Source organism: Oncorhynchus mykiss, chromosome 22, assembly GCF_057628025.1.
Source record: "Oncorhynchus mykiss isolate SJ-2025 chromosome 22, ASM5762802v1, whole genome shotgun sequence".
Classification (NCBI taxonomy): Eukaryota; Metazoa; Chordata; class Actinopteri; order Salmoniformes; family Salmonidae; genus Oncorhynchus; species Oncorhynchus mykiss.
Genome location: NC_143043.1, coordinates 8,277,510 through 8,565,867, shown reverse-complemented (window position 1 = coordinate 8,565,867; position 288,358 = coordinate 8,277,510). Strand labels below are relative to the sequence as shown.

Sequence of the window (288,358 nt, the reverse complement as noted above, 5' to 3'; positions counted from 1 at the left end):
ACTTATTGTGGGAAGCTTGTGGAAGGCTATCCGAAATGTTTGACCCAAGTTAAACAATTTAAAGGCAATGCTACCAAATACTAATTGAGTGTATGTAAACTTCTGACCCACTGGGAATGTGATGAAATAATTAAAAGCTGAAATAAATCATTCTCTCTACTATTATTCTGATATTTCACATTCTTAAAATAAAGTGGTGATCCTACCTGACCTAAGACAGGGAATTTTTACTGGGATTAAATGTCAGGAATTGTGAAAAACTGAGTATAAATGAATTTGGCTAAGGTGTGTGTAAACTTCCGACTTCAACTGTATGCACCTGTTCAGAAAGGCCCCAGCACTGAGGATGGGGCACCAACAAGCAAGCTGTCATGCCCTGACCTTAAAGAGATGTTTTATTTCTCTATTTGGTTAGGTCAGGGTGTGATTTGAGTGGGCATTCTATGTTTTCTATTTCTTTGTTTTTGGCCGAGTGTGGTTCCCAATCAGAGGCAGCTATCTATTGTTGTCTCTGATTGAGAATCATACTTATTCAGCCTTTTTCCCACCTAAGGTTGTGGGTAATTATTTATTTTGTGTGTGTGTTTGTGTGCGCCACGGTTGCGTCACGTTCGGTTTCTGTTTACCAGTTTTTTTTTTGTGAAAGTTTCTTTATAAAAGATGTGGAATTACATGCACGCTGCACCTTGGCTTATCTATAACAGGGAGTTTGAAGACAGTGAACGTGACACAAGCAGCACCATGAAGACCAAGGAGCTCTCCAAACAGGTCAGGGACAAAGTTGTGGAGAAGTACAGATCAGGGTTGGGTTATAAAAACATATCAGAAACTTTGAACAGTCCACAGTGCACCATTATATCCATTATTAAAAAAAATGGAAAGAATATGGCACCACAACAAACCTGCCAAGAGAGGGCCGCCCACCAAAACTCACGGACCAGAGGCAAGAAAGAAAACAAATATAAACCTGAAGAAGCTGCAATCCACAGCGGAGATTGGAGTATCTATCCATAGGACCACTTTAAGTCGTACTCTCCACAGAGCTGGGCTTTACAGAAAAGTGGCCAGAAAAAAAGCCATTGGTTAAAGTGTTCGCCAAAAGCCATGTGGGAAACTCCCCAAACATATGGAAGAAGGTACTCTGGTCAGATGAGACAAAAATGTAGCTTTTTGGCCATCAAGATAAACACTTTGTCTGGCGCAAACCCAACACCTCTCATCATCCCGAGAATACCATCCCCACAGTGAAGCATGGCGGCATCATGCTATGGGGATGTTTTTCCATCGGCAGGGACTGGGAAACTGGTCAGAATTGAAGGAATGATGAATGGTGCTAAGTACAGGGAAATTCCTGAGGGAAAGCTGTTTCAGTCTTCCAGAGATTTGAGACTGAGACGGAGGTTCACCTTCCAGCAGGACAATGACCCTAAGCCTTCTGCTAAAGCAACACTGGTTTATGGGGAAACATTTAAATGTCTTGGAATGGCCTAGTAAAAGCCCAGACCTCAATCCAATTGAGAATCTGTGGTATGACTTAAAGATTGCTGTACACCAGCGGAACCCGTCCAACTTGAAGGAGATGGAGCAGTTTTGCTTTGAAGAATGGGCAAAAATACCCCAAGAGACTTGTAGCTGTAATTTCTACAAAGTATTGACTTTGGGGGGTGTGAATAGTTATGCACGCTCAAGTTCTTTTTTTTCTTATTTCTTTCTTGTTTCACAATAAAGAATATTTTGCATCTTCAAAGTGGAAGGCATGTAGTGTAAATCAAATGATACAACCCCCCCAAGAAAATATATTTTAATTCCAGGTTGTAAGGCAACAATAGGGAAAATGCCAAGGGGGTGAATACTTTCGCAAGCCACTGTTTGCTTTATCTTGGCCAGGTCGCAATTGTAAATGAGAACTTGTTCTCAACTTGCCTACCTGGTTAAATAAAGGTAAATAAATGTAATGTTGGTGAACAGATTGTATTTTAAATGTGTCTCCAATAGTTGTTGAATCTCTAAACAACGTGCAGTGTTCACTTTTCATATAGTATTACTTTTTATACTGTTTTTATTTCTTGGTGTTATGAAGAGCAAAGGGGAAGTTCATGAGAAAGATACATCTTTAAACCCCAGTTTTCACAACATTTTGTAAACAATTCTTTAAGGATTCTAACCAAGCACTTAATGTGTCTTGTTTAAAACTCACATTTCTATCATCTACTATGACTCTGCATAGACAACTCAGGGTCTCAGTACACTGTTTATTTTGTGATTCACCGTCAGAGCTCTGTTTTTGGTAATAAGGGACTGAAGGATTTCATACCATCTAAATAGGCCACATTATACAATATTTAAAATTATTTAAATTGAATAGCTCAGAAGGTGAGCTTTTACAAAAAATGATATGGAACATGTTGGCGGAACATAAGAAACGACAAGCCTGTAGCATTTCACGAGGCTTCAGTTCCAGAAAATGTGTGAATAAATAGTTTATTTTCAAAGGCTCCCATCTTGCTGAGAATCACTACAACATGTGTCTGATGATACCGGCAACAGACATGGAGAACAGAAGGTAGAATAAATGTAAATATAAATATCCACACAAGATGGCGGCTTTCCTAAAGTATAGTACGCCTTTGTTGTTACTCACCATAATTCATATAAAAGGGTAACTCATAATACCAACAACCCTGTTACTAAATACTTTAGTAACACTTTTAGGTTAGCTTTAAAACTACCTAATGTAGTAATATAAAGTACATCATAATGTAAGGGCACGCCAACAAATTAAATGCTTAAATCTGACACCATAGACTTTTAAACACGCCAGCCTCTTTGAGACTAAAGTGTTACTGAAACTGATAGCCTAAGTCACAAATAAAAAGTATGTATTGATTATGAATTCAACCTTTAAGTCTTTACTGGAGACTCATCTCTTCAGTGGGTCATATGATTGAGTGTAGTCTGGTCCAGGATTGTGAAAGTGAACGGAAGGCTCTGGAGCAACGAACCGCCTTTGCTGTCTCTGCCTGTCCAGTTCCCCTCTTTCCACTGGGATTCTCTGCCTCTAACCCTATTACAGGGGCTGAGTCACTGGCTTACTGGTGCTCTTTCATGCTGTCCCTAGGAGGGGTGCATCACTTGAGTGGGTTGAGTCACTGATGTGATCTTCCTGTCTTGGTTGGCGTCCCCCCTTGGGTTGTGCCGTGGTGGAGATCTTTGTGGGCTATACTCGGCCTTGTCTCAGGATGGTAGGATGGTGGTTGAAGATATCCCTCTAGTGGTGTGTGGGCTGTGCTTTGGAAAAGTGGGTGGGGTTATATCCTTCCTGTTTGGCCCTGTCCGGGGGTATCATCGGATGGGGCCACAGTGTCTCCTGACCCCTCCTGCCTCCAGTATTTATGCTGCAGTAGATTATGTGTCGGGGGCTAGGGTCAGTTTTTTATATCTGGAGAACTTCTCCTGTCTTATCCGGTGTCCTGTGTGAATTTAAGTATGCTCTCTCTCTTTCTCTCTCTCGGAGAACCTGAGCTGTAGGACCATGCCTCAGGACTACCTGGCATGATGACTCCTTGCTGTCCCCAGTCCACCTGGCCGTGCTGCTGCTCCAGTTTCAACTGTTCTGCCTGTGATTATTATTATTTGACCATGCTGGTCAATTATGAACATTTGAACATCTTGGCCATGTTCTGTTATAATCTCCACCCGGCACAGCCAGAAGAGGACTGGCCACCCCTCATAGCCTGGTTCCTCTCTAGGTTTCTTCCTAGGGTTTGGCCTTTCTAGGGAGTGTTCCTAGCCACCTTGCTTCTACACCTGCATTGCTTGCTGTTTGGGGTTTTAGGCTGGGTTTCTGTACAGCACTTTGAGATATCAGCTGATTTCCGAAGGCCTATATAAATAAATTTGATTTGATTTGATTGTATGTCTTTGTGTCTTTTGATGAGAGCATAATGAGCCAAATGAAAAGCAAAGGACAGTGCACAGAGACTGGAGAGCAAGGGAGACATGATGGAGTGTCTCTGACAAATGGATAACGGGATAATCTTTAAATAGACCTTAAGGCTTGATTCTTCCATGGCTCCAGTAAGTAATTTGGACCAGACGAGAATCCATAAACATGACAGATGAACAAATGATGTAGAGTGATGCCCTACCTGTATTAAAAGGCATATGTGGCCAATCCATGTGTCTCTTCTTTTCAAAACTGTGATAAATGCCTGTGCTTGGCAGAGAGATGAAGGATGATATTAGTTTGTATCATAATATTAATCTATACATAATGAATCAATACAACAACAAGTTTACAGTATCCTAAACTCCAAACTCAGTTTGTTTGAGAATATGGTTGTGAGAATTATTTAAGAAAACGTTTTTCATCTAAACCTTTATTGATTGGGTTAGTGAGATGGCAAACGTATGTGTGCTGGCAATTGGCCAACCGTCAATATAAAACCATGACAATGGTTAAAGTCTTTGATATACGGGCTCACTATACAATGAAATTGTGCTCCGGTTTTGAATTCCTTTGTGGAATGATCTCCAGAATACTGTCAATACATTCCATACTATCCCCCTTTGGCCTTTTGAATTGCAATCTTCAAGTACAGTAACTGTAGCTTGATGTATTATGGAATAGCAATTGCCTGTACCGTGTACCCTAGCTACTGTACATATTTGGTTCCACAGTACCAAGTCCAATCAAGTTTGTACAGAAATGCTTCTACAAATTTTCTGAAGACATGTCTTTCAAGGTCTCATATGACCATTGCCAGGGTCTACAAGGTCATTTGATTTAAATGTCTAGGCTTCCCAGCAACGGGAAGTTGTAAATCATGCAGCGCCTTTTGTCACGATCACAGATTTTAGAGTAACAACAAATGTCGGTATATATAACGGCTGAATGCTTAAATTCTTGTTAATATAACTGCACTGTCCAATTTACAGTATCTATTACTGCAAAGAAATGTCATGCTATTGTTTGAGGAAAGCTCCTAACAACAAAACACTTTTTTCACCACGATAGGTTTGATAAATTCCCCTCTGAAGGTGAAATGTGTACTTACATTCTGAAATCTTGTTCTGATTTATCATCCAAAAGGTCCCAGAGATAACATGAAGTTTTGTTTTGTTAGATAAAATAATTTTTCATATGCTAAAAAGGTAGCATGCACGATCGATTTCGTATTTCTACTCGTTCAATTTGCAAAGATAGGAATCTGTGAAAATTGAACCCTAAACCCCTTGTTTCAACCAGTCAAATCACATTTGTATGTATTCCTCAGAGATCCTAAAACGTAACCAGACTACACTATATCATTAGGGGTGTAGTATATCCTATAGGACACTATATTTGATCAGAGAGCGACGCTTTCGTGGCACGCCAATGACGCAGGCGGTCTTCATAGGAACGTCTCAAACTTTGTCAAATAAGCACCAATCCGGGTCAAACAAAGCTAGCCCAATAGCCAATGAGCTGGGAACCCCTGTATATGTCGTAAAATGTAGCTACTAACCTTATACGACAGCATGCCTTTTCCTTATGGGCAAAAAAAAATCTGAATATTCAGTAATGAAGTTATGAAAACTGGTTGTTTTGCAAATGTTGAACTTATAATATGTCTACTAATACTTGAAAAGCTGAATCAACGTCCAAGTATACAGATTTGATGATATTCTTGCTGAATTTTTTTATATGAATGCAAATGTCCCAAATGTACCTGGGTGACTTCATACTAAATGTCATGTAGTTCGCTCATACTTCAAGTTATCCGACTTTGCACATACACTGCTGCCATCTTGTGGACACCATCGGAATTACAACCAGAGTGATGGCTGGAACAGGCACCTTTCTGTTGCATTTCAAAGATGGTGGGCGAAAAAAGAAAAAAAAAATCTTTGCATTTTATTCTACCAGATCTATTGTGTTTTATTCTCCTACAGTCAATTCACATTTCCACAAACTTCAAAGTGTTTCCTTTCAAATGGTACCAAGAATATGCATATCCTTATCCTTCCTGTATGGATTGGCGCCCCCCCTTGGGGTGGGACGTGGCGAAGATCTTTGTGGGCTATACTTGTCTCAGGATGGTAAGTTGGTGGTTGAAGATATCCCTCTAGTGGTGTGGGGGCTGTGCTTTGGCAAAGTGGGTGGGGTTATATCCTTCCTGTTTGGCCCTGTGGCCTGTGTGACTTTAAGTATGCTTTCTCTAATTCTCTCTTTCTTTCTCGGAGGACCTGAGCCGTAGGACCATGCCTCAGGACTACCTGGCATGATGACTCCTTGCTGTCCCCAGTCCACCTGGCCGTGCTGCTGCTCCAGTTTCAACTGTTCGTGCTACCTGTCCCAGAACTATTATTTGACCATGCTGGTCATTTGAGGGTTGGCAGGGTAGCCTAGTGGTTAGAGTGTTGGACTAGTAACCAGAAGGTACAAATCTGTCATTCTGCCCCTGAACAGGCAGTTAACCCACTGTTCCTAGGCTGTCATTGAAAATAAGAATTTGTTCTTAACTGACTTGCCTAGTTAAATAAAGGTAAAATAATTAATGAACATTTGAACATCTTGGCCATGTTCTGTTATAATCTCCACCTGGCACAGCCAGAAGAGGACTGGCCACCCCTCATAGCCTGGTTTCTTCCTAGGTTTTGGCCTTTCTAGGAAGTTTTTCCTAGCCAACGTGCTTCAACACCTGCATTGCTTGCTGTTTGGGGTTTTAGGCTGGGTTTCTGTACAGAACTTTGAGATATCAGCTGATGTACGAAGGGCTAAATGAATACATTTGATACCCTTGCTTCAGGCCCTGAGCTACAGGCAGTTAGATTTGGGTATGTCATTTAGGCGAAAATTTTAAATAAGGGGGCTATCCCTAAGAAGTTTTAAATGTCTATAGCACTGTAGCTGCTAGATCCACAATATCCGCATCCAGGGCCACAGGTTCCGGGGGGAATTGCCTTATGGTTTTGATGTTTACCAGACTGAACTCTTGCCCATCGCTGCCTGTCGTACTGCAGCTAATAGAAGCCAACAGCAGGGCAGGGACATTGCCTGGGTCTGAACTCTAACACACTCCTGCAGCAACGAGTGCCGTACCATTGAGTCTCCCTTCAATTAACATCCAGCTGTTTCCTACAGCATTGCAGGGCTTCTAGTATCACCGGGAGTGGGGACGGAGTTTAACCTTGTCCTCTCTCTCTAACACACACACACACTAAAGCATTCAATCTTCACTAGCTAGCACTACTACAATCGCACCAAAGTTGGAGTCATTTCCAAAGCTTTCGACTCTGTCAATCACCACATCCTCATCGGCAGACTCGACAGCCTTGGTTTCTCAAATGATTGCCTCGCCTGGTTCACCAACTGCTTCTCTGATAGAGTTCAGTGTGTCAAATCGGAGGGTCTGCTGTCCGGACCTCTGGCAGTCTCTATGGGTGTGCCACAGGGTTCAATTCTTGGACCGACTCTCTTCTCTGTATACATCAATGATGTCACTCTTGCTGCTGGTGAGTCTCTGATCCATACATGCCATACAACTCTCCTTCCGTGGCCTCCAATTGCTCTTAAATACAATTAAAACTAAATGCATGCTCTTCAACCGATTGCTGCCTGCACCTGCCCACCTGTCCAACATCACTACTCTGACTTAGAATACGTGGACAACTACAAATACCTAGGTGTCTGGCTAGACTGTAAACTCTCCTTCCAGACCCACATCAAACATCTCCAATCCAAAGTTAAATGTAGAATTGGCTTCCTATTTCACAACAAAGCATCCTTCACTCATGCTGCCAAACATACCCTTGTAAAACTGACCATCCTACCCGTTGGTCACAGATAACTTTTAAAAATGCCATCGATAAAATGCAATTCTGTTCATTGTCTGTAGCTTATGTCTGCCCATACCATAACCACACTGCCACTATTAGGCACTCTGTTCACAACATTGACATCAGCAAACCACTCGCCTACATTACACAATACACCATGTCTGCCATTTGCCCGGTACAGTTGAAACCAGAATTATTCAGTGAAGAGCACACTTCTCCAGCGTGCAAGTGGCCATCGAAGGTGAGCATTTGCCCACTAAAGTCGGTTACGATGCCGAACTGCAGTCAGGTCAAGACCCTGGTGAGGACAACGAGCACGCAGATGAGCTTCCCTGACGCAGTTTCTGACAGTTTGTATAGAAATTCTTCGGAAGTGCAAACCCACAGTTTCATCAGCTGTATGGGTGGCTGGTCTCAGACGTTCCCACAGGTGAAGAAGATGGATGTGGAGTTCCTGGGCTGGCATGGGTACACGTGATCTGCTTTTGTGAGGCCGGTTAGACGTACTAACAAATTCTCTAAAACGACGTTGGAGGTGGCTTATGGTAGAGAATTATCTGGCAACACCTCTGGTGGACATTCCTGCAGTCAGCATTCCAATTGCACACCCCTTCAAAACTTCATACATCTGTGGCATTGTGTTGTTTGATAAAACGGCACATTTTAGAGTGGTCTTTTATTGTCCCCAGCTCAAGGTGCACCTGTGTAATGATCATGCTGTTTAATCAGCTTCTTGATATGCCACACCTGTCAGGTGGATGGATTATCTTGGCAAATGAGAAATGCTCACCAACATGGACGTTAACAAATTTGTGCACAAAATTTGAGAGAAATGTGTTTTTTTTGTGCATATGGAACATTTCTGGGATATTTTATTTCAACTCATGAAACATGGTACAAAGACTTTACATGTTGCGTTTATATTTGTGTTCAGTGTAGATGTTTGTGTTATTTGCACACCCATCTTCCCAGACCAACCTCCCTCCTATCATTTATGTCTTAAGTAACCAACTGTCTATCTGTTTGATTGAAATACACTGTATACAAAATTGTGTACTGCACATGAAAAAAATACACTTTCGTGTGACTGTCACGAATTTCCAATTAATAACAACTCATGTCTATTTCACAATCGTCTGTGATAATGGGTTGAGCCTATATGAATTCTAGCTACTTCTGAAGCACATGTTGTGCCCTAGAAACTAATATGTAATCCTGTAAATACATTTGTTTATTATAAATAGCTAAAACGTTAATATGAATACCTGTCATTTAAATAAAAAAGTTATTTGTTTCTACATTACGTATAAGTACTATTTTCCTATTGAGATGCATTACATTGAACATTTTACACTGTCTCCTTAATAGGGTGAAGATAAGGCACTTCAACTAGCTTTGTGCCTCATGGACGATGCTCCGTCCTGTTTGATATTGACTAGCCCGGAGGACAGAAGTAATTATGGCGCCTTAGTTGGAGCACTGCCTACTCACGTACGCTCACATGCCCCCTCTTAAGGAGCTTTGCTCACAGACCCAACTTGCTCATCCCGCGACATTAAAAAAAGCCTTGGAGATGGCTTTGGAGAGGGAGATTGTGCGGCTGTGGTGCAGAGCAGCCTGGAGCCAGAAAAGCCTGCATTGGTGGCTGAAATAAGTGAACTAATTTGTGTTGTAGGACTACAAATGGCACGCAACACACAGACTGCACGCAACACACGCTCTGGCCCCGTGGGGGGTGTTGCCAGCCAGGCCTTCTGCGCAGGGATTGCCCCATGTCCTCCAGGGCCCAGGGGGGCAGTGCGGACCCCTGGCTCTCGCAAGAGTCCACTTCTCCCAGAAGCAGACAATCGCGCACAGGGGTTCTGGTGGGCCGGATCTGTGTTGGGAACTTGTCACATCACTGTAGAGGGGGTGCCCTGCTCTGCCCTGGTGGATACGGGATCCACGGTTACCCTGGTGAGATTGGACATTGTACCAGGTTGGACACAGTTCAAGCTCCGCACGGTTACAGGTGAGCTGGCACCCATGAAAGAGAAGCGGATAATGACTCTGACCGTTGGGGGCAGGACTGTGTGAGTAGCGGCTGTACAGGACCCCTGTATCTTGGGGTTGGACTTTCTTAGGAGCACAGGCTGCCGGCTAGACCTAGACTGGGGGACACACTGAGCTTCCAGGGAGGGCCTGCAGTCCCCCCCCCCCCCCACCCAAATGTTGCATTCGTGCAGCCCAGCAGTCCCCTTGAGAAAGTAGTCAAAGCAGCAGAGACCCATGGCTGCCCCGCATCCTCACCCAGATCTGTGTGCAACTTTTCCCCAACCCCTCTGTCACCTGCCCATCATAGCTGCCCCCCCCCCCCCCTCCCCTCAGAGAGGTATCCTTCTTAGGGCGCCAAGTGGGGGGAGAGGGCATCAGCACCATTGAGGACAAAGTGTGGGCTGTCCAAGACTGGCCCACCTCCATTGACCAGCAGCAGCTAAAGAGATTCCTAGCCCTGGCCTTGTAGTACAGGAGGTTTGTAAGGGGCTTGTCCAGTGTTGCCACTCCCCGAAACTGCCTGCTGTCGAAGAACAAGGCCAACACATGGACAGTGCAGTGCCAGGAATCCTTCACAACCCTCCAGCGTGCACTGATCAAGGCCCCTGTGCTGGTGCCCCACACAGATACGAGCATTGTGGGCATGAGTGGGTTGCCGACCCAGGTGGGGCCAGACTGGTGAGAGAGTGGTGGCGTACATTCAACAAACACAAGTGCCGCTGTTTTGTTACCCAGCGGGATGTCATCGCTGTAGTGGCATTCATCAGACACTTCAAGTACTACATGTGTGGCGTGTCCTTCACGGTAAGGACTGACCACTCTGCTCTCCAGTGGCTCATGTCTTTCAAAGAGCCAGAGCAGCTCACAGATCACTGCACCTGTACATAACCCATCTGTAAATAGCCCATCCAACTACCTCATCCCCATATTGTTTTTTTTTTCTCCTTGCACCCCAGTATCTCTATTTGCACATTCATCTTCTGCACATCTATCACTCCAGTGTTTAATTGCTAAATTGTAATCTCTTCGCCACTTCAGCCAATTGATTCCCCTACCTTCCTTATCTTACGTCATTTGCACACACTGTATATAGATTGTTTCCTATTGTGTTATTGACTGTATATTTGTTTATTTCATGTGTAACTCTGTGTTGTTTGTGTCGCACTGCTTTGCTTTATATTGACCAGGTCGCAGTTGTAAATGAGAACTTGTTCTCAACTGGCCTACCTGGTCAAATAAAGGTGAAATAAAAAAATAAGTATTTCTAGGATTTTGTTTGGGGTGGGCTATGACCAGACTGCCTGTGAGTCCTAGTTCAATAAACCGTTTTAATTTGAGAACTCAAGATCTGATATTCACTCATTTGACTAAAACATAAAACAAATTTTAAACCTTGCAGACATTTTAATTTCCAAAATTAAAATCACTTGGAGCTGATTTTCTTGTGTTTTTACAGTCTTTTATGTCCATCAATGAACATTTAAAGGCTCACTGGTGCTCCCCTATAGAAATTCCAGGTCGCAAAGCAAAATATTTAGGAGCACGTGACCAAAATATCACAGTTTAGAGCCCTAACTCCAACACTCCAATTCAGAGCCACAACCATATCAAAACGACTGAATAATATGAGACACTAACAACATGCTACTTGCAGGCCTTCTCATACAGCCGCAACTGTATATGCATTCGTTTAACAAGACCTTTCTTGAGTTGGGCTCTGGGATGGTGCAACTGTTGAGAATGTGAGCCTATGATTGAGTGGTGGGGAAAGGGTTGAGTGTGTATGTCCACAACTGTTGCGAAGGAGTAAAATATGTTTGGGACCATATAGGATGATTCACAATAATTGTTTGCTAATATAATAATTGCTTGCAATAATGTAATTTTGGTAATGGCGAGACTGGTGAGAGGTAAAATCCTTTGCATAAATTGCCTACATTACTACAAATATGAATATCTCATTATGGAAATTAAGAAAAAGGATTTTAAAAATACATATTTTTTGATTGCTATATATATATATATATATATATATAATACAAATCGAGGTGAGGGCAATGGAAATGCATTTGGAGGTTGATCTACTTCTGTTCTGTAAATGGCACTGTGTGCTCTTTTCGAAGGATGGATCCCAGTCTTTTCAGGGCTATGGGATATACGGGGGTCAGGGTGGTCTGCCAGGCATTGGGATGACAACCCAACTCGGGATGAGGAGGGCTTTTAGTGGGTGGAATAGTGGGGACCAATTGGAGGTTTACTTAGTAGCAATGCAAATATCATGGTACAGCTATATAGACAATCAATCATCATGTTACTTTTTAATGGTACGTTTACAAACATATATTTTGATAAATAGAATTGAAAGTTGTGTCTCATTATGGTAAGTGGTGAAATAAGTATAGCCAGTTACAACTGTAATGGCTTAGCAGATAATAAGAAAGACGATCAGTATTTACCTTGCTAAAAGAGAAGGAATATAATATTTATTGTTTACAGGAAACTCACTCAACAGTTTTGGATGATCTTTTGTGGAAAAAGGACTGGGGGGCGAAATATATTTCTCCCATGGGCAAAGCAATTCAAAAGGAGTGATGGTTTAAATTAACAGTAATTATGATCCAAATGTGCAAATTGTCCAGAATATTGAGAATATTGGACATTTTAGGCACAGAATTAGAAAAACAAAAATAAATGGAGGAAATAAAGATCCAGTGTAATATATTATAAACATTAAGCAAACTGGATGGAATATGGGGACAAATACACCAAATTATTTTTCAATCTTCAATATAGAAATGCTACCAACATTTTATTGAAACTTGTTACAAATGGAGTCCCGCATGATTCACTGAATTATATTTTGAAAGAGGAAGTAAAGTACTTTTGTTTCCATCTCCACTAACTGAAACTAATTGTATGGATTTTTTTCCTAATAATAATTTAAAATTAACACATGTACAGAAAGACTCTTGTGAAGGCCAAATTACAGAGGAGGAACTTCTTGATGCAATTAAAGCCTTTAAGGCTGGGAAAACTCCAGGGCTGGATGGCATACCAGTGGAAGTATACACAACTTTTTTTTATATACTCAGAGGACCATTATTAGCATGTTTTAACCACTCCTATATAAATGGTAGATTATCAGACATGCAACAAGATGGTCTGATATTATTATTATTGAAACAGGACCCAAGTAGTATATACACTGCTCAAAAAAATAAAGGGAACACTAAAATAACACATCCTAGATCTGAATGAATTAAGTATTCTTATTAAATACTTTTTTCTTTACATAGTTGAATGTGCTGACAACAAAATCACACAAAAACTATCAATGGAAATCAAATTTATCAACCCATGGAGGTCTGGATTTGGAGTCACACTACTACTACAGGCTGATCCAACTTTGATGTAATGTCCTTAAAACAAGTCAAAATGAGGCTCAGTAGTGTGTGTGGCCTCCACGTGCCTGTCTGACCTCCCTACAACGCCTGGGCATGCTTCTGATGAGGTGGCAGATGGTCTCCTGAGGGATCTCCTCCCAGACCTGGACTAAAGCATCCGCCAACTCCTGGACAGTCTGTGGTGCAATCTGGCATTGGTGGATGGAGCGAGACATGATGTCCCAGATGTGCTCAATTGGATTCAGATCTGGGGAACGAGCGGACCAGTCCATAGCATCAATGCCTTCCTCTTGCAGGAACTGCTGACACACTCCAGACACATGAGGTCTAGCATTGTCTTGCATTAGGAGGAACCCAGGGCCGTCCGCACCAGCATATGGTCTCACAAGGGGTCTGAGGATCTCATCTCGGTACCTAATGGCAGTCAGGCTACCTCTGGCGAGCACATGGAGGGCTATGCGGCCCCCCCAAAGAAATGCCACCCCACACCATGACTGACCCACCGCCAAACCGGTCATGCTGGAGGATGTTGCAGGCAGCAGAACGTCATCTGTGAAGAGCACAGGGCACCAGTGGCGAATTTGCCAATCTTGGTGTTCTCTGGCAAATGCCAAACGTCCTGCACAGTGTTGGGCTGTAAGCACAACCCCTACCTGTGGACGTCGGGCCCTAATACCACCCTCATGGAGTCTGTTTCTGACCGTTTGAGCAGACACATGCACATTTGTGGCCTGCTGGAGGTCATTTTGCAGGGCTCTGGCAGTGCTCCTCCTACTCCTCCTTGCACAAGGCGGAGGTAGCGGTCCTGCTGCTGGGTTGTTGCCCTCCTACGGCCTCCTCCACGTCTCCTGATGTACTGGCCTGTCTCCTGGTAGCGCCTCCATGCTCTGGACACTACGCTGACAGACACAGCAAACCTTCTTGCCACAGCTCACATTGATGTGCCATCCTGGATGAGCTGCACTACCTGAGCCACTTGTGTGGGTTGTAGACTCCGTCTCATGCTACCACTAGAGTGAAAGCACCGCCAGCATTCAAAAGTGACCAAAACATCAGCCAGGAAGCATAGGAACTGAGAAGTGGTCTGTGGTCACCACCTGCAGGGGTGTCTTGTGTCTTGCTAATTGCCTATAATTTCCACCTGTTGTCTATTCCATTTGCACAACAGCATGTGAAATTTATTGTCAATCAGTGTTGCTTCCTAAGTGGACAGTTTGATTTCACAGAAGTGTGATTGACTTGGAGTTACATTGTGTTGTTTAAGTGTTCCCTTTATTTTTTTGAGCAGTGTATAAAGATCCAGTCCATTTAAAAAAATTGGAGACCTCTTACACTTCAGTATTGTGATTGAAAAATCGAAGCAGATTGCTTGGTGCATAGAATTTAAAAAGGTATTGTCAGATATTATTCATCCTAATCAGACAGGTTTTTTACATGGACGATACATTGGAGATAATATCAGACAAGTACTGGAAACAATAGAATACTATGAAATATTGGGGATACCAGGCCTGGTTTTCATAGCTGGTTTTTAAAAGGCTTTTGAGAAAGTATGACTGGAGTTTATATATAAATGCCTAGAATATTTCAATTTTGGGGAATCTCTTATAAAATGGGTTAAAGTTATGTATAGTAACCCTAGGTGTAAAATAGTAAATAATGGCTACATCTCAGAAAGTTTTAAACTGTCTAGAGGAGTAAAACAAGGTTGTCCCCTATCGGCATATCTATTTATTATTACCATCGAAATGTTAGCTGTTAAAATTATATCAAACAATAATATTAAGGGATTAGAAATCTGTGGCTTAAAAACTAAGGTGTCATTGTACACTGATGATTCATGTTTTCTTTTGAAACCACAATTAGAATCTCTCCATGGCCTCAGACAATCTAGGTACTTTTGCCATCCTCTCTGGATTAAAACCAAATTATGATAAGTGGATGTATTGTATTGGATCACTAAAAAAATGCAAATTTTACATTACCGTGTAGTTTACTAATTAAATGGTCTGACGGAGATGTGGACATATTCAGTATACAAATCCCCATGATCTCATTCCAACACATTTTTATAGAAAGTTAGCAAAAATAGATAAGATCTTGCTACCATGGAAAGGAAAATACCTGTCTATTTGTGGGAAAATCACCCTGATGAACTATTTAGTCATATTACAGTTTACCTATTTGCTTATGGTTTTGCCTACACCTAGTGACCTGCTTTTTAAATTATATGAACAAAGAATATTCCATTTTATTTGGAATAGTAAGCCAGACAAAATTAAAAGGGCCTATTTATATAACGAATATGAATTCGGAGGGCCGAAATGATTAAATATTAAAAGTATTAGACCTCTCACTAAAGGCAAATTAGTCAATTGGTAGGAATGTCTCATCCTATGTTCAAGAATGGCCTTTTTCCCTTTATGCAGATTACACCTGCTTACTTCCGGTTATTTGAAAAGGAAATAATCTCTAAAATATCATTATTCTTTAAACAAGCCTTAGAAAGTTGGATGCAATTTCAGTTTAATGCACCTGAAAAGACAGAACAAATAATACAACGAATATTGTGGTTAAACTCAAATATACTAATTGATTAAAAAAGTGTTTTTCGTAGAAATGTTTAAAAAAGGTATAATTTTTGTGAATGATATCATAAATAGGACTGATGGAGTTATGTCACACATGCAGCTAACACAGACATATCCTCTACCAAAAAGTACAACCAATTAATTGCAGCATTACCACAAGAATGGAAGAGGCAAGTAGAAGGGGAAAAAGTAAGGAAATTGTATGTCGGCCATGTAATAAAGAACATAAATGGTTAAAGAAAAGTGTGATAAATATAAACATATACCAATTTCATATAAGGACCAAAAAACTGACAGCTGTGCCATATAAATTGCAAAATAGTTGGGAAGAGATTTACAATGGCACATGGTTTATGAATTGATTACTATGAAAAATTCTTGCAGCCAATAGAATGTTATATATATGGGGTTACAATCTTCCCAGCTCTGCAGAATTTACTGTGAGGAAGCAGAGTCATTAGATCATTCATTTTGGTACTGTCCATATGTAGCTCGTTTTAGGTCACAGGTCCAGGAATGGCTAAAGAATTGCAACATTTGCCTAGAAATAACGCTGCAGATAGCAATACTGGATGATTTGAAAAGCAATAGTCAATCAATCAATAATATAAAAAAATATATTTTTAATTTACAATCTGTAGAAGCTATGAGAATAGAAAGGTTCAGTACTTTTGTCAAGCATCACAGCACAGTTGAAAAATAAAAAGCAAATAGAAATCCAAAATGGATGGTGTTGAGAGATAGATGGGAGGGGTTGAATGGAGCTGAAAGACGGGACTAATAACAAGATAACCAATGTAAAACATACGGGGTCTGTAAAATGTATATAGGTTCAGAAATTTTGTACAAATAGAAATAGAGGAAGGACTAAAAAACAAACAAAATATAACTATTGTAAAATGTGTATAAGATGTGTAAACTGAACGTAGAAGCCTAAGTGTTATTGTTTATTAGTTTACTCCAATTGGAAGGGTGGTAGGGTTTGTGGGAAATAATAAAGGTATATTAAAAAAAAAAAAGTATGTATGTCTATATAGATATGTGTATGTATATATGTGTATATGTATGCATATGTGAATGTATATGGAGATATATATATATATACACACATTTCCTCTAAGAATGCTTCCAGGGCATCAACAAGAACAGCCATAGCTGAAAAGAAGGCTTTCGGGGATAAGCCTGTCGGAAATTAAATCACAGAGAGAATAATTCTCACTGAGCTCGATTTTATTTTATTTCACCTAAATGAAAGTCAATAAATACTTTAACTATGTTCTGAGATACAATGGCAAATCAAATCAAAGTTTATTTGTCATGTGCGCTGAATACAACAGGTGTAGTAGACCTTACAGTGAAATGCTTACTTACGGGTTCTAACCAATAGTGCAAAAAAAGTATGAGGTGAACAATAGGTAGGTAAAGAAATAAAACAACAGTAAAAAGACTAGGCTATATACAGTAGCGAGGCTATAAAAGTAGAGAGGCAACATACAGACATCGGTTAGTCAGGCTGATTGAGGTAGTATGTACATGTAGATATGGTTAAAGTGACTATGCATATATGATGAACAGATAGAGAGTAGCAGTAGCGTAAAAGAGGGGTTGGCGGGTGGAGGGTGGGACACAATGCAGGTAGCCCAGTTAGCCAATGTGCGGGAGCCCAATTGAGGTAGTATGTACATGAATGTATAGTTACACAGCTGATTCATGGCTAATGTACGACACAGGACACAATTCTTATCTTGTGTCGTCTGTGCTTCATTTAGGGGAAATTAATCCGTCTAAGTGCTAGTTAGGAGATGTTTGATTAACAGCTGTCCCAACAGAGCCAATCCTGAGGGCTGGATTTTTAAGCTACAGTTGAAGTCGGAAGTTTACATACACATAGGTTGGAGTCATTAAAACTCATTTTTCAACCACTACACACATTTCTTGTTAACAAACTATAGTTTTGGCAAGTTGGTTAGGACATCTACTTTGTGCATGACACAAGTAATTTTTACAACAATTGTTTACAGACAGATTATTTCACTTATAATTCACTGTATCACAATTCCAGTGGGTCAGCAGTTGACAAACACTAAGTTGACTGCGCCTTTAAACATCTTGGAAAATTCCAGAAAATTATGTCATGCTTTAGAAGCTTCTGATATGCTAATTGACATAATTTGAGTCAATTGGAGGTGTACCTGTGGATGCATTTCAAGGCCTACCTTCAAACTCAGTCCCTCTTTGCTTGACATCATGGGAAAATCAAAAGAAATCAGCCAAGACCTCAGAAAAAAATGTGTTGCCCTTCACAAGTCTGGTTCATCCTTGGGAGCAAGGAGCAACGCCTGAAGGTATCGCGTTCATCTGTACAAACAACAGCACGCAAGTATAAACACCATGGGAACACACAGCCGTCATACCGCTCAGGAAGGACATGTGTTGTGTCTTTTAGAGGTGAATGTACTTTGCTGCAAAAAGAGCAAATCAATTCCAGAACAACAGCAAAGGACCTTGTGAAGATGCTGGAGGAAACGGGTACAAAAGTATCTATATCCACAGTAAAACAAACATTTTGTTTTTTGAGCTAGCACTACACAACTGATTCATATATCTAACTCATCATTAAGCTTTACTTATATTAATCAGCTGTGTAGTGCTAGAGCAAAAACAAACATGTGCACTAAGAGGGGTTGGGGGGGACAAAGCTTGGGAATCCTTGCTATAAGATATGGGAGTTGGTGCATCGCAAGAGATTTCATCCTGCAAAATGTCTAATAAATATTTGTTTGGTCCTACAACAACTATTTTGGACACCAGCCTTTTAATAACCAAATCAAACTCAATCTAGACTGTTCTTTCTCGAAGAATCAAGAGGTTACCCAATGTTCTCTCCTTCCAAGGTCCATTCAAGTAGTGGTGCAGAGATAGAATAAACAGTATCTTTCCTATTCACTTGCCTCTCCATGCTCCATAAGAGTGTCTCTGGTCTCTTGGCTCTCTCCGGCACACACATGGCAGAGTCCTCAGAGAGCTTGCATCCATCATCCCTTTTCTTCTGCTTTGACTGTGATCATCGTCCTCCATGGTTCCTTTCCTTTAGTCAGTTATGCCCCATGGGAGACCCTACTTCCTCTTTCCTAGTCTGCTTCTCTCCATCTCTTTCAATTGCTTTCTTTGCCTCTCAGTATTTTTGTGTAATTCTGTTCTTCCCCTCACTCTTCATCTACCCTTTTCTATTTGCATCTGTCAAATTATGATTTTACATCTGTCCAATTTTCACATTTTGTATCTGTCTAAAAAAATCCTCGCTTACCACCTCTTCTCCCTTTTGCTCACTGTCTTCACTTTTCAGCTGTCTTATTTTCCACTCTTTAACCTTCCTTTCTATCTCCCTTGTCATGTTTTCTTTCTCTCTTTATCCCCCTTTTCCCGCCTGCTTGGGTGATGGAGATGGATCGGGCCTGCTGCCCAGTGGTGCGGCTCTGTGCGTGGATGCATCCGTTTTTGCCTTAGAGGTTGCCAACTGGAGAGGGAACCGACGTGCAGAGTCGTCCTCTTAACATAAAGAGATATGAGAAAACAGTCGACAGCAGCAGACAGAGAAGGGAAAATGACACTAAGAAAACTACTAGTAATGCCTAAGCAACTCTGATTGAATATGATATATTGCATTATCTTGTCTATGATTTACCTAGTGTTGTTTTACTCTGAAAGAGAGCAAAGGTACAGTTGGGGTTGGCATAAATACACTTGAGTATAGGTAGACCTACTGTGACATTTTCCATAGGTCGGGTTCGAATCCCAGAGCCGACTAGGTGAAAGCAAGGCACCTAAAATCTAATTTCTCCTGTAAGGCGTTCTGGATAAGAGTGCCTGCTAAATGACTAAAATGTAATGTAAAATGTTATTTATCTGTTAAGCATAGTTTATGTATGATTTTACATTGACTTCAATCGTGCCCTTTCACTTATTTTCCGTTAGACTGAATTTCTAAATGACCATGACATGAATAAGATCAATTTAAACCTCATACGCAGCTACTTTTAACTTTAAAAGTGTCTTAGTTTCACTTTGAGGAAAGTATCCCTAGTGCTAGTAGCCTAGTGTTAGCCCTTTTTTTTTTTTTATTGTTTATTCTGCTACCTTTCATATCTTATTTAATATTTATCCTCCTTTAATAAGTTTCCCCTCCAGCCAGAACCTGGTTTGCGTACACGTGACTTCTGAATATTTAACACATAGGAATGAATTTAGAGCAGGTATATTGATATTCACAACACCACTTAACTCTTCAGATGATTTCCAGAAATGTGCAGCGGAAGCTATTTTGACATAATTCCTTTGGGAATAATAGGAGTGAATTGGTATGCGGGTTGCCCTGGGCAACACAAAGTGAGCGACCTAACTAGACCTGTCAAAATGTCATTGACACCTCCCCTGTCAACGATTATTTAGTAGGTGTCAAAAAAACACATCTCACAAAATCATCAAAAGTTTTATCCCAATTTCTATTTTTCACCATCCTTTTCTTTATCCATTCTCATCTCCCCCCCATTTCTCTGTATATCTCTTCCTCCATCTCACTCCTTGTATTTCATGTCCTTCCTCCTCTCCCTATCGCTTTCCTCCATTCCTTCACTCTACTTTCCTCTCCCCCTTGTTCTCCTTATTATCTTCTTTCTTTTTTCTTCTCTTGCCTACCTCAGGAAATGCTGACAGGTTTGCAATGTGGGGGCAGCCTTCTACACCAGTCATTCTGTTGTTTATCGGAATACTCAAGTATTCTCTTTGTGAGTTGACACACGTAAACATCATATCCTGTTTACTATAACCCGGAAAAGCTTGCATCCCGGTTTTGAGAAACCCGGATAAGATGCCTGGGATATGCTCAAAAACAGTAGAAAGATTGGTCCAGTGCAAAATGTCCATATGTCATCAGTTTGACCGGTTTTAAGAAAATTAAAAAGGTGAGAAAACAATGAAATATTTTTCTGATAAGACTTCAGTTCGTCTTGGGTGCATATTTTATGTGGTTGAAATACTGTCTGCTTGCATGCGTGTCGAAGATAATGCATTCACATTTTCTCAAGAGATACTGAAAGAAATCATATTTCTCCACTCCTGTTACGACTTCCGCCGAAGTTGGCTTCCCTGCCTGTTCGGGCGGTGCTCAGTGGTCGTCGTCACCGGCCTACTAGCCGCAACCGATCCCTTTTTCGTTTTCTGTTTGTTTTGTCTTATTAGTTGCACCTGTGTCTATTTGTTTTTGCCTGACGGGCTTCCTTATTTAAAGCTAGTATACCCGCCCTTGTTTTGTGCTTATGTTGTTAGGTGTGTTCGTGCTCCGGCCCTGGTACTCTGTGTTTTGGGTTGGTCCATATTTTTGAGCGCCCTGTGTTTTGGGCATTGCTTTTGGTGCCATATTAAACACATCATTCAAACAGTTTTAGAAACTTCAGAGTGTTTTCTATCCAATACTACAAATCTAATAATATGCATATATTAGCATCTGGGACAGAGTAGCAGGCAGTTTACACATGGCACCTTATTCATGCAAGCTACTCAATACTGCCCCCCTGTCACCAAGAAGTTAATAATGAAAAAATGTATGTAAAGTGTATCACTAGCCACTTTAAACAATGCCACTTTATATAATGTTTACATACCCTACATTACTCATCTCATATGTATATACTGTACTCTATACCATCTACTGCATCTTGCCTATGCCGTTCGGCCATCGCTCATTCATATATTTTTATGTACATATTCTTATTCATTTCTTTACACTTGTGTGTATAAGGTAGTTGTTAGGTTAGATTACTTATTAGATATTACTGCATGGTTGGAGCTAGAAGCACAAGCATTTCGCTACACTCACATTAACATCTGCTAACCATGCATATGTGACAAATAACATTTGATTTGCTAGCTAGCCAGCTAACAACGAGTTGATCAGTGTTGTGACTAGGAGTAGGAAACGGTTTTTGTTCGCATATGGAACGTAACTGCGCCTTTACTGTACTTAGCTACAAAAATAACAAATGTGTGGTTTTCGAGACACTTCTGATACCACGTTTCAGTATGATATGTTGGATAAAGGAATAAAGACAGACACCAATGTCAAGTTCAATAGCCTTGTTCATGCACGCGGGGTCTGGGGAACAGTCCGGCTAGTCGATTACCTATCAACGAGATTCCATAAAGTCCTGTATAAACAAACTCACTTCCTTGACAACTTACTTCACAACAGCTCTGCGCTGCTCGATGAAGCGCAATAAGTATTAATGCCCTGACTACAGCAGAGGACGCATCACCATAAAATGCTGCATGACCAATGCAGATGTTGGAATGACCATGCAGCACCTTTTAGCCTTTTCATATCCTTCACCAAGCCTGCTGCGCCGGTCTGCACCCCAATTACAGACAGGTGTGTATTGAATTTAAAAAAGGGATTGATGTTTATAGTTAGGTACACGTTGGAGCAAAGAGTTATTTTTCACGAATGCGCACCGCATCGATTATATGCAATGCAGGACACGCTAGATAAACTAGAAATATCATCAACCATGTCTAGTTAACTAGTGATTGATTGTTTTTTATAAGATAAGTTTAATGCTAGCTAGCAACTTACCTTGGCTTCTTACTGCATTCGCGTAACAGGCAGGCTCCTCGTGGAGTGCAATGTAAGGCAGGTGGCTAGAGCGTTGGACTAGTTTAACCGTAAGGTTGCAAGATTGAATCCTCGGGCTGACAAGGTAAAAATCTGTCGTTCTGCCCCTGAACAAGGCAGTTATACCACCGTTCCTAGGCCATTATTGAAAATAAGAATGTGTTCTTAACTGACTTGCCTAGTTAAATAAAGGTGTAAAAAGAAAAAAAGGCCAAATCGGTGTCCAAAAATACCGATTTCCAATTGTTATGAAAAACTTGAAATCGGCCCTAATTAATCGGCCATTCCAATTAATCGGTCGACCTCTAGTAAATACCCCCTCAAGCAGACACCCCAACGGCCCTCAAGGAACTTCACTGGACATAATGTAAACTGGAAACCATATATTCTGAGGCTGCAGTTATTGTAGCTGGGGATATTAACAAAGCAAATTTGAGAACAAGGCTACCTAAATTCTATCAGCATATTGATTGCAGTACTCGTGTGGGCAATACACTCTCTCACTGCTACTCAAACTTCCGCGATGCATACAAGCCCTCCCTCGCCCTCCCTTTGCCAAATCCGGACACGACTCCAAATTGCTCTTACCGTCTTATAGGCAGAAACTCAAACAGGATGTACCCATGACTAGAACCATTCAATGCTGGTCTGACTGATCGGAATCCACGTTTCAAGATTGTTTTGATCACGCGGACTAGGAAATATTCCGGGCATCCTCAGAGAATAACACCGATCTATACGCTGCCTCTGTGAGTGAGTTTATAAGGACGTGCATTGGAGATGTTGTACCCACTATGACTTAAAACCTTACACTAACCAGAAACCGTGGATGGATGGCGGCATTTGCGCAAAACTGAAAGCCCGAACCACCGCATTTAACCATGAAAAGAGGACTGTAAATATTGCAGAATATAAACAGTGTAGTTATTCCCTCAAAGGCAATCAAACAAGTGAAAAGTCAGTATAGGGACAAAGTGGAGTCGCAATTTAACGGCTCAGACACGAGAAGTATGTGGCATGGTCTACAGGAAATCACAGACTACAAAAAGAAAACCAACAATGTTACCGACACTGACGTCTCACTTTCAGTCAAACTAAAGACCTTCTTTGCCCGCTTTGAGGATAATACAGTGCCACTGTTGCGGCCCGCTAATAAGGACTGTGCCTCCCCCCTCTCCTTCTTCGTGGCCTACGTGATGAATGACTACTGCCCCGTAGCACTCACTTCTGTCATCATGAAGTGCTTTAAGAGACTAGACAAGGATCATAACACCTCCACCTTACCTGTCACCCTAGACCCACTTCATTGGCATACCGCCCCAACAGGTCCACAGACGATGCAATAGCAATCACACTGCACACTGCCCTATCCCATCTGTTCAATGACTACAGCTCAGCATTCAACATAGTACCCTCCAATTTAAGCTGGAACTAGGTCCTGGACTTTCTGACGGCCACCCCCAGGTGGTGAAGGTAGGAAACAACATCTCCACTTTGCTGACCCTCAACACTGGGGCCCCACAAGGGTGCGTGCTCAGCCCCCTCCTGTATTCCCTGTTTACCCATGACTGCGTGGTCATGCAGACCTCCAACTCAATCATCAAGTTTGCAGACAACACAACAGTAGTGGGATTGATTACCAACAACAACAACGAGACAGCCTACAGGGAGGAGTTGAGGGTACTCGGAGTGTGGTGTCAGGAAAACAATCTCTCACTCAACATCAACAAAACAAAGGAGATGATCGTGGAAACAGCAGAGGGAGCACCCCTTATCCACATCGAAGGGACAGTAGTGGAGAAGGTGTAAAGTTTTAAGTTCCTCGGTGCACACAGACAAACTGAAATGGTCTACCCATACAGAGTGTGGTGAAGAAGGCGCAACAGCGCCTTTTCAACCTTAGGAGGCTGAAGAAATGTGGCTTGTCACCAAATAGCCAGACAAACGTTTCAGATGCAAAATTGAAAGCATCCTGTTGGGCTGTATGGCAACCGCACCACCCTCAACTGCAAGGCTCTCCAGAGGTTGGTGCGGTCTGCACAACGCATCATCAGGGGTAAACTACCTGACCTCCACGACACCCGATGTCACCATGTGTATGGTTAGAAGATTTGACTAACTTGCATGGACTCATTCCGTGTTCCATAATAGTGGTAAACATTATTTTTCAATGACTACTCCATCTCTGTACCCCACACATACAATTATCTGTAAAGTCCCTCAATCGAGTAGGGAATTTCAAGCACAGATTCAACCTCAAAGACATGGGAGGTTTTTCAATGCCTCGCAAAGAAGAGCACTGTTTGGTAGATGTGTAAAAATGTTAAAAAGCAGATGCAGAATAACCCTTTGAGCATGGTGCAGTTATTAATTAGGCTTTGGATGGTATATCAATTACATCCAGTTACTACAAAGATACAGGCGGCCTATCTAACTCAGTTTCAGGAAAAGGAAGGAAACTGCTCAGAGTTTTCACAATGAGGACACTGGTGATTTTAAGACAGAGTTTAATTGTTGTGATATGAGAACTGAGGAAACATTGTAGTTAATTCCCAATACTAACCTAAATGACAAGGAAACCTGTAAAGAATAAATATATTCCAAAACATGCATCCAGTTCACAACAAGGCACTTAAAGAGCAACTGTCTTTGAAAGGGGTATATGTGGCATCGATATGAGTCAGAAACAGTTATTATAGTGTCAAAATTGACTACAAAGTGTAAATAGGATAACTTGGATCATAAAGTCAGTCTAGTCTAAAACGGAGTTTGGAACATCTGTGTGTCACAATGGGTAATTTAAGTTTGGGTTTTGATTTGAAGATGTACATTTGCCCACTAACATGTGGTGAACAGCTGCGGTGATCGCTCTTTATCCAATAGCATAGACAGAATAGCATAGACAGTGAGTCAGTGAGACATGCCCAGCAGCCCAACTTTGTTTACATAAGACAACATGTTGTGCATTTTTTTACTTGAGAAATACTGAACCAAACACCTTAGTTAGATGTAAATTTGCACAACTAAAATATCCTCGGCAAAAATGTATTACAGATTTCTCAAGTCATCTTAGATTAATTCTGGGAATTTTGAGGAAGTGTGAAATAGGTTTATGGTGTCTCATGGGGGACAAACATATTTTAACCAAATGTTAAACTGGTCAGGAAACAGACCTCCAAGACTGAAATCTTGTTTTTGTAATTAGCAAGAGAAAAACACACATGCCAAACAGCGTGTTCAGTGCTAATACTGCAAAAAATGTGGCAAAGAAATGTACTTTTTGTCCTGAATACAAAGCATTATGTTTGGGGCAAATCCAACACAAGTCATTACTGAATACCACTCTTCATATTTTCAAGCATGGTGGTGTCTGCATCATGTTATGAGTATGATTGTCATCGGCAAGGACAAGGATGTTGTTTTTTTATTTTGTTTTTAAACAGAATAAAGCTATAAGCACGGGCAAAATCCTAGAACCTGGTTTATTCTGCTTTCCAACAGAACCTGGGAGACAAATTCACCTTTCAGTAGGACAATAACCTAAAACACAAGGCCAAATCTACACTGGAGTTGCTTACCAAGAAGACAGTGAATGTTCCTGAGTGGCCTAGTTAGAGTTTTTTGCCAAAAAATGGCTTGAAAATCTATGACAATTCTTGAAAATGGCTATCTATCAATGATCAACAATCAACTTGACAGTGCTTGAAGAATGTTTTAAAGAATAATGGGCAAATGTTGTACAATCCAGGTGTGCAAAGCTAATAGAGACTTCCCCAAAAAAAGGCATACAGCTGTAATCACTGCCAAAGGTGCTTCTGCAAAGTATTGACTTAGGGTGTGAATACTTATGTAAATGAGATTTCTGTAATTCACTTTCAATACATTTAAAAACATTTCTAAAAACATGTTGTTTTCACTCTCTTTATGGGGGTATTGTGAGCAAAAAATATCTGTTTAATCCATTTTGAATTCAGGCTGTAATAACAAAATGTGGAATAAGTCATAAGTCTAGGGGTATGAATACTTTCTGAAGGCACTGTAAATGCATATAAATGTCACAGATATTCATATTGTAACAACATTTGGTACACATGTTACAAACTGTCAAGACTCAACATACAGTATATAAGCACATTCATATCAACCACATTGTGGAGATATCACAGGCACATGTTTTGTTACTATCAGTATACTATTGTTTGAATTGTTGTCACTAATTGGCCGGAGAGGGAGCTGCATCATTTGTGGTAGACAACATGTTTACTGTTGCCTTGTTAAGGATAGCTTGGCTATCAACTTCAGAATTTCAAAACTAACAAGCTGGTTTTTGGTTAGTTTAGGTCTCTTTTTTAGAAAGGGTTTCTCTGGTTATCTTCAGAGTCTGAAACTATGTGAAAGTGACCATGTGACTCGCAAGGGAAATATATTGGCTGGCTGGGAATCACCGGATTTATTTCGGACAGACAAAATAAACCAGCTGACAGCTAGGGGAATGAAGGCCTGATTATTCCCATATACCCACACCTGAGGCTCCCACAGAGACACACACACACACAGTGGAATGTGGTGACTTGTTTGTACCCGCAATGCTCCAATTAAGCTCTCCTTGGCCACACACAGAGACACTTCTGAGATACTGAAAATACACTGTTACGGATACAGGTATCCTGTGTGTGTATCCTGTATTCTTTTCTCTCCTTCTCCCCTCACAGGTAAAAATCATCACTCCCCAATCAGTCACCAATCAATCATCAATCAGAAGACACACCTCCTGTTTCCTACCCAATCACATTTCCTTTCCCTTGGTTTAAAAACCCTGTCAGTTGTTTGCTCTAGAGCTCAATCTCTCTGTAAATCTCTCTGTTTCACTCTCTCTTTTGTTTTTGGTTATGGTGTTTGTTTGCTGGTGGGAAAAGGGGGAAACAAGACAAGTCGCCCATGGGCATACACTACTCGTAGGTAAACTTTGTTTAAATACACTAGTTAGAACTGGGCGGACCACCCACTGTATTTTTTTGGTTAGTTAGCTGTTGTTGAAATAGGCTAGTCTAGCTTAGGGGTGTTTTTTAATACTTATTATTTCTTTCCTTGGGTCCAGTTCAGCCCCTTTTCCTGCTCCCCCCCATTACCGTGTGTTTTCCAATAAACCCTGAGTTTGACGGTAGATTTCAGTTGTCGTGGTTATTTCGTTCTCACTTTTACTTTGTCACTATTTTAAATTGCATGTGTTATGTTACTGGTCTCATTACCATCTCCCCCTAGACTGTCGGGCCAAAAGGGATTCGTAACACACTACATGGCCAAAAGTATAGTATGTGGATATCTGCTTGTCAAAAATCATATTCCAAAATCATGGGCCTTGGTCACCCCTTTGCCCCTTTGCTGCAGCCTCCAGTCTTCTGGGAAGGCTTTCCACTAGATGTTGGAACATTGTTATGGGACTTGATTCCATTTCCCGAACTGTTAGAAGCACAAAGTTAGAAGCACAGAATCGTCTAGAATGTCATAGTATGCTCTAGCATTAAGATTTCCCTTTAATGGAACGAAGGGGCCTAGCCCGAAACATGAAAAACAGCCGAGACCATTATTGCTCCTCCATCAAACTTCACAGTTGGAACTATACATTCGGTTAGGTAGCGTTCTCCTGGCAACCGCCAAACCCAGATTTGTCCGTTGGACTGACAGATTGTAAAGTGGAAACAGAGAATGTGTTTCCACTGCTCCAGAGTCCAATGGCGGCGAGCTTTAGGCCACTCCAGCCGAAGCTTGGCATTGCGCATGGTGATCTTAGGCTAGTGTGATGTTGTTCAGCCATGGAAACCCATTTCATGAAGCTCCCAACAAACAGGTTATTGTGCTGACATTGCTTCCAGAGGCAGTTTGGAACTTGCTCGGTAGTGAGTGTTGCAAACGAGGTCCGACAAGTTTTACGCACTATGCTCCTCAGTACTCAGTAAACGTGTAATATCTGGAAATGTAGCTAGCTATCTCACCTGAGAAATGTTTTAATTTTTTTAATTTAACCTTTAACTAGGCAAGTCAGTTAAGAACAAATTCACATTTACAATGACTGCTAACCCCGGCCAAACCCTAACCAGGGCGACACTGGGCCAATTGTGTGCCGCACTATGGACTACCAATCAAGCTTCTCCATGTCATGGATGCCCTTAGTTTAGTGTAATCCGGAGATAGGTGTTTTCTCCATATCCTTAGCGATCATACTCTAATTCAACTGATTTCAAAACTCTGTCCTCCAGAAAGTGGAGAGCAACACAGATGCAGCTCTACTAAGCAATATATATATTTTTAAAGCGGCGTTGGACAGGATTACCTACACATACTAACCAGCTCAAATAGACTTACTATATGGAAGCTTACTATATGGCAGACCAACCCGAACTCTCTGTATGTCATTATCTCAGCCAATCATGGCTAGCGTATTTACTCATGCCATAGAATTTTGTTAAGGCACATGAAAGTTCACATGTTCCAGAATGCATTTCTGCCAAAAAACACATTTAGATTATTTTCTTAAAGATGACATTTCAATGCTTCTTGGGTGAAGTAGTGACTCGCGACATACGCCTAGTTTCCTGACACGGGTCACACATTTGAAGGGGTGTCCACATGCCTCAGTGTAGATTCTGAATATATTCTACAACGTATCTCAGACACAGCCAGTGGTTGGTCTACTTCCGTCACAGACAGACACTAAATGTCCCATTTCCAGCAGCAGTGCTTTCATCTCCTTCCAATGGGTAGAATAGATTTGTTGTCCCTACAGATGAATGATGAAAGTGTTTGTTTTCCTTGTACACCGACATGAAAAGGTATGGTGTTTTTTTCTCCACATAATTTGATTTCCCTCTTTCCATGTTTATTATATAATCCCATTCAAATTGGTGTGGAGATTTTGAAAATATTTTAAAAGTTTATTTCAAGGACCCTTATGAAGGATATTAATCATGAATATCATTACTCATCTTCATCTCTTGTATCAATGGGGAAATCAAATCAGCTCATGTAAGAATGTATCAGTTTGCATTTGACAAAACATTGTAGTAGTGGGAATAAAAGAGAATCAACAAACTCCATCCATGAATTCAAATGTTTCAGTAATTTGATAACAATCTCAATTACTGCTATTAGCATTGGCTATTTCTAATTTATGGGTCCCACCAAATCCCATTCTTACTTTGACACCTCACACCCGTTTGTGGCAAACCTCTTCAAGGTTAGGAGCGTTTGTCACAAATTAAGTAGTAAACTGTCACCAAATCACCCAAGAATGAGAGTTCTTTCGAACAGGACAGTACCTGTGTGTTTGTTTCTCCGTCCTGGTCCACCCAGGCCGTAGGCGAGGTCAAGGATAGCAGAGATCGGTTCTCGGTAGGTCCAGGTCCAAACGCCAACAGGTAAGTCCAAAACAATCCAGCTCATACATGGTAAATCCAGCCAATCTCTATTGTCTCTTTCTCTATTGTTCATAGATCCTTCCAGCACTCTCTCTCCCTCTTCCTGGTTTTTCTTGACCCTTTATCTGTGGGTCGGCTCCATCTTCTGAGGGTTCCCCTTGCTTCTGGGACTTGTAGTTTTGGCGGTCGGCCATTTTGTGATCTGTAGTTCTGACAGGGGTGGCCATTTTAGTGTTCGGGCAGAGCCCGTTTATTAGTTCTGCTCTCACATATCTGCCATTTATCACTCAACCCCCTTCTTTGCCACATTATACAGTTGGTCAATGGTTATACAGTTTAGCCAAATACATTTAAACTCCGTTTTTCACAATTCCTGACATGTAATCCTACTAAAAATCCCATGTCTTAAATCAGTTAGGATTACCACTTTATTTTAAGAATGTGAATTGTCAGGATAATAGTAGAGAATTATTTCAGCATTTATTTATTTCATCACATTCCCAGTGGGTCTGAAGTTTACATACACACACTCAATTAGTATTTGGTAGCATTGCCTTTTAAATTGTTTCACTTGGGCCCAACGTTTCGGGTAGCCTTCCCAAAATAAGTTGGGTGAATTTTGGCCCATTCCTCCTGACCGAGCTGTTGTAACTGAGTCAGGTTTGTAGGCCTCATTGCTTGCACACGCTTTTTCAGTTCTGCCCACAAATGTTCTATGGGATTGAGGTCAGGGCTTTGTGATGGCCACTCCAACACCTTGACTTTGTTGTCTAAGCCATTTTGCCACAACTTTGGAAGTATGCTTGGGGTCACTGTCCATTTGGAAGACCCAATTGCGACTAAGCTTTAACTTCCTGACTGATATCTTGAGCTGATGCTTCAATATATCCACAATTTTACTTCCTCATGATGCCATCTATTTTGTGACGTGCACCAGTCCCTCATGCAGCAAAGCAACCCCACAACATCTCCCACCCCAGTGCTTCATTTTCCTCAACATAACGATGATCATTATGGCCAAACAGTTATATTTTTGTTTCCTCACACATTTCTCCAAAAAGTACAATCTTTGCTCTCATGTGCAGTTGCTAAACTAAGCCTGGTTTATTTATGGCTGTTATGAAGCAGTGGCTTCAGCCTGAAAGTCCGCTCAGCAAGGACATATCGATATCGGACTCGTTTTACTGTGGATGTAGATACTTTTGTACCCGTTTCCTCCAGCATCTTCACAAGGTCCTTTGCTGTTGTTCTGGGATTGAAAAAAAAAATTGTGGAGTGATTGAAAAACGAGTTTTAATGACTCTAACCTAATTGTATGCAAACTTCTGACTTCAACAGTATATTATATCAATTTACTGCACAACCCATTGTTTTCTTCTAGATAGTCACAGATTATATTTTCATCTCAAAACATTACACAATATTTCTCACATTAATCGATTGTCTGCTCTCGATCAATATGATAAAACATTTCTTGAAGATCAACATATCATGTGCAATATATAGAAGGAAGACGCCATTTCCGGTCACAACTTGCAGACTTGTTTACGTGTTGCTGTGCGTTGTGTTGCCAACCTATTTTGCTACCTGACAACTTTACGGTTTTTACTTTTTAATTACCGTTTATATTTGGGGTTTTTTTCCTCAACTTTTTCACTCCGGACGCTTTATCTGGACATGGTTCGTCAGGACCTCCAACAGCGGAAGCTAAGTAGTAACATTAACATGATGCCTTCTCATTGCAGTCACTGTACTCATAATATACAGGAGAACGATCGCCTTACGGCGAGGATAGCTGTGCTACAAGCCCAGCTTCAGACGCAATCGTTAGGCAAGGGTAATTTCAGTGTAGGAAAGGATGAAACAGCGTCTGTGCCACCAGTAAGTACAGATAGTAACGTTAGTATAAATCCCCTCACACGGTTTTCCCCATTAAGCAGCAAGTCAGAGTCAGAGGCCGAGCCTTCTCTTGTCTCTGCTCCTCCCGTTACGGGGTCTGAGACGCCGAAGCTTCCCACCATTAGCTCTGACAAATTGAAAACTCTAGTCATTGGCGACTCCATTACCCGCAGTATTAGACTTAAAACGAATCATCCAGCGATCATACACTGTTTATCAGGGGGCAGGGCTAACGACGTTAAGGCTAATCTGAAGATGGTGCTGGCTAAAGCTAAAACTGGCGAGTGTAGAGAGTAAAGAGATACGGTATTGTTATCCATGTCTGGACCAACCATGTTAGGATGAAACAGTCAGAGATCACCAAGCGCAACATAGCTTCAGCGTGTAAATCAGCTAGAAAGATGTGTCGCATCGAGTAATTGTCTCTGGCCCCGTCTCAGTTAGGGGGAGTGATGAGCTCTACAGCAGAGTCTCACAACTCAATCGCTGGTTGAAAACTATTTTCTGCCCCTCCCAAAAGATAGAATTTGTAGATAATTGGCCCTCTTTCTGGGACTCACCCACAAACAGGAGTGACGGACTCCATCCTAGCTGGAGGAGTGCTCTCATCTTATCTACCAACATAGACAGGGCTCTAACTCCTCTAGCTCCACAATGAAATAGGGTGCAGGCCAGGCAGCAGGCTGTTAGCCAGCCTGCCAGCATAGTGGAGTCTGCCACTAGCACAGTCAGTGTAGTCAGCTCCGCTATCCCCATTGAGACTGTGTCTGTGCCTCAACCTAGGTTGGGCAAAACTAAACATGGTGGTGTTCGCCTTAGCAATCTCACTAGGATAAAGACCTCCTCCATTCCTGTTATTATTGAAAGAGATCATGATTCCTCACATCTCAAAATAGGGCTACTTAATGTTAGATCCCTTACTTCAAAGGCAATTATAGTCAATTAACTAATCACTGATCATAATCTTGATGTGATTGGCCTGACTGAAACATGGCTTAAGCCTGATGAATTTGCTGTGTTAAATGAGGCCTCACCTCCTGGCTACGCTAGTGAACATATCCCCCGTGCATCCCGCAAAGGCGGAGGTGTTGCTAACATTTACGATAGCAAATTTCAATTTTCAAAAAAAAAAATGACGTTTTCGTCTTTTGAGCTTCTAGTCATGAAATCTATGCAGCCTACTCAATCACTTTTTATAGCTACTATTTACAGGCCTCCTGGGCCATATACAGCGTTCCTCATTGAGTTCCCTGAATTCCTATTGGACATTGTAGTCATAGCAGATAATATTCTAATCTTTGGTGACTTTAATATTCACATGGAAAAGTCCACAGACCCACTCCAAAAGGCTTTCGGAGCCATCATCGACTCAGTGGGTTTTGTCCAACATGTCTCTGGACCCACTCACTGTCACAGTCATACTCTGGACCTAGTTTTGTCCCATGGAATAAATGTTGTGGATCTTAATGTTTTTCCTCATAGTCCAGGATTATCGGACCACCATTTTATTACATTTGCAATTGCAACAAATCATCTGCTCAGACCCCAACCAAGGAACATCAAAGTCGTGCTATAAATTCACAGACAACACAAAGATTCCTTGATGTCCTTCCAGATTCCCTCTGTCTACCCAAGGATGCCAAAGGACAAAAATCAGTTAACCACCTAACTGAGGAACTCAATTTAACCTTGCGCAATACCCTAGATGCAGTTGCACCCCTAAAAACTAAAAACATTTCTCACAAGAAACTAGCTCCCTGGTACACAGAAAATACCCGAGCTCTGAAGCAAGCTTCCAGAAAATTGGAACGGAAATGGCGCCACACCAAACTGGAAGTCTTCCGACTAGCTTGGAAAGACAGTACCGTGCAGTATCGAAGAGCCCTCACTGCTGCTTGATCATCCTATTTTTCCAACTTAATTGAGGAAAATAAGAACAATCTGAAAATCCTTTTTGATACTGTCGCAAAGCTAACTAAAAAGCAGAATTCCCCAAGAGAGGATGGCTTTCACTTTAGCAGTGATAAATTCATGAACTTCTTTGAGGAAAAGATCATGATTATTAGAAAGCAAATTACGGACTCCTCTTTAAATCTGCGTATTCCTTCAAAGCTCAGTTGTCCTGAGTCTGCACAACTCTGCCAGGACCTAGGATCAAGAGAGACGCTCAAGTGTTTTACTACTATATCTCTTGACACAATGATGAAAATAATCATGACCTCTAAACCTTCAAGCTGCATACTGGACCCTATTCCATTTAAACTACTGAAAGAGCTGCTTCCTGTGCTTGGCCCTCCTATGTTGAACATAATAAACAGCTCTCTATCCACCGGATGTGTACCAAACTCACTAAACGTGGCAGTAATAAAGCCTCTCTTGAAAAAGCCAAACCTTGACCCAGAAAATATAAAAAACTATCGGCCTATTACGAATCTTCCATTCCTCTCAAAAAAAATTGAAAAGACTGTTGCGCAGCAACTCACTGCGTTCCTGAAGACAAACAATGTATACGAAATGCTTCAGTCTGGTTTTAGACCCCTTCATAGCACTGAGACTGCACTTGTGAAGGTGGTAAATTACCTTTTAATGGCATCAGACCGAGGCTCTGCATCTGTCCTCGTGCTCCTAGACCTTAAGTGCTGCTTTTGATACCATCGATCACCACATTCTTTTGGAGAGATTGGAAACCCAAATTGGTCTACACGGACAAGTTCTGGCCTGGTTTAGATCTTATCTGTCAGAAAGATATCAGTTTGTCTCTGTGAATGGTTTGTCCTCTGACAAATCAACTGTACATTTCTGTATTCCTCAAGGTTCCGTTTTAGGACCACTATTGTTTTCACTATATATTTTACCTCTTGAGGATGTTATTCGAAAACATAATGTTAACTTTCACTGCTATGCGGATGACACACAGCTGTACATTTCAATGAAACATGGTGAAGCCCCAAAATTGCCCTCGCTAGGAGCATGTGTTTCAGACATAAGGAAGTGGATGACTGCAAACTTTCTACTTTTAAACTCGGACAAAACAGAGATGCTTGTTCTAGGTCCCAAGAAACAAAGAGATCTTCTGTTGAATCTGACAAATAATCTTAATGGTTGTACAGTCGTCTCAAATGAAACTGTGAAGGACCTCGGCGTTACTCTGGACCCTGATCTCTCTTTTGAAGAACATATCAAGACCATTTCAAGGACAGCTTTTTTCCATCTACGTAACATTGCAAAAATCAGAAACTTTCTGTCTAAAAATGATGCAGAAAAATGTATCCATGCTTTTGTCACTTCTAGGTTAGACTACTGCAATGCTCTACTTTCCGGCTACCCGGATAAAGCACTAAATAAACTTCAGTTAGTGCTAAATACGGCTGCTAGAATCCTGACTAGAACCCCAAAATTTGATCATATTACTCCAGTGCTAGCCTCCCTACACTGGCTTCCTGTCAAGGCAAGGGCTGATTTCAAGATTTTACTGCTAACCTACAAAGCATTACATGGGCTTGCTCCTACCTATCACTCTGATTTGGTCCTGCCGTACATACCTACACGTACGCTACGGTCACAAGACGCAGGCCTCCTAATTGTCCCTAGAATTTCTAAGCAAACAACTGGAGGCAGGGCTTTCTCCTATAGAGCTCAATTTTTATGGAATGGTCTGCCTACCCATTTAAGAGACGCAAACTCGGTCTCAACCTTTAAGTCTTTACTGAAGACTCATCTCTTCAGTGGGTCATATGATTGAGTGTAGTCTGGCCCAGGAGTGGGAAGGTGAATGGAAAGGCTCTGGAGCAACGAACCGCCCTTGCTGTCTCTGCCTGGCCGGTTCGCCTCTTTCCACTGGGATTCTCTGCCTCTAACCCTATTACAGGGGCTGAATCACTGGCTTACTGGGGCTCTTTCATACCGTCCCTGGGAGGGGTGCGTCACTTGAGTGGGTTGAGTCACTGATGTGATCTTCCTGTCTGGGTTGGAGTCCCCCCCCCCGTGCTTTGGCAAAGTGGGTGGGGTTATATCCTTCCTGTTTGGCCCTGTCCGGGGGTGTCCTCGGATGGGGCCACAGTGTCTCCTGACCCCTCCTGTCTCAAACTACTGCAGCATAAATACTGGAGGCTATGTGTCGGGGGGCTAGGGTCAGTTTGTTATATCTGGAGTACTTCTCCTGTCCTATTCGGTGTCCTGTGTGAATTTAAGTGTGCTCTCTCTAATTCTCTCTTTCTCTCTTTCTTTCTCTCTCTCGGAGGACCTAAGCCCTAGGACCATGCCTCAGGACTACCTGACATGATGACTCCTTGCTGTCCCCAGTCCACCTGGCCATGCTGCTGCTCCAGTTTCATCTGTTCTGCCTTATTATTATTGGACCATGCTGGTCATTTATGAACATTTGAACATCTTGGCCATGTTCTGTTATAATCTCCACCCGGCACAGCCAGAAGAGGACTGGCCACCCCACATAGCCTGGTTCCTCTCTAGGTTTCTTCCTAGGTTTTGGCCTTTCTAGGGAGTTTTTCCTAGCCACCGTGCTTCTACACCTGCATTGCTTGCTGTTTGGGGTTTTAGGCTGGGTTTCTGTACAGCACTTTGAGATATCAGCTGATGTACGAAGGGCTATATAAATACATTTGATTTGAAGACAAATTTTGTAGATGTATTTAAGAAATGTTTATAATTCTGGATCAATTGTATGTTTTCAGATTAGCAGACAGGCCTAAAGCAACAAACTTTGAGGGATAAACTTTCTCCAGCTTTGATGTCAATCAAACAATTCTCTTTCACTGTTCAACAATACTTATAATACAGATCAATATCTACCATGTTTTTTGGAGCCCATCAAAGGTTGATCTTCCAGATAGATTTAATTCAGGAGGACAAGAGAAGCTGTGATGGCAGATGTCAACGATCTTGAATAAAAACAATTTAAAATACAATAGACATTCAAAGCAGAAGGGGGTGATTTTTTTTGTTTATCAGTCAGTAGTTCTTGGAGTTAGGACTACAAAAGTCACATTACTGCTGCAAACATCCATCATTGTACTCTAAAAATCACAGTTAACTGCAAAAGTTAGATTTGACTTCAAATTCAATATTGGTGTACAATTTCTACTGAAAATGTCAAAGGGATGTCACTGTCACTCTATTTGTTGAATGAACCCAATACCAACAGAAGTGATGGCTGCGAATATGGATTGTGGAGCTAAGCAACATTAGCTGTTCTGTAAAAGCTCTTGGGTATCCAAGTAAACAAACAAATGCTTGGGGAATAGAATTGCAAAATTCCAGTAACTTGGCCAAAATTCTCTGGATTTTCAGAAATCCCATTTAGAGGATTTCCTGCTTATTCCCTCCAGATTCCAGGAACATTTAAACTGGGATTTCTGGAAAACGTTGGAATTTTAAAGTTACCAGAATTGTGCAACCTTATTAGGTAAATATGTTTTTATCAATAATAAAGACTAACTGACTCGTGTGAAACTTATTCTACATCAGGGATGGGCAACTCCTGTCCTCTGGGGCATGATTGGTGACACACTTTTGCCCCATTCCATATTACCACACCTGACTACCAATAATCAACTAATCATGGTCTTCAGATTAGAATGCAATTAGTTTAATCAGGTGTGTTAGTTATAGGACTGGAGGAAAAGTGTGACACCAATCAGGCCCCTGAGAACTGGAGTTGCCCATTCCTGATCTGCATAGTACCTGGTTCACGGTTTGGTTGGCTGGCTAGCAAATACACAAGAGGTATGTGGCAGGGTCTACAGTCAATCACGGACTACAAAAATAAAACCAGCCCCGTCGCGGACCAGGATGTCTTGCTCCCAGACAGACTAAATAACTTCTAACGGCTCGCTACTAAAACCTGCGGACTCTCCTTCACTGCAGCCGACGTGAGTAAAACATTTAAACGTGTTAACCCTTGCAAGGCTGCAGGCCCAGACGGCATCCCCAGCCGTCTCCTCAGAGCATGCGCAGACCAGCTGGCTGGTGTGTTTACGGACATATTCAATCAATCCTTATCCCAGTCTGCTGTTCCCACATGCTTCAAGAGGGCCACCATTGTTCCTGTTCCCAAGAAAGCTAAGGTAACTGAGCTAAACGACTACTTCCGTCATCATGAAGTGCTTTGAGAGACTAGTCAAGAACCATATCACCTCCACCCTACCTGACACCCTAGACCCACTCCAATTTGCTTACCGTCCCAATAGGTCCGCAGACGACGCAATCGCAACCACACTGCCCTAACCCATCTGGACAAGAGGAATACCTATGTGAGAATGCTGTTCATCGACTACAGCTCAGCATTTACACCATAGTACCCTCCAAACTCGTCATCAAGCTTGAGACCCTGGGTCTCAACCCCACCCTGTGCAACTGGGTACTGGACTTCCTGACGAGCCACCCCCAGGTGGTGAGGGTAGGTAACAACATCTCCACCCCGCTGATCCTCAACACTGGGGCCCCACAAGGGTGCGTTCTGAGCCCTCTCCTGTACTCCCTGTTCACCCATGACTGAGTGGCAATGGTGTCAGGAAAGTGACCTCACACTCAACATCAACAAAACAAAGGAGATGATTGTGGACTTCAGGAAACAGCAGAGGGAGCACCCCCTTATCCACATCGATGGGACAGTATTGGAGAGGGTAGTAAGTTTTATGTTCCTCGGCGTACACATCACGGACAAACTGAATTGGTCCACCCACACAGACAGCGTTGTGAAAAAGGAGCAGCAGTGCCTCTTTGACCTCAGGAGGCTGAAGTAATTTGGCTTGTCACCAAAATCACTCACAAACTTCTACAGATGCACAATCGAGAGCATCCTGTCGGGCTGTATCACCGCCTGGTACGGCAACTGCTCCGCCCACAACCGTAAGGCTCTCCAGAGGGTAGTGAGGTCTGCACAACGCATCACCGGGGGCAAACTACCTGCCCTCCAGGACACCTACACCACCCGATGTCACAGGAAGGCCATAAAGATCATCAAGGACAACAACCACCCGAGCCACTGCCTGTTCACCCCATTATCAGGCAGAAGGCGATGTCAGTACAGGTGCATCAAAGCAGGGACCGAGAGACAGAAGCTATTTTTCAATCTCAAGGCCATCAGACTGTTAAACAGCCACCACTAACATTGAGTGGCTGCTGCCAACATACTGACTCAACTCCAGCTCACTTTAATAATGGAAATTGATGTAGAAAAATTTATCACTAGCCACTTTAAACTATGCCACTTTTATGTTTACATACCCTACATTACTCATCTCATATGTATATACTGTACTCTATACCATCTACTGCATCTTGCCTATGCCGTTCTGTACCATCACTCATTCATATATCTTTATGTACATGTTCTTTATCCCTTTACACTTGTGTGTATAAGGTAGTAGTTGCGGAATTGTTAGGTTAGATTACTTGTTGGTTATTACTGCATTGTCGGAACTAGAAGCACAAGCATTTTGCTACACTCGCATTAACATCTGCTAACCATGTGTATGTGACAAATACAATTCGATTTGATTTGGGATGGGCGGGTATTACATTTGCTGCTAGGCTCCCCATCTCAGTGGGGCCTACAAGCTCGTTGGTGAGCTTGGCATCATGGTGGTCTTCAGAATTTTTGCTTTTGGCAGTGCCCAGCCATTTTCGGATATCCATGTTGATCAAAGCTTAGCCAACTAGCTATAATTATTCAGCGCGCTGCTACCAACACTTAACAATCTTGTAGCTATTAGCTAGCCAGTTATTAGCTGTAAACAACTTTTTTCCCTCTGTGTGAGAAAAAAACCCCGCCCTGGGATCCAATGAGCTTCCTAAATAAGGTAATGAAGGCGATACCTTATGACATTGCATGGCTAGGTTCCCAATCAGAAAGGATTGTAGGATTTGAACTAAATATTACATTATTACATCCCCCCTCCCTCACTACTCCTCCTGATCACCCGGCATAAAGCCTCTGTCCCGCAGCTCTACATTGGCAAAAGCAGGCAGGGTAGTTCATATACCATTTGTTCTGTTTATGGAGAACAAAACTGTGGGGGGGGGGGGATATTCTGGGGTGGTCCATGCCTGGCTTCTCCACCCCGTAGAGCCGGCTCTGGTACATGTTAATGTATACCAATGCAGGAACTCACAAAAAGCAGCATAAGACTAACAACATTTTTACAGTGTAGCCTTTGGCCCGCTATCACATAATGAAACTCCTTACAAGTCCAAACACATCATTATGAGGGCCAAGCCTTCCTTTCCCTTCTCTCTCTCCGGCTAACCACCATCTCCGCTCTGTTGAGATTCATATACTCATGTGGTGTTTACTCTGCCTGAACCCAATTATGCCTCACCAGCAAATTAGCTGCCATGGGGGGGGGGGGGGGTCTCAACTCCCAGCCTGAGTTTCTTGACTCACAAAAATACTGTTTAGCGTAGCTGATAATGTGCGCTAACGCACTGTGCCTCTGATTCTCCCAAGCTGCCCCCTTGTACCCCGACGTACTGTGTCTTTCAGAGACAAACTAACGGTTATGGTACCCAAGCCGCACTCCGCCACTCTCTCAATCATTAGTCACAAACTTCAATTAGGGCCATTAAGAGGAACAATGGCTTCAGAGCGTAAGTGTGAAAAATCTATTTTGCCGTGTATGCTAGCATTTATCTAATTTGTAAGACTGTAAATCTTGATAGTCAATGACGGGAGGCACTGTTATGAAGTGTAATGATGATCAGAGCAGTTAGCTACTTCTGGATAATGGCTGTTGTGTTCAGTGTAGCAGATATATCAAGAGCAGCCTTAGGTCATATGATGTCAGCCAAGAGTTCAAATCTATTTACATCAATCCACACTGTTCCACTAGCTTCTGAGGATAACTATTTGTAATGTCTGGTTTATGTGTACATACAGTAGTTAAAAACATTTGACGGAAATTTAGTAAAGGTCATGCACACAAACCCACAAAACAACAAACTTAGAACCTTTATCCGTTGATTTACCTGGCATGGTTTGCGTTTGCTGGTCAGCTGTTTTATGCACAGATTGCTTAATGTCAGCAATTGCAGTTGGCCTTGTTATAACTTATATATAGCCTATATTTAGTGGATATAAAATGTATATTTTGTTTCGTAAAGTTGTATAATTGTTAATGATTTTGATATATGAACAATTCCTTTCATGCATTTAATAGATTCAAAATATTATTTTGTGTGGTGATACTTTTCTTTTACGTTTTTCAATTGCATCCTTAAAAAAAAAGTAGCGTGAATAAACATTCGGACACGACACTTTCCATGACATAGACTGACCAGGTGAATCTAAGTGAAAGCTATGATCCTTTATTGATGTCACCTGTTAAATCCACTTCAATCAGTGAATGACGGAAAGGAGACAGGTCAACGAAGGATTTTTAACCCTTGAGACAATTTAGACATGGATTGTGTATGTGTGCCATTCAGAGGGTGAATGGGCAAGACAAAAGATTTTTGAGCCTGTGAGCAGGGTATGGCAATAGGTGCCAGGCGCACCGGTTTGAGTGTGTTAAGAACTGCAACGTAGTCCATGGCCCAACGCCTTGAGTCTGTTCTGAGGGCAAAAGGGGGTGGAACTCAATATTAGGACGATGATCCTAATGTTTTGTACAGTCAGTGTATGTTGCCCTAGAAGCGTAAAAAAAAAAACCTTGCTCACCAAAATAATGTCTTAAATGATAGAATGAATGCTTCAATCTATACTGAGCTGAATCTTAAATGCAACATGTCCCATGGTTGGTCCTATGTTTCATGAGCTGAAATAAGAAAAGAGCTGATCCCAGAAAAAAAAACTCGTTCCACAGGAATGCTGGCCCATGTTGACTCCAATGCTTCCCACAGTTGTGTCAAGTTGGCTGGATGTCCTTTGGGTAGTGGACCATTCAGTTTCCCATTCATACACATGGGAAACTGTTGAGCATTCAAAAGCACTTCAATCATAAAAAATATGTATATATTTTCACCCCTTTTTTTGTGGTATCCAATTTGGATACCAATTTGTGGTATCCAATAGTTACAGTCTTGTCTCATCGCTGCAACTCCCTTACGAACTCAGGAGAGGCGAAGGTCGAGAGCCATGCATCCTCCGAAACACAACCCAACCAGGCCGCACTGCTTCTTGACATAATGCCCATCCAACCCGGAAGCCAGCCGCATCAATGTGTCTAAGGAAACACCGTACACCTGGCGACCGTGTCAGCGTGCACTGCGCCCGGCCCGCTACAGGAGTCACTAGTGTGCAATGAGACAAGGATATCCCTGCCGGCCAAACCCTCCGCTAACCCGGACGACGCTGGGCCAATTGTGCGCCACCACATGGGTCTCCCGGTCGGCTGCGACAGAGCCTGGACTTGTTCCCAGAATCTCTAGTGGCACAGCTACCACTGCAATGCAGCGCCTTAGACCACTGCGACACTCGGGAGGCCCGCACTTCAATCTTTTGTCTCCTCCCCTTCATCTACCCTTTATGAAGTGGATGTAACAGGTGAGATCAATAACAGACCTTAGCTTTTACCTTGATTGAACTGGTTTCATGAAAGAACGTGTGTTCCTAATATTTTGAACACTCTGTGTGTGTGTGTGTGTGTGTGTGTGTGTGTGTGTGTGTGTGTGTGTGTGTGTGTGTGTGTGTGTGTGTGTGTGTGTGAGGGAGATATATAATGGTTAATTTCAACAGGTTCTTATCCAGGATCTGACACATCAAACATGTAACACAAATTATTCACAACCTTTCACCTTTCCCTGCCAATTACCTAGCCGTACATCAATTATCACCATATCAATAATTGCTTCTTCCACGTAAAAGTTGTCATCTACTAATCTGAATCTTCTCCTGTTACACCATGTTGACATGCACTCCCATTTTTTTGTATAGGGCGCTAGTTTTTGCTAAGCATCTGTTTGTAAACAGAATCGGTCCATTGAGTCGTTGAGTGACACTACCTGTTACCCAGAATGCTTCACTCTCTCTCTCTCTCTCTCATGAACATGGAGGACATTGAGTCGGAGGCTCTAAAACGAGCCAGTTTTCACCACAGGCGCTTTGCGTGCGGCGGGGCTCTCTAAAACACATCTGTCAGTGTGAGCGGAGCGAGATCCCCTTTGATCAAGTGACATGTTGAGTGACACACCGGTACTCAAACGAAGTGCCTGCAACATGAAATGGAGAGAAGATTTAATTAGGCGTGGCTCCGTTGCCTCTTATTAATTATACGTCAAAGTGGGAGCACAATAAGGGATGTGATGACAGATTTAAATAGATCTAGGGCTTGTGGTTGTCTGGCAGGAGAGACATGCAGCAAACAAGAGGACAAACAGTAAACAAACAAGAGGCAGTGTGGAGACAAACGCAGACACACAAGCACGCATGGACACACACACATGCTCATAAAGCTAGTACTATCTGTACTAACAAATGTGGTGCTAGTGCATAAGTAGATGGGTTAATTATCTCTCCATCTCGTTCTGTCAATCATGTACACACATTTCCCTACATCCTCACACATGCTCATGTAGCCAGCACTGTCTGTCCAATCAAATGTGGTATTAAGTGCCTAAATGCAAAGATCCCGGCAAGCCAATGCTAGTTTAGTGTTTTTTTGTTTTCTCTGTGCCTGAGAGGTGCTTGGTGCAGGCTTGATCAGTATGTACCTTTGCGCCTATAGCCTGGTGAACTCCTACAAAAAGGGGTGTAAAGGCCATATTGGAAATGGACGCTAGGGGGGTAATAAGCACAATCTACAATGGCCCAACATTTTTTTTAACAATTGTTTAGACTTGCCTTGTATGTAAATCTGGTGCTTTTATAATCCCAGAAATACCATCATTTGGAATACGGGGTTAAAACACAGTTTTAGATTTCCAATATGGAGTCCGTGAGGTAGACATGTGAAGGTGATCCGTTTGGCATTCCCTTTCTTTACAAAAAAATATGCCTTTTAAATAGGAAAGAACTTGACTCAAGTCAAGAAAACCGAAATATTATGTTGGCCACTGCATGTTATGGCAAATACTAGATTGAGAAATGGAGAAACAAACACAGCAAAACAACGCGACCATGGACAAGTAGCTGATGACTCGACTAAATTGAGATTAGCGACAAACAATACTAACAGAAATTCACACTGACAATGACAAACTGTCCAAGCAGATGAAGAAAATATCAGAAAAAAACTAAACTGATATGACTGAACCAGGCAAATGTGTGGAGCAGGCCGAAACCGGGTTAACCCTGGAGAAGAACAAGAAATGCTCCTGAAATCAATGGATGAACCAAAATTCATAATTACGGGTCTTACTGAAAGATTAAATGTGATGGAGGACTTCAATCGCTGTTCAGATCTTTGTTTCGTAGATTTCCCCGGAAGCTATGGAACAGCCGGAATGGAAGAATTCCTGGAAAAGGTAATACGACAACTACGGGGCCAGGAGAACTTCACACGAGCTTCCACAATTAAGCGATAACATCGAACAGGTGGCCCAGAGGTGACACAAGCAATAATCCAACAGGCATCATCACAAAGTTCCCTTAAAGATGCAATATGTCACTTTTTGAGCGACCTGACCAAATGCACATAGAAATGTGAGATAGATCTGACATTCTCATTGAACGCAAGTCTAGATCTGTTCTACAGTATGTCCACTATTTCTATTCTTCCCGTTCCTAAATTTTGTTTTTGTGTATTTTACTTTCAGTTCTGTACACCAGCTTCAAACAGCTTAAAATACAATGTTTTTGGTTGGTTATGGAAAACATATTTCAGTGGTTTAGATGGTACAATGAATATTTACACTATTCTTGCTTGTTTTGTCACAAACTGAAATTAGGCAAACTATTAGAATTTCTGTAACCAGGAAATGGCAGAGCAATTTCTGCATAGTGCACCTTTAACTACAGGGACAAAGATAAAGTTCTACAACTGGCCATCTAAGACAAAATGTTGGACCTTTAGGGACTCCTGAGTGGCACAGCAGTGTAAGGCACTGCAGTGCTTGAGGCCTCACTACAAATCTGGGTTCGATCCCGGGCTGTGTCGCAGCCGGCCACAACCTGGAGACCCATGAGGCAATGCACAATTGGCCCAGCATCGCCCGGGTTAGGAGAGGGTTTGGTCGCCCGGGATGTTCTTGTCCAATCGCTCTCTAGCGACAACTGTGGAGGGCCAGGCGCATGCACGCTGACACGGTCGCCAGTTGTACGGTGTTTCCTCCGGCACATTGGTGCGGCTGGCTTCCGGGTTAAGTGGGCAGAAGTGTCAAGAAGCATGCGGCTTGGCAGGGTCGTGTTTCAGAGGACGCATGGCTCTCGACCTATGCCTCTCCCGAGTCCATATGGGAGTTGTAGCGATGGGACAAGACTAACTACCAATTGGATATCACGAAAAAGGGGTAAAAAGTAAAAAATATATATATATTTCAAGTTGGACCTTTTGATGTATGAGGGCCATCGGATCTACATCAACGTCGACATGAGCAGAGACCTCTACATGAAACGCAGAGAATTCGACCCCATAAAGAACAAGTTATGGGAAAAACAAATCACAGTCTTTGGTGTACCCCAAACAACTACAGTCAAAATGAAGGAATGAGGCATGACATAGAACAGTGGAAATTACAATGAATAAAATGTAGACTACAGAACAGCTTCTCAACAGTCAATATACGACAGATGGGGCACTGAAATAAGGTGAACGATGGACTATTACACCCCACCACATCAAAGACACAAAAGAGAAAGATATGTGTTGTTAATAACTTTACTAACACACCTATTGAATAGGCAATAACAGCACCACCCAGACGATCTGTCTGAATAACACTTTAATGACTATTGGCTATGCAGTCCAAACGACAAAGGAAGTGACCACCCCGCACTTAGTGATCTGCCCACTCTGTCCCCCGGTGGGTTAAGACCTGTGCCCCCCACATGTGGTTGCGTGCAGTACAACAGAACAGTTTGCATTTATTTCATTGGAGAATTATGTGGAGAGTTGAACGAATCTCTCTTTTAATATACTATAATGATAAATATATAAATAATAAATAAATACAACTACTTAGTCCAAATCGGGCAATATACAGCATAATAGAACTACCAATGGAATCATAAGTCATATTATTATCATATATATATATATATATATTTTCGTTTGTTTTGTATTTAACATTTATTTAACTAGGCTAGTCAGTTAAGAACAAATTCTTATTTACAATGACGGCATACACCGGCCAAACTTGGATGACGCTGGGCCAATTGTGTGCCGCCCTATGGGACTCCGAATCACTACCAGTTGTGATACAGCCTGGATATTACAGTGCATTCAGAAAGTATTCAGATACCTTTACTTTTTCTATATTGTTACATTACACCCTTATTCTAAAATGGATGTCCCTCAATCTACACACAATACTTCATAATGACAAAGTGAAAAACAATTTTTTATTTGAACAGAAATTCCCTTTGCTATGAGACTCGAAATTGACCTCAGGTGCATCCTGTTTCCCGTGATAATCCTTGAGATGTTTATACAACTTGATTGGAGTACACCTGTGGTAAATTATTTTGATTGGACATGATTTGGAAAGGCACACACCTGTCTATACAAGGTCCCACAGTTGACAGTGTATATCAGAGCAAAAATCAAGATAGGAGGTCAAAGGAATTGTCCATAGAGCTCCGAGACAGTATTGTGTCGAGGCACAAATCTGGGGAAGGGTACAAAAATATTTCTGCAGCATTGAAGGTCCCCAAGAACACAGTGGCCTCCATCATTCTTAAATGGAAGAAGTTTGGAACAACCAAGAGACTCTTCCTAGAGCTGGCCGCCCAGCCAAATTAAGCAATCGGGGGAGAAGGGCCTTGGTAAAAAAAAGAAAGGATAAGTTCATTAGAGTTACCAGCCTCAGAAATTGCAGCCCAAATTAATGTTTCACAGAGTTCAAGTAACAAACACGTCTCAACATCAACTGTTCGGAGAAGACTGCGAGAATCTGGCCTTCATGTTTGAATTGCTGCAAAGAAACCACTACTAAAGGACACCAATAATAAGAAGAGACTTGCTTGGGCCAAGAAACATGAGCAATGGACATTAGACCTGTGGAAGTCTTTTGGTCTGATGAGTCCAAATTAGATTTTTGGTTCCAACCACCGTATATTTGTGAGATGCAGAGTAGGTGAACGGATGATCTCTACATGTGTGGTTCCCACCGTGAAGCATGGCGGAGGACGTGTTATGGTGTGGGTGTGCTTTGCTATTGACACCGTTGGTGATTTATTTGGAATTCAAGGCACACTTAACCAGTATGACTACCACAGCATTCTGCAGCGATACGCCATCCCAGCTGGTTTGTGCTTAGTGGTTGAGAGAATGCCAAGAGTGTGCAAAAGCTGTCGAAGGCAAAAGGTGGCTACTTTGAAGAATCTCAAATATAAAATGTTTAGATTTGTTTAACATTTTTTGGGGTTATTACATGACTTCAAATGTGTTATTTCATAGTTTGTCTTAACTATTATTCTACAATGTAGAAAAACCATTGAATGAGTAGGTGTGTCCAAACTTTTGCCTGGTACTGTATATTTATTGTATATTTTGTATATTTTTATTTATTGTAAACTTCTTTAATTTACTATGTTCTGAATGCAATTATCTTCCTAGAATAATTAAGGAACATAGCTCATTGTCGTTTACGTTAAATCCCAAACCTATGCCAATAACAAAGACATTGCGATTCAACACAATGTTACTTGGAGATAAGGAGTTTACCTCATATCTCAATACACAGATCTGTCTAGGAAACTGTTACAGCATATATGAGAGGGTGTATCATGTCTTACTCTTCACGTTAGAAAAATGTATATGAAAACAATTATTCTAAATACTAGAACAGAAAATCATCGACTTAGAAAGAAAGCACAGTTTACACTAGATATAAATTGTAACATCCTTCAACAGTTCAACACTTTGAAGCTTGAATATAACACAATAAACACCCAATATTCAGAGATTGCGCCATGAAATCCAAGCAAAAATAACTTGAGCAAAGTTCAGGGAAAATGCCTGCTTGGCAAATTAAGAAAGAGGAAGAGAAACGTACCATCCACAGCATTCGAACCCCCAGATGATAGTGTAACAGTGGCTCCTTCTGAAATCAACTAGTTATTTTATTATCAGAAACTATCATTCCAAAAACAACATTTCAAAAGGAGGATATAGATAATTTCCTTAAGGCCATTTTACCAACTAAAAGGTAACCAGAGAAAATGAATGTGGATCGAGACATTACTCCAGGGGAATTGTTGGAGGCCCTCAATAATCTACAAATTGGTAACGATTCCCAATGGAATTTTATAGACACCTTCATCCCAAATTACTAAAGCCTATGCTCTCAGCAAGACTAGAATTCTTTACAATCACCCTACTTATAAAGAAAGATAAGTATCAAATATCGTGCGAGATGTCCTCAGACAATCGCCTCAGTTTCTTTTCAATATAATTCATATCGAGAAGTTGAACGCTCTAAAAGTGGCAATATCAATAGATGCTGAAAGAGCATTTGGTGGCTGTCTTAGTTTGGTTTTGGTCCAGTATTTATTTTCTGGATTGAGCTTTTGTACAAATCCCCCAAAGCATCTAAACAAACAAATGTAAAGATCTCTGAATCATTAACTTATCAAGAGGGACAAGACAGGGATGCCCTTCATATACTGTAGTTAATTATTTTTATTTAGCCGCAGAACCTCTACCATCAATAATTAGAACTCATGGCTTAATCCGGGGAATAGAGATTGGTGGAGATCGACATCCAGATGTCATTTTACATTATTTATCTGAACCAGAACATTCTCTGTCATTTATCTTACTACTGTTGGACACATATATGGTGCTGTACCAGGATTCAAAGTGAATTGGAAGAAAACTGAAATAATGCCCATTTCTAGTTATGAATTCTCAAACTTAGAAAGTAAAAGTGGAAATGGACAGATACATATGAAATACCTGGGTGTACTGATACCATGAAATCTGGAGGAGGCATATGAAATCAATTACTTTCCTTTAATAAATAAGATTGAATCCGATGTTCAGAGAAGGAGATCTCTACCCATCTACCCTATCCACTCTACCCAACAACGTCAACAAAACAAGGAGCTGATCGTGGACTTCAGGAAATATCAAAGGGAGCACACCCCCTATCCACATCGACAAAACTGCAGGGCTCTCCAGAGGGTGGTGAGGTCTGCCCAATGCAACACCGGGGCCACACTGCCTGCCAGGACACCTACAGAAAGATCATCAAGGACAACAACCACCCGAGCTACAGCCTGTTCACCCCGCTATCATCCAGACGGGAAGGTAAGTACAGGTGCATCAAAGCTGTAACCAAGAGACTGAAAAACAGCTTCTATCTCAAGGCCATCAGACTTTTAAATATCCATGACCACCCGGTTACTCAACCCTGCACCTTAGAGGCTGCTGCCCTATATAGACATGGAATCACTGGCCACTTTAATAATGTTTACATACTTCTTTACTCATCTCATATGTATATACTGTATTTTAGTCACTGCCACTCTGACGTTAATCGTCCTAATATTTATATATTTCTTAACTCCGTTCTTTTACTTTTAGATGTGTGTATTGTTAGATACTACTGCACTGTTGGAGCTAGGAACACAAGCATTTTGCTACACCCGCAATAACATCTGCTAAATATGTGTATGTGACTAATACAATTTGATTTGATGTGAACATAATAAAAAATATATATTACCAAGGTTGATGTATTTATTCCAGGCACTAACATTTTCAATTCCATTCAACTTTTTAAAGAAAATAAATGGCCTGCTCTCCAGCTTTATTTGAAATGGAAAGACCTCAAGAGTCAAATTGACTGTTTTACACTTACCTTATAAAGCTGGAGGTCTTGGACTATTACCTCATATGAATATGTATTCATGGGCTGCACAACTGCGTTCACTTAAACAGTGGACTGCAGACTATCCTTGTGCATGGAGAAGCATCAAAGCCATAAATGTAATACCTGATGATCTAACATATACAGTATTCACTACTTTGGGTCCAAGGCTTTGAAGAAAAAATTTGACAAGCCAATGATTCTTAATTAGATTTGTATTTGGATAAATGTACATACCTCCAGTGTTTAATAACAACGCCTTTAAGTCCTGGTTCCAAAGTGCAATCATGAATTTTGAACATGTGTACTATGATGAATCTTTACTGTCATTCAATAAATTACAAAAAAAGATTTGGATTATCAAAGGCAAATTTCTATAAATTCTTACAACTCAGAGATCATATTCAATTTATGCCAGCAGCATACCACCCTGCATACCACTGCTGGCTTGCTTCTGAAGCTAAGTAGGGTTGGTCCTGGTCAGCTCCTGGATGGGAGACCAGATGCTGCTGGAAGTGGTGTTGGAGGGCCAGTAGGAGGTGCTCTTTCCTCCTGTATAAAAAAAATATCCCAATGACCCAGGGCAGTGATTGGGGACACTGCCCTGTGTAGGGTGCCGTCTTTCGGATGGGACATTAAACGGGTGTCCTGACTCTCTGAGGTCATTAACGAGCCCATGGCATTTATTGGAATAGTAGGGGGTGTTAACCCTGGCTTCCCAATCTGGCCCTCAAAACCATCACGGTCACCTAATAATCCCCAGTTTACAATTGGCTCATTCATTCCCCCTCCTCTCCCCTGTAACTATTCCCCAGGTCGTTGCTGCAAATGAGAATGTGTTCTCAGTCAACTTACCTGGTAAAATAAGGGATAAATAAATAAATTGCTTCAACAGAATCTGGATGAACCTAAGGCATCTAGCATAAAAAAAATACAGAAAAAATGTCACGGCCGTCAAAAGAAGTGGACCAAAGTGCAGCGTGGTGAGTGTACATTTTCCTTTTATTTAAAATGTTGCCAACAAACTGTGATGCTTACGAGGGCTAAGTGCCACTAACACAAGTCAACCACCCACACTGAAAGGAGGGAAAAAAAAGAGCTACCTAAGTATAATTCCCAATCAGAGACAACGATAGACAGCTGTCCCTGATTGAGAACCATACCCGGCCAAAACATAGAAATAAAGAAACATAGAAAACAAAACATAGAATGCCCACCCCACATCACACCCTGACCTAACCAAATAGAGAAATAAAATGTCTCTCTAAGGTCAGGGCGTGACAAAGAAGCTGCTATGCCAAAGAAGTTGAATGCCAATTTGTATCAAGGGTTGAATGAAACGCTACCTGCTTGTTCAGAACCTATAAGAAAAAAATAGGAAATGTTCATACCTGCTCCTACCTTAGAAGTACACTACTGCAATTTAAGATCATTCATAGGACTTACTACACTCCGGCCAGAATGCATGTAATGTCAAATATCTGTTGGAGACTCAAAAAGTATCTATTACATTTATTACATATACTGTGGTCCTGTGATAAACTGACACTATTTTGTGATAATGTATGTGCTATCATTTCACTGTGTCGTCTAAATATCGGTGATCAAAATCAGAGAAAGCTTTGTAATCTAGGTCTAATTGCTACACAAAAATGTATAGCCATCAATTGGAAACTCTCATTAACATTAAATAACAAACTGGAGGACTATACTATCTATTTGGAAACCACATGTTGAACACCTTTGGGAATTTATTGTATAGTGATCATTTTGTTTTTTGTGTTTTCTGGTTGTGTTGTTTGTGGGCTGCTGTGGAAAACAAACCAAAAATTGTCCCAAAATAACATTTTGAAACGTTCACTGCAATGAGCTTTTTCAGTCTCAATGAACAGTCAGACTTTGTTGTTTGAAAGGATTGGCACAAGAAAGAAAACCAATGTTAATGAGGTAAAAAAAAGGGCAATCTGCGGTTCAAACAATAAAAAAGCGCTACTCCACCAATGTTTTTGAGGGATGGGGCTGCATTAGAGAGAGCTATGAATATGCATGATATCAAAATGATAGTTTTAACCATATTTTGAGGCTATACGGTGTTTATTTACTACAAACAATGTAGTAAAACGCCCATATACAGTATTTTGGGTTCCGATGTTGTATGATAGTTGAACTAAGCTGACATTTAAACTTTGGGTATAAATTATTAATTTAAGTCTAAAAATGGATGTAGCAACTGCAGATTGCTCCTTTAAAAGGTAGTCAAAATGACAAGTGCTCAAGTTTGTCTCAATCCCATGCTATTGGTAGTGGATGGAGGAAGACTAGTAATTTTGACATACTTACTGAATTTAGGCCCATCGCTCCTATAGGGTGCATAGGCCATTGACGACCCCTGTCCATCACACTCCTGTCCTCTGTAATGTTGACATGAGACAATAATAAGAATGGGAGCCAACATAGGCCTTGACCCAAGTGGGGTAAGACATTTTCTGGTTGAAGAAGCCACTTGGGTGAGTTGGTAATTAGTTATAGAGAAGAATGAGGACCAAAGCACATCCAAGACGTGTCATTGCAAGCAAGGAGGAATGGAGACAGCTACCCTGGGCCTTAGAGGACTTTTCAGTCAAAATCCACTGTGCTTCCTTTATTGTTGGCTGAGAATCTTGGCTGGTGTGCAAAACCAATTAGGTCATAATGCACTGAGTGTACAAAACATTATGAACACCTGCTCTTTCCATGACAGACTGATCAGGCGAATCCAGGTGAGAGCTGTCAACCCTTATTGGTCTCTCTTGGTAAATCCACTTAAAATCAGTATAAATGAAGGGGAGGAGACAAGTTAAAAAAGGATTTTTAAACCTTGAGAGAATTGTGACATGAATTGTCTGTGTGCCATTCAGTGGGTGAATGGGAAAGACAAAAGATTGAAGTGCCTTTGAACGGGGTATGGTCGACCACCCAAAGGACATCCAGCCAACTTGACACAACTGTGGGAAGCATTGGAGTCAACAACTCAATATTAGAAAGGTGTTCTTAATGTTTAGTCCACTCAGTGTTGCTACTGTGTATACCACTTAAATAAAAAAATGTTTTGTCAACTCTGTAAAACATCAAATCCATCCGAGTGCTGAAAGATCTGATAGAATGGTTGTGTTTTATTGGGTATTTACAAATGAATGACGTTCCATATTTTACAAATAAATGTTTGTATTGAACTTATTTCTCGAAGCAAAAATATGACAGTTTTGAGAATACTGTATGTTGTCAACTCCAACATTTCTCTCAAAACTTTTTTTAATCAATGATCTTCGACAAATGCTTAAACGATTGAATAATTTATTGTTTTAGATCTAAGGAATAATGTTTGCTTTATGAATGTTGCTTTACGTTCTAAATCTAGAAAAACATGCCAAAATGATAACGAAATTAGCCCGGGAGCATTTAATAGTGCTATCAAACGAAACAAAAAGAAGTTTGGAGATTTGTATTACATATTTCAATAATAGAATGTTAGAATTAAACAATCAAGGCCTTTAAATCAAATCAAATTGTATTGGTCACATACACGTGATTAGCAGATGTTATTGCGGGTGTAGCGAAATACTTATGCTTATAGCTCCGACAGTGCAGTAATATCTAACAAGTAATATCTAACAAATTACACAACATATACCCAATACACACAAATCTAAGTAGGAATGAATTAAGACTATATACATACGGACGAGCGATGTCAGAGCGGAATGAACTAAGATACAGTAGAATAGTATAGAATACAGTAAAGACAAATGAGATGAGTAATGCAAGACATGTAAACATTATTAAATGACTAAGATACCGTAGAATAATATAGAATACAGTATATACATATGAGATGAGTAATGCCATATATGTAAATATTATTAGTGACTAGTGTTCCATTCCTTAAAGTGGCCAGTGATTTATAGTCTATGCCTATAGGCCTATGTGCTAGTGATGGCTGTTTAACAGTCTGATGGCCTTGCGATAGAAGCTCTTTTTCAGCCTCTCGGTCCCAGCTTTGATGCACCAGTACTGACCTCGCCTTCTGGATGATAGCGGGGTGAACAGGCAGTGGCTCGGGTGGTTGATGTCCTTGATGATCATTTTGGCCTTCCTATGACATCGGGTGTTGTAGGTGTCCTGGAGGGCGGGTAGTTTGCCCCCGGTAATGCATTGGGCAGACCACACCACCCTCTGCAGAGCCTTGCATGCAATACTTTGTTAATACTTTAAAAATTTTATGGTGGAAAAATTGCTTCCCCAAACATGAAACTCACGCGCCGCCTATAAACGGGTTAGTTGACAACGTCATCAAAACCATGCGCACGCTTTAATGGGGCAGAAAGCCCCATTGTGATTCTAGCTGGCCAGATTGCTAGCAACAATGACAAGAACCTGCCATGTGGGGAATCGTAGGTGGCTCGTTTCAGCTAGTTTTATCTTGTTCTTGACATCATGTCTTGTTTTGAGGTGTTTTTACTGATGTCAATTTTCTGCTAACATGGCTCAAATTCACTAGTTAGCTAACCAACAACTAGCGATGTATTTTCGAGACAAGTGGTAATTGTGCAATTGTATTTATGTTTTCAATAAACTGGAGACAAAACATAGTTAACATTCTGTAAAAAATCTAAGCCAACCCCATCTGTTTTGCCCCGTAGTTGCGCACACATTGGTTTTGTTGCTAAACAAACAACCCATCAATTGATGTCGCCATTTGAAGTCGGCCTTGTTGTGACTTAATAGCGTATATGCAACTATTTAACGTTGCACTGTATGCACCGTGCCACAAATGCGCCTTCGGAATCACGGTGTGGCTATGACTCAAAAGACAAAAGCAGACCACAACCTCAAAATTACTGTTGATAATCTGAATAATTGTAACGCTCTGGGCGTAGTGGGTGCAAAGTCAGGAGCAGGAAGCAGCGAGTACAGGGTAGTGCTTTTAATTGTACACACGGCGAACATAAGCTACCCCATGAAATACAGGGCGCACAACAAGACAAATGCCCCAAACACGGGGACTCGTCAACCTCAAACGTGCACAGTAGCAACACAAAACAATCCCGCACAAAGAGCAGGCGGGCCTACTGGCTAACATAGCCCGACTAATCAGCCTACACACAAAACAGGTGAAACCAATAAACAGAAAGGGGAAAGGGATCAGTGGCAGCTAGTAGGCTGGTGACGGCGACCGCCGAGCGACACCCAAACAGGAAGGGGAGCAACCTTCGGTAGGAGTCGTGACAGTACCCCCCCCTGACGCACGGCTCCCGCAGCGCGCCGACACCGGCCTAGAGGGCGACCCGGAGGGCGAGGCGCAAGGCGATGGAGGCGATGGAAATCCCTCAACAGTGACGGGTCCAAGATTTCCCCCACCGGTACCCAGCAACTTCTCCTCAGGGCCGTACCCCTCCCAGTCCACGAGTTAACGCAGGCCCCTCACCCGGCGTCTCAAGTCCAGAATGGCACGTATAGTGTACGCCGGGGACCCCTCGATATCCAGAGGGGGCGGAGGGACCTCCGGCACCTCACCTTCTTGCAGGGGACCAGCTACCACCGGCCTGAGGAGAGACACATGAAACGAGGGGTTAATACGATAATAGGAAGGGAGTTGTAATCTATAACACACCTCATTTGTCCTCCTTAGGAGATTGAAGGGCCACACAAACTGCGGCCCTAGATTCCGTCAGGGCAAGCGGAGGGGTAGGTTTCAGGTCGAGAGCCAGACCCTGCCCCCCGGTACGAACACAGGGGCATCACTGCGGTGGCGGTCAGCACTCCTCTTCTGCCGTCCACCGGCTTGCTTGAGGGATTCCTGGATGGCTCTCCAGGTCTCCTTGGAGCGCTGCACCCACTCCTCCACCGCAGGAGCCTCGGTCTAACTCTGATGCCAGGACCGGTTGGTAGCCCAACACATACTGAAATGGTGATAGGTTCGTAGAGAAGTGAGTTCTGGGCCAACTCCGCCCATGGGACGTACCTAGACCAATCCCCGGGCCGGTCCTGGCAATACGACCGCAGAAACCTACCCACCTCCTGGTTCACTCTCTCCACCTGCCCATTACTCTCGGGGTGATAACCGGAGGTCAAGCTGACCGAGACCCCCAGACGCTCCATAAACGCCCTCCAAACCCGGGACGTGAACTGGGAACCTCGATCAGAGACGATGTCCTCCGGCACCCCGCAGTGCCGATAGTCGTGGGTAAATAGCGCCTCAGCAGTCTGTAGGGCTGTAGGGAGGAGACAGGAGGGCTTAGAAGACCGATCCACAACAACAAGGACTGTAGTGTTCCCCTGAGACGGGGGGAGATCAGTCAGGAAATCCACTGACAGTTGAGACCATGGCCGTTGTGGAACGGGGAGGGGCTGTAACTTCCCTCTAGTAAGGTGCCTAGGAGCCTAACTCTGGGCGCACACCGAACAGGAAGAGACATAGAACCTAACGTCCCAAGCCAAGGTGTGCCACCAGTACTTCCCCCTGAGACCCCGCACTGTCCTCGCCACACCAGGATGACCAGAAGAGGGTAGAGTGTGAGCCACACCAAATCAATTGATCATGAACACCAAGCAGCACGTACTTGCGACCTGTCGGACACTGAGGAGGCGCAGGTTCCACCCGTAACGCCCGCTTGATGTCCGAGTCCACCTCCCATACCACCGGTGCCACCAGCCTAGAGGCTGGAAAGATGGGAGTAGGATCGATGGGCCGATCCTCCGTGTCATAGAGATGGGACCTTCGGGTTCAGGGAGCCTGGTCTATAAGAAATGGTGAACCTGAATCGGGTGAAGAACATGGCCCACCTTGCCTGACGCGGATTCTGTCTCCTAGCTGCCCGGATATACTCCAGATTCTGGTGGTCGGTCCAGATGAGAAAAGGGTGTCTAGCCCCCTCAAGCCTGTCTCTCCACACCGTCAGGGCCTTTACAACCGCTAACAACTCCCGATCCCCACATCATAGTTACGCCCCGCCGGACTGAGCTTCCTTGAAAACAAAGCGCAGTGGCGGAGTTTTGGTGGGTACCCGAGCGCTGTGATAGCACCGCACCCACCCCAGCCTCGGACGCGTCCACTTCCACTATGAATGACAAAGAGGGGTCCGGGTGTGCCAACACGGGTGCATCGGTGAACAGCGCCTTCAACCTATTGAAAGCTCTGTCAGCCTCTACCGACCACCGCAAACGCACCGGCCCCCATTCTGCAGTGAGGTAATTGGGGCCGCTACCTGGCCAAAACCCCGGATAATCCTCTGGTAGTAATTGGCAAACCCTAAGAACCGCTGCACTTCCTTCACCGTGATTGAGTCGGCCATTTACGCACGGTCACACTCTATCACCACCCCCGAGGTGGAAATGCGATAACCCAGGAAGGAGACAGCTCGTTTGGAGAACACACACTTCTCAGCCTTGACGTATAGGTCATGCTCCAGCAGTCTACCAAGCACTCTGCGCACCAGAGACACACGCCCGTCACGGGTGGCGGAATAGATCAGAATATCATCGATATAGACCACCATGCCCTGCCCGTGCAGGTCCCTGAGAATCTCATCTACAAAGGATTGAAAGACAGTTGGAGCATTTTTTAACCCATACGGCATGGCGAGGTACTCATAATTGCCCGATTTGGTACTAAACGCGGTTTTCCACTCATCTCCATCCCGAATACGCACCAGATTATACTCGCTCCTGAGATTCCGTGACGCATGTCTCCATAGCCAACGTCTCCTCCTGCGACAATGGGTACACGTGACTCTTGGGAAGCGCAGCGTTTACCTGGAGATTTATCGCACAATCCCCCTGTTGATGAGGTGGTAATTTAGTCGCCCTCTTCTCACAGAAAGCGATAGCCAAATAGGCATATTCAGGGGGAATGTACCCCCTGTCTCCACGAAATCCTGGGATTGTGACTAGCCAGCCAGGGAACCCTCAGCACCACTGGAAACGCAGGTGAATCGATAAGGAAGAGACTAATTCGCTCCTTATGATTCCCCTGCGTTACCATGTCCAGCGGAACCATGGCCTCCCTGACCAACCCTGACCCTAATGGCCGGCTACCCAAGGAGTGCACAGGGAAGGGGGGTTCTATCGGCACTAGCGGAATTCTCAGCTTGATGGCGAGTCCGCAATCCATAAAGTTACCAGCAGAGCCTGAATCAACTAGAGGCTTATGCTGGGAAGAGGGAGAAAAGTCAAGGAAAAAAATAAATACAAACACGTGACCAACAGGGGGTTCTGGATGAGTTTGGTGCTGACTCACCTGGGGTGACCGAGAAGAGAAGTGTTCTGCCTGCTCTCTCGACTCCCAGACGGGCTCCTCCAGCACCGGTCGGCCGTGTGTCCTCTCCGACCACAGCTGGTGCAGGAGGAGCCTCCTCCTCCGGTACCCCTCGGCACAGCCCCCCTAACTCCATAGGAATGGGAGCGGGAGTGCTAGGAGGTGGAACAGACAGGACCCTTTCCGAAAGCCCGCGGGCGGCCAGCAGATTGTCCAGCCGGATTGATATGTCTATCAGTTCGTCGAGGGAGAGAGCGGCGTCCCGACACGCTAGCTCCCTGCGGACGTCCTCCTGAAGACTATACCGGTAGTTGTCTATCGGGGCTCTGTCGTTCCACCCAGTGGCCAAGGTCCGGAACTCCAATGCGAAGTCCTGCGCGCTCCTCGTCTCCTGCCTAAGATGGAATAGTCGCTCACCCGCCGCTCGGCCCTCTGGAGGGTGGTCAAATACGTCACGAAAGCGGCGGGTGAACTCTGAATAGTCTGGGCCATTCCAGACCGCGTTGGCCCACTCCAGAGCACGACCAGTCAGGCAGGAGACGAGGACACTCACACTCTCCTCCCCCGAGGCAGCCTGCAACTTACGCTGTTGCCCGTGTCTTCTGTCTGTGTAGTCCGTTTTGTTTTACAGTTTTTTTTATTTTTATCGCAGCCCCCTTCTCCACAGGAGGCCATTTGCCTCTTGCCAGGCCATCATTGTAAATAGGAATATGTTCTTACTTGATTATCCTGGTTAAATAAATGTTTTAAAAATGTATGATTGGTTGAGTAGTGGTTGACATTGTATATTCCGTTCCACAGAACTTTAAACCTAATGTTGCAGGGATAAATAATGGCTGGAGTATTTTTTGTTTGTTTTTGCTGTTCTCCAATTAGCAATTTTGAGTTTTTAAATTGTGTAGAAAGGTGGACATCCCACTTTGCCATACCCCTTGGTTTAGCTGAACTGATGCCACTGGTTTTATCACAATCTTAATAATTTTCTTGACTTGAGAGAATTTCTTTGACGAATTATCACAGCAATCCACCATTTGACCTAGTTCAGTATGCAGCAAATTGCTCATGTTGGCATCCAATTGGCTTGCATTGATTCACTATGCTTGTCTAACAACATCCTAAAATAGCTCACATGTATTTCAATCCAATTTATTTCACGACAATATCACTCCAGAAGATCCGGCTTTGACTTATAGAATGAAGGATATTGGAAAAGAAAGTCTTATGCGATCATATCAATTGGCTGAACTTTGGACCTACAGTAAGAATGCAACATTTAATTTACGCCTGGGTCATAGGAGGATAGGTTCCATTTCCAGACTGCTCTCACCACCTCAAGGAGAACATCCCTGCCAGTATTGCCCTTGGCTCACTTTTACTAAGGTCAAGCCTGGGCCTGTAGCTAAGTGTTGAATTGAATTCAAAGTCATTATTCTCCTGAACCCTCATGAAAGGCCCAGTGATTAGTGTGTTAGTTAATTTATGAAGGACCTATGAGACAAGGCGCCAGGACCTGAGAAGATGACATCTTCTGTAGATATTGTCTGTTTTTTCAAAATGAATTACAGAGGCCAGAAATTCTCCAGTGCTTGTGTAGACTCCACTATATCATGTTTTGGTTTTATCTGCTTGATCACTCTCTGCTGTATTCTGGACTTACTTTGGGGAGAGTTTTTTCTTTCCTCTAGGCCTTTTATTTAATTTAGTGTCTTAATCACTTCAAGCCATCAACTCCAATACACGGTTTTCAAAAGGGGGGCTCTACAATTACTCTTGGCTCTGGGAGAAATGAAAATAATGCTTACACAACATTCATTTTTCTTTCAGGGGAGCATATTTGACTGGAAATGAACTCTCTCGGCTGTGGAAAAATGCCTCCTATCAAATTATCCGTTATTGCTGGCCAAGAAAGTTTGAAATGGCATTTCTTAAAGGGCGACTGCACTTCCTGATTTGGCCTTGTTTTTCATGAAAGCTCATTAAGAAATGCTAGCAGCCATGACAAAAAGCAAACTAGAGTTGTCTTTGGGGTGTGGTTTGATGTGGGTGTTTCTTGAGTGTGTCTTTGCCATTCAACCACAACAAACAAGAGCAGTAGTGAGTACAGCGAGGTAAGCTAAGCTAAGGAGATAATAAAGTTTTGAAGTTGAGGACTTCTCCCCTCCTGACTCACCATCTCAAGATAGTCAGCTAATTCAGTTCTGTGTGTAGGCTAAAGGCGTGCTGACCTTGTGTTTAGCCAACAGCAGCTAGCTACAAGGTGCTACATAGAACCTAAGAGGGTTCTTCAGTTGTCGCCATAGAAGAACCCTTTAAGGAACCCTTTTTGCTTCCAGGTAGAACCCTTTTGGGTCTGTGTACAGCTCAGCTTGGTGATAGCTGCTACCCTAAATAGCTGATATGTCTCTGTCAAATCAGTTATGGCAAGATAGCAAGAGCCTGTGTCTGGAATGTGTTTCATAAGACACTCATTTCTACAACATCTTGCTACAAATGTAGCTTGCAATATGGTTTCAACATTTCATCACATCATGTAAAATACATGTAACCATGGAGACGGTATCAAATGCAAGTTGAATACCCAGTCTTGAAGTCAGCTCAGCTGTCCTACAACACAATATTCTGTAACTAGCTAGTTTTGACTCTCCTTATGTCTGCTGTTAGATCAAATCCCAGAAATACTAATATCCCTATAACAGGTGTAGGCTACATCTGGACATAGCACTAACATTTCCCAGCTTGAGTATAGATACATGTATCAACTAAAAGTCTAAATATCATATATGCTTATAAAGACAGTATGCACTCATCTACCTAGCAAATACAAATAAGTTGTGCGTAGAGTACAACTTCAGCTGTCTAACCAGAACTAGAATGGTATTCCATTTGTCCAAATCAAAGGATTTGGCTGTCTAACTACACACTGACATGCACAGCTCTCTGGGTGAGGTTACAGTGGTGATGAAGTCTATTCCATCTATGTAATGTATTACAGATTATGGACAGGTGCAGTTAGGTGGCAGGACAGGTGCATGACATTCAATCCTGGAAATGGCCTCATCCCATGGGTTCAGCAGGCAGATTTCAATAACTACAGGCAGATGAGAGATGTAGATATTCGAAACAAAGTGTTCTGATAACTTTCAAATAATAAAAGTTATAACTTTCTACAGTTCCATGTAGAATAAACCATACTTCACATTATACTGTGGAAGCAGTGTTCTGCTAATATAACACACAAATGCAAACCTCCCAGACGAGCTTAATGCCTTCTATGCTCGCTTCGAGGAAAACATCACCAAGCCAGGCATGAGAGCCCCTGCTGTCATGGACAACTGCATGATCTCGATATCCCTGGCTGATGTAAAACTTTTAAACAGGTTAACACTTTGCAATGCCGATGGACCAGACTGAATACCAGGGTACATTCTCAGAGCATACCCTGGCAATTGTCTTTACAGACCTTTTCAACATCTTGTTGTCCCAGTCTGTAATCGCAACATGTTTCAAGCAGACCACCTTCCTAATCAACTGTCATCTCGTAGCACTCACATCTGTAACCATGAAATGTTTTGAAAGGCTAGTCACGGCACATAACAACACAGACACCCTGGACCCACTCCTATTTGCATACCAGCCCAACAGATCCACAGATGACACAATCTCTATTGCACCCCACACTGCTCTTTCCCACAGGGACAAAAGGAATACCCATGTGAGAATGCTGTTCATTGACTACACCTCTGCGTTCAACACTATAGTCCCCTCCAAGCTCATCACCAAGCTCAGGACCCTGGGACTGAACACCCCCCTCTGCAACTGGATCCTGGACTTCCTGACGGGCTGCCCCCAGGTGGTGAGGGTAAGAAACAACACAACCGCTAAGAAGAAAATATTTGGCATGGTTCCTCAGATCGCAAGGCACTACAGAGGGTGGTGTGGAGGGCCCAGTCTGGAAGACCCCAACCAAGGGCACTGTACTGCAGCGTCAGCTGTGCCACCAGAGACTCTGGGTTCTCGCCCAGGCTCTGGCGTAACCGGCCGCGACCGGGAGGTCCGTGGAGTGACGCACAATTGGCCTAGCGTCGTCCGGGTTAGGGAGGGTTTGGCTGGTAGGGATTTCCTTGTCTCATCGCGCACCAGCGACTCCTGTGGCGGGCCGGGCGCAGTGCACGCTAACCAAGGTTACCAGGTGCACACTGTTTCCTCTGACACATTGGTGCGGCTGGCTTCCGGGTTGGATGCACACTGTGTTAAGAAGCAGTGCGGCTTGGTTGGGTTGTTTATCGGAGGACGCATGACTTTCAACCGTCATCTCTCCCGAGCCCGTACGGGAGTTGTAGCGATGAGACAAGATAGTAGCTACCACGAAATTGGGGAGAAAAGGGGTAAAAATGTATTTAAAAAATAAAGACCCCAACCACCCAAGCTAGACTGTTCACTCTGCTACTGCACGGCAAGCAGTACCGGAGCGCCAAGTCTGAGAACAAAAGACCCCTGAACAGTTTCTACACCCAAGCCATAAGACTGCTGAACAGTTAATTAAATGTCTATTGCATTAGCCTTTTTTGCACTGACTCTCTTACACTTAACCCTGTAAACACTCATTGGACTCTACCCACACACTCACACATGCAGTTGAAGTTTACATACACTATAGCCAAATACATTTAAACTCAGTTTTTCACAATTCCTGACATTTAATCCTAGCAAAGATTCCCCGTCTTAGGTCAGTTAGGATCACCACTTTATTTTAAGAATGTAAAATGTCAGAATAATAGTAAAGTGATTTAGTTCAGATTTTATTTCTTTCATCACATTCCCAGTGGGTCAGAAGTTTACATACACTCAATTAGTATTTGGTAGCATTGCCTTTAAATTGTGTAACTTGGGGCAAATGTTTTGGGTAGCCTTCCACAAGCTCATATTGTGGGTGAATTTTGGCCCATTCCTCCTGACCGAGCTGGTGTAACTGAGTCAAGTTTGTAGGCCTCCTTGCTTACACATGCTTTTTCATCCGACCAAGCTTTAACTTCCTGATGTCTTGAGCTGTTGCTTCAATATATGCACATCATTTTCTTTCCTCGTAATGCAATCTATTTTGTGAAGTGCACCAGTCCCTCCTGCAGCAAAGCACCCCCACACCACCACAACATGATGCCGCCACCCCCTGTCACACCTTGACCGTAGAGATATTTTTATTCTCTATGTTTGTTTGGTCAGGGTGTGATTCGGGTGGAAAAGTCTATGCTTTCTGGTTCTTTGTTTTTGGCCGGGTATGACTCTCAAATCAGGGACAGCTGTCTGTTGTCTCTGATTGGGAATCATACTTAGGCAGCCTTTTTTCCTTTTCTCATTTGTGGGTTGTTGCCTTTGTTAGTGGCATGTATATGTACAGAACTTCACATTCGTTTTGTTGTTTATCTTTTTTTTGGCGACATTTAAAATAAAGAATGTACGCTTACCACGCTGCACCTTGGTCCGGTCATTTCCTTGACAACGATCGTGACACCCCCGTGCTTCACGGCTGGGATGGTGTTCCTCGGCTTGCAAGCCTCCCCCTTTTTCCTCCAAACATAACAATGATCATTATGGCCAAACAGTTTGATTTTTGTTTCATCAGGCCAGAGGACATTTCTCCAAAAAGTACATTCTTTGTCCTCATGTGAAGTTGCAAACCGTAGTCTGGCTTTTTTATGGCGGTTTTGGAGCAGTGGCTTCTTCCTTGCTGAGCGGCTTTTCAGGTTATGTTGATATAGGACTTGTTTTACTGTGGATGAAGATACTTTTGTACCCATTTCCTCCAGCATCTTCACAAGGTCCTTTGCTGTTGTTCTGGGATTGATTTGCACTTTTTGCACCAAAGTACGTTCATCTCTAGGAGACAGAACGCATCTCCTTCCTGAGAGGTATGCGTGGTCCCATGGTGTTTATAAAACAACAGTCTGATTCATACTTGAGACCTCCACAAGTCTGGTTCATCCTTGGGAGCAATTTCCAAATGCCTGAAGGTACCACGTTCATCTGTACATACAATACAGACCCTGGTTCGATTCCAGGCTGTATCACAACCGGCCGTGATTGGGTGTCCCACAGGGCAGCACACAATTGGCCCAGCGTCATCTGGGTTAGGGTTTGGCCGTCATTGTAACTAAGAATTTGTTCTTAACTGACTTTCCTCATTAAAAGAAAAATTTCACTTTCTTGTGAAAATCTCTCATTCACATGTGTAATTTCAAGTTAAAATGTAAAGCCATAACCCGGGAAGCCAGCTGCACCTATGTGTAGGAGGAAACACTGTTCAACTGATGACCGAAGTCAGCCTGCAGGCGCCCCGGCCCGCCACAAGTAGTCGCTAGAGTGTGATGAGCCAAGTAAAGGCATACCATCAAAAACAATTGAGAAAATGCATCCCATAACATTTTAACATGGAAATAGCTGTTTTATCATTCAGCCTACAGTAGCAGCCAATGTGTGGTATTCAATGTAGGTCATACATTCCATGAGACATGCAGGGCTTGACATTAACGTGTTTATTCACTTGTCCTTCAGACAAAGAGGTAACAGCATATTTTGTGTTTGTTTGACGCAAGAAACCACTTGACAAAATAAAATGCATTATTATTCCCATACCATTATTACAGAGAATCAGACAAATGATCCTACCCTCTGCCTGTTGGCTTCTTATCTTATTCAACCCTGTCTTAAAATACAACACTGCCCCTTTAATATAAAAAAAAAGCTTTTTACCTGACTCCCTTTTCAAAGATGTCTAGCAATGTGCATGTTTTGCGCTCTTGTAGGAAGCAATCACTACCCTATTGCTGACTACAAATGATCTACAACTGGGCTAATAACTCGCTAACTAGCAAAGGGTATGAACAAAACGTGCACACGTGGCTACATGCATCTCTTGCTCTGATCTCAAAAAAAGCCCATCTACTTACAACCACAGCTGTAAACACAGTCCAGTTCAAAGTAAATGGCATAGATCCATATAAGGTAATGGTCTATTTGCATATAGGCCTACTGTAGCTGTGATTGGTTATGCCGCAATGGTCTATGTAGAATCCTACTCCATTGTGTTCTGCCTACAACAAACTATTGTGCATTTTTGTTTCGGGATATATCATTGATAGTGGCTAACATTGCGTTGATCCTTATTGATAGTACCATTCAATTTAATAATAACAAAATACGACAAAAAGTAATAGGTGTCTTGAATAATTTGTATTTTTACTATATCAGATGACTCCATTTCCAAAGCATATCTTCTGCCCATCTGTAGAAAAACTAGGAAGAGTTGATAAGTGACAAATGTATTGAAAGGGTGATATTACTAAACACTTGTGATGTACTGTCTTATTAGTGATCCTCTTTTGTCTCTTCTGAGCTGTTTGCCAACACCTGATTGGCATGGCAGCGTAGATCAGCTCCAGACCCCTCTGGTCACAGATACTGATCATGAAGGAGCCCGACTTCAGCTCCTATATCCAACCCAGCTTCTATATCACAGAGGGAGAGAGAGAAAGACTGTCACCATACAGTCATGGAAGCCAACAATAAATCCATAGTTGAACATAGTCAAACAGAGATCCTGGTTCACAGCTAATTCACATGGGACAGTACTCGGGCCCCTCCTAGTCCATTGGCACAGTGGAAGGGGGCACCTCCTTACAACATACAAGGCACACATAAATACAGCACTGATTACATTATCAGTTGTGGTTAAGTTAATTCCAGGACAGATAGTATTGTGACCATATCAAATGTACCTAATTATGACATAACATTGAAAGTTGTGCAATGTAACAGGAATATTTAGACTAATGGATGCCACCCCTTAGATAAAATACGGAACGGTTCCGTATTTCACTGAAAGAATAAACGTCTTGTTTTCGAGTTGATCATTTCAATATTTTCGACCATATTAATTGATACTCCCCATCCCAGATCCGGGAGCATAATCATCGATTGACACTAATTAGCATAACGCAACAGACATAAATATTAATTAAAAATATTCCTATTCATGAAAATCACAAGTGAAATATATTGAGACACAGCTTAGCCTTTTGTTAATCACCCTGTCATCTCAGATCTTCAAAATATGCTTTACAGCCAAAGCAAGACAAGCATTTGTGTAGGTTTATCGATAGCCTAGCATAGCATTATATCCAGCTAGCAGCAGGTAACTTGGTCACGAAAATCAGAAAAGCAATCAAATTAAATAGTTTACCTTTGATGAGCTTCGGATGTTTTCACTCACGAGACTCCCAGTTAGATAGCCAATGTCCCTTTTTTCCAAAAATATTATTTTTGTAGGCGAAATAGCTCCGTTTGTTCTTCACGTTTGGCTGAGAAATCGACCGGAAATTGTCACGAAAAACGGCAAAAAATATTCCAAATTAGCTCCATAATATCGACAGAAACATGGCAAACGTTGTTTATAATCCATCCAAGGTGTTTTTCAAATATCTATTCGATAATATATCCACCGGGACAATTGGAAAAATGGCTACCTCTGTATTTTACGCGAGAATCTCTCTGGGAGCATCAGGTGACCACTTACACAATGTCGCCGCTTACGGGTATTCTTCAACATAAATGCGTAAAACTACGTCACAATGCTGTAGACACCTTGGGGAATACGTAGAAAACGTAATCTGGTTGATAGCCCATTCTTTGCTCTATAGGGACGCATTGGAACGCAGAGCTTTCAAAACATGAGGCACTTCCGGATTGGATTTTTCTCAGGCATCCGCCTGCAATATCAGTTCTGTTATACTCACAGACAATATTTTTTACAGTTTTGGAAACTTTAGAGTGTTTTCTATTCTAAGCTGTCAATTATATGCATATTCTAGCATCTTGTCCTGACTAAATATCCCGTTTACTTTGGGAACGTTATTTTTCCAAAACTGAAAATACCGTCCCCTAGTCACAAGATGACCTAAGGCTCGTATTTCTGTGTGTTATTATGTTATAACTAAGTCTATGATTTGATAGAGCAGTCTGACTGAGCGGTAGTAGGCAGCAGCAGGCTCGTAAGCATTCATTCAAACAGCACTTTCTTGCGTTTTGCCAGCAGCTCTTCGTTGTGCGTCAAGCATTGCGCTGTTTACTTCAAGCCTATCAACTCCCGAGATTAGGCTTGTGTAACCGATCTGAAATGGCTAGCTAGTTAGCGGGGTGCGTGCTAATAGCGTTTCAAACGTCACTCGCTCTGAGACTTGGAGTGGTTGTTCCCCTTGCTCTGCATGGGTCATGCTGCTTCGAGGGTGGCTGTTGTCGTTGTGTTCCTGGTTCGAGCCCAGGGAGGAGCGAGGAGAGAGACGGAAGCTATACTGTTACACTGGCAATACTAAAGTGCCTATAAGAACATCCAATAGTCAAAGGTTAATGAAATACAAATGGTATAGAGAGAAATAGTCCTATAATTCCTATAATAACTACAACCTAAAACTTCTTACCTGGGAATATTGAAGACTCATGTTAAAAGGAACCACCAGCTTTCATATGTTCTCATGTTCTGAGCAAGGAACTTAAACGTTAGCTTTCTTACATGGCACATATTGCACTTTTACTTTCTTCTCCAACACTTTGTTTTTGCATTATTTAAACCAAATTGAACATGTTTAATTATTTATTTGAGGCTAAATTGATTTTATTGATGTATTATATTAAGTTAAAATAAGTGTTCATTCAGTATTGTTATAATTGAATAAATAAATAAAAATAAATGAATAAATAAATAAAAAATTAAAAAATGGCCGATTAATCGGGAATCGGATTGTTTTTGTCCTCCAATAATCGGTATCGGCGTTGAAAAATCATAGTCTGTCGACCTCTAATTCTGACTGATAGCAAACTTGTCTGCCAGCTGCAAGTTGAGCACACAGACACAGGTCAGACACACACACCCCTCCGCAGCTCCTAATATACTGCTTGTTTGGTCTATAAATGTGCAGGGAGATGGGTATTTTCCAAAATCTACCTGGGCATATTAAAACATTTTCCAATCACAAGTATCATCCGATCTGACTATCAACTGTCAATTTACGGATCTGATTACAAAATAAGAGTATGGCCATGTCGGCCCTAGTAGGGGGGTTCTCACGATACTGCTGAACAACAAATCCACCAGGTTTTGTACGTATCCTGTGAATGAAATAAAATATCACTCAAACATAAGGCGAGAAAAATAAGTAATATGGAAGTCATTTATAAGCTAATAGAGGGACTAACAGAATAGATTCAGGCCGGTGACACTGACGCCATTACTAAGCAACAAGCTGTGTACGTTTCTAAATGCTTGCTGATATGATTTGTAGCCATAGCTTTATTTGTAGTAGACAAGTACCATCCTTCATTTATTTTTGCCCAAGATAATACACACACCTTTGTGAAAAAAGGCAGTTTGTTTTGGGTTAGCAGATGAAGCCCACTAATGCTTGCTAGCTTGCAAATCCAGGTTAATTATCATATATTTGGGTTGTGACTAGAAGTACAGCTACGACCGGAAGTTACCTTTGGTAGCAGGTTAGGAGATAATTTTAGTTAACTCCAACCCTTTTCCTAACCTTAACCTTAACCTAAATCTCCTAATCTGCCAAATTAATTATCCTAACCTACTGCGTAAATTATCCTAACCTGCTAGGAAAATGTCACTCCCGGTCGTAGCTGTACTCCCTTTAGTCGGAACCATATCTTTGTCTGTGTCATGCGTAGGTGTAATAGGTGGCAGGGAAGTCAGGCGCAGGAGAGTCAAATGGAGTGTAAAATGGAGTCTTTTAATAAAGTCCACGGAGTATGCTGACCATCCTACCAATCCTCGACTTTGGCGATGTCATTTACAAAATAGCCTCCAATACCCTACTCAACAAATTGGATGCAGTCTATCACAGTGCAATCCGTTTTGTCACCAAAGCCCCATATACTACCCACCATTGCGACCTGTACGCTCTCGTTGGCTGGCCCTCGCTTCATACTCGTCGCCAAACCCACTGGCTCCATGTCGTCTACAAGACCCTGCTAGGTAAAGTCCCCCCTTATCTCAGCTCGCTGGTCACCATTGCATCTCCCACCTGTAGCACACGCTCCAGCAGGTATATCTCTCTAGTCACCCCCAAAACCAATTATTTCTTTGGCCGCCTCTCCTTCCAGTTCTCTGCTGCCAATGACTGGAACGAACTACAAAAATCTCTGAAACTGGAAACACTTATCTCCCTCACTAGCTTTAAGCACCAACTGTCAGAGCAGCTCACAGATTACTGTACCTGTACATAGCCCACCTATAATTTAGCCCAAACAACTACCTCTTTCCCTACTGTATTTAATTAATTTATTTATTTTGCTCCTTTGCACCCCATTATTTTTATTTCTACTTTGCACATTCTCCCATTGCAAATCTACCATTCCAGTGTTTTACTTGCTATATTGGCAAAAGTGGAAAGGTAAGTAATCCATACCCAACCCTCCAGTAAGTCATGACAAACACATGCACAAAACTCAATTTTGGAGATTGACTTTATGACCAAAATTAAAAGAATTTACACTTTGTAGTCAATTTTGACAATAGAATGAATGTTTCTGACTCATATTGATGCCACAGGCCGTTTAAAACCAAATACTTTAGTTCTAAGGTGCAGTTGACCTTTAAATAACAGATGGTGATGGGAACATGTGCAAGTGTGGGTGTTAGTGTGTGTTTACATCCATGAAGTATATACATCTGTTTCTATTGTGGGTCAAACTTCTCATTTTGCTTAACGAATCACGTTCCTTCCCAGTGTAGCTACGTAGGACAAGCTTAGCCTAGCCCTGTTTAGTGTAGGCCTTAGGCTAAGGACTACAGTGTTGTTTTTTGGCCTGTACAGTACCTAATGGGTCTGTGTGTTTATCCCTGGTGGCCAGGTGTCAGAGGAACAGGGGGATCACACAGTCTTAATTACCTCGGACAGCGTCTGCAGTCGCTCTGGAATCATCTGCTGTTTAGCCCAGGAACGCTAATTAAATTTGGAATCCAATTATGGGAATGGTAATGAAATTTCCAAATGGGAAAGCTTGTAATCTGTTCATTGAGGTGTTTAATTACAAGCGGGTGTGTGAGTTGGAGATACGTTGCACCACTGGATTTAGCTGATCAGGGGAATGGTGTGTGTGTGTGTGAGAGAGAGAGGTATATTTAAGTTTGATTAGGATCCCCATTAGCCGATGCCAATGGAGACATCTAGTTTTACTGGGTTCCAACACATAACGAAAAAGACATTACAGACATAATACTTTTGACAATTGACATACATTTATTTTAAATTAACAACTTAAGTGTGTGTGTGTGTGTGTGTGCATCGAGTTTGGAATGAGAGGAAATAAAACATCTAAATGTTTAGGGTGTTAGTGTTTAGGGTGCATGTGTGCGCCTCAGGTGAATTCTGCTATTTAAAAAAAATTCTAACTGGGGCCTTTGTGGACATTTTCTCAGGAAAATATCAACTTGGGGCACAAGCAAAATGAAAATACACTGAACAAAAACAATAAAAGCAACATGTTAAGTGTTGGTTCCATGTTTCATGAGGTGAAATAAAAGATCCCAGAAATGTTCCAAGTGCACAAAAAGCTTATGTGCACAAATACATTAGTTTACAGTGCTTTCAAATCAAATCAAATTGTATTTGTCACATAAACATGGTTAGCAGATTTTAATGCGAGTGTAGCGAAATGCTTGTGCTTCTAGTTCTGACAATGCAGTAATAACCAACGAGGAATCTAACCTAACATTTCCACAACTACTATCTTATACACACAAGTATAAAGGGATGAAGAATATGTACATAAAGATATGAATGAGTGATGGTACAGAACGGCATAGGCAAGATGCAGTAGATGGTATCGAGAACAGTATATGCACATATGAGATGAGTAATGTAGGGTATGTAAACATATAAAAGTGGCATTGTTTAAAGTGGCTAGTGATACATGTATTCAGAAAGTATTCAGACCACTTGACATTTTTCACATTACAGCCTTATTCTAAAATGTATCAAATTGTTTTTTTCAATCAATTTACACACAATACCCCATATTGACAAAGCAAAAACACGTTTTTAGACATTTTCGAAAATGTATTAAAAATACAAAACTGAAATATCACATTTACATAAGTATTCAGACCCTTTACTCAGTACTTTGTTGAAGCACCTCTGACAGTGATTAAAGCCTTGAGTCTTCTTGGGTATGACTCTATAAGCTTGGCAAACCTGTATTTGGGGAGTTTCTCCCATTCTTTTCTGCAGATCTTCTCAAGCTTTATCAGGTTGGATGGGGAGTGTTGCTGCATAGCTATTTTCAGGTTGATTTTTAATACAAATACCACCATTTCTAAAAACCTGTTTTCACTTTGTCACAAAGGGGGGTGTAGATTGTGTGTAGATTGATGAGGAAAACAATTTTATCAATTTTAGAATAAGTCTAACGGAACAAAATGTGGAAAAGTCAAGGGGTCTGAATACTTTCCGAATGCACAGTACATCCCTGTTAGTGAGCATTTTTCCTTTGCCAAGAAAATCTATCCACCTGAAAGGAGTGGGATATGAAGAAGATGATTAACCAGCATGATCATTACACAAGGTGCACCTTGTGCTGGGGACAATAAAAGGCCACTCTAAAATGTGAAGTTTTGTCAAACAACACAATGCCACAGAGGGGAGCATGCAATTGGTACGCTGACTGCAGGAATGTCTACCAGAGAATTAACAACAGAATTGAATGTTCATTTCTCTACCATAAGCCGCCTCCAAAGTAATTTGAAAGAATTTGACAGTACGTCCAACAGGCCTCCCAACCGCAGACCACGTGTAACCACGCCAGCCCAGGCGTGCCAGACTTTGTCACCTGCAGGATCGTCTGAGACCAGCCAGCTGGACAGCTGATGAAACTGTGGATTTGCACAACCAAAGGATTTCTGCACAAATTATCAGAAACCGTCTTGCGGAAGTTCATCTGCGTGCCCGTCGTCCTCACCAGGGTCTTGACCTGACTGCAGTTAGGCGTCGTAACCGACTACAGTGGGCAAAATGCTCACCTTCCATGGCCACTGGAGAAGTGCGCTCCTGGTTTCAACTGTACCGGGCATATGGCAAACAGCGTGTATCAAATCAAATGTTATTGGTCACATACACAGGGTTAGCAGATGTTAATGCAAGTGTAGTGAAACGCTTGTGCTTCTAGTTCCGACAATGCAGTAATTAGAGGTTGACTGATTAATCGGACTGGCCGATTAATTTGTTTTCATAACAATCGGAAATCGGTATTTTTGGGCGCCAATGTTTTTAAAATGTTTTATACATTTTATTTTTACACCTTTATTTAATCTTTATTTAAGAGGCAAGTCAGTTAAGAACACATTTTTGTTTTCAATGACGGCCTAGGAACGGTGGGGTAACGACAGATTTTCACCTTGTCAACTCGGGGGATCCAGTATTGCAACCTTACAGTTAACTAGTCCAACCAATAACGACCTGCCTCTCTCGTTGCACTCCACAAGGAGACTGCATGTTACGCGAATGCAGTAAGCCAAGGTAAGTTGCTAGCTAGCATTAAACTTATTTTATAAAAAACAATAAATCATAATCACTAGTTAACTACACATGGTTGATGATATTACTAGATATTATCTAGTGTGTCCTAAGTTGCATATAATCTGACTGAGCATACAAGCATACAAGTATCTAAGTATCTGACTGAACGGTGGTAGGCAGAAGCAGGCGAGTAAAAATTCATTCAAACAGCACTTTCGTGCATTTTGCCAGACGCTCTTCGTTGTGCGTCAAGCATTGTGCTGTTTATGACTTCAAGCCTATCAACTCCTGAGATGAGGCTGGTGTAACCGAAGTGAAATGGCTAGCTAGTTAGCGCGCGCTAATAGAGTTTCAAACGTCACTCGCTCTGAGCCTTCTAGTGGTTGTTCCTCTTGCTCTACATGGGTAACGCTGCTTCGATGGTGGCTGTTGTCATTGTGTTGCTGGTTCGAGCACAGGGAGGAGCGAGAAGAGGGACGGAAGCTATACTGTTACACTGGCAATACTAAAGTGCCTATAAGAACATCCAGTTGTCAATGGTTAATGAAATATAAATGGTATAGAGGGAATTAGTCCTATAATTCCTATAATAACGACAACCTAACACTTCTTACCTGGGAAAATTGAAGACTCATGTTAAAAGAAACCACCAGCTTTCATATGTTCTGAGCAAGGAACTGAAATGTTAGCTTTCTTACATAGCACATATTGCACTTTTACTTCCTTGTCCAACATTTTGTTTTTGCATTATTTAAACCAAATTGAACATGTTTCATTATTTACTCGAGGCTAAATTGATTTTATTGATGTATTATATTAAGTTAAAATAATTGTTCATTCAGTATTGTTGTAATTGTCATTATTATCGGCGTTGAAAAATCTGAATCGGTCGACCTCTAGCAGTAATATCTAACAAGTAATCTAACAAATTCACAACAACTACCTTATACACACAAACATAAAGGGATGAATAAGAATATGTACATATAAACATATGGATGAGCGATGGCTGTGCGGCATAGGCAAGATGCAGTAGATGGTATAGAATACAGGATATACATTTGAGATGTAAACATTATTAAAGTGCCGTTATTTAAAGTGATTAGTGATACCTTTTATTAAGTCCATTTATTTAAGTGGCTAGAGATTTGAGTCTGTATGTTGGCAGCAGCCATGTATGTGATGGCTGTTTAACAGTCTGATGTGATGGCCTTGAGATAGAAGCTGTTTTTCAGTCTCTCAGTCCCAACTTCAATGCACCTGTACTGAGATCGCCTTCTGGTGAACAGGCAGTGGCTTGGGTGGTTGTTGTCCTTGATGATCTTTTTGGCCTTCCTGTGACATCGGGTGCTGTAGGTGTCCTGGAGGGAAGGTAGTTTGCCCCCTGGTTATGTGTTGTGCAGGCCGAGGAATTAAAACTTTCCACCTTCTCCACTACTGTCCTGTCGATGTGGATGGGGGGGGGGGTGCTCCCTCTGCTGTTTCATGAAGTCCACGATCATCTCCTTTGTTTTGTTGACGTTGAGTGAGAGGTTGTTTTCCTGACACCACACTCCGAGGGCCCTCACCTCCTCCCTGTAGGCCGTCACGTCGTTGTTTGTAATCAGGCCTACCACTGAAGTGTCATCCGCAAACTGTATGGTGTCGTGTGGGCGAGCAGTTTGCTTATGTCAACGTTGTGAACAAAGTTACCCATGGTGGCGGTGAGGTTATGGTATGGGCAGGTATAGGCTACGGACAACGAACACAATTGCATTTTATCAATGTCAATTTGAATGCACAGAGATCCCGTGACGAGATCCTGAGGCCCATTGTGGTGCCACTCATCTGCTGCCATTTCTCATGGAGGCAGTCATTGTAAATAATAATTTGTTCTTAACTGACTTGCCTAGTTAAAAAAAGGTTAAATAAAATAAAAATATATATGTTTCAGCATAATAATGCACAGCACCATGTCGCAAGGATCTGTACACAATTCCTGGAAGCTGAACATGTCCCAGTTCTTCCATGTCACCCACTGAGCATGTTTGGGATACTCTATCAATGTGTACGACGGTGTGTTCCAGTTCCCGTCAATATCCAGCAACTTCGCACAGACATTGAAGAGGAGTGTGACAACATTCCACAGGCTACAATCAACAGCTTGATCAACTCTATGCAAAGGAGATGTGTCGCGCTGCATAAGGAAAATGGTGGTCACACCAGATACTGACTGGTTTTCTGATCAATACCCCTACCTTTTTTTTAAGGTATCTGTGATCAACAGATACATATCTGTATTCCCAGTCATGTGAAATACATAGATTAGGGCCTAATGAATATATTTCAATTGATTGATTTCCTCATATGAACTTTAACTCAGTAAAATCTTTGAAATTGTTGCATGTTGAGTTTATATTTTTGTTCAGGGTAGAATAAAAATACATGTCCTCACAAATTAAACTGAGAACTTGGTCCAAGCCTTTCCTGTATCAACTGTGGACATTACTGAAATAGGCCTAAATCTATCCCAAATCATCCATAGCCAACAAAAGGAAGGAGAAACATTCCAACTTTATTCGTTAATCAGGAAGATTGAGTTAGGATGATAACTTGGAATCTATGCACAAGTTTTTGAGCAAATCTTCCATTGACAGCAATGAATGATGAGTCAGTGTAGGGTGCTGAGGGGAGGACAGCTCATAGTAATGGCCGGAATAGAGTCAATAGAATGGTATCAACCACATGGAAACCATATGCTTGGTACCATTCCATTGACTCCATTCCGGCCATTATTATGAGCCGTCTTCCCCTCAGCAGCCTACACTGTGATGAGTTAGAGGGAGGATTTCTCCTTCTGAACTTTTAAACCCGTTTTCACATTTACTGTTGTCGATATCCTGAAAAAAAATGTTGGTCCATATCATGGTAATGATTCATTTGGAGGCAAAACAGAGGCAGGGTAAGTGGAGGAGGTGTGCAGGTTAAGGAGGAGAGAGGCTGAAGGGGGAGTAGGGATGAACAGGATGAGGTGGTGGTTCTCTGAACTCGGTAGGCGGGAGAGGCGGTGACTAGAGGGAGAGGGAGCTAGCTGGGGTTGGGCCTAATCATTTCCAACTGTTTTTGTTTCCTTGACTCTTTAGAGCACTAGTTCATTTGAGTCCTTTGATCAACGCATTACAGCTGTCAGGGTGCGAGACAGCGTACATGTAGGCCTACTACTACAGGAGGGCCGAAGGGACAAAATGAACAGCTCTCTTCCCTGTCATGTTGACTGCTGTAGGAATGGCATGCTTAAGTACGCGCTTCCTCTTCTAACAACTGATTGTGGATCAGTTCTTGCCTAAAACTAATTCTAACCTTTGCCATTCAGAGCCAAATATCAGAACAGGCCCATGTTAATTTGTAAGAGTAATGAGTTTAAGGCCACAAACATGATGTTCATTTGTTCACAGCTGCAGACAGTGAGGAAGAGGGTTGGCTTAGGGGGCATATGGACAAAGCTTAATGATCATTAGGAAGACAACCTGCCATAAAGAAAGACAGAGGTGAGAGAGAGAAAAAGAGATGCCCAGTCTAATCAATCGCTAGCCCCAACCACATAGGCATGAGCTATGTCTGAAAACCTTACTAATCATCAAATCCTTGCTTCCTCCTTCCTCGTTTCCTCTCAAAGTGGATTGGAACTTATCAGTCCTTCTCCTCAAATGAGTATTGAGGAATTGAGGAAATAAGGAAAGAGGAAGCAAAGATTTGACTTCTAGTAATGTCTTCCAACACAGCCATGTTATTGGGCGAAGGCAATACAATGGAAACTAGCCGCATGACAGATGTAGGTGGAGCCAATACCATAAGGTAAGCAAAAGGGTTAGTAGAGCCACCCCTTGTTTTTTAGCAAACTATACACAACATGAATAATGTGAACAAATATTTAGGAAGAGGTAATCATTTCATTTTGTGATAGAAGAAACTACATGGAAAAAGGGGTTGGCAAGATTGGTCCAAAAAACAAATTTTCACGAAATCAAATGAATTTATTGTGTTACAGGTGTCATGATGCTTGCATCTGAACCAAAGTTTTAAAAAATGTAAACTGTTCTATACATCAGTTTGGACTCTATAAGCTCTAATATGAGGTACTAAACCTAGCATGAAAGTGCATTGTTGTAGCTTTTGGGGCTAATATAGTCAAAATGCTTGCTGTGGGATAAATTGAGCCATTTGACCAGAGCCAATGGTTGAGCCATTGGAAAGTTGAGCAAATTGAAGTGTTTTCTTCCCAGGCTTGGTTGCAAGGCATTATCACTGGGATATGAGGTAACACCAAGGCCTGGCCTAGGTTAAGTGTTAAGAAGTACAAAGTGTTTGTTAGGTGTTAAGCCTATGTTAAAAAATGCATACAATTATTCAAAGACAAAAAAGTGACTGTGCTTAATTGTGTTTGGCAAATAAAGATAGACATGAGTTTTAAAAGGTAGGTAGGTCATGTTAGGTCATATTTCATTCAGTAAAGAAATTTGTAGGCAGCTGAATTGACCTTGTCCCTATGCTCAACTTGCCCCATATCCGGGGTAAGTTGTGCCAAGAGACCACTTTTTTTGGACAAGCTGTGTTTTCAAATCTGTTATCTTTACACGAATTCTGATTATTTTCATGAATACTCATCATCCTGAAATATATGTAAATATCTTTGTTAGAAAGAATATTATATTTCCCTTGACATGGTGATGCTGAATGTAAAAACAGCTCAACATACCGCACTCTCCCCTACTGCTTATATCCATCCAATCCTTTCAGATCTATGACTAGGGAAGGGGCTAGGGATGATTTCAAACTTGGCAAAAATGATTAAGTAAGTCACAGGGGATAAACAGAGAAGCCATAACTATTGCTACAAGTAAACAATGTCACATGATGTTTTATAACACTCAACTGTAAGTATGTGGGTCTCAGAGGTCCTTCAAATATTGCACTCTGTACTTCTTGCTCCTCAGTGCTGTGTATATTTCTGTATATGTAATCTAAGCTATTGATGTGGTTACACAAGATGGAGGAATTATAGTTATAAGATAGACAATGGGTTTGTTTGTTCGGACATGAAAAATAGATATAAGCCATCTGATATTGCTATTTGAGTCATGTTTACTTTTGGTCTTTGTCTGTGAGATGTTTAAGGACATAATGCATGTGGATATTTGGGTATTGGAGGTATTTAACAACTGCAATTACTTGAATGGTTTTCTTTATAGTATTGTCCTTAAGATCACTTCTGAGAAGTGAGAAGTCAGAAAAGGCAATCATAATATATTTGTTTGTGTCACGCTGGTCTTAAGGATTTGGAGACAGGCGCAAGAATACACAATAGGGTTTTTTAATACACCCAAAACAAACACGTATACAAAAACACTGGGCTGTACCCAAACAAATGAGTGAGGGTAAACCTTGTTGAACGACACGGGACAATACCCATAATACACAATATATACAGCAAGCAGCATAACAGCTGCACCAACTCATAGGTACTCACACGACCAACGGACATGGGAACAGTAACCGACAAAAACAGAGGGAACAGTTGAAGTCGGAAGTTTACATACACATAGGTTGGAGTCATTAAAACTCATTTTTCAACCACTCCACAAATTTCTTGTTAACAAACTATAGTTTTGGCAAGTCGGTTAGGACATCTACTTTGTGCATGACACAAGGACTTTTTTGAACTATTGTTTACAGGCAGATCACTTCACTGTATTGCAATTCCAGTGGGTCAGAAGTTTACTTTAAACAGCTTGGAAAATTCAAGTAAATGATGTCATGGCTTTAGAAGATTCTGATAGGGTAATTGACATCATTTGAGTCAATTGGAGGTGTACCTGTGTATGTAATCCAAGGCCTACCTTCAAACTCAGTACCTCTTTGCTTGACATCATGGGAAAATCTAAATAAATCAGCCATTACCTCAGAATTTTTTTTTAGACCTCCACAAGTCTGGTTCATCCTTCGGAGCAATTTCCAAACGCCTACCACGTTCATCTGTACAAATAATAGTATGCAAGTAACACCATGGGACCACGCAGCCATCGTACTGCTCAGGAAGGAGACGCATTGTCTCCTAGAGATGAATGTACTTTGCTGCAAAAAGAGCAAATCAATCCCAGAACAACAGCAAAGGACCTTGGGAAGATGCTGGAGAAAACGGGTACAAAAGTATCTATATCCACAGTAAAACAAGTCCTATATCGACATAACCTGAAAGGCCGCTCAGCAAGGAAGAAGCCACGGCTCCAAAACTGCCATAAAAAAGCCAGACTACGGTTTGCAACTGCACATGGGGACAAAGATCTTACTTTTTGGAGAAATATCATATGGTCTGATGAAACAAAAATATAACTGCTTGGCCATAATGACCATCATAATGTTTTGAGGAAAAAGGGGAGGCTTGCAAGCTGAAGAACAAAATCCCAACCGTGAAGCACAGAGTGGCAGCATCATGTTGTGGGGGTGCTTTGCTGCAGGAGGGACTGGTGCACGTCACAAAATAGATGGCATCATGAGGAGGTAAAATTATGTGGATATATTGAAGCAACAGCTCAAGACATCCGTCAGGAAGTTAAAGCTTGGTCGCAAATGGGTCTTCCACATGGACAATGACCCCAAGCATACTTCCAAAGTTGTGGCAAAATGGCTTAAGGACAACACAGTCAAGGTATTGGAGTGGTCACCACAAAGCCCTGACCTCAATCCCATAGAAAATTTGTGGGCAGAACTGAAAAAGCGTGTGCGAGCAAGGAGGCCTACAAACCTGTCTCAGTTACACCAGCTCTGTCAGGAGGAATGGGCCAAAATTCACCCAACTTATTGTGGGAAGCTTGTGGAAAGCTAACTGAAACGTTTCACCCAAGTTCAACAATTTAAAGGCAATGCTACCAAATACGAATTGAGTGTATGTAAACTTCTGACCCACTGGGTATGTGATGAAAGAAATAAAATCTCAAATCTCTCCACTATTATTCTGAAATGTCCCATGCTTAAAGATATAATTAAATGTCAGGAATTGTGAAACACTGAGTTTAAATGTATTTGGCTAAGATGTAGGTAAACTTCCCACTTCAACTGAATATAGCATACTAATCAGGGGAAATAGGAACAAGATGTGTATAATCAGACTACAGTCCGGGATTGATGATAATGAATCCCGTTTGGTGACGTAGACCTCCGGAACTGGTGAACAGAATGAGCATCAGTACTGGGGGGAACCATAACAGTTTGCATTCAGTTCCTTACAATTTTCAGATAATTTGCACGCACCCGAAAGTCATGAAAAAAATCGTTCCCACTATTCTCATTTAAGATTCTGAAGGGCCAAACTCAGTCTGGTGAGTTCTTCATCGCTACTTAAAGACTCCCCAATGGCTCCCAGAATGAGAAAAGGCAGCCAAATTAACTCAACCTAACCAATTAGCTGACTACGATGATAAAGCTAAGGACAAGGAAAAAAGAATTGCAGATTCTGCCAACCCTCCAGGAGAGCCTAGTCGTCTCTGGGATTTTTCTTTCTCTTAGATGAAAGATTAAAATATAAAAAAATGAGTTGAGCTCCTCAGTCAATTATGACTTTAATTACTTAGAACCGAGAGCTGAGAACATGATTAGTCCTTCTTGCCCTCCAAGTTAGTCAGTGAATTCTTTCTTTGAACTGTTCCATCGGATGCTACAGGAGCAACGGCATGATTTCCGGACCACCATAGAGCATCGGATGTTCATGACTGTAGCCCTCTAACTGACTCAATGTTTGATTGGCAACTGCTGCTCAAAATGACGCCACTAAATTTCAGCCATGAGACGGGAGTAAATCCATTGCAATTTTCAAAGGATTTACTAGTGTAAATATCACCAAAGTGCTAGGTTCACTGGTACAGCAATCAGAGCAACAAACAACAAGCTATAACACAGGCTACAACGCAAGAGTTTCACAAACCATTTCAATTTGCAGACTTCAAGGCCAGATTACCAAACGGTCATGCAGTGCACGTGTCCCCCCAAAGAAATATGGGGTCGGGGGCCCCCGAGATAGCATATGAACACGTCATAAGCAATGGCTAAATGTGTAGACAAGCAGGAAATTTACTTTAAAACGGCAACATTTTCTCACAGCCTCATGGCAAAATGTGTAGAATAGGAGGAAATTTGCTTTAAAACTGTACAATTGTCTCTAATCCTCGCCGCAAAATGTGAAGAATAGCATGAGATGAGCTCTAAAACAGCACAATCTCTCTCGGTTCCATGGCAAAATGTGTAGAATTGCAGGGAATTAGCTTTAAAACTGCAAAATTATCTCTCAGCCTCATGACAAAATGTGTAGAATAGCATTATGAAACTGCAGATTTTTCAAACTGCTCTACAGCAAAATGTGTTGAAATGCAGGAAGTTAGCTGCTTTCTTAAAAAAAAAAAAATCTGTATTCCCCCCAAAACATATTTTGAAGGGGGGTTGGGTTGCCCTGGGGCCCTAAATTCGGTAGTCCAGCCCTGGCTGTCTCCTTGCTCTTCAGGCTATGAGGATGTACCAGTGTCATCACAATATTTTCCCATTCAAAATCTACAGCTTCTTCCAATTATCACTGTTTCATACCTACCATGGATGCTGTAATGCAGATGCAACTAATTTATTACCACACAAAAAAAAACTACACAGTGCCACAATTAATTATCTTTCCATCGTATAAAATCAAACTTACAGTAAAATCATGTTTGTACTTCCAAACCCCATTACACAGACACCAGTGGCGATCAGTGCCAATGCAAATGAGGAAGGCCGATGATTGTTTTTCACTGTCATTCATATTCCATTCACCCAGTTAAATGTAACAGCGATAGGTTTAATTTTACCTATACCCATCATGAGGTTGCTACAACCTAGCCTATGAATGAAAGTTTGCAACGTCGGTGCGGTGCATACAGGTCGAGAGACAAATTTGATGTGACACATGGACAGACAGTGACATTCAATACCGCCTTGAGCACTCTTGCCAGCATTTAGCTGATAGTGGGTGCAATCATTGGTCCAACAGTTGCAAACGAGCGTTTCCATTGGACAATTGCAGGTATGTTTATATCCCCGTTTTGTTCCGTTTGCTTCTGTTTAAGAAATGTTTTTCAACAGAATCGGCTGAATGAATACACCACTGATCATGGGCAAATACAGTTCACAGTTTTATAGCAGCCACATTGTATTCCTTCTTGCATCTACATTATGCACTCTCCTCCTTTCACCTCTTCCCTTCGCTTGTGGACTTCAATGCACAACACATCAGCTGTATGTGACCAACCTTTCCAAGTCAAACTGCTACACACAGCCTACGTCGTTATCACCATATTAGCTAAAGTAACGTCATAGTCAGCGTAGCTAATTAGAACTAACACGTTAGTAAACCCACTACAATCATGCAGTAACGAAACAGTAAGCAGTTATGTCGGCAGGTCCCGGTGGCAATACATTTGTAAAACCAAAAACTTACCTTGACTTGGAAGAGTTCCAGTGTTGTGTTGGATAGTCATAACCAGCTAGCTAACATAGCATCCCTCTGTTCGAACAGGGTGTTTCAGTAGGCTAAAATAGCTAGCTGCATGTCTTAGCTAAGTAAGTGAAACTGAAAGTGAAAACAAATGTAATCTCTCTCTCTAGCTTACCTTCATTTAGGAAGAAATTAGTTTGTTGAAAACTGTTCAACTGTTTTCTTTCTCTCTCCGAGTCAACTACTCACCACATTATTTTGCACTGCAGTGCTAGCAAGCTGTATCTTATGCTTTCAGTAATCGATTATTTATCTGATCATTTGATTGGGTGGGCATCATGTCAGTTTATGCTACAAGAGTTCTAATAGTTTGGAGGACGTCCTCCGGGAGTTGTCATAATTACTGTGTAAGTCTGTGGAACGGGCTGAGAACCATGAGTCTCCTAGGTTTATGTAAGTCAATGTACTCAGAGGAGGACGGAAGCTTGCTGTCCTCCAGCTATACCATGGTGCTACCCTACAGAGTGCCGTTGAGGCTACTGTAGACCTTTGCAAAATAGTTTTTTAATCAATTATTTGGTGAGGTGATTATATTTAGTATAGTTTTATCTAAAAAGGATAGCTTCTTATTAAAATGTTGTTTTTTTTATAATATGAAATCCACTGATCTCTCTCTCTCTCTCTCTCTCTCTCTCTCCCCTTGAAAAATGTGTCAAACAAATAGTGTCTATAATACATCATGTAGTACACCAGTTGTGTTCGCACCCACATTTGCTACCATTGTGACAATTGGAATAACTTGACATTATAAACAAGAGTTCAAATTAAGTGTCTTCATTCTGAAACTAGAAACAGGTCTCAAACGGACTGCCTCCCCCAAAAGGGTGGAGCTAAGCAGGGGACAAAGTGAATGCGAATTACTGCTACAGCTCGAAACCTTCCATGGGAAAGTTCAGTGCTCCTTGGGCTCCCGAGTTCGAATCCATGCTGTATCCCATCTGGCCGGGATTGGGAGTACCAATTGTCCCAGCGTCGTCCGGGTTTGGCCAGGGTAGGCCGTCATTGCAAATAAGAATTTGTTCTTAACTGACTTGTCTAGTTAAATAACTAAAAATAAAAACATTTAACAATTCTCTCAGGGGCAAGGTTATTACAGTAAACTGAAACTAACACATATGGAATCATGTAGTAACCAAAGGTGTGTTAAAAAAAAATCTAAATATATTTCAGATTTGAGATTCTTCAAATAGCCACCCTTTGCCTTGGTGACAGCTTTGCACACACGTGGCTTTCTCTCAACCAGTTTCACATGAAATGCGTTTCCAACAGTCTTGAAGGAGTTCCCACATACAGTTTAAGTGGGAAGTTTACATACAAATAGGTTGGAGTCATTAAAACTGGTTTTTCAACCACTCCACAAATGTCTTGTTAACAAACTATAGTTTTGAAGGAGTTCCCACATATGTTTAACAGTTTTTTTGGTTACTACATGTTTCCATATGTGTTATTTCATAGTGTTGATGTCTTCACTATTATTCTACAATGTAGAAAATAGTCAAAATAAAGAAACACACTTGAATGTGTAGGTGTTCTACAACTTTTGAAAGGTAGCGTATATAAATCTCACCTCCCCATACAAAAAAGTATAATAATGGATATGTATTTTCATCATGCAAAATTTACTCAGAACATTACTTGTTTATGCATGTATAATGAGATGGTAAGATGTATTCCAGAAAAGTTTTTTTTTTTTACATGGCATATATATATTTTTTTTAAATACATACATTTCACACATAGGGATTAATTATTTTCTAATTGCATTTAGTGTTAGGCAACCTCATGTCTACTTTGTTGTTTCTTGTATCTACTGTAGATGATACTTGCCATCTTATTTTGAGATTAGATTGAGATGGTGTAGACTATTGTAGGTTTATAATGTGCACATTTTTTTCAACGCACAGAAACCCATCTACTGTACGTATTAATGTTTATTTTTGTACACTATTAGTTGTGGCCGCCATAAGGTTATGGAATCACATTGTATTTATCAAACAGGTTTAGATATTGTTGATGTAATCAATGACTGAATATGGTTGTAATCTACTATTATTTTGTAAAACCGTATATGCTCTAACGCTAAGCTAACGCTAGCCTATCAAGCCTTTAGGGTCGCTATTAGCTGACGGGCTACCGTTAGCTGGCTCACCATTAGCTGGTTTAGTAATTTAAAAAGGTCAAAATAGGCTTCTTTATGTGTGTATTAATTTTTATTGAAACATAGTACATGATTGTTAACTTTATATCTGAGGTTAAAATAAATAATAAAGGTATATTTTTAAATACATGTCAATGTATTAGCTAATATGACTTTCAAATAGGGGATTTATTGTTATTGTACTTACAGTACTTTCCAGTCTTTTACAGCATCTGAATTAATTGTTTATGTTTTGCAAATCGAAATTCACCCAGGCTCGAACATTACTGTCCAAAGGAACGTCTGGAGGGCGGAGTTAATCACGATGGAGAGGTCTTGGAGCGGGCAGGCCTTCCCCAGGAGGGGAAGATCATGGCTAGGAGATCATGGCTAGGACGGGCTCGGCATTGGGGGTGAGGAAATAGCTTTCTCAGGCTCAATAGAATTGTCTCCAAGTTAGAAGATCCAATCACTGGATCACTTTTTTGGGGGCCTCCAACTCAGAATGCACATAAGGATAACAGGTGTTGGGTCGGAGATACATCACCTGTGAAGAGTGTCTACTTGCTGTTTACTCAAACCAACACTGTTTGGATTAGGAATGTCTGTTCTACTCTATGGGATAATCGCTATTTGTATGTAATATTTGTATCATTGTACAGCTAAGCTAAGACTCATCGTCAGACCTAACTCAGATTTCAATATCTGGCTGTGTCATTTTGACTTTGGATAATTACTTGACATATTGAATTTATTTCATTTGAACAATTGTAGGTGGCAAAGCTAAAAGGGGAGAAGAAGATGGGGAGAAAAAAAAGACAGGATGGATCCTGAAAAAGTGACTAGAATAACTGGTGAGTAGGTTTTTGTTCATCGATGGAAAATGAGCTTTTGACAGTGTGCAGGTATTGTCATGATATTGTTTTGAAAAGATTATGTCTTATAAATCACTCATGGCAGTTGGCATCAAACACAATTACAGGGTTGGCATCAATTTCAATTCAATTAATTGAAGGATGTTGAAGTGATAGTTCACATTTTTTTACACCTTATGGTCAGATGGCTAACAAAAAAACGATGAGCTTGATGGGGGCAATTAGTCAAAAGTTCAATGTTTGCGGCCAAATCCCCTCAAGTTAATAGCGGCTATTTAAACTTCTTCCGGATTGGTGGGTCCACTGCGAGATGGTTGAGCTAACGTAGACTAATGTGATTCGCATGAGGTTGTAAGTAACAAGAACATTTCCCAGGACATAGACATATCTGATATTGGCAGAAAGCATAAATTATTGTTAATCTAACTGCACTATCCAATTTACAGTAGCTATTACAGTGAAAGAATACCATGCTATTGTTTGAGGAGAGTGCCCAGTTATGAACTTAAATGTATAAATAAACCAATTAGGTACATTTGGGCAGACTCGATACAACATTTTGAACAGAAATGCAATGGTTCATTGGACCAGTCTAAAACTTTGCACATACACTGCTAGTGGCCAAAATCAATATTGCGCCTAACCTGGAATAATACATTGGGACCTTTCTCTTGCATTTCAAAGATGATGAAACTAAAAAACTTTTTAAAAAATATTGTTTTCATTGTATTATCTTTTACCAGATCGAATGTGTAATATTCTCCTATGTTAATTTCACATTTCCATAAACTTCAAAGTGTTTCCTTTCAAATGGTGTCAAGAATATGCATATCCTTGCTTCAGGTCGTGAGTTACAGGCAGTTAGATTTGGGTATGTCATTTTATGCAAAAATGGAAAAAAAAGGGTCCGATCCTGAAGAGGTTTTAAATAGAACAATAATTTGTATGAGACAAAGTCCACTTGATCAATCGTTATTTCTCTAGTGTCCTATAGTGCCACTGGTGCCAAATACATCTATTGTGCCACCAACTGGTCTGGTGCAGTTCTTGTAGCCCTGGTGTGATATGGTGTCATCTACACTCAAAGAATTAGGGGTTCAACAAGGGATCTTCTAAGATCCTCAAAGTTCTTTGAAGAACCTTAGGGTTCTTGGCACTGAAAATGGTCCCCAAAAGGTTATTCCAAGAACCCCATAGGAGGTGGGGTTCATCGAGGAACCTCCTTAGTTGGTGGGGGTTCTTGCAGGAACCTAACTGCCCAACTGAAACATTTAAATTTGAAATAACAGTAGGTGCAGACACTTGAAAACTGTAAAGATCTCCTCAATTTAAGGTAAGATTTGTCCCGTGTATGCTCTAAATTGATATTGTTTCATGATGATACCATCTATCTTTTCATATTTTTGCAAATCTTTCTAAAACAGAAAATGGACACAATTCAATGGATATCTATCAACAAAGAGGTAAGAATATGTAGGCTATAAGAATATGTTGAAGGCTTGCTGTATTGTGTGCAGATGACAACTGCTCACTTTTGTGTCTGTAGGTATACAGATGAGGAGGCACACAAAGGTATGACAATTGGTATGGTATGCAGATCACATTTACCATGCTCCTCCCTTACCACATCAATGAATATCCCACATTATGGACAAGGTATGTGTATGAAAACCATTATCAAAACAGTTTTTTTCATTCACATTCACCACAGAAGCCAAGGTATGAATACTGTTGTGTGCATGTTTTGTTCATCATCTGTATAATTACTATTTCTTGGGATTCACAGACTTCACCCTCCTACACCACTAAAAATCATTCTGGCTATGGATACAGAGAACATCACCATATTAACATCAATGTGCAAAAGGTTATACCCATTGGACTTTGAGTTCTGCTGGGAGTGTACCTCCTATTTAGATTTTTATATTCTGCTTTGCCACTAAATACATAATAAACACTGAGAACTAAAATATTGGGTTATTGTTATGCATATTATTATTATTAATACAAAATAATAGGGGGGGTAGTTCAAAAATGTACCCCAAAAGGTTCTTCAAGGATCCATTAGAAGGGGTTCCTCCCCAGTTTCAATTTGAAGAACCCCTGAAGAATACTCCAGGAACATTTTCTTTTTAGAGTAGCGTGGCCGTTTACGAATGCAGCAACTAGTCATTCTCAAATTCATTAGAAGCTAATTAATTGAGTCTACAGCAGTAGAGGCTGCTGAGGGAGAACGGCTCATAATAATGGCTGGAACGGAGCAAATGGAATGGTATCAAACACCTGGAAAAAAACAAGGTTTTCCAAAATGTTTAAGCTGGAGGAAAATCGATCCTGGCCACAAATATAGATAGAGATATCATCTTTATATATGTCCCATTATGGAGTCTGTGAGTGCACGATCAGCGCCATTGAGGAAATCTCTATTTTGAAGTCATCCAATTTCTTCTTCTACTACTTCTATGAGTTGCCTAACAAACTGAACGGGTGTATACTGCTACCTAGTGTTTGTCACAAGTATAATTGGCTGATCCCTCCTGATGACATGGATGGAATCATGTGATCCTTCATTAACCCATAGGAAGTCCCACCCAGTTGACTACTTTAAAATGGTGGATGCCCTCAATGGCAATGTCCATGCCAAAATGGGTTTTAGCCACCTAGAGTCCTCGATCTAACTCTATGATCCTGACAGGCCGTATGGATCCTCCTTGAGGCACATTTGTTCAGCGTGAGGAAAGACACCTAACATACAAAGTTTCAAGTCATAAGACGCAGACGTCTCAAGTAGGCACCTGGAAATGCAAATGCGCTACGCTAAATGCTAAATGTACTCGTTAAAACTCAAACGTTCATTAAAATACACATGCAGGGTATTGAATTAAAGCTACACTCGTTGTGAATCTAGCCAACAAGTCAGATTTTTAAAATGCTTTTCGGCGAAAGCATGAGAAGCTATTATCTGATAGCATGCAACACCCCAATATACCTGAAGGGGACGTAAACAAAATAATTAGCGTAGCCGGCGCTACACAAAAACGCAGAAATAAAATATAAAACATTCATTACCTTTGATGATATTCTTTGTTGGCACTCCTATATGTCCCATAAACATCACAAATTGGTCTTTTTCTCGATTAAATCCGTCCATGAATGCCCAAAATATCCATTTGTATAGCCTGTCTGCATCAGGAAAAAAGATCTCTTCCAACACGCAACGTCATGTTTAAAAATGATATAAGTTGCCTATATTCTCTGACAAAACACTTCAACCTACTTTTATAACCCAACTTTAGGTATTTGTAAACGTTAATAAGCGATCAAATTGATCACTGGGCGATCTGTATTCAATAGCAGCTACACAAGAAAACAGTGTCCATTTTTCAATCTTCCAAAATCGATTGAGGTAGGCTGGATGGAATGACGGATCTATTGGTAATGTCTCAAAGGATTTTTGTCAATGAAAATGACGTTTTTGGAAGCTGTAGGAATTGCATCCGTCTCCATATTAAATTTGGTTTCCTTTAAACAATCCATGAAAGGGGCGCATGGATACTTTTTTCAGATTTCAGTGACCAGTTTTTCTTGCGCTTTTCGATGAAACACACGCTCTGTTATAGTCACAGCCGTGATTTAACCAGTTTTAGAAACTTCAGAGTGTTTTCTATCCACACATACTAATCATATGCATATACTATATTCCTGGCATGAGTAGCAGGACGCTGAAATGTTGCGCGATTTTTAACAGAATGTTCGAAAAAGGAGGGGGTAGGATAAAGAGGTTAAAAACAAACAGGTCAACAGATATGAGGGTTTAAGTGAGACTGCTTATAACAGCGCTCACTATAGGCCAATTGGTGCCATTCCTGTTTACCAAGTTACTCATAGCCTTCCGTTTCTGTGTGCCAAATTAGAAAACAAGTTACCAATCTATGCTTGAGTTATTTGGCCATGTCAAGGAAAAAATATAATAAGAATTCAGACAATAACAATAAGTTTCACAACTTTGCTGTGAACCCCTAATAAAAAGGGACATTCATGAATTTCGTTCATTTTTTGTTTTCCCTAAACTTCGGGGAAAATCGAATGGGGTTTTCAATGGGATTTTAAAGCTTTTGGGGGGGTTTTCAAGCTAATGAATCTGGTGGGTAAATGCTGTTAGGAGATGGCGATGTTTAAAATAGGCCTAGCTTGTGCATCACTATCACTAGCCTTCACAAGCTAAACAGCAAAAAAGAAAAACAGGTTTCCCTCCACCATATTTTTTGCACTAGTCTCTGTGCTATTCCTTTCAAATTCAAGTCACATTGAGATTGACTTTATAATTTAAACCGAACTTAACCAATGATCTGACCCATCACCTTATGTAAAAAAACACAAAAAACACCATACAACACAAATGTCTCCTAGCCTCCCAGGCATGCCTTTTGTCCCTAAAACGAACTATAATTACCTTGCAAGGGGATAACTCTGCCAGCTACATTAGGAGAAATTAGGTGGACACCAATGCCTGTTCAGTTTGTATTTTGTTTAATGAACAGGTGCGCAATCAAACAGGAGTAGGTTCTCTTTGCTACGCTGGCACAAGTGTGGTTGATGCACCATTTGCATGCAAGCTAATGTGGGGATCCAGCACACACATAGTGAGAATGTGCTCCTCTGACACCAGGTGTTTTGCCCAGCTGAGTGTAATTATCACATAGCCTAATTATTACGCTCATTACAGTATCATCAAGATCATTGATAGTAAGGGTAAAAAAACAGATGCAGTAGTAGTAGTAGCAGTAGTGGTAGTAGTAGTACTCTTAGTTGTGCGGTAGTGGGTGATATAGATTTATTGTAAGTATTATAAGTAGTTTAGTGGTAACAGTAATCATGAGAGTAGGCCTGTAGTGGTAATACTGACATGTAAACCATAGTTGCAGTATCAGTGCTCATAGAGATGGTCTTAGTAGAGGAGCATTAAGTCAGACAGACAGACTGACTCACTGACTATTTTACTCACTCACTGACCGACATGCCGCAGGGCTCCCACACTACACAGTAGGGTTGGCAGGTCTTCTTCCCACACTGTAGGGTTGCTAGGTCTTGTTCCCAAAGCGCCGGGGAGTGTCGGAGCAAGCCGTCATCATTAGGAGTGAGCTTATGCAGGGAGAGGACTATGGTGACAAGTAGTCGTGCAGTGGGGAAGGTTCCCTGAGTAGTGTAGTATCACTTGGATCCCTAGGCACACTGCTCCACCACCTCATTACTCAACCAGCCATCCATAGGACTCTGGTTAAACGTAGTGCACTATGTAGGGAATGGGTTGCCATTTGGGACACAATTAATCACTGTTCATCCAGGGAGACTCACATTAGTCAACTACTGTGGGCTCTTCTCCGGTTGCCATGTCAACTCCTTCTCATATGCCAGTGGGGGATTTGTACTGGGTAAGATGTGACAACTAGTATGTCAGCGCTGTGTCAACTTTGGTTTAGAGTGACTGGTCACAAGGCCTGGACTATCTTGTGAAAAGTCCAAGACTATGGAATGACTATGTTACCATTGCATGACCAAAGAGTGGCGATTCTTGTATGGATGTTTGTAGGGTAGATGATGATGTTCTTTGAATGTTTGTGGAGCGTTATGATCTAATATTAGCTCATGTCCTGGGATTGTTGTTTGCTGGGTACCAGCCCCTCCACACAATTAACTGCCTCGCAAAAAAATCTGTTTTGTAGATATTGCTACAATTGTGCAATATCATAAAGTCCATGTAATGTGATAACTCCACTGTACAATATACCCAGCACAACCTGTGCACTCTAACCTTTCAACTCTCGAAGTCGGTAATACACACTGACGAATGAGTCCCTCGATGGGACCGGCCTCCAGATTTGCAACAAAATTGATTATTTATTGATTTATTATAGTAATTATGAGGTAAAAATCAAATCATCAGATATTTGATACCAGGGCGAGTCGCTCTAGAATGCTCCCTCAGGAAATGGTGTGCATTTCAGCAAGTCAGGAACGTAATTAGCCTTTTAACCCCTGAGAATGCTGCGTTTAGGCTAACATCCTCAAAACTGCCTGCATGGGCGTCGCTGATACCAGTATGATCAGCTGCCAATGACGCAGAAAGATGGAAATAGATTATGCTTTTTGTAAAGGTAGAAATATTTCATAATGGACTTGGGTGGAGATGCACTAAATGAAAAATGGTGTAGAAACCTTTCATATTCACATCGCTGTGAAAAAGTCCCACTTTACAGAGCACTACATTCATGTCTATCTAAAATGTTTATATAATGTAATATGGAACACATCACATTGATAAGCAATCACTAACAGGCCTTACGCACAGCCTACAACATATGCCAGATCAAATCCATCTTAACCCTTGAACAAATATTGTGTGTGTGTTTCTCAACATGTCCAAGTGTAGCATTGGACAAATGCAAGGATAAAGTCAGCCCAGAGAATAGTTTCTCTTTGGCATCCAAATTGGCGCAGGCACAAAGGCAGCCTTGGGTTCACTCTCCACCATTCTGCTAATTGGCCTGTTTGGGGAATGGTGCTGTAAAAACAATTTTTCCTCCAAACAGCAATGTGCTCATATACAGACACTTGCATGATCTCTTTCGCTCTTTCTTACATACACATAGGCACACATATGACTGTGCTCAATATGCATAAAACCACCCATCAAGTTTCAAGTAGCCCCCATGCACTTTGAAAAACTTGCATTTATAGGCATCCCCACAGACCACAGTGTCCTCGAATACCCAGACAACTCTTTATCTCTCTGACATGCAGAAGCACACGCAAGAACGCACGCGCACACTCACTGTATTTGTTCAAGGGTTCAGAGGGATTTAATTTTACATAAGGCAAACACACACATGCACATGACAGACACACAGACAAGGCCTATGCTCCCATGTGCACTGATGGATGTACTCACGGACTGTGTACAGAACATGCTATTTACCAGAAAAGTATAGTTCACATCTAGCTAATGTTGTCCTCATAATACCTCACTCCTGCTGTGAGAGAGATAGAGAAACACATTTATGGATGAAAACGACGATTCGTTTAGTTTGTATATCCTTGGTTTGAACATTGGTAACACTGGTGGTACCTGACATAGAAAAAACAAGCATGCCGTTGGATGACACTGATGAGTGTACATGCTATTATGTCATATGATGGGTATAGTTTCGCCTACTATATACAGGCTTTATATATGTCAGATCACTTTTAAAAGACAGAAAATGCAAATGCTTATTATCTATAGTCCAATTAACAACTGCAACACAGTCAAATAAATAGTAGGCTAAATCAATGATTTATATTATTTGGTTATCATTTTATTTGCATGATAAGAGTTACGATCCTTTATCCCCACCCAAGCAATGAACAGTTGGCCCTATACTACAGAAGGACAATAAAATTGTCTGTTTGTTGAGAAATGGAGCTAGACACGCTGTCACGAGGTCAAAGATGTTTGGCTGAGTTTTGACACCACATTTGGCCGCAACAGTGGCCTGTTTGTTATGTTATACTAGGCCTTTTGAATACTAATGGGCTCCAATTTCCCTTAAAAATAATTGTTTTTAAACTAACCTTTTTTAATTGACCTCTTTCTACACTATATATGCAAAAGTATGTGGACACCCCTTCAAATTAGTGGATTTGGCTATTTCAGCCACACCCGTTGCTGGCAGGTGTATAAAGCCTTGCAATCTCCGTAGACAAACATAGGCAATAGAATAGCCTTACTGAAGAGCTCAGTGACATTCAACGTGGCACCGTCATATGTAAGTGATGTGACATTCAACGTGGTCCGGTCAACTGTAAGTGATGTTATTGTGAAATGGAAACGTCTAGGAGCAACAAAGGCTCAGCTGAAAAGTGGTAGGCCACATAAGCTCACAGAACAGGACCGCCGAGTGCTGTAGCGCATAAAACTAGTCTGTCCTCGGGTTGCAACACTCACTACTGAGTTCCAAACTGCCTCTGGAAGCAATGCCAGCACGGGAGCTTCATGAAATGGTTTTCCATGGCCGAGCAGCCTCACACAAGCGTAAGATAGCCATGCGCAATACCAAGTGTCGGTTGGAGTGGTGTAAACAATGGCTCACCGCCATTGGACTCTGGACCAGTGGAAACGTGTTCTTTGGAGTGGTAAACCACACTTCATCTGGCAGTCCAACGGACTAATCTAGGTTTGGTGGATGCCAGGAGAACACTACCTGCCCCAATGCATAGTGCCAACTGTAAAGTTTGGTGGAGCAGGAATAATGGTCTGGGGCAGTTTTTTCATGGTTCGGATTAGGCCCCTAAATTCCAGTGAAGGGAAATCTTAACGCTACAACATACAATGCCATTCCAGATGATTCTATGCTTCCATCTTTGTGGCAACATTTTGGGGAAGGCCCTTTCCTGTTTCAGCATGACCATGCCTCTGTGCTCATAGCGAGGTCCATAACAAAATGGTGTATTTAGATTGGTGTGGAAGAACTTGACTGGCATGCACAGAGCCCTAACCTCAACCCCATCAAACACTTTTGGGATGAATTGGAACGCCGACTGCGAGCCAGGCCTAATCGCCTAATATCAGTGCCCGACCTCACCATAGTGGTTGAATGGAAGCAAGTCTCCACAACAATGTTCCAACATGTAGTGGACAGCCTTCTCAGAAGAGTGGAGGCTGTTATAGCAGCAAATGACCAACTCCACATTAATGCCCATGATTTTGGAATGCAATGTTTGACGAGCAGGTGTCCACATACTTTTGTAGTGTATTTCTAAGGCAGGAATGGGTAACTTTTATGGGGTGGGGGCACAAAACAACATTTATTCATCAATAGTGGCTTGTGGGTCTACGTAGCCACATCCACAGCGAAGAGAAAGAAATTGTAGTTATAGAGTATATTTTCAGCAATTCTTCACATTATGTCATAGGTTGGAGAGAAATGTTTTCAGTTTTTAATATGATACCCGAGTAAGAGTGACTAACAAAATCAATGTGGGCCCTCAGTCAGTAATTCGACCATGATTACTACTGGTCGCTAGACTAACTTAACTATTGCGTAATTTCCGTCTCACAATTCGAAAGCGCAGGGGGGCATGTCAAGAATGCAGAAAATGGAGAGAGCTAAGAGCTCAGACAAAAATGCTGCGTGCCCAGAAAATGGAATTGAGCACACGTAAGTGTCGAGCATTCATCCCCCTACTCACGGTATATTTGCCTGCGCTCCTGTGCTTGTATGAACTCTGTGTGCTTGCAAATCTACAATGACATGCTTCTGAAATATGATTGGCAGCCTTATTGATCAATCATGACAGTGCTTTTTGTTACAATGCCATTGATTGGCTAACTAACTGGAAGATGGGGCCCATACAATGTGACGTATACATCCCCAAGTAGATATCCAGCCCATTACCCACATGGCAAAATGGAGAACTCCCGGCAAGACACTTCTTTTAGTTAAGAAAACTATCTAGAGCCAATTCAGCCTAATGCTTTTTCAACATGTTTTAAATTATCTACTTTATGTAAAGATTTGCCAGTGGATTTCTGTAATGGTAAACTAAGTAATTTCATCTCACACAAATGATAAAAGGCAATATGTAGCTAGCTAGCATAAACTAAATAGCATCATGGTCTGGTATTCTCTTTTTCACTGCAGCTTAGTCCTGTTGGCTGAGCTAGCTTGCTATGTTGAAACTGCTTGGAAAGAGCTAACTTCCACAATCAGCTGAGTTCATCAATGTAGTTAGCTAAACTAAAAAATAAGTGAAGAGGCTGTTGTTTTGGTACAACGTGGCTGATAAGGACTAGGTTCATACATGTATACATCAGTTTCATTAGTTAGCTAAATTACTGACTGAGTAGTAGGCACATTGTTATTCATGTTTTTGATGTTATTCCATTTCAGGTGGACAGGGATAAGGCAAAATAAGGGTAAGATCCCTAGATAGGAGCATGCTGACAGACCAGGAAGAAAGTGGTTGTTGCACAGCAGAGGTATAACAGTCAATGCTTATGAACTGAATATTGTGTGTGAATTGCCTATTTATATCATTGGCACTAACAAAAGGGTTGGATTTCAGCAACATGAGCAGTAAATGCTAGCAAAGCTTTGGTGATAAAAGGTATGTCAAGGAGGTGACTATGTATCTATCAGAAGCTTCCCACATACTGTACATTGCATTATTTGCCTAGATTCCCCCAGACAAATAAGGTGCACACCTTTTTTTGTCCCTAGTAACTCTTCCACTCTTCCACCTGATATTAATTTGGCACGTCACTAATTGGGACCTGGGAGTCGCATGCAACTATTCTTTATTTAAGGTGAACGCCAGAAGTAGCACACCATAGATGTTAGCTGGGACGTTGCGTGTCTGCAGAGCCGGAGCTGAAATGACTGAGGAGAACGCTTGCTGTTGCTGGAGCAGGCCGAGACCAGTGTTGAATTGGAGAAAGGAGGCCTTGATGGGAATTGGGAGGGTGAATGCTGTGTTACGTGCTACACACTCATTAATGCCAGTGTGATCCGTGTGACCTGACAGGAGTACGAACTATGAATCAACAAGCCACTATGGACCAGATTGACGGCTGCTGGTGAGCGAGAGGAATGGAGAGGAGGCCTTTTGGGAAATTGGGAGGGTGAACAACACACCATTCCCAAAGCTAAGTACTGCTGTCACGTGTCCTCCCTCTCCGGCCTCTAGGTCACCAGGCTGCTCATTAAGGTCAACACCTGTCTCCATCGGTACGCGCATTAGTGCAATATGACACTCACCTGGACTCCATCACATCCTTGATTACCTGCCCTTGATTACACTCCCCTTGGTTCCTTCCCCAGGCGTCATTGTTTCTTTTTCATGTCTGTGCGTTGTTTCTTGTTTTGGATTATGTTGCATTTTTTTCATTAAAAAAAACACTCACTCCCTGAACTTGCTTCCTGACTCTCATCGCACAACTGCTCCATATTCCATTAGCAACATTTCACCTGATGTCACTGGCTGCTGATGTTCGACTGCTTTATGTGCTATGCACTCATTAATGCCAGTGCACCTACTGTGAACCAGAGAGGAGACCTTTTGGGATACTGGGAAGGTGAAGCGCATTCACCCTTCCCTAAGTTAAGAAGACTACCTTTCTCCTTCCATAGACTTTCAACTGGGGTGAATTCCTTCCAATCGTACTCGACAAGTCATTGTGGATTATAGTGACTTTTCTAACTGAACACTCCCCGCTCACATCTCAACTATTTGAGTCACTAATGTCCCCCACTGGCTTTTACTACAAAGACAATTGAAAACCTGAACTTTGGTAAATAGACATGATTGTCCATTATTGATACCAGATAACGTTACTTGAGCCACTATCCCCTGAATACATGTATTTTGCCTTCAATTATTGTATCAAGTCTTGTAGATTTTCCCATTTAAGTTAGTATATTTACTATTCCCCTTTATCATTTGTTTTTGCTTCATTATACTCCTATCTTGATGTGTACATGTGTACAAGCCTTGTGAGCCGCATTCAGAATGCTTGGAAGTGAACATATGTTTTATGGGTAGCCAGGCCCGACAGAAACAATGTGTGTTCTACAAGTGGTTTGAGTCGTCAAGTGGTTATATACAGTCGTGGCCAAAAGTTGAGAATGACACAAATATTAATTTCCACAAAGTTTGCTGCTTCAGTGTCTTTAGATATTTTTACCAGATGTTACTACACTTTCATAAGTGTCAAAGGCTTTTATTACCAAATACATGAAGTTGATGCAAAGAGTCAATATTTGCAGTGTTGACCCTTCTTTTTCAACACCTCTGCAATCCGCCCTGACATGCTGTCAATTAACTTCTGGGCCTGACTGATGGCAGCCCATTCTTGTATAGTCAATGCTTGGAGTTTGTCAGAATCTGTGGGTTTTTGTTTGTCCACCCGCCTCTTGAGGATAGACCACAAGTTCTCAATGAGATTAAAGTCTGGGGAGTTTCCTGGTCATGGACCCAAAATATCTATGTTTTGTTCCCCGAGCCACTTAGTTATCACTTTTGCCTTTTGGCAAGGTGCTCCATCATGCTGGAAAAGGCATTGTTCGTCACCAAACTGTTCCTGGATGGTTGGGAGAAGTTGCTCTCGGAGGATGTGTTGGTACGATTCTTTATTCGTGGCTGTGTTCTTAAGTAAAATTGTGAGTAAGCCCACTCCCTTGGCTGAGAAGCAACCCCACACATGAATGGTCTCAGGATGCTTTACTGTTGGCATGACACAGGACTGATGGTAGCGCTCACCTTGTCTTCTCCAGACAAGCTTTTTTCCGGATGCCCCAAAATATTGGAAAGGGGATTCATCAGAGAAAATGACTTTACCCCAGTCCTCAGCAGTCTAATCCCTGTACCTTTTACAGAATATCAGTCTGTCCCTGATGTTTTTCCTGGAGAGAAGTGGCTTCTTTGCTGCCCTTCTTGACACCAGGCCATCCTCCAAAAGTCTTCGCCTACACCTGCCTGCTGCCATTTCTGAGCAAGCTCTGTACTGGTGGTGCCCTGTTCCCGCAGCTGAATCAACTTTAGGAGACGGTCCTGGCGCTTGCTAAACTTTCTTGGGCGCCCTGAAGCCTTCTTTACAACAATTGAACCGCTCTCCTTTAATTTCTTGATGATCCGATAAATGGTTGATTTAGGTGCAATCTTACTGGCAGCAATATCCTTGCCCGTGAAGCCCTTTTAGTGCAAAGCAATGATGACGGCACGTGTCTCCTTGCAGGTAACCATGGTTGACAGAGGAAGAACAATGATTCCAAGCACCACCCTTTTTTTGAAGCTTCCAGTGTGTTATTTGAACTCAATCAGCATGACAGAGTGATCTCCAGGCTTGTCCTCATCAACACTCACACCTGTGTTAACAAGAGAATCACTGACATGATGTCAGCTGGTTCTATTGTGACAGGGCTGAAATGCAGTGGAAATGTTTTTGGGGGATTCAGTTCATTTGCATGGCAAAGAGGGACTTTGAAATTAATTGCAATTCATCTGATCACTCTTCATAACATTCTGGAGTATATGCAAATTGCCATCATACAAACTGAGGCAGCAGACTTTGTGAAAATTAATATTTGTGTCATTATCAAAAAAGGCCACAACTGTATAATGCTTCTTTAAAATCAGAACAGTTTTCAGCTGTGCTAACATAATTGCAAAAGGGGTTTCTAATGATCAATTAGCCATTTAAAATGATAAACTTGGATTAGCTAACACACCGTGCCATTGGAACACAGGAGTGATGGTTGCTTATAATGGGCCTCTTTACGCCTATGTAGATATTCCATTAAATCAGCCGTTTCCAGCTACAATAGTAATTTACAACATTAACAATGTCTACACTGTATTTCTGATCAATTTGATGTTATTTTAATGGACAAAAGAATTTGCTTTTCTTTCAAAAACAAGGACATTTTTAAGTGACCCCAAACTTTTGAACGGTAATGTATATATTTATATTTTGGGGATAAATAAATAAATATATAAACAGAGATATATTTTGAAGTTAATATAATGACATTGCAGACAGAAAAGGATAGTTTGAAAGCTCTTGGTGAACAAATAAAGACCATTAAAAGGAGGAATTCCACATTTGTTGCAGGAGACATGGGTGAAAAAGTCAGACGTGACCCCCACCTGTGGCCTCTGTTCTCCCAATCTATTCTCACTGAGTTGTGCAAGGCCTATCAGGTTTCAAGCATCTGGTCAGCACTGCCCGTCTTTGAGTCAACAGATTCTGACAGCAGTGACGAACAATGTCTTAGGCCAACCAGAACACAGGCTGTAAAAGGAAGTAAAGACAAGCAGCTCCAAAACAGTTGAATGAATGGTTGAAAACTTTTAAGCATCCACGAGACGTGGTTATCAGAGTTATGCAGGTTCCGAGTGAAACTAACAACAGTCATTCAGTAAAAGAGAACCCTGGTGTATGTCGTTATTGCGGGATTTCTGGTCACAGGCAACGAGAATGTAGGAAAAGAAAACATGATTTTATGAGAAGAAGGGTACGTCTAAGGGACAATGGAAACAAGAGGGGGGAGGGGGGGGGGGCAGATATGATACAAACCAAACCATTATTAATTTCTATTGATGCAGGGGTGTGGATAGGCTCATTTGTACAACCTATTTTAGGCCTTGATGTGATTATGCAACGGATTCTGCATTGAACATTTCTGAAGGTGGCGTGGCAAATTAGGCAACTACAAGGCTCTACACTTCAGAACCATGCTATTTGGACTACGAAGAAAAATGTGTGGAACTTTGGAAATGGAACCAGTGTACTTGACAGGTGTTGCCCCACCTTGCACAAAGCATTATCCCATTAGCAAGGAAGCTATGGACACTACTAAAGTAGTGATTAAAGATCTATGGGACATGGGCATAATTGAAAAGACACCATGTAATCTAGCTACTCTGATGTATCTTACAGATACCACACTACTTGAACATGACTGTTGTGAGTTGGCTTTGGATCATCTCTCTGATGGGTTAATAGTCATGTGTTGGAAAACCTTGATTTTCTTTTACACAGACGGTTCAAGCATTGTGGGGGGGGGGGGGGGGGGGTAGGCTGGGCATGGGTAGTTAATGGGTAGTTACTACAATGGACAATGTGACAATACCAGGCACGTTAGATTCAAGAAAAGCAGGCATTCACTTTGAATGACACAATGCTTAACTATTGCATACAGCTCTCTAATGGGGAATAACTCCCGAGGGGGGACATGATGTAGTGCCAGGACAGTTGGTGATGGTAAAAAAAATGTGACAGACACATTAGGGCCAAAATGGGAAGGTCGTTATCAAGTTTTTGCTCATAAGGAAGTCAACATCAAAAGTCCAGGGAAAATCATGATGGATACATGTCATTCATATCACTTTTTGATGACAAAGCGGAGCCTGGAGAATAAAGAACTGATTGATTAGCAATTGGGGGCCAATCTTGGGTGAAGAAGCATAGTAAAATGATTCTATGTTGTATACCGCAGTCGTCATATCAGGGATATCTCGGTTAAATGTCCAACTTACTCCTGAAAATTGTGACATGCTTACTTAGGAAAATATGTGAAATATCAATTTATCTTGAAACCAGGACATGTTCATTTCACTTTTTTTGTTTCCTTCGTTACAGGTTATGAGAATGTACAGTGGGAGGCTGCAGCAATATCCCTTGACTGTACCTGAAAAGATGCAAGATCAACAGGTGAAGTGCAACCAGTGGAACGGAAGAAGAATTCCTCACTACCGACAGACTGTCAGAACATCATTTCTAATAGTTATCTATGTGGGACTGATACCAGTGTGGAAGAGCAGATCACTTTTAAAGGACTTGGTGAATGATTACCTTGACAATAGCACAATTTAATATTATTGTCTTGCAGACAAGTGAAAGATGTTTGAAATTATTTTCCTTGTGAGTTTCCACCTAATACAGGATGTGGGTGGTGTTTCCATTTCTAACACAGAGACGCATCAGCAGGATGAGGGACACACTATGCCACAGTAGTCAATCAAAGTAGTTGCTGGGTTTGTATATCTGCTCCATTCACATCAAGTGCAGGAATACCATTAAGGGCAATTCCTTTTAACCATTGTGAAATGTTGGGTCCATGGAGAGATGTTAATTGGTATAAGGCGATTGGTACTAATTTGGTTGAGAATGTTGAGTATCTATCAACATGCCAGAGTCGCTAGTTCTGCAGTACCTTCCTTCATTTGAGATGACCAATGACACTAATCAGTGACCACCTTACCTAGTTATTACACAAGCCCCTGTTGGGTGGTTATGTTTTAATTGGTCATTCTCTCGGAACTTGTCAAAGTAGGTCAGAGTAAGTGTGATCAGACAACAGATCTATGTATCTGCCTGTGACGGTACTAAGGTTGCGGAATGTCTAATGTCTTGAATTGATTCTCAGTAATGGCACAAGGACTACTTTTTGTGCCAATACTTTTGGTAATAATGGTATGAGAGCTCCTAATGGGACTTACTTTATCTGTGGATCCTATGCATATTCCTGGTTACCAAAGTTGTGGCAAGGGTCTTGTTATGTGGGATATGTAGTACCCCATGTAAGAAATTATTTTAATTCTTCTTTTTCACACCGTCATAAACGTGGGATTACAGAAACGGAGATATTCTTTGAGATTGCTTTTTCCTCTTATGGTATTTCTAAAATAGCACAGGAAGTTATTAATAAAACTCTTTGGAAATCCTAGCTAATAGTACAGTTCAGAGTCTTGAGTTAATTACAGCTGAGATGGTTGCCATGGTGGCAGATTACATGGCCCAGCAGATTCACCTGGGGACTAGGGGAAAAGCATTTTTATTTTTAGTGAGTGTAGTAAATCCAACCAGTGACCCTTGATTATATGCTATATCACATATAGCAATAGCGAAGGTGCATAAGTAGACTATATATTACGAGAAGAGCCTGCATTCTTAGAAAGAAGGGTTCCAAAAGGATATGTCATCTCTCCCAATAGGAGAACCCTTTTGGGTTCCAGTTAGAACCCTCTGTGGAAAGGGTTCTTTCTACATGGAACCAAAAAGGGATCTACTATGGGGACAGCCGAAGAAGAGAGCACTTTTTACTGAGAGTGTACTAGAGGTCGACCGACTATGATTTTTCAACACCGATACCGGTTATTGGAGGACCAGAAAAAGCCGAAACCGATTAATCGGCCGATTTAAAAAAAAAAAAAAAAATAAATAAAATGTATTTGTAATAATGACAATTACAACAATACTGAATGAACACTTATTTTAACTTAATACAATACATTAAAAAAATAAATTTAGCCTCAAATAAATAATGAAACATGTTCAATTTGGTTTAAATAATGCAAAAACAAAGTGTTGGAGAGGAAAGTAAAAGTGCAATATGGCCATGTAAGAAAGCTAACGTTTAAGTTCCTTGTTCAGAACAGAACATGAGAACATATGAAAGCTGGTGGTTCCTTTTAGCATGAGTCTTCAATATTCCCAGGTAAGAAGTTTTAGGTTGTAGTTATTATAGGACTATTTCTCTCTATACCATTTGTATTTCATTAACCTTTGACTATTGGATGTTCTTATAGGCACTTTAGTATTGCCAGTGTAACAGTATAGCTTCCATGCCTCTCCTCGCTCCTACCTGGGCTCGAACCTGACATTAGGGCTGAACCTGACATTTCGATTTAACGTGTATTTTTTCTGTATATAGAAACACCCTTTGTGTTTTATTATAAATCAACTATATGCATTGAGCTTGTCTGATGCTTTATGCTTACGGTTTGATGAAACAAGGCAAATGCCTCAAGAGGGCACCAGAGATCTAGATAACCAGAAGAAAAAAAACTTAACCTGACACAGCTATTCTCCTCCCGCTCCTGCTGGCTTTCTCACATTCTGCCATTGCCGGTAATAGCCTACAAGTGGAGTCGGCAACCTTGCTCATGTGGAATGCCAATTTATCTTAGCATTTCTACCGATCTGAGGGCCAGTTATGGTTTTCACATGCACATTTTTGTGAAAGTTTTATATAAAAAAAAACGCCTTCATAACTGAAAATCATTGTCATGTGGTAAATCAAAATTCTACAAAAATGTAAATGAAAATGATAAACTTAAAAAGTAACTTCTATTTCCATTGCCAACTATGTAAAAATAGCCTACATAAAGCCCAACACTTAAAAACATTGCAGACTGCATGTAGAAAATATCCTAGAAATCCTACTGGCTACACATGGCGTGTCTGTGACAAACTTCAAAAACATTGTATCAACTATTAGCTTTAGTCCGGCCAGAAGCTTGTGCTTGCAAAATTGTATAAAAAAATGTTTTGCCCTCAGAGTTTCCTGTGCCAGTGAAAGGGATAAGAAGCAGTGCTTGACTTGGGCAGGAGCTCTCCAGACCTGAGTACCGGCACCTCAAATGCTCTACTGCTTGAGCTCTAGTTCCCCTTATAGAATATTAGCTCAAAAGTATTGTGGAGCTCCTGCACATATATTCCAGTTCCAGCCCTCAAAATGATTACCGGAACCTAATTCAGTCCAAGTCAAGCACTGATAATAAGTAATCAGGTAGACCTATTTTATGACGTTTCCACTGGATCAGAGTATGCCATTTTCCCCTTTCAAACAGAGTGGTTATCGAAAGGGAGAGCTGCAAAGATTTTTTAAATAGATTGAGGAATTGTCATTCTCAATGGATGTAAACAATATCTAAAACTTTGTTTGTTTGATGATTTTTGTTCTAGTGTTCAGTTTCTTTATTAAATTTCCCATGAACACATACCACACTGCATCTTGGTCCTCTCCTTCCAACAGCCATTACAGAACTACCCACCACAACTGGACCAAGCAGCGTGGTAACCAGGAGCAGAGGGTTCTGGACTCCTGGATATGGGAGGAGATTTCGGATGGTAAGGGACCCTGGGCACAGGCTGGGGAATATCGCCGCCCCAGGGAGGAGCTGGAGGCAGCTAAAGCCGAGCGGTGGCGTTATGAGTAGTTAGCACGGCAGCGCAACAGGGACGAGAGGCAGCCCCAAAAATGTCTTGGGGGAGGCACACAAGGAGTGTGGCTAAGTCAGGTAGGAGACCTGAGCCAACTCCCCGTGCTTACCGTGGCGAGAGGTGGACCGGGAAGGCACTGTGTTATGCCGTGAGGTGCACGGTGTCCCCAGTGCGCAGGCATAGTCCGGTGCGCTATATCGCAGCTCCTCGTATTGGCCGGGCTAGAGTAGGCATCGGGCCAGGAGCAATGAAGCCGGCTCAGCGCATCAGGTCTCCAGTGCGTCTCCTCGGCCCGGGTTATATGGCACCCGCCTTATGCACGGTGTCCCCGGGTTCGCCAGCACAGCCCAGTGCGGTCTGTTCCACCCCGCCGCACTTGCCGGGCTACGGGAAGTATCCAGCCAGGACAGGTTGTGCAGGCTCGGTGCTTGAGACCTCCAGTGCGCCTCCACGGTCCAGTCCATCCGGTGCCTCCTCCACGCACCAGGCTGTCTCCCCGTCTCCTCCCTCCAAGTGCTCCCGCCTGTCCAGCGCTTCTGGAGTCTCCCTCCTGTCCGGCGCTGCCGGAGCCGCCCGTCAGTCAGGAGCTGCCGGAGCCGCCCGTCAGTCAGGAGCTGCCGGAGCCGCCCTTCACTCCGGCGCCGCCAGGGTCGCCCTTCACTCCGGTGTTGCCGGAGTCTCCCGCCTGTCCGGCGCTGCAGGAGTCTCCCGTCTATTCGGGGCCCGTTGCAAGGGTCCCCAGTCCGAGGTCGGCGGCGAGGATCCGCTCCAAAGGCGCCACGTAAGTGGGCTAAGACTATGGTGGCGTGGGGTCCACGTCCCGCGCCAAAGCCGCCACCGCGGACAGATGCACCCAGACCCTCCCCTATGGGTTTAGGTTTTGCGGCCGGAGTCCGCACCGTTTGGGTAGGGGGGGGGGGGGGGTACTGTCACGCCCTGACCGTAGATTGCTTTGTATGTTTCTATTTTTAGTTTGGTCAGGGTGTGATGTGGGTGGGTATTCTATGTTGTCTGTCTAGGTGTTGTGTTTCAATGTTTAGGCCTGGTATGGTTCCCAATCAGAGGCAGCTGGTTATCGTTGTCTCTGATTGAGAACCATACTTAGGCAGCCTGTTTTCCCACTATGGGTGTGGGTAGTTGTTTTCTGTCTTTGTGTGTCTGCACCAGACAGAACTGTTTCGTTTGTTCCACTTTGTTGTTTTTTTGTTCTAGTGTTCAGTTTATTTTTTAAATTTACCATGAACACGTACCACGCTTCACCTTGGTCCTCTCCTTCCAACAGCCGTTACAATGAGAAGGATAAAAGACTGGACTAATAATATTGAATGCATTAAAAGAAATTATCATAACCGAAGTAACAAACATTGTAGATTAGAAATTATAGGAATTAACGGTAAATGTACTACTAGTGATATATGAAATGGGGAATTGATATAAACTAACAATCAAAACATAAACAATTCACACAAGTACATTATGAAATTATTAATATGCACAAATTGGCGGGAGAGAGCGTATTCTGGAGAGAGAAGTGCATTGTGCATCTGGCCGCATGGTCAATCCGACATCTGCATCGGCCATGCAGCATTTCCGGTGATATGGCCTCAGCAGAAGTAAGAGCATTCATACCCCTTTGCGCTTCGCGGAGCAGAGTTTGTGTTTATAAAGGATGTACCGCATGGAGATGGGGTATGGAGCTCGATTTTGGCCTCTGCATGCCTCTGGAGGCTCCACAATTGCGTCACACCCTTCATATGGAGCCTCTGACCACATTTTCAGATCTTGACTAAAAGACTATTTATGCTTGGCCTCTGCAATGGATTAGTAAACCGAGATGGGTGCATATACACACTACCGGTCAAAAAATTTAGAACACCCATTCACTCAAGGGTTTTTCTTTACTTTGACTATTTTTTACATTGTAGAATAATAGTGGCAACATCAAAACTATGAAAAAACACATATGGAATCATGTAGTAAACAAAAATGTGTTTAACAAATCAAAAAGGTATTTATATTTGAGATTCTTCAAATAGCCACCCTTTGCCTTGATGACAGCTTTGCACACTCTTGGTATCCTCTCAACCAGCATCACCTGGAATTAGAGGTCGACCGACTATGATTTTTCAACGCTGATACCAATTATTTGAGGACCAAAAAAGCTGATACCGTTTAATCGGCCAATTTATTTAAAAAAAAATGTAATAATGACAATTACAACAATACTGAATGAACACTTATTTTAACTTAATATAATGCATCAATAAAATACATTTAGCCTCAAGTAAATAATGAAACATGTTCAAGTTGGTTTAAATAATGCAAAAACAAAGTGTTGGAGAAGAAAGTAAAAGTGCAATGTGCTATGTAAGAAAGCTAACGTTACATTTCCTTGCTCAGAACATGAGAACATATGAAAGCTGGTGGTTCCTTTTAACATGAGTCTTCAATATTCCCAGGTAAGATGTTTTAGGTTGTAGTTATTATAGGAATTATAGGACTATTTCCCTCTATACCATTTGTATTTCATTAACCTTTGACTATTGGATGTTCTTATAGGCACTTTAGTATTGCCAGTGTAACAGTGTAGCTTCCGTCCCTCTAGTTAGCGCGCGCTAATTAGCTAGCCATTTCACTTCGGTTACACCAGCCTCATCTCAGGAGTTGATAGGCTTGAAGTCATAAACAGCGCAATGCTTGACGCACAATGAAGAGCTGCTGGCAAAACGCACTAAAGTGCTGTTTGAATGAATGTTTACGCGCCTGCTTCTGCCTACCACCGCTCAGTCAGATTATACGCTAGAGGACACGCTAGATAATATCTAGTAATATCATCAACCATGTGTAGTTAACTAGCGATTATGATTGATAGTTTTTTATAAGAAATATAATAATGCTAGCTAGCAACTTACCTTGGCTTACTGCATTCACATAACAGGCAGTCTCCTTGTGGTGTGCAACGAGAGAGAGGCAGGTCGTTATTGCTTTGGACGAGTTAACTGTAGGGTGCAAGATTAGTTCCCCGAGCTGACAAGGTGAAAATCTGTCATTCTGCCCCTGAACAAGGCAGTTAACCCACCGTTCCTAGGCCATCATTGAAAGTAAGTATGTGTTCTTAACTGACTTGCCTAGTTAAATAAAAGGTATATAAAAAATAAATAAATAAAAAATCGGCGCCATTCCGATCTCTACCTGGAATGCTTTTCCAATAGTCTTGAAGGAGTTCCCACATACAGTTGAAGTTGGAAATTTACATACACCTTAGGTTGGAGTCATTAAAACTCGTTTTTCAACCACTCCACAAATGTCTTGTTAATAACCTCTAGTGACTCCCAAACCCGCATGCGGGAGCGTAATCATCGCCTGAAACTAATTAGCATAGCGCAACGGGCATAAATATCCCTAGAAAATATTCCTATTCATGAAAATCACAAATGAAATATATTGAAACACAGCTTAGCCTTTTGTTAATCACCCTGTCATCTCAGATTTTCAAAAATATGCTTTACAGCCAACGCTAGACAAGCATTTGTGTAAGTTTATCGATAGCCTAGCATAGCATTATGCCTTGCTAACAGCAGGCAACCTTGTCATGGAAATCAGAAAAGCAATCAAATTAAATCGTTTACCTTTGATGAATTTCGGATGTTTTCACTCACGAGACTCCCAGCTAGATAGCCAAAGTTAATTTTTTCCCAAAATATTATTTTTGTAGGCAAAACAGCTCTGTTTGTTCTTCACGTTTGGCTGAGAAATCGCCCGGAAATTGCGGTCACCACAACGACGAAAAATATTCCAAATTAGCTCCATAATATCGATAGAAACATGGCAAACGTTGTTTAGAATCCATCCTCAAGGTGTTTTTCTAATATCTATTTGATAATATATCCGTTGGGACAATTGGTTTTTCACTAGAACCGATTGGAGTAATGGCTACCTCTGTATTTTACGCGAGAATCTCTCTTGGAGCCACCATGTGACCACTTACGCAATGTGGCTGCCTATGGCTATTCTTCAACAGAAATGCGTAAAACTATGGCACAATGCTGCAGACACCATGGGGAATACGTAGAAAGACTAAGCTCATTGATGGTACATTCACAGCCAAATAGGGAGTCATTGGAACGCAGCGCTTTCAAAACCTGGGGCACTTCCGGATTGGATTTTTCTCAGGCTTTCGCTTGCAACATCAGTTCTATTATACTCACAGACAATATCTTTACAGTTTTGGAAACGTTAGAGTGTTTTCTATTGAAAGCTGTCAATTATATGCATATTCTAGCATATTTTCTTGTCAATATCAAATATCCCGTTTAAAACGGGAACGTTTTTTTTCCAAAAATGAAAATACTGCCCCCTAGCACCAAGAGGTTTTAACAAACTATAGTTTTGGCAAGTCGGTTAGGATATCTACTTTGTGCATAACAAGCAATTTTTTCAACAAATGTTTTCAGACAGATTATTTCACTTATAATTCACTGTATCACAATTCCAGTGTTTACATATAGAAGTTTACATACACAAAGTTGACTGTGCCTTTAAACAGCTTGAAAAATCCAGAAAATTATGTCATGGCTTTAGAAGCTTCGGATAGGCTAATTGACATCATTTGAGTCAATTGGAGGTGTACCTGTGGATGTATTTCAAGGCCTACCTTCAAACTCAGTGCCTCTTTGGTTGACATCATGGGAAAATTATGATTTTTTTTTTTAGACCTCCACAAGTCTGGTTAATCCTTGGGAGCATTTTCCAAACACCTAAAGGTACCACGTTCATCTGTACAAACAATAGGACGCAAGTATAAACACCATAGGACCACGCAGCCGACATACCGCTCAGGAAGGAGATGCGTTTTGTCTATTAGAGATTAACGTACTTTGGTGCGAAAAGTGCAAATCAATCTCAGAACAACAGCAAAGGACCTTGTGAAGATGCTGGAGGAAACAGATAGAAAAGTATCTATATCCACAGTAAAACGTGTCCTATATCGACATAGCCTGAAAGGCCGATCAGCAAGGAAGAAGCCACTGCTCCAAAACCACCATAAAAAATCCAGACTACGGTTTACAACTGCACATCGGGACAAAGATCGTACATTTTGGAGAAATGTCCTCTGGTCTGATGAATCAAAAATAGAACTGTTTGGCCATAATGACTATCGTTATGTTTGGAGGACAAAGGGGGAGGATTGCAAGCCGAAGAGCACCATCCCAACCGTGAGGCACGGGGTGGCAGCATCATGTTGTGGGGTGCTTTGCTGCAGGAGGGACTGGTGCACTTCACAAAATAGATGGCATCATGAGGTAGGACAATTATGTGGATATCCTGAAGCAATATCCTCAAGACATCAGTCAGTAAGTTAATGCTTGGTCGCAAATGGGTCTTCCAAATGGACAATGACCCCAAACATACTTCCAAAGTTGTGGCAAAATGGCTTAAGGACAAAGTCAAGGTATTGGAGTGGCCATCACAAAGCACTGACCTCAATCCTACAGAATATGTGTGGGCAGAACTGAAAAAGCGTGTGTGAGCAAGGAGACCTAAAAACCTGACTCAGTTACACCAGCTCTGTCAGGAGGAATGGGCCAAAATGTATCCAACTTGTTGTGGGAAGCTTGTGGAAGTTTTAAATGCAATGGTACCAAATACTAATTGAGTGTACGTAAAATTCTGACCCACTGGGAATGTGATGAAAGAAATTAAAGCTGAAATAAATCATTCTCTCTACTATTATTCTGACGTTTCACATTCTTAAAATAAAGTGGTGATCCCAACTGAACTAAGACAGACTTTTTACTAGGATTAAATGTCAGGAATTGTGAAAAACTGAGTTTAAATGTATTTGGCTAAGGTGTATGTAAACTTCTGACTTCCGCTGTAAGTATTCAGACCCTTTACTTAGTACTTTGCTGAAGCACCATTGGCAGCGATTACAGCCTTGAGTGTTCTTTGGTATGACACTTTAAGCTTGGCAAACGTGTATTTGGGGAGTTTTTCCCATTCTTCTCTGCATATCCTCTCAAGCTCTGTCGGTTGGATGGGGAGCGTCACTGCACAGCTATTTTCCGGTCTCTTCAGAGATGTTCGAATGGGTTCAAGTCCGTGCTCTGGCTGGGCCACTCAAGGACATTCAGATAATTTTCTCGAAGCCACTCCTGCATTGTCTTGCCTGTGTGCTGAGGGTCAATGTCCTGTTGGAAGTGGAACCTTCACCCCAGTCTGAGGTCCTGAGCGCTCTGGAGCAGGTTTTAATCAAGGATCTTGTTGTACTGATCTCCAAGCTGAAAAACATCCCCACAGCATGACGCTGCCACCACCATGCTTCACTGTAGGGATGGTGCCAGGTTACCTCCAGACGTGATGCTTGGCATTCAAGCCAAATAGTTCAATCTTGGTTTCATCAGACCAGAGAATCTTGTTTCTCATGGTCTGTGAGAGTCCTTTTCCAAGCGGCCTGTCATGTGCCTTTTACTGAGGAGTTGCTATAAAGTTCTGATTGGTGGAGTGCTGCAGAGATGGTTGTCCTTCTGGAATGTTCTCCCATCTCCACAGAGGAACTCTGGAGCTCTGTCAGAGTGACCATCAGGTTCTTATGGTCACTCTTTGCTCAGTTTGACCAGGCGGCCAGCTTTAGGAAGAGTCTTGGTGGTTCGAAACATCTTCCATTTATTAAGAGTGATGGAAGCCACTGTGTTCTTAGGGACCTTCAATGCTGTTTTGGTACCCTTCCCCTGATCTGTGCCACGAGACAATCCTGTCTCGGAGCGCTACGGACAATTCATTCGACCTCATGGCTTGGTTTTTGCTCTAACATGCACTGTTGACTGCGGTAATGTATATAGACAGATGTGTGCCTTTCCAAATCATGTCCAATCAGTTGAATTTACCAAAGGTGAACTCCAATCAAGTTGAAGAAACATCTCAAGGATGATCACTGGAAACAGGATGCATCTGAACTCATTTTCGATTCTCATAGCAAAGAGTCTGAATACTTATGTAAATAAGGTATTTCTTATTTTTTTTCTATTTTTGGGGGCACAAAAAAAACTGTTTTTGCTTCATCATTATGGGCGATTGTGTGTAGATTGAGGTATGAATTCAATTCAATCAATTTTAGAATAAGACTAATGTAACAAAGTGTGGAAAAAGGGAAGGGGTCTGAAGACTTTCCAAATGCACTGTACTTTAACTGCTTAATTAACTTAGGAACCACATCTGTGTGGAAGAACATGCTTTCAATATGTTTGGTATCCCTCATTTACTCAAGCGTTTCCTGTATTTTTATCTAACAAGTTGCACCTTCCTGAATAAACTCCAGAATAAACCTCAAGTTAATGGAGATTTTACTGGTTCTCACGAGGTTCCTAATGTTCAACATCTGTGTTATGGTGTTATGTGTTATGTGCTTAAGTCTTTAAAAAATAACTAGCAAATATATCGTTTATTTTCTATAAACCTATCATTAGCTTCATTGATGAACTCAGCTGATGGTGGGAGTTAGTTGGCTATCTACTGTAGCGATTCCCCAGCAGTTTCAGCCATCTTCTGTAGCTAGCTACCTAATGGCTATTTAAAAAATATCTTTATAGATAATATAAATATATACATTTTCCATCGCATTTAGAGCCGCCTACATCAATGAGATCATCAAAAACATGTTGAAATAGCATTAGACTTAATTTGCTTGCTAGCTTTCTTACCTAAAAGAAGAAGTGCCTTGCCGGGAGTCCTCCATGTTGTAATGTGGCTACAAACTAGCTACCTGGTTATGTAAACTTCACGTGTTATGGGTCCCGCCTTCAATTTAGGTAGTCAGTCAAAGTCATTGTTGTAATTAATTGGTCAATAATGCTGCCAATCATATTTGAGTATCAAGTCTTTGTAGATTTGCAAGCCCACATATCTCATTTCGTGCAAGCACAGGTGCAATTCCAGGGAGCACTGGCAAGTATACCGTGAGCAGGGGGATGCATGTCGACACTTAATTTCTTGCGCTCAATTGCACTTTCTGGGCACGCAACATTTTGGTCTGAGCTCTTAACTCCTCAACATGACCCTCTGCGTCCTCGAGATATATATATATATATATATATATATATATATATATTTATCTCAACCCTCTCCAACTGTGCTCAACATTATTTCCCGCGCACTCGACATTGCCCCCTGTGCCTTCGAATTATGAGACGGAAATTACCTATAGGCATATTTACCATTGGGTCCATTGGCTAATTGAGTGAGAGAGAGAGAGGAGGGGGGTACAAAATGGGAGCCAGTTGCCCATCCCTGTTCTAAGGCTTGAAAATAACTGTGCCTTTGTGTCTGACAGGATATCAATTACTGGGTCGAAGCAGCTATGGCAACAATATGTCTGAGAATAATATTTCGAATATTGAGGTATTTTGGCATACTGTGGGACAGGCAACTCAGTGACGGACACCGCATTATTTCATAGCAAAGCAACAATCCAAGCCCCAGCTGGACGAATCGATTTCTGCAACCTTTTTAAATGCAAGTGGCCAATTAGATTGTGAGTGCATATCTTCCCACCCTTCCTGCATGGTTCAGCTGTGACTAGAGCCGAATCCCGCTCGTTCCAAGCCCAAACAGTAAACAGACACTGACCGTTGTGTCCACCACAAAGCCGTATCTCACTCCTTCCTCTCCTTCTCCATCGCATAGCATTCTTCTCTCTCCTCCAATCAACGTTCTATAATTACCGAGAACCCCCTCCCCCCTCTCTTTCGCATCCGCCACCACGTGATCATAACCAGACCGGTAACCTGCTGCTGGTGGGCGCAACGCGGATTCCAGAGAAATGAGGAGGCGAGCGCAACAGACAGACTCACTGCGCGTCTGAACACAACTACGAGGGGAGCGCTTGTCAAGGAAGCCCGTGACATTTCTGGATATTACTAGGACGTATCCGTATCGAAACCGAGTGATATAAACAGTATTTGTTTCAATTCCTTCCACCAACCCCTTTTTCCCATCTTTATTTTCTCTCCTCATCGTTGAGCATCCTTCCTCTACCTGCCTGCCCGTCCTCTTTCACTGGTTTACCTGGCTAACTTTCCCCTTGACAACATCCCACACACCCTCCATTGCCCGCCCCCTCCCCCCACCAGACCTTTTCACTCGAACCCCCTTCATATTGTAGCTGCGCCACCTCGAATCGGGCGGAACCCGTTGGTTACTCTACAGCACTTAATGGGGCACGCTTTCTTGCACGGAAGATGTCCCTTTCTTGGTCACTGAGCGCCCCGGTGAAACAGCCAACGTCTGGACCGGAGTTGTTGGTGCGTGTCTGCCTCTTTTGCCCAGCTCGCTTGTGTTGTCGGGGTGCGCCGCTGAACTGAGATGGGTCTATCGGTGGCGGCGGCGGCACTACAGGAGCCCCGACGCCCGCACCAGTGGAGCCGGACAGTAGGAGATTGGGTCTGGATCACCGTCGTTTCGTTTTTAGCCACTTTACCTGTAGAGCAACTTTGCGCTTTCCCGTCATCCCTCAGCGACTGTCAGACGCCTACCGGCTGGAACTGCTCTGGTAAGAAAGCCAAGGACTCGGGGGCATTTCTTTGGGCTACATTATCTCCGTGATAGTCGGTTCTGTCAGCCTGTTCCAGATGTTCGCATTGGTACGCAGGGCGCCTGATAGTTTTTGTGGTAACGGTAATAAAAGTCCTAATGCATATGGAAATTTGGTGTGGACAGGCTAATAGATTATCGAAGGCATTGTCTGCAAGTAGCATCGTTTGGGTTTTTGAGTAAAACATTATTCCAAATAGCCAAGGAGTGAGGATGGTCATCAGCCCTCGAGAATTTCAGGGTTGCCTAAAGGTCCCATTATTTTATAATACGATATGGCTTTATCATCGACAACATACACATGGGATTAATCGCATTTTTTTTCTGATATACCAAAGTGGCACATTGATGTAAATGTCCATGAAATTAAATGTTTACCTTTCTTGCATTGTTTCGCTTATTAATCAATTAATTAGCCATATTTGGCTATTATTATAACTATCCTATTTTATTATTATTATTATTTGTCAATGTTGTTGCGGAATAATTTGCGCGGTGCAAAATTTTGAATTGCAGTTATTTCTCAACATGAATTCCTCAAGTGATGAACCTGTGCCACATTCTAGTTTATATTTTAGACTCCCCAAGAGTCTACAGTGGTCTGAAATCCTCCTATACACTTCTATCAATGTCTCCAAGTGTATGTTTGATTAATTTTAATAACTCATGAATAACGTATTATTTCTTAACTTGTGAGCAATTGGAAATGTCACCAAAGACAATATTTAACCCATTGCACACACTACAATGCATGTATTTGTTCACTATAGGCTGCTACAAACCATTTAAATTGTGTAATCTGTAGATTACCAGAATACAGGTAGCCTATTTGTCTGTTCTTTAGCCTACTGTACGGCGAAATATAGCATTTTCTTTTAATCTACCTGGCGCTGTTCCGTTACCTGCAGGAGTTTCATTTAGTGCTACCCGGAATATGAACCTTACTGATTTTTTTATAGCCCGGTGTAATGTAAACTGGTTTTCCATTTTCTGTGCCAAACCGATAAAAACATGGTCGCGAGGCTGTAAAGCACGTCCGCGCGAAAGCCTGCCTTTGTAAATCATCTGACTATGCCGTCGTAGATTTTCTGTCGCATTTCTAAATTTGAATCCTAAAATAGCCTCAGCCCTTTACCCCACATTTGAGAACAGTAGGCCTGAGTGCTAGAGCATTATTCAATACCCACTGGTTTTGCATCGTGCAGTTATCACTGTTATTTAGCCTGTAGTTTACATAAAATGCAAAATGATTGTGTTGACAATTTATTATTTTCGTTAATCCATATACTTGGACCTGTAGCCTTCAACTAATTTTCTTCATAAGCATATGAATGTACTTGAGAAAAGCACTCTCTACTAACCCCCAGTCCAATTACCCATCAGGTTGCCTATTATCACACAAGAAATGTAGATAAACAAATAGACACTGGATTTGTATTGTTTAGCAAGAATATTCTAACAAGCTATGCATTTAAGTGGAAATGAATGCAGAGCACTACCTGAAAATCGTAGGCTTCGAGGTCTGAATGCTTTAAAGCCAACATTAAATATTTGGCCAACATTGCCAGAGTAACAGGTTACGATGGCAATCTTGGGACCAGGGGACTAAATATGCTATCCTGAATGCGTTTTATGTCCCATTTCCTCAGCAAGTGAGGAAAGACTTGGGTGCGTCCCAAATGGCACCGTATTCTCTATTAGGTACACTACGTTTGACCAGGGCCCATAGGGCTATGGGCAAAAGTAGTGCACTATATAGGGAATAGGGTGTCATTTGGGACATATGCTTGGTAGCTAAGCTATTACTGAACCGCTGTAGATAATTAGGTCAAAGCTCTGTCGTTTATCAACCCCGCTTTGCATCCCTCGTTTCTCTCTAATGGTCTGGACTAGACTTGACTTAAGAGACTTATTTTAGTCGTATTGCCTTTCCACATCCTGAATGTCTATCTTATTAATGGATTCATATAACTAGTTCCACTTTGTTTTTTAGGGTCTAAACTTTGTGACTGTGGTGTAGTAGCAATGGATTGTGTGTGTGTGTGTGTGTGTGTGTGTGTGTGTGTGTGTGTGTGTGTGTGTGTTCATAGGCCTAACCAACATGGTTGTGAATGTGAATGCGTTGTTGTTGTTGATGATGATGAAGAGTAGGTGTCCCCCACTCAAGCCCACATGATCCTCTTAGGGGGCTGTGTCTGAGCTTTTATCCCTCCCAACATGAAAATGTAACAAGTGACACATTGTCCATTATGAACATGAATGGTAATCCTCAATGATGCAAAACACTGAACCCATAAATAGCAGCTGGACTCAATGGAAGCCGCCTTCCTCGTCATGGTCTATATAAACCAATGATATAATGAATGGACGTTTTCAACACCATGTCCATGGCTGCTTTGACATGACACTGAAAATACTTTGATTGCAAAGCAGGAAATGTATTAGTTGTCCTCATATCCTTCTTTAATGGTAATATAAATAATAATAATATCTGCCATTTAGTGAAGCTTTTATCCAAAAGGTGTGTGTGTCCCTGGTGTCAAACACAAATTGTGTCTATTGGTGCAGGTTATTATCGTGTAATTACCATTTTACCATGTCAATTCTGATTTTAGGATGATCTTATCTTGAAATACCCGTGACACAGTCTTCAATAGAGATTGTGGACTAAAAAACTACTAGGAGAATAAACAGTATGTTGTTAATTCCATCAACATGTTTTTAAAAATTTGTGTTACATCTTTAGCAACTGAGCTGTTTCCCTAAAGCAGTAAAACACTGTTGCTCTAAAACTGACCAACGAAACGTAACTCTCTGTGAATATTAAGTCATTGGTTTAATAAGAGGCAACGTTTGCAGATAATTCCACAAGCTGGTGAGACTCTCTCGAGTTTATACAGTCAGTGTTTATATTGCACTTCATTAATAACCACCATTGTAAAAATAAATAAAAACATTGAATGCGAGAAACCAGATCCAATAGAATTATCAGTGGCCCAAGGTCAACAGAATCTCTGCCTCTGAGGATAGAGGTGGAAAATCCTTCTCTTCACAAGCTGCCCTACATGCATTATACACAGAAAAAGATAGCTGAACTCAGGAGATTGGGAATTATGTGGCGAGAAAGGCCCATTATCATCTAATCTAAACAGGATAAAAAATTGCTAGGTTTACAGATGTAGGATCTTAATTTGATCATCCCGTTGCAGGATAACTTCCCTGCTATGCAGGAAATGTAAAATGTGCAGTTTATTTGCGGTTTAAATGGGCTTCTGAAGTTTGTTTCCATTTAGAAATTTCGGACTTGATTTTCCCTTACAAAAATGTTTGTTAATTATAATCCACATAATTCACATTTCCTGTTGCTGCAGGATTATTTTCATGCTGTAGCAAATTGACTGAAATTAAGATCCTAGATCTGTAATTGTTGACTGCTTGCCTCCAGCAACCTTTCAAACAGGCCTTTTAAGATGTATAAATCACCATAGATTAACTCATGGCCATGACCTGAGTTCCCCCTTTCATTTACACATGAGAGATCAGAAAGAGTGCTCTTGAACACATAACTCCCCCGCTCTTTGCAATGCTTGTTACCACTAACAAGCAATGGTTCTCTTATAGGAGAAACAATTCAAACCTGTAGCCAGGAACTATGACATACTTGATGTAAGAATGAGGTCAACATGTTCTACAGTTCTAATTGATTCCTTACATTTTTTTTACCAACACAAGGCTTGAAAACAGGGAATGTCCTATAGAGCTATCTGGCTCTGTGACAGATGCAGTTCCACGTATGTTGGTGACGCATTGGACTGTGGAGAAATTGCTTTGCGTTGCATAAGTGCTTTGCTTGCCATGTTAATAGTTGGCATATAAACATCACCTTTTGCATATTTGATGTTTGCCAGCTTGTTTTGGTAAATTATTTAGTTCACTGTAATCTCCTCCTTTAACAGTGGGTGGGGCATAGGAAGTACAAATAGTCTTGGCCTCTGACATGGCATATTTTGCAGCTAAGAGCACATTAGGCCTGAAGCAATATACAGATGTAGGATCTTAATTCGACCAGTATTGTCACAGCAAAATAATCCTGCAGCAACAGGATTTTAACGTTTAGTCCCAAATGTTGTTTGATGGGTGGTTAAAATATAAGCTGGCCAAAATGAGGCTGCATGAAAAGTGCAAAACTGTTAATATAACTGTGTGTTAGTGTGGGTTTTCAGTGAATTTATGTAAATCACGAAGCTCATCTGCAATTCTCAGCAACAACAGAGTGATCAAATTAAGATCCTACATAAATGTTTTATGTTGTGGAGGTGCCGGTGGGGCTCCAACTAGTGTTGCTCTAGTAAATAATGGCCTGATGGAAACAAAGCACACCCTCACATGATTGGTTCATAGTTCAATGACGACATTAGCAGCTCACTATGTGTGAATGTACAGTGCCTTGCGAAAGTATTCGGCCCCCTTGAACTTTGCGACCTTTTGCCACATTTCAGGCTTCAAACATAAAGAAATAAAACTGTATTTTTTTGTGAAGAATCAACAACAAGTGGGACACAATCATGAAGTGGAACGACATTTATTGGATATTTCAAACTTTTTTAACAAATCAAAAACTGAAAAATTGGGCGTGCAAAATTATTCAGCCCCTTTACTTTTAGTGCAGCAAACTCTCTCCAGAAGTTCAGTGAGGATCTCTGAATGATCCAATGTTGACCTAAATGACTAATGATGATAAATACAATCCACCTGTGTGTAATCAAGTCTCCGTATAAATGCACCTGCACTGTGATAGTCTCAGAGGTCCGTTAAAAGCGCAGAGAGCATCATGAAGAACAAGGAACACACCAGGCAGGTCCGAGATACTGTTGTGAAGAAGTTTAAAGTCGGATTTGGATACAAAAAGATTTCCCAAGCTTTAAACATCCCAAGGAGCACTGTACAAGCGATAATATTGAAATGGAAGGAGTATCAGACCACTGCAAATCTACCAAGACCTGGCCGTACCTCTAAACTTTCAGCTTATACAAGGAGAAGACTGATCAGAGATGCAGCCAAGAGGCCCATGATCACTCTGGATGAACTGCAGAGATCTACAGCTGAGGTGGGAGACTCTGTCCATAGGACAACAATCAGTCGTATATTGCACAAATCTGGCCTTATGGAAGAATGGCAAGAAGAAAGCCATTTCTTAAAGATATCCATAAAAAGTGTTGTGTAAAGTTTGCCAAAAGCCACCTGGGAGACACACCAAACATGTGGAAGAAGGTGCTCTGGTCAGATGAAACCAAAATTGAACTTTTTGGCAACAATGCAAAACGTTATGTTTGGCGTAAAAGCAACACAGCTGAACACACCATCCCCACTGTCAAACATGGTGGTGGCAGCATCATGGTTTGGGCCTGCTTTTCTTCAGCAGGGACAGGGAAGATGGTTAAAATTGATGGGAAGATGGATGGAGCCAAATACAGGACCATTCTGGAAGAAAACCTGATGGAGTCTGCAAAAGACCTGAGACTGGGACGGAGATTTGTCTTCCAACAAGACAATGATCCAAAACATAACGCAAAATCTACAATGGAATGGTTCAATAATAAACATATCCAGGTGTTAGAATGGCCAAGTCAAAGTCCAGACCTGAATCCAATCGAGAATCTGTGGAATGAACTGAAAACTGCTGTTCACAAATGCTCTCCATCCAACCTCACTGAGCTCGAGCTGTTTTGCAAGGAGGAATGGAAAAAAATGTCAGTCTCTCGATGTGCAAAACTGATAGAGACATACCCCAAGCGACTTACAGCTGTAATCGCAGCAAAAGGTGGCGCTACAAAGTATTAACTTAAGGGGGCTGAATAATTTTGCACGCCCAATTTTTCAGTTTTTGATTTGTTAAAAAAGTTTGAAATATCCAATAAATGTCGTTCCACTTCATGATTGTGTCCCACTTGTTGTTGATTCTTCACAAAAAAATACAGTTTTATATCTTTATGTTTGAAGCCTGAAATGTGGCAAAAGGTCGCAAAGTTCAAGGGGGCCGAATACTTTCGCAAGGCACTGTATGTATATGGATGGGTATTTTCACATAATTCTGGTTTAGGCTTGTGAGTGGGAAAGGTAATGGTTAGCGTAGGGGTTAGTATATTAACACGTCTGCTTTCGTCCAACTACCACTTGTGGCCTACAAGTCCTGTGCGTGAAGCGCTCAGCCACTCCAACCTACCAACCTGCTCACCAATTCCTGTAATGACTATTGCTGCATTTTCTAAGAATGCCAATATGTTAAAAGACACACAAATTGACCTCCCATAGACTCAGTTCGAGGCAAGCAACACTGGACCATGCATGAAAGCACCAGCTTTTCTGGACGACTGTGTGATCATGCTTTCTGTATCCGGTGTAACACCTTTAAACAGGTTAACATCCACAAGGCCAGACAGATTACCAGGACACATACTCAGAGCATGCGCTGACCAGCCAGCAAGTGTCTTCACTGACATTTTCAACCTCTCCCTGAACCAGTCTGTAATACCCACGTTTCAAGAAGACCATGATAGTTCCCGAGCTCAAGAACGCCAAGGTAACCTTCAAGTTCCTCGGTGTCCACATCCCTAAGGACCTATCATGGTCCAAACACACCAACACAGTCATGAAGAAGGTATACCAATGCCTCTTCCCCGTCAGGAGGCTGAAAATATTTTGCATAGGTCCCCAGGTCCTCAAAGTTTTACAGTTGCACCATCAAGAGCATCCTGACCGGTTGCATCACCGCCTGGTATGGTAACCGCTCGGCATCTGACCATAAGGCGCTACAGAGGGTAGTGCGTACGGCCCAGTACATCACTGGGGCCAAGCTTCCTGCCATCCAGGACCGAGAGTTGAAGTCGGAGGTTTACGTACACTTAGGTTGGAGTCATTAGAACTTGTTTTTCAGGCCATCCCAAGTGGCGCAGTGGTCTAAGGTGCTGCATCGCTGTGCCTCTAGAGATATTTGGTTCGAGTCCAGCCTCTGTCGCAGCGGTGAACAATTGGCCCAGCATTGTCTGGGTTAGGGAGGGTTTGGCCGGCAGGGATATCCTTGTCTCATCGCACACTAGCGACTCCTGTGGCGGGCCGGGTGCAGTGCATGCTGACACGGTCTCCAGGTGTACAGTGTTTCCTCCGACACATTGGTGCGGCTGGCTTCCGGGTTGGATGGGCATTGTGTCAAGAAGCTGTGCGGCTTGGTTGGGTTGTGTTTTTGGAGGACGCATGGCTCGACATCGACCTTCGCCTTTCCTGAGTCCGTACGGGAGTTGCAACAATGAGACAAGACCGTAACTACTACCAATTGGAAACTCTGAAATTGGGGAGAAAAAAGGGGTGAAATAAAAAACTATAAAAAATCGTTTTTCAGCAATTCCACAATTTCTTGTTAACAAACTATAGTTTTGGCAAGTCGGTTAGGACATCTACTTTGTGCATGACACGTAATTTTCCAACAATTGTTTACAGACAAATTATTTCACTTATAATTCACTGTATTACCATTCCAGTGGGTCAGAAGTTTACATACACTAAGTTGACTGTGCCTTTAAACAGCTTGGAAAATTCCAGAAAATTATATCATGGGTTTAGAAGCTTCTGATAGGCTAATTGACATAATTTGAGTCAATTGGAGGTGTACCTGTGGATGTATTTTAAGGCCTACCTTCAAACTCAGTACCTCTTTGCTTGACATCATGTGAAAATCAGCTAAAGCATTTGTAGAAAATCGCAAGGATAAACCAAGACTGGTTTATCCTTGCGAGCAATTTCCAAACGCCTGAAAGTACTCATCTGTACAAAGAATAGTACGCAAGCATAAACACCATGGGACCGCGCAGCTGTCATACCGCTCAGAAAGGAGACGCATTCTGTCTCCTAGAGATGAAAAGTGCAATTCAGATTCAGATTCAATTCCTAGAACATCAGCAAAGGACCTTGTTAAGATGCTGGAGGAAACAGATAGAAAAGTATCTACATCCACAGTAAAAACGAGTCCTGTATCGACATGCCCTGAATGGTCGCTCAGCAAGGAAGAAGCCACTGCAAAACTGTCATAAAAAAAGCCAGACTACGGTTTGCAACTGCACATGGGGACAAAGATCGTACATTTTGGAGAAATGTCCTCTGGTCTGATGAAACAACATTAGAATTTTTGGACATAATGACCATCGTTATGTTTGGAGCAAAAAGGGGAGGCTTGTAAGCCGAAGAACACCATCCCAACCGTGAAGCATGGGTTGGCAGCATCATATTGTGGGGGTGCTTTGCTGCAGGAGGGACTGGTGCACTTCACAAAATAGATGGCATCATGAGTTAGGAAAATTATGTGGATATATTGAAGCAACATCTCAAGACATCAATCAGGAAGTTAAAGTTTGGTCGCAAATGGGTCTTCCAAATGGACAATGACCCCAAGCATAACTTCCAAAGTTGTGGCAAAATGGCTTAAGGACAACAAAGTCAAGGTATTGGAGAGGCCATCACAAAGCCCTGACCTCAATCCTATGGAAAATTTGTGGGCAGAGCTGAAAAAGCCTGTGTGAGCAAGGAGGCCTACAAACCTGACTGTTACACCAGCTCTGTAAGGAAGAATGGGCCAACATACACCCAACTAATTGTGGGAAGCTTGTGGAAGTCTACCTGAAACGTTTGACCCAAGTTAAACAATTTCAAGGCAATGCCTCCAAATACTAATGATTGTATATAAACTTCTGACCCACTGGGAATGTGCTGAAATAAATAATTATCTCTACTATTATGACCTAAAACAGGGAATTGTTACTAGGATTTAATGTCAGAAATTGTGAAAATCTGAGTTTAAATTTATTTGGCTAAGGTGTATGTTAACTTCCGGTGTCAGAGGAAAGCCCAAAAAACTGTCAAAGACTCCAGTCACCCAAGTCCTAGACTGTTTTCTCTGCTACCGCACGGCAAGCGGTACCGGAGCGCCAAGACTAGGACCAAAAGGCTCCTTTTAACAGATTCTACCCCAAACCATAACACTGATGAACAATTAACCAAATGGCCACCGGATATTTACAATCTCTATTGCACTCCACACTGGCCTTTCCCTCCTGGACAAAAGTAACACCTACGTGAGAATGCTGTTCATTGATTACAGCTCAGCGTTCAACATTGTGCTGCCCTCCAAGCTCATCACTAAGCTAAGGACGCTAGGATTTAACACCTCCCTCTGCAATTAGATACTGGAATTTCTGATGGGCCGCCCCCAGGTGGTGAGGGTAGGCAATAACATCCTCCATGGTGACCCTCAACACGTGCTTAGCCCCCTCCTGTACTCCACATTCACCCATGACTGCATGTCCCATTCGACTCCAACACCATCATTAAGTTTACTGACGACACAATGGTGGTAGGCCTGATCACAGATGACGATGAGACAGCCTACAGGGAGGAGGTCAGAGACCTGGCAGTGTGGTGCCTGGACAACAACTTCTCCCTCAACGTTAGCAAGACAAAGGAGCTGATCGTGGGCTACAGGAAACGGAGGGCCGAGCACGCCCCCATTCACATATACAGGGCTGTTGTAGTGGAGATGGTCAGGAGCTTCGAGTTCCTCGGTGTCCACATCCCTAAGGACTTATCATGGTCCAAACACACCAACACAGTCACGAAGAGGGTATACCAATGCCTCTTCCCCCTCAGGAGGCTGAAAATATTTTGCATAGGTCCCCAGGTCCTCAAAGTTCTACAGTTGCACCATCAAGAGCATCCTGACCAGTTGCATCAGTTGAAGTCGGAGGTTTGCATACACTTAGGTTGGAGTCATTAGAACTTGTTTTTCAGGCCATCCCAAGTGGCGCAGTGGTCTAAGGCGCTGCATCGCTGTGCCTCTAGAGATTCTGGGTTTGAGACTGGCTTGGTATGGCAAGTGCTTGGCATCCGAACACAAGGCGCTACAGATTGTAGTGCGAACATCACTGGGGCCAAGTACATCACCGGGGCCAAGCGTCCTGTCACCCAGGACTTCTATACCAGGCGGTGTCAGAGGAAGGCCCTAAAAATGGTCAAAGTCTTTATCCACCCAGGTCACAAGGTGTTCTCTCTGCTACCATATGGCAAGTGGTACCGGAGCGCTAAGTCTTGGACCAAAAGGTTCCTGAACAGCTTCTACCCCAAATCCATAAGACTGCTGTTAATTAGATGTTCTGCTTTCACCCCCTACCTATATGTACATAGTACTTCAGTCAATCACCTAACCAAACCTACATGTACATATGACCTCAATCAATCACCCAAACTACCTCGTACCTCAGCACACTGACTCGGTACCGGTACTCCATGTATGTAGCCTTGCTGTTGTATTGTGTTATTATCTTTTTATCTATTTGTTAATCTTCTTACTTTTTAACTGTACTGTTTGGGAAAGGGCTCGTAAGTAAGCATTTCACGGGTAAAGTCTTCACTTGTTGTATTCAGCACATTTAATTTGTTTCCTTAGTTTTTTTCTTTTCAGTTAGCAAATGTTAGCTACAAGCAGCTCACCGATTCATAGTTCCCGAACTATGTTCCCGAAGGCAGTAGTGTAACACAGGGTCAAAATACACTGAGCAACAACGAGAACTGTTACTGCTACTGTACCTGAAATTCTAGGCTGGACCAACCCATAAATGTCTGTCAGGGAGACACAACCTCAAGCCTGCACACACTGTATGAATTGTACCTTTAGTTTTCCAGGTTGGGCTATATATTTGAGTCTTGTTAATTTGTGATTTTCGAGAAATCCAAGTATGTCTCGAAAAGAAACACGGCAAGTTCTGAGATTCAATGTCTTTTGAAAAAAAAAAAAATCTCACCCATTCTTTTTTCTTTCCGTTTTTTCAGAAAATACGTGGATTGCAATACTTTCGGCCTAAAACTATGAGAACACCAGACACTTTCGGCTTCACTACTGAATGTCCTAGATGTTGGCAGTCTGTAGCTCTGACTGTGTCTTTGAGTCTATGGCTTTGGGTCTGACTGTGCAGTAATTTATCTGATTATGTAACCGCTATGACTGTGACTTGCTTTTTGTGTCTGACAGTCAGCAAAGCACAGCTATTGAGTCTGTATTCCTATCTGGTATCTATTTGACTCTTTGGTCCACATTCATTCACAGATAAATTCAGACTGCACTGCGGGTGCACTTACGAGCATTAAAACCACCACACCTCACAAGCTGTAGAAACTAGTTGTCATACAAGCTTTCCCCTCACTCTTACGGACATTGACATTAGATATTGACACATAACCACACCTGTCCTTAAAGTTGAAATCTGTTTCGGTGAAACTGCCACGTCCATTTGCGATATTACAAAAACGTTACTTCAAATATGGAACAAAGTTTTTTTTTCCATCGAACATCATTGTACATCACTGCACGCGGGATAAAACAGCAGAGTATGTATTGCAATTGTTTTTTTGTTTTTTTACGTTGTTGGATGCTCATCCTCCTTTTCAAAAACAAAACAATAACAAATGGTCTGGGGTGGATCTCAGCTTTAAAATACAAAACATTCTGACTAATCCTACAGTGGGGTTTACATTCATCTGAGATTGATTGTTACTGTCTTTGTGTCTTCATATGAAATGTATTATTTCGTCAATTTACAGTCAACAATTGAAGTGTAGTAATTGCTCCCTAAGTGTATTTGAAATATTTATATTTCTATTATCATTTTATCTTTCAAAATGTTGTCCTGCAAACAGTTGGGGTTTTTCAAGGGAATTTTTCTACAATTAACTTGTCTGTTTAATATGCCTATACTGTATATAAACATATGTACAGTACTCCTACGCTGAGTTATATATTATTTCATATATTGATCTTAATGTGGTGCCATTTCTAAAGGCAGTTTATTGCATTCCATGAGCTATTTTTGACAAGTAGGATAAATTACCTCTCTAAACTCCTAGGGCTCTGCTCATGTGTCACATTTGACACCTGCTTAGTAAATCCTTATGCAACTTGCATGCCATGTATTCTAACATATTACCCAAGGAAACACAACTTGAAGTGATTTAGGCTAATTGTTTTCTGTCAACGGTAGAAGAGAAACAGCTCCATCTTTGAGGGTGGGTCAAGTTTATGTTTCAAAGGCGTGTTTTTGAGGTGATTGTGGATTACTTAGCAGATTTCGAGAAGTATGCTATTTTAGGAAAATTTTGTTGAAATTAGCTGGTGCTATTTTCCCCATTTCTTCTGTAAATTCTGGATTGCCTACGGGCGATTCCCCACGAAACTAGAACAAAAAAAGTCTATGAACATTTAATCAATAGAAGGTTCCTTTGGAGGAAGGATTGTTGACATACATTTGACATTTGTATCTTAAAGCATAATTGAGAAATTATTAATTGAAGTTGGAACATTTATGACATTTTGGCCATACCCAGGCCTCCTTTAAGATAATGTTTCATCTGTAGGTACTACAAAGCAAAAATTGGTGTCATATGACATATAATTAGTATTTTATTTTCATGAATCATTTTCTTACATACATTTATGAAAATGTAATAATATAAACATGAATATAGATTTTTTATTTGGCAAATTGTTTTATATATTGTTGAACATAATATACTCTATACTCAAAGTTTCAGAGTGGGATCTATGATAGTTTTAAAGTTATGGTCCATTTTATACAGAGACATTTGCTTAGTGACATTTGTAACCATCCTCCTCTTCTTCTCTGGAAGAGCCTCCACTTCACTCTACCTAACTTTGTTTTCGCCCCAAATAATAGCACATTTTTTGTCAATGTGTTGTATAAAAGACTACGGCTTCTCGGTTTCAAATGGACACCCTTTGAGACCACTTTGACATTTGACAGAGACATACATTGCTTAGTCGGCAATGTAACCAACCACATGCCTTCTTTTACCACCACCAGTAGAGGGTGACCATTTTGAATCCATTTTCACATTCACTCTATTGGAAATGGATCATAACTCTACAAGTACAGTGCCTTGCGAAAGTATTCGGCCCCCTTGAACTTTGCGACCTTTTGCCACATTTCAGGCTTCAAACATAAAGATATAAAACTGTATGTTTTTGTGAAGAATCTACAACAAGTGGGACACAATCATGAAGTGGAACAACATTTATTTGATATTTCAAACTTTTTTAACAAATCAAAAACTGAAAAATTGGGCGTGCAAAATTATTCAGCCCCTTTACTTTCAGTGCAGCAAACTCTCTCCAGGAGTTCAGTGAGGATCTGAGAATGATCCAATGTTGACCTAAATGACTAATGATGATAAATACAATCCACCTGTGTGTAATCAAGTCTCCGTATGAATGCACCTGCACTGTGATAGTCTCAGAGGTCAGTTAAAAGCGCAGAGAGCATCATGAAGAACAAGGAACACACCAGGCAGGTCCGAGATACTGTTGTGAAGAAGTTTAAAGCCGGATTTGGATACAAACAGATTTCCCAAGCTTTAAACATCCCAAGGAACACTGTGCAAGCGATAATATTGAAATGGAAGGAGTATCAGACCACTGCAAATCTACCAAGACCTGGCCGTCCCTCTAAACTTTCAGCTCATACAAGGAGAAGACTGATCAGAGATGCAGCCAAGAGGCCCATGATCACTCTGGATGAACTGCAGAGATCTACAGCTGAGGTGGGAGACTCTGTCCATAGGACAACAATCAGTCGTATATTGCACAAATCTGGCCTTCATGGAAGAGTGGCAAGAAGAAAGCCATTTCTTAAAGATATCCATAAAATGTGTCGTTTAAAGTTTGCCACAAGCCACCTGGGAGACATACCAAACATTTGGAAGAAGGTGCTCTGGTCAGATGAAACCAAAATTGAACTTTTTGGCAACAATGCAAAACGTTATGTTTGGCGTAAAAGCAACACAGCTGAACACACCATCCCCACTGTCAAACATGGTGGTGGCAGCATCATGGTTTGGGCCTGCTTTTCTTCAGCAGGGACAGGGAAGATGGTTAAAATTGATGGGAAGATGGATGGAGCCAAATACAGGACCATTCTGGAAGAAAACCTGATGGAGTCTGCAAAAGACCTGAGACTGGGACGGAGATTTGTCTTCCAACAAGACAATGATCCAAAACATAAAGCAAAATCTACAATGGAATGGTTCAAAAATAAACATATCCAGGTGTTTAGAATGGCCAAGTCAAAGTCCAGACCTGAATCCAATCGAGAATCTGTGGAAAGAACTGAAAACTGCTGTTCACAAATGCTCTCCATCCAACCACACTGAGCTCAAGCTGTTTTGCAAGGAGGAATGGGAAAAAATGTCAGTCTCTCGATGTGCAAAACTGATAGAGACATACCCCAAGCGACTTACAGCTGCATTCGCAGCAAAAGGTGGCGCTACAAAGTATTAACTTAAGGGGGCTGAATAATTTTGCACGCCCAATTTTTCAGTTTTTGATTTGTTAAAAAAGTTTGAAATATCCAATAAATGTCGTTCCACTTCATGATTGTGTCCCACTTGTTGTTGATTCTTTACAAAAAAATACAGTTTTATATCTTTATGTTTGAAGCCTGAAATGTGGCAAAAGGTCGCAAAGTTCAAGGGGGCCGAATACTTTCGCAAGGCACTGTAACAGAGATCACACTCTGGAATGTTCAACTATATATATATATATATATATATATATATATATATATATATATATATATATATATATATATATATATATATAAATATTGTGTAAATGTGACAAATCAAAAATGTTATGTTTTCAATATTCATGTTTTTATTTTTCAATAATCATAAATCAATCGAAGATTAAACATTATGGAGTCTTTAAGGAGGCCTGGGTCAGGCAAAAAAAGTCACAAATATTCCAACTTCAATTAATTATTTCTCAAACATGCTTTAAGATACAAATGTAAAATATGTGTCAACAAATGTATTTTGTTCTAGTTTTGTGAGGAATCACCCCAACTGTATATGGCAAAAATACCATGGGATCGCCTGACTTTAGAACACTCCCAATGTATGAAAAAGGCTGACAAGTTTAATTTTGGAGTATTGTATTCTTGATGTGGGCATTTCTAAAGACTTGTTGGTGAGAAAGGTTTCTGGGACTAAGCAGGCTATTGTTAGTGTGCTGGGAACACGTGAACACCCCTGTTTCTTTCCAAGAAGTGAATTAGCCTGTAGCATGACTGCCACCATTCCTCTCCGCGTGAGTGTCACCCATGTGTCAGCCCCTTGCCACTTTCCCATGGCAACTGATAGGGCTCTCGTCTCATAAGTGCTTCAGTACAGCAGCCATATAATCCAAGTGTCACTCCGACGTCCATACTGCTGCTTCTGGCTGTATGATTATGTGGAGCCGATAAGAGCTAACACTTGCTGCCCATTAAGAACCCATGTAAATAGCAGGTTGGCTATTTTAGCATGCTAGACTCCTTTCCTCTGAGCAATGAGCACCATCCAGAGAAGAGAGCATTTAGGCTGATGGCAGGAGAGTTGGGCAGCACTCGGGACGGAAGTGCTGTCGCAATGTTTAATCCGTCACCTTACTACCCATCACATCTTGAGAACAACATTGCCATGTAGCTGGCTAACAATCAACAACACATTAATTGCTGAGCTTTTAGAGGCCAAGTGCATGCCTCAGATTATTGCTGTTTTCATTTTATTTTAGAAGAAATGTCAAGCAGAAATTGCTCTTATGACTAATTTGGCTTTCTATTTGAGTAAAACATATCAAAAAGTGATAGTTTAGGTTATGCATAACTACATTGAATCCTCTTTCAAAAATGTTGATCATCTCTTATCTTTAATCTCAAAACGTGAAACACACATGCATAGATGAAAATGTATATTTAGTGTGCAGGTAACTGTACATGAATGACATGAATGTCAATTGTCCAACATTTTCTGAGCTAAGGTTGTATGACAAAAATGAGTGAATGTTGGACACAACACAAAAGAAGGCCAAGCCTAATTATCTATTAATGTAGGTTTTATGTATTATAATGAGGATAACCATCCTCCTCTTCTTCTCTGGAAGAGCCTCTACTTCACTCTACCTAACTTTGTTTTCGTCCCAAATAATAGCTCCTTTTTTTGTCAATGTGTTGTATAAAAGACTACGGCTTCTCGGTTTCAAATGGACGCTTTTAAGACCACTTTGACATTTGTAAGCAATGGGCTCAGGTAAAATAATAGCCTGGAGCTTTCTGTCCTGTCTCATGCCCATGAGACTGCTTGATTCGATTTGGGATGCTTCTTCTGAGTCATTTGATTTACCTAATTCAGACTGAATTGTATAAAATCCAACATTACGTTCCAAATGGCACCCTATTCCCTAACAGTGCATTACTTTTTTGACAAGAGCCTAATAGGTCCTGGTCTAAAGTAGTACAATATAAAGAGAATAGCGTGCCATTTGGAATGCACCCACTGACGTCAATTCAACGTCTATCCGACAGTGGTTCAACGTTATGTCATTCAAATGACGTGGAAACAATATTAATTAAATCAGTGTGTGCCCAGTGGGGTAGTGTCCTTTGTAACAAAGTTTTTGCCTCCTCGGGACAATGCCTGGGGTCAACCTTGTTATATAAAGACAGACAGAACTTCCTTCCCTAAAGACAAAGACAGACTATGTTGTTATAAAATGTAGCATGACTAATGGAAGACATTGATATCTCCAGTCCCCACTGGGCACAAACAATCAATTCAACATCTAGTCCACATTATTTCCATGTGGAAACAATGTTGATTCAACCAGTGTGTGGGTCATTTGTACAGTTGTTTTTCCAATTGACTTAGCTTTTTTTTGCAATGGTATATGTTTAATGGGATTATTACAAAATGTATCCCTTACAAAGCTGTTATTGGTGCCATTCAGTAGGTTCTAATTTTAGGAAGTCTTATTCACCCAAAAATATTTTAATCTCAATGCGACTGTACACTCTTCAAAAAAAGATAGAATAACTCTTCTGGGTTCCATGTACAACCCTCTGTGTGAATGGGACAGTAGAAGAAACCTTTTAGACAATAGGGTGCCATTTTTGCAACTTTTGCTTCAGTATGTTTATGTATTCAGCTAAAGTTTTGTGTTTTTACATGGCAGGTTTTGATGACCGGGACACAGACCTCTTTTTGTGTGACACCAACACCTGCAAGTTTGACGGAGAGTGTCTGAGAATTGGAGAGACAGTGACGTGCATCTGCAACTTCAAGGTAAGACATTGTTCAATGTTTTTATTCTCAGAAAAATGTTTCAGGAAAAAGTTGCATATTCTTCTGTTCATATGCAGCGGTCATTATGAAATGGCATATTATTATTGCAACCTCATTTGGTTGTATAATTATTTTCTTGGCGGGGATGCCTGTTTGTTGTTTTTCATGTGAAGGAGTGGGCCTTTAATGTAACAAAAATTGAATTTAAAAGTGTGTTTTTTGTAGTCTACACCAGTCAGTGTTTCAACATCCTTTCAGTGGTTCGACTCAGAAATGTGCTTTTATAACTCGCTGAATGGTGGCTGGACACCAAAACCCACTAGCTATCAAGAGGGAGGGGACTACGATGTATAGTGAAGACAATTTACCGCTTCTCATAAAACCGATTGTCACTCTCAATCATGGTGGCTGTTTTATGTATTCCACTTCATTGATTGTATAGCCATTGACAACACACAGATTTAAATACCCTTATTAATAACATCAATCCAGTGAATGATGCTGTACTTTACGGCTTATGCTTCAGTTTACCGATCTATAACAAAATTGCAACAAACCAGCCATCCATTGATAGATTTTTTTGTATTGCTTTTACCTCATTCAAACAAATATGCTCTATATTACCTACATAAATGAAGATACTGAGATAAAGCACATGGATATGCCTAATGCGTTTCAGCTCGATGCTCTCATGTCCGATCCTGCGAGCTTATCAGCACATCCAGCGCCAAAGCTTGCTTTTATCTCAATTTTGTACTTCCCTGGGAGCGAACATTAGTAGAAGCGCACAGATAAATGACATTACCTCTCCATTTCTCATCCCTGAGATCTCGCACTGATAGTGTCTGTCATTCGGGACAGAGCTCTCTCTGTGAAGCTTAGCAGAGGCGGTTAACACCGCTTTCATGTCATACTGACTTAATACTGGTGTGGCCTTGGGTCACGGCCTGCCGTGGCATCCTGTGTCTCATGGACAGGACAGGACCTGACGCCAATGCGCTTAAACCTACTAGCCGCCATGTCTTTATTCCATTAAGCGCCGTAATTCAGCAAAATGTATCCTCTTATGGGGGGGGGGGGGGGGGGGGACTGTGTCTGAGGGGGGCTGTGTACTCACCAACCCCTAATGTCCTAGCATGCACAAACATGCATTAGTGTGCAGGCATACACACGCGCACACACTTTCAGCCCTTGAGGGGTTACGTGCAGTATAGTTGAGAGGAGGAAGTGGGTTTGATCTGAGAGAATCAATGGATGCTATTCAACGGCAGGATGCCCATTCAGCAGCCGTGTTAGCTAGCTAGTCAACCCACACTGCCTGTGTGTGAGTGTGTGTACACACTTTTTTGTGTATGTGTGTGTAGCTAAAGCTCCATGCTCATGTGATTCTTGACATGCTGTGAAATATCTTGTTATCGTTTAATGATACTTGAACTGGGCTCTCTTATCTGTGTTTAATTGGTGGGTTGTTGTGCTCACTGTACATGTTTTGTATGTCCTTGAATGAATGTAATGTAGTATTTTGTCTTGAGTCATGCTTGGATTTTTGGTTGAATGTCATTTGTCATCCATCCGTATTGGCGTATGACTCGCTTTCTAGCACCTCAGTGTTTTATTTTCTCCAAAATGCTATTGTGATAACGGCTCCGGCTTGCTCTTCAAGGTGTAGTTTTCACCCTGTCTGTAATGTGTGTTCTGTAACTCCATTATATTTGGGGTTGGCCATTTTCTCTACTGTAATACATTGGATGTCATGCCATGATGTTGCTGTAATTTTCTCTAATATTTGCCCATGACTGTCTTTCAGCAGTTTAATTGCATTCTGTGTATCAGTTCACAATGTTGCTTTTATTTCCTCTAATATCTGGTTGTTACTGGTCACTCAGAATTTTGATGTCATTCTCCTTCCAATGTTGTGATGAGATTCAGACTTCTGTGGATGTGAGAGTGGGAAAGGAGAGCGTCTCCTTCCTAGCTCTCAGAACAAACTACCAGATATCACTCTCGTACACACACACTCAAATACACATGCATCTACGCACACACACACACAAACACGCACACACACACACTTAAATACACACATGCATACACACACACACTGAAGGACCGTAGCTATACCACGGAGCAGTCCCAAGTGGAATTCGGGAGGTCATTATCAGAGCATTCCTGATGGAGACCTTGTTCCATATATTTGTATGCATTTATGATTTTAATTTAATTTGGGGCCATGTGAACCGTCTGGGTTGGAGACATACAGTCCATAGAGACGTAATGGTGGGTTTAATTCCCAGGGGCAGCCTTGGATAAAAGGCGCCTAGGGAGTCTGGATCAGCAGGGACCTTGGCTTAAGATGATGATGGCTGTTCAGGTATTCAATATGTGTTTGAGGTGAATCTACAGTAAGTTTGTCAGGAAGTGGCTAAGTATAGCTAAATATTTTCGAAGACAACTTGTATTGGGAGTTGTTACACCAACATCTCATATTGGCAGAGGTAGGAATCGTCACTAACGTGAAATGACAGGACAATGGATAATACATGATACAATATGTTTAATCTCCCCTCTTTCCTTCCTTCTTTCCATCCAACCCCGCTTATCTGTTTCTCCACTCCCTCCCTTATCCCTTCCACTGACTCTCTACCCCCTGCCTCTCTACCTCTCTCTCCCTCTATCTATATATTTTCTATTCTCCCTGCAGCTTCTACTCTCCTACTCCTTTCTCACAGATGTGGTGTTCCTCTTATCTGTATTGCATTAGTAGTGGGTCTCTGGACTTGCAAACCCTCTGAGACTTCCCTTGGGCTCTACTGTCATAGTGTGCTGCAAAGCTGACTTCTACCTTTGCATGATGAATGTGCCAATTAAAATCAGCGTGAAGAAGAGTCCAGTACCAGCGGCAGCTCCCAGAGCTGTGCCTTTGTCTTTGTGAGCAGACTATATGAGTTGATGCTGGTCGATAGGGCAACGTCGATAGATGGGCACTCCTGTAGTGTCCAGCAACACATGATGTTTTAGGGCCCTGAAATGGAGCCTGAAGGCCAGAAGGGCAGTCCGTTGGTGTATAGCGTGATGCTACTTTAATTAGTGTTGTCACGATAACATTTTACTAATGATACGATAACAGGCCAAGTATCACGATACCAAGTAGGACCACAGGGAAAAACTTCTGTGGCCTGTTTGCCCCGTCCCCTGGACGCTTGTTCCCATTTTCTAAACGTTATGTGCATGTGCTAAAAAAAACCTGTCACTGATATTCACACTTATACTCAATACAACACATACATACCGAATTTAACTTCACACTGTATAATAGAATACTGCATAGAATGGCTAATCTGCTCATATTTACAAAGGTTTACCTGTGATTTGGCTGGAGGAACGGGAGGAAGGAATATATACATGCATAATGATCTGCATGTTATTGTGGCAGTAAGGGGAAAACACTGCATGAAATGTTCTGCTCTTCAGTTAACACACAGACACACTTTCCCTCCCTCACAGTCTCTCTCTCTGTCTCCCTCTCTTGTAAAAAAAAAACAAACACACACACACACACACACACACCAATCTCTCTCAAACATACACACACTGTTCCCAACTTTAAAAACGTGAAGCACCATCAGAATGTAATGAGCACCAGAAAGAGAAAGATTTTTTATATAGTTTGGCTTCTGAATCCTACCTTTGAAGCACATCTCTTGAGTAGCAGACCCTTTTCCTTTCTACTTGTGCCAATAAAATGTGCCTATACCTACTGTTACCAGATTCTTAGCTAGCTAGGTAACATGACTGAGCAATATCAAACCAATAATTAGTGGGATTAGTTTAAAATTGCCTGTGACATCGTTTGTGAAATTATATCGAATTGCACAGGAAGAAAGAAAATGTAGCTCTGGTTATAGGAGTCATATTTTTGTAACTGTTTTAGCTCAAGACAAAACATTTTCTTAGCTGTAAAGGTGCAAGAATGAATGCCTGTCGCAAAGCTGTTTTTATCTCTGGCACTGCTGCATGACAGCGAACTTGCAAAGCCTATACTCAGACTGGCCATGCTCCTGGTTATATATATATATATATATATATATATATGTACAAATGTTTATTTATTTATTTTTATTTCACCTTTATTTCACCAGGTAGGCAAGTTGAGAACAAGTTCTCATTTACAATTGCGACCTGAGAGAGCGAGATCATGACCTGTCGCAAGAGCGACATCATTGATGTATACAGAGAAGAGAGTCGGTCCAAGAATTGAACCCTGTGGCACCCCCATAGAGACTGCCAGAGGTCCGGACAGCAGACCCTCCGATTTGATACACTGAACTCTATCAGAGAAGTAATTGGTGAACCAGGCGAGGCAATCATTTGAGAAACCAAGGCTGTCGAGTCTGCCGATGAGAATGTGGTGATTGACAGAGTCGAAAGCCTTGGCCAGATCAATGAATACGGCTGCACAGTAATGTTTCTTATCGATGGCTGTTAAGATATCGTTTAGGACCTTGAGCGTGGCTGAGGTGCACCCATGACCAGCTCTGAAACCAGATTACATATCAGAGAAGGTATGGTGAGATTCAAAATGGTCGGTAATCTGTTTGTTGACTTGGCTTTCGAAGACCTTAGAAAGGCAGGGTAGGATAGATATAGGTCTGTAGCACTTTTGGTCAAGAGTGTCCCCCCCTTTGAAGAGAGGGATGACCGCAGCTGCTTTCCAATCTTTGGGAATCTCAGACGACACGAAAGAGAGGTTGAACAGGCTAGTAATAGGGGTGGAAACAATTTCGGCAGATCATTTTTTAGAAAGAAAGGGTCCATATTGTCTAGCCCGGCTGATTTGTAGGGGTCCAGATTTTGCAGCTCTTTCAGAACATCAGCTGACTGGATTTGGGAGAATGAGAAATGGGGAAGGCTTGGGCGAGTTGCTGTGGGGGGTGCAGTGCTGTTGACCGGGGTAGGAGTAGCCAGGTGGAAAGCATGGCCAGCCGTAGAAAAATGCTTATTGAAATTCTCAATTATGGTGGATTTATCAGTGGTGACAGTGTTTCCTATCTTCAGTACAGTGGGCAGCTGGGAGGAGGTGTTCTTATTCTCCATGGACTTTACAGTGTCGCAGAACTTTTTTGAGTTAGTGTTGCAGGAAGCAGAGTTCTGCTTGAAAAAGCTAGCCTTGGCTTTTCTAACTGCCTGTGCATAATGGTTTCTAGCTTCCCTGAACAGCTGCATATCACGGGGGCTGTTCGATGCTAATGCAGAACGCCATAGGATGTTTTTGTGTTGGTTAAGGGCAGTCAGGTCTGGGAAGAACCCCCTTGAATGGGGCATGCTTATTTAAGATGGTTAGGAAGGCTTTTTAAATACCCAGGTATCCTGTACTGACGGGATGAGATCAATATCCTTCCAGGATACCCCGGCCAGGTCGATATGAAAGGCCTGCTCTGTCACGGGATACTAGGAGTGGTGGGTGGAATCAGGCGCAGAGAGCAGGGTTCAGTAGATTGTCAATTTATTCTCCGGCGCACAAAAACGGTCACGCCAACACACAGGGCGCATACAATTGACCAGCCCAAACACAGGACAAAAATAGTCCGGAGAATAAACACACGAAAACCACCATACAACAGAGTAACAAAAACAATCCCGCACAAAACAAGGGCGGGACAACCTACTATATATAAGGACGCTAATTAAACTAAAATACACACAGGTGAAACTAATAGGATTATTAGGATGATATCTATGAGGGTGCCCGTGTTTAAGGCTTTGGGGAGGTACCTGGTAGGTTCATTGATAATTTGTGTGAGATTGAGGGCATCAAGTTTAGATTGTAGGATGGCTGGGGTGTTAAGCATGTTCCAGTTTAGGTCGCCTAGCAGCACGAGCTCTGAAGATAGATGGGGGGCAATCAGTTCACATATGGTGTCCAGAGCACAGCTGGGGGCAGAGGGTGGTCTATAATAGCAGGCGGCAACTGTGAGAGACTTATTTTTAGAGAGGTGGATTTTTAAAAGTAGAAGTTCAAATTGTTTGGGTACAGACCTGGATAGTAGGACAGAACTCTGCAGGCTATCTTTGCAGTAGATTGCAACACCACCCCCTTTGGCAGTTCTATCTTGTCTGAAAATGTTGTAGTTTGGGATGAAAATTTCAGAATTTTTGGTGGTCTTCCTAAGCCAGGATTCAGACACAGCATGTAACAACAGAAGACTGATCAGGGTCTCCATCCCCGCTCACCATCACTGCTAAATTAGATTTACTTTATTGAACTGGTGCATACAAAAGACTAGTTGCTGTTGCTTCATTTTTTTTACTCAATTTATAAATAACTGACTTTATAAACATTATATAACTGGTGCCAACAGGTTCTTTAGATCGGTAGGGCTGAAAATAATGGTAGTATCATATGAAACAATACTACGGTATTATAATGTTGGTATCATAACTATCATGACATTTTGGTACCGTGATTTTACGGTGGACCGTAGATGAAAGTATAGCAATAAGGGGAAATATAAGGGAAACTCACTGGTGAGTATGTTCGGTATTGTTGTGATAAAATAGCCCAACAAGCTCATTTGACCATGTTAGTAATTGAGAGGAGATCTGAAGTCATTATCCTACATTTGTCATTCAAGGCAGAAATCCCACACAACCCACCTCAAGTCACCCAAACATCCTAATTGAATCATTTAACGCCATCAGAATGTATGGGGTGGGGGGGACGACACACTAACCAGGTTGTCAGGTGCACGTTGTTTCCTCCGACACATTGGTGCGGCTGGCTTCCGGGTTGGATGCGCGCTGTGTTAAGAAGCAGTGCGGCTTGGTTGGGTATGTTTCTTAGGACGCAATGCTTTCGACCTTCGTCTCTCCCGAGCCCGTACGGGAGTTGTAGTGATTAGACAAGATAGTAACTACTAACAATTGGATACCACGAAAAAGGGGGTAAAATTTAAAAAAATAATAATAATAATAATAATGTATTAGGGGGGCAGGGCAGGTTAGTTAGCACAGAAGTTAGCATCTGTGTCAGCTGCTCGGCAGCTCGTCTCCGGTGACTGCGCTGGGGAGACTGCTCAGGGACAGGCAGGCAGAGGCCTAATCAAGAGGAGACTGCCAACCGATTAAAGAGCAGAAGCACAAGCTAAGCAGCCCCCAGTCTTTCCCACCAACTGTCAGAGCAGACTAGCATCCCCAACCATTGCAAGGCATCATGGGAGTTTGTCAATCACTCAGACAATGCGCAACACATTTCCATCTGGGGGATGTGAGGAATACATCATCAGGTTAGACACGGAACGGATTTTATCCTGGGATGGTGTTCTTCGGGAATTAGTTGTTGGTCCATTGCTTTTTTGTCATCGACCCCCACTGACATAAGCTCCCTCGGATGTGTCTTGAGTAATGTGGAGTGCTATTTATTTGTAATTTATTTTATTACTTTTTTTAAATTAACCAATCCACCCTCTTTGGAGGACACATCTTTTTTTTTTTTTTTTTACAGCTTTTCTGCTACAAAAATATACATTTTACATACACATTTTACATACATGGTACTTTTATATGAAGCAGTCACATAACAATAATACATTACCAAACATAAATTACTTAATCCCACCCCTCAGCCACTCTCAGCACATCCCACCTACTGTATCACCACAGACCACCATTGTTTGGTTTCCATGTGCCATATATTTTTCGATTGTGTTTTTCGATATTTTACATAAATGTTGAACCTTTCTAATCGTATAGTATCCACAGATTGTGAGCTAAAGATTAAATAAATGATCTAGTGATTCTGTCTCTTTGCAGCAAAATCTACAGAGCTGAAATTGTTGTATGCCCCATATACAGTTGAAGTCTGAAGTTTACATACACTTAGGTTGGGGACATTCCACCAGTCCACACATTTCTTGTTAACAAACTATAGCTTTGGCAAGTCGGTTAGGACATCCACTTTGTGCATAACATAAGTAATTTTTCTAACAATTGTTTACAGACAGATTATTTCACTTATAATTCACTGTATAACCATTCCAGTGGGTCAGAAGTTTACATACACTATGTTAACTGTGACTTTAAACAGCTTGGAAAATTCCAGAAAATGATGTCATGGCTTTAGAAGCTTCTGATAGGCTAATTGACATCATTTCAAGGCCTACCTTCAAACTTAGTGCCTCTTTGCTTGATATCATGGGAAGATCAAAAGAAATCAGCCAAGACCTCAGAAAAAAAATTGTAGACCTCCACAAGTCTGGTTCATCCTTGGGAGCAATTTCCAAACGCCTGAAGGTACCACGTTCATCTGTACAAATAATATTACGCAAGTATAAACACCATGGGACCATGCAGCCGTCATACCGCTCAGGAAGGAGATGCATCATGTTTCCTAGAGATTAAAGTAGTTTGGTGCGAAAAGTGAAAATCAATCCCCGAACAACAGCAAAGGACCTTGTGAAGATGCTGGAGAAACAAGTACAAAGGTATCTATATCCAAAGTAAAACGAGTCCTATATCGACATAACCTGAAAGGCCACTCAGCAAGGAAGAAGCCACTGCTCCAAAACTGCCATAAAAAAGCCAGACTACGTTTGCAACTGCACATGGGGACAAAGATCATACTTTTTGGAGAAATATCCTCTGGTCTGGTGAAAAAAAAAAAACTGTTGGCCATAATGACTATCGTTATGTTTGGAGGAAAAAGGGGAGGCTTGCAAGCCGAAGAACACCATCCCAACTGTGAAGCACGGGGGTGGCAGCATCATGTCGTGGGTGGCAGCAGCATGTTGTGGGGGTGCAGGAGGGACTGGTGCACTTCACAAAATAGATTGCATCATGAGGAAGTAAAATGATGTGGATATATTGAAGCAACATCTCAAGACAACAGTCGGGAAGTTAAAGCTTGGTCTTAAATGGGTCTTCCAAATGGACAATGACCCCAAGCATACTTCCAAAGTTGTGGCAAAATGGCTTAAGGACAACAAAGTCAAGGTATTGGAGTGGCCATCACAAAGCCCTGATCTCAATCCCAGAGAACATTTTTGGGCAGAACTGAAAAAGTGTGTGTGAGCAAGGAGGCCTACAAACCTGACTCATTTACACCAGCTTTGTCAAGAGGAATGGGCCAAAATTCACCTAACTTATTGTGGGAAGCTTGTGGAAGGCTACCCGAAATGTTTGACCCAAGTTGAACTATTTACAGTGCCTTGCGAAAGTATTTGTCCCCCTTGAACTTTGCGACCTTTTGCCACATTTCAGGCTTCAAACATAAAGATATAAAACTGTATTTTTTTGTGAAGAATCAACAACAAGTGGGACACAATAATGAAGTGGAACGACATTTATTGGATATTTCAATCTTTTTTAACAAATCAAAAACTGAAATATTGGGCGTGCAAAATTATTCAGCCCCCTTAAGTTAATACTTTGTAGCCACCTTTTGCTGCGATTACAGCTGTAAGTCGCTTGGGGTATGTCTCTATCAGTTTTGCACATCGAGAGACTTCATTTTTTTTCCCATTCCTCCTTGCAAAACAGCTCGAGCTCAGTGAGGTTGGATGGAGAGCATTTGTGAACAGCAGTTTTCAGTTCTTTCCACAGATTCTCGATTGGATTCAGGTCTGGACTTTGACTTGGCCATTCTAACACGTGGATATGTTTATTTTTGAACCATTCCATTGTAGACTTTGCTTTATGTTTTGGATCATTGTCTTGTTGGAAGACAAATCTCCGTCCCAGTCTCAGATCTTTTGCAGACTCCATCAGGTTTTCTTCCAGAATTGTCCTGTATTTGGCTCCATCCATCTTCCCATCAATTTTAACCATCTTCCCTGTCCCTGCTGAAGAAAAGCAGGCCCAAACCATGATGCTGCCACCACCATGTTTGACAGTGGGGATGGTGTGTTCAGGGTGATGAGCTGTGTTGCTTTTACGCCAAACATAACGTTTTGCATTGTTGCCAAAAAGTTCAATTTTTGTTTCATCTGACCAGAGCACCTTCTTCTACATGTTTGGTGTGTCTCCCAGGTGGCTTGTGGCAAACTTTTTAACAACACTTTTTATGGATATCTTTAAGAAATGACTTTCTTCTTGCCACTCTTCCATAAAGGCCAGATTTGTGCAATATACGACTGATTGTTGTCCTATGGACAGAGTCTCCCACCTCAGCTGTAGATCTCTGCAGTTCATCCAGAGTGATCATGGGCCTTTTGGCTGCATCTCTGATCAGTCTTCTCCTTGTATGAGCTGAAAGTTTAGAGGGACGGCCAGGTCTTGGTAGATTTGCAGTGGTCTGATACTCCTTCCATTTCAATATTATCGCTTGCACAGTGCTCCTTGGGATGTTTAAAGCTTGGGACATCTTTTTTTATCCAAATCCGGCTTTAAACTTCTTCACAACAGTATCTCGGACCTGCCTGGTGTGTTCCTTGTTCTTCATGATGCTCTCTGCGCTTTTAACGGACCTCTGAGACTATCACAGTGCAGGTGCATTTATACAGAGACTTGATTACACACAGGTGGATTGTATTTATCATCATTAGTCATTTAGGTCAACATTGGATCATTCAGAGATCCTCACTGAACTTCTGGAGAGAGTTTGCTGCACTGAAAGTAAAGGGGCTGAATAATTTTGCACGCCCAATTTTTCAGTTTTTGATTTGTTAAAAAAGTTTGAAATATCCAATAAATGTCGTTCCACTTCATGATTGTGTCCCACTTGTTGTTGATTCTTCACAAAAAAATACAGTTTTATATCTTTATGTTTGAAGCCTGAAATGTGGCAAAAGGTCGCAAAGTTCAAGGGGGCCGAATACTTTCGCAAGGCACTGTAAAGGCAATCAAATCAAATTTATTTATATAGCCCTTCGTACATCAGCTGATATCTCAAAGTGCTGTACAGAAACCCAGTCTAAAACCCCAAATAGCAAGCAATGCAGGTGTAGAAGCACGGTGGCTAGGAAAAACTCCCTAGAAAGGCCAAAACCTAGGAAGAAACCTAGAGAGGAACCAGGCTATGTGGGGTGGCCAGTCCTCTTCTGGCTGTGCCTGGTGGAGATTATAACAGAACATGGCCAAGATGTTTAAATGTTCATAAATGACCAGCATGGTCGAATAATAATAGGGCAGAACAGTTGAAACTGGAGCAGCAGCACGGTCAGGTGGACTGGGGACAGCAAGGAGTCATCATGTCAAGTTGTCCTGGGGCATGGTCCTAGGGCTCAGGTCAGTTGAAACTGGAGCAGCAGCATGGCCAGGTGGACTGGGGACAGCAAGGAGTCATCATGTCAGGTAGTCCTGGGGCATGGTCCTAGGGCTCAGGTCCTCCGAGAGAGAGAAAGAAAGAGAGAAGGAGAGAATTAGAGAACGCACACTTAGATTCACACAGGACACCGAATAGGACAGGAGAAGTACTCCAGATATAACAAACTGACCCCAGCCCCCCGACACAAACTACTGCAGCATAAATACTGGAGGCTGAGACAGGAGGGGTCAGGAGACACTGTGGCCCCATTCGAGTACACCCCCGGACATGGCCAAACAGGAAGGATATAACCCCACCCACTTTGCCAAAGCACTCCTGTCTCCTGTCTCCACTCCTTCAAAGCCTTAACCACAGCCAACAGCTCCCGGTCCCTCACATTATAGTTCTGCTCAGCTGCTTCGAGAAGAAAGCACAGGGGCGGAGTTTCGGTGGCGTGCCTGAGCTCTGAGAGAGCACGGCTCCGATCCCAACATCGGAAGTGTCCAGCTCCACTATGAATGCCAAAGAGGGATCCGGATGGGCCAACGCGGGAGCCAAGGTAAACAGAGCTCTTAGGTGCCCAAAAGCCCTGTCCGCCTCAACCGACCACTGCAGATGTACAGGACCCCCCTTCAGCAGTGAGGTAATGGGAGCAGCCACCTGGCCAAAACCCCAGAAAAATCTCCGGTAGTAATTGGCAAACCCTAAAAATCGCTGCACTTCCTTCACCGTGGTTGGAGCCGGCCAATTACGCACGGCTGCAATGCGGTCACTCTCCATCTCAACCCCTGATGTGGAAATGCGATACCCTAGGAAGGAGACAGCCTGCTGAAAGAACAGGCATTTCTCAGCCTTGAAGTACAGGTGATGCTCCAGCAGTCATCCAAGTACCTTGCGCACCAAGAACACATGCTCGGCGCGTGTAGCAGAGTATATCAGAATGTCATCGATATACACCACTACACCCTGCCCGTGCAGGTCCCTGAAAATCTCATCAACAAATGATTGGAAGACTGATGGAGTATTCATCAACCCGTTCTGCAAAACGAGGTACTGAGGTGGTACTAAATGCCATCTTCCACTCGTCTCCCTCCCGGATACGCACCAGATTGTACGCACTCCTTAGATCCAGTTTAGTGAAGAAGTGCGCTCCGTGCATTGACTCAATCGCCGTGGCGATAAGAGGTAGTGGGTAACTGTACCTCACCGTGATTTGATTTAGACCTCTGTAGTCAATGCACGGACGCAGACTTCCATCCTTCTTCACAAAAAAGAAACTGGAGGAGGTGGGTGAAGTGGAGGACCGAATGTACCCCTGACGCAGGGATTCGGAGACATGTGTTTCCATAGCCACCGTCTCCACTTTCAACAGGGTATACAGTGCCTTGCGAAAGTATTCGGCCCCCTTGAACTTTGCGACCTTTTGCCACATTTCAGGCTTCAAACATAAAGATATAAAACTGTATTTTTTTGTGAAGAATCAACAACAAGTGGGACACAATCATGAAGTGGAATGACATTTATTGGATATTTCAAACTTTTTTAACAAATCAAAAACTGAAAAATTGGGCGTGCAAAATTATTCAGCCCCTTTACTTTCAGTGCAGCAAACTCTCTCCAGAAGTTCAGTGAGGATCTCTGAATGATCCAATGTTGACCTAAATGACTAATGATGATAAATACAATCCACCTGTGTGTAATCAAGTCTCCGTATAAATGCACCTACACTGTGATAGTCTCAGAGGTCCGTCAAAAGCGCAGAGAGCATCATGAAGAACAAGGAACACACCAGGCAGGTCCGAGATACTGTTGTGAAGAAGTTTAAAGCCGGATTTGGATACAAAAAGATTTCCCAAGCTTTAAACATCCCAAGGAGCACTGTGCAAGCGATAATATTGAAATGGAAGGAGTATCAGACCACTGCAAATCTACCAAGACCTGGCCGTCCCTCTAAACTTTCAGCTCATACAAGGAGAAGACTGATCAGAGATGCAGCCAAGAGGCCCATGATCACTCTGGATGAACTGCAGAGATCTACAGCTGAGGTGGGAGACTTTGTCCATAGGACAACAATCAGTCGTATATTGCACAAATCTGGCCTTTATGGAAGAGTGGCAAGAAGAAAGACATTTCTTAAAGATATCCATAAAAAGTGTCGTTTAAAGTTTGCCACAAGCCACAGTTTGCCACACACCGAACATGTGGAAGAAGGCGCTCTGGTCAGATGAAACCCAAATTGAACTTTTTGGCAACAATGCAAAACGTTATGTTTGGCGTAAAAGCAACACAGCTGAACACACCATCCCCACTGTCAAACATGGTGGTGGCAGCATCATGGTTTGGGCCTGCTTTTCTTCAGCAGGGACAGGGAAGATGGTTAAAATTGATGGGAAGATGGATGGAGCCAAATACAGGACCATTCTGGAAGAAAACCTGATGGAGTCTGCAAAAGACCTGAGACTGGGACGGAGATTTGTCTTCCAACAAGACAATGATCCAAAACATAAAGCAAAATTTACAATGGAATGGTTCAAAAATAAACATATCCAGGTGTTAGAATGGCCAAGTCAAAGTCCAGACCTGAATCCAATCGAGAATCTGTGGAAAGAACTGAAAACTGCTGTTCACAAATGCTCTCCATCCAACCTCACTGAGCTCGAGCTGTTTTGCAAGGAGGAATGGGAAAAAATTTCTCTCGATATGCAAAACTGATAGAGACATACCCCATGCGACTTACAGCTGTAATCGCAGCAAAAGGTGGCGCTACAAAGTATTAACTTAAGGGGGCTGAATAATTTTGCACGCCCAATTTTTCAGTTTTTGATTTGTTAAAAAAGTTTGAAATATCCAATAAATGTCGTTCCACTTCATGATTGTGTCCGACTTGTTGTTGATTCTTCACAAAAAAATACAGTTTTATATCTTTATGTTTGAAGCCTGAAATGTGGCAAAAGGTCGCAAAGTTCAAGGGGGCCGAATACTTTCGCAAGGCACTGTACACTTCAACAATGGCGCCGGAGGAGATGGCCGCCGTTTTACGGTCTCCTAGCCAATTTTGCTATTATGTGTTTGTTTTTTTGCGATATTTGTAAATTATTTTGTACATAATGTTTCTGCAACAGTATCTTACGGCAGAAAAGAGTTTCTAGATATCAGGACAGCGATCACTCACCTCGGATTAGACAACGATTTTTTCAACAACAACAACAGCAGTAAGTAGGACTAGCGAGATATTCTCCAAACACCCCACAGGGCAGACATCCCAATTATTCGCAAAAGGAAGCGACACAGAGGAAGAAGAGCCGGAAGCCTCGTCCGGATCTGCAGAAGGCAACTAGGAAAGCTTCCGTTACCGTCAACATTACTCGCCAACGTGCAATCACTGGACAATAAACTAGACAAGGTACGATCACAAATATCCTACCAACGGGACATCAAAAACTGTAATATCCTATGTTCCACGGAATCGTGGTTGAATGACGACATGGATATTCAGCTAGCGGGATACACGCTGCACCGGCAGGATAGAACAGCACACTCCGGTAAGACCAGGGTGGGCAGTCTGTGCATATTTGTAAACAACAGCTGATGCACGAAATCTAAGGAAGTCTCTAGATTTGCTCGCCTGAAGTAGAGTATATAATGATAAATTGCAGGCCACACTACTTGCCAAGAGAGTTCTCAGCTATACTTCTCGTGGCTGTTTATTTACCACCACAGACAGATGCCGGCACTAAGACTTCAGTCAGCCAGGAAATAAGCAAACAGGAAACCACTCACCCAGAGGTGACGCTACTAGTAGCCGGAGACTTTAATGCAGGGGAACTTAAATCAGTTCTACCAAATCTATATCAACATGTTAAATGTGCATCCAGAGGGAAAAAATTCTAGACCTGTACTCCACACACAGAGACACGTACAGAGCTCTCCCTCGCCTCCATTTGGTAAATCCGACCACAACTCTATCCTCCTGATTCCTGCTTACAAGCAAAAATTAAAGCAGGAAGCACCAGTGACTCGGGTCTATAAAAGAAATGGTCAGATGAAGCAGACGCTAAACAACAGGACTGTTTTGCTATCAAAGATTGGAACATGTTCCGGGATTCTTCCGATGACATTGAGGAATACACCACATCAGTCACTGGCTTTATCAATAAGTGCATTGAGGACGTCGTCCCCACAGTGACTGTACGTACATACCCCAACCAGAAGCCATGGATTACGGGCAACATTCGCACTGAGCTAAAAGGTAGAGCTGCCGCTTTCAAGGTGCGGGACTCTAACCCGGAAGTTTATAAGAAATCCCGCTATGCTCTGCGACAAACCATCAAACAGGCAAAGCCTCAATACAGGGCTAAGATTGAATCATACTACACCGGCTCCGACGCTCATCGGATGTGGCAGGGATTGCAAACTATTACAGACAACAAAGGGATGCACAGCCGCAAGCAGCCCAGTGACACGAGCCTACCAGACGAGCTAAATCACTTCTATGCTTGCTTCGATGCAAGCAACACCGAGGCATGCATGAGAGCATCAGCTGTTCCGGACTACTGTGTGATCACGCTCTCCATAGCCGAAGTGAGTAAGACCTTTAAACAGGTCAACATTCACAAGGCTGCGGGGCCAGATGGATTACCAGGACGTGTGCTCCGGGCATGTGCTGACCAACTGGCAGGTGTCTTCACTGACATTTTCAACCTCTCCCTGTCTGAGTATGTAATACCAACATACTTCAAGCAGACCACCATAGTCCCTGTGCCCAATAACACAAAGGCAACCTGCCTAAATGACTACAGACCTGTGGCACTCACGTCGGTAGCCATGAAGTGCTTTGAAAGGCTGGTAATGGCTCACATAAACACCATTATCCCAGAAACCCTAGACCCACTCCAATTTGAAGAGGGTACGACAAAGCCTATTCCCCCTCAGGAAACTAAAAAGATTTGTCATGGGTCCTGAGATCCTCAAAAGGTTCTACAGCTGCAACATCGAGGGCATCCTGACCAGTTGCATCGGCACAGCAATTGCTTGGCCTCCGACCGCAAGGCACTAAAGAGGGTAATGCGTATGGCCCAGTACATCACTGGGGCAAAGTTGCCTGCCATCCAGGACCTCTACACCAGGCGGTGTCAGAGGATGGCCCTGAAAATTGTCAAAGACCCCAGCCACCCCAGTCATAGACTGTTCTCTCTGCTACCACATGGCAAGCGGTACCGGAGTGCCAAGTCTAGGACAAAAAAGGCTTCTCAACAGTTTTTGCCCCCAAGCCATATTTGCATTGTGTACCCCCTCCCAACCCCTCTTTTACGCTGCTGCTACTCTCTGTTTATCTTATATGCATAGTCACTTTAACTATATATTCATGTACATCCTACCTCAATTGGCCCAACCAACCAGTGCTCCCGCACATTGGCTAACCGGGCTATCTGCATTGTGTCCCACCACCCGCCAACCCCTCTTTTTACGCTACTGCTACTCTCTGTTCATCATATATGCACAGTCACTTTAACCATACCCACATGTACATACTACCTCAATAAGCCAGACTAACCGTTGTCTGTATATAGCCTTGCTACTCTTATTTTCAAATGTCTTTTTACTGTTGTTTTATTTATTTACTTACCTACACACACACACATACTTATTTTTCTCCGCACTATTGTTTAGAGCCTAAAAGTAGGCATTTCACTGTAAGGTCTACACCTGTTCTATTCGGCGCACGTGACAAATAAACTTTGATTTGATTTGATACATGTGACTCCTGGGAAGTGCAGCGTGTACCTGGAGATTTATCGCACAATCCCCCCGTCGACTGGGGGGTAATTGAGTCGCCTTCTTTTTACAGAAGGCGACAGCCAAATCGGCATATTCTGGGGGAATGCGCACGGTGGAGACCTGGTCTGGACTTTCCACCGTGGTAGCACCAACGGAATCCCCTACACACCTCCCCAAGCACTCTCGCGACCATCCCGTGAGAACCTTCTATTGCCAGGAAATGGTGGGGTTATGACGAGCCAACCAGGGAAGGCCTAGTACCACGGGAAACGCAGGAGAGTCAATGAGAAAGAGATTGATTCTCTCCACGAGACCTCCATGGCCAGGGCCAGGGAGATGGTGGCTTCCCTGATTAGCCCGGACCCTAAGGGTCGAATATCCAGAGCATGAACCAGGAAAGGTCTATCCACAGGAATAATGGGGATCCCTAAACTAAGATCCCTAAACTATAATGGGGATCCCTAAACGCTCTGTCAATAAAATTCCCAGCTGCGCCTGAATCGACGTGTGCCTTATGCTGGGAATGCGGGGAGAACTCAGGGAAACAAACAGGTACAAACAGGTGGACAACAGAGGACTCTGGATGAGAGTGGTGCAGACTCACCTGGGGTGACGCCAGAGTACCCTGCCTGCTGCCTCGACTCCCAGCGGGACCAATGGATGGTCAAGTACGGCCCGGAAGCGGCGGATTAACTCCTCGAAATGGTCCACCTCTCTCCACACTGCGTTTGCCCACTCCTGAGCTCTCCCCAAGAGGTATGAGACGAGACTTCCTGTCTCTCCCAGCGGTCCATGGTCTGGACAACGCGATCCATCATGGCACCGAGATGATGTAGCATTGCCGCGTGTTCCTGGACGTGCTCCTCTGCCCTTGGTACCTGCTCCTGCTGACTCCATGGTAGGTGTAGGATTCTGTCTGATATGTGCGTACTGGTAGCGAAGTCAGGTGCAGGAGAGCAGAGATTTGTGAACAGGCGCACATTTTATTTAGGCAAACGTGCAAAACGCGCAAAACAGTCACCAGAATTATGTTTAACAATTAACTTCTTTGTGAAAAATAACAAGCCAGTCTGGCGCGTCAACAATACATACGTAACACAAACAATCTCACACAAAGACATGATGGGGAACAGAGGAATAAATACATGTAGATTTATTGGGGAATGAAAACCAGTTGTGCAGGGCACAAGACAAAACAAATGGATACATGAAAAATGGAGCGGCGATGGCTAGAAAGCCGGTGACGTCGACCGCCGAACGCTGCCCGAACAAGGAAAGGAGCCGACTTCGGCGGAAGTCGTGACACTAAGTTTGGACAAGCAAACATTCCCATATATTTTCGACAGTAGCATATGTGCCATAACTCCACCGATTATATTCCTAAAATCATTAATAAATATAATACTTTTTTTTTATCCATGAAGATTGTTTTTTTTATTGATCAGTATATTTGAGTTTAACCATAACATTAGTTCTAGATTTTCTGGAGGATAAAATTGAGATTGTAACCAGCTTTGTATGGCTTGTTTAAGAAAGGGCAATACTTTAAACATTTCATTTTCAGTTCGTCGGATATGAGAAGTTGTAATCTGTATGAAGGCAAAAAGGCTATTTTAAACAAAGGATGAGCCTTTCTTAATAATCTACTGGAGAACCTTTTTGGATTTAAGTATAATTTATGTATGAGTGAAGCTTTTAGTGAGAGGTTTAAAGATTTAATATTTAATCATTTTAGCCCCCCAAACTCATATTCATTATATAAATAGGCATGTTTGATTTTGTCTGGTTTAGCATTCCATTTAAATCTAATTGTGTTTGTTCAAATTATTTAAAAATTAGTTGTCTGGAGTAGGCAGCGCCATTAGTAAGTAAGTGTGAAAGGACCAAAGAGTTAATCAATGTGATTTTTCCATGAATAGAGAACTATTTACCTCTCAATGTTTGCAGAATCTTATCTACTTTTGCAAACTTTCCATTGAAATTGAATGTGGTAAGTCCATTTATATTTTTCGAGATGTGAATATCTACTTGGTTTTGGAAAACTGCAAGGTAGTGTAAACACTGTCTATTAATGATCCAATATGTTACACTTGTCATAATTAGATTTTAGTCCAGAGAGTCTAGAAACATTATCAAGATCTTCAATTAGACTGTGCAGGGATCCAGAATGTGGACTTGAGTCTTGAGTCATTGGCATACATTGCCATTTGCGTTTTTATCCTCTGGATTTCTAACCCCTTGATTTTCTTGTTGGATCTACTTTTAATAGCATTTCAATAGCCATAATAAATAGATATGGAGACAAAGGACAGCCTTGTTTCACTCCTCTTAGAAGCTCAATACTTTCTGAGAAGTAACCATTATTTACTAAGTTACAGCTGGGGTTGCTGTACATAACTTTAACTCATTTAATAAGGGATTCACCAAAATGTAAAGTAATGCAGGCATTTATACACTACTGGTCAAAAGTTTTACAGCACCAACTCATCCAAAGTCTTTTCTTTATTTGTACTATTTTCTACATTGTAGAATAATAGTGAAGACATCAAAACTATGAAATAACACATATGGAATCATGTAAAAACCAAAAAAGTGTTAAACAAATCAAAATGTATTTTATATTTGAGATAGCCTTTGCACACTCTTGGCATTCTTTCAACCAGCTTCACATGGAATACTTTTCCAACAGACTTGAAGGAGTTCCCACATATTCTGAAGACTTGTTGGGTGCTTTTCCTTCACTCTGCGGTCCGACTCATCCCAAACCATATTCATTTGGTTGAGTTCGGGGGAATGTGGAGGCCAGGTCATCTCATGCAGCACTTCATCACTCTCCTTCTTGGTAAAATAGCCCTTACACAGCCTGGAGGTGTGTTGGGTCATTGTCCTGGTGAAAAACAAATGATAGTCCCACTAATCCCAACCCAGATGGGATGGCTTATCGCTGCAGAATGCTGTGTTAGTCATGCTGGTTAAGTATTCCTTTAATTCTAAATAGATCACCGACAGTATTTCCAGCAACGCACCCCCACACCATAACACCTCCTCCTCCATGCTTTACGGTGGGAAATACACATGCGGAGATCATCCATTCACCCACACCGCGTCTCACAAAGACACAGCGGTTGGAACCAAAAATCTACAATTTGGTCTCCAGATCAAAGGATACATTTCCACCAGTCTAATGTCGTTGCTCATGTTTCTTGGCCCAAGCAAGTCTCTTCTTCTTATTGGTGTCCTTTAGTAGTGGTTTCTTAGCAGCAATTAAACCACGAAGGCCTGATTCACACATTCTCCTCTGAACAGTTGATGTTGAGATCTGTCTTTTACATGAACTCTGTGAAGCATTTATTTGGGCTGCCATTTCTGAGGTTGGTAACTCTAATGAACTTATCCTCTGCAGCAGAGGTAACTCTGAGTCTTCCATTCCTGTGGCAGTCCTCATGAGGGCCAGTTCTGCTTGATGGTTTTTGTAACTGCACTTGAAGAAACTTTCAAACTTCTTTAAATGTTCCATATTGACTTACCTTCATGTCTTAAAGTAATGATGGACTGTCATTTATTTTTGCTTTTTTGAGCTGTTCTTGCCATAATAAGGACTTGGTCTTTTACCAAATACGGCTATCTTCTGTATACCCCCCTACCTTGTCACAACACAACTGATTGGCTCAAACGCATTAAGAAGGAAAGAAATTACACAAATTAACCTTTAAGAAGGCACACTTGTTAATTGAAATGCATTCCAGGTGACTACCTCATGAAGCTGGTTGAGAGAATGCCAAGAGTGTTCAAAGCTGTCAAGGAAAAGGGTGTCTATTTGAAGAATCTCAACTATAAAATATGTTTTAATTTGTTTCTAGTGACACCCCATCCTGTGAACGGGACCGTTGTTATCATCTGACACTAATTAGCATAACGCAACGGACATAAATATTACTTGAAAATATTCCTATTCATGAAAATCACAAGTGAAATATATTGAGACACAGCTTAGCCTTTTGTTAATCACCCTGTCATCTCAGATTTTCAAAATATGCTTTACAGCCAAAGCTAGACAAGCATTTGTGTAAGTTTATCGATAGCCTAGCATAGCATTTTTTCCAGCTAGCAGCAGGTAACTTGGTCACGGAAATCAGAAAAGCAATCAATTAAATTGTTTACCTTTGATGAGCTTCGGATGTTTTCACTCACGAGACTCCCAGTTAGATAGCAAATGTTCCTTTTTTCCAAAAATATTATTTTTGTAGGCGAAATAGCTCCGTTTGTTCTTTACGTTTGGCTGAGAAATCGCCCGGAAATTGCAGTCACGAAAACGGCAAAAAATATTCCAAATTAGCTCCATATCGACAGAAACATGGCAAACGTTGTTTATAATCAATCCTCAAGGTGTTTTTCAAATATCTATTCGATAATATATCCATCGGGACAATTCGTTTTTCAGTAGGACCGATTGGAGTAATGGCTACCTCTGTATTTTACGCGAGATTCTCTCTGGGAGCATCAGGATGACCACTTGCGCAATGTAGCCGCCTACGGGTATTCTTCAACATAAATGCATAAAACTACGTCACAATGCTGTAGACACCTTCGGGAATATGGAGAAAGAGTAATCTGGTTGATAGCCCATTCACTGCTCAGTAGGGACACATTGGAACGCAGTGCTTTCAAAACATGAGGCACTTCCGGATTGGATTTTTCTCAGGCTTTCGCCTGCAACATCAGTTCTGTTATACTCACAGACAATATTTGTACAGTTTTTTAAACTTTAGAGTGTTTTCTGTTTCCTAAACTGTCAATTATATGCATATTCTAACATCTTGTCCTGACAAAATATCCCGTTTACTACAGGAACGTTTTTTTTCCAAAAATGAAAATATTGCCCCCTATTCACAAAAGGTTAACACTTTTTTGGTTACAACATGATTCCATATGTGTTATTTCATAGTTTTGATTATTATCTCCAAGATATCGTCCATGTAAATGTGGAGTGTTGTTGACGTGAAGTCGGAGCCTAAAAAAAACAACAGAAACTGGGAGTGATGTCTGTGCTTCTGGCACTGGTTTACACTTTATTGGAACTCTATCTGATTTGGCACCAACTTTGCCAACACAGAACTTTAACACCCACTTTTGGATTGAAGGCTGGACTTAAATAAGTAGCCCTTGAAAGAGAGCATAAGAAAGAGAAAGTACATTATTTGAAGTCAATGGAGACTTGACAACTCTAGTCAGATCAGGAAACAAATTCTAATTAAATTGGAACTGAAAGGAAATTGACCCCAACTCTGACAGAGACCTTCATGATCGAGCTACCCAATGCCTCCTCCCGTTTCGCGGCTCGTCTTCACGAAAGCCTTCCTCAGTTGTTTTATTTTCCCTGGTGGAAGGTCATCGCTTACCCCCGGTGTGGAGCTCATGATTTGACAAAAGCCCCCGATTTTCTGCTCTCCGCCCCCCGAGCTCTGTGCCATGTCAGAAACTCTGTACCAGACATTCATCATGCTCCAAGGTCGACTGACAGAGAAGACTGCATCAGAGACTGAGACGTGATCTCGGACAAAAACATCTGTCTTTTATCATGAACCACTGGTGTCCCTACTGCTGGAGTCAGTGAGTCATCTCAGTCAGAGGCTTACAGAGACTTAGCTTTGATTAGTATGAGCAGACGTAAGTAAAGACTATGCCTCAGTGTCTTATGAGTGGAAACTGTGAATACGGCGTATTATATAGGTTGAATGGTGAACTGATTCCATGAGAATCGGAACATGCCGTGCAGTATAGTTGCCATCTTCTGAGGTGAGCCCCAGATTTGTAGAGATGTTTATTATTGATAGGGGTGGATGATAGCCTTGGGATGCATTGCATAATCAAGAGCTGGCTTTACTGGATACAGGAAATGCATGAGGCTAGGAGGTGTTTGTGTGTGGATCTGTGTCGATATGTGTCTGTCTGTGTGTGTGTGTGTGTGTGTGTGTGTGTGTCTGTGTGTGTGTGTGTGTGTGTGTGTGTGTGTGTGTGTGTTTCTGTGTTTCTGTGTGTTTGTGTCTGTGTACACATTTGTGATATTGTGTTGTCACACAGCAGGAAACTAAACCTTTAACATCCCTCACAGTAAACAGAGACTACGGTGCCATGAAAAAAAAAGTATTCATTACAACACGAAACAAGCATTGAGAGGGGGCGGATGGATTCTTTACAGGGCAACTGTTTGCTGCTTGGCAACCCAGGCCCGGACTTCAAAGAGTTTGCGTGACTGTCCGGGTCAGCCAGTGCTGAGTAATTGGCCATTGATGTAGCTATCATGGGTTCGGCAGCAGCTGATTAGAATATCAATGTTAATCGCCAATGGTGTAGCTTGTGCTGGTTGACATGGTGCTCTATGGGGTCAAACTGTGGAGATCTTTAAGTAGACAACCCCTGGCAATCACAACCTCATCTAATATATTGCATTCTGCATTTGTCTCATTCCTATGCTACACATGTTTGTGCACATAAGTTTCCATTATCCGTCTCCCTATTATCTCCAGTGTCAGAGAAAGACATTCTCAGCTAAGCCAAGTCAGTCTCTATGTAATGTACAGTTGAAGTCAGAAGTTTACATACACTTAGGTTGGAGTCATTAAAACTTGTTTTTCAATCACTCCACAAATGTCTTGTTAACAAATTATAGTTTTGACAGGTCGGTTAGGACATCTACTTAATTAATTAATTAATTTTCCCAACAATTGTTTACAGACATATAATTTCACTTATAATTCACTGTATCACAATTCCAGTGGGTCAGAAGTTTACATACACTAAGTTTACTGTGCCTTTAAACAGCTTGGAAAATTCCAGAAAATGTCATGGCTTTAGAAGCTTCTGATAGGCTAATTGACATAATTTGAGTCAATTGGAGGTGTACCTGTGGATGTATTTCAAGGCCTACCTTCAATCTCAGTGCCTCTTTGCTTGACATCATGGGAAAATCAAAAGAAATCAGCCAAGACCTCAGAAAAAAATTGTAGACCTCCACAGGTCTGGTTCATCCTTGGGAGGAATATCCAAATGCCTGAAGGGATCACATTCATTTGTACAAACAATAGCACGCAAGTATAAACACCATAACCCTCAGGAAGGAGACGTGTTCTGTCTCCTAGAGATGAATGTACTTTGGTGCGAAAGTGCAAATCAATCACAGAAAAACAGCAAAGGACCTTGTGGAGATGCAAGAGAAACAGGTACAAAAGTATCTATATCCGCAGTAAAACGAGTCCTATATCAACATAACCTGAAAGGCCGCTCAGCAAGGAAGAAGCCACTGCTCAGAAACCGCTATAAAAAAGTCAGACTACGGTTTGCAACTGCACATGGTGACAAAGATCGTACTTTTTGGAGAAATGTCCTCTGGTATGATGAAACTAAAATAGAACTTTTTGGCCATTATGACCATCATAATGTTTGGAGGAAAAAGGGGGAGGCTTGCTAGCCGAAGAACACCATCCGTGAAGCACGGGAGTTGCAGCATCCTGTTGTGGGGGTGCTTTGCTGCAGGAGGGACTTCACAAAATACAGTGCCTTGTGAAATTATTCGGCCCCCTTGAACTTTGCGACCTTTTGCCACATTTCAGGCTTCAAACATAAAGATATAAAACTGTATTTTTTTTGTGGAGAATCAACAACAAGTGGGACACAATCATGAAGTGGAACGACATTTATTGGATATTTCAAACTTTTTTAACAAATCAAAAACTGAAAAATTGGGCGTGCAATATTATTCAGCCCCCTTAAGTTAATACTTTGTAGCGCCACCTTTTGCTGCGATTACAGCTGTAAGTCGCTTGGGGTATGTCTCTATCAGTTTTGCACATCGAGAGACTGACATTTTTTCCCATTCCTCCTTGCAAAACAGCTCGAGCTCAGTGAGGTTGGATGGAGAGCATTTGTGAACAGCAGTTTTCAGTTCTTTCCACAGATTCTCGATTGGATTCAGGTCTGGACTTTGACTTGGCCATTCTACACAGCGTGATGCTGCCACCACCATTCTTCACCATAGGGATGGTGCCAGGTTTCCTCCAGACGTGACACTTGACATTCAGGCCAAAGAATTCAGTCTTAGTTTCATCAGAACAGAGAATCTTGTTTCTCATGGTCTGAGAGACTTTAGGTGCCTTTATGCACCTGGATATGTTTATTGTTGAACCATTCCATTGTAGATTTTGCTTTATGTTTTGGATCATTGTCTTGTTGGAAGACAAATCTCCATCCCAGTCTCAGGTCTTTTGCAGACTCCATCAGGTTTTCTTCCAGAATGGTCCTGTATTTGGCTCCATCCATCTTCCCATCAATTGTAACCATCTTCCCTGTCCCTGCTGAAGAAAATCAGGCCCAAACCATGATGCTGCCACCACCATGTTTGACAGTGGGGATGGTGTGTTCAGCTGTGTTGCTTTTACGCCAAACTTAACGTTTTGCATTGTTGCCAAAAAGTTCAATTTTGGTTTCATCTGACCAGAGCACCTTCTTCCACATGTTTGGTGTGTCTCCCAGGTGGCTTGTGGCAAACTTTAAACGACACTTTTTATGGATATCTTTAAGAAATGGCTTTCTTCTTGCCACTCTTCCATAAAGGCCAGATTTGTGCAATATACGACTGATTGTTGTCCTATGGACAGAGTCTCCCACCTCAGCTGTAGATCTCTGCAGTTCATCCAGAGTGATCATGGGCCTCTTGGCTGCATCTCTGATCAGTCTTCTCTTTGTATGAGCTGAAAGTTTAGAGGGACGGCCAGGTCTTGGTAGATTTGCAGTGGTCTGATACTCCTTCCATTTCAATATTATAGCTTGCACAGTGCTCCTTGGGATGTTTAAAGCTTGGGACATCTTTTTGTATCCAAATCCGGCTTTAAACTTCTTCACAACAGTATCTCGGACCTGCCTGGTGTGTTCCTTGTTCTTCATGATGCTCTCTGCGCTTTTGACGGACCTCTGAGACTATCACAGTGCAGGTGCATTTATACGGAGACTTGATTACACACAGGTGGATTGTATTTATCATCATTAGTCATTTAGGTCAACATTGGATCATTCAGAGATCCTCACTGAACTTCTGGAGAGAGTTTGCTGCACTGAAAGTAAAGGGGCTGAATAATTTTGCACGCCCAATTTTTCAGTTTTTGATTTGTTAAAAAAGTTTGAAATATCCAATAAATGTTGTTCCACTTCATGATTGTGTCCCACTTGTTGTTGATTCTTCACAAAAAAATACAGTTTTATAGCTTTATGTTTGAAGCCTGAAATGTCACAAAAGGTCGCAAAGTTCAAGGGGGCCGAATACTTTCGCAAGGCACTGTAGATGGCATCATGAGGTAGGAAAATTATGTGGATATATTGAAGCAACATGTCATCAATCAGGAAGTAAAGCTTGGTCGCATTTATGGGCAGAACTGAAAAAGCGTGTGCGAGCAAGGAGGCCTACAAACCTGTCTCAGTTACACTAGCTCTGTCAGGAGGAATGGGCCAAAATTCACCCAACTTATTGTGGGAAGCTTGTGGAAGGCTACCCAAAACGTTTCACCCAAAATTTAAAGGCAATGCTACCAAATACTAATTGAGTGTATGTAAACTTCTGACCCACTAGGAATGTGATGGAAGAAATGAAATCTGAAATAAATCACTCTCTACTATTATTCTGACATTTCACATTCTAAAATAAAGTGGTGAAACTAACTGACGTAAAACAGGGAATTTTTACTTGGCTTAAATATCAGGAATTGTGATAAACTGAGTTTAAATGTATTTGGCTAAGGTGTATGTAAACTTCCGACTTCAACTGTATATAACCGGGCCTCCCGTGTGGCGCAGTGGTCTACCACCAGAGACCCTGGGTTCGAAACCAGGCTCGAAGGAGGAGGTCCATGGGGTAACGCACAATTGGCCAAGCATCATCTGGCTTAGGGAGGGTTTGGCCGGTAGGGATATCCTTGTCTCATCGCGCACTAGCGACTCCTGTGGCAGGCTGAGCGCAGTGCACGCTGACCAGGTCGCTCGGTGTATGGTGTTTCTCCTCTCCGGAGGTTGAGATTGAGGTTGCGCAGTAGAAGTGGTTCACTATACTCCTCCAGGGTCCAACTTGCTCTCAGGTCTTTGATTTAGCCAGGGCATTTATTTTATTTCCAAGCCCTAATAATATTAAATTACATTGAGAATGTTTACAAAATATGTAACGCACATAACACTGGAGAATATCTAAACAATTACATGAATGTGAAAACAACATTAACAACAAACTACACACCTTTAGCAATTTGCCATATATAGTAGAAATGTTGAATATCAGGAACTTTTGGATGGAAGGGTGTCGATCTGTGACTATGCTGTGAATCTTGACCCCCGCCGCCTCCAAGGCCGAGAGGCTCCGCACCAGCCCCTCCTTCTCCATGCGCTGGCACCTCGTTGCTTTTTGCTTGGAAACTAAAGTCTTACAGATCTTATATTGACATCACTTTGTCAAGTAAGGATTTGTTGTAATTGATGTGAAATCTACCTTATCAAATTGAATGTCCAACACTTTGTTGGCCTACACATCCATTGTAGTGTAACTTCCACATTTTCAACAGTGCCCTAGAGTGTCAGCCCTCGTATCACCCCCAAGACAAATATCTCCGTCTTTAGTGGCCAGCTGGAGGAGAGCGGTTTGCTCGGATTTCCACTGCCAGTATATAGTGGGATTCAGCAGGTTTGCCTGGTGTTTGTGGTAGGTCCTCTGACATATGCCCTGGACATATGTATCCGATAACAAAACAATAAGCAACAAATAATATCAGTTTACATAAACTGTGTTTCACAATTGGGTTATCAACTGTATCAAAGTAATTTAGTGGTTTACCATTATTTTTCTACAAATGATGAGTCTGTGAAAGCTGTTGCTGCTGACAGTTGAAGATTGCCGGCAGGATAGTTGACAACATGTGGCTGACTGTTCCGTTTATAAAAATACTCACAGCATGTCTACATGATGCTGATGAGGGTCCCCTTCCTGGTCTTCTCTATGCCCTATGGTCGGCTGCAAACTGGACATCTCTCGAACAACTGCAGCAGGCAATATTCACAAACAATGTACTTTCTCATCTTATGAGGTGGTGTTGACTTGGAGGGAATGTGACAGGGTGATATGAGACAGCCAAGTGATACATTGCATTTTGTTCTAAAGAAATAATTAAGGTTTTTGGTAATGCACTTTACAACCAAAACGACTCCACTACTTGTGTCTGCTTGGCTGGGTAATTAGCCTATTAGTTTATCTAGGCGGGTATTTTTTTATATAAGTTTTCACATACCACACATTACATGTCGTTGTTGATGAAGCTGTCTGTGCCATCAGGGCAGTAACTCGGGTCACTATCAGAGGCCTCATGATGACTTGTCCTTTTCATAGGAGTCAGGGGGAGACTCTGGCAACAACGTAGGAGTTGTCAATGGCACAAGGGTACTTGTGTTGCATGACACACTTTTATTCGAAGGTCTTGCCTGACAACAGTGAAATTAATTATTTTTGGAGGTGGCTAAACCATTGCAATCACATTGTTGGACATGTTATGATACCCACCCTGGCTCCTTCTGGTTGGTCCTGGCATCCGTTCATGACCAGGAGATTAGTCTGGCATCCAACTGTGCACTTTGTCAAACAGAAAAACAGGGTATCAATTATAAACAAGAATTATAAACATAACTCAAAAAAAATACTTAACCTCATTTGGAAGCTAATTCTATGCTTGACAGATGCTCCTGCCTACAATATGCAGACGTTACACTATGCAACCAACTGTGACATGGGTTGGTTTGGGTTTGTTTGCTGCAAATGAGTACACTGTTGTAGTAGTCAGACATGAGTTAGCTACCACCATAGCTACTGGTCCATCACTCTGAATGGAGCCTAATACGATGCCATTGTTAAAGTAGGCAAATAATTTGTAGAAAACAACTTTACCATCATTATGATGTCGACAAATTTGCTAGCAAAGTTTATCAAAAAATAGCTTGCAATACTAATTTTAGCTAGCTAGCTGAAATACGGTGGTGTTCCTTCCATCTTAGTTAGCTAGCTGACTAAAGTTAAACTGCATCTGAAGTCAATCTGGCAACATCACAATCATGACAAAAGGTTTTCCTACTGATTATTTGCCTCCTTTTGAAATGTTACCGCGTTTCCGAGCTAAATCTGAGTTGTATTGAAGTAGCCAACAAACGTCAGCTAGCCTGCCTCACTAGCATTATAGTGATAATGATTAGCTATCAAAATATACATAACAAGCAGTGTCTAGCTATACTCATCACCACTGGTCGAGGGTATGACAGCAGACAGACATTGACAAACAGCAAAAGTGGTAGCGTTGGATGCTATCTAGCAAGATTGTGGGAACTGCAACCACCTATTCCATATGGTAACATTAGGGTCCTTCGGCAGGGCATGCAAACCATGGATAGCTATGTATCCTAGCATGCATTTTTGAACCGAAGGCATGCTCATGGCTAACACTGCTAGCTACTGCTACTACTACTAACTGCAATTATAATCTCGAATCTAGTGGATACTATGCTATTGCTATAACTATACTGAATACACTAATGAACAAAAAATCTGTAGAATGCTTTTCGCTTAGTCTCAAAGAGGACGATTTGTTGTCAGGACGTCACCTTTTGGATTTAAAGGAACGTTATCCTCTCCAAAAATGGTTTCATTGCATGTCACGCCTTGTTATTGTTGCCAAGCCCATCAAGGCCACTGATTAATTCACAGCTCTTTATCTGTTGGCAAGGTTGGACACACATACTGTATGGACAGTGATTTTAAAATAGTGTTTTCAATTGAAATATTTGACACACTTTGACATACATTATTACATTGTGCCTGTTCATTTATACAGTAATTATTATTCAGCATGTACACACCTGAGATTTGAACTCACAAACGCTTGGTTCACGGTAGACCGATTTATGAATTTTCAACGCCAATACCGATAACGATTATTGGAGGACCAAAAAAAGCTGTATACTTTTCCACCATAATTTGCAAATAAATTCATTAAAAATCCTACAATGTGATTTTCTGGATTTTTTTTCTCACTTTGTCTGTCATAGTTGAAGTGTACCTATGATGAAAATTCCAGGCCTCTCTCATCTTTTTAAGTGGGAGAACTTGCACAATTGGTGGCTGACTAAATACTTTTTTGCCCCACTGTATGTTATTTTTTATACAGAAATACCTTATTTACATGTGTATTCAGACCCTTTGCTATGATACTCAAAATTGAGCTCAGGTACATCCTGTTTCCATTGATCATCCTTGAGATGGTTCTACAACTTGATTGGATTCCACCTTTGGTAAATTCAATTAATTGGACATGATTTGGAAAGGCACACACCTGTCTACAATATATAAAGTCCCACACTTGACAGTGCATGTCAGAGCAAAAAACTTGCCATGAGGCCAAATGAATTGTCCATAGAGCTCCGAGACAGGATTATGTCGAGGTACAGATCTGGGGAAGGGTACCAAACCATTTCTGCAGCATTGAAGGTCTCCACGAACACAGTGGTCTCCATCATTATTAAAAGGAAGAAGTTTGGAACCACCAAGACTCTTCCTAGAGCCAAACCGGCCAAACTGAGCAATCAGGAGGGAAGGGCCTTGGTCAGGGGGGTGACCAAGAACCTGATGGTCACTCTAACAGAGCTCCTGAGTTTCTCTGTGGAGATGGGAGAACCTTCCAGAAGGACAACCATCTCTGCAGCACTCCACCAATCAGGCCTTTATGGTAGAGTGGCCAGACGGAAGCCACTCCTCAGTAAAATGCACATGACATCCCTTTTGTAGTTTGCGAAAAGGCACCTAAAGGACTGAGCATGAGAATCAAGATTCTCTGGTCTGATGAAACCAAGGTTGAACTTTTTGGTCTGAATGCCAAGTGCCACATCTGGAGGAAACCTGACACCATCCCTACGGTGAAGTATGGTAGTGGCAGCATCATTCTGTGTATATGTTTTTCAACAGCAGGGACTGGGAGACTAGTCAGGGTCGAGGAAATATGAACAGAGAAAAGTAGAGTGAGATCCTTGATAAAAACTTGCTCCAGAGTGCTCAGGACCTCAGACTGGGGCGACGGTTCACCTTCCAACAGGCCAACGACCACACTTCCAAGACAATGCAGGAGTGGCTTCGGGACAAGTCTCTGAATGTTCTTGAGTGGCCCAGACAGATCCCGGACTTGAACCCGATCTAACATCTCTGGAGAGACCTGAAAATAGCTGTACAGTGATGCATCCCATTCAACCTGAGAGCTTAAGAGGATCTGCAGAGAAGACTGGGAGAAACTCCCCAAATACAGGTGGGCCAAGCTTGTAGCATCATACCCAAGATGACTCAAGGCTGTAATCGCTGCCAAACGTGCTTCAACAGAATACTGGGTAAAGGGTGTGAATACTTATGTAAGTGTGATATTTCAGTTATATGTTTCATACATGTGCAAACATTTCCTCCAACCTGTTTTTGCTTTGTCATTATGGGTTATTGTGTGTAGATTGATGAGGAAATATATTTTTCTTTCAATTTTAGAGTAAGGCTGTAATGTAACAACATGTGGAAAAGGTAAAGTGGTCTGAATACTTTCCGAATGCACTGTAAATCTCAGCTCTGTTAAGTAGACTCAAGAAAAACGATTTGATTGATCTCAGTGATTCAGGAGTAACATTAAAATAGGGTTATATGCCTCATCAACATTAGACAGTTATACAGTAACAAGAGGTGATGTGTAATAATGAAACAAATGTGTTTTTTTGGAGAAAGTTTCTTTGGGACCATCAGGTGAGCTTCTGAACACTCTTACACAGGAATATTCTTGCAAATCAAATGTTTTTTCTCAAATGCTTCGTAAACAACAGATGTAGACTAACAGTGAAATGCTTACAGTACCAGTCATACACACCTACTCATTCCGGGGTTTTTCTTTATTTTTACTGTTTTCTACATTGTACAATAATGTTGTAACCAAATAATTGTTAAACAAATCAAAATATATTTTATATTTGAGATTCTTCAAAGTAGCCACCCTTTGCCTTGATGACAGCTTTGCACACTCTGACAGAGGTTGAGAGGATGATGTTGAGGGAGAAGTTGTTGAACTGGCAACACACTACCAGGTCTCTGACCTTCTCTATAGGCTGCCTCGTCGTTGGTGATCAGGCCTACCACTGTCATGACATCAGCGATCTTGATGATGGTGTTGTAGTCATGCAAGCAGTCGTGGTTGAATAGGGAGTGCAGGAGGGGCCTAAGCACACACTGCCCCAGTGTTGATGGTCAGCGTGGAGGATGCGTTGTTATCAACCCTCACCACCTGAGGTCGGCCCATCAGGAAGTTCAGGATCCAGTTGCAGAGGGAGGTGTTCAGTCACAAGATCTTGAGATTGGTGATGAGCTTAGAGAGGACTTTGGTGTTGAATGCTGAGCTGTAGTCAATGAACAGAATTCTTACATACAGTGGGGAGAACAAGTATTTGATACACTGCTGATTTTGCAGGTTTTCCTACTTACAAAGCATGTAGAGGTCTGTAATTTTATCATAGGTACACTTCAACTGTGAGAGACGGAATCTAAAACAAAAATCCAGAAAATCACATTGTATGATTTTTAAGTAATTAATTTGCATTTTATTGCTTGACATAAGTATTTGATCACCTACCAACCAGTAAGAATTCCAGCTCCCACAGACGTATTCATTTTTCTTTAAGAAGCCCTCCTGACTCCAACCTCTCCACAATGGCCAAGACCAGAGAGCTGTGTAAGGACATCAGGAATAAAATTGTAGACCTACACAAGGCTGGGATGGGCTACAGGACAATAGGCAAGCAGCTTGGTGAGAAGGCAGCAACTGCAATTATTAGAAAATGGAAGAAGTTCAAGATGACGGTCAATCACCCTCGGTCTGGGGCTCCATGCAATATCTCACCTCGTGGGGCATCAATGATCATGAGGAAGGTGAGGGATCAGCCCAGAACTACACGGCAGGACCTGGTCAATGACCTGAAGAGAGCTGGGACCACAGTCTCAAAGAGAACCATTAGTAACACACTACGCGTTATGGATTAAAATCCTGCAGCGCACGCAAGGTGCCCCTGCTCAAGCCAGCGCATGTCCAGGCCCGTCTGAAGTTTGCTAATGACCATCTGGATGATCCAGAGGAGGAATGGGAGAAGGTTATGTGGTCTGATGAGACAAAAACAGAGCTTTTTGGTCTAAACACTCGCCGTGTTTGGAGGAAGAAGAAGGATGAGTACAACCCCAAGAGCACCATCCCAACCGTGAAGCATGGAAACATCATTCTTTGGGGATGCTTTTCTGCAAAGGGGACAGGACGACTGCCCCATATTGAGGGGTGGATGGATGGGGCCATGTATCGCGAGATCTTGGCCAACAACCTCCTTCCCTCAGTAAGAGCATTGAAGATGGGTCGTGGCTGGGTCTTCCAGCATGACAATGAACCGAAACACACAGCCAGGGCAACTAAGGAGTGATTCCGTAAGAAGCATCTCAAAGTCCTGGAGTGGCCTAGCCAGTCTCCAGACCTGAACCCAATAGAAAATATTTGGAGGGAGCCGAAAGTCCGTATTGCCCAGCGACAGCCCCGAAACCTGAAGTATCTGGAGAAGGTCTGTATGAAGGAGTGGGCCAAAATTCCTGCTGCAGTGTGTGCACACCTGGTCAAGAACTACAGGAAACGTATGATCTCTGTAATTGCAAACAAAGGTTTCTGTACCAAATATTAAGTTATGCGTTTCTGATGTGTCAAATACTTATGTGATGCAATAAAATGCAAATTAATTACTTAAAAATCATACAATGTGATTTTCTGGATTTTTGTTTTAGATTCCGTCTCTCACAGTTAAAGTGTACCTATGATCAAAATTACAGACCTCTACATGCTTTGTAAGTAGGAAAACCTGCAAAATCGGCAGTGTATCAAATACTTGTTCTCCCCACTTTAGGTATTCCTTTTGTCCAATTGGCTGAGGGCAGTGAGGAGCGCTATAGAGATTGCGTCATCTGTGGATCTTTTGCGGCAGTATGTGAATTGGAGTAGGTCCAGGGTGTCTGGGATGATAGCATTGATGTGAGCTATGACCAGCCTTTCAAAGCATTTCATAGCTATAGATGTGAGTGCTATTGGGTGGTAGTCATTTAGGCAGGTTACCTTTGTATTTTTTGGCATGGGGACTATCACGGTCTGCTTGAAACTAGTTGCTATTACAGATCGGGTCAGGAATAGGTTGAAATTGTCAGCGAAGACACTAGTCACCTCGTCAGTGCATGTTCTGAGTATGCATCCTGGTATTCCGTCTGGCCTCACAGCATTGCGAATGTGAAGCTGTTTAACTAGTTGGATATAGGGGGCGCTCTTTTAATTTTTGGATGAAAAACGTTCCCGTTTTAAACAATATATTTTGTCATGAAAAGATGCTTGACTATGCATATAATTGACAGCTTTGGAAAGAAAACACTCTGACGTTTCCAAAACTGCAAAGATATTGTCTGTGAGTGCCACAGAACTGATGTTACAGGCGAAACCCAGATAAAAATCCAATCAGGAAGTGCTGCATTTTTTGAAACCGCCTCATGCCAATGACTCCTTATATGGCTGTGAAGGAGCTAGGAGTCAGCTTACGTTTTCCACGTTTTCCCCAAGGTGTCTACAGCTTTGTGACGTCTTTTTAGGCATTTCCATTGGAGAATGGCTGTAAGAGACCATGCGAGTGGTCGCATGGTGTCTCCCGGAGAAAACCTTGCGTAAAATACTGAGGTAGCCATTTTTCCAATAGTTTATTATGAGAAACCAACTGCCTCGACGGATATATTATCAAATACATTTGTTAAAAACACCTTGAGGATGGATCCTAAACAACGTTTGACGTGTTTCTGTCGATATTATGGAGTTCATTTTGAAAAAGGTTCGGCGTTGTAATGGTTGCATTTTCCGGTCGATTTCTCAGCCAAGCATGATGAACAAACAGGAGCTAAAAAGGAACATTTGCTGTTTCGCTAGCACAGACTGGAATATGTCCCGGGATTAATCCGATAACATTGAGGAGTTTATCACATCAGTCACCGGCTTTATCAAAAAGTGCATCGACGACGTCGTCCCCACAGGAGCGGGACACTAATCCAGAAACATTTAAGAAACACTGATTAGCCATCAAACAGGCTAAGCGTCAATACAGGACTAAGATTGAATCCTACTATGGCAGCTCTGATATTCGACGGATGTGGCAGGGCTTGCAAACTAACACAGATTACAAAGGGAAACCCAGTCGCAAGCTGCGAGTCTACCTGACGAGCTAAATGCCTTCGAGGCAAGCAAAACTGAACCACGCATGAGAACACCAGCTGTTCCGGACGACTGTGTGATCTTGCTCTCCATAGCTGATGTGAGTTGTTATTATCATCGGAACAACATTTAACCTCTAGCGACGAGCAATCCCGTATCCGGGAGATAACTGGGAGTCTCCTGAGTGAAAGCATCCAAAGTTCTTCAAAGGTCAATTATTTAATTTGGTTGCTTTTCTTATTTTTGTGAAAATGTTGCCTGCTGCCAGCAGAGCTAGCATAGCATTATGCCATGATAAACTTACACAAATGCTTGTCTAGCGTTGGCTGCAACGCATATTTTGACAATCTGAGATGACAGTGTTGTTAACAAAAGGCTAAGCTTGTGTTTGAATATATTTATTTCATTTCATTTGCGATTTTCATGAATAGGAAAAGTTGCGTTATGGTAATGCGCTTGAGGCTATGATTACGCTCCCGGATACGGGATTGCTCGTCGCTAGAGGTTAAATGTTGTTCCGATGATAATAACAACTCACATCAGCTATGGAGAGCAAGATCACACAGTCGTCCGGAACAGCTGGTGTTCTCATGCGTGGTTCAGTTTTGCTTACCTCGAAGCGAGCATCGAAGGCATTTAGCTCGTCAGGTAGACTCGCAGCTTGCGACTGGGTTTCCCTTTGTAATCTGTGTTAGTTTGCAAGCCCTGCCACATCTGTCGAATATCAGAGCTGCCATAGTAGGATTCAATCTTAGTCCTGTATTGACGCTTAGCCTGGTTGATGGCTAATCAGTGTTTCTTAAATGTTTCTGGATTAGTGTCCCGCTCCTGTGGGGACGACGTCGTCGATGCACTTTTTGATGTAGCCGGTGACTGATGTGATAAACTCCTCAATGTTATCGGATTAATCCCGGGACATATTCCAGTCTGTGCTAGCGAAACAGTCCAGTATCTTAGCATCCACTTTATTGGACCACTTCCGTATTGAGTGTGTTACTGGTATTTCCTGTTTGGGTTTTTGCTTGCAAGTAGGAAGGAGAAGAATATAGTTATGGTCTGATTTGCCAAATGCAGGGTGAGAGAGGGCCTTGTATGTTTTTCTGTGTGTGGAGTAAAAGTATTGTCGCCTCATTTCTAGGTGACATGCTGGTAGAAATGAGGTAGAACGAATTTCAGTTTCCTTGCATTAAAATCACTGGCCACAAGAAACGTAACCTCTGGATGTGTATTTTGTTGTTTGCTGATGGCTCCATACAACCCGTTGATTGTGATCTTGGTGCTAGCATCGGTTTGTGGTGGTAAATAGACAGCTACGGAAAATATAGATGAACACTTTCTTGGTAAATAGCATGGTCTGCAGATTGTGCACCAGAAGATTGTACACAAGCTGTTGTTAACAAAGAGTCACACTCCTCCCTTCTTATCCGAATCTGCCGTCCGGTCTTGACAATGAATAGAAAAACCATGGATATTATCAGACACTACACTGAGAAACATAGAATATGAGTTTTTCAGGTCCCTTTGATAGGATATTCTTAAATAAAGCTCATCTAGTTTGTTCTACAGTGATTGCATGTTCGCCAAAATGTGTCTAGAACATTATCTTATATTCTGAGAACATGCCAACCATGTTCTGTGTATCTTTGGTGGGACGTTGATGAAATATTTGCTTAACCCACAGAAAACTGGACACATTAATGTCCATGCAACGTTCTCATGAAATTTGTCTAGAATTTTAATAACTTATATTTTGAGAACATGGTAACCGTGTTCTGTGTAAGTTTGGTAGCACGTTGTTGGAATATTCTATTAACCCTGAGAAAACTGGACACATGAATGTGCTTGCCATGTTCTAATGATACGTGTCTAGAACATTAATATTTAATATTCTGAGAACATGTTAGTTCTGTTTGACATTAAGGGAATGGTCTCTTGGAAACAGTCCTTGCACGTCACTGGGTCATTCCTATTGAAATGTTAGGTTAAGACCTAATGAGACTCTTAAGGGAACTCCTCTAAACTAGTGGGAACGTGTGTTGTTATCTGGTTTACCTTTTAAGATCGAAATACACACTTTAGTGGCAATTGTCATGCTTTCATGACATTATGGTCATTTTTATGATTAACTGTTTGTATAAGTATAAGAATGTGACCAAGCACATTTTAATGTGTGTGAATCCAAGAGGTAGAGGAAACCGAAACCCGTACAAACCAAACAGCATCAAGGGCACTCATTTCCCTACACTGTGCACAACTTTTAACCAGAGCCCTACAGTATGAGCCCTGTTCAAAAGTAGTGCACTATGAAGGGAATTGGGTGCCATTTGGGTCGACGCCAACCAGTTTTACAGAGCCTCAGTTCCATTTCCTAATCACCATGTTTATATCTGTCTCCACTGGCTGAATTGAATTGTCTGGCCCTGCAAAGCCTTCTGTGAATGGCTAGCCCTCTGCTTTTATTCATGTCTAGATGGGTGTAGAATGATGGATACCAATTTCAATGGATGGTTGGATAAATAGATGGGTAGCGGATTCATTTACTCTTTTGTTTATTGATGCTGATGGGTTGTCATGTTTGGTTTGTATGGGTTTCAGATTCCTCTACCTCTCGGATTTACACACACTAAATTGTGCTTGGTCCCTTTCTTATACGTAAACAGACGGTGATGCTCCTACTCGCTCTCTCCTTTTCACCTATTCTTATCTCTATCTTTTCACTACTCTTCTTTCTCTCTCCTCCTTTTCACTCATCTTCTTCATCCCTTACTTCCTGTCTCCATGTCTCTCTTGCGCTCTCCTTTTTATGTTCAACCTTGTCAAACAACTGCCATGTCCAATGTTATTCGGTGTGCAGCATGGGAGTCTGTGTCGAGTGACAATGTTTGCAATATTTGCGAACGCTTTGTGTGATGTCACCTGCAATGTCAAGGAGGCCTTTTCTACATAGTGTACAAAGTGCCCTGGCCCTGAATGATTGTGTGCCAGGACAGTTTCACAGGCTGGTAGACAACAGGTCTGCATGTCCGTGCCTTATTTCTCTGCCGTAATATAAAGGAAGTGAGGGGAGGTTGGGGCGACAGGGGAAGTTGCTCACAACGCAGAACCACAGCAGCCCCTGCAGGTGTATTTGGGAACAACAGCTCAGCCAGCAGCCTGGAGTAGATACAATGGGTTGGGATGTCGATGATGAATGTAGATGGGCAAAGACACATACATCCATAGACACACACGCACACACACTAACCCAAAAACCTAACCTTAACCCTAACCATAAACCTAACCCTAGCTCCTAACCCTAAAACCAACCCTAGCTCCTAAACCTAATTCTAACCTTAAACACCCTAGAAATAGCATTTGACCTTGTAGGGACTTACAAAATGTCCCCAGTTGGTCAAATGTTTGTTAGTTTACTATTCTTGTGTGGACTACCATGTAAGTAGTTGAAATGCTACCATGTGCTCCAGGTTTTGTCACAGTGGAGGGCTGAAGTTCTGTTCAGAGGTGTGGTCCGTTTTGTAAGGCCCAGTGCGGGCGCAGAAGGCCATGCCATATGGCCTTAGCCCATCGCTTTTGCTCACTGCAGAGAATAGCGGGGGATCAAATTCTCTCACCTTCTGTCTGTTCCTCTCTCCATCACTTCTCATTCACCCCTCTCCTTCGATCCCCACTTCCTTATATCCCTCTGTAACTTCATCCCTCATGCATTTTTCTCTCATACTTCAGTTTTCTGTCTGTCTCTCTGATTCCTCTCACAGCCATTGCCTGTTTATCTCCCTGCATGCTTTCTTTCTTTCTTTCCACTCCTCCTCTCTACCATCCCTCCTTATCAAAAAGGATGAAAGCCAGATTGGGCAACTGAGAACTGTGAGACATTGAGGCTCAGCGGCATCTTTGTGCCTGCATAGCTGTGCTCCGAGACGGAGGGCGAATTCACACGGTTCCTCCTCCTCCTATGCCTGCCTCCCTAAGAGAGGGATATTTAAACCCCCTCGCTCCCCTTAGGGGAGAGAGAGAGGCAGGGAGATGATCAGACTAGGGGAGGCTTTACAAAGAAAAACAGGCACTCTCCAAGACACCGGCAGGTTCTTGCCGGTTATCTTTCCCTCAGTTGCATCATGACTGGCAAAAGACGTCCCTGGTTGTTAAAAAATGTTAAAAAATGGTGAGCCAGATGGAGAGGAGGATGAAAACGTACAGTATAAGCCACCCAGGCCGTATCTGTAGAATTGGCCATACTTTCTTTCTCTTGAAAAGGGGGAGGGAGTGAGAAGGGGAGAGTTCTTCCCTCCATCGTAGAGCTCTCAAATTATTATATTTTACTGTGATCTTTTTCAAACATCTCTGTTACTTATTTACCCCTTCCTTTCTTTTTTCTGTCTCTAATTTCTTCCCGTTGTCCTTCTTTTTTTCCAATCCTGTTTTTTCCACTCCTCTCCCCTTCACTTGTCCTCACCCTACTCCCTCTTCCTTATTCCCCCATCCCTTACTTTCTATCTCTGAGTCTCTTATTTTCTCTACCCCTCCTCCTCACTACTCACCCTCCCTCCCTCTCTTCCATTTTTCCCTCTCTGTTGCTTTCTATCTCTAACTCTCTTCTTTCCTCTACTCCCCCTCACTCTCTATCTTTCGTTCTCCTTCCCTTTCTTTCTCTCTCTTTGATCAGGAGCCAACCCTCTGTTCCTCCCCTCCTGCATTATGGCACCCTCCCTTACTCTCTCAGCCAGTTAAAAATGATCGCTGCTCTGTAGCCCTGCACCGCTTCCAGGCTGTAGAATCGATAGCATGGTTATTTTTGTGCTGCTCCTGGCAGTCAACTGACTGTGTGTGTGTGTGTGTGTGTGTGTGTGTGTGTGTGTGTGTGTGTGTGTGTGTGTGGTTGTGTGTGCGTGCATGTGTGTATGTGTGCAGTGTTCTGCCAGAATGTGAACAGATGAAATGACAGCCTACTGTGCGTTATGCCGTTGTGTAGACCTGCACATTGTTCATCTATTAGGGGCCACCAGAGGCCTGTAAGAGACAGTCTAGCTCCTGTCCTGTGGGACACAACATGTGGGCTCCAGGTATCCTTGTGATGTCACACATGGCGATGACATATTGTTTTGTGGTTTGTATTTCCAGTCTGTGTTCCTGAGCTACAAGCCTATACAGTATTTGCAGTTGAATCAACATGACAATAGAGATACTGTATATATATACAGTAGCCTGGTGGTATAGTTCTGTGCATTGTACAAGAGCTACCTCTCCTATGTATAAACGCGGCACTAATATGAAATACATAAAGACACACAAAGAAATACGTTATGGATGCATAAGCTTGTATATAGGAAATCATAATGTATTACGTGGAGAGTCGAGATGGATGATTAATTTAATAATCTGACCATAACCTTAACCTTTGCTCTCTCTGCAGTGTAACAATGACTACGTCCCAGTGTGTGGCTCCAACAATGAGAACTACCAGAACGAGTGTTATCTACGCAGGGACGCCTGTAAGCAGCAGTCTGAAGTGCTGGTGGTGTCAGAGGGCTCTTGTCCTGTCGGTATGTAGCATCTCAAGGATGGACTTATACTGCACATGTTCATTTGCATGCATGCAGACACACAATCTCACTCTCTCACACACACACACACACACACACACACACACACACACACACACACACACACACACACACACACACACACACACACACACACACACACACACACATACACACACACACACACACAAAAAGCTAAGGAGAATTATTGCCACCTGCAAAGCTAGCCACTGAGACACTTTTCAAGGCACAATAGAGTTCAGCGAAAGGGACTTTCCTAAAGCATGGGTCACACATGCCTATTACTTATAAGGGCTTTGTTAACCTTTTGACGGTAGGGGGCAGTTTTTTAATTTTTGGCTAAAAAACGTACCCATTTGAAACTGCCTATTTCTCAGCCCCACAAACTAGAATATGCATATAATTGTCAGATTAGGATAGAAAACACTCTAAAGTTTCCAAAACTGTAAAAACATTATCTGTGAGTATAACAGAACTGATATTGCAGGCAAAAGCCTGAGCAAAATCCAATCAGGAAGTGCCTCTTATTTTGAAACCTCTCTGTTCCTATGCATGCCTATCCTCCATTTAAAGGGATATCAACCAGATTCCCTTTTCTATGGCTTCCCTAAGGTGTCAAGTCTTTAGACATAGTTTCAGACTTTTATTTTGAAAAATGAGCGTGAAGGATCACATTGCGTAAGTGGATAGGTGGGGGCTCTCAGAGTGAGTTTTGCGCAACTGAGTAAAGCGGCCATTGTTTCTCCCACTGTTATTGAAAAAGCTACACACTCGGTTGATATATTATCGAATATATATTTTAAAAACAACTTGAGGATTGATTATAAAAAAAGTTTGACATGTTCCTGTGGACATTATGGAAATTATTTGGAATATACGTCTGTGTTGTCATGATCGCTCTTTCCTGTGGATTTCTGAACATAACGTGACAATATTTTGGGTATAAAAATCATCTTTATGGAACAAAAGGAACATTTGTTGTGTAACTGGGAGTGAAAACACCTGAAGATCAAAGGTAAACCATTTTTTTGATTGCTTTTCTGATTTTCTTGACCTAGCTACTTAATGCTTAGTGTACATAATGCTATGCTATCGATAAACTTACACAAACGCTTGGATTGCTTTCTCTGTAAAGACGACAGGTGGATTAACAAAAGGCTAAACTTTGTTTTGCAATATTGCACTTGTGATTTCATGAATATGAATATTTTTTTGTAATATTATTTGACTGTGGTGCTATGCTATTCAGCGGTTGCTGATGACAATTATCCCGGTACCGGGATGGGTAGCGTCAATAAGTTAAATGCCTCACTCAAGAGTTCTTGTGTGCCCAATGTTAAATTTGAACCAAAAACTCTCTGTAAAGGTCTCTGAAGGAAGTGCCTATAGTCCATCAAAGTCACTATTATAGCATGAAACTTGGAGATGCAGCCAAGCCGAGTCAATCTGCACTTTGTTGGCCGGGTTCAGCATCCACTAAAGTTGCTGGAACTGTGCTGGAAAAGACTGTAGAGAAGAACATATCAGAGCCAGCACAGCATGGTTTAGGTCAGCACAGTAGTGTGAAAAGGGTATGAGACTATTCGTGCCATGTTCACCACTACAGTAATCTGTGATTATCCCGCGATTCCTTTATTCCAGATAAGAACCTACAAGCATGTTGAAAAGGTCTAGCGTTTAACATCTAGTAAGAGTCGTGTTCATTAGGGTATGCAACAGAAAACGTTTTAAAACATTTTGAGTGGGAAACGAAAATTGGACAATGATTGGTAGTCCAGGTAGTCCGTTTCCGTTTGTTGTCTGACCAAAGTGAATCTTTGGCAAGGGGAACATGTTGGCTTCACTCAAAGTTTCACTGGCGGGGTAGAGTAGCACTCTTGGGGTGTCGCTGACTCAGTTAACCTCACTGCCAGCCTGGTCAACTCCACTTAGGGGACTTTAAACACTCATATAGCTCAGCAGTCCAAACCACACTCACAGGGAACACAGTCAGACTTGGAGTCGGAGTGTGTATGTGGGAGGTTGTGATTTGTTTCGCAAGAAAAAACTTCACCTTCTCGCCTGACTCACATGGAAGCTCTTAACTCTCTGTAAATTGCTTGTGTGTTTGTGATTTTCTGTGCGTCGCGTGTGTGTACATGCACGCGTGTTTGTGTGTCTTTTTGTATGAGAGAATGGCTTTTTCCACGTGATAAGAGCTAATTTCGAGGAACAAGCTTTAGAAAACAAATGGAATGTGGTTGTACTTCGGCAGAACAGGCGTGATAGTGATGAGAATAGGCTGACAGCTCCCTCCCCTCCTTCACAGCCAGCCCCTTCATCCCCTCTGTGTTTCTTTCCCTTTATTTCACTCCATTCTTCACTGTCATGTCAAAAGCGTGTGTGGTAAAAATCCATTTAGACACGATTTATGTACCGGCCAGTGACCCTTGGAAGTGGTCTTACAAACAAATGACAGGAATAAAAAAGGGAGTACAGAGCACAAGAAAGTTATTACCCTCTGTCGTGATGTTGTTATCGTTAATATGATGACATGTATTTATCTAATAATTAACTATGTTTATAATTACGTGATTTTAATTAATCCTGTAACCATTAACTCAGTAACCTGGGGCACCACGGGAAAAGTTTGTTTATTGAGTGACCGTTTCCCGAATTTCACTCAGAAAATATCAGAATATCAATTTCATGACAGTCACTAATTAATTCATTTCCTCATCAGTCTCATTCTGAACATCGCATAATTCGTAAATCTGCACATACCTGGGTCTCATTAAATAATTCTGTACCACACACATTTAGTTGATTATTTATTTACCAACAAGCTAAATGATAACATAAGATACATAAACAGTCTAGGTTATTGGTTAGAACTTAATACAATGGAAACAGGTCCCTGGTTCACCAAACACAATATGACACGTGTTACACAAGATGGATATTTAAAGAAAGCAAGAGAGAGAGAAAGTGCATGAGAGAAAAGCACACTTGCATACATTTGTAAACTATGCTTAGTTTAACCCGAACACCTTGCCCCGAACTGCAACATTTATGGGTCAGAACTATAATGCATGTATTTACGTGTTGAAGATCTCCGTTGGGTATCTCTTCGTGGGCCGAGTTCCGCTTAGTGGGATAGGTTTGGTCGATGCCCTGTACTTCCGATGGCTGAGTCTCCTTCGTTATCGAGTGTAAGTCTCTGATTGTCCACACGATGTCACAATGTCCTTTCTCTTGGTTGTCTGTTTCCTTTGACTCGTTCTGTGAGAGTGGTCTTCTTAGGGGGCTAATCAGCTGTGTCGACATTCCCAGCTTGGGTAGGTGGGCCATGTAGACAACCGATGACTTGAAGAGAATAACCGGTTGGTCCTTCTTGAATTCACCTTCTTAGATTCAGTAATCAATCGTAGCATTGATTGTTAAGATGTTCCTTTGTCCTCTTCCTCAACTTAGTCTGCTATGTAAATTCTTAACTCACATGTTTTATACCCCAGGGTAGAAAGGGGCATTCCCATCTTTATGACACACTCTCTGGGTTCCCTGTGGTGTAGGTAGTTACAAGGCAAGGTATCAGAACTTACAATGATCTTGTTTAGACAACTTGAATCACAGTTTGTAAAAAAAATATCTTTGATCTGAATATTGTACATATAATGAAAACTCTTCAAGTTACAACATCATCATTTCACTCTCAATGACATCACAAAATCATGGATGGAATATGAAAATTCATTTTCATATTCCATCTATCATTGTTACCAACATTTTGGCTGATGAAATATAATGTCCCACATTCCATTTACTGAGGTAGATACTCCATAAGGCCCACACAGACATTCCAGTCCCAAACACTAAAGGTAAAAAGGATTTGTCTGCTGCCTTAAGATTTCCAATGGGCGTGTGATTTGCACTTTTCGCACCAAAGTACATTCATCTCTAGGAGACAGAACACGTCTCCTTCCTGAGCTTTATGACGGCTGCATGGTCCCATGGTGTTTATACTTGTGTACTATTGTTTGTACAGATGAACGTGGTACCTTCAGACATTTAGAAATTGCTCCCGAGGATGAACCAGACTTGTGGAGGTCTACAATTTTCTTTCTGACGTCTTGGCTGATTTCTTTTAATTTTGCCATGATCAAGCAAAGAGGCACTGCTGGAAAAATGACTTGTGTCATGCACAAAGTAGATGTCCTAACGGACTTGCCAAAACTATAGTTTGTAACCCTGTTATGGATGATGCGAATTTTCGCAGCTTTTTGTTAAAAATCGCGCAACATTTCAAAGTCCTGCTACTCATGCCAGGAATATAGTATATGCATATGATAAGTATGTGTGGATAGAAAACACTCTGACGTTTCTAAAACTGGTTAAATCGGGTCTGTGGCTATAACAGAACGTGTTTAGGAGTAAAAATCCCTGGTAAAACTGTTTACCAAAAACAAAACAAAAATATTCGTCCGCCATTCAATGAGTTGTTTAAGATGAGAGAAAATATATGCGAACCCCCTGTAAACGCCTACAGCTTCCACACGGTGTCGCCATTGCTATCAATATCAGAATCATTTATCCTTGGTTACAACACGAATAGACCCCTCCTTTCTTGAGGCGCATCACAGTATGTTGTGAAACTGAAAAAATGGACGATGATTTCCAGACTTGCTGCTATCGAATACAGATCGCCCCGTGATCAATTTGATACATCATTAACGTTTATTAATACCTAACGTTGGTTTAGAAAACTTGTTTGAAGTGATTTGTAAAAGTTTATAGGCGACTTTTGTAATTTTAAAAAGTGACGTTGCGTCTTGTAAATGGACTTTTCTCAGCATCAGACTGGTCTTCAGCAAATTACATTTTGGGTATACAATGACGGATTTAATCGGGAAAAATACCCAATTGTGATGTTTATGGGACATATAGGAGTGCCAACAAAGAAGCTCGTCCAAGGTAATGAATGTTTTATATTTTATTTCTGCGTTTTGGGTAGCGCCGGCTACCGCAAAATCTGTTGTTTACGTGTCGTGCTGGTATTTTGGGGGGTGCATGCTATCAGATAATAGCTTCTCATGCTTTCGCCGAAAAGCATTTTACAAATCTGACTTGGTGGCTAGATTCACAACGAGTGTAGCTTTAATTCAGTACCTTGCATGTGTATTTTTATGAAAGTTTGAGCTTTATCGAGTACTTTACTCAAGTACTATAGGTGGCGCTCTGAAATTTCCGCTGAGCTATCCCTGTGCAGGGACCACCTCCATAAGAAGTTTTAACAAGAAATTTGTGTAGTGGTTGAAAAACAAGTTTTAATGACTCCAACCTAAGTGTATGTAAACTTTCGACTTCACCTTTATATTTAACTAGGCAAGTCAGTTAAGAACAAATTCTTATTTACAATGACGGCCTAGGAACAGTGGGTTAACTGCCTTGTTAAGGGGCAGAAATACAGGTTTTCCTCCAAAAGAAAAAAACAATAGGCTGAGCAGCACCTCCTACTGATCCATCTAGAGGTACCCGTTTGTCTCCTTTCCAGGGTTGCAAACCCAGCCCCGCTTAGCTTTGATATTTGTCACCATTGTGGTATTGTGAGAATGATTGTTGACAAATCTCCACTTAATAGATTCACTGTTGCTATCAAAATCTAGATGTTGGATTCACATCTCCAGCGCAACCAAATATCTAAGTTAAAGAATATGTCTAAATCATATCTAATTGTATTTAAATTTAAAGTTAAAGTTTGATTTAGTCATATTAATTAACTTATGATTAGTTAACAAATGATATGTTGCATTCAGGTCTTGATCTCAACCAAAAATAAAAGTTAAAGATTGGAAATATTCATGCATTGTATACAGTTCCTTAAATGTTGATATTTGGTTGCGTTGTCAACTAAACACATTTCAATTTTACCCTTGTAATATGTAAATAGTTAAGGCTATTTTACAAACTAATGTAACAATATTTATTCAACTTTAAAATTAGTTACACATCCTTGGCCACATTTTGAGGTTACTGTAACAATAAATGTTAAAGTAGCATGCGAATGTTGCAGGTCTGTGGAGATCTTCACAATTGGATTAATAATCTGCACATGATCTGAAACGGCAATGACCACTTGAACCACTGTACTTAAATTATCTTAATTGCAGTCCAGGTCATTTTGGTTGTGCTAGTAGATGAAGTACAGTGATAAGATTAATATCTGTTAAAAAAATATCTAAATTGTACCCCATTTTAACTTTGTTGTTCTTTTAAATGGTTGACAGCACAGTGAAATGACATTGGGAATTCAACACATTTTTTACTGTATTTTTGAGTGGGTGAAAATAGTTTATAATCTCATTGATCAACATATCAACCAAATATTTCCCAATTCTCCACTTTGAAATGATGTGGTGTGCACAGTGGGTAGTTCCTTTCATGGCTTAAATAAGAGCTGTCACTCAATCCTTCATCTGCCTACTCACTCTCTCCATCTTCTTCACTACCTCTAGAGAAAACATCACACGGTGTGATGGATGTATATGGATACCATGCCGATATGTTCCCCCATATGGTTTCCTTTGTGCTTAAATTGTTCATGATAATGTAGGACTCATGTTAAACTCTGGAATGGACTGTCAGTGAATGTGAATGTGATATGTTTGTATGTTTAAGATATTCCTGGACAAACTTGATACTGTATGTCCAGGCATATCTTAACAGCATCTGATTTGGATGGTTCACACCCCGTCTAGTATTCTCTGATAGGCTACGCTATCTCCATGAACACCTGTGTTTACATGTAAACAGGTCTGGTCTCCATCAGTACACTAGCCTACATGTTGACAACACAGCTCGGCTCCTTGTTGTTGTTTACCTCTGTAAACACGTCTGACAGCCGTGTGACAGCAGGGCTCTGTCCTCCCAGCAGCCCTGTGTGACCAGAGCCAAGGCCGAAAGGCCAGACGTCGGGATCTGATGTCTCTGCCAAATGGCAAACAAAAGGACACAGTGCCAAGGTTCGTAGTCATGCTACCATGCTACTGAGGCATGTACTCAAATGCATTTCTTTAGGGCACCACTGTGTACTTCTGATATTTGCTGGGGGGGGGGGTTTAAGTACTGTTTTACCAAGAAACTCTGTAGAGTTTCTGTAAGGAAGAAGACCATGTATAAAAGTTGCTTAAAATGTTCCAGCCCTGGTTTTGCAGTATTTATGATTTACAACATGACACGTATCTATAATTTAGCCTTCAAGTTGTAGCATCTTTTATTTTTTAACCTTTTAACCCTATTTTCAACAGGCTGTTATAGCATGTTTTGACAGCCCTCCTGCATCAATTTACATCATTAGTCTCCTTTTGGGTTTCTGCAGTTTAATGTTATAATAGTAATAAAAACTGCACTTTTTAATTTATTATCTAAAATTTTTGTCTGTACATGTGAGTAATATGATGGAAGAACCTACATCATTTGAAATTCAAGAAAAACATTTTGGGGAAATCACACTGGGCAAAAACTGTTTGAATCAACATTGTTTACATGTCATTTCAAAAATCTATATGATGACATCAAATCAATGTGCAAAACTGATTGGGTTTGCTAAAAGTCATCAACGTAAGGGCATTTCGTCTTTTTTAATCTAAATCCAATGACATGGTGATGTTTTTTGTTGATTTCACATTGAATTCACGTTAGTTGACAACTCAACCAAATGTAAATCAAAACTCGACATTGAACTGGTGTCTGTGCCCAGTGGGATTGTAGTATACACAACCTGAAAATGCATTAATTTCAATGTAATTGAATATTCATGTTTGGACACAAAAATACCATAATTTGGTCAAAATCAAAATCAGTCCCTTGACTTCTCAACCGCCTGGTAGTGTCATGCCCTGACCATAGAGAGCCTTTTTATTCTCTATTTTGGTTAAGTCGGGGTGTGACTAGGGTGGGTAATCTAGGTTGTTCATTTCTATGTTGGCCTGGTATGGTTCCCAATCAGAGACAGCTGTTTATTGTTGTCTCTGATTGGGGATCATATTTAGGCAGCCATTTCCCCACTGTGTTTTGTGGGATCTTATTTATGTGTAGTTGCCTGTGAGCACTTAATTTGCGTCACGGTTTGGGCGTTTAACCATTACCATAGCCACGTGGAACAGTGAAAACTGAGTCCATTTCCCCATAGGTGAACAAGTTTTTTTTCCAACATGGCCGAAGGCAGGTGCTATTGAGGGAAAGTCACAACATTGTTACAATGTTTATTAAATATTTACCTTACCGAATCTCACCGTGAGCGTTTCCATCGCCTCCTTCCTCTCTCCTTTATTCCTTTCTCAAGCATGCAAACAAATTTGTTTTTGTTGTGAAAACAGATCAATATCGATGTTTCTAACCTGATTTCAGTTGGTTTTCCATTTTGTGACTTAAGTGGGCTACAGTCTGTCTGTTCCTATCAAACTGCAGATGTGTTCCTGCCTGTGCTTTAGGCCAGCATTCAGGTAGACAGGCCACCACCAATTATTCAGACTCCTTGACTTCTCCACATTTTTGTTACGTTACAGCCTTATTCTAAAATTGATTAAATAAAACATTTTCTTCATCAATCTACACACAATACTCCATAATGACAAAGTGAAAACAGGTTTTTAGAAAATTTTGCAAATGTGTTAAACATAAAAAAACTGATTCTGAAATAACATATTTATTGATTTGTTTAACACTTTTTTTTGTTACTACCTGATTCGATATGTGTTATTTCACAGTGTTGATGTCTTCACTATTATTCTACAATGTAGAAAATAGTACAAATAAATAAAAACCCTTGAATGTGTCCAAACGTTTGACTGGTACTGTGTAAATAAGGTATTTCTATTTTTCTTCTAAGATTTTTTGAAGGGTAGGATAATTAATGAGGAGTAAACTTGATTTATCTCCGTTCTTATTAGAATTTTTCAATTGTAAACAATAAAAATTGTTTCATACCTTGAAAGGTACCGGATAGCAAATAGTTTCTGTAATGCAGGCATCCAAAATTGAGAGGTTATGAGGTCAAATAAAGCACTGCTTTTAGGGCTGCTTAGGCAGTCACAGCTCATTGAGCCATATGTTTGGTTGACTGGGAAGATACACAATCCCAGAAATCGAAGGAAAATGTGTGGAGTCACTGTAACCTCTCTTCAGTAGTCCCATCTGTCTGGTGAAAGACAGGAGTCTGTGACCATATTTAGTTAACCTGCGCGAATTGTAAAGTTTTACCCATCTTTTTAATCAAAAATAATTTATTAAGCTGCAAGGTGTAATCGCATGAGTGATAGTTTTGGAGATCAAGATTGTTGATCCACAGAAATGGACAGGAATGTGAAAAGAAAACAGATTGCAAAACCTGTGTGTGTGCATGTATGTGGGTTTACATGCATGTGTAGGTTCCTGTGTGTGCTTGTATGCATTCGTATATGTGTGCTCACACACATTTCTGTAATGATTTAATTAATTCAAGTGCATGCCATGGGGGATTTGATTAGTTTGTACATGCGTGTAGATGCCATTATATCTTTGCTTCTGGTTCATGTCCTGGGCTATCCATCTGGTCACAGCCAGAAATAATAATGAGAACTGTGGGCCGCAGAAATAGCCCGTTAAAACGCATACTTTGCTTTTACATGGAATGAGAAGTGGTTTAATACAGTTGGTTGCTTGAAATGTGGCCAATATCCATCCCTCAGCCCCCATGCATCTCTCTCTCTCTCTCTCTCTCTCTCTCTCTCTCTCTCTCTCTCTCTCTCTCTCTCTCTCTCTCTCTCTCTCTCTCTCTCTCTCTCTCTCTCTCTCTCTCTCTCTCTCTCTCTCTCTCTCTCTCTCTCTCTCTCTCTCTCTCTCTCTCTCTCTCTCTCTCTCTCTCTCTCTCTCTCTCTCAGGTTACAGTCAAAATGTTATAATCCAAAATTGTAATCAGTAATGGAATTTTTGGATCTGTAAATAAAATTGGTTTAGCCACAGAAAAAGAATGGAACCTTCCCGCTAGCCATGATTGGCTGAGATAATGGATGGGCTGGACATGCTGAGAGATGAGGTTAGATTGGTCTGCCATGTAGCACGATTCTGTCTATAATGAGCTTCCCAGTATGTGTAGGTAATCCTTTTAGTCAATTTTAGTCTAATCTGACCAGAGTACCTTCTTCCATATCTTTGGGGAGTCTCCCACATGCCAAAGTGTTTGCTTATTTTTTTTCTGGACATTCTTCTGTAAAGCCCAGCTCTGTGGAGTGTACGGCTTAAAGCGGTCCTATGGACAGATACTCCAATCTCCACTGTGGAGCTTTGCAGCTCCTTCAGGGTTATCTTTGGTCCCTTTGTTTCCTCTCTGATTTAATACCCTCCTTGCCTGGTCTGTTAGTTTTGGTGGGCAGCCCTCTCTTGGCAGGTTTGTTGTGGTGCCATATTTTTTAAATAATGGATTTAATGGTGCTCCGTGGGATGTTCAAAGTTTCAGATATTTTTTAATGTCCCAACCCTGATCGGTACTTCTCCACAACTTTGTCCCTGACCTGTTTCGAGAGCTCCTTGGTCTTCATAGTTCCGCTTGCTTGGTTGTGCCCCTTGCTTAGTGTTGTTGCCGACTCTGGGGCCTTTCAGAACAGGTGTATATATACTTAGATCATGTGACACTTAAATAAAGTCCACCTGTGTGCAATCTAACTAATTACAGTATGTGACTTCTGAAGGTAATTGGTTGCACCAGATCTTATTTAGGGAATTCATAGCAAAGGGGGTGAATACATATGCATGCACCACTTTGCCGTTTTATTTTTTTATTTTGAAATAAGTAGAATTTTTTCATTTTCACTTCACCAATTTGGACTATTTTGTGTATGTCCATTACATGAAGACCAAATAAAAATCAATTTCATTGAAAATTCTCTGGTAGAATGCCCTGCTTTTATTTCATCACACTCACAACCGTAAGTTATTTTCTGTAATTAGCTCGCCATTAACTTGTAAATAATTATCTTGTTGTGAGTTTATTTTCATGTAATACTGAATGACAACTGTATACTGACATGTCAATAGACGCAGTATAAACCATACTTTAGTCTTGAAATCTTTGGTTGTTTAGTACACAACTGTACTCACTGATTAACACATGGCCTCACATGTAAATCTTTAAAGATATGAGTGGGGCTAAGGCTTAAAGGGTTTGAACGATGCTAAATGGGTGTAGACAAAGAAGAGCTCTCCTGCATGTATACCAAAACATTCAAGGTTACAAGTTTATCAACTTTCCAAGCAGAATTACTTTCCCATTGTTCTCAACTGTAGTAATCACTTTTCTAGTCTCTACTTTTATCCAATGTAAAAAACACAATTTCAAATTTAGCTAAATAAGTCTGAATCGAGCCAGTCGGTCACAAGTGAACGACATCTATTGCAATATAAATCAATGTTAGAGTTTACATACTGTAGATAACCTATAGCAATCGGGGAGAAGGGCCTTGGTCACAGAGGTGACCAAGAGCCCGATGGTCACTCTGACAGAGCTCCAGAGTTCCTCTGTGGAGATGGGAGAACCTTCCAGAAAGACAACCATCTTTGCAGCATTCCACCAATCAGGCCTTTATAATAGAGTGGCCAGACAGAATCCACTCCTCAGTAAAATGCACATGACAGCCCGCTTGGAGTTTGCAAAAGGCATCTAAAAGGACTCTCAGGCCATGAAAATCAAGATTCTCTGGTCTGATGAATCCAAGATTGAACTCTTTGGCCTGAATGCCAAGTGTCACGTCTGGAGGAAACCTGGCACCATCCCTACGGTGAAGCATGGTGGTGGTAGTATCGTGATGTGGGGATGTTTTTCAGCGGGAATGACTGGGAGACGAGACTGGATCGAGGGAAAGATGAAAAGTACAGAGAGATCCTTTATAAAAACCTGCTCCAGAGCGCTCAGGGCCTCAGACTGGGGCAAAGGTTCACCTGCCACCAGGACAACGACCCTAAGCACACAGTCAAGACAGCGCTGGATTGGCTTCTGAACAAGTCTCTGAATGTCCTTGAGTGGCCCAGCCAGAGCCCGGACTTGAACCCGATCGAACATCTCTGGAGAGGCCTGAAAATAGCTGTGTAGCAACGCTCCCAATCCAACCTGACAAAGCTTGAGAGGATCTGCAGAGAAGAATTGGAGAAACTCCTCAAATACAGGTGTGCCAAGCTTGTAGCATCATACCCTAGAAGACTTGAGGCTGTAATCACTGCCAAAGGTGTTTCAACAAAGTACTGAGTAAACGGTCTAAATACTGTATGTAAATGTGATATCTCTTAACAAAAATAATTAAAAAATCTAGGTGTCTAAATACTTTCCAAAATATAACTTTTTAGAAAATCATTTGAAATTGACAAGTTGAAACAGCCTATAAATAATTAGCAGACAGAGTGCCTTGGTTTGAGGGCAGTGTGGGTTAACCACATTTTCTGCACAAATCTGTCGAATATTGGTCTGATGGAAACTACAACTCCCTACTAGATTGCACAGTTCGGGTTTGATCTGATTGACAGTATTTCTAGGGAAAATGCGCATTGCGCTCACAGAAAAAAATGGAAAGAAATGGAATTCAAATAATTGAACAAACATGAGTCATTAGTTGGTAAAAAACTAAAAATAACCCACATTTTGGTTAATTGCTCAGCATTCGTAAGTGATTACAGTTACATTTTCTCTGTAATCGGTTACATGTAACGGATTATTATTCTGAATGCTAGTACGGATATTTGGACACGGCGAGTCTCTCTGCTCTTTCTCCCTCTTACATTTTCTGTTTTTATCAGTAGATATGCATTCTCAAATAGTACATTTTAAGTGTGTGTGTTAGTGTGTCAGTCTGTGCGTTTGTGTGATAGAGTGAGAGTAATGCAACATAGCCTTAGGTGTCTGAGACACAGCAAGGTTAATAACTTTCCCCTGGTGTTCCTCTCCTCCCCAGTAAAATGTAGTCTTTATCTCAATAGGATCTCCTTGTTAAAAAAAAGGTGAAATTAAAAAATAAAACAATAATGATTCTCTAAAGTATTAGTCTTTATCCTTTTCACTCATTGACAGACAGTCGTAAGGTTTACGTAAAGAATAAAGATGGTTAACTAGGGGTCCTCATTTTTAGGCTTATCAGGTTTGCCTCTAGCTTTACAAAGGAAACCTGGGTCATGTTCATTAAGGCACACTGTAACAAACTTTATTTAACCATTTGCAACATTATATGAAAATGAACGTTTCTTATTGGATAAGTCCAGGTACTGCTTCCCTGTTTCAGACCATTTTCTCCTGTTTGGTGCATAATGATCATGGTGGGAGTGAATGTCTGCTTTCTCCCCTAGTTGGTTTAGCATAGTGGGCTGCTGCTTCTCATGTTACCACTGCAGCAGCTCCAATAAGTGGCAATCAGTATCCCTTTCAGAGGCATATCACTAAACAACATTGTAAGCTAGATTTCTTGGAGGATGCTTTACAAGGATGCAGCAGGATTCGAATGGGCATGCAGATGGACTGATATACCACACAACCATATTGAGCAAACATATACAAAGACGGTGATAGATTGGAAGATATAATTTTGTGATTGTGAGGTTGTGATTAACCAATGCACACACACAATAGTTGTTAAGCAGGAGGCTTGGTTCATCTGTTGTCACAAACCATTCTCAGATGTTGTCTTTAATTCTCTCATTCTCTCCCTCTTTATCTCTCTCTCTCTCTCTCTCTACCCCTCTTTCTCACTCTCTCTCTCTCTCACAGATGCCGGGTCAGGCTCGGGAGATGACGGTAAGATCGCTCTACTCTTTTCTCTTCATTAGTTTTCATTTTCCCTTATATTACTGTTGTTTCTGTACTCATTCTCCTTGCTTAGAAACCTGACTGGCACACTACTTGGAAGTGAGCTTTCACATAACATATTCAGATGGGGAACGAATGCATATTCACAAACATGCACGCACGCGCTCAATAAACACACTGCATGGACAAATGAACAAACGCGCTCTAGAACATAAACACACACACACAAACACTAACATGTGTTTGTATTCTCTCAGACATGCAGACACATCCTGACACACACACCATGCAATAACTAAATAATCATGCATGTAAACAGTAAGAACACTCTAACATGCTTAGCAAACCCCTGTACCATGCAAATGACACCCTATTCCCTATATAGTGCACTACATTTGACCAGGGCCCATAAGTAGTGGAACATGTTGCCATTTGGGATGCAGCTATGGTCACAGAGCCTGGTGAGAGAAACAGGAAATTAGTCCCTTTTCTGGAGTGTGTTGCTTGCTTCCTCTTCCTCTCCATCTCTCTCTCATCCCCCTAACTCTCTTTCTCTCCATAGCCCTCTCCGTCACCCACTCTCTCTCTCTTTACCCCTCTCTTCACACTCCTCCTTCTAATGTTGCTGTTATAACCTGTATGGTGGAAGATCTGGGATAAAAGTAGAAAGGAATGGGAAGCTTTTGAGTAGGTGACAGGAAAGGTGTAGGTACGAGCGTACATGCTTGTGTGTATCTGTGCTAAAGAGATGTAATTCTTGTAGCTGGATTTTCTGTATATACAGGTGTTTGTTTAGCTCATGTATGTTGATTTGTGTGTTTGCGTGCGTGCATGTGTTTGTGCGCTCTCGTTCGTTCATGCAAACATGTGTGTGTTCCTGTGTGTGTATGTGGGTTTGTCCATTCATTAGTGCATGTGGATAGAGGAATAGCAAGTATCCCGGAGCCAGATATGATAAACAGATTGCACTCTGCCTATGGACCTCCAAATGAGAGACAGACAGAGAGAAGCGGAAATGAAGAGGGTGGGAGGTCAACCAGAGAAATAGGACAGAAATTACCATAGAGATGAGGAAGAGAGATAAAGAAAGGGAGGAAGCAGCAGGCAGAGAGTGAGAATGGAGGTAGAGTGATAGAATAAGATGGAGGGAGGGTTGACAATGATAAGGAGGAGGTAGAGATAGATGGAGAAATAATAGAAATGGGAGGATGGCAGGAACAAGGGATAGAGAAAATATGGCAGTTTATGGGTAAAAAGAAGGTAAAGACAGTTATAAAATGGGGTTATAGTAGTACAGAGGCACTAACACAAGAACAGCCCCCAATAAAATTTGAATGTCTTTTAATGGCCGACGATGAATCTCAGAGCTGTTTATTTATGGTAGTCTGGTAGGTGAAATATAGATAAGGAGATTTGGACACACACACACTGTAAACCCCAATGTGCTGTCATTACTCAAAACTTTTGAGAAAACCTATTGCACAAAATATATCTTGTAGTCATTACTCAAACCGATCACTGTGAGGGGTGTAAAACTCATTCCACGGAGGGCCGAGTGTCTGTGGGTTTTTAGTAGCCTTTCAATTAAGACCTAGACAACAAGATGAGGGGAGTTCCTTCAAATAACCAACTCATCATCAAGCTTTTGATTATTTGAATCAGTTGGGTAGTGCTAAAGCAAAAAAAATATCGTACAGTGGGGCAAGTGAAAGTAAAAATTATAGGCCTATCCAACATCTGTGGGAGGAATAAACAACGAAGCAGGGATTTTATGCAAACGTGTCTGTGGGAGGAGAGGCAACCCAAGGACCACTCCTGCATGCGCAAAGCAGCTAATCGTAGGCACTGTTTGAATATATTCATGGCTGGATGCTCCCTTTATTGAAATAATAATTTATTTAAATATAGACCTATTAAATCAATAATAGGCTATTTAGGCTATGAAGAAATAATCACTGACATGACTCTGTTGGTAGCCTAGCATAATATCTCCTTTCACTATCCATATATCGGGGATGTCTTCAAGGATGGGAGTCCCAAAGGATGCATAGGTTATCCCAAAACAGGGGCATCGTCTCTGTTAAAGGCTATTTGTCTCAGCTATCCCGCAAACTTAGGCTACCACTTGTTCACCTTATTATAGAGGGTAGTGTTTAGACATGTTAGGTTAAATTACTGTCTCAGATGGGGCTTTAACCAAACCCCTACCCCCCTGCCCTGTGACTATGCAAGTGCAAGGTCCATGACAGGGGTTTGGGGGCAGCCCTTGAGCCCAACAGGGATTCGTCCTTTTCCACGCAATCCGTGACTTACATTCACAAGATAATAAGCATGGCCTATGAGACTACTTTATTGGAAGTGTACATAAAACACCATGCAATTACACACGCATTTGTAATTTACCCTTTCGGTTTCGACATATAGTCTTCTGGGCTAGCTGTTACTCTCCAAGATACTATGCAAAGTGTTGGCATACACAAGGGACTGAGGATAACATTGTAGCAAATTCGAAGGGCACCATGACAGGGACTGATGCACGCAACTCATGTCTCTTTGCATTCTGACAACATTCCATGGCCGTTAGAAGGGTATTGCTTTGGGGATACTGTGTGTGTGCGTGTGTGTGTGTGAGCATGCGCGTGTGTGCACAGCGCAGCACTGCCTGTATTACATCTCCCCCACCCCACACACCTGCATACACATACAACCCACCTGTTTCTACCTATGTATACTGAACAAAAATATAAATGGAACATGTAAAGTATTGGTCCCATGTTTCATGAGCTGAAATAAAAGATCCCAGAATTGTTGCATATGTACATAAAGCTTATTTCTCAAATTTGTTTACATCCCTGTTAGTGAACCTTTGCCAAGATAATCCATCCACCTGACAGGTGTGGCATATCAAGAAGTTGATTGAACAGCATGATCATTACACAGGTGCACCTTGTGATGGGGACAATAAAAGGCCACTCTAAAATGTGCAGTTTTGTCACACAACACAATTCCACAGATGTCTCAAGTTTTAAGGGAGCATGCAATTGGCTGACTGCAGGATGGTCCACCAGAGCTGTTGCCAGATAATTGAATGTTAATTTCTCTACCATAAGCCCCCTTCAACGTTGTTTTAGAGAATTTGGCAGTACGTCCAACCAGCCTCACAACTGCAGACCATGTGTAACCATGACCATGCCAGCCCAGGACATCAACATCCGGCTTCTTCACCAGTGGGATCATCTGAGACTAGCCACCCAGACACCTGATGAAACTGAGGAGTATTTCTGGCTTTAATAAAGCCCTTTTGTGGGGGAAAACGAATTCCGATTGGCTGGGCATGGATCCCAAGTGTGTGGGCCCTTGTCCACTCGTGAAATAAGGCCTAATTTATTTATTTCAATTGACTGATTTCCTTATAGGAACTGTAACAGTAAAATCGTTGAAATTGTTGTGTGTTGCGTTTTTATTGTTGTTCCCTATATGTAACCACACAGATTTGGATGAAATACCTCATCCAAGTCTGTGTGGTTCCTCCTTCTGTGGTTCCTCCAATCTGCAGCACAACCTCTTCCAGGTCCTACAGTAATACTTATTATCATATGGTTATTACGTGCTAAAAGAGCAAGGATTTCCTTGTTACTAAAACCAATTCTAAAGTATAGTTTCACCAGTCATCTAACTCTGGAATTTCAATGGTGGCACGCACCGCAACAGGGAGCCAGGGAGACGCAATTAATAACCAAATCTTATACTTTAATCTTGAAATATATACCTGTGAATATATTTTCAAAATGTCAACTTTATTATAAAGATGTTGAGTTTATTTTGGAAATAGTGGCACTTTATTCTAGAAATATTGCCACTTTTTTAAAATGCTATCTGTGCTTTTTTTAAAATCCAAGTACCACCAGCCTTCACCGTTTATTTATTTTGTCTCTTAACTTAGCCCTAAGACTCTTCCGTACCAGTCTGATAGCACATAAATGTAGAGATGGTGAAAAAAATACACTACAATATTATCAGGGGCTTCTCAAGTGGACAGTTGATAGAGTCCTCTAAAAAGACTGAAGACAAAAAGTGGCTGTCATATCACATCCTCAAGGATCCTAGATCAACAATGGCTTAGGGATTAGGCAGAGGGATCGGTTTGGCTATTTGTAGAGCTATGACACATAAATCTTTGGGGTATTCATGTTAGTTGTGGGCTAGAACAAAAACATACACCCCTTTGGGTCCCCCCCAGGTCTAGGATAAAGAACCTTTCAACTTTGTGGTATCGTGGTATTATTGTTACCACATTTTCCAACCACCTCTGTCCACATAGCAAAAGGTACTTAATCGTGCTGGAAAGAGCATCCTACAACTTATTAGGTTCATTGAGAAACTATTTAAACGGTGAAAAACTCCTTCATTACTACAGATGCCCTTTCAGAACACTGGTTGATAGGGACCAATGCAGCGGTCTATTGCCTAGTTATCAGTATTTAAAAGTTTTTCTCCATGTCTCTCTCTCTCCCTCTTTTTCATTGTCTTTCTCTTTCCTCTCCTCTTTCACTCTATTCCCTTACAATTCTTCCTCTCTTTCGGCCTTTGTAAGAAGCTTAGTAAACTTTTTTTTTGTCAAATAGTACCTGTAATGTATAGTTCATATTATGGCCTCTTGTAGCCCAATCTTTATGCTGTGTGTGTTAGCACATGCTTGTGTGTGTATGTGTTTGTGTGTGTGCACATGTGGACATATGAGTATTGTGTCTGATGTGTGGGTTGAATAATTGCGGGACAAACATTGCATTTAAGTTCATTGAAATACCATAGTTGAACTAAAGGATTTATAAAATTATCATTCAGAAACCACAGCGATATGGATTCCCAAATATGAATTCAATTTCAATTGATCTCCCATAGTCAATACAGACCTAAAGACCTAAAAGCTAATTTGTACAATATAGCTAATTAAAAAAATGCCTCCAGTACAAGACTAATCACAATAAATGTAAACGTGCGGGGTGGATGGGGCTATCTGTCGCTGGATATCTGGGAACAGATAGTATTTGGCCGGAAGAGAGGTGTCTGTATTTGGTCATTCTGCCCCCCCCCCCCCCCCGCACACACACACTTCATATATTGTCAATAAAGGGTGCACATTTACACATACAGTAAGTCTCAGACAATATTAAAACAATGAAGGCCTACACTTGAATTACATAATTTTGATCTAGAGCTACCATTATTTTGTTTATGGTGTCAGTAGTGGTAGTAGTCTAGAGATGGCCATGTTTGATCTTTCACAGCCATTGAACCACATTTAAAAAAAAACTGTGAAAATAAATGTCCTGGTTGTGCTTTTCATGAAAATACTTTGCCATTCCGGCTCCTTTTGTCTCCGCTGACAGAGGCCTGCCGACTCAGTTGCAGCCCCATCGCCATGGTAACGAGGTTAGAGGTTTAGGAATAGGGAGAGAGAGGCCCAGAATGACCAAATACAGACAGCTCCTTGCCGGCAAAATATGTTCTGCTCCCAGATATCTAGTGAAAAATAGCCCCATCCACCCCGCAGGTTGACATTTATTGTGATTAGTCTTGTTCCGGAGGCATTGTTTTATTAGCTATATTGTACAAATGAGCTTTTTGGTCTTAATTTAAAGTAAGGTTTAGGCATTAGGGTTAGCATTGGGGTTAGGGTTATGTTTAAAATCAGATTTTATGACTTTGTGGCTGTGCCAGCTAGTTACAACTCTACAGTGCTGCCTCCAATACATGAGTCATCCCAATAAATGTTAACTTGCATCCACCCCACACAATTCTGCATTAGGACGAGCGAGGTGTGGCGATTTGATATTGTGAAAATAGTTTGATTAGCATAAATAACTTAGCAGACTCTTATCCACAACCTTGGTGTAGCACCACCATGTTCGCACCAAATGAGCCACACAGGCTGCGTTTAGAAAGACAAATTCTGATATTTTTTACACTAAGTGGTCTTTTGACAAATCACATCAGATGTTTTAAGATCAGATCTTTTTCAGAGCTGATTGGTCAAATGACCAATTAGTGAAAAAAATATTAGAATTGGTCTGCCTGTCTAAACACAGCCATTGTGTGTGTGAAAAGTAGTGGTAATAATTTGATGCAAATATTTTTTTCTCACTGTTTCAAGTTATGGAGTGTATGTTATTTATAATAAGGGTTAGCTGAATAAAATCAGACCTCTGAAATGAAAATGGATAGCCCTCCCTTCAGCAAAATATATTTTAACAAAACCCTCCCTGAATGCTTGAAAAGAAATTAAGTGACCCTCCCCTATACCCCAAATAATAATAAAAACATAAAGTAGATACTATTTACCCTCACTTCTAGGACAGACTAGAGACTTAGATATGCAGGTTTATAAAACTGTTCTTTGTCCTGTAAGGGATTTTCATAGCACACAAGGCTGCGGGCCAGAAGGTTGTGGGTTCGCAGACCACCATTGACAACAGTAGTGGTTGAAATGCAGTATATACACTTTATATTAAAAGCATTGCATGAATCTATCATCGTATTTGTGGGTCTGAGAAAATGTTGCCTTTTATAAACATTTCAAGCTATTCTACGTCATTTTACATTACTGGAGACCTTAGCAGAATATGTTTTAATACCACACATATTACCAAAATTACAGGCTAAGAATGGAAAGAGAGATAAGCCTATGCGTTCATCTTATCATACTTATCAAATCAGTGTGTCTTGTTTGTAACGAAACTATCCCTGTTTGCAAATAATTACATCTGCGACTTCATTATGAATCTAAGCATGGTACTTTGAAAATGTAGGTCTACCATTCCAATACAGACAGAGTAGCCCTACCAATGCAGAAAAGTGTAAGCTTTAACTGCTGGCAACTCATCTTCTGTGGCTTAACCCAACTAGAGGACACAAGTGTTTCCCTAAAAGCTGTCTGGGTTTAAACATCTTCCATTTTTACATTAAGTGAATAGCTCAATCAATTGGTACCGACAGAATAAGAGCAGGTTAGCATTTTTCAACATGAATCTTGTTCTGGAGGCAGCTCTGCAGAGTGGCACTGCGCAAAATACCCCTGTATCAAGATCAGACAGGTCTTGATGCACATTCCAATACAGCATTATGTCCATGAGTATCCAAATGTGTACAGGTCCGATACGAACCGTATCAACACTTCAACACACAGTTGGCCACACCGAGAAACAGACCCACTTGTGTCAGAATCCATGAACACATTTGGACACATACATGCTGTGTCAAATGTTTCGAACCACCTTGATACAGTCCATCACTAGCCATTTCATATTCGTTGACACATCATAACATCTCAAAAGTAAGCATTTAATCCCTTTTTTAATAAATGTATTGTACATTTTAATGTACCTTTTAAATTAAGGGTGCTCATCACCATGAACCCAGACCTTCAGAGTTACAGACCAGGACTTGTATTATTGATTCACAATGTGCTCTTTAAAAAAGAGATAAAAAAATAAATGTTCATATCAAGTCTGTCAATCAAATTACAACATTTAAGTCCTAGGCCAGACAGTGACAGTGGTACTTTCAAATACTTTTTCAAGCACTAATATGTATTTTGAAGGACCATCAATTTGTAATAGTTCATATTATGCCATTTTTTCTAGGCGCCACCAGATGACAGTATAACGCCACAACCTCATGAGAAAAAAAAACTAACTTAGTATTCATCACCACCTGACAAGTTCTAATCAATAAACGTTGTTCCACTACTTATTTACCACATACATGAGTGGTAAGTTAGTACTGATGATGTTGTAATTTGAGTAGTGATGAGCAGAGTTTTGGGACATACCTACTGGTGAACACACCTATTCGCATTACTACACAATTCCAGCCAAATTACTGTTTTATTGGGCATTTGGGAATATACTACTTAATAGCTATGAAAAAGCGTTTTGCTTCCGACTGGCAGCTTTAGTGTCGCCAGTCCGGAGAAGGGTGGGCTGTATGAGGAAAACGGCCCGTGAACGGCCACCAGAACAGCAGAAGCACGGCTGCGGCTTGATAAGGTGGAATATACAAATTTTTTGCACATTACACAGTGTGGGTTGGTTGGGTCCAGTGATGTAGTTGTAAAAAAGTGGGTTAACTATACTTAACGAAAATATTAAATGCAACATGTAAAGTGTTGGTCACATGTTTCATGAGCTGAAATAAAATATCCTAGAAATGTTCCATACGCACAAAAGGCAGGAGTTAACCTACATTTTCCCGGAATTTTAGCTATCGATGTGACGTTTGGCTGCGCCTAATCAGTCAGTTCTGTACCTGCCTGGCTGAGTGGCAGTGTGGGTGTAATGAGTGAGCTCGCCTGACAACCACAGAGCGAAACACGTAAGGAAATTAAACTTGGTAGTCTGTCTGGAAACATATTTGCAAGACCAATACATTTTTCAAATATTTTTCATAAACGTATTTGATCTTTATCTGTTCTCTCATTTTACTTCAGAAAATGTCAGATTTTCAAGGTATTCCTGTACTTGAATTTTAGAGTGCCAAATTCAAGTACTTTACCACCTCAAGGACTTTGTGCGAACCCTGCCTACTGTAATTGATGCAGTTAATACTACAAATATGGATTTAAAGCCAGCCTTACCTTAATATTGAATTTGTTTACAATAGCAAAAACTACACAAACCTGTTTCACAAATCACAATTTACACCTCCAACATACTAAATAAAGGAAACATTATTTATAGAGCAAAATACATTTCGTAGTCAAGAGCTCTAAACCTAGCTACCTATGTATGAAACCCATTCTGGCAAACTCTGTTACACTGGGTCAAAAGACAGAAGCCCTGTGCCAATTAAATGGAGTAGAACAATTTGGTGTATGTAGCTAGCTAGCTAGCAACTGCAGTTGGCTGTAGTAGAAATAAGGGCTCCTCTGCTGGTAGCTGCCTGCTTACTTCAGGCTGGCTACCATACAGCTGCCTAACGAACTTTAGCTAGCTAGCCAACTAGACAGCATAGATCAAGCCACCACCAGCAGAAAGGAGCTGGTTGTTAGCTATTAGCTTACTAGCCAGCCAGCTAGCTAGCTAACTTTGCACGCTTCCTCAACAAATGGAGCTTACAGATGAACACTAGCCAGCCTTAGTTAACTAGCTAGCAACAACCCCAAACTCCTGCTACATACAAAGTAGCTAGCTAGAATATTTGTATTCATCCCTGATAGTTAGCTGATGTTAGCTAACGTTAGCTAAATCAGTAGCTAGCCAAAAGTTAGCTGGCTAGAAAGCTAGCTCTTCTCATTCAGCTGGATAGCAAACATGAGATGTTTAAGATATTATACCTACTGTATGAATTGTTCCCTTAACTACCTCAGTTCTTTATTAAAATCCTCCAACTTTTTTGAGTCCATTAAAGTCTTCTCATTGAAATCAAGTCACAGCTTGTGAATAGGCTTGGAATCTTTTTAAAGACAGCGCTTGAAAAATACCAGAGTCAACATTGACTGTTAGAAATGTTATAGGATTTCATCAGATGTACCCTCGGGCGGAGCCTCCTTCCCAACAGCCAATTGCATTACTTGGGGGGAATACTTACAATACTCTAAACTGTCAGACACACTGTATCATATGTGTCAGGATGTATTCAAATGTCTGGATTCATTGTGTCAAACACTGCCACCATGTATCAGAATCTGACATAGAATTTGACACATTTCAAGCTGATACATTTAGAAACTGAACTGTTCAGGTCCGAAACATTTGTTGTCAAGAAAAAAATGATACCGTTAGACACACTTTGATACAGGTCGTCTGTCTGTCCTGAATTGCCGGAGCCGCCCGTCTGTCCTGAGCTGCCGGAGCCGCCCGCCAGTCAGGCACTGCCGGAGCCGCCCTTCACTCCGGCGCTGCCGGAGTCTCCCGCCTGTCCGGCGCTGCCGGGATCTCCCGTCCATTCGGGGCCCGCTGCTAGGGTCCCCAGTCTGAGGTCGGCGGCGAGGGTCGCCGCTCTAAAGGCGCCACTGAGGCGGAGAAAGAAGCGGGTAAAGACTATGGTGGAGTGGGGTCCACGTCCCGCGCCAGAGCTGCCACCGCGGACAGGCCCCCACCCAGACCCTCCCCTATAGGTTCAGGTTTTGCAGCCGGAGTCCGCACCTTTGGGGGGGTACTGTCACGTTCTGACCTTAGTTCCTTTGTGATGTCTTTGTTTTAGTATGGTCAGGGCGTGAGTTGGGTGGGCAGTCTATGTTCTTTTTTCTATGATTTGGTATTTCTGTGTTTGGCCTGTTATGGTTCTCAATCAGAGGCAGCTGTCAATTGTTGTCCCTGATTGAGACCCATACTTAGGCAGCCTGTTTTCACCCTTGAGTTGTCGGTGATTCTTTTTCTGTTTAGTGTGGTTTGCACCTGACGGAGCTGTTTTGGTTGTGCTTTTTGTTTCTTTGAATGATAGTGTTCAGTTTAAATAAATAACATGAACAAGTACCACGCTGCGCTTTGGTCCTCACCTTCTTCCACCGACGACCGTTACAGTTACTTTCCAAGCAAAGTAATAGTTTTTTCTCCTTGGCTATCCACTCTTAGAAAAAAGGGTTCTTTGCGTAGACATAGGGTTCTACCAAGAACAGTTTTGATCAGAAGAACCCTTTTTGGAAGACAAGGTTTATTTGAAAGTCATAGGCTGATACCTAGAACCTTTAACATCCTAAGAACTGTTTTTGTAAGAAAGGGTTCTTTGATCATTCTTTGGAAGGCAAGAGAGTTTCTTTGGAAGGCAAGAAGGGTTCTACAAAGAACCAAATATAATATTTCCCAGCATCCTCTATTGCAGTGAGATTTTCAGAATTGTTTATTTTTGTAACGATGTACGCAAGTTCAGGGAGTGAATACATGTCATAAATAAATGAACAAAACAAGAAACACAAACAGAGCACCAACATGAAACAGCAAAATGACGTATCCGCATTTCCCTTTACTTTCTTACCTTGGTACAACACAACTGATTAGCTCAAACCCATTAACGAAATAAATTCCACAAATTAACAAGGCATGCCTGTTAATGGAAATACATTCCAGGTGAATACCTCATGAAGCTGGTTGAGAGAAGATGTCATCAAGGCAAAGGGTGGCTAATTTCAAGAATCTAAAATCTTAAATATTTATTGATTTGTTTAACTATTTGTTTTACTACATGATTCCAGATGCATTATTTCATAGTTTTGATGTCTTCACTATTATTCTACAATGTAGAAAATTGTCAAAATAAAGAAAAACCCTTGAATAAGTAGGTGTGTCCAAACTTTTGACTGGAACTGTATATATATAATGTATTGTCATAAATAATTCATTTTTAAAGGCTAAGGTTGGATCTAGGAAAAAACCTCAGAAGATAAAATGGTTATTGGTAGAACCCTTCATATAGGGTTTTAGGCAGAACCTAGGTAGAACCATACAGGGGGTTATTTGAAGAACCCTACGTAGAGGGTTCTAGATGGAACAATCTGCAAAGGGTTCTACCCAGCACCAAAAACGGTTCTCCTATGCGGACGAATTGAAGAACCCTTTATCATTTTAAAAGGCTAATTGATCATTAGAAAACCCTTTTGCAATTATGTTATCACGGCTGAAAACTGTTGTTCTGAATAAAGAAGCAATAAAACTGGCCTTCTTTAGACTAGTTGAGTATCTGAAGCATCGGCATTTTAGGTTCTATTACATGCTCAAAATGGCCAGAAACAAATAACTTTCTTCTGAAACTCATCAGTATATTCTTCTTCTGAGAATGAAGGATATTCCATGTGAGAAATTGCCAAGAAACTGCTTTTCAACAAAAGGTAGGCCTATGGCATACACATAACCTCTCATACTGCCTCAATTTGAGTCCTGGTTTTAACTTCCCTGAAACAGAGGTAGGCTATTTAATGAGTACGTGGTCGGTGGAGAAATTGGCAGAAAGATCTATGGATAGCAGCCTAGCCTAATTTCCTCTGTCAAACAGGTAGATTTATCTCTTACTTCTTAAATATTAAATAGGACGAAGTAGGCTCCAACACAAAGCCCTCTTGTTGTTTGTAAAGTGTAATTAAAGTGATTAAAGTGAAGACCTTCTCAAATATATCTACTTTCAGCACGAGCTGTCCATTTCTGATTTATTTTGGCACGGCTGCCACTTCAAGTTTCAGAAACATAGCAAGCTATCAAAGTTGATCTCTGGTCCTCTTTCTCATCTTTGCGCTCTCCCTCTCAAACTGAACAGAACAAAGGATGTTCCGTGTGCATGATAGTACATTTTGTAAAAGACTGGGAAAGAAGTACATTTTCTTAGAAATATAACTTTTTCTTGGTGCTTCTCCAAGCATGCACTTCCTATAGCCTAGGATATAGGCTATGGATCATTTGATTGAGGCAACACTAAATAGCCTATAGGCACACTTGATACTGCACGCCTAGGCACACATCAATATATAACCTAATAAGCAACGAATTCTAAAACACTGAGAAATATTGAAATGTCACAAATTCCAAATTCCATAACCCTCCCCTGGACTAATATATATATATATATATATATATATATATATATATATATATATATATATATATCATTAAAAATAATAATTATAATAAAAATAACAATTTTTTTATTAAAAATAATAATAACTAAACCCTCCCCCTGACTGAAATTGAAAAAGCATGACCCTCCCAAATATTCCTCCAGGTTCCCATTCTGTACATTTCGAACCATCCCTTATCATATTCTATTTTCCATACTTTTCTAACCAGAGGGAAGGGAGATGGTGAAATTGATCCTATATTGCTGGCACTTAAAAGTGAAAACATCCTATATTTCTGGAACTTAAAAGTGAAAACAAAGATCGGTTTTAATTGGCACTTTTAGGTCTGTGTTCAGAGGGCATCCTTAACTCATTATTAAATCTAGAATCGCTTGACAAATACTAAAAGGCGAAATGTTCAATAACCTGTAGGCAGGTAGGACAGGGGTCTGACTGGATAGTTCAGAGCTTTTGCTTCTTTCTTTAACCTGTAGGTAACAAATGGTCTATACTTGGCATGTAGCTTGCTCACTTATGTGTGTCACAAATTGCGATATGGCAGAGGGGAATGGTCAGGTTATATGCAAATGGAATACTAATATTTACTTTAGTTAAAAAAGTACTGTTTTGTGGACTGTAGTGTTTATTTGGATAACACTTTAGTATTCTACAGTATACTACAACATTCTATAGAATTCTATAGCAAGTACTGTAGTACACTACAGTAAACTGCAGCAAATTTTCATGAGTCTCTGTCTCCCTGTTTCCCTGTGGTGCCTGTTCAAATCAAATAACTCTGGAATTATTATGGATGAAATGTAATTCTCCGGAGTTGAAGGTATGTGCAGTGTGTGTGCATGCATATGTGCGTGTATCTCTCTGTGTGTGTTTTTGGTTTTATTATCTTTGTGGGGACCACAAGGATAATAAAACAATACAAATTTGGACGAATTGGGACATTTCGCCGGTCCCCACAAGGAAATATGTAATTTTAGGCTTAGGGGTGAGGTTTAGGGTTACAATTAGGGTTATGGTTAGAATTAAGGCTAGGGTTATGAGTTACGGTTAAGGGAAAATGTTATTTTGAATTGGAAACAATTGTTTGTTCTCCACAAGGAAAGTAAAACAAGTGTGTGTGTGTGTGTGTGTGTGTGTGTGTGTGTGTGGTGGGGGCATCTGTATTGTGAGCTCAGTCTGTGGGACAGAAAAAGGATCTGCTGTATTATGAAGGGGGTCACCTCTGGGCCATCACTGGCTTTTATAATTTTTTCCCTGTGTATGAAATAATGAAATAGGGCTGACGTGGAACCGAGCCCGCCCGGGAAGTGAAGGATATGGAGGGATGAAGGGATTGAACCTGTCTCTATAATGGCGGGATTAGGTGGGTTTAGCGGAGAATAGGGAGAGACAGGTGGGCTAGCATACCGGTTGAGAGGAATTTTAGCAAACAGGGTGACGTGTGGGTGGATGGTTAGGTGTGTGTGTGTGTGTGTGTGTGTGTGTGTGTGTGTGTGTGTGTGTGTGTGTGTGTGTGTGTGTATGTGTGTGTGTGTGTGTGTGTAAGGCGCATGTATCTGCGAATTCGACTAGATTAAATGTCAAAATGATTGTGACATCCGGACATTTAAAATATACTAGGTTTTATCAATTTCACATACTGTACTAAAAAAAAATATTTTTCTTCATCTCAAATGGCCTACTATTTAGGACGCAAGCATACAGTTGAAGTCGGAAGTTTACATACACTTAGGTTAGACTCATTAAAACTCGTTTTTCAATCACTCCACAAATTTCTTGTTAACAAACTATAGTTTTGGCAAGTCGGTTAGGACATCTACTTTGTGCATGACACAAGTCATTTTCCAACAATTGTTTACAGGCAGATTATTTCACTTATAATTCACTGTATCACAATTCCAGTGTGTCAGAAGTTTACATACATTAAATTGACTGTGCCTATAAACAGCTTGGAAAATTCCAGAAAATTATGTCATGGCTTTAGAAGCTTCTGATAGGCTAATTGACATATTTTTGAGTCAATTGGAGGTGTACCTGTGGATGTATTCCAAGGCCTACCTTCAAAATCAGTGCCTCTGCTTGATATCATGGCAGAATCAAAAGAAATCAGTCAAGACCTCAGAAAAATAATTGTTGACCTCCACAAGTCTGGTTCATCCTTGGGAGCAATTTCCCAACGCCTGAAGTTACCACGTTTGTCTGTACAAACAATAGTACGCAAGTATAAACACCATGGGACCACGCAGCCGTCATACCGCTCAGGAAGGAGACGCGTTCTGTCTCCTAGAGATGAATGTACTTTGGTGTGAAAAGTGAAAATCAATCCCAGAACAACAGCAAAGGACCTTGTGATGATGCTGGAGGAAACCGGTACCAAGTATCTACACTGCCGATTTTGCAGGGTTTCCTACTTACAAAGCATGTAGTCTGTCATTTTTATCTTAAGTACACTTCAACTGTGAGAGACGGAATCTAAAACAACAATCCAGAAAATCACGTTGTATGATTTTTAGGTAATTAATTAGCATTTTATTGCATGACATAAGTATTTGATCACCTACCAACCAGTAAGAATTCCGGCTCTCAAGACCTGTTAGTTTTTCTTTAAGAAGCCCTGTTCTCCACTCATTACCTGTTTTAACTGCACCTGTTTGAACTTGTTACCTGTATAAAAGACACCTGTCCACACACTCAATCAAACAGACTCCAACCTCTCCACAACGGCCAAGACCAGAGAGCTGTGTAAGGACATCGGGGATAAAATTGTAGACCTGCACAAGGCTGGGATGGGCTACAGGACAATAGGCAAGCAGCTTGGTGAGAAGGCAACGACTGTTGGCGCAATTATTAGAAAATGGAAGAAGTTCAAGATGACGGTCAATAACCCTCGGTCTGGGGCTCCATGCAAGATCTCACCTTGTGGGGCATCAATGATCATGAGGAAGGTGAGGGATCAGCCCAGAACTACACGGCAGGACCTGGTCAATGACCTGTAGAGAGCTGGGACCACAGTCTCAAAGAAAACCATTAGTAACACACTTTGCCGTCATGGATTAAAATCCTGCAGCGCACGCAAGGTCCCCTGCTCAAGCCAGCGCATGTCCAGGCCCGTCTGAAGTTTGCCAATGACCATCTGGATGATCCAGAGGAGGAATGGGAGAAGGTAATGTGGTCTGATGAGACAAAAATAGAGCTTTTTGGTCTAAACTCCACTCGCCGTGTTTGGAGGAAGAAGATGGATGAATACAACACCAAGAACACCATCCCAACCATGAAGCATGGAGGTGGAAACATCATTCTTTGGGGATGCTTTTCTACAAAGGGGACAGGATGACTGCACCGTATTGAGGGGAGGATGGGGCCACTTATCGTGAGATCTTGGCCAACAACCTCCTTCCCTCAGTAAGAGCATTGAAGATGGGTCGTGGCTGGGTCTTCCAGCATGACAACGACCCGAAACACACAGCCAGGGCAACTAAGGAGTGGCTCCGTAAGAAGCATCTCAAGGTCCTGGAGTGGCCTAGCCAGTCTCCAGACCTGAACCCAGTAGAAAATCTTTGGAGGGAGCTGAAAGTCCATATTGCCCAGTGACAGCCCCGAAACCTGAAGGATCTGGAAAAGGGGGAGTGGGCCAAAATCCCTGCTGCAGTGTGTGCAAACCTGGTCAAGAACTACAGGAAACGTATGATCTCTGTAATTGCAAACAAAGGTTTCTATACCAAATATTAAGTTCTGCTTTTCTGACATATCAAATACTTATTGCATGCATTAAAATGCAAATGAATTACTTAAAATTCATACAATGTGATTTTCTGGATTTTTGTCTCTCACAGTTGAAGTGTACCTATGATAAAAATTACAGACCTCTACATGAGTAGGAAAACCTGCAAAATTGGCAGTGTATCAAATACTTGTTCTCCCCACTGTATATCCACAATAAAACGAGTCCTACATCGACATAACCTGAAAGGTCGCTCAGCAAGGAAGAAGCCACTGCTCCAAAACCACAATAAAAAATAGCCAGACTACGGTTTGCAACTGTACATATGGACAAGATTGTACTTTTTGGAGAAATGTCCTCTGGTCTGATGAAGCAAAAAATAGAACTGTTTGGCCAAAATGACCATCGTTATGTTTGGAGGAAAAAGGGGAAGGCTTGCAAGCTGAAGAACAGCATCCCAATCGTGAAGCACGGGGGTGGTAGCATCATGTTGTGGTGGTGCTTTGCTGCAGGAGGGACTGGTGCACTTCACAAAATAGATGGCATCATGAGTCAGGAAAATGATGTGGATATATTGAAGTCACATCTCAAGACATCAGTCAGGAAGTTAACGCTTTTGTCGCAAACGGGTCTTCCAAATGGACAATGACCCCAAGCGTACTTCCAAAGTTGTGGCAAATTGGCTTAAGGACAACAAAGTCAAGGTATTGGAGTGGCCATCACAAAGCCCTGACCTCAATCCTATAGAAAATGTGTGGGCCGAACTGAAAAAGAATGTGTGCGAGCAAGGAGGCCTACAAACCTGACTCAGTTACACCAGCTCTGTCAGCAGGAATGGGCTAGAATTTATCCAACTTATTTTGGGAAGCTTGTGGAAGGCTACCTGAAAAGTTTGACCCAAGTTGAACAATGTAAAGGCAATGCTACCAAATACTAATTAAGTGTATGTAAACTTCTGATCCACTGGGAATGTGATGAAAGAAAGAAAAGCTGAAATAAATCATTCTCTACTATTATTCTGACATTTCACATTCTTAAAATAAAGTGGTGATCCCAACTGACCTAAGATAGGGAATTTTTACTGTTAAGTGTCAGGAATTGTGAAAAACTGAGTTTAAATGTATTTGGCTAAGGTGTATGTAAACTTCCGACTTCAACTGTAGGTATTTGGACTTGCTATTGCTTCTCAGAATTCAACTTATAGGTTGCACGTTGCATCATAATACTGTTTTGAAGAGTCTCTTGAAGACTGGTGCCCTGAACATTCTACTCAATGCATTCTCAATTGGCGCTAATAGAGATTTTTTCAAGTGCATTATAGTGGCTTGGAAGTACGATGACATTTCTAAAAGGAGGCAAATAATTAGTAGGAAAACCTTTTGTCATCACTGTGATGTCGCCTGATCAGGGATGGGAAAATGGCGGATTTAGAATGTTGATAACAATGGCGTGACGCAACTGAGTGATTGAGTTTCAACCCATGAATTGGTATTTCTTCTCTGAGACTCGCTTCTCAGAACGCCCTACTGACGTTCGGGGAATGCAGAGGTAACTGGAAATTGTTTGCTGGAATGATTCATACTCGTATAAAATGTTATGTTAAACATATTTTAATTATATGATTTTTTTATGTAGCATGTTGTCTCTTAAGTTACCTATTTAGCTTTTTCCTTCTGATATTCTGATCTCTGGTTCAGCATTTAATAACAAAAACAGAGGCTGATTGATTCGAATCGAAAATAAGTAATTCAATCAGCACAAATTCCAATCCTTTCATCATGAAGCGGACAACTTCAAAGGACCGTATCCAGACTATTTAGTGATATGCTTGCTAGCAAATGGCTAAAAAATATGGCCAACAGTAATAGCCAGGCTTAAGACCCTGCCCTTTAACAGGACTTGAATGGTAATGTAACCTTATGTACTCTTGATAAGACCATCTCCTGCAATACCAACATGTCAACCCAATTCCAACTTCATCCGGCCGAACAAAGCAACACATTTAACCACTCCCCTAATGAAACATCTTTGTTGCAATAATAAACCGAATAAATTAAATGTGTTAATTTCCATGTGTTTGTTCCAGCCTAATAGCCTACGTAACCATGGTGACTGGGATAATGGGCGATTTCTGGTTTAATACAGTGTAATGAGCCTATGTGCTCTCGATTGATGACCCTAAAAGTACCCGCTCCCATTTATTTCCACAGGTCCGCGTTTAGTCCCATTATAGAGCCAACACTCTCTGATCTCTCTGATCTTCCACTTCCTCCCACTTCTGTCACCATGGAGCAAGGTTAGCTCATTGGAAACACAGGCTGTGTCTGAAATAGCATCCTATTCGCTGTGTGGGGCTCTTGTCAAAATTAATGCACTATATAGGGAATAGTGTTCCATTCCATCTATTTAAGCAGCAATATTGTAAGAGTTGATGCTTCCTAATAAGTACCTATGACCACCTGTGTTGATGTCAGTAAGGAGAGAAATAAACAAGTAATTAAAAAATGATTGACAGATGAATATAAGAAAAATGGAATGGAATGGAACTGGTGAAAGAAAACATGCCTATCACACTGTAGTTACTCTGATTTAAGGCAATATAGTGTGGCCAATTACAAACAGCCATCAGATAACATGTTCAATATCACAATTCATTTTGAAGTGTCTGTAGGCAAAACAATAGTAGTGTTACGAGTGTTGTAGGCAACAAACTATCTTTTTCTATTTACTGTAGGTTCATACAAGTGACTCATCATACTCCACACCCAGCTTCTTCCCCTAACTTCTTTGGCTTATCAATAGTAGGTAGTGTAAATTGCTCACCGCACCCACCCATTCCCTGGAAACGCCATGCGTCTCTGTGTTCCATATGTAAACATCTGAAGGCTGTTTATTTACCGGTTTAGCCGCTATCTCTGGAGAAACTAGCGCATCCCTGGAGGTATGAAGGGGAGAACTCCACCGTGATATGTTGAGGGCTGGTTGTTATTTGAAAGGGTAGGAAGTAGGAAGAGTGGGAGTAGTGCTTAGGGAATACCCATGTTGTGAGTTGTTTGTTTATATCTGAAAATAGCGTGTGATAGGACGGGTGGAGAGGGGACGGGGAGGGGGACTGGGGGCTTTGCAGGAGCTAAGAAAGTTGGCGACGATGAAAAGTGTTTATTTGCATTGCAAAGTGAGGATTAAAGTAGGAGTGAAAGGGAGTCTACTTTGGTGTATCGGTTCGAGCAGAGTGGTGTTTGGGATAATGAGGAATTCCTGGTTCAGTTGAGGTGTTTTGAGTGTATTGGTGAACTTTTGTTTGACCTTTGACATTCATGCCAATAAAGCTTTTTTTATTTGAATGGACTCAGTTCCAGTGGACTCTGTTCCAGTGCAGAGTTTCAAATGACGCTTTGGGGAGCTGATGCTTTGTATTTGAATAGAAGGTAATTTGGACACTCTTAATTCAATGTGTTATGGATACTTATACTAAACAAAATTAAAATCGCAGCATGAAAAAATGTCAAAGATTTTACTGAGTTGCAGTACAAGGAAATTAGTCAATTGAAATAATGTCATTAGGCCCTAATCTATGGATTTCACATGATTGGGCAAGGGTGCAGCCAGGCACAGACAACCAGAATGAGTTTTCCCCCACAAAAGTGCTGTATTAAAGACAGAAATGCTTATCAGCCGCTTGTATGTCTCTCTTGTGTGTGTTCGCAGGTGTTCGCAGGTGGGAAGAGTTAGACAAATTATTTAGCCATTTAGCTTCAGCCGGCTGGTGTGCGACTGTGGCAAAGTTGGTTTTGACTTTGGATAGCCTAGCTCTGGGGATAGTTAGGTACCGTCAACAAATTACACAATGTAAATGGGACAATATGTTCATGTTGCACATCTTTTAGTTAAATCTTTCAATATTTGTAATTGAATTTCTACAATTTATAGTTGATTTTTGTTTTTTAAGTCATTGAAATTTGGAGCTATTGACCTTGAATATTGTCACATGTACATTGTGTAATTTACTGATGGTCCCTAACTAGCCCCATAGGGATGTTGAATGTCAAACCAAATTGACTATGGGCATTACGATTGGGTCGCATGCAGTTGCTCTCCGAATTTATGATTACTTGGGTGCTGCCAGCTGTGGGCAGTACTAAAATAAACCCAACCCATGGTACTCTTCATTCCTTGACATACCATTTTTTCTTTTCATCTCGCAAATCTCAGTTTTGGGACGAGACTTACCTCATGACCAAAATTAACCTATTTACACTTTGAGGTCAATCTTAACTCATATTGATGCCACATAGGCCATTTTCAAAATGAGATGTTTCTTTTAGGGGCAGTTGTTCTTTAAATATGGATTGATGAAGACTTTAGGAGCTAAGGGAACTCTCAATGGGTCATTTTTCACAAGTTTCAGCATCAGCTCATTGTGGGCTTCACTTTGGGGACATGCATATGTACCTTAGGTGAATATCATTCTCTCCATTATGGAATAAAGATTCAGATTCAGAAAATGTTAATGTCCTCGGAGAGGCAATTCATTTTGCAGCAGTCATAAAAAATATCACATATATAAAAAAGAAAAAAATAGAAATGGATATTTACAAGCAAATAGGCAGGGTAAGGGCAGTTGCATAGGGTAAGTGCTAAGTGTAATTAGTCCAACATTGTGTTAAGTTGCAGACTTGTATTCGGAATAAAACAGTACTTGGCCCTTGTCGTGGCAATTCTAATCAAAGGGGAGAGGGACTGCAGATTATTTTAAATAATACTTTATTATAAGATTTGCAAAAATGGAGAATCAACTATCCACTCAACAGTGCATAGTTGAAAAGCTCAGCGAACAGTGTCGGTTCTCAGCTTTTATAGAGAAGCACATCCTTTTTTAATACGTGGCAGTCAGCAGATAGTGTGTAAAATGCAATTAGTTGTCTGTGCAGATGTAAGATAGCACGAGGTTGATAGCCAGAGGGCTCAACCGTCTAACTGCATTCACAACAACAAATACTGTAATTTGCTCCTTTCTGTGACTTTCTTTAGATAGTAAACTCACGGGATGTCACATGCTGCGGTCGCCGCACCCAAACGGACCTTAGCTATACACCCAGTCTTATGACTAAGTCCCACAAAGACAAGTTTGTATAAGGTTACAAAAACATGAGCATATAACAAGAGACTATTCTTTAAGCAGTAAAACATGGGATAGCATGACTAAATATGGATTTTTCCATGACATTTCCTCCCTTTTGAGACTACGTCTCAACCTAATAGAAAATTACTTACAGGCATTTTCATTAAACAATCATTAACTTAAGGGAACTTGGTATATTACAATTGTAAATGACCCACGTTGTCATTGAGTTTCTACCCTTCACATAGTACAATTCATTCTCAGAAGGGGGAAAGGAAGATATGAATTTAAACATCAGTACATACGTTATCACCACACACGGGAATCGCTTTGTTGAGACTGTCCATATTGCCACAGGGTAACCATGTTGGTAGGCCCTTAACCCTACCTTGGGAGCACCATTCACATAACCCCCACCCTGAGCATGGCATATGGACATGCTGCACCATTAACTCAATGTTTTATACCTTGGTGTTATGGATTATCATCGTCTTCATCAGACATGTAATCAGACATAGGAAATAAATCAGGTAAATAGGGTTATGAGGCATCTCCTTCTGGGGTCAGTAATGGCATGACAAGAATAGTCTCAATGGATTTGCTGCACAATTTCTTTAAGTTATAATAAGCATTATTGTAAAAAATATAACTAATCCATAAATCAACAAATAAAATATTGTATCTCCTATAACACCAAACAATGACTGAAACCATCCAAACGGATTCCAATTGTTGTCTGGTTGGTGTTAATTTGCGAGATCACCACTGAGCTGGTTGTCCACCCCCTGTTTCCCGGCACTCATCCTTCTGGTGTTTCTTCATGTTCTTCTTTAGTGTTTCAGTTCGTTCTTCCAATGGCACATGTTCAAAGTGGATGGCCCTTGGTAATGGCTCTCACCTGAGCTGCCATTGTCCTTTACAGTCCATTTTGTCTTGTCCCTAACAGTCCACCAGCAGCATGACAGAAGTTGACAGGATCTCTCTCCATGCTCACTCCATGTGGACTCATGTCGCACTCCTGAGAGAAAAGGCATGAGAGAAAAGGCAGCTGGATGCTGTGTACATGTTGCTGGCTCGGACTCAGGTGTCACGGTAGAAATGGTGAAGGACAAGATTGTAGTGAATGCCATTTCTTCAGCCAGTTAGGGTGGTTGAGGTTCACACTGTTCTTGGACAAATCATCCCTGTCATGCATCTAGACACCATCTGTGGTCAACTTCGCCATAACCTCGAAAGAGGTGAGACCAAAACAACAGTTTAAGGCATTTTTGATTCAGAAAACTATTTATCTTATGACAAATTATTACCTTCCCAATTTTCTTACTATAACATTCCTAAAAACAAATGAATAACAACATACTTGTTGAAACCATTTTGCAAATTTGCTTGTACACCCTTGTCATACTGACGACCTCCCTGCAGAGTTATCCCTTACTGAGAAATCCCGACCGTACAGCAGACCCATCCCGACCGTATAGCAGACATTTGTATCAAAACAAGACAACAACGAACCACACAACACAACAACAGCAATACACTTCTTTATATAAACAAGAGGTGGGAAAAACTTTTCTTCCATTCATAGGCAAACATAATTATGCATATTTAACTAATTATGCATACTTACCAAAGGCCCCAGAGGACCAGTAATTAAAAACACTGCCTGTTAAATCAAAAATAACCAAATTAGAATAACAAATCAAATTAGAATGACAGCTCTTAATAACTCCATGAAGAAATCATTGTATCCCATAAAATAGACTAGAGACAGGTGTCCCATATTCAGAGCAGCACTCTCTCCTTGTGTTCCGAATCCCACATAGGACTATTGCTGAATTATAAACTTCTTCCTAATTATTAGAGTTTACATAGATTTAATTCTCACCCACAATGTCTTCAGTCTTTCTAGTGAGGGTGATCAGGCCTCACCTGTGAAGTCAGAACAGAGGGCATAGGTCAGTCAGCCCTATTAAGTATTTTCTTTCCCTTTTCTTTCCCTGTTTTTCCAAAACCATTTAAAATATTTCCATCATTCTGCTTACCTGGTTTACAACAAATCAAACAGGGCAAAAACAAAGAAACCAATGGCCAGGCCTTACTTATTTGGTAGCTCCCTTTACGTCCGGATCTGATACCTTTATACTTTTATAAAACTGCAGAATTTCACTAACTGTTCTCCCAATGCAACATTTCAAAGAGAGAGATAGGGACACTCATCCTCTCCTAAAAGAGAAAATAAATAAACATTTAGTTTGTTTTCACTTTGCGAAATCTTAAACCAATTCACTTACCAATTAATCTACATCTCTGTTTCCTTTAACTCAGAAGCCCTCTCAATCACCATCACCCAGTATATTTCTCTTCCACTCAAACACTTGTTTCCCTCTACAATCTCTACTTTACTCTACCTCCGTCTTCCTGTCTAACGTTTACTTTACCAGGTGAACAAAAAGTTTTAAAATACAGTCAAAACAAACATGATAAGTTCTGTTCACAGGGAGGCCACTTTAATTACTCGTGACATCCTCCCTTTTGTCAATTCTATAAATCTATTTTAGAATAAGACGGAATTGTCACACCTGCTCCCGCTCTCCCTCCCTGGCGCTCGGGGGTGCCGGGTTGCCCAGCACTACGCACTCCTGCCACCATCATTAAGCACACCTGTTTCCCTCGTCACAAGCATCAGAAATTCATTGGACTCACCTGGACTCAATCATCTGTTTTCATTACCTCCCCTATATCTGTCTGTTCCCTAAGTTGTTTCCCCTTTTCAGCATTATTGTCGTATGTCGTTTTGTTATCTTGTTTTGACGCTGTTCCTGTCCTGTTCCATGTCCGTTCTTAATTAAATGTTCTCTCCCTGTACCTGCTTCTCATCATCAGCGTCGGTTCTTACAGAATGCTGAAGCCACCATTTGAAGTATCGGGGAGTGCTGGCTCCCCGATACTGGTCTTGGTGGTGACGTCTGGTCCGGTGCCTCAGCTGGCTTGTCGGGCTTCTACGCCCTATCTGGCTCGATAGGTTTCCTTGCCCTGGTTGGCTCGGCAGGCTCCCATCCCACGTCAAGCCTCAGCCGGATTGTCAAAGCACCTCATTTAGTAATGTCCATTGCGCACCCCATGACAATACTATCTAGCTATCAAATCAATAAACGTTGGGTGTTTGGATAGAATTCAGTTAATGTACTAGCAAGGTCAATGCAATTATATGCTATGCGGTTCATAGGGACAGCGTAACCAACAAATTTGCATACATTACGTATAACGTAACTTTATTTGAAAAGTCATTACTTTATAACATTGCTCAACATTTTCTTAACATTTGTTATAACTAGTTTAAATCAATGAATTTGTATTTATGATCAATGAGCATACTTCACAAATAGTACTGTTAGTCCGGTTATGCTGAGTACATCTACTAATCTTGTTTTTATTATTTTTTTATTTTCTGTTGATAGAACAGTGACATCAAAACGCTGATGTATTGAGCTTTAGATTTTTATTTTATGTCATTTTGCCAATTCACAGTAGCATCGGAATTCTTCATTAGATTCAAATTTTCTGCCAGAAGGAAAATGCTACGGAATTTTATCCATAATTAGATTTATTTTTTTTGCTCCCAATATTCGAGCCGAATTGGTGGAATGCTTATGCACTTCTTTTAGTGCCTCTATGGTTTTGCTATAGTTTACCTCTTCCTGACCGTTGCCAGAGTGTTTAGATTTACTCACTCACCGCTCTAATATATGCCAATTTAACTATTTCTGAAGGTAGTGATACCCACTTCCCTGGAGAATAGTTATGGTATTTGTGCCTTTTAATTGGTAATGGAACCTGATACCTTGTATTAGAACCAATACTGAAGATCTGCCAATTTACTACTGGAGAATATGGGAGACCTAATACCAGTCTCACACTTCAAATATCACTGTTATTGACAACACATGAATTAATCAAAATGAGTGTCCATCATCTGTCCGTATGTTAGGAATTTTATGAATAATGACTAAACAATATCTACATTTTAAATCGAAATATAACTAATTAAACTTATACTTTGTTTTATTATATCTGATTAACAATATGGATTCATAAGTGAGGGATTGTGGAGCCTGAAACAGGGGGTAATTACATTTAAATAAATACCATTCCAGCCAGGTTGGAGGAGATTAGGAGTGAGGGTTTTTAAGTAAGCAGAAAGGGTCTTTAAACTATGGTTGAACCGACGAAACTTAGCTCTGGGGTATTTTAGATAAGGCAGTGAGTGCATTCCTAGGTTTTCCGTTAACTAGAACTGTCAGCTATGTGGTGATCAATAATGGTGAGGGGTCAAGAGTAGCCTAATGGTTAGAGCGTTGGACTAGTAACCGGAAGGTTGCAAGTTCAGACCCCCGAGCTGACAAGGTACAAATCTGTGGTTCTGCCCCTGAACAGGCAATTAACCCACTGTCATTGAAAATAAGAATTTGTTCTTAACTGACTTTCCTAATAAATTCAGTTATATAGTGTGTGCGCTAGTGAGACCGAATTAACATTACCCATTATTGGTAAGACTGGTCTCTTGTCTATTTTATGCAAATAAGAATCTTACAAATTCTCATAAAATAGACTAAGTGAATTCAATTAATGAAAACATATTGGAAATAATGAAATTACAGTAACACAGTAATATGTTTTATATGTCTTGTCAATGGTGAGAAATTTGCGGTGCAGTGTAAGCCAGTCTGTGACACAAAACTGTCTTTCTGTTTCCAATAACTGCGAGCAGTTGAGAAGATATCCTGTAAGTCCCATGCATAGTACCAATCACATGTAATCCCAAATTTACAGAGAAGATCTCTTCCTGACAAATTTACAGGACAACAGAAAGCAGAAAATGAATTGACGTTTCCTGGGTGTGTTATCAATTTTAACAGGTAGGGAGGGGCATTGTGAGCAACTCTTTCATAGTCACTCCACATTGCTGACTTATTCATTTGGCATGGGAGGTTTGGACATGGATGTGAATTTATGATAGACATTGCAGCGGCGCCAGTATCTACTAGAAAATCTATTGACTCACCTTTGCCAAAGAGACAAACCATCGGCTCCTCGCAGGGATTTTGTCACGTTCTGACCTTTATTTCCTTTGTTTTGTCTTGATTTAGTATGGTCAGGGTGTGAGTTGAGGTAGGCAGTCTATGTGTGTTTTTCTATGTTGGGGTTTTGAGTTCAGCCTAGTATGGTTCTCAATCAGAAGCAGATGTCGTTCGTTGTCCCTGATTGAGAATCATACTTACGTAGCCTGGGTTTCACTTTTGAGTTGTGGGTGTTTGTTTCCGTGTGAGTGTTTGTTGCCACACGGTACTGTTTCGGTTTTGGTCATGTTCACGTTTATTGTTTTGTATTTCATAGTGTTCAGTTTATGTCTTAAAATAAACGTTATGGACACTTACCACCCTGCGCATTGGTCCTCCGATCCTTTTCGCTACTCCTCCTCAGAAGAGGAGGAAGAATGCCATTACCTGCACGAATAATTGTATTTTTTCTAACCTACATGAATATTTTCTTATTTCTTCAGGATTTTATCCTGGAACACTTTCATCAGGACTCTGCCCTGGTATCTCTTAACATAGCTAATGCATTGCATCTTATGATCATAACCCATGGTATATTATAGTATCTCTATAGTACCTCACAATCTTATTCTGGAATTGCTTTCATCAGGACTCTGTCCTGGTATCTATAACACGTGTGACCTGTTCCTAGAACAGGACTTTCTACAAGTTAACTTTCACCAATTGGAGGTTGTGTTTAAGAAAATCAATGTCACCCTTAATTTATCTTATCTGTCCGGAATACGTATGGTTAGGAGATGTTATTGCGAGTGTAGCAAAATGCTTGTGCTTCTATAGCCGACAGTGCAGCAATATCTAACATGTAATCTAACTCTAATTCCTAAACAGCTACACACAAATCTAAGTAAAGGAATGGCATAAGAATATATACATACAGAATAAATGTATGGATGAGCAATCACAGAAGTGGCATAGGCAAGATGCAATAGATGGTATAAAATACAGTATATACATATGAGATGAGTGATGCAAGATATGTAAACTTTATTGAAGTGGCATTATTAAAGTGACAAGTGATTCATTTTTTGTGGCCAACGATTTCAAGTCTGTATGTTGGCAGCAGCCTCTGTGTTAGTGATGGCTGTTGAACAGTCTGATGGCCTTGAGATAGATGCTGTTTTTCAGTCTCTCGGTCCCAGCTTTGATGCATCTGTACTGACCTCGCCTTCTGGATGGTAGCGGGGTGAAGAGGCAGTGGCTCGGGTGGTTGTTCTCCTTGATGATCTTTTTGGCCTTCCTGGGACATTGTGTGCTTGATGTGTCCCGGAGGGCAGGTAGTTTGCCCCCGGTGATCCGTTGTGCAGACCGCACCACCCTCTGGAGAGCCTTACGGTTGTGGGCAGTGCCTCCTGAGGTTGTAGAGGTGCTATTGATCCTTCTTCATCACACTGTCTGTGTGGGTGGACCATTTCAGTTTGTCCGTGATGTGTACGCCAAGGAACTTAAAACTTTCCAACTTCTCCACTGCTGTCCCGTCAATGTGGATAGGGGTGCTCCCTCTGTTTCCTGATGTCCACGATCATCTCATTTGTTTTGTTGACATTGAGTGAGAGGTGGTTTTGCTGACACCACACTCCGAGTGTGGCATTCTTAGATAGGTATTCCTCTTGTCCAGGTGGAATAGAGCAGGGTGCAGTGGCGATTTTATAGTCTGTGGACCTATTGGGGCAAAAAGCAAATCAAAGTGTGTCTAGGGTGACAGGAGTAGCTTTGGGACAAGTCTCTGAATGTCCTTGAGTGGCCCAGCCAGATCCCAGACTTGAACCCGATCGAACATCTCAGGAGAGACCTGAAAATAGCTGTGTAGCGACGCTCCCAATCCAACCTGACATAGCTTGAGAGGATCTGCAGAGAAGAATGGGAGGAACTCCCCAATTACAGGTGTGCCAAGCTTGTAGCTTTATACCAAAGAAGACTCGAGGCTGTAATCGCTGCCAAAGGTGCTTCAACAAAGTACTGAGTAAAGGATCTGAATACTTATGTAAATGTAATATTTCAGTATTTTATTTTTAATACATTTGCAAGAATGTCTAAAAACCTGTTTTTTCTTTGTCATTATGGGTATTGTGTGTAGACTGATGATCATTTAAAAAATATATATATATATTTTAGAATAAGGCTGTAATGTAACAAACTGTGGAAAAAGTCAAGGGGTCTGAATACATTCCGAATGCACTGTATGTGTTGAACTTTCAGACAATTTATTACATGTAAGATTGTGTTCATTTTAGGAGATACTTATCTACCGCTTGTCTGGGCTGCATTAGGGAAGTATAGAGAGCCACAAAGCAAAACGGTGGAGAGTGAAATGACTGTTTATGTTTGCCTTCAGTCCGGGTCACTCCCTTTCTTTGTCTCTATCAATGTCTCTGTTCGTGCTGATCATACTCTCACTCAATGTACCTGTCTGTCTCTTCCTCTCTTTATTTCAGTGTTTGTGTGCTTCCCTCCCTCTCTTAATCTCTCTCTCTCCTTCCCCCTCCCCCACTCCCTCTTTAGTGCCCTAGCTCTGTATCGGCCCTGGCACCGGTGTCCTACTGTACCTCTCTCCTCTGCATAGGGGATTAGCGATTAGCAGTTAGTGCTCTCAGCCCCCTGTGAGCCCCATTCAGTTAGCTACAGTGCTACAGTGCTGACCGAGACCCTTCTCTAAAGACCAACAGTGTGGGGAGACAGAGATTGGACAATGATAGGATTAGTCAGGGAGTCAGTGGGGTACTGGCTGGCACCAGCTGGGGTGTTATAGCCTGGCACGGGGATGGGTGTGGGCTGGAAGATTGCCTTTTCTGCCTTGGTTGTAGAAACAAGGAGGGGCAACAAGAAGATAGGAGGGGCACCGCTGTGCTAAGTATCACGCAAGTAGGGAAGAAGGGTAGGGGAGTGTGTGTGTCTTAGAGCGTGTCTGTCTTTAGTCTATTTGTTACAGTGTGTGTTTGTCTCTGTTGATTATTTCTTACAGAATATACTGCAACTCCTCAATCTACAGTGCCAGTGTCTGTTCACTGCAGCATGGGAAGAAAATGGACATTTCAGGTTGATGCACTTTATATACAGTTGAAGTCGGAAGTTTACATACACTTAGGTTGGAGTCATTAAAACTCGTTTTTCAACCACTCCACAAATTTCTTGTTAAGAAACTATAGTTTTGGCAAGTCAGTTAGGACATCTACTTTGTGCATGACACAAGTAATTTTTCCAACATCTGTTTACAGACAGATTATTTCACATACTGTATATATCACAATTCCAGTGGGTCAGAAGTTTACATACACTAAGTTGACTGTGCCTTTAAACAGCTTGGAAAATTCCAGAAAATTATGTAATGGCTTTAGAAGCTTCTGATAGGCTAATTGACATAATTTGAGTCAATTGGAGGTGTACCTGTGGATGTATTACAAGGCCTATCTTCAAAATCAGTGACTCTGCTTGACATCATGGGAAAATCAAAAGAAATCAGCCAAGACCTCAGAAAAATAATTGTAGACCTCCACAAGTCTGGTTCATCCTTTCCAAACGCCTGAAGGTACCACGTTCATCTGTACAATCAATAGTACGCAAGTATAAACACCATGGGACCACATAGCCGTCATTCCGCTCAGGAAGGAGACGCGTTCTGTCTCCTAGAGATGAATGTACTTTGGTGCGAAAAGTGCAAATCAATCCCAGAACACCCGCAAAGGACCTTGTGAAGATGCTGGAGGAAACAGGTACAAAAGCATCTATATCCACTGTAAAACGAGTCCTACATCGACATAACCTGAAAGGCAGCTCAACAAGGAAGAAGCCACTGTTCCAAAACCGCCATAAAAAAAGCCAGACTATGGTTTGCAACTGCACATGGGGACAAAGATCCTATTGTTTGCAGAAATGTCCTCTGGTCTGATGAAGCAAAAAATTGAAATGTTTGGCCAAAATTACCAGAGGAAAAAGGGGGAGGCTTGCAAGCCGAAGAACACCATCCTAACCGTGAAGCACGGGGGTGGCTGCATCATGTTGTGGGGGTGCTTTGCTGCAGGAGGGACTGGTGCACTTCACAAAATAGATGGCATCATGAGGAAGGAAAATTATGGGGATATATTGAAGCAACATCTCAAGATGTCAGTCTTGAGATGTTGGAGTGGCCATCGGTTAAGGTATTGGAGTGGCAAAATGGTTTAAGGACAACAAAGTTAAGGTATTGGAGTGGACATCGCAAAGCCCTGACCTCAATCCTATAGAACATTTGTGGGCAGAACTACGAGCAAGGAGGTCTAGAAACCAGACTCAGTTACTCCAGCTCTGTCAGCAGGAATGGGCCAGAATTCACCCAACTTATTGAGGGAAGCTTGTGGAAGGCTACCCAAAACGTTTGACCCAAGTTAAACAATTTAGGCAATGCTACCAAATACTAATTGATTGTATGTAAACTTCTGACCCACTGGGAATGTGATGAAAGAAATAAAAGTTGAAATAAACCATTCTCTCCACTATTATTCTGACATTTCACATTCTTAAAATAATGTGGTGACCCTAACTGACCTAAAACAGGGAATTTTTAGTAGGATTACATTTCAGGAATTGTGATAAACTGGGTTTAAATGTATTTGGCTAAGGTGTATGTAAACTTCTGACTTCAACTGTAGATGTGAGTGTAAAGATTTCACAGAAAGTGAAACTGTTAGTAATGATAGAGTTATTTTGATCGCCAATGACATTGTTGTGAATTGGAAACAGGCCGTTCATAATTTCAAAGCGTTATCATGTGCCTCAATTCATTCAGTGCATTACAGCAGTAGGCTTAGGCTATCTCGACACAACCCGTGCTCTGGACTCACAAAGCGCACCCCAAGTTGGCTATAGCATTGTCGAATCATACAAACTTTGTAACGGTAGTCAAACAAAAGTCAAATGACTGAAGTTGCTAAACTTGCTCGATAACTTCAAACGAATAACAGAATGTCTCCTAACATTGAGTTGACGATCATGCAGATATCAGATCAGCTCATGAATAACAGGGAGATGAAGAGAGAAACTTGTTTAAATATCAAGATATCTTAACTGAGACCAACTCTGTTTAAAATATATATATCTATATCTACTCTTATACCGTTTGTTGATCGTGCATTCTCTACCGAAGCTCTCATCTCGGCAGCAATACAATACTGCGCAGAGAAGCGGAGAAAATGTTATTGTGCTGTGGTAATGCTACCTATGGATTACAGAATAAAGTTAGGAATTCTCATACTAGACAGATTTTCAGTTTCCAGTTTATATAAGGCTATTTGTCCAGCCAGCATACAATTAAACAAATATACAGACAGAGATTCTGTAAAACAAAATGACATTGATTGATTATCAGACAAGTCGCCGGCTTTTGGACAGGAGTAGGACAGGCTACTACTACGTGAGTGAAGTGTAAAATCCACTTGTATAACATGCTAGCAAAATGTTCTGATCAATTAATATTGTATATGAGCAAACTAGAATATAGATTATCTTTAGCACGCACCTCAATTTAGCTAACATTTCCCCAGCCTAATTGTTACCAAATATCCAACAAGAGATTCAGTGAAAACAGAAATCTGACATTTCTATCTAGACGACTCCCATACTCTTGTTCCAAAGCCGCGCTAAGGCGCTGTCACAATCAAAACGGTGCTGAAATTATAATCTTGGTGACCACACGACTATTGATTTAAATTAGTATAACGTTTGGATATGACTTTGGGAGATTCAATATAAACAAGAATTTGATACATGCCTTCAATTCGTCGGACCTGGAACGAATGTTCTGATTATAACTCTAAATTGCATTCGGGACTCGTGTGCAGTCTGGCAGTGTCAAATATGGGTTTTCTTTGAATTTAAGGCGACTTTTTGTGAAGTAAATACACTAAAGGCTTCCATGCAATACCTTTTCCATGTAATACCTAATCTGCCTCTGCGCATGTTCTGTATTTTGTGGAATTGTATTAGTGCGACATTGGGAGAAAATTTTGTCATTTCCCGGATCTTGTCATTTTATTTTTTCGGAAATGTGAAGAGTGGTCCGGGGACAGTCCCGGGATCCCTGTTACCGGTGTTAATCTCTAGTACTGTATTGGCGCCTGGCCATAACAGTGTTTTATCTCCGTATCTTCCATATCAGTGAGCAGATGGGCTGATGGGGAACTTAAACACTTCTGTTTCACACTCTGCAGCACATAGCACATTCAACAGAAAAATACAGCCAAGAATCTATTCCCATGGCACAGTGGGTTGGAGTGGTGCTGGCAACACCAGAGCTGTGGGTTTGATTCCATACTGTGTGTAAGGTGTTTTGACTAAGTTGTTTTGAATAGCATTTCTGGTGAATGACAGGGTATTTTGTAGTATCACAAAGGGTGCATTGAGGAGATAGGCTTAGGCTGAATAAATTGGTGTCCTATGCTGTCTTATCTGACTTCATATATTTAAATAGTCATCCTCATGAAAGGACATTTCAGTCGTTTGTGTGCTTTGGTACACCTGTTTCAACCCAACACCAGACTCAGACTTATATATCATCCTCATTGCTCTCATCTGAAACTCTCTCACATTATAACTCATGTTTATTGTCATACATCATTCTCAGACATCCTATGTTTTCAACCCTGTAGCTTTGTCTCTCTCTCTCCACGTATGCACACACACACTCACACAAATGTCCTCTCCCTGCCAACCCTCTTTTTTACCGTACCTTCTCTCAACCCCCTCCCCTCTTTCCTTAGACAGAAATAAGTCTCCGTCTAGCCCCTCCTGCCCCTACAGCTCTTGTCCCTGGTGCAGACCTATTCTGGAGCATACCGTATGTAAAGCTGCTCCTCATAGCTCCTACTGGGAGTTTATTCTCCACTGAGAGTGCACTTGATGAGTGCTGCACTGAGTGCTCTGGAGGGAAATGGATGGAGAGAGAGAGAGGGAAGGGGTGATGGAAGGGGTGAGAGAGAGACAGAGAGAGAGAGAGGGCGAGAAAGAGAGAGAGAGAGAGACACAGACAACAGAGACAGAGACAGAGAGAGGGAGAAAGAGAGAGGTGTAGATGGATGGAGAAAGAGTGAGAGAGAGAGAGTGGATGTGTGTGTGAGAGAGAGAGGGAGAGAGAGGATATTTGTTCTTCCCTGTCTTACTGCTGTGTATCAAGCACAACATGGGGCTTAGAGAGCAAGTATGTTGCAGGTTGTAGAGGGGAATTAATTGAATTTACAATGAACATGCTGATGCAAGATGTGATGAGAACTATATGGATTATGTGTGTGTGTGCACGCGCACTTCTGTGGGTGGGTGTGTGGGTGGGTGCGTGCGTGCTTGCGTGTGTGTGTGTGTTCAAAATACTGTGCTTATGGGTATGTCGTATGTGCATGTGTGTGCATGTGTGTGCATACATGCTTTTGTTTATACGTAAACATGTATCTACTTTGAATGTGTATGGTCATGTGTGTGTAGACGCATTATGTCATTGTCGAGGATGAGCGTGCTTGGCTGTGTGCGTACGTCCACGTGAACCATTATGTATATGTTTTTGCCTGACATATTTTGCTCTCTGTCCATCTGCTTGCATACAGAGTGGAGAGCAGAATGCTCTTCTGCAGTTGACCTTGTGCCCAGTGGGCAAGAGAGAAGAGCAGTTGTACACAGTGGTACACAGAGAAGCCTTCCCAGACGTGGGATTCTTCCCAAATGGCACCCCTTTCCCTATATAGTGCACTACTTTTTAACAGAGTTCTATGGTCCTTGTTCAAAAGTTGTGCATTATAAAGGGAAAAGGGTGCATTTGGGAAGCAGACCTGGGTACAGTAGAACCACTCTCTGCCACCACAGCAGTAGCAGCCAAACAGCGAGCCAGAGAGAGAGAGAGCAGGGTCTAATCCTCTCAAAGCTGTGAAAAATGAAGTTTCAAGCTTTAATTCCTCCAATAATTCTAAACTCCCTTAATCCATTCAAAATGAATGACCCAGTTTGGGACCTTGTTTATCAAACTTGTTCCCACTGTACTGTTACTAGCTACCTGTCATGGACTCATGGCCATTTTGGGTTATTTTGGAGGGGAAAGGAAAGAAAGGGAGTTGAGAGAATATACAGTGCATTCAGAAAGACTTTTTCCACATTTTGTTACTTTACAGCTTTAATCTAAAATTGATTAAATAATGCATTTTTCTCATTAATCTACACACAATACCCCATAATGACAACGAAAAAAAAGTTTACATTATTTACATAACTATTCAGACACTGCTATGAGACTCGAAATTGAGCTCAGGTACATTCTATTTCCATTGATAGTCATTGAGATGTTTCTACAACTTGATTGGAGTCTACCTATGATACATTACATTGATTGGACATGATTGGGAAAGGCACGCACCTGTCTATCTATATAAGGTCGCACAGTTGACAGTACATGTCAGAGCAGAAACCAAGCCATTAGGTTGATGGAATTGTCCATAGAGCTCCGAGACAGGATTGTGTCGAAGCACAGATCTGGGGAATGGTACCAAAAATGTCTGCAGCATTAAAGTTCCCCAAGAACACAGTGGCCTCCATCATTCTTAAATGGAAGAAGTTTGGAACCACCAAGACTCTTCATAGAGCTGGCCGGGCGACCAAACTGAGCAATCGGGGGAGAATGGCCTTGGTCAGGGAGGTGACCAACAATCCCATGGTCAGTGAAAATGGGAGAATCTTCCAGAAGGACAACCATCTCTGCAGCACTCCACCAATCAGGCCTTTATGGTAGAGTGGCTAGACAGAAGCCACTCCTCAGTAAAAGGGGCTGTCATAAAGGCACCTAAAGGACTCTGACCATGAGAAACAAGATTCTCTGTCTGGTCTTGTGAAACCAACATTGAACTCTTTGACCTGAATGCCAAGCGTCATGTCTGGAGTAAACCTGGCACCATCCCTACGGTGAAGCATGGCAGCATCATGCTGTGGGGATGTTTTTCAGCCGCAGGGACTGGGAGACTAGTCAGGATCAAGGGAAAGATGAAAGGAGCAAAGTACAGAGATATCCTTGATGAAAACCTGCTCCAGAGTGCTCAGGACCTAAGACTGGGGTGAAGGTTCACCTTCCAACTTGGCACACAGCCAAGACAACGCAGGAGTGGCTTCGGGAAAAGTACCTGAATGTCGTTGAACCCGATCTAACATCTCTGATGAGACCTGAATATAGCTGTGCAGCCTGACAGAGCTTGAGAGGATCTGCAGTGAAGAATGGGACAAACTCCCCAAATACAGGTGGCCAAGCTTGCATCATTATTTTTTTTATTTAACTTGGAATGCAAAGTCAGTTAAGAACAAATTCTTATTTACAATGATGGCCTACCCCGGCCAAACCCAGACAACACTGGGACAACCTATGGTACTCCTAATCACAGCCAGATGTGACACAGCCTGGATTCGAACTGAGATGCAGTGTCTTAGACCTCAGCGCCACTCGGGAGCCATCATACCCAAGAAGACTGGCTGTAATCACTGCCAAAGGTGCTTCAACAAAGTACTGAGTCTGAATACTTATGTGACACAGCCTGGATTCGAACCAGAGACGCTCCTTGCACTGAGATGCAGTGTCTTAGACCTCTGCGCCACTCGGGAGCCATCATACCCAAGAAGACTCGAGGCTGTAATCACTGCCAAAGGTGCTTCAACAAAGTACTGAGTCTGAATACTTATGTAAATATGATATTTCCTTTTTTATTTTGAATGCATTTGCAAAAATGTCTAAACGTGTTTTTGCTTTGTGTAGATTAATGAGGGAAAAAACAGTTAAAGACATTTTTGAATAATGCTGTAACATAACAAAATGTGGAAAAAGTTAAGGGGGTTGACTACTTTCCAAATGTGCTGTATACTTTCAGGAAAAATATCTGGTTTTGTAGCAGTAGCATCATTTCTTGTGTATTTACGGACATTATTTGACAGAATATTGTATATTGGGTAATGACTCATGCATGTTGGGTGATTACTAGTGCTGAGTGATTAACTGACATTTCTGGTAGATTTAAACATCTAATTGACCAACGTTAATGATCAATTATTTGAATTCCATTTCGTTCTGTTTTTTTTCTTTGAGCTCAATGCTGTTTCCCTGGAGATAAATTGAATCAAGCCCGAAATGTTTGATGTATTAGGGAGGCAAATGTTCTACATAGTTTAGTGCAGAAAACATGGTAATTAACTACAATGACTATAATCCATTGCATTACTACTTGTCCGGTCTGTGTGGAGCAGACACGGGGAGGGAGAGAAGAATGTGCAATCGAGAGGGATAGAGAGAAGTTGCTTGGAGAGGTATCTCTACCTGAAAATACATGATCTAACTGACAAAAATAGTGCTTTGAATTTACTTAATCCAAAGGTGTACATCGGTTCAACATAAATGAAACGTGTTAGACAAATTATGTTAGACACATTATTTTATTTTTCAGTTTACTTTTATTTTTGTCAAGCAAATATAATTTATTCAAGTAAATATATTGTAATGGAATAGAATCAATTTTATTTGAAGTAAATGTGTAGCTTCAAATGGATTTGATCATGTTCCCTAAACCTGATCACTACTTAATAATTAACATTATTTTATTGATGATATTGCTCATAATTATGTAGACGGTTCTACATAATTATTAAGGAAAGCACAAGATGAAATGCTGCCATTTTCTACCTTAGTGTTTGAATTTACACAAATGAATAGGGAAATATAAAGTACACGCTAAAGATGTGTAACCAAGGAGCAAGAGACCATGTGTATCAGTGACAAAGAAGGCAAAAGGCATGTTTCAAAAATGATACTGTATTTTTAGTAACGGTTCAGCTTTTTGGAACGATAAATGTCCATTCACTAACATTCAGTGTTCAATGAATGGCACAGGTCTAAATCACAGTGCTGTAGGCTATATATCTGTATAAAAACAATAAGAAGTGTTATGCTCACAATGATTGGGCACTCTCTAATGCATTTTGTTACAAAATGAGGTAGTTCTTTTTCATAAGGAGTATCATAGACAAAGAATGAGGTAGGTATGTGTACATATTTTTGCATGTTAATTCTATTGACTAAAAGTCACTACAAAGTGAAACTGAACTTTTTCCATAAGCAGCAAAGAAATTAAGGGCATCTACTCAAAACACCATACAAAATATCTAACAAAATCACAATAGCTCCATCGTTGGACATGCTCATTCTGTTTTGAGTTTTTTTTTTTACCCCCAATTTCGTGTAATAGGCAACTCCGCCTATTACAAGGATAAAATTAAAAGTGGTTATAACCAAGATTTCCATTCAGATTACATTTGAGACATAGCCAATTTGATCACTGTATGCAGCATTCATGCAAATAAAATAAGACACATCTGAATAATAAAATTCAGAAGAAAAGAATAGTGCATCTAACCGCAGCTAATGAAATAAGACGGAAGACAGAGGAGATGACACAGTAATAGAATAGCTAGTGATAGAATATGATGGTGGCACGGAACAGGAGAGGAAGCGAAAGAAGAAGGAAGAAGTAAACACTTAAATCTGTTAACATACCACACATTTCTGAACAAGGTTCTGTTCATACACACACACTCCCTTTATGATGCACTCTCTTCCCGACATCTATGTTGCTATTCTAAGAAAAGAGAAGGATTTTCGAATAAACTTTTGGTGTAGAACTACATATGAATGTGTCTTTTGAAGCATAAGGAATTCTTACATCAGCCATAGGTGCCATGATTGATATGAGTCTTCTGCCCAGCTGTCCTCCTCTTCTTTGGAACAACTTCAGCACGTCATCTGAGTGTATTTCAAGTTGAGAAAGAAATTTGGACTGGGGTGGGGTTGTGGTGATTCTCTTGAACTCAGCATTGACCTGAACATAGTAATTAAACAAATTAGATAAAAACTGCAGAAAGGAAAATAGACTGGAGATGATCACACAAGCAGCAAACTATAGGGTTCTCTATAGGGAGAGAAATAACTAGGCAGTCAGAACAAATTGTGTTAACTCTGAATAAGGCTCACTTATGTGGCAAGCTGTTATTATCAATTATTAAGGCTAAAAACAACCTGATGATTGATTATAAACATAATTTGTTTCTACAAACTTTACGGATACTATTTGGATTTTTCGTCTGTCTGTTGTGACTGCGTTTGAGCCTGTGGATTACTGAACAAAACATGCAAGGTTTTTGGATATAAACAGGGACTTTTATTGAGTAAATGGGAGTCTTGTGAGTGCAACCATATGAAGATCATCAAAGGTAAGTGATTAATTTTATCGCTATTTCTGACTTGTGTAACTCCTCTACTTGGCTGATAACTGTTTGTAATGATTTGTCTGCTAGGCGCTGTAAATCCTTTTTGAAATCTGACACCGTGGTTGGATTAACAAGAAGTTAATATTTAAACCGATGTTTCACACTTGTATGTTTTTATGAATTTTTATAATGAGTATTTCTGTTTTTGAATTTGGCGCTCTGCAATTTCACTGGATGTTGGTCAGGTGGGACGCTCGCGTCCCACGTACTCTAGTGAGGTTAAGGAGCAATATAGAAAATAACAATTCTTTAACTACAGTAAACCAAGTTGTTTTTCTGATATATGTTGTTCCACATTAGTAGTCTGTAACTATTATGTATGAATTTAACTGCAGAATTTGACATTTATACACGTTCCTCCAAATGTAAAATTTCGAAGTTGGTCCAAATGTCAAATCTGAAGTGTTTTTGACACCCTGGGTTGAGTCCTCCTGCTCAAATATTGTTTTGTTTCTTGTCAAATTTACAAGTTGCTCCAAAGGTCAAATTTAGAAGGTTCATGTTTTCGATAGGGTTAAAACATAACAATTAGGCACTTATTCCAAATTTTTAAGGTAAGGGTTAAGGTTTGGGATAGGGTTAAAATAAAATAAATAATAACGAGTGTCCACCACTGTCCACAACCTTCTGATTCAGAGTCATGGGATCCAGAGTCATGGGATTATGCTCATCCACCACCCCCATCCACAGCACGCTAGCAAGACCCAAGCCTACTTGATGTTAATAACTACATTAGATTTGATTTACTATTTCCCTTAGTGGCCAGTTATATAGGCATTTCCCGAAGTCCTCAGGACATGGATAGACGTCCAATTCCGAAGTCATTTTTGAGCCTGACATGCAGTATGTGTTCCAGACCATGTTTGAAGTTAGATTTGGACCTATCATGATTTTCATTGGGTCTATGGAAAATGTCCATTGATAGTGCATTTTAGTCCAGGAACAGGGTTAAAGTCTGAGTACGGGAAAGGGATAATGTCCCTGCATTATCTCAGTTGAAAAACATTGTGAAAATACAGTAGAATGTTGCTGTAAAAGAAGGTGTCACTGTCTACTAAGCCATGAAAAAGTATTTGTTCTAACAATATTTAATAATTTCATCAGTATTCCAGAGCACGCCTCTTTGTGGAGTGATAGGTGTCAGCTCATGATTGGGTCGTGCTAAAGCATGAGAATTACCCATTAAATCATCTAGCACTGTCAATATTAGGATCCTGGGGTCCCTCAAAGTATTTCTTTGTCATTTAATGGTTTAGGATAGATCAGTCATCCAATCCGTTGCACTATAGTGTGTAGGCAAGCCTATAGCTCACACACATTTTCAACAACCTTATATATAAATATAATGGTGAACTCTTCAAAGGCCACACATAATTTAGAGCTGTATGGTATTTGTCACTGTTTCAGATTAAATGAAACAACGAAGCTTAAACATGTCATCACCAATTTAGACATTTGCACTTGCCCTTAATCTTTTTGTTTTGAAACCTCTATTTTATAATTGTTTTCTACCTTTGAAATGATTTGATGAAATGATGAAATGATAATTTACCAATGGCATAGAAACCAATTGAACATGTCGCTGTAATATACAGTATACAAAGTATAGGTAATATATGCATGTTTCCTTTTATGAAAATGGAAGCTTGAGATGTTTGATGGTTCTTTTTCATAGAAATTCCACTTTCCTCACCCTCCCCTGCGGGATATTTGCTAGTTTTGTGTTCTGCTGTTGCTTCTCATCAAATCCCTTAATAGTATCATTATTTACATCGCAGTCATTATCGCCATGTCTCATATTCTTTGTCATTTTGTCATCCCTGTCATTTCTTCTGTCGCCCTTGGCTTGCTTTTGGGAATTCAGGCAGGGACTTTTTGTTAGGCTGCTGGTGACAAATGGCTTTGTAAAAAGTGCTATAAACAATGAAGAAAAAAGAAAAGAAATGGAAAAATTGAATCTATGCTTCAGTGGTATCATCTTTCACCTTTTTCAATATCAATGTCCATTATGTTTATGGATTGTTTGACTGCTGCCTCTATTCCTTGGTACGTGGGACCTGTGTATCAGATTCGTAGATTCAATGCTTAGGGGCATCCGCCCGTTGATAATGTCATTTTGATTGATTGTTTTAATCGTTTAATTCAGTGCAAGTCTTCTAATAATGGATGGTTTCTCAGTACAGACAGATTATGGTTCAGATGGTGTATAGCCCTTTACTCTGTGTAGTTCATGATTGCGTCGTCCCTATCAATGACCTCGACCTGGAAGTAGCCTACACCAAACGGCAAGATTCCGTCAAGCAGGTCTTGACAGTGTTAGTATTTGAACTTTTAAATTCAAATCATTTCAAAGTTGAATTCTTTGAACTTCTTGAGTGCAGCAGTGTCACACTGGAGTTGATGTGGTGCACCATACTAAGGCATAGGCACGGAAAAGAACGGCTCACCTAGCACAGTTCTTAATGTTATAATATCAATATCCCTTTATCCTGAAAACGTGTAACATTTACATTTCAGGAGTCTACTTGCTATTTCTGCAGTAGCCAATCATATTCTGCTATATCAATTGAATAGAAAAACATACTGGTTTGTTGGTTTGGTTTGTTTGAATTGAGGTCTTGCACATTGCTTATGCACACTGGCTAATTGCCAGTTCAAGTATTAAAAGTAGCATGGTGTCTTTTGACACTACAGATCAACCAGTTATAACAGGGAACCATATGGTTTACTCCATTCTGAAGCTGCATTGTCCTGGTGACCACACACCAGCAACAGTCCTCATCATCTGTGGATGCACCCTTTTGTGTGTGTTTGAGTGTGTGTATGTGTGCGTGTGCTTGTGCGTGTGTGTGCCTTTCCCCTCTCTCTGTGTTTGTAACCAAGGTCGCTCTTGAACCGCTGTGTTTTTTTCAGAGGTGTGTGGGCTTCATTCATCATCCCTGTGATGGGTGGTGCTGTAGTGCCCTAAATCTCCCGCTCTGCCTCTCTTTCTCTCTTCATCGGTCTCTCGCTCGCTCTTTCTCTTTCTCTTCATCGGTCTCTCTCTCTCTCTCTCTCTCTCTCTCTCTCTCTCTGTCTGTCTGTCTGTCTGTCTGTCTGTCTGTCTGTCTGTCTGTCTGTCTGTCTGTCTGTCTGTCTGTCTGTCTGTCTGTCTGTCTGTCTGTCTGTCTGTCTGTCTGTCTCGTTTGAGAGAGGGCTCTTGGTCAATGTGGGGAGCTCTATTATTGAGAACAAAATCTAACTGTACTATACATGTCTTTTCTGGCATGTCATTTATCTCTCTCTCTCTCTCTCTCTTTGTCCTCCCCTTTGTAAAGATTGATTGTATGTCTCTCTCTGTGTGTGTGTGTGTGTGTGTGTGTGTGTGTGTGTGTGTGTGTGTGTGTGCGTGTGCGCTTCTTAATGTGTATATTAGTGTGTGTGCATACACACATGCGTGCCATTGTGTGTGGCAGGGGTGTTATTACTATAACCCAGTGCTGCGTAGTATCTTCAACTCTCCTCCCTACTAATGGTTCCAAGTCGGGGGGGGCTGGTCTGCCTCTGTTTCCGATCGATACCGGGAGATGTGAAGAACACAAACATGGCTAATTGTTACAGTCATTGTCTTCTTGTATCTCCTGACACTTGGGATAGTAGACAGGAACAGGGGAGATGTTGTGTAATGTTGCTACCAAGACACAGATCTACCGTAGTCTGGGATGTGGGGACTTGGGAGGAAAAAGGGAATGAGGGAAAGAGGGTAAAAACACTGCCTGTCGTTCCAAGTCACTTCATAATTGTACTGACAATGTAGGGTGGGTGGGGAGAGAGGTATGTGTGCATGTGTGCGTACGTGCGTGCGTGTGTGTGTGCGTGCGTCGTGCGGGAATATTTGTGTGAAGTGTACGTAAGCGTTTGACACAATACAGAGAGGCAAAGGATGCAGTTTGAAATGCAGTTTCGGTATAAAACTATTGAAAGTTTTATAGAACAGAGAAAGTAGAAGACATCTGTGTCAGCCCTCTATGAGTTGCGTATGCTAATCCAATCAGTAGCAGTCAATCATATCAATTCAACCTGGATAGGAAAATGAACAACATAATTGAACTGTCAACCTCAAGTCTGTTGAACCCTTATTTGAACACAACACACACCTTTGTATAATTTGTATGATATATTTTGAAATAAAGTTAAATGTCTAAATTGCCATTGAGGGATACAAAGTTTTTGCATATTTGCTCTGGTTTGAGTTGCAGTTGGTATCTTTGTGTTGTTACTGCTTTGCAGACAAAGATAATTGAGGCTCACCTTACCTTCTGGAGAGATCTAAGGTATAGAGTAGTCCCATGAATACAGAATATACACATTTCTCGCATGACTGGGTTCTGTCTTCACAGAGACAGGAAAAGAGAGAGCGTCTTAAGCATTCAGGAGGGGTGGGTGGGTGTGTGGGTATGTATGTTCTGCCAAGACCTGAGGGCACAGACACAGGTTCAAACTAAAATTGAGGAACGGGGAGAAATTTTCAAACTCTCACTGCAAGGAAACTTTCTCCTTTCTTGTTTTTCTCTACCTTTCTATCCTTTCTACTGGTGTGTAAGGACTTTGTGACAAATGCATGTACATGGTAAGAATGATTGCTGAAGCAGAGAGAACTTAACCTCGAGAAAGTGCTATCCAGACAAACCCAGAAAATATCAGGCCAAATAGGCACCGAAACAGTCAGAAAAGGGTCACAAACCAAAGCACTAACCAGACCATATATGCCCAAGAGTAGACGAAAAAGCACTAACCAGACCAAACAGATTCTACAAGTGTCAGGAACTCTATTGGAGGGATGTGACACCATTCTTCCACAAGAAATTCCATAATTTGGTGTTTTGTTGTTGGTGGTGGAAAACGCTGTCTCAAGCGTCGCTCCAGGATCTCCAATAAGTGTTCAATTGGTTTGAGGTCTGGTGACTGAGTCAGCCATGGCATATGGCTTACATCGTTTTCATGCTCATCAAACCATTCAGTGACCACTCATACCCTGTGGAATGTGACATTGTCATCCTATAAGAGCTTAGCATGGTAGCTAAATGAATGGCCAAAATATTGAACTGTCCTGCATTTTTAAACATGACCCTAAGGATGATAGGATGTTAATTGCTTAATTAACCCAGGAACCACACCTGTGTGGAAGCAGATACTTTGTATCCTTCATTTACTTGTGTTTTCAATATTTTGGCAGTTACCTGTATGTAAGAGAGTAGACAAAACAAACAGCGAACAGACCAAAACAAGGACAAAACTTAATGTAATGAACACTAAAACAGACTAACCAGGTCAACCCAGGACAAACCAGGTCAAACAGGCACTAAACCAGATGAAGGCTAGACTATAAACCAGGATAATCCAGTCCAAAAGTTATTTCCAAACACCACAAGGGAACAACTCTAACAATCCAGGGTGGGGGAAAAATTAAGGATGTGGTACTGGGAGATGATACTTCTCTCCCTGCTTCTTCTTTCTCTTCCTCACGGGCCCTACCTTTTTAAAAATAGCACTCAGTAATAGAGGGCCGGGATGGAAGAGGGAAAGGGGACCAGGGATCCTCAGAGGAGGGATACGCAATTTGAGTTTGGGCAGATTGCTTTTTCCCCCGCCCGGTACTGATGAGTCGTGGCTATGCACCGGTGGGGGGCTAAGCCCTCCAGCCGCCGGCGCACTGCAGAAAAGATATCATCATGATGAAATAAAGGAGAGACTCCAGAAAGATCAGCAGGGATTTCAGGTGACAGAGAGAGACGGGGAGGGATGGAGGAAGGGAAAGAGGGAAGAAAGGAGGGAGGGAAAGTAGGCATCAGAGAGACAGTATGGGCTGATTGTTGGATACGGTGGATGTAGAGGCACTTGAGACGCCTGGCTCCGGTTGCTAGGGGTCATGGTAACATTGTGGGATTGAGGACTTGTGAGATTTTCGCCTAATGGGTTTCACATTTTTTTGGGCAGAAGTAGTGTGGATCTTATTGAACCACTTTGTTTATATGGGTGTCTATATGGGGCCTTATGTGATAGTTGTGGTACCAAAGGCTTAGTGGATTGGACCATGGAACCTGCATGGGCCACTAATACGTTTATTAAATAACCATGTTGTTATGTCACATGTTGTTGTGAGTGGCCAGTTGACCAAATGTGGACCTTCAAATGTCCTTTAAAGAGACTAGCCGGGATCTTGAAAACTGTGTTTGTATTTTTCAACCTTCCGTGTGGACTCGACTTTTCAATGTATGGCCCATACATGCTAATATCTGCAGTCTTCTCCCAGTGGAGAAAAATCCTTACATTCTAACATGACATAATTTAGTGCATGAGATCTGTGCACTTGCTCCTGTCATGTAGTGAACACACGCTCTGAAACAAGAGGGATTTCCTGGCTGCATGCTGACAATATTTTTATAACAGCGAGAATGAATCAAATACAGTACATCGATGAAATTAATTCTTCCGAAGTTAGAAAACATCAAAATTAAGGCATTCGACCGGTTAGACATATCTCTCTCAGGAGCTCATCTCTCTCTCTCCCTCTCTCACTTTCAGGAGGTGAGGGGTCGGCGGAGACTGGGCAGAAGGAAACGTCCACCTGTGACATATGCCAGTTTGGGGCGGAGTGCGATGTGGACGCTGAGGATGTATGGTAAGTAAACCTCAGGGTTAGTGCACAGCTGGTCAACTCATTCAGGAAGTTAACAGCAACAGTAGTACCAACTCAGTAGGCTTGTAGTTCGTGTCCACCCTGAGTTAGGAGGCTGGGAGGGTTTCAATCCCCAGGCGGGTCATACTAAATGTCATGGGAGGGATCTGAATCCTGGTCTCCCATGGTAGAAATCAATGTCTTGACCATTAAACCAAGTGAACATTCCCTTTCCTTGATGTTGAAGTGGCATGCAGGACTACCTAATCACAAGAACATGAGCAGCCATGTACCCGACTCATTTCTGCTACATAAAGTCTTAAAAAATGGGAACCGATGCCTTTCTGCACAGCACTCAGCAATAAGCAAATTGATTGTGGTTAAATTAATGAAAGAATGAACAAATTAATAAACAAATGAGCGAATGACCAAATGAGTGAATGTATTTTTGTTTCTTACCACATTTATGCAACCCTTAATCCCCTTATGGGACACCATTTAGATTTTCAGCACTTCAGTGCCACATCAGTCCACCTCTTTTAACCTTAATTCAACTCCATTGACTTCTTCAGCCCCATGGGAGGATAGGCTTTAAAGGGTGGATGGACTGAGTGCCACAGACCAAGAGAGGGAAGGTGGATTATGTCTTTATCAGACTTAATGGCCCCGACACCTTACCTACCAACACCTGCATCCCCCTGCTCTGTACACACACACACACACACACACACACACACACACACACACACACACACACACACACGCTCTCCCCATTCCAATCTGTTTGTTTGTGTGTGTCCTGCTTCAGTCCCGCTTCAGTGCCACAAACGTGCTTCACTCCCTCTGTTCCCATTGTTCTCTCTCTGTCTCTTACTATCATTCTCTTTTTATTTCCCCTCTCTCTTTCTTTATCTGTCTCTCACCCCCTACTCTCTTTATCCCTCTCTCTCCTTCCCTCCCTTCCTCTTTCTGTCTGTCAGTCCTTTGGAAGGATTACTCTGAAATATGAGGCTGGGGATTATAAAAAATCAATGTTATATTCAGCAGCACTAAAGTTTATAGCTGTGGTTTTGCACGACATGGAAGAGGCTAGGAAAGGGTGCCGAGTGGTTTAGCCACTGACTGTGTGTGCATGCACGTAATGATGTGTGTTTGTGTGGTGTGTGTCTGCTTGCGTGCACATAGGATCAAAGTCTGTGTGTATGTTTGCTTATGTGATAGAGTGTGTGTCTGCCTGTGTGCGTACCTCTGTCTGCGTTTGTGTGTGTGTGCATTCGTGTATCCGTGTGCATTTGTATGTGCATCTGTTTGTGTGTGTATTTTCATGTGTTTGTATGTGTGTACATGTGTGTGTGCATGACTGGAAGTGGCCGTTAGAGGACAGGTACACAGGAAGCCTGCAGGCAATCATTGAGTTTAGATAGAGGGTAAACCACATGGCACTGTGCAAATCAATAAGACACATCCTACTAAGAAGTGCTCCTCACACACAGGCACACCAATACATGCTCTTATTGTTCATCTCTGCTCCCTCTCTCTCCGTCTCGATATACACAGAGTTTACAAAGCATTAGGAACACCTGCTCTTTCCATGACTGACTGACCAGGTGAATCCAGGTGAAGCTATTATCCCTTATTGATGTCACTTGTTAAATCCATTTCAATCAGTGTAGATAAAAGGGAGGATACAGGTTAAAGAATGATTTTTAAGCCTTGAGACAATTGAGACATGGATTGTGTATGTGGGACGTTCAGAGGGGGAATGGGCAAGACAAAATATTGAAGTGCCTTTGAACGGGGTGTGGTAGTAGGTGCCAGGCGCACCAGTTGAGTGTGTCAAGAACAGCAACGCTGCTGGGTTTTTCACACTCAACAGTTTCCCGTGTGTATCAAGAATTGTCCACCACCCAAAGGACATCCAGCCAGCTTGGCACAACTGTGGGAAGCATTGGAGTCAACATGGGCCGGCATCCCTGTGGAACACTTTCGACAGCTGTTTGAGTCCATGCCCCGACAAATTGAGGCTGTTCTGAGGGCAAAAGTGGGTGCACTCAGTATACGTTTGTGTGTGTGATTTTATTTTATTAGGATATTTTTTAGCCCACCAAGGACAAGTCTTCCAAAAGCCATGAAGAAATGTACAGACATACAGAAATGTTTAACAACAACAAAAGCAAAACACAAACACAGATCCACATTCCTATCACCTTTGTATATTATGTGTGTGTGCACACGTAGGCCAGAGAGAGGGTGTGTGTGTGTGTGTGTGTGTGTGTGTGTGTGTGTGTGTGTGTGTGTGTGTGTGTGTGTGTGTTGACGCAGTGCAGTATTGCAGTGGTAGTGCCTATTGTGGAGAAAGTGAGAAGCTCTATTAAAAATGCATGGCCTACAGACATTATCCTTGATGACCGCCACAGATGGCCACTCGGGATGGCAAGCCTCTGAAAGCATGGCCACTTCTGGGTCTTTGTGTGTGCATTCACGTGTATGTGGTAATAATAGGTGGGGGATTGTGTATGCGTTATTTGTTTGTTTGTGAGTGCGAGAGTGTGTGTGTGCATATAGGTCATGCATCACATTACACAGTATGTATATCTATATTTCTATGTACGAGAGTGTTTATGTGTTTGTGATTATGTGTGTGTTTGCAGTATGCAAATTGGGCAGAGAGCGGGTATGAAGCAAGGCCAGTGCTTTCCTCATAGACGGCTCTGGGCCAGGGGAAAATAAAAAAGGAGCAGAGTATAATGACAGATTTATAATTACAGTGTCTAACGTTCAGAGCTACTCAGCAAGAACTGTCTAGGGACTGCAATTTTGGTGTAATTTCTGCTGAACATGCTCACTGAGCACTTTGGGTCACACGCACACACACACACGCTAACTCATGCGCGCACATTCTCACACACTGTCGTTTCAATGAAGACCGCACACACACACACCGTCAGTCAGTAAGTCAGTCAGTTATGCACATATACACATTCACGTACATACATACAGTACCAGTCAAAAGTTTGAACACACCTACTGATTTCAGGGTTTTTCTTTATTTTTACTATATTCTACTCTGTAGAATAATAGTGAAGACATGAAAAATATGAAAGAACACATATGGAATCATGTAGTAACTGTCACACCCTGACCATAGTTTACTTTGTATGTTTCCATGTTTTGGTTGGTCAGGGTGTGAGCTGGGTGGGCATTCTATGTTACATGTCTAGTTTGTCTATTTCTTTGTTTCGGCCTAGTATGGTTCTCAATCAGAGGCAGGTGTCATTAGTTGTCTCTGATTGAGAATCATACTTAGGTAGCCTGGGTTGCACTGTTTGTTTGTGGGTGATTGTCTATGTTGATGGCTTGTTTCAGCGCAGCTCGCATTAGCTTCACGGTTGTTATTTTGTTTACTGTTTTTGTATAGTGTTTCAGTGTTCAGTACTTTCTTTATTAAAGATTTACCATGGACACTTACCACGCCGCATTTTGGTCCGACTCTCCTTCACACCTAGAAAACCGTGACAGTAACCAAAAAAGTGTTTTTTATGTTTATATTTATATTTTAGATTCTTCAAAGTAGCCACTCTTTGCCTTGATGCCAGCTTTGCACACTCTTGGCATTCTCTCAAGTTATTTCATAGTTTTGATGTCCTGACTATTATTCTACAATGTAGAAAATAGTAAAAATATAGAAAAACCCTGGAATAAGTAGGTATGTTTAAACTTTAGACTGGTACTGTACTTGTACACCCCCCCACACACACACACACACACACAGATGCACATCGAGACTTTCCGACTGAGATATAAAGTGAAATTCATGGACAAAATGGAAAACAAAACAGGCAGTATCCACCACAAAGAAACAAGTTGAATCGTGCACATAAAGCAAAAACATAAACACCTACACCCACAACTACAACAGGTGCTGATTCACTGAATGACAAATCCTGAAGAACTCCAGTTCTCTATCACTCTATTATTTTTTTGGTGTGACCACTACTGATGTGTCCCACCATCCTTTGCAATAGGTGTGTGTGTAACATCGACTGCTCCCACATCAGCTTCAACCCAGTTTGCGCCTCGGATGGCCATTCCTATGACAACCCCTGCCAGGTGAAGGAGGAGTCGTGTCAGAAGCAGGAGCGGATCGAGGTCAAATACCTGGGCCACTGCCAAGGTGAGATATAGCTACTACGGTATACGAAACTTATTTCTGTATATCTTTTTTCTTCTTCTCCCTTCTCCTCTTTCTACGTTAATATTTAGTAATATAGGCCCCATTAATATTCAATGCATTTTAAATTACATTAATATTTGGTAATTTAGGCGACCAATCAATTGCAAATATAAAATGTGTGCTATAGGCATGTTTCAAACTCCTTACAACCATCAAAACCTCCTCTTGCAGAATATTGACATGGAAACATGCCTGTCCTTGAATATAATGTTCATATTCTTTATCAGCAATTGGGGCCTTTGTAATTTTCTTTTGTCCAACAATTGATCCAGTGCAAAGCAAAACAACACAACCACATCAACAAGACACCATCATTATGTCTTAGAACCCAATTCATATAATGAAGCATTGGCACTGTGGTTGGGTTCTGTGTCAGCAACATTTGTTAGATTTTCATTGCAAATGAAGGGTTTGATTCCATATTTTTCACATTTCCATTATGTCATCTGAAATGAAGGCTCATGGGTCCTATTCTATGTGTATGAGTTATGGCTGTTCTCATACTTTTTGAGGCTTCTGCATATTGATGCATTAACATGACACTACAACATTCAATGGCAGCCATGTTAGCTCTGATTAACAGAATGAACATTATGATCCATTTACATGGCACTTAAACATTCATTTACATTGGGAATATTAAAAAAGACTATGTAACTGATCTACAACAATATTCAAAATTCTGAAAGTTGGGCCAACTCTCTAAGTATATGGCTGGCTATATCCACTGTCCAGATGGATGGAACGTCCTATATGGTTTTTGCCTCAGGCGCAAAACTGAGTCATTAGGCAAATAATTTCCATTATATTTGTCTGTTCAGTCATAAGTTAGGTTTCTCTAAATATTTTCCCACACAATGTAACCTTAATAGGCTACTGGCTGCAAACATAGGGAGGCTGCAAACAGTGGGCTGTGTCACTACGACAATAAGAATCAATCCATCCTTGACCGGGAAATGAATTGTGACAGACTTAAATGCCCTTATTGTACGTTAAATCCTTCCCTAACGTGTATATAATCTAACTCAAAAATCTTCCCTTGATTTAACCTATCGAAAAAATCTGTAAAACCACCATAAAATGTTTCAAAAGTTGCTTCAAGACATTCTCCGGTACTGTTGTATACTTTTTAGCCAGTAGTTCTGAAAGTAGTGCTCACAAGCCAAAAGTGGCCCATGAAAATTGCGTACTACGTCACATATGTGCAGATATGTGCACCACCTGATTGCTCTCTGTCTCTCTCTCTCTGCTGTGTGTGCATCTTGCTAGCTGTCATGCAAATGGCGAGGGGCTGAAGCTCATTGGCTGGAAATCGAATTGCTAGGGGGCTGGCCCACTTGGGGGAAAATGTAAGGAAAGTGGCAGAGCATATCTTCCAGGAAAACAATCGCTTTCAAACTAGGGATTTCGTGTCTAATTGAGGTAAAACAGTAATTCTGCTCAGAGATTATGCATGTATGAACTACACATTGACACATCCAGCCCAAAATGGGTTTAAAAAAAGACTTAGTAGACACCAAAGTTCCAGAGCATGTTTTTAAATGTTAAATGTCCAAAAAATAAAACTCACATTGTATACATTGTTCACCCTCTGGATACAATGTCTATGTGATATTTGCACAATATAGTTGAAACTAATAGATTATTTTTATATGTATTTATGTATTGATACTTAATTACATGTAGCGTTACTGTTTAAAACCTAATAAGGTTATTTTTTCTATTGGGTTTCTGTTGTTTGGGGTGAATATACTGTATAGCGTTTTGTCACAAAACATGATTATTAGTCTCTCTAAAATAAAATGACCTTGCCATATACACTATATATACAAAAGTATGTGGGTACCCCTTCAAATTAGTGGATTCGGGTATTTCAGCCAGAACCGTTGCTGACTGGTGTATAAAATTGAGCACAAAGCCATGCAATCTCCATAGACAAACATTGGCAGTAGAATGGGTTGTATAAATAAGAATTTGTTCTTAACTGACTTGCCTACTTAAATAACGTTTTTTTAAAAAGCCTTACTGAAGAGCTCAGTGACTTTCAACGTGGCACCGTCATAGGATGCCACCTTTCTAACAAGTCAGTTCGTAGAAATCTGCCCTGCTATAGCTGTCCTGGTCAACTGTAAGTGCTGTTATTGTGAAGTGGAAACGTCTAGGAGCAACAACGGCTCAGCCACGAAGTGGTTGGCCACACATGCTCACCAAACGGGGCCACCGAGTGCTGGTGCGCGTAGCGCTTAAAAATCATCAGTCCTCGGTTGCAACACTCACTACCAAGTTCCAAACTGCCTTTGGAAGCAACGTCAGCACAAGAACTGTGCGTCAGGAGCTTTGTGAAATGTGTTTCCATGGCCGAGCAACTGCACACAAGCCTAAAATCACTGTGCGCAATCCCAAGCAATCCCAATGCATTCTCTGGAGTGATGAATCACCCTTCACCATCTAGCAGTCCAACGGACGAATTTGAATTTGGCGGATTCCAGGAGAACGCTACCTGCCCTAAGGCATAGTGCCAACTGTAAAGTTTGGTGGTGGAGGAATAATGGTCTGGGGCTTTTTTTCATGGTTCTGGCTAAGCCCCTTGGTTCTAGTGAAGGGAAATCTTAACATTACAGCATACAATGACATTCTAGACAATTCTGTGCTTCCAACTTTTTGGGGAAGGCCCTTTCCTGTTTCAGCATGACAATGCTTCAGTGTACAAAACGAGGTCCATGCAGAAATGGTTTGTCTAGATCGGTATGGAAGAACTTGACTGGCCTGCACAGAGCCCTGACCTCAACCCCACCAAGCTCCTTTGGATGAATTGGAATGCTGACTGCGAGCCAGGCCTAATCGCCCAACATCAGTGCCCGACCTCACTAATGCTCTTATGGCTGAATGGAAGCAAGTCCCCGCAGCAAGTCCCCGCAAGCCTACGTAGAAGAGTGGAGGCAGTTACAGCAGCAATGGGGGGACCAACTCCATATTAATGCTCAGATTTTGGAATGAGATGTTCTATGAGCAGGTGTTCACATACTTTTTGGTTATTTAGTATATTTCATGTCATCGTAAGATGAAAAAATAATAGCTCTATCACTTTCACAAGATGTGTCTTTAATCAATGTCAATTTATTAACATTTCCGAAATGCAAATATTGCATTTTGGAATGAAACCCATCAAATGAATCAATAAAGGTATAATTAAATTGTATTGAGGTTTGTATTGCAATAATCAACTGACCATTAAATGGTTTGGATAATTTGCATAAGATAAATCATGATCCCTATAAAAACATATACTATAAATAAATCTATATATTATGTTGTTTTGTTATCTTTTAATTGTTTGTTATTCCTTTTATTTTGTTTAATAGAGTGCTCAGAGGATATTTATTATTATAATAATTTGTCTTTTAATCCTGAAACGTTGTCCTAAATATTGTAATCCACATGATACTCTCAAAGATGAGATAATTTAACTCCTAAGTGAGGTACTGTCCTACCCTAGCTACTGGTTCAAGGTCAGTTTTGTGTTTTGAACTGTAATTCTGTCCCTAGCAAGACTCACAGAGTGCTGAACTTGGATCAGTTTGGCCTGTTAGATCACAATGAATAAAAATAGACAGCGGGGACCTGATCCTAGATCAGCAATCCTACTTAGACTGTATTATGCCTTCTCAGGTGACATCATGACAGGGACCAAAGCCGGAGACGGACACTATGCCAGGAAAGATTACTCAGGTAGGTGGTAAAGTGTGTGTGTGTGTGTCGGATCCATGAATGACGTGAACAATGGCAGACAGTTTAATGTGTGTCCTTTTGACAAGGGCCAATATGACTCTGGTCAAAGTAATGCACTATATAGGGAAAAAGGGTGCCATTTGGGACGCAGGCCAAATTGAATTACATGCCGACTATTAGCATCAGGGATGTCAGTGGTGGATAAATGTCATTTACACAGCTTTTAATCGGATCAACAGCAGTTACGCTATTATGCTAAATTACTGACACTCACCTTTACCCTTTCAATCCTATCATTTTTATCCCTAACCTTCAGTTCTTCTGTGCTGTGTGCGTGTGTGTGTGTGCGTGTGCGTGTGTAGAAGAGAAGCCGGACCAGAGAGGAGAGGTGGCCATAGGCTTGTACATCCCCTGTCCTGAGCACTACAAGAACTACTGTGTCCACGGAGAGTGTGAATATCCCAACATACTGTCTGTGCCATCCTGCAGGTATGCACACACAGGCCTACACACGGACGCATATGTGTGGACACACATCCCAGTACATAGTGACCAGTGTTGGGGTCGTTACTCCAAAAAAGTTTGATATTTAAGCAATAAGGCATGAGAACCCGGAGATTATCGTGTGATAACTCCCTACTTAGGGCTGATCTTAGGCCCAAGGCTAAGCTTTTTTTTAAATGGTTGCCAACATATTTGAAAAGATTAACAACATGTTTTCATTGAAACATTAATTTAGTGAGAACATTTGTTGAAATGGAATTATGGCATTATGTCGTCATGGCAGTTTGCAGGGATTATCGTGAATACCTGACTTAAAATCTTGTAGGGGGCTTGGGCTAATGCACCTAAATGTGTGAAGTAGGATTTAAAAAATGGATACAATTGATATTTGGGTACAGGACTTGTGTCCTAACATTCTGGTTCTCCGGGAAACATGGTGAAATGGTACTGTATTTGATAAGACATTGAAGTAAATTATTATAATGTAGTTAGATGTGGCAGATTACAGAAAGGCGGAAGAGTGGCCATATATGTAAAATCTAATTCCATGGCGTCCCAATCTTTAAATATTTCTGTTCCCAAAAAATTTGAGCTCCTGGTTGTAGATGTGTCCATAAACCAGAATAAACATGTATTTGTTACTGGGATTTACCGCCCCTCTGCTGCCATGGTTGATGCTATTGGTGATATATCCGAGTGTTTAACGCCTTTTTTGTCCTCAGAGTTGTCCTCACTTAAGTAGTACTTTCACCCTCCCGCTGTGTTCCGGTCGAATTGGACCGACTTACAAGTTTTCTCTGTAAAAAGTTCTTATTGTTTTAATCTGATTGTCATAAGGGTCCACACAGGGCATCTGACCACACAAAATTACATTTAGATAATTTTCATTACATTTTGGGTATTTTATTTAACTGTTGTACACCTGTGGTGTTCCCGGTCAAAAATGACCGGTCATTAGAAATGAATGGGTGAGACTACAATTAGTGTATATAATTGAGTTCAGGCACATCTCTGCTCATCAGATGGACACACTTCCTCTCCCAGATCCCGACATCCCCACATGCATGTGTGTTTGACCACACATACGCACACACACACACACACACGCACACACACACACACACACACACACACACACACACACACACGGGAACCTTTCCACAATAGAATCTTTCCCCCACGGGAACCACACCTGTTGGCATTCTCACAAACAATCGCAACATTGTTTCAATATTATATAGAACTTTTCTCACAGCTCTGGTATATAAAGCTTTTTTAAGGCCTTGCTTACAATTCATTCTGTGGCAGCACAATGACCAAACGATATACTGTATGTGAGGCTCTTGATCATGTCTTTGATCATGACACTGGTGAGGAGAGTCCTTGTTAAACTTTGACACAAGTAGTCTGTGATAAATAAAACAATATGTTTCTTCTGAGTATTTGTCAAAATAATCCATTCAGTAGTCAAAATGATCCATACATTATGCTTTTTTAAACTCAAAGATGAGTTGTATGAGCTCAGGTCAATGAGTCCTACAGGCCATAAATAGCAACTGGAAGTTCAAAACTTGTAATATTCACAAGAACTTAAGTTGATAAAAAGATCTAACACAACATTAGGTGATAATATGTCTATTATTATGGATTTATAATCAGCTATAATGGGGCGGTCATTTTGGACCGGGAACACAGAATTAAAAAACATGAAACGAACACAACAGGAGGGTTAAAGTTTTTTACTTAATTATTTTATTTTACACCACTTATAATAACTCTCATCAATATTTCTCTAGTGGAGTGTTAGCATATATCTCAGTGATCATTGTCCCATAGTATGTATTAGAGATATGATACAGCAAAATACTAATCCTTGTTTAATTAGGTTAAGAAGAGACATTTAAAAAAGTTTTCTCCTCAAGGGTTACTACATGACACGTTCCACTCTGATTTAGCCACTATCTCCTGTATTCCTGATCTTGAGTTGGCTCTAGAACATTTCTCCATATATATTTCTCTGTCAGATAAACACGCTCCTTTTAAACAATTTATAGTGAAAGATAGATCTAACCCTTGGTTTTCTTTTGAGCTATCTGAGCTCATTCAGATGGGAAATCAGGCCTGGGCCAAAGCAAGGAAAACTGACTGTAGTGGACTGTCGATCTTTCAGACAATTGAGAAACAGATGTATTAAGAAAGCTAAATCAAGCTCATTTTTAAGCTCTATCTATGGCTCTGCTGGTGGTCCTTCTAGATTTTGGAAAACAGTAAATGTCGTGAAGCGGACACATTCCTCTTCTTCCTCTGGCAAAGCAAGTTCTGTCCGACTCTGGCATCATAACTGAGAATAATGGAATAAGTGATGCTTTTAATCATAATTTTATCTCGGCAGGCTTTTTATTTGAGGAAAACAGTGGTTTAATTGACCCTGGTTAGTCAATCGACTGCTCTTCCCTCTGCCAGCCTCTAGTTGACTCGACGGTTAACCCGTCATCTTCTAGTGAATCTTTGTTTTAATTTGAACAATTTACTATCTGTGATGTGCTAGATGCCTTGATGTAAAGAAAATCCACTGGGGATGATATGCTTTATCCATTTTTGCTGCACCTCTCTGCCCCCCTGATTGCTGAATCATTAACCCATATTTTTTACGGTTACATCTGGCACTATCCCCAAGGTTTGGAAGGCGGCCCATGTACCCCCCCTTGACAAAGCTGGTGGCCCTATGTATGTATTCTAAATGTACATCAGTCTGGTTTTAGTCCAGGTCATAGCACTCACTGCTGCAGTCCTAGTTATAAATGATGTGGTTAACTGTATGGATAAAAGGCAATATTGTGCTGCCCTCTTCATTGACCTGTCAAAGACTTTCAAATACTGTTGATCACTCATTGCTAATTCAGAGCCTTTCCTCAATTGTTCTAGGCTGCATGTAAATGGTTTAAAAATTAAATGTTGTTAAATCATGTTTCCTGGATATTACGAAAGGTGTCCGTCCTGCAGGGGTACATTTTTGGTCCTGTACTTTTTACTGTTTACATGTCTGTAAAAAACTGTAACCTGCATTTATATGCCAGGTACTGTTGTGTATGCTATTGCCCCACGGTTACCTTCATTGTATTACAGAAAAACTTTATTGACCTGACATTTGTATTGAATACAGGTAAAACAAAGTATATTTTGTTCTCTAGAGTGCATAAAAATAACTGATGATATAATTATGTTCTTTGGTCGGTGTCCATATTGATTGTGTCCCTGCTTACAAATATCTGGGCATCTGAATAGATGAAAAGCAGTCTTTTGGGGCTTTTGGGGTTCGAACCCAGGCTGTGTCACAACCGGCCGTGACCAGGAGACCCATAGGGTAGCACACAATTGGCCGGGGGGGGCTTTACTTGGCTCATCGCGCTCTAGCGACACCTTATGGTGGGCCGGGCGCCTGCAAAGCTTGCATTTTGATGTGGGTATTTTCTGTCCTTTATGTAATTCAAGGTTCACCTGAGAAAGAGACCTTGGTCTCAGTATAATTCCCTGATAAAATAAAGGCTAAATACAAATAAATAAAATAAATAAACTCCCTTCTATCAACCAATCAGCATCAATACAATGTCAACGTTACATTACATTACCGTGGGATAAGGGCAGCGTTTCCTCCACTACATACCCAGCCACAAGCTTGTTCAGCTCTCCCTGGGTTACAGGCTGTCTTCCTGAACGATTAAAATGTAGCCTAGGTTGTTTTTCGATGAGGTAGGCCTACAGTCATCTTTAGCAGCAGTAGTCAGGCCTCGGGGCTCTTTCTCTATGAGTTTTTGTGTTGACATGTTGCTTTTGCAGATGCTTCAAGATATTGGAATTTGTATTTCTAGCAGTGGAGAGGTGTTTATTGCCTGGACACAGCTTACATTTTACAGTTATTCTCGTCATTTTGTTCTCGTTCCAAATCAAAGTAATGGGAGTACTTTTTATTTTATTTTTTATTTAACCTTTATTTAACTGCTACTACTTCCATGCTGAGAAACTCAATGTTTTAGACGCTTCTGACATTTTTCATCTCCCTGACTAAAGCGGTTTAGTAGTAGTGCGTGCGTAAACAGGAACTTGGTGAGAGGACGTCAGACTCAGGACAAAAATATTAGAATCTGTAATAGGAAGGGAATGATAACAAAAGTAACAAAGTAACGATGACCTGTCTTTGATCAGTAACTGTAATATTATTATATATTATTATTATATAATATTATGTTATATTACTAATTACCGCAAAATGTCATATTATTAGTGTAATGTATTACTTTGTAATGCATTACCCCCAACACTGATAGTGACACACACACAACCTCACCCCCCCCCCCCCCCCCCACCTACACACACACACACACATGCTGACACATACACACACAAGACATATACCTAATATTACTAACACACACAGAAACCCCCCTCCCTCCCTCCCTCCCCACACACATACACCCCTGATCACCTGTGCCCCGTCCAGCCCTCTGGGTGAGTAATAGGCCCATGGCCAGGCCAAGCCCATTAACCTGTGAGGTCAGTGGGATTGTGCTGCGGTCACAGCCAAAGGGCTTTAGCCTCTTCTCATCTCTCCCCTCACAGAAACATGGCTCTACCCCCTAGCTCTTCAAGCCTACATGCCCTGCATAGTGAATAGTGGTGATAGTTGAATGGGAAAAATAGGGGAAGGTCTCTGGCACCACCAGCTGTATGGAGGAGGTAGTGTTTTGATGAATGGGAGTGTTGATTTAGGATCAGTTTTGTGATTGCATGGACAGGGGGGAACTGATCCTCGATCAGCACTTCTACTTTGAGATGTTTGATAAATACTGCCCCTGTTCAAGGTTTGAGGTAGAAGTTGATATTTTACCTCTGATCGAGGATCAGTTTATCCAAATGACAATTCCTAATCTTAACCATTAAGGAGAAAATTGCCAAACTGATCTTATATCAGTGTCTACGGACCACTTCATCCTTCTCCATTGGAATAACTGTGAGCGGACAGAGAGTTTGCTCTCAGTACACCTGTCCACTGCATCATGATGAAAGATATGTGAGGAAAGAGAAAAGGGAGTGGGAGGGAAATGGTAAGGTTGAGTAAAGGAGAGGTGGAAATAGAAGGGAGCGAGTGAAGAGAGGTGAGAGAGAGAAGATATAAGAGAAGGAGCGAGAGAGAAATAGCTAAGGTTGAGGGGATAAAAGAGTAGTCTGACTTTCGCTCACCCTCATGTGTCCCACTGAGAAATGACCCACTGAGAAGTGTGTGTGTGTGTGTGTGTGTGTGTGTGTGTGTGTGTGTGTGTGTGTGTGTGTGTGTGTGTGTGTGTGTGTGTGTGTGTGTGTGTGTGTGTGTGTGTGTGTGTGTGTGTGTGTGTGTGTCTGTACAGAGCAGGGGGATGCAGGTGTTGGTGGATAACAACCTCCCCAGAGAAAGAGAGATTTAGAGAGATTGACATAATGATTAAAATATACCGCTTTTAGCCCCCCCCCTCCCAACACACATACTCACAACTACCGCATTCAGATATAATGCACACGTACAGTTACTTCAAGCACTAATTTAAAGACACACATTAGCCTGTACACTGTGGTGACCTCAAATGCAAACACCACACATGTGTCATGTACACAAACTAACATCAACCTTTGTGTATGTGCTTATTTGTGTGTGTGTGTTTGTTTGTTTGTTTGTTTGTTTGTGTGTGTGTGTGTGAGTGTCTGTCAGCTGTCACTCAGGCTTCAGCGGGCCCCAGTGTGAAACTAAGGAGTACAATGTGCTCTACGTGGTCCCCGGCTCTGGCAAGCTGCGCTACGTCCTCATCGCCTCCATCATCGGAGCTCTGCAGGTGGCCATCATCTGTGTGGTGGTGCTCTGTATTACCAGGTAGGACACACACACAAACATGCATACACACACAGTACACACATGCAGGTACACACATACAAGCACACATACACATTGTGCAATCACACACACACATACACAAACTTATGTGAGCAAGCATATGCATTATGCCAGTGCTTCTTAACCTAAGGTTGTACCCTTGGGGTACCTAGGCTAGCCACAGGTGGTACTTGGAAAGACCCATAAGAACATTGGCCTAATGATCAGGTTCACACAAGGGGGTACTTTGGGCAGAGCAAAATTAGATTGGGGGTTGAGAACCACTACATTGCGCAACCATATGTGTAAACTCTCACATGCTGTGCATACACACTGTGATGAACCGTGAGGTGTTGGGTTGAGCGTGCAGAGATTAACACAGACAAAGGGAGGTTTTAGTACGCATGTTTGAAAAACATAATTCCACTTTGACATTATGGGGTATTGTGTTTAGGCCAGTGACACAAAATCTGAATTTAATCCATTTTAAATTCAGGCTGCAACACAACAAAATGTGGAAAAAGTCAAGGGGTGTGAAAACTTTCTGAAGGCACTGTGTGTGCGTTCACATCCACTTCTACAGACGACTACATACACAAACAGAGATCCATTTTCCACATTGGGGATGTCATGATGAGAGGTAGAGAGAGGGACAGGGAGAGAGAGGGACAGAGAGAGAGAGAAAGAGAGAGCGAGAGATGAGCTCCCGCATTTTCAGCATGTTTTTACAAAAAGATAGATTTAGAGTTAGATAAACTTTGATTTTTTTTTAACTTTCACTCCAAATCAAAACTAAAAATCTACAACCCCGATTTTGGACAAAATTACCTGGAAGGATTCCTACTACCAAAGATTTCCAAGCTTTACAGCAAATGCTCTGGCAAACAAACAACATAAACCTGAAAACACCATCCAACCTGGAACTGAGTAAGTAATGTTTAGTCTGAAGCCACGTTTAAAGTAAAGAAGAAAATACATTACAATGATATATTTTACTTTATAAGGACTGAATGCTAAGTTAAGGCTACCAAGGACAGAACGTATCTGACTGCAATTTCAATTAGCACTGAGGTGTGAAATGAGAGGTGTCAAAGCCCTTGAGCCTAACAATGGCAGGAGAGTTTCACAGCCTACCCCGCCTTTGAAGTCCCTTCCTGATGTTCAGAGGTCATTACAATACAGTGAACTCTGGATGTAAAAAAGTATTAGGCACAAAAAAGAGTACAAAAAGAAGCTCCTTATGGAAAAACAAGACACTTTTTGATTACTAATATAAAAATGGGAACATAAGCAACTTAATCTTCCACACAGACCATCTCCTGGCATGGCACAATGCTATGTTAACACACTACCCCTCTGTTAAGAGGGGGTGGTGTTATCGATGGGTGGAAACTCAGGATATTAGACAACGAGGACTCTGAGTCAGCCAATGTCAACCTGTTCATGTCTGGAACAGTAATGGTACAGGGCAACCCCAAACAGTTTCAGCTGGACTTTCACACAATCAAAGCGATAGCTTAGCAGGATAAGCTCTCTCTATAGAAAGATACCCCAGGTCCGAGCGTGTCAGACCAGACCTGTTCATTATACAACCCCACAGACGAGCAATCCCAATCAGAAAGTCAACCTCCCAGCACAGAGAACTACTACTTTATTGAAATGAAGGATACATTCACCCAGCTGGAGGTAAGGCAGGTGGAGCTGGAAGAGCAGGTGAACACACTCCAGTCAGCACAACAAATAGGCCAGCTCAACAACACCCCCTCAACCAGACCTGGAGAGCTGGAGGTGGTGAGACAATATCAATAGGAGAAGGAGCAGGAGAAGAACAGAGCACTAGAGGAGAAGGTGAAAGTGCTCAAGGAGAAGTTGAAAACAATGATGTGTGACAGAGAACAAACCATTAGACACCTGGCCACCCCCACAGAGAAGCCAGCAGAACAGTCCACCTCAGACCCTGACCATAGCCTCGACATCACAGCAGGACAGACAAATTAAGAACCCCAAGCCCAGGAGATCCCACCCCCTCTGAGCACCCCCCCTGTCAGCCATCTTGATAGCCCAACTGACAACCCCCCCACACCCTAAACAGAGAGTACACAGTGGCAGAATACCTGACCACTGTGACTGACCCAAATTTAAGGAAAACTTTGAGTACGTACAGACTCAGTGAGCAAGGCTTGCTATTGAGAAAGGCCGCCATAGGCAGACTGGCTCTCAAGAGGTGACAGGCAATGTGCCGGAGAGAGAGAGAGAGAGAGAGAGAGAGAGAGAGAGAGAGAGAGAGAGAGAGAGAGAGAGAGAGAGAGAGAGAGAGAGAGAGAGAGAGAGAGAGAGAGAGAGAGAGAGAGAGAGAGAGAGAGAGAGAGAGAGAGAGAGAGAGAGAGAGAGAGAGAGAGAGAGAGAGAGAGAGAGAGAGAGAGAGAGAGAGAGAGAGAGAGAGAGAGAGAGAGAGAGAGAGAGAGAGAGAGAGAGAGAGAGAGAGAGAGAGAGAGAGAGAGAGAGAGAGAGAGAGAGAGAGAGAGAGAGAGAGAGAGAGAGAGAGAGTCTGACGGTGAAGGTTAATTACAGAAGGCACAGTTATGAGGTTGTGTCCAGTCAGTTTACTTTCACTTTAATTTATCTTCCAATAAATCTCTGAATTCAATGCAGTTTAATCAAATTCACATTGCTTCTGTAGCAAACGTCACGCATGCATTTTACGACTCGCTCACATTAGTACATTAGGCCCTCACACTTCCCCACTACTCTAATGCACACAATAAATTTAAAGGAATAGTTCACCCAAATTACAAAATTATATATTGGTTTCCTTACACTGACAGCAGATATAACTGAATAACTGAACTCAATGCTTTGTTTTCCCTGGCAATGTTTCCTCACGCTAACTCTTTAGCATTTGTGACACAAATCCCATTCAAGTAATGGGACCGGTATTAGCATTTTTCACGCATCATGTTCAAAACATCTATAAGTGACTTTGTTGACCTTCACAATTAATTTTAGTTACTTTCGTATGATTTGGACATGATGCACAAAAAAATGTAATATTTGAACCATGACTTGAATGCGATTTGTGCCACAAATGCTAAAGCATTAGCATGTGGAAACAGTGCCAAGGAAACTTAAGCAAAGCATGGATTGCTGTCATACTTTGTCAATAAACTGCATACAGGGTAAGGAAACCAAAAAATACCAAGTGTTCAAAAGTACAGGCCGAAGACCAATCTATGTATTTTGAAAATATTGCATTCAGGTACTATACTACATTACCATTAATTTATAGCACCTTTTGTTCAAAGTGTATAGGCTAATTTGTGCTTCATTATGGAAATGGAGTCTCCTCATATCCACATTCCAGGCTGCTTAATCTAATTTCTGTTAATTAGTGAATTCTGTTTTTAATGGTTTGCATAATTAATCCCTAGGTACATTGGTTTTACAGTGTCAGAGATGCAAATTATATAATGTGGTACAGACTATTTAGAATACAAACATAATAGCTCTTTTCTATACTTAGATACCAACCATTTTATATGTATCAAAGTAGTAGAAGATCAACAGGAGATGTAATATAATTAATTATATTGATCATTGTCCTTTACATTCTTATCGAAACTACTTGAGTGATTAATTTAGCGGATTTCTACCACTTAAACGTATTTATTTATACATGCTATTTAGCATAAGCTTTTATCCAAAGCCGACTTACAGTCATGCTTGCATACATTTTACATATGGGTGGCCCCAGGAATTGAACCCACAACCCTGGCGGTGCAAGCACCATGCTCTACCAACTGAGCCATAAAGGATTGAACATGTGCGCGCTGGTAAAAATATAAGCCCAACATGCAACAATATCTAAGATTTTACTGACTTACAGATTATATAAGGAAATCATTCAATTGAAATTAATTCATTAGGACCTAATCTAAGGATTTCGCATGACTGGGAATACAGATATACATCTGTTGGTCACAGATACCTTTAAAAAAAGTAGGGGCGTGGATCAGAAAACCAGTCAGAATCTGGTGTGACCTCCATTTGCCTCATGCAGCACAACACATCACCTTCACATAGAGTTGATCAGGCTATTGATTGTGGGCTGTGGAGTGTTGTCCCACTCCTCTTCAATGGCTGTGTGAAGTTGCTGGGTATTGAGGGAAACTGGAACACACTGTCGTACACGTCGATCCAGAGCATCCCAAACATGCTCAATATATGACATGTCTGGTGAGGATGCAGGCCATGGAAGAACTGGGACAATTGTAGCTTCCAGGAATTGTGTGCAGATCCTTGTGACATGGGGCTGTGCATTATGATGCTGTAACATGAGGTGATGTCGGCGGATGACTGGCACGACAATGGGCCTTAGGATCTCGTCACGGTATTTCTGTGCATTCAAATTGCCATCGATAAAATGCAATTGCGTTAGTTTTCCATAGCTTATGCCTTTCCATATCATAACCCCACCGCCACCATGGGGCATTCTGTTCACAACGTTGACATCAGCAAACCACTCACCCACAGGACGCCATTCACGTGATCTGCGGTTGTGAGGCAGTTGGATGTACTGCCAAATTCTCTAAAATGACGTTGGAGGTGGCTTATGGTAGATAAATGAACATTCAATTCTCTGGCAACAGCTCTGGTGGAAATTCCTGCAGTCAGCATGCCAACTGCACACTCCCTCAAAACTTGAGACATCTTTGGCATTTTGTTGTGTGACTAAACTGCACATTCCAGAGTGGCCTTTTATTGTCCCTAACACAAGGTGCACCTGTGTATTGACCGTGCTGTTTAATCAGCTTCTTGATATTCCACACATGTCAGGTAGATGGATTATCTTGGCAAAGGAGAAATACTCACAAACAGGGATGTAAACAAATTTGTGCCCTAAAAAATTGAGACATAAGCTTTTTGTGCATATGAAAAATGTCTGGGATCTTTTATTTCAGCTTACGAAACACGAGACCAACAATTTACATGCTGCATTCCTATTTTTGTTCAGTGTATTTTGTTAGCTTGTATTTGCTGACTTTTCTCTATGTACTTGCATATCATTGACCACACCACTAGGTGGCCATGAAGGCTATCATATTTATTTTTTTTCAAAGGAATTAAATGCCCTTTTCCCTACTTAGTTCCCTTTTTGACTTGTTGATTTCCCTTCAAGTATATGAGCAAACCAAAGATCAAAACAACGGAGGGTCAATAAATCAGAACTATTTCTTTATTTTGAAAATAAAACGGTGTTTTGGGATTTAACCCTTGGATAATGAACGTTAAACCCTTGGATAATGAACATAAAATGTACATACAGCTCTCGCTCTCTTTCTCACTCTCTCTCTCTCTCTCTCTCTCTCTCTCTCTCTTGTTGTTATACCTCCTCTCTCTCTGTCTCTCTCTCTCCTTTCTCTCCTTTCTCTCTCCTCTACTCCACTTCCTGTCTGGACAGGAAGTGCCCGCGGAGCAACAGGGTCAATCGGCAGAAGCAGAATGCCACCCACTACAGCTCGGAGAACACCATGCGCGCCTCCACCCGCCTCATCTGACTGAGCCGCCCCGTGATGGGGGAAACCCTGAGACCCGCTCCTCTCTTGGTCCAAGTTGCCCCGTAGACACAGATCTAGGATCAGCTTCACCCTTCTTGTGCTTCCCTACAATCCCAACCTGAATGAACTATAAAGGATTGGGTAGTGGGAGGGGGACGAAACGCAAAACTGACCTTAGATCAGCATCTAGGGGCAACTTCATCCTTCTGGAGACCAGCGCTTCGCCCTGACACCAATGATGAGGCATTGAACAATGGGCTTTGGGGGTGAGGATACAGTGTCGGTGTGTTGGGTTGTGGGGGAGGGGGGCTATAGAAGTGGGTTAGCTGATGTTCGTGGGGGATGTTGGTTGTTTTTAGGGGGAGAAGCAATGGGGGGTTGGGAGGGGGAGGGGGGCTACACGTGATGCCTTGCACCTGTGGTATAGGTCACCGGAGAGGAAACTATGGTACTACAGTACAGCTCTATTTGGTTATGTATTACTGATCTATTTCCAATAGTTATTACATTATCTTGGTGGGGTGTTTTTTCTGTAATGTAAATAAATAATTTATATCACGAAACTAACTTTGGCACATCTTTAAAATATCGCTGTTGGGTGTCCATTTTCACATTTACAGTTAAGATAACATCACTCAAGAGGAAACGGTGGGGTAGGTTTGTTTGAGATGAAAGGTGTATTTCCAGATCTTCACTTCGGAATCTATCAATCATAGTTGGCCACAGGTGGGTAAACTTCCCAGCAATCAGTGACATTAATTGATCAATTAACTATCAGATAGAAAAGAAAACCTGAACTCCAACATTGTGGAACATTGCGGATAGAAATGTGATGAAATTTGTGTTACAGCTGACAAGACATGATGACTCTTCATTCAGAATGTCAGAGAGGCATGTTTGTTCTACATAACCTATTTATATCTGAACATTCCACAACGTTGTGCATTCCTGAACATGCCCCAGTAGGACTTTGGCCCTTGAGGACTATTTTACCATATGCCTACCCTATACAAGAAAACTGAGTTAGAGTAGCTGTACCTGATGAGCTATTGCAGGTGATGTCTTTTTTATGCATCACACACACACACACACACACACACACACACACACACACACACACACACACACACACACACACACACACACACACACACACACACACACACACACACACACACACACACACACATTATATATGTTCGCAGCTGACAGATTTCAAATATCATACAGGTAATTTTAAAAGTCTGATATTGTGTTCAAGTCGTCAAGTTGTCTAATTTTTCGCACAAGTCGCATAATTTTTCATTGTACACACCACGGTGGAGAAATATTCGATGTGGTCTTACTGAACAGGTTCTATTGTGTTAAAAGTTAAGCTGATCTGACCAGAATGAGTGTCAGGGTCACGCAAATACTACACCACCAGACTGCAGGATTCTACACAAATTCCACAGAGACAGCGGGGGGGTCACTTCCCAGTTCACCCCACAGACGAGCATGTGGAATCCTCTATCTTCCTGTATTCTCCCCTTGTTTTTCCAGCTCGGGGGGTAAGGGTGGAGCAGAAAACTCAGAATGTCTGCATGTCTGCCCAGATATACACCATAGGAATGTCATCATTCTGGGACCAGGATTCCACCAACATATTTATGTTGTTAGTTTTCACTTCAGGAAGGTCAACAGTGTTCAATTAGATGTTTGTCCTCTTCACAGGTTACATAAACAACTGATTTTAATGATTGTTCAGTAATGAAACATTTTACCCATAGGATGTGGTTAATCCTAACAATCTGATTCTGTGAGAGGGATAAAATGTCTGAGAAATTCAATATTTATCATGGTACGTGAGCGTTCCATCAAACACTACCTTTAAATCAAAGACTGGATAAATTAAGATAGTTCACTCAGATTGCTTACGATTGAAAAAAATAGGGGCAGTTCCTGTCTACTTAAGGGCGTGGGACTCCATAGACAACAATGCGGGGCTGCAGGGTAGCCTAGTGGTTAGAGTGTTGGGCTAGTAACCGAAAGGTTGCAAGTTCAAATCCCCGAGCTGACAAGGTACAAATCTGTCGTTCTGCCCCTGAACAGGCAGTTAACCCACTGTTCCTAGGCCATCATTGAAAATAAGAATTTGTTCTTAACTGACTTGCCTAGAAAAGGAAAAATAAGTAAAAAAATGTGATAGCAGCTGGGTCTAGTCTACTTAGTTCATAGACTTCCACTGAAACAGAACAAATGAGGGAGTGGGATGTCTTGCTTCCTCATCCATCTCTGTTTAAATGTTTTCTCAGTCCTTAAAGCACCATTCATATATTGTGCTTTGTCCTAATCTTGTAGACATTCTGATTGTGCCCATATTTTTAGACAGGTGTAGACAATTAAAAATGCATTGTGATTTCATTGTGATCTGATCTAGGCACAATCAGAATGTGGACAATGAAGAGTGCTTTAGTCATGGTGGTCATTGATTTGAATGCAACATACATTTCATGTGAAAATCTGTCTAATTGCTTGTGGGCTATATTGTGTGATTTTTAAAGTGATGTTTTTTATATCACTAATCTGATAACCCATTTCTGATAATGTTCTGCTGTATTGGCATTTAAAATGTGGCATTACGTTGAACATTTGCCTCCATTTGCATGACCCTAGTTTACAAATCAGAGGGGTGTGCGCATGTCTGTGCTTGCATGCATGTGAGGCTATAAAGACCAAAGGTGGATGAATTCGTGATGACACGAGGAGCCCTCGAGGCAATGAAGGCAGGCATCTCTGTCAAATTGAAGTAGTAAATAGGGATTAGTCCTGGGATGTCTGGAGTGGGTAATGGCTCTTTCACCCAGGCTCCTCATCTCCCAGATGGCCCCATGTGATTACTTCGGTCTAGACAGAGACAGACCGCACACACACATGTACACGCAAGAAAACAAACCCCTCTCCCCAAAATCACACACCTTGTCCCATTCCATCTCATTCTGAAGCCAGTAAGCCATAGAATCCGGTGGTCAGCTGAAAACTATGCATACCCAACTCCAGCATCCCACGGGTAGGCCTACAGTGGCTGCATTCAAATGGTACATTATCCCTATATAGCGCACAACTTTTGACCCAACCCCTATGCTCCCTGGTCAAAAGACAGTTGGGAAGCTGAGAGTATAAGAACAACATCAACTTTCCTAACAGCATCCTTCCTGTGGTTTCATTAAATTGTGCCCTTCTGACTTTTTATCAACACAAACAACAACCTTGAAAGCGTATACTTGACCAGCTCGATTCGGTCTTATGTAGCAACATTTGAAATTGTGTTTTTTACATTGGATGAAAGTAGAGACTCAGAGGTAGAAAATGGTATATTATACACCACAGTTGAGGAACAATTGTAAAATGTTTCTGTTTTGAAAGTTGATAAGCTGGTAACCACACTTTTGAGAAAATGGCCCTTGAATGTTTTGGTACACATTCTAGGGAAAGCTCTTCTTTGTCTACACCCATTCAGCATCGTTCACACCCTCTTAAGCCTTGGCCCCACCCATCTCTTTAAGGATGCACATTTTTGGAATTTGGTATTTTAGCTGTTGTCAAAGCAACAGCTACTCTTCCTGGGGTCCACACAAAACATGAAACATGACATAATACAGAACATTATTAGTCAAGAACAGCTCAAGGACAGAACTACATCAATTAAGGCCATGTGCTAAACAGAGTAAGTACTGCAGTGTACAACAAAAGGATTCGAGACTAAAGGCTGGTTTATACTATGTCTATCGACATGTCTGTAGACAGTTGTCTCAATGACATCATGAACGTTCTATTGTTGTCCAACATCAAATTTGTTGTTGACGTTGTGAAAAAGTATGAACACAACAACAACAGGCAGCATTACATCAGCACCCTGGTGGTCCAAAATAACATAACTGGTGTATATTAACACCAATAAACCCATTCATTTGAAAATGTATTTAGTATATGCCAATATAGAAAACCAGGTAACTCAAAGCAACTTTCTAAAAAAAATGTTGGTTCGTTTCCAGCTTGTTAGCTAGCTAGCTAACATTAGGTTTGCTGGCTAGCCAGTTCAAATAAGACCATATCATGTACAGTTGAAGTCGAAAGATTACATACACCTTAGCCAAATACATTTAAACTCAGTTTTTCACAATTCCTGACATTTAATCCATTTAGGATTACCACTTTATTTTAAGAATGTGGAAAGATTTGGAAAGGCACACAACTGTCAAAATAAGGTCCCACAGTTGACAGTGCATGTCAGAGCAAAAACCAAGACATGAGGTCGAAGGAATTGTCTGTAGAGCTCAGAGGTAGGGGCAACACGGACAGGAAGATCACGCCAGTGACTCAACCCACTCAAGTGATGCACCCCTCCTAGGGACGGAATGGAAGAGCACCGGTAAGCCAGTGACTCAGCCCCTGTAATAGGGTTAGAGGCAGAGAATCCCAGTGGAGAGAGGGGAACCGGCCAGGCAGAGACAGCAAGGGCGGTTCATTGCCCCAGTTCCTTTCCATTCACCTTCACACTCCTGGTCCAGTCTACACTCGTTCATAGGACCCACTGAAGAGATATGAGTCTTCAATAAAGACTTAAAGGATGAGACTGAGTCTGTGTCTCTCACATGGATAGGCAGACCATTTCATAAAAATTGAGCTCTATAGGAGAAAGCCCTGCCTCCAGCTGTTTGCTTAGAAATTCTAGGGACAGTAAGGAGGCCTGCGTCTTGTGACCGTACCGTACTTGTAGGTATGTACGGCAGGACCAAATCAGAAAGATAGGTAGGAGCAAGCCCATGTAATTCTTTGTAGGTTAGCAGTAAAACCTTGAAATCAGCCCTTGCCTTAACAGGAAGCCAGAGGCTAGAGGCTAGCACTGGAGTAATATTATCACATTTTTTTGTTCTAGTCAAGATTTTAGCAGCCGTGTTTAGCACTAACTGAAGTTTATGTAGTGCTTTATCCAGTTGTTTAACATAGAAGTAACAAAAGCATGGATACATTTTTCTGCATCATTTTTGGACAGAAAGTTTCTGATTGTTGCGATGTTATGTAGAAGGAAAAAAGCTGTCCTTGAAACAGTCTTGATATGTTCGTCAAAAGAGAGATCAGGGTCCAGAGTAAAGCTGAGGTCCTTCACCGTTTTATTTGAGACAACTGTACATCCATCAAGGACCTAGAACTAGCATCTCTGTTTTGTCTGAGTTTAAAAGTAGAACATTTGGTTCCATCCACTTCCTTATGTCTGAAACAGGCTTCCAGGGAGCCTTCTTGGATGGGCACTTCTAATGTAAATCTATGGCAGCACCCATGGCAGCACCAAAGGGGCTTGATATTTCGAGCTGTAGATTTTGCGGTGACGTATTGTCCCCATATCTGACAGATCACTGAAACAATCACGGCGCAACTATAGAACATTACAAACCCCTACGCTCTGGCTGCCTCACCACCACAGAAAGCACTGCGCTCGGCTGAAACACCTGCATTTTGGAGCTGCCTTACTCAAGTAAACAAAAAAGAGACCATGTTTGTATGCGGCTTTATTAACTTTTTGGTATTTTATTTTTTTTACATGTTTTGCAAACTAATATGTGACACGTATTAATGCCAAAATAACATGCAAAACAGGCAACAGGCACATTATTATTATTTATTTTGAATGACTTGTCGCCACTGTATACAGTATATGCATTGTTTAGCTGGAATGAAATGTTTGTATCCTGTGATATGTGGTTGTCTCACCTAGCGATCTTAAGATGAATGGACTAACTGTAAATCACTCTGGATAAAATAATCTGCTAAATGACAAAAATGTCAAATGTAAAATATTTGACATACAGATCTCAGATACAGATCTCATATTAGTAGTGATATCACAAATATATAATTTGTACAGTTTTAATACAAGAAATGTAGTTATTTGTCACAATTGACTGTGTAAAACCTAGCAGTACTACTTATTTCTCTGAGAGTGAGGCGGATAAATAGCATTTTGCAACAAAACATGATTATTGGTCCCTCTCCAATGAAACCATCAAGTGATAGATTTCAAACAAATACATGTCCGTCATTGAACAACCCCATGTGATGATTAGGTGGTGGGAAAACACACCAATCTCTTTCATATGTTTTTTAAACAATAAAAGCCAATTTACCAACATTTCTGAAAAAGGATATATAACGTTTTGGAATGAAACTCTTCAAATGTTGTTACCAGGTCCTAGCTAGCTAGTGGCAATACTTTGCCTTTCTAAACAAGACTGTTACAGTTACTGCCTCTCCACAATGAGGTGTTTGATAGACCTGTGAGCTACAGGTAACTGCCAAAATAAAGGAAACACCAACGTAAAGTGTCTTAATAGGGTGTTGGGCCACCACGAGCCAGAACAGCTTCACTGCACCTTAGCATTGATTCCACAAGTGTCTAGAACTGTACTGGAGGGATACAACACCCACGACAATTTCGGAAATATGCTGTTTTGTTGATGGTTATAGAAAACACTTTCTTAGACGCCGCCCCATAATCTCCCATAGGTGTTTAATTGGGTTGAGATCTGGTGACTGAGACACACACACACATATGGTGACATCGTTACATAGTTTTCAATCAAACCATTCAGTGACCACTCGTGCCCTGTGGATGAGGACACTTTCATCATATGGGCGCATAGCCAAGGTAGCCAAAAATAATTACCTTAAGCATGAGCCACTCCTGTGTAGAAGCACATGCTTTTGATATACTTTGTATCGCTCATTTACTCAAGTGTTTCCATTGTTTTGGCAGTTATCTGTAGCTAGTAGCGGTAGGCTACAGACTTGGAATGGAATGTTATTCGATGTCTAAAACTAAAACTAGTACTAAAACATGTACTGAGTATTTACTGAAAATGTAATGTTTGTTGAGTATTGCAATAATGACACAATAAATCACTGGGAGTTTATGTATATATAAACAAAAACACATGAATAGTGCTTCATAAAGCTATATAATAAATGTAGTTCTTGTTATAGACCTGTATTATAACTGTGTAATAACTATCTTGTCTGTGTTTTCAAAACAATATGGATATAATACATTATGCACAATACATTATAATCTTCTAAGTCATTATAGGTCATTATCAACCCTATCCCCCCCTGAAAAAAACCAATATGTGTCCTAATTTCCATTCCATTGAGACTGTTTCTGTTCCCCATGTGTGGTTTTGGCAGGCCCACCCGCACCAGGGACGTTTATAGTAAAAACCTCACTCAAATCGAGGCCTGTTTTATAATTAAGTTTTATTATTGAACTCTCCCCATATCTTTCCTTACAAAGCAATTATTGTAAATCAACTCATCACGGCCATACATTTTACCTGATTAGCCTGAAAGAAAACTGGCTGAAGCCAGATGAATACATTGCAACAAACAAGGATACTCCCACTGGTTACATAAGCAAGCAATTTAATTCAAATTGAATTGAATTTAAAAAATGTTTTTTTGTGTCAAATCGCCAATTGGCAACCCATCCCTTGTGGGATTAATTGACACGTAAACAAACATAACAATAATTCATTCTGGTAATTAAATGATAATTCTTCTTCAGGTGTTCTCTGCATTTCGCATCACATAAAGAGTGAAAAAAAAGAAAAGTAAATCAATACATAATAGTAAATAAGGTCTTCCAAACAATAATTACATCCCTAGAGCAGTAAAATAATATACATACATATATACTGTACATGCATACACACTGCATATATACACATACATATGCATATACATACCATATACAGACAAATAAATTCATAAAAAAACAGATGTCACTAGAACCAAGTCTGACACACAGAGAAGATTCATGTGGTAGACAAGCATATACACAATCTATGTACACACACCATTAACCACAAAGAAACTAAATAGTATTACTCTTTCATTATAGGTAGACCTTTTATTCCAGGCTTTATCTAAATATTCTGCAAACGGAAATACACAATGGACAAAAAAAACATTTCAATATCTCCTCATCACTCAGCCACATAATGCCTGGGTATATCTGATGGGATTTCTGGAATAAGAGCAAGCGTATATCGTGATACAAAGGGCATTAGAGGATAAAATTAGTTTAATTCTCTATTTCTTTGAAATATCCCTGATCTTACCTGCTTCAATACGCAGAGGCAATAACCCTGATCTTACCTGTGCACATAGCGATCTCTTATTTTTAGGTAGGTTATACAGTTGAAGTCAGAAGTTAACATACACCTTTAGCCAAACACACTAAAACTCAGTTTATCACAATTCCTGACATTTAATCCTAGTAAAAAATCTCTGTCTTAAAAAATCTCTGTCTGTCTCCTAGGTCAGTTAAGATTACCACTTTATTTTAAGAATGTGAAATGTCAGAATAATGGCAGAGAGAATGATTTATTTCAGCTTTAATTTATTTCATCACATTCCCAGTGGGTCAGAAGTTTACATACACTCAATAAGTATTTGGTAGCATTGCCTTTCAATTGTTTAACTTGGGTCAAACGTTTTGGGTAGCCTTTCACAAGCTTCTCACAATAAGTTGGGTGAATTCTGGCCCATTCCTCCTGACAGAGCTAGTGTAAATGAGTCAGACTTGTAGGCCTCCTTGCTCGCACACGCTTTTTCAGTTCTGCCCACAAATGTTCTATGCGATTGAGGTCAGGGCTTTGTGATGGCCACTCCAATACTTTGACTTTGCCATCCTTAAGCCATTTTGCCACAAATGTGGAAGTATGCTTGGGGTCATTGTCAATTTGGAAGACCCCTTTCCGACCAATCTTTAACTTCCTGACTGATGTCTTGAGATGTTGCTTCAATATATACAAATAATTTTCCTTTCTCATGAAGCCATCTATTTTGTGAAGTGCACCAGTCCCTCCTGCAGCAAAGCACACCACAACATGATGCTGCCAACCCTGTGCTTCACGGTTGGGATGGTGTTCTTTGGCTTGCAAGCCTCCCTCTTTTTCCTCCAAACATAACGATGGCCATTATGGCCAAACAGTTCTATTTTTATTTAATCATACCAGAGGACATTTCTCCAGAAAGTACTCTCTTTGTCCCCATGTGCAGTTGCAAACCGTAGTCTGGCTTTTTTATTGTGGTTTTGGAGCAGTGGCTTCTTCCTTGCTGAGCGGCCTTTCAGGTTATGTCGATATAGGACTCGTTTTACTGTGGATATAGATACTTTTGTACCTGTTTCCTCCAGCATCTTCACAAGATACTTTGCTGTTGTTCTGTGATTGATTTGCACTTTTCGCACCAAAGTACGTTCATCTCTACGAGACAGAATGCGTCTCCTTCCTGAGCAGTATGACGGCTGCATGGTCCAATGGTGGTTAAACTTGCGTACTATTGTTTGTACAGAAGAACGCGCTAACTTCAGATGTTTGGAAATTGCTCCCAAGGATGAACCAGACTTGTGGAGGTCTACAGTTCTTTTTCTGAGGTCTTGGCTGATTTATTTTGATTTTCCCATGATGTCAAGCAAAGAGGCACTGAGCTTGAAGGTAGGCCTTGAAATACATCCACAGGTACACCTCCAATTGACTCAAAAATATGTCAATTAGCCTATCAGAAGCTTCTAAAGCCATGACATAATTTCATGGAATTTTCCAAGCTGTTTAAAGGCACAGTCAACTTAGTGGATGTAAACTTCTGACCCACTGGAATTGTGATGAAGTGAATTATAAGTGAAATAATCTGTCTGTAAACAATTGATGGAAAAATGACTTGTGTCATGCACAAAATAGATGTCCAAACCGAGTTGTCAAAACAATAGTTTGTTAACAAGAAATTTGTGGAGTGGTTGAAAAATGAGTTTTAATGACTCCAACCTAAGTGTATGTAAACTTCCGACTTCAACTGTACATAATATATCTCTCACACACAAATTCATCCTTAATCAAACAAAAGGATCTCAATTTGGGTTTATGATTAATCTCTAACCATTTTTTCCCATATTGCATCAACATATCATATCTTGATCTCCCTTGATTTGGTTTTCATACATATGTTCACAGTCAGACTGTTGAAAAAGGTCAGACATTTCACTTGTCCAGGCTACCCCTACGGATAGATCCCATTGAAAACTTTACTAGCTATTCTGGCAGTTGGCATATCCAAAAGTCAATTCTAATGTCACGCCCTGACCATAGTTTGCTTTGTATGTTTATATGTTTTGTTTGGTCAGGGTGTGATCTGAGTGGGCATTCTATGTTGTATGTCTAGTTCGTCTGTTTCTGTGTTTGGCCTGATATAGTTCTCAATCAGAGGCAGGTGTTAGTCATTACCCCCCCCCCCCCTCCCCCCTAAGGTGCGGATTCTGGCCGCAAATCCTAAACCTATAGGGGAGGGTCTGGGTGGGCATCAGGCCGCGGTGGCGGCTCTGGCGCCACAACGCAAATCATGGTCAGAGTGTGACAAAAGTATTCACCAACCTTGGCATTTTTCCTATTTTTTTGCCATACAACCTGGAATTGAAATGGATTTTTGGGGGGGTTTGTATATCATTTGATTTGCACAACATGCCTACCACTTTGAAGATACAAAATATTTTTTATTGTGGAACAAACAAGAAATAAGACAAAAAAACAGAAAATGCATAATAATTCACTAACCCCCCCAAAGTAAATACTTTGTAGAGCCACTTTTTGCAGCAATTACAGCTGCAAGTCTCTTGGGGTATGTCTCTATAAACTTATCACATCTAGCCACTGGGATGTTTGCCTATCAAGGCAAAACTGCTCCATCTCCTTCAAGTTGGATGGGTTCTGCTGGTGTACAGTCATAGCACAGATTATCAAATGGATTGAGGTCATGGCTTTGACTAGGAAATTCCAAGACATTTAAATGTTTCCCCTTAAACCACTCAAGTGTTGCTTTAGCAGTATGCTTAGGGTCATTGTCCTGCTGGAAGGTGAACTTTCATCTCAGTCTCAAATCTCTGGAAGACTGAAACATGTTTCCCTCAAGAATTTCCCTGTATTTAGCACCATCCATAATTTCTTTAATTCTGACCCGTTTCCCAGTCCCTGCTGATGAAAAACATTCCCACAGCATGATGCTGCCACCACCATGCTTCACTGTGAGGATGGTATTCTCGGGGTGATGAGAGGTGTTGGGTTTGCGCCAGACATAGCGTTTTCCTTGGTGGCCAAAAAGCTCAATTTTAGTCTAATCTGACCAGAGTAACTTCTTCCATATGTTTGGGGAGTCTCCCACTGTCACACCCTGACCATAGTTTACTTTGTATATTTCTATGTTTTGGTTGGTCAGGGTGTGAGCTGAGTGGGCATTCTATGTTTCATTGTCTAGTTTGTCTATTTCTATGTCTGGCCTGATATGGTTCTCAATCAGAGGCAGGTGTTAGTCATTGTCTCTGATTGGGAACCATATTTAGGTAGCCTGGGTTTCACTGTGTGTTTGTGGGTGATTGTTCCTGTCTCTGTGTTGTTCACCAGATAGGGCTGTTTCGGTTTTCGTTACGTTCTTTGTTTTGTAGTGTTTGTATCGATTCGTGTTTTACGTTTGTTTATTAAACATGGATCGCAATCCACACACCGCATTTTGGTCCGACTCTCCTTCTCATACAGAAAACCGTGACAGAATCACCCACCACAAAAGGACCAAGCAGCGTGTCAACCGGCAGGAGCAGCCCAAAGAGGAGATGCGCAATAAGGATTTCTGGACATGGGATGAAATCCTCGACGGGAGAGGACCCTGGGCTAAACCAGGGGAGTGTAGCCGCCCAAAGGTGCAGCAGGAGAAGAGGCAACAGGAGCAGCCCAAAGAGGAGGACAGTATGGACTATACTTCTTGGGAGGAGATAGACAGGTGGGCGGTCGACCCAGAGAGAGTGCCGGAGCCCGCCTGGGATTCGATGAGGCAGTGCGCGGAAGGTTATCGGAGAATGGAGTTTGCGAAGCAAGCACGGCGGCGCGGACGGAGGCCCGAGAGTCAGCCCCAAAAATGTCTTGGGGGGGGGGGGGGGGGGGGCTCAGGGAGAGTGTGGCAGAGTCAGGGTTCAGACCAGAGCCAACTCCCCCTGTTTATCGTGAGGAGCCAAGGAGGAGACCAGAATCAGAGCCGGTGTTGGAGGTGAGCGAAGCAGAGACTGTGAAGGAGTTAATGGGGAAATTGGAGGAGAGAGTTATGAGGGAGTTGCTGTGTTGGTGCTTTAGGTACGATATTCGCCCGACGGAGCGTGTCGGGGATTTGATGGCACCTGGGTCAGCGCTCCATACTCGTCCTGAGGTGCGTGTTAGTCGGCTGGTGAAGATTGTGCCAGCTTCACGCACTAGGCCTCCTGTGCATCTCCCTAGCCTTGCACGTCCTGTGCCAGCCCTGCTCTCAAGCTCTCCAGTACGCCTTCACGGTCTGGTCCATCCTGTGCCACCTCCACACACCAGCCCTCCGGTAGCAGCTCCCCGCACCAGGCTTCCTGTGCGTGTTCTCGGCCCAGTACCACCAGTGCCAGCACCACCCATTAGGCCTACAGTGCGCCTTGCCTGTCCAGCGCTGTCAGAGCCTTCCTCCTCTACAGCCCTGCTGGAGTCTCCCGCCTGTTCAGCGCAGTTAGAGCCTTCCTCCTCTCCAGCGCTGCCGGAGTCTCCCGCCTGTTTAGCGCTGCCAGAGCCTTCCGCCTCTACAGCGCTGCCGGAGTCTCCTGCCTGTTCAGAACTGCCAGTCTGCAAGGAGCTGCCAGTCTGCAAGGAGCTGCCAGTCTGCAAGGAGCTGCCAGTCTGCAAGGAGCTGCCAGTCTGCATTGAGCTGCCAGTCCGCAAGGAGCTGCCAGTCTGCAAGGAGCCGCCAGAGCCGCCAGTCTGCAGGATGCCGCCAAAGCTGCCAGTCTGCAAGGAGCCGCCAGAGCTGCCAGTCTGCAAGGAGCCGCCAGAGCTGCCAGTCTGCAAGGAGCCGCCAGAGCTGCCAGTCAGCATGGAGCAGCCAGGGCCGCCAGTCAGCATGGAGCAGCCAGAGCCGCCAGTCAGCATGGAGCAGCCAGAGTCGCCAGTCAGCATGGAGCAGCCAGTCGGCATGGAGCAGCCAGAGCAGCCAGTCAGCATGGAGCAGCCAGAGCAGCCAGTCAGCATGGAGCAGCCAGAGCTGCCAGTCAGCATGGAGCAGCCAGAGCTGCCAGTCAGCATGGAGCTGCCAGTCAGCATGGAGCAGCCAGTCAGCATGGAGCAGCCAGTCAGCATGGAGCAGCCAGAGTTGCCAGTCAGCATGGAGCAGCCAGAACTGCCAGTCAGCCAGACTCTTTCAGATCTGCCAGTCAGCCAAACTCTTTCAGATCTGCCAGTCAGCCAGACTCTTCCAGATCTGCCAGTCAACCAGACTCTTCCAGATCTGCCAGTCAACCAGACTCTTCCAGAGCTGCCAGTCAACCAGACTCTTCCAGATCTGCCAGTCAACCAGACTCTTCCAGATCTGCCAGTCAACCAGACTCTTCCAGATCTGCCAGTCAACCAGACTCTTCCAGATCCGCTAGTCAGCCAGGATCTGCCAGAACCGCCAGCCAGCCAGGATCTGCTGGATCCAACTACCTGCCTGGGCTTCCTCTCAGTGCTGGGCTTCCTCTCAGTGCTGAGCTTCCTCTCAGTGCTGAGCTTCCTCTCAGTGCTGAGCTACCCCTCAGTCCCGAGCTACCCCTCAGTCCCGAGCTACCTCTGTCCCGAGCTGCCCCTCTGTCCCGAGCTGTCATTAAGGAGGGTAACCTATCTAGGGACGCTAAGGAGGTGGACTAAGACTATTATGGAGTTGGGTCCACGTCCAGCGCCAGAGCCGCCACCGCGGAGAGATGCCCACCCACACCCTCCCCTATAGGTTTAGGTTGTGCGTCCGGAGTCCGCACCTTGGGGGGGGGTGGGGGGGCGGGGGGGGGGGGGGGGGTACTGTCACACCCTGACCATAGTTTGCTTTGTATATTTCTATGTTTTGGTTGGTCAGGGTGTGAGCTGAGTGGGCATTCTATGTTTCATTGTCTAGTTTGTCTATTTCTATGTCTGGCCTGATATGGTTCTCAATCAGAGGCAGGTGTTAGTCATTGTCTCTGATTGGGAACCATATTTAGGTAGCCTGGGTTTCACTGTGTGTTTGTGGGTGATTGTTCCTGTCTCTGTGTTGTTCACCAGATAGGGCTGTTTCGGTTTTCGTTACGTTCATTACACGTTCTTTGTTTTGTAGTGTTTGTATCGATTTCTTGTTTTACGCTTGTTTATTAAACATGGATCGCAATCCACACGCCGCATTTTGGTTCGACTCTCCTTCTCATACAGAAAACCGTGACACTCACATTCATTTTGTCAAACACCAAACATGTTTGCTTATTTTTTTCTTTAAGCAATAACTTTTTTCTGGACACTCTTTCGTAAAGCCCAGCTCTGTTGAGTGTACGGCTTAAAGTGGTCCTATGGACAGATACTCCAATCTCCACTGTGGAGCTTTGTTGCTCCTTCAGGGTTATCTTTGGTCTCTTTGTTGCCTCTCTGATTAATGCCCTCCTTGCATTGGTCCGTGAGTTTTGGTGGGCGGTCCTCTCCTGGCAGGTTTGATGTTTTATAGATATTTTTTTATAACCCAACCCTGATCGGTACTTCTCCACAACTTTGTCTCTGACCTGTTTGGAGAGCTCCTTGGTCTTCATGGTGCCACTTGCTTGGTGGTGACACTTGCTTAATGGTGTTGCAGAGTATTTGGCCTTTCAGAACAGGTGTATATATACTGCGATCGTGTGACAGATCATGTGACACTTAAATAAAGTCCACCTGTGTGCAATCTAACTAATTATGTGATTTCTGAAGGTAATTGGTTGCACCAGATCTTATTTAGTGGCTTCATAGCAAAGGGGGTGAATGCCTAGGCACGCACCACTTTTCCGTGTTTTATTTGTTTTACATTTCTGAAACAAATATTTTTTTCATTTCAATTCACAAATTTGGACTACTTTGTGTATGTCCATTACATGAAATCCAAATAAAAATCCATTTAAATTACAGGTTGAAATGCAACAAAATAGGAAAACCACCAAAGGGGTTGAATACTTTTACAAGGCACTGTACATGTGCTTTTCTTATAACTAATTTCTGTTTTCTATTTATGTGCTGTTCTATAAAACCATTTCTGTGTTCATGCAAGTGGCTGACTGAACGAATCCTCACTATCAGTAGCTGCAATTTGGCAGTTTGCCCAGACCTTGTTTTGAGAACGAAAGATTTCTCAGTTTCAAGGTCTCAGCTTAGAGAGAAGAAAATTTGTGAGGTATTGGTCTGTCACATGTTGTGAACCAGTATTGGTCAGTCACATGAATGAAACAAAACAGTAACTATTCATTAATTATGCTAAATCATGCAAATATAACTTGTCTGTGTATAGCCGTATTTAAGACAGCTGCTGGGACTGCCCAAGGAGAGCTCCTGGTTGACATGTGTACTGTGGTGCATTAAGTTTGTTGTAACCTCTCCAGCACGCTGACAATTAACAATGATTCATTTAAGATTGACTTTGAATGTCCCTGTGTAAGAATTTCCACAACCCTGTTCACATTTCTAATTAATTTGGATTGTAAACATCTCTCACCACACAAACATTTATTCAAATATTTATTGTGAAATGTAATGAGAACATCACCAAAACACAACATAATGATATCTTTTCAATTTAGTTGTTTTAACTACCAGTTGATCCAATACCAAACAATGCAAAATATGTGTTTCAAATTGCTCTTAGAAGTGCTGAAAGTAATATGTTATAGTACTATAAATGACAGTAGATTACAAAGTTTTCAGATTAGGTAATACACTTACATTACCCAAAACAATTGACAGAAAATCTATAATTTCCTTAATATCTATCCAATGTGTAATCAAAAGTGTGATCAATGAAGACATCCTCCACAATTATTCATACAAAAAACATAACATTTTTCAGGTATAATTGCAACATAGGTGTACTGTCTGTAATCAAATGTAAGAAATTAAATGAAACAAATGAAATGATTGAAAATAAAACAATGTTTAGCATGTATTATTTTGCAGCAAGCCTGTCTTGAGCATTTGGCTATTGATTCTCATCCTTATCACAGTGAATGTCCTCATTGCTCATGCACCACGGGGAAAACCTTTTGGCATGACGAATACAAGCTTGACATTGGTCTGCATTAATGTCGTCACATGTCTCATTCATGGCCAGAAGGAGGGTGGCACGCTCATGGGATGGCTATCGAACATCTTCCATCTCCATGCTGAAAAAAAAGTTTTGATAGGGTTGAGGAAAAGAGAGTATGAGGGCAGGTATAGGGTCACGAATCGGGGATGCTCCGAAACCATGCCTGAACCATCTTTGCATGGTTGAACCTGTCAATGTCCTACATATCGGCATAGGTGACACCTTGACAGGCCTGCTCAATTTAATTGAGAAACACAATGAGGTGTGCAGCATTGTAGGATCCAAGTTATGGCCTACGTCCTACCACACCATCTTCAGAGATAGCTGCTCACATGGAGATGTTTCCCCCACGTTGTCCAGGCACTTGGACGGTCGCTCGTTGGCCGATGAGGTTCTGCCCACGGTGCCGAGTTTTGTCCAGGTTGAAGCTCGCTTCATCAACAAAGATATACTTGTGATGGCTGACAGCCTCATAAAAATATATTTTTGTTGTTTTGTTGAAGTTCAAATATGTTGTGAAGTAGCATGTGCATAAAAAGTAATGGTTTATTTATTTATTAAAATGGATATGGATTCTTGGATATGACACTACAAGCTTGGCATCCCTGTATTTGGTTTCTCCCATTCTTCTCTGCAGATCTTTTCAAGCTCTCCCAGGTTGGATGGGGAGCATTGCTGCACAGCTACAGTGGGAAGAAAAGTATTTGAACCTTTTGGAATTACCTGGATTTCTGCATAAAATGGTCATCAAATTTGATCTGATCTTCATCAAAGTCACAACATTAGACAAACATAGTGTGCTTAAACCAATAAAACACACATTATTGTATTTTTCAATATGGAATTATTTGAACATTCACAGTGTAGGTTGGAAAAAGTATGAGAACCCCTAGTCTAATGACTTCTCCAAAAGCTAATTGGAGTCAGGAGTCAGCTAACCTGGAGTCCAATCAATGAGACAAGATTGGAGTTGTTGGTTAGAGCTGCCTTGCCCTATAAAAAACACACACACAATTTGAGTTTGCTATTCACAGGAAGCATTGCCGAACAGAAGACCTAAGATTTAAGAATTGTTGACTTGCATAAAGCTGGAAAGGGTTTCAAAAGTATTTCTAATAACCTTGATGTTTATCAGTCCACGGTAAGACAAATTGTCTATAAATGGAGAGTTCAGCACTGTTGTCTATAAAAAAAAAGTTCAGCACTGTTGCTACTCTCCCTAGGAGTGGCCGTCTTACATAGATGACCTCAAGAGCGCAGCGCAGAATGCCCAATGAGGTTAAGAAGAATCCTAGAGTGTCAGCTAAAGACTTACAGAAATATCTGGAACATGCTAACATCTCTGTTGACGAGTCTATGATACGTAAAACACTAAGCAAAGATGGGAGGACACAACAAAAGAAGCCACTGCTGTCCCAAATGTGACGACCCTCCCACTCTGTCTGCTGTATTCTGTCTTTGTTCTTGTTTCCTTATTAGGATGCCGGTGGGCGGAGTTGGGAGGGTCGTCAGCTTCATGGGAAACACCTGGGCCAGGTGTCTCCCAGGATAAATAGACCTCTTCCACATTCATGGAGGAGACTCTCTCCATGCAGACACCTTTGTAGATTGTGTTGTGGTTCTTGGTGGCCTTTTGTTTGTTTGCTTTGGCACCTTTCAACACCCTGCATTATCACATTCATGCACGCAAAACTCACTTACACTACTGATTACTGATTACACACCTCATTGTATATTTTCCTTAGTTGCTTAAATTAAATAAATATATATTTTGTTACTCCTTATCTCCACGTTGTCTCCCTTTGTTACGGGCTTTGAGCCGGTTCGTGACACAAAAAAACATGAGGTTTGCGAAAGTGCACCTGGATGTTTTTAAATATTCTGTGGACAGATGAAACTACATTTGCGTTGTTTGGAAGGAACACACAACACTATGTGTGGACAAGAATAGGCACAGCACACCAACATCAAAACTTCATCTCAACTGTAAAGTTTGGTGGAGGGAGCATCATGATTTGGGGCAGCTTTGCTGCCTCAGGGCCTGGACAGCTAGCTATCATCGACGAAAAATGATTTCCCAAGTTTATCAAGACATTTTGCTAGAGAATGTTAGGCTATCTGTCCACCAATTGAAGCTAGACAGAAATTGGGTGATGCAACAGGACAATGACCTAAAACACAGAGTAAATCAATAACAGAATGGCTTCAACAGAAGAAAATACTTCTAGAGTCCTGACCTCAACCCGATTGAGATGCTGTGGCATGACCTCAAGAGAGCAGTTCATACCAGACATCCCAAGAATATTGCTGAACTGAAACAGTTTTGAAAAGAGGAATGGTCCAAAATTCCTCCTGACCGCCGTGCAGGTCTGAACCGCAACTACAGAAAATGTTTGTCAACCAATTATTACATCCAAGGATTCACATACATTTTCCACTCTGCACTGTGAATGTTTGGGTTGTGTATCGGAGGACGCATGACATACAACCTTCGTCACTCCCGAGCCCGTACGGGAGTTGTAGCGATGAGACAAGATAGTAGCTACTAAACAATTGTATACCACCAAATTGGGGAGAAAAAGGGGTAAAATTCAACAACAAAAAAAACACACAAAAAATAGTTACATTTCAGTTTCATGAGACCAGATAATCTTGTTGGCCTTTTTTCAAACTCCAAGCGGGCTGCTATGTGCCTTTTACTAAGGAGTGGCTTCTGCCTGGTCGTTCTACCATAAAGGCCTGATTGGTGGAGTCCTGCAGATATGGTTGTCCAGCTGGGGGTTCTCCCATCTCCACAGAGGAACTCAGGAGCTCTGTCAGAGTGACCATCGGGTTTCCTTATCACCTCCCTGACCAAGACCCTTCTCCCCCGATTGCTCAGTTTGGTAGGGCGGCCAGCTCTAGGAAGAGTCTTGGTGGTTCCAAACTTCTTCCATTTAAGAATGATGGAGGCCACTGTGTTCTTGGGGAACTTCAATGCTGCAGACATTTTTTGGTACCCTTCCCCAGATCTGTGCCTCAACACAATCCTGTCTCAGAGCTCTACAGACAATTCCTTTGACCTCATGGCTTGGTTTTTGCTCTGACATGCACTGTCAACTGTGTGCCTTTCTAGATCATGTCCAATTGATTGAATTTACCAGAGTTGGACTCCAATCAAGTTGTAGAAACATTTTAAGGATGATAAATGGAATCAGGATGCACCTGAGCTCAATTTTGAATCTTACAGCAAAGGGTCTGAATGAATACTTATGTAAATAGTCTTAAAAAAAAAATATATATATAAATTTGCTATCATTTCTAAGAACCTGTTGTCTCTTTGTCATTATGGGGTATTTTTTTATTTTATCCATTTTAGAATAAGCCTGTAACTTAAGAAAATGTGGATAAAGTCAAGGGGTCTGAATACTTTCCGAAGACGCCGTATATCCTGGTGAGGAGATTAGTTTGTTATCAAGGCAGGATAGTAGATACAGTACATTTTAATAGAAGACAATAGAAGACAGCTGTGGGAGTCAACTACTTACCTGACTTAAACCCTTTTGCTATTTGAGAAGCATAGGTCTTTCACAAACTTCCTCCAGTGGGCTCGTGTTGGGTGGTTTTCTCTTCTTTCAAGGATGATTATACGTCTCTAAGTTCTGCTTCAACAGACCTTGTTCTGCCTCCACAGACATTCTCCAGCTGTTCCTGGGTCTTTCTGGTTTCCTTTCTTCCCAGAGGGTTCCAGGTTAGAGTTTGTCTTGTTGTGTTGTTGGGTGGGTGGTTTCCTCAAGGTTTCCTCAAGGTGTGCCCGATCCTCAAAGTGTGCCCACTAATGTCCAGTCCCTGGATAACAAAGTTGATGAGCTCAAGGTTAGAGTTGCTTTTCAGAAAGACACCAGGGATTGTAACATACTCTGCTTCACGGAAACATGGCTCTCTCAAGATATACTGTCTGACTCTGTAAAGTCGTTTGGATTCTCAGTACATCGCGCCGACAGGAACAAACATCTCTCCGGGGAAGCAGAAGGGTGGAGGTATATGTTTTGTGATTAACAACTTATGGTGTAACTGTGATAACATACAGGAACTCAAGTCCTTCTGTTCACCCGACCTAGAGTATCTCACAATCAAATGCCGACCGTACTATCTACCGAGATCATTTTGTCAATAATAGCCACAGCGGTCTATATACCCCCTCAAGCCGATACCACGACAGCCCTCAAAGAACTTCACTGGACATTATACAAACTGGAAACCACATATCCTGAGGCTGCATTTATTGTAGCTGGGGATTTTAACAAGGAAAATGTGTTACGCTACCTTCCAGAATGCATATAAGGCCCTCCCCCGCCCTCCATTCGGCAAATAAGACCACAATTCCATCTTGCACATCCCCTCCTATAGGCAGAAACTCAAACAGGAAGCACCCGTGGAAAGGACTATTCAACGCTCGTCTGACCAATTGGAATCCACACTACAAGATTGTTTTGACCACGCGGACTGGGACATGTTCAGAGTTTCTTCAGATAATAATATCGACACATATACTGATACGGTGAATGCGTTTATCAGGAAGTGCATAGGAGATGTCATACCCATTTGTGACTATTAAAACCTACCCCAACCAGAAGCCTTAGATATATGGGAGCATTCGCGGAAAACTGAAAGCGCAAACCACCGCATTTAACCATGGCAAGAAGACTAGGAATACAGAAAAATACAAACAGTTTAGTTATTCTCTCCACAAAGCAATCAAGCAGGCTAAACTTCGGTATAGGGACAAAGTTGAGTCCCAGTTCAATGGCTCAGACACGAGACCTATGTGGCAGGGTCTACAGACAGTCACGAATTATAAAAAGAAAACCAGCGACGTCGCGGACACCGACGTCATGCTTCCGGACGGCTGAACACCTTCGCTCGCTTTGAAGATAATACAGTGCCACAGACGTGGCCCGTTGTCAAGGACTGTGGGGTCTCCTTTTCCGTGGCCGACTTGAGTGAGACAGTTAAGCGTGTTAACCCTTGCAAGGCTGCCAGCCCAGATGGTATCCCTAGCTGCGTCCTCAGAGCATGCGCAGACCAGCTGGCTGGAGTGTTTACAGATATATTCAATCTCTCCCAATCCCAGTCTGTTAGCACCACATGCTTCAAGATGGCCACCATTGTCTCTGTACCTAAGAAAGCAAAGGTAATTGAACTAAATGACTATCATTGAGCACTCACTTCTGTCATCATGAAGTGCTTAGAGAGACTAGTCAAGGATCATATCACGTCCACCTTACCTGCTACCCTAGACACACTTCAATTTTCTTACCGCCCCAATAGATCCAAAGACGATGCAATCACCACCACACTGCACACTGCCCTGTCCCATCTGGATAAGAGGCATACCTATGTAAAAATGCTGTTCATTGACTATAGCTCAGCATTCAACACCATAGTACCCCCCAAGCTCATCATCAAGCTTGAGGCTCTGGGTCTCAACCCCGCCCTGTGCAACTTGGTCCTGGACTTCCTGACAGGTCGCCCCCAGGTGGTAAAGGTAGGAAACAACACCTCCTCTTCGCTGATCCTTAACACTTGGGCCCCACAAGGGTGTGTGCTCAGCCCCCTCCAGTACTCCCTGTTCACCCATGACTGCGTGGCCAAGCACGCCTTCAACTCAATCATCAAGTTTGCAGACAACACAACTGTAGTAGGCTTGATTACCAACAACGATGAGACAGCCTACAGGGAGGAGGTGAGGGCTCTGTGAGTGTGGTGCCAGGAAAATAACATCTCACTCAACATAAACAAAACTAAGGAGATTATCGTGGACTTCAGGAAACAGCTGAGGGAGCACCCTATCCACATCAATGGGACCGTGGAGAAGGTGGAAAGTTTCAAGTTCCTCGGCGTACACATCACTGACCAACTGAAATGGTCCACCCACACAGACGGTGTGGTGAAGAACATGCAACAGCAACTCTTCAACCTCAGGAAGCTAAAGAAATTTGGCTTAACAAGTAAAACCTTGACAAACTTTTACAGATGCACAATTGAGAGCATCCTGTTGGGCTGTATCACCATCTGGTACGGCAACTACACCACCCACAACCGCAAAGCTCTCAAGCTGGTGGTGGGGTCTGCCCAACGCATTACCAGGGGCAAACTTCCCGCCCTCCTGGACACCTACAGCATGCCATATGAAGGCCAAAAATATCATCAAGGCATCAACCACCCAAGCCTGTTCACCCCGCTATCATCCAGAAGCCGAGGTGAGTACAGGTGCATCAAAGCCGCTCATTCAGCCGACAGAAACTTTCAACCGGTTTTCCCCATTAAGCAGCGGGTCGGAGTCAGAGGCCGAGTCTTCTCTGGTCTCTACTCCTCCCGTTACGGGGTCTGAGACGCCGAAGCTTCCCACCATTAGCTCTGACAAATTGAAAACTCTAGTCATTGGCGACTCCATTACCCACAGTATTAGACTTAAAACGAATCATCCAGCGATCATACACTGTTTACCGGGGGGCAGGGCTACCGACATTAAGGCTAATCTGAAGATGGTGCTGGCTAAAGCTAAAACTGGCGAGTGTAGAGAGTATAGAGATATTGTTATCCACGTCGGCACCAACGATGTTAGGATGAAACAGTCAGAGATCACCAAGCGCAACATAGCTTCTGCGTGTAAATCAGCTAGAAAGATGTGTCGGCATCGAGTAATTGTCTATGGCCCCCTCCCAGTTAGGGGGAGTGATGAGCTCTACAGCAGAGTCTCACAACTCAATCGCTGGTTGAAAACTGTTTTCTGCCCCTCCCAAAAGATAGAATTTGTAGATAATTGGCCCTCTTTCTGGGACTCACCCACAAACAGGACCAAGCCTGACCTGCTGAGGAGTGACGGACTCCATCCTAGCTGGAGGGGTGCTCTCATTTTATCTACCAACATAGACAGGGCTCTAACTCCTCTAGCTCCACAATGAAATAGGGTGCAGGCCAGGCAGCAGGCTGTTAGCCAGCCTGCCAGCATAGTGGAGTCTGCCACTAGCACAGTCAGTGTAGTCAGCTCAGCTATCACCATTGAGACCATGTCTGTGCCTCGACCTAGGTTGGGCAAAACTAAACATGGCGGTGTTCGCCTTAGCAATCTCACTAGGATAAAGACCACCTCCATTCCTGTCATTATTGAAAGAGATCATGATACCTCACATCTCAAAATAGGGCTACTTAATGTTAGATCCCTTACTTCAAAGGCAATTATAGTCAATGAACTAATCACTGATCATAATCTTGATGTGATTGGCCTGACTGAAACATGGCTTAAGCCTGATGAATTTACTGTGTTAAATGAGGCCTCACCTCCTGGCTACACTAGTGACCATATCCCCCGTGCATCCCGCAAAGGCGGAGGTGTTGCTAACATTTACGATAGCAAATTTCAATTTACAAAAAAAAAAATGACGTTTTCGTCTTTTGAGCTTCTAGTCATGAAATCTATGCAGCCTACTCAATCACTTTTTATAGCTACTGTTTTCAGGCCTCCTGGGCCATATACAGCGTTCCTCACTGAGTTCCCTGAATTCCTATCAGACCTTGTAGTCATAGCGGATAATATTCTAATCTTTGGTGACTTTAATATTCACATGGAAAAGTCCACAGACCCACTCCAAAAGGCTTTCGGAGCCATCATCGACTCAGTGGGTTTTGTCCAACATGTCTCTGGACCCACTCACTGTCACAGTCTGGACCTAGTTTTGTCCCATGGAATAAATGTTGTGGATCTTAATGTTTTTCCTCATAATCCTGGACTATCGGACCACCATTTTATTACATTTGCAATTGCAACAAATAATCTGCTCAGACCCCAACCAAGGATCATCAAAAGTCGTGTTATAAATTTACAGACAACACAAAGATTCCTTGATGTCCTTCCAGATTCCCTCTGTCTACCCAAGGACGCCAGAGGACAAAAATCAGTTAACCACCTAACTGAGGAACTCAATTTAACCTTGCGCAATACCCTAGATGCAGTTGCACCCCTAAAAACTAAAAACATTTCTCATAAGAAACTAGCTCCTTGGTACACAGAAAATACCCGAGCTCTGAAGCAAGCTTCCAGAAAATTGGAACGGAAATGGCGCCACACCAAACTGGAAGTCTTCTGTCTAGCTTGGAAAGACAGTACTGTGCAGTACCGAAGAGCCCTTACTGCTGCTCGATCATCCTATTTTTCTAACTTAATTGAGGAAAATAAGAACAATCCGAAATTCCTTTTTGATACTGTCGCAAAGCTAACTAAAAAGCAGCATTCCCCAAGAGAGGATGACTTTCACTTTAGCAGTGATAAATTCATGAACTTCTTTGAGGAAAAGATTATGATTATTAGAAAGCAAATTACGGACTCTTCCTTAAATCTGCGTATTCCTTCAAAGCTCAGTTGTCCTGAGTCTGCACAACTCTGCCAGGACCTAGGATCAAGAGAGACACTCAAGTGTTTTACTACTATATCTCTTGACACAATGATGAAAATAATCATGGCCTCTAAACCTTCAAGCTGCATACTGGACCCTATTCCAACTAAACTACTGAAAGAGTTGCTTCCTGTGCTTGGCCCTCCTATGTTGAACATAATAAACGGCTCTCTATCCACCGGATGTGTACCAAACTCACTAAAAGTGGCAGTAATAAAGCCTCTCTTGAAAAAGCCAAACCTTGACCCAGAAAATATAACAAAACTATCGGCCTATATCGAATCTTCCATTCCTCTCAAAAATTTTAGAAAAGGCTGTTGCGCAACAACTCACTGCCTTCCTGAAGACAAACAATGTATACGAAATGCTTCAGTCTGGTTTTAGACCCCATCATAGCACTGAGACAGCACTTGTGAAGGTGGTAAATGACATTTTAATGGCATCGGACCGAGGCTCTGCATCTGTCCTCGTGCTCCTAGACCTTAGTGCTGCTTTTGATACCATCGATCACCACATTCTTTTGGAGAAATTGGAAACCCAAATTGGTCTACACGGACAAGTTCTGGCCTGGTTTAGATCTTATCTGTCAGAAAGATATCAGTTTGTCTCTGTGAATCGTTTCTCCTCTGACAAATAAACTGTAAATTTCGGTGTTCCTCAAGGTTCCGTTTTAGGACCACTATTGTTTTCACTATATATTTTACCTCTTGGGAATGTTATTCGAAAACATAATGTTAACTTTCACTGCTATGCGGATGACACACAGCTGTACATTTCAATTAAACATGGTGAAGCCCCAAAATTGCCCTTGCTAGAAGAATGTGTTTCAGACATAAGGAAGTGGATGGCTGCAAACTTTCTACTTTTAAACTCGGACAAAACAGAGATGCTTGTTCTAGGTCCCAAGAAACAAAGAGATCTTCTGTTGAATCTGACAATTAATCTTAATGGTTGTACAGTCGTCTCAAATAAAACTGTGAAGGACCTCGGCGTTACTCTGGACCCTGATCTCTCTTTTGAAGAACATATCAAGACAATTTCAAGGACAGCTTTTTTCCATCTACGTAACATTGCAAAAATCAGAAACTTTCTGTCCAAAAATGATGCAGAAAAATTAATCCATGCTTTTGTCACTTTTAGGTTAGACTACTGCAATGCTCTACTTTCCGGCTACCCGGATAAAGCACTAAATAAACTTCAGTTAGTGCTAAATACGGCTGCTAGAATCCTGACTAGAACCAAAAAATTTGATCATATTACTCCAGTGCTAGCCTCTCTACACTGGCTTCCTGTCAAAGCAAGGGCTGATTTCAAGGTTTTACTGCTAACCTACAAAGCATTACATGGGCTTGCTCCTACCTATCTCTCTGATTTGGTCCTGCCGTACATACCTACACGTACGCTACGGTCACAAGACACAGGCCTCCAAATTGTCCCTAGAATTTCTAAGCAAACAGCTGGAGGCAGGGCTTTCTCCTATAGAGCTCCATTTTTATGGAACGGTCTGCCTACCCATGTCAGATACGCAAACTCGGTCTCAACCTTTAATTCTCTACTGAAGACTCATCTCTTCAGTGGGTCATATGATTGAGTGTAGTCTGGCCCAGGAGTGGGAGGGTGAACGGAAAGGCTCTGGAGCAACGAACCGCCCTTGCTGTCTCTGCCTGGCCGGTTCCCCTCTTTCCACTGGGATTCTCTGCCTCTAACCCTATTACTGGGGCTGAGTCACTGGCTTACTGGGGCTCTCTCATGCCGTCCCTGGAGGGGGTGCGTCACCTGAGTGGGTTGAGTCACTGATGTGGTCATCCTGTCTGGGTTGGTTATAATCTCCACCCGGCACAGCCAGAAGAGGACTGGCCATCCCACATATGCTCTCTCTAATTCTCTCTTTCTTTCTCTCTCTCGGAGGACCTGAGCCCTAGGACCATGCCCCAGGAATACCTGACATGATGACTCCTTGCTGTTCCCGGTCCACCTGACTGTGCTGCTGCTCCAGTTTCAACTGTTCTGCCTTATTATTATTCGACCATGCTGGTCATTTATGAACATTTGAACATCTTGACCATGTTTTGTTATAATCTCCACCCGGCACAGCCAGAAGAGGACTGGCCACCCCACATAGCCTGGTTCCTCTCTAGGTTTATTCCTAGGTTTTGGCCTTTCTAGGAAGTTTTTCCTAGCCACCGTGCTTCTACACCTGCATTGCTTGCTGTTTGGGGTTTTAGGCTGGGTTTCTGTACAGCACTTTGAGATATCAGCTGATGTACGAAGGGCTATATAAATACATTTGATTTGATTTTGATTTGAAAGCTGGGACAGAGACTGTAAAACAGCTTCTATCTCAAGGTCCATCGGACTACTAACCAGCCATCACTAGCACATCAGAGGGGGCTACCTCTAGACATAGATTAGGAATCATTGGCCACTTTTAGAAATGGATCATTAGCCACTTTAATAATGTTTCCGTATCTAGCATTACTCATCTCATATGTATAAACTGCACTCCACACTATTCTACGGTATCTTAGCCCCTTTTAAATTGTGTTTACATATTGCATCACCCATCTCATATGTTTAAACTGCATTGTATTCCATACTACACCACTGACTGTTAAACAGCCATCTCCACCACATCAGAGGCTGCTGCTTATAGGCATAGATTTGGGATCACTGGCCACTTTAAGGAAATGAAACACTAGCCACTTTAATAGTGTTTCCGTATCTTGCATTACATACTATTCTACGGTATCTTAGTCACTTTAATTGTGTGTAAATATTGCATCACCCATCTCATATTATATACTGTATTCTACACTATGCCACTGTATTTTAGTCTAATGCGGCTCTGACATGTAAGTATATAGTCTTAATCCATTCCTTACTTAGATTTGTGTGTATTTTGGGTATATGTTGTGAAACTGTTAGATTATACTGCACTGTCGTAGCTAGAAGCACAAGCATTTCGTTACACCCGCAATAACATCTGCTAAACACGTGTATGTGACCAATATTTTTTATTTAATTTTTTATTTGAGAGTCAATTTGTTCATTCTGGGAGATAATGGTTAACCAATACCGTAGGATACTATGTGTGTTATGTGCTGAGTGCAACTCTAGCCCCAGTGTCATCTGTTAGAAAGACACTACAAGCCGGTGATCCACTGTTAACACTTTCAATGGTGAATAGTTAAAGGCATAACAATGGCGGTTTCGACAAAGACAGTAAACTAAACAGGTGTGCCTGGATTTTACATGATATCCAAAAGGAAAACCTGCTGATCAACTAAACCTGCCAAGTGGCCCATGGGTGAGGTTAGCTGGCCAATAGCCAGCCATTACAGGGAAGAAGACCCCGCCCTTCCGATAAATTCCCCAAAAGACTTTATCCAAAAAACAGATTTTCCTAATCCATCCAGCCTGATGTTTACATCCTAAAAATATTAAGACTATATGGTTTATTGTGTTACTTGGCTCCAAGTCCAGTGGTTGTTAAATAATTGTAGAGTATGAGATTTGCAAGATAAAGATAAATGGTTGACCCCTTTCCCAAAAACAAGACTTGCTCAGAAGCTTTCAGAAATGTTTCGACAGTTGGACTTTGCTCATTGTTTCTATCTTTTTTTAAACTAAGGCATGCTATTATCACCATTTAACTTTGTTAATTCCTTTCAATAGAAAGCCTATGGCTTGGTAAAGTAACAAAAATGGATGGCATTGGCATATGTCATTCAGATGTAAAATTGATCTCTATTAAACCTGGGAGTGGTCAAAATTTACACAATTGTTTCCAGGAGGAAAATAGGGGAGGGTCATGCTTTTTAAATTTCAGTCAGGGAGAGGGTTAAGAATGTTTTTATTTAGTCCTGGGAGGGTCATGTAATTTGTAATCTATTAACAAACCGAACGCAATTGTAAATCTAAGTGCTGGCGGTAGCCCTATCGGTTTGAGGGTGTGTAAGAAATAGTTGAGCTATTTTCACAAGCAAAGATTATCGGCACAGTGCTGGCAGTGGCGCAAACGGGCTAGGTTTTGATGAGTAAACCAGTTGTGGTTGACTCAAGGCTTGACCCCTCACTGGCCAAACAAAACCTGCTTCATGGCTAAATATGTGGTTGCTTCAAGTTGTGTATTTATGTGTTCCCTTGGAATAAACTCCAATTACAATGTTAGTCCATTATAGTTTGATAAACAGCTTACAGAAACAAAATAACAAAATGTAGACCTGTACCATATTTTCTAAATACTGTATGTTAACTTGAACCTGTTTGGTCCACATTGTTCTAAGTAATTGCATGGTTTGGATGTGGAAATATATACATAGAATTCACACTGATATAGGGGCTAGGCCTACTGTAAATTACATTATGGCTGAGCATGGACATGCCAAATGTTGTCAATAAGCAAGATCATATTCAATCAGATGAGGCCTAAAAAGAGTGAAAATAATTATAATCAAATTCTAAACAAAAAACAACTTGTTTTAAATAGGCTATGTCTAACTACACTTACAGGCACCATTATTGCTCCCTGTGGGAATATAATATTAAAACAACACAGACCATGGAAGGTTTTACCCACATCCAAACTTTTCACAGTAGCTGGACAAAGATCCAATGTAAAGAGTAAGGTAAAATATCCACTCACCGTTATACTGCTCCCAAATATAATGTTTTGTGTACACTGAAGAAAAATATAAATGCAACATGCAACAATTTCAAAGATTTGACTAAGTTACTGATCATATAAGGAAATCAGACAATTGAAATAAAATTAATTAGGCACTAGTCTATGGATTTCACATGACTGGGAATACAGATATGCATATGTTGGTCACAGATATCTTTTAAAAAAAGTAGGGACGTGGATTTAAAAAAACAGTCAGTATCTGGTGTGACCACCATTTGCCTCATGCACCACAACACATCTCCTTCGCATAAAGTTGATCAGGCTGTTGATTGTGACCTGTGGAATGTTGTCTTACTCCTCTTCAATGGCTGTGCGAAGTTGCTGAATATTGACGGGCACTGGAACACACAATTCAATGGCTGTGCAAAGTTGCTGAAAATTGACGGGAACTGGAATACGCTGTTGTACACATCGATTCAGAGCATCCCAAACATGCTCAATGGGTGACATGTCTGGTTAGTATGCAGGCCATGGAAGAACTGGAACATTTTTACCTTCCAGGAATTGTGTACTGAAACATGAGGTGATAGCAGCAGATGAATGGCACAACAATGGGCCTCAGGATCTCGTCATGGTATCTCTGTGCATTAAAATTGCCAAAGATAAACTGGAATTGTTTTCGTTATCTGTTATCTGTCTTATGCCTGCCTGCCCATACCATAACCCCACCTCCACCATGGGGCATACTGTTCACCACGTTGACATCAGCAAACCACTCACCCACAGGACACCGGGTACAGTTGAAACCGGGATTTACCGTGAAGAGAGCACACTTCTACACTGTGTCAGTGGCCATCGAAGGTGAGCATTTGTTACAATGTTACAATGCCAAAATGCAGTTAGGTCAAGACCCTGGTGAGGACAACGAGCACGCAGAAGAACTTCCGCGAGACAGTTTTTGACAGTTTGTGCAAAAAAATGTTGGTTGTGCAAACCTACTGTTTCATCAGCTGTCCGGGTGGCTTGTCCTAGACGATCCCGCAGGTGAAGAAACAAATGTGAAGGTCCTGGGCTGGCATGGTTACACGTAGTCTGCGGTTGTGATGGATGTACTGCCAATTTCTCTAAAACAATGTTGGAGGCAGCTTATGGTTTTAGAAATGAACTATCAATTATCTGGCCACTTCTCTGGTGGACATTCTTGCACTCAGCATGCCAGTTGCTTGCTGCCTCAAAACTTGAGAAATCTGTGGCATTGTGTTGTGTGTCTAAACTGCACATTTTAGAGTGGCCTTTTATTGTCCCCAGCACAAGGTGAACCTGTGTAATGATCATGCTATTTAATCACCTTCTTGATATGCCACACCTGTCAGTTGGATGGATTATCTTGGCAAAAGAGAAATGCTCAGTAACAGGGATGTAAACAAATTTGTGCACAAATTAGAGGGACATTTCTGTGAGTATGGAACATTTCTGGGATCTTTTATTTCAGCTCATGAAACATGGGACCAACACTTTACATGTTGCGTTTATATTTTTGTTGAGTATTGTAGGCCTACGGTAAGGGTAGCCTACGGAGTAATTTTAGTTTTAAAAATGTGAAACAGGAAGCAAGCAATTGTTACAGGAAAATCCCTTCAATAATATCTTCTAAATTGGCGGTATTGACGAGGTTCTCATCTCTCGTTTAATGATGGGTGTGGACACGTGGCCTACATCATGGAGGGGTTTACACACCTCCAAAGCACAGCAATAATAATGTAAGCCTGTCTATAATACATATATCTGAATGTAAAATCAGCTCAATGTTTTGCTCCTCTCAAACTTGATCTTTTAATAACGCTTTGGTGATTGGGATTGACTTCCAAGTGGTTTCACGAGCCACACCTTTTGATGGTCTTGACTAGCCTATTTGATTGCATTGGGCAGGACAAAAAGAAAACAGACTTCATTGAGAGGAGGGGAGGCTATGCTTGTTTTTTAATAAAATAAAGTGAAATGGGAAAACCTTAGTTTTCTATGTTTCTAAATAAGAAGTATACACAGACACCAAAAGCACATTACTCTTGTTCCATGCGCCATGGGCAGTATACGTCACGGCTGGATAGGCTGCGTTTCCGCTGTCAAAACCAGCTTTTGGTTGGTCTTAAAAATGTATTTATTTATTTCACCTTTATTTAACCAGGTAGGCTATTTGAGAACGAGTTCTCATTTACAACTGCGACCTAGCCATATGCCTACCAGCGCTGCCTGAAATTAGCACGTTGGATCATGTTTTTAAGGACACACCTCAAATATTTCCACCCGTTTTATCTGAGCACAAGCTGATATAAGACAGGTTAATTACCCATCCTTGTGCAAGAGTTTGAAAATAGCAGACTGCTGGCTTTAACAGGTCGAAATTGCATACGAACTCAGGTGTTTGACACTACACTTCCTGGGGGATCCTTAAGGATAATTTAAGGTAAAAAAAATGTCCCTTAAGGTCCCTGTATGAGCTTTAGGATAATATAAGGTTAACAAAATCATCTTAAAGTTAATTTAAGAACCTATACTCTGCCATCAGTTCGTTTTTTAAGTTTTGTAGTCTTAATGGGTGCTTTGAAGACATTTTTTGTTTGTTTTGGAACAGCCGCCTTAATGGCCTACCTGATGATATGTGGCCGCTGTGTTAAAAAAAAACTGAGTGGCTTTCTCTTGAATTCATTGATGATCAGATACTTCAGTTGTAACTGGTTCTGATGTGCAACATTTTTTACAGTTAATAGGCAACTTTAGCACTGTACCAAACTTGGAACTTTTTTTAACAATAGCCTATATAGAAATAAAAACCTCTCTGGTGATGCAGCATGCACTCATTCGTTGTCATGCTCTGTTGTGGTATTGAAAGATTGTCTCTAGTCATGTAAAATAATGTAGAACTGCATGAAATGTGTTTCTAAAAGCCATTTTTTTCTCTGACCGCAAATAAGATGCTACACAGTAAAAAGGGTGTGTAAAAATAACAGTGTTGATTTATTTTAATCCAGTATGAGTATTTTCAACACTATGGGGAGTCAATGAGCTCTAGTGTTGGAATTAAATTGGAGTGTAAAATTATGCTGTCATTTTGAGTCAAATTAACTGAGAAAATGTGACACTACCTGTAGACTAACTTTAACACTACGCAGACTGGGACCAAATGTTATCTGAAACAGTCTTGAATACAACTCTATAGGAGTTTAATATAATGGAGATATTTACCCTTGTCCACAGGGGAATGTAGGCTAATGCTTTCTAAAACTGCATATCTAACGACTCTGGTCTGTCCTAGGAGTGAGGGTAAATGGTAGGCATGTTCTCTGCTATCCACTTTCCTGCAGTCAAATGACCAAATCACCATCTAGCGGCCTCATGGGTGGAATGTTTTAATATTTTTCAGAATTGCATAATTCATTAATAAACATATATATTCAGGCTGTATCACATCTGGTCGTGATTGGAAGTCCCACAGGGCGGAGCACAATTGGCCCAGTGTCGTCCGGGTTTGGCCGGGGTAGGATGTCATTGTAAATAAGAATTTGTTCTTACTGACTTGCCTTGTTAAATAAAATACGGTTTTGTAATATTTCAGTCTTCTGTTGTGGTTCGTTCCTTGTTCCTTGTCAATCATTGGGTCATTGGTGAAATTAGCATTCAGACAATGTCTTGAATTAAATCAATCAAAAACCTTTATTAATGCAATTGCAGACAGAAGTTGACAACAGGAACATAGCACGCATGTTTCCGAGTTAGTTCTGCAAAATAGTAAAAGGGTCCGTTATTTTATTAAGCCCGAAGTCCAGCCTTAGTGATGTCACTGGCTATGTCATTACCTTCTACTCATGAGTCCAAGCCCATGCATACACATCTATACAAACAAAAGTTTCAGTGTTATCTATCTAAAGGCACAGCAGTAAATGTCCACTCAACCCAAGTTGATTTATAGTGGAATGTCTGACTAGTCTCTTATCTCGTTCACTCTCCTGCAGAGTTGTCTCATAGTCATACATCTCTCAGACCGTTTCTTTATAAGAGGCAGAGACTAGAAAATACAGTGGTACAATATTAAACAATATTAAACATTATAATGAATATATATATATATATATATATATACAGTGGGGCAAAAAAGTATTTAGTCAGCCACCAATTGTGCAAGTTCTCCCACTTAAAAAGATGTGAGAGGCCTGTAATTTTCATCATGGGTACACTTCAACAATGACAGACAAAATGAAAAATGTATTTGCAAATTATGGTGGAAAATAAGTATTTGGTCAATAACAAAAGTGTATCTCAATACTTTGCTATATACCCTTTGTTGGCAATGACAAAAATCAAACGATTTCTGTCTTCACAAGGTTTTCACACACTGTTGCTGGTATTTTGGCCCATTCCTCCATGCAGATCTCCTCTAGAGCAGTAATGTTTTGGGGCTGTTGCTGGGCAACACGGACTTTCAACTCCCTCCAAAGATTTTCTATGGGGTTGAGATCTGGAGACTGGCTAGGCCACTCCAGGACCTTGAAATACTTCTTACGAAGCCACTCCTTCGTTGCCCGGGCGGTGTGTTTGGGATCATTGTCATGCTGAAAGACCCAGCCATGTTTCATCTTCAATGCCCTTGCTGATGGAAGGAGGTTTTCACTCAAAATATCACGATACATGGCCCCATTCATTCTTTCCTTTACACGGATCAGTCGTCCTGGTTCCTTTGCAGAAAAACAGCCCCAAAGCATGATGTTTCCACCCCCATGCTTCACAGTAGGTATGGTGTTCTTTGGATGCAACTCAGCAGTCTTCGTCCTCCAAACACGACGAGTTGAATTTTTATCAAAAAGTTATATTTTGGTTTCATCTGACCATATGACATTCTCCCAATCTTCTTCAGGATCATCCAAATGCTCTCTAGCAAACTTCAGACGGGCCTGGACATGTACTGGCTTAAGCAGGGGGACACGTCTGGCACTGCAGGATTTGAGTCCCTGGCGGCGTAGTGTGTTACTGATGGTAGGCTTTTTTACTTTGGTCCCAGCTCTCTGCAGGTCAATCACTAGGTCCCCCCGTGTGGGTTCTGGGATTTTTGCTCACCGTTCTTGTGATCATTTTGACCCCACAGGGTGAGATCTTGCGTGGAGCACCAGATCGAGGGAGATTATCAGTGGTCTTGTATGTCTTCCATTTCCTAATAATTGCTCCCACAGTTGATTTCTTCCAACCAAGCTGCTTACCTATTGCAGATTCAGTCTGCCCAGCCTGGTGCAGGTCTACAATTTTGTTTCTGGTGTCCTTTGACAGCTCTTTGGTTTTGGCCATAGTGGAGTTTGGAGTGTGACTGTTTGAGGTTGTGGACAGGTGTCTTTTATACTGATAACAAGTTCAAACAAGTGCCATTAATACAGGTAACGAGTGGAGGACAGAGGAGCCTATTAAAGAAGAAGTTACACGTCTGTGAAAGCCAGAAATCTTGCTTGTTTGTAAGTGACCAAAAACTTATTTTCCACCATAATTTGCAAATAAATTCATTAAAAATCCTACAATGTGATTTTGTGGATTTTTTTTCTTCTCATTTTGTCTGTCATAGTTGAAGTGTACCTATGATGAAAATTACAGGCCTCTCTCATCTTTTTAAGTGGGAGAACTTGCACAATTGGTGGCTGACTAACTACTTTTTTGCCCCACTGTATACATTGTGTGCAAAAGTCATGAGGATGTAGGTGAGTAATTACAATTTAGCAGATTAACACTGGAGTGATAAATGATCAGATGGTCATGTGCAGGTAGAGATACTGGTGTGCAAAAGAGCAGAAAAGTAAATAAATAAAAACAGTATGGGGATGAGGTAGGTAAATTAGGTGTGCTATTTACCGATGGACTATGTACAGCTGCAGCGATCGGTTAGCTGCTCAGATAGCAGATGTTTAAAGTTGGTGAGGGAGACGAAAGTCTCCAACTTCAACGATTTTTGCAATTCGTTCCAGTAACAGGCAGCAGAGAACTGGAGGGAAAGGCGGCCAAATGAGGTGTTGGCTTTAGGGATGATCAGTGAGATACACCTGCTGGAGCGCGTGCTACGGGTGGGTGTTGCCATCGTGACCAGTGAACTGAGATAAGGCGGAGCTTTACCTAGCATGGACTTGTAGATGACCTGGAGCCAGTGGGTCTGGCGACGAATATGTAGCGAGGGCCAGCCGACTAGAGCATACAGGTCGCAGTGGTGGGTGGTATAAGGTGCTTTAGTAACAAAGTGGATGGCACTGTGATAAACTGCATCCAGTTTGCTGAGTAGAGTATTGGATGACATCGCCGAAGTCGAGGATCGGTAGGGTAGTCAGTTTTACTAGGGTAAGTTTGGTGGCGTGAGTGAAGTAGGCTTTGTTGAGAAATAGAAAACCGATTCTAGATTTGATTTTGAATTGGAGATGTTTGATATGTGTCTGGAAGGAGAGTTTAAAGTCTAGCCAGACACCTAGGCACTTATAGATGTCCACATATTCTAGGTCGGAACCATCCAGGATGGTGATGCTAGGATAGGAATCACTGTCACCACCGATAAATTTACTATAATCGATTATTTCAATAAGCATTTTTCCATGGCTGGCCATGCTTTCCACCTGGTTACCCCTACCCAGGGCAAACTCTCAGCACTCCCTGCAGCAAATTGTCCAACCCCCCCTCCCCCTGCTTCTCCTTCACCCAAATCCAGATAGCTGATCTTCTGAAAGAGCTAAAGAATCTGAATCCCTAAAAATCGGCTGGGCTTGACACTCTGGACCCTCTTTTTCTAAAATGATCCACTGAAATTGTTGCAACCCCTATTACTAGCCTATTCAACCTTTCTTTCATATCGTCTGAGATCCCCGAAGAATGGAAAGCTACAACGATCATCCCCCTCTTCAAAGGGGGAGACACTATAGACCCAAACTGTTATAGACCTATATCCATCCTACCCTGCCTTTCTAAAATCTTCGAAAGCCAAGTTATTTAACAGATCACAGACCATTTCGAATCCCACCGTACCTTCTCCACTATGCAATCTGGTTTCCGAGCTGGTCATTGGTGTACCTCAGCCACGCTCAAGGTCCAAAACGATATCATAACCACCATCGATAAAATACATGGGGGTGCCACAGAGTTCAATTCTCAGGCCGACTCTTTTCTCTGTAAACATCAATAATGTTGCTCTTGCTGCTGGTGATTCTCTGATCCACCTCTACGCACACGACGCCATTCTGAATACATCTGGCCCTTCTTTGGACACTGCGCTAACAAACCTCCAAACGAGCTTCAATGCCATACAACACTCCTTCCGTGGCCTCAAACTGCTTTTAAATGCTAGTAATATTAAGTGCATGCTCTTCAACCGATTGCTGCCCGCACCCTCCCGCCCGACTAGCATCACTACTCTAGACGGTTCTGACAACTACAAATACCTAGGTGTCTGGTTAGACTGTAAACTCTCCTTCCAGACTCACATTAAGTATCTCCAATCCAAAATTAAATCTAGAATCGGCTTCCTACTTCGCAACCAAGTCTCCTCTACTCATGCCACCAAACATACCCTCGTAAAACTGACTATCCTACCGATCCTTGACTTTGGTGATGTCATTTACAAAATAGCCCCCAACACTCTACTCAGCAAACTGGATGTAGTCTATCACAGTGCCATCCGTTTTATCACCAAAGCCCCATATAATACCCACCACTGTGGGTGCTCTCATTGGTTGGCCCTCACTACATATCCATCGCCAAACCCACTGGCTCCAGGTCATCTATAAGTCTTTGCTAGGTTAAGCACCGCCTTATCTCAGCTAACTGGTCACCGTAGCAACACCCACCCGTAGCACTCGCTCTAACAGGTACAGTATATTGCATTGGTCATCCCCAAAGTCAACACTTCCTTTGGCCGCCTTTACCTTCCAGTTCTCTGCTACCAATGACTGGAACGAATTTCAAAAATCTCTAAAGCTAGAGTCTTATATCTCCCTCTCTAATTTTAAGCATCAGCTGTCAGAGCAGCTTACCGATCACTGTACCTGTACACAGCCAATCTGTAAATTGCACACCCAACTGCACACCTTATCCCCATATTATTACTTACCCTCTTGCTCTTATGCATCCCAGTATATCTACTTGCACCTCATCATCTGCACATCTATCACTCCAATATTAAAGCTAAATTGGAATTATTTTAGCTTCTATTGCCTATTTATTGCCTACTCTTCTACATTTGCACATACTGTACACAGATTTTTCTATTTTTCTTTTATTTTGTGTTATCGACTGTACATTTGTTTATGTGTAACTCTGTGTTGTTGTTTTTGTCACACTGATTTGCTTTATCTTGGCCAGGTCGCAGTTGTAAATTACAACTTGTTCTCAACTGGCCTATCTGATTAAATAAAAGTGAAATAAGTA

The 288,358-nt window shown here is 41.6% G+C and overlaps 1 protein-coding gene and 1 long non-coding RNA gene across 2 annotated transcripts; both read left to right on the top strand.

Annotated features, from left to right (window-relative positions):
* The first annotated feature begins 29,865 nt into the window (after nucleotides 1–29,865).
* LOC149972791 (uncharacterized) lies at nucleotides 29,866–36,768 on the top strand. Its single transcript, XR_016490729.1, has 2 exons — nucleotides 29,866–29,932; nucleotides 36,072–36,768. It is a non-coding gene; the product is annotated as an uncharacterized LOC149972791 (long non-coding RNA).
* A 75,530-nt stretch (nucleotides 36,769–112,298) lies between these two features.
* LOC110501288 (tomoregulin-2) lies at nucleotides 112,299–251,235 on the top strand. The gene is made up of 10 exons (XM_021578736.3): nucleotides 112,299–113,284; nucleotides 130,427–130,536; nucleotides 171,323–171,452; nucleotides 185,233–185,259; nucleotides 230,658–230,754; nucleotides 234,777–234,925; nucleotides 238,655–238,714; nucleotides 239,077–239,203; nucleotides 244,959–245,117; nucleotides 250,576–251,235. Exons 1-10 carry the CDS (start codon nucleotides 113,098–113,100, stop codon nucleotides 250,670–250,672), a joined length of 1,143 nt encoding a protein of 380 aa, XP_021434411.1. The 5' UTR covers nucleotides 112,299–113,097; the 3' UTR covers nucleotides 250,673–251,235.
* The last annotated feature ends 37,123 nt before the right edge of the window (nucleotides 251,236–288,358 follow it).

Coding starts and splice junctions, on each gene's coding strand:
- LOC110501288 (XM_021578736.3), top strand. CDS start 113,098: ATGGGTCTATCGGTGGCGGCGGCGGCACTACAGGAGCCCCGACGCCCG. Junction 230,755..234,776: donor GTGGACGCTGAGGATGTATG/GTAAGTAAACCT, acceptor CCTTTGCAATAG/GTGTGTGTGTAACATCGACT. Junction 234,926..238,654: donor ATACCTGGGCCACTGCCAAG/GTGAGATATAGC, acceptor ATGCCTTCTCAG/GTGACATCATGACAGGGACC.